This window comes from Schistocerca piceifrons, chromosome 9, assembly GCF_021461385.2.
Source record: "Schistocerca piceifrons isolate TAMUIC-IGC-003096 chromosome 9, iqSchPice1.1, whole genome shotgun sequence".
In the NCBI taxonomy this organism is placed as follows: Eukaryota; Metazoa; Arthropoda; class Insecta; order Orthoptera; family Acrididae; genus Schistocerca; species Schistocerca piceifrons.
The window spans coordinates 199,818,850-200,107,207 of NC_060146.1; the positions used below are offsets into that span (position 1 = coordinate 199,818,850).

A 288,358-nucleotide genomic window follows, 5' to 3' on the forward strand; every position below is an offset into this window, starting at 1 on the left:
CCGTTGTTCCTGCATTGTTGTTCACCACCGAACGCACGTCGAAGCACCTTTCTAAAGACAGTAAGACACTGAGATCAGACATGAACACTCGATATAGCACAGTAACACTGAGCTTTCAGCTGCTCTGCACCGCTAACGGTACCTACATGGCAACAAACCCGAGAGGCGGGCAGATCACAGCCCGCAACCCCTGCTGGCGGCAGGAGCGGCTGTGACCTTGAGGTCTCTTACTTTCATGCTGGCCACTCTAGTCAGTGTCCGTTACATCTTCCTCCTTTCTTCAGAGCGATACCGAATCGATATGTCCACCTGTGTTGCGTGTCGGACTGCAGGTTTGGTTTGTGAAGAGCTCTTTTTTCTGGGATGAGGGAGCAACCTCCCCCCACCCCCATTACACACCCACCCATTCTCACTGCTGTGGCACCTCTGTAAGCCCATGGGGTCGTCCCTATTACTCGTCTGTAGGAGTCGCATACATTAGAAAACTGTGCATTAGAAGACCGCACAGGCACTGCACCAAACCAACTTTAAAATAAATGACCAATGGAAAGAGGAATGGGAGAGCAGAACAGCAGTAAACTGCCATAGTATGCCATGCATCTTTAGTAAACCAAAAGGATTTGATTGCCCTCTCAAAGTTTGGTCAACTCTTAATCGCATCAGAACCAACTGTGGGAGATGCGCCGACTCCTTACACAGATGGGGTAAACTTCCTTCAGCCGCTTGCGACTGTGGCGCTGAGAGACAGACGGTCAAACACATCGTGCAGGAATGCCCACTAAGGGCATATGAGGGTGACCCACAGGACTTCCTAATGGCGACCCAAGAGGCAATCGACTATATATTATCTGAGCTGGACGTGTGTTTGTCATTGCTCTTCTGTGAGTGTAAATTTACAATGGGTGGTGTCCTTATATACAAACTGTTATTTATTGCTCTGTTTATACATATATGATATTTTTTAAAATCGTTTTGTTTCTGTAATTTTTACTGCGATGTTATGAGACATACGCTAAATAAATAAAATGTACCAAAATGCAAAAAGACCTACAGAGGTACGGCACTTGATGCAGATACTTGCGTTTGATGCTTAACAAATACAAATGTAACATGTTGCCCATAAATGGGAGGAAAAGCCTCCTGTCATTAGCTTCGATTTGGTTATAAATCAATGAAACTGTAACAACTACAAAATATTAACTTATTTATCATGTATCTTTAAGCATATAAATTAGGGTGACCAGGCGTCCCGTTTTTAATGGGACTGTCCTTTTTTTTTGTTATGCGTCCTATTGTCCCGCAAAATATTCAGGAGGATGCCAAATGTCCCATTTTCTCATAATCAGCAGCAGCTTTTTCGTCCTTTGCTTCATTTCGTGTTTTTATTTATTTTTACGTCAATTTAGTGACACAGACATAGGTTTTTAACATTTTATTGAGTCTTGCTTTCTCTTGAACGCAAAGATGGAATAAAGAAGTATTATTTTGGTCACTAGGTGAGGAAAGACGTGAACAGAAGGTTTTCCATCATCATGCTCAGTGCCAGTGACTCATGCGTGAGCTTCCTGATTCGTATCGATAATTTGCCACCGCAGAAAGGACGGACGAAAGTAACAAGTTTTCGTTACACAACGTTATAGGGCTGTCAGTGTTAAATTCTATTTGTAGTTAGGAATTAGGAATTTGTAGCTAGGAATTAGCTGTTGACCGTTGGATGACATAAATTTGCAGTAGATGCAACCGACTCGATGTCTTCGAACAGTTACAGACAACAATGAAAAGTAATCGGCAGTTTCAATAATGGGTTCGATAAGCTTGCTTTAATTCGCTTCACTGTCTGTTGTTTGCTATGTGTGAAACTAACTCTTGCTCGTTAATATGCGGAAAAGAAAGTGTTCTCCCTCGAAAACCACGAAAGAAGGGTTCCCTTTCTTGAAGGAAATCATGAGTACAAAGGTCGTTCAGTTTTTCCCATTGAACGTGGAGTACGTGTCGATATAACGTAGCACAGAAGCGCCTGTTGGCGGTTTCTGCAAGAACTTATAACAGCATAATTTCCTTTGTAAGAACTAATAGACTACAAAGAGACGAAGGTAATTGTACCGCTGCAGAAGAAGGGCTGTTTGCGTTCCATACCGCAAAACCCAATCGTTCTACACTGCACGGCTCTTCTCAGAAAAATAGTTCAAATGGCCCTGAGCACTATGGGACCTGACATCTGAGGTCATCAGTCCCCTAGACTTAGAACTACACTCCTGGAAATTGAAATAAGAACACCGTGAATTCATTGTCCCAGGAAGGGGAAACTTTATTGACACATTCCTGGGGTCAGATACATCACATGATCACACTGACAGAACCACAGGCACATAGACACAGGCAACAGAGCATGCACAATGTCGGCACTACTACAGTGTATATCCACCTTTCGCAGCAATGCAGGCTGCTATTCTCCCATGGAGACGATCGTAGAGATGCTGGATGTAGTCCTGTGGAACGGCTTGCCATGCCATTTCCACCTGGCGCCTCAGTTGGACCAGCGTTCGTGCTGGACGCGCAGACCGCGTGAGACGACGCTTCATCCAGTCCCAAACATGCTCAATGGGGGACAGATCCGGAGATCTTGCTGGCCATGGTAGTTGACTTACACCTTCTAGAGCACGTTGGGTGGCACGGGATACATGCGGACGTGCATTGTCCTGTTGGAACAGCAAGTTCCCTTGCCGGTCTAGGAATGGTAGAACGATGGGTTCGATGACGGTTTGGATGTACCGTGCACTATTCAGTGTCCCCTCGACGATCACCAGTGGTGTACGGCCAGTGTAGGAGATCGCTCCCCACACCCTGATGCCGGGTGTTGGCCCTGTGTGCCTCGGTTGTATGCAGTCCTGATTGTGGCGCTCACCTGCACGGCGCCAAACACGCATACGACCATCATTGGCACCAAGGCAGAAGCGACTCTCATCGCTGAAGACGACACGTCTCCATTCGTCCCTCCATTCACGCCTGTCGCGACACCACTGGAGGCGGGCTGCACGATGTTGGGGCGTGAGCGGAAGACGGCCTAACGGTGTGCGGGACCGTAGCCCAGCTTCATGGAGACGGTTGCGAATGGTCCTCGCCGATACCCCAGGAGCAACAGTGTCCCTAATTTGCTGGGAAGTGGCGGTGCGGTCCCCTACGGCACTGCGTAGGATCCTACGGTCTTGGCGTGCATCCGTGCGTCGCTGCGGTCCGGTCCCAGGTCGACGGGCACGTGCACCTTCCGCCGACCACTGGCGACAACATCGATGTACTGTGGAGACCTCACGCCCCACGTGTTGAGCAATTCGGCGGTACGTCCACCCGGCCTCCCGCATGCCCACTATACGCGCTCGCTCAAAGTCCGTCAACTGCACATACGGTTCACGTCCACGCTGTCGCGGCATGCTACCAGTGTTAAAGACTGCGATGGAGCTCCGTATGCCATGGCAAACTGGCTGACACTGACGGCGGCGGTGCACAAATGCTGCGCAGCTAGCGCCATTCGACAGCCAACACCGCGGTTCCTGGTGTGTCCGCTGTGCCGTGCGTGTGATCATTGCTTGTACAGCCCTCTCGCAGTGTCCGGAGCAAGTATGGTGGGTCTGACACACCAGTGTCAATGTGTTCTTTTTTCCATTTCCAGGAGTGTACTTAAATCTAACTAACCGAAGGACATCACAGACATCCATGCTCGAGGCAGGATTCGAACCTGCGGCCGTAGCGAGAGCTTGGTTCTGGACTGAAGCGCCTAGAACCGCTCGGCCACAGCGGCCGACGGCTCTTCTCATCAGAGGCCTATTTGAGAAGAAATTCACATGTTTTAGGACGAAATGCGAGTCCATTTTAGTGAACATTTTATGGTCGTATGCAGTACAAGAAGTTCACTTAGAACTTAAAGATGGAGAAGGAGTATTACGGCATATTAATAATTTTTACTTATGGACCGTCTGACAGCAACTGAATAAAACACAATTTTAGTGCCATACGCGTTTCGCCTTTATTTTCTGCAAGGCATCATCAGTGGCCTGGAATATGTACATATGTTAGCTATTTTATTTACATTTTTGTCATTGTGCCTATAGGTTATAAACAGTTCTGGTGGTTGGTATTTCCTGTTAAGTAGTAATGTTTTGAACTGTACTTACAGGTTGCATGGACAATTTCCTACATATTACGCTCCTGTTGCATTTTTGGTGTTGTTCTTCTTCTTATGAACGCCAATTTGCGGTTTTTTTTCCCCATTCCACAACACTATGCACTGAACGCTTGTTTTAAAGCAATGTTTTGCTTTCTGTTGCCGACTGTCAAATGTTTTTGCCAAAGATCGAATGTTATTGCCAAACTTATGAGTGTAACTATTGAAGTATCTGTGGTCTGTTCCTGTATGCATTTGTGTGTGCGTTTGTGTATGTGTGGGTGTGTGTGTGTGTGTGTGTGTGTGTGTGTGTGTGTGTGTGTGTGTGTTTTTTTTTTTTGTGTGATATATATTTTTATGTGCTGTGTGTGTGTATTTTGGTGTTTATATATTGCTGTGTGTGTGTGTGTGTGTGTGTGTGTGTGTGTGTGTGTGTGTGTGTGTGTGTCTCCAGACATTTCCTTTACTAAGTGTAGTAGAGAGCCTGTGCTGATGTGTGTTTGGCAAAAACATTTGACAGTCGGCAACAGAAACCAAAACATTGCTTTAAAACAAGCGTTCAGTGCATAGTGTTGTGGAATGGGGAAAAAACCGCAAATTGGCGTTCATAAGAAGAAGAACAACACCAAAAATGCAACAGGAGCGTAATATGTAGGAAATTGTCCACGCAACCTGTAAGTACAGTTCAAAACATTACTACTTAATAGGAAATACCAACCACCAGAACTGTTTACAACCTATAGGCACAATGACAAAATGGTTCAAATGGCTCTGAGCACTATGGGACTTAACATCTGAGGTCATCAGTCCTCTAGAACTTAGAACTACTTAAACCTAACTAACCTAAGGACATCACACACATCCATGCCCGAGGCAGGATTCGAACCTGCGACCGTAGCAGTCGCGCGGTTCCGAACTGCAGCGCCTAAACCGCGTGGCCACCGCGGTCGGCGCACAATGTCAAAAATGTAAATAAAATAGCTAACATATGTACATATTCCAGGCCACTGATGATGCCTTGCAGAAAATAAAGGCGAAACGCGTATGGCACTAAAATTGTGTTTTATTCAGTTGCTGTCAGACGGTCCATAAGTAAAAATTATTTATATACCGTAATATTACACGCAACTGAGGAAGACAGGACTATAAAAGTTGAAGATGGAGAAGGAGATTAGTGTTTAACGTCCCATCGACAACGATGTTATTAGAGACAGTGCACAAGCTCGAATTAGGGAGAGAGGGGGAAGGAAATCGGCCTTACCCTTTCATAGGAACCATCCCGGCACTTCCCTCAAGCGATCTCCTCCCGAATGCATGTGCTAACCACTGCACCACCTTGCTCGGAAGAAGTTTAAGATATTGAGCCTGTGTCTGTGATGGTTGATGTATCAAATACCAAAGCTTAAAGTTAGCGCCGATTCTAGCTAGGATTTGACACCTACCAAAGATATTCAGTGCAACGTAATCTCTCTTTGGAAAACTGGTGGAGGAATGGCAGAATTATTAACCAGCTATAGTCTGGATATTTTAATAATGTAAAATATAGTTGACAAGATTGTCACATTTTGTGCAGATAACTGTAATACCATCTTTGGTGGGTACAAGAGGCCAGGAACAAACAATGTTTACTCCAAACTGAACATTGTTCTCAAGATGAGTGGGATCACTCATCGGTTGTGCAGCCCATGTGGTATACAGTGGAGGTCAAACAAGTGCAGACATTCCTCCCATTGACATAGAAACAATAGTGAATAAAATTTTTCAATGTTTTCACATTTACAATGTGCATGTGCAGGAACTAAAATAATTCTGTGATTTTGTTGATACTGAATACAAGCAAGTTCTAGGTAGTATTAAAACTAGGTGGATGCCATTGTTGCCAAGAAATATAGGAGTTGCTGATATGTATAAACCTTTGAAATCCTATTTTCTTTCTCAGGATAGGTGTCCTAAATGGCTGAAATAGTTTTTTTAGAATCCACAGTCATTTCTTTTGTTTCATTTCACACAAATCAATTGGAAACGTTTTCAAATTCCATCCAGAATTTGGAAAGAACCGCGATTTCAGCTACAGGATCGGCTGAGGAGTTAGAACCACTTAAAGAAAAAATCAGTAACAGGAAATTTAGTAAATTTCAATTTTCAGTTATTTCTTCAATTTTAATTAACCTGGAAAGGAAGGTATTTTCTCTCAGTCAAAATACGAGATGATTACCAATTTATTTAAAGACACTTTTGTAACTTATTTAGAAAAGTGGACTTCTCCCTTTCCGCCTCTGAAATCATTTTATGGGGTAACACTGAAAAGTCTTTTTCTTGAGCTGAAATGTTAAATTATCTGAAAATTCTTAGGACGGTAGATTCAGGTGCAACATTTCAGGTAGATGAGGAAGTATTGTTTGGTGAGATGCAAGCACAACATGGCTTACAGAAAACTTGAAGAATGGGAAAAAAACTAATGTGGAAACAGATAAGAGATGGTGTAACGTTTTCCATACACTCAGAAGTAAAGGTACTTCATCTGAAAATATAGAGACGTTTGTGAGTTTTGTTCTTGCTGTATCAGATACAAATGCTGTTGTGGAAAGTGTATTTTTGGAAAAGTGTATTTTGGAAATTCCCTTTGTATTGATGAGAAAAGTTGTTTCACCACTGAAACTACTGAAACAATTGTAAAAGTTAAGACTCATTATCAAGACCTTGCTTGCAAAGATTTCTACAACCTGCTATTAATCAATTCAAAGCTTTTGAAAAGTATTAGATCTTCTGATAAGTACAAAGTTAGTAGTAGTGTTCCTTATACAGTAACGAGATGGTCTACAGTTTTTTGATGTCTGCATTAGTGTTCACTTTTAGAAATCATTCTACCAGTTTCTCAGTATTTTGAATTATAATTAGTTCTTGGAAAAACAATGAATTATTGAATGATGCAGTGTCATTACACGCATGTTTTGAAGTATTTTGTTACATTATATCTCTTCTTGTGAGTATAAACTTTAGTTTTTCTTTATTTTAGTAAAGCGATGCAGTAATATGTGCAGAATATTTCCTTTTTGTCTAGTGTTCCATTTTGTCCCGTTTCTTTCATCCCAATTTTTCGTAAATGTCCCGTTTTTTCAGGTGGAAAAAATTGGTCACTCTAGTATAAACGTACTCAATGTTGTCATTTTGTGTACATATAAACATACAGTGTACGCACTGTAAATGTTCATTGACCATTTTTGACATCTTCGGAAATGTTATTTTCGATTTTTGTTATGATGATTTGAAAATGGGTCTCAGCCTGAAACTAATGATAGAATGAATAAAAAGTAAAAATTTGCATTTTAGACTGTTTTTTTGTACTCCCGATACAGGTAAAGGGTGTCTATAATTAAAGTTCCAGTTTCAGAAGGCTGTTGAAAGAGAACCACTGCTCAGTTTGACATTAAATTTCAGCACCATGTCATACAACGAAATACAAATTAACGAAAATTTTAGAAATAGATGCCGCTGTAAGCATCTTAACGCAAATAGGATCGGCTACAAATGACAGATAAATCGCAATTCGACGACTATAAGTTCCACATTACACCAACCACACTCCGAATGTGCACGACTGCACAAGTTTGGCAGTTAACAGTTGTGGCTCCACAGCAAGGTATACCACATCAGGTGGGCAAAATCAGTTTTTAACTGTCCTGAGGGCAAAAGCCGCGTAAAAAGGAAAATTACATCGGTTTTTTTATTGTTCTGGGGCCGAAAACCGCATAAAAGCAAATTGACATCAGGTTCTAACTGGCGCAAGGCATGTTCAGCATGCTGTTCACCGTGTTCTGCCACAAATTTTCCGACTAGATTAGATTGTCTGGGAAGGGGGAGGGGTCACGTTCAGAAATCGTTGTGCAATATGTGCCTCAATTGAGCTATGCTCGTAATTGGAGCACTGCACACAACATCTTTCAGATAATCCCATAGCCAGAAGACACAGAGGTTAAGATCCGGTGATCATCAGGGCCAGACTGTAGGGAAAAGACAACTGATAATTCTAGCATTTCTGAAATGCCTCTGTAGCAGATGCTGCACTGGCTAAGCAATATGTGAAGGGGCGCCATCTTCCATTAAACTGATCCTACCCACATAACCCTCACTGCTCAAGGGTTGGAATGACATTGGTGCACAAAAGACTCTCATATAGTTTACCAATGGCGATACAGGTAACAGGACGTGTAAGACTCATCTCCTCGAAAAAATATGGTCCTATGATAAATGATGCCGTCAACCTGCACCACACAGTCACCTTTGCAGAATGAAGTGTTACCAATTCGTGCATGTGTGGATTTTCCATTGCCAATGCTTTGAAATTCTGCCTGTTGACATGTCCTTGGAAATGGGCCTTTGTTTGCCCACAGAATAATCCAATTGTCCACTTCCATGTGGCCAAGAAATTTCAGAGCGCACGTTTATCTTTCTGACAGGTAGCAGGCAGCAACTCCTCAATGTGTGTGAGTTTGTATGAATAGCAATGCAGGATGGTTCATAGAATTTTTATGCATCATGCTCTCAGACATGTCCTTATTCAGGCGATACCCCATGCACTGCATGTTTGCACACCACCACTCAACCCCTTCTGCAGTGTTGCGGCCACATCTTCGACAGATATCAGATCAACTTTTTTCCTCCCTCTGAATTTCTGAAGAACCTTTCTTTTCAAGTTGTATAATCATTTCTCCAGACCCTTTTTTCCATACCTGCGAGTGTCCGCAACTTCTGCAGGGCTACTGGAGCACGGTCACCATTCTTCTAAATGAGCTTTGCATTGTATGTTAACTGGGGAGCGTAGAAACGACGGAAAGGCCCCGTCCCCACCGCAGCTGCAGTGGTCCATAACCCCACAACGACTGATGCAGTCCATTCCACCCCTCCACTGCCCCACATCGAACCAGTCTTTCAGGGTTATTGTGCGGTTCAGCCCCCCGGTGGACCCCCCCCCTCCCCCAGGGAATGTCTCACACCAAACGAGTGTAGCCCCTATGTTTGCATGGTAGAGTAATGGTGGTGTACGTGTACGTGGAGAACTTGTTTGTGCAGCAATCACCGACACAGTGTATTTGAGGGGGAATAAGGGGAACCAGCCCGCATTCGCCAAGGCAGATGGAAAACCGCCTGAAAACTATCCACAGACTGGCCAGCTCACCGGACCTTGACACAAGTCCACCGGGCGGATTTATGCTGGTGACCAGGCGCTCCTTCCCAATCTGGAAAGCTGTGCGTTAGACCGCACTGCTAACCAGGCAGGCAAATGAGCTTTACCAGCAGCACACGATCCTTGATGGAGACAGTGATTTTGAGCATCTCGGATGCTACAGCCATGTGCTGTGCATTTGTTGGTGTACGTATTCTGACGCTCATAGCGCCGTCTGTTAGTAAAATTTACTGTTTTTTTTCCCATAAATTTTCCCCTGCAATAATAATATGCTTTTCAAATTGAATGTCACTCTGTTCCCATTTTTACAGTGTTTTGACTCTGGAACTTTAATTATGGACACACTATACATATACATACATACAGTGTGAGGAAAATATGGTGAAATACAATCAGTTATTAGTACTACTGTGCACAAAATAACCATTGCACCTTAAAATCTATGACATATTCATTACAAATAGAACATACATGAAACAACATTAATAATTCAGCATACATTGGTGTCACTGGCACTGCTCACTCAGGGTCACATAGTGCTAAATCAGGCACATGCTACCAAGTGGGGTAAACAGTTTCACCAAAGCAGTAATTGGATGTCAAACTATCATCGTGCCACCACGACCTTATGACATGAATACAATCGCCAGTAGGCCACGCGCCTGCTGGGGGAATTTCTGGGGGGGGGGGGGGGGGGGGGGTGCTCCATCTCATGACTAAATAGAAGCTGTTGTCTTGCAGCGGACATTTCCTAACTACTGCACCTAGCACCACTATCTCCACAACTCGCCACTTCACCACCGTTTCACCACTTCTACACTACAGTGGCTCCACTCCCTCCATGTCACTATAGTACTCAGTTTTGCTCTGTCTTCCCCTAATTAAAGTTTTATAGTCCTCAACGATTATTATTGACGTTGAAAATCATTTATAATCTTCGTTTACTGTACCTTACACCTCTAATGGATGTAGCTGCCAATTTTTTACCCATATGTTCATCTAGATTATACATTCTATCTTTTGGTACATTTTTTAATTCTTTATCAGGTATATATATCTACAAGGTGTTTCACAGTTATTGTTTCACCCTTCTAGAGGTTGTATAGGGGACTTAGTAGATGCTATAATCACTTATTGAATAGAGTGGATGTATTTCACAGTTTTGAAGATGAACAAGTGCTCATAGGTCTTCAGGTATGAATTTTAGAGCGTATGTTCACTAGTCACTTTTTCTTGTTTTGGTGCGTCCTACCACCCTTTGTAAGTTGCCTACCCTACAACAGTAATCCACTGTCAGAGGTAGCAGAACAATTTTCACTTATAACTTCAACTCGTTATTTACCACTACAGGGTACCCTATCTCAATCTGATACATTTATCCTTCTCCACTACCCTAGAACTTTTGTTACATCATTACAGAATAACTCTGTATATACATACGTGTACAGATGCTGGCGCCTATAGCTTTGCTGCTTTGTAGTATTGTTGGATGACGTTTCTGGGTGTGGGTTCCATTTAAAACTTGATCTACTAAGTACCCCTACAAAATCTAGAAGTGTGTGACACGAGATGTGAAACACTCTGTATATCTTACATCATTATTATCTCTGTATCCACTATCATGTTGTTGACAAGCTTCATATAATCGATTGATTTCATTGTCTCCATGTGCTAATCTATCTTGTAATGTAGTACCTGGTCCAAAGTAATTATATCCAAGCAACTGAACCTCAAATGTTAGCTTTATTAATTAAGGAGGAACCTAATACTTTTCTATACTATACACCTTCCCAAAATAAATGTGGTAAATTATATAAGAATATAATTAAATATGGTATACCATTTGGATTATTGACAAAAATTCAAATAAATTTAGTTCTTATCATTTTTATTATTCCCACTTTTTCACTGTAATAATTATTGTTGCAGGTATCTCTTCTCTATTAAATACTGTTATGCTATCTATTAAATGTGTGTAGTCATGCATTCGTATGTACAAAATAGCTTAATCATCTTATTTCTTAATAAACCCAAGACCCAATTTTTGTTTTGATTTTTGTTAGCCTTTATGTCACTCATTATTGGACCTAATATATTGATCCCTTTATGTACCCTACTAGACTTTACTCTGATATTATTAGCATCATATTTATTATTCATTAACTTTGTGTTAATTGCTATTTCTTTAGAGTATTTAGATCATCTTCAGATAAATACCGCCAATGTATTATATCACGATAATGAAAATAAGTGTGTTGTTGATGAAAGATTCACCTCTTTCAGAGTAATTTTAGAAATGCAATATTTAGCATCTATGCAGTATCTTTTTAAAATAGTACCAGCATGTAAAATACTTGATCTATACTTTAATTGCCCTCTTTAATAATTCTCTGTCATAATTTCTATTCATTGTGTCATAATGTTGGTTTTAGTTTTGTTTTTAATGGTAAATGAAATGATTGAACATCCATCATCTTTGTGAAACAGACAATTTTCAAATGGTGCTTCATTTGTTGTTGGCAGTATTATAAATGTCGTAATAACCATTTTGTTATGGTATTAATTGTTTTTCTGCTTCTCTACTATCTTCATTAGCTTTTAATACATTAGCTAATCCTTCTACTCCTTGTTTAATCTGTTGAACAGAATCAATAACAGACTGAGCCTATCTTATTATTTTTCTCAATCAGTTCTCTGATTTTTTCCAGGTCTGAATATCTTATGGAGCAACGCTTAATTTTTCCAAATTTATGCATTTTAATAATATGCAGATCATACTTTACAAACATTTATTTAAGAAAAAATGTTATATTTAATTGTATTTATTACAATACAGGTTAATTATAAGTTATATTATATGTTAATGGTAAGTGTTATGCTGCATGTTATACATTTCATGTTATGTACATAAAAGTGATTTAGTATTATTTAAATTTTTGACACTCTCTGGTTTATGTATTATATCTACAGGTTGTTGTTGTGGTCTTCAGTCCTGAGCCTGGTATGATCAGCTCTCCATGCTATTCTATCCTGTGCAAGCTTCTCCATCTCCCAGTACTTACTGCAACCTACAACCTTCTGAATCTGCTTCGTGTATTCATCATCTACAGGTAAAATTTTAAATTCTACATTCTAACAGTTATTATATACTTTTCTAAGTTCATTGTATTTTAAATGTCCACGAACAAATTCATGGTAATATGAATTACATTTGTATCATCTTGTCTAAACATATAAAAATGATTAAATTATCTTTCAGTAATTGCTTAGATATATTGGAATATGTTTGATCTAAGTAAATATTTTACGCTTACAGTAAGTAAAAATTCTCTAAGAAATTTTGGTTCTGTGTTGTAAACTTCTCAAATAAAGTGACTGAAGTAGCTTATAATTTATTTATAAAATCGTGTCATCATTATTATCAATCGATGTTGTCATGTTAATACCTAATTCATCATCAATTTTAGTACATCTGTTTTGAATTATTTATATTTAGTTGATTTAAGCACTTAGAATAAACGCATCAATGGTTAAATTTATTTCAATTTTACAATACCGATGCAAAAATATATCTATCATCACTAATGTTGTTTTACTACATTCACCAGATCCAATAAGTGAACACTGAAAGCAATTAGCCAATAAGTGACAAGCTTTATTTTTTAAATGTTTATCTTTTACTATTATTTTTGTCTCTTAATAGACTGCATTAATTTATTAATACAAACTTTTTACATAATAGATCAATCGATTGCTTAAGTTGGGAAATTCCTTAATTCCTAAAGAAAGATTAAAGATATCAAGCAGAAATGAATTTAAGGGAATTGCATTAATTGGATGTTATTTCACATGCTGACACATCATGTAAAGACTAAAAATAAACAGTTGTATTGGGAATCTCAAACAATTATAATTCAAGAGAGGCAATATACTTTTGAAAATTTTAAAAAGTATATCACTGCAAAGAACGCAGGTATAAATATTTGATATGATAAATGCTTAAACAGACTGATACTAGACAGTGAGGTATAATTTTACTTAGATAAAGATCATAGTATAGGTAGTTTGTCACAATGTAACAATCAATATATTGAACTAAATATAATTACTATAACTGATGGTAGTCATCAAAGTATTCCATTTTAATTAATGAAAATACATTTTAATTTAGCTCATGGAACTTCACTTAAAAATTTAGATCTTCTCAACTTATATCAATTCCACTGAATCTTTTAAACCTAAGGTTGAATTTGGATATCCAATAACTTACAATAATAATACCATCTTTTACTGTTTACATTTCATGATAACATTCAATATTTAGTAATAACTCTAACTGATGAAAATGATAACTTCGTGACTTCAATGGTGCAGTTGGAAACACTGTTCAGACCTGATATAATTTTTTGTTTAATACTTTTTTATGTTTGTAAATGAACTAGACTGGATTGAAAGCTATGAATTTCAGTAACTCCCTATGAATGAAAACATCACAAATAAATTCAATTTTTCTAACAAAAATGTAGAGATTAATATAAATGTTGGTGATGGTTGGATTCATCCACTCATATTCAGTTTTATGTACTGTTTGATGTTATTCATACATATGGAACAGATTTTACTGCTTATGAAGGTACACAAATGTTAAATTATCTGATATTTTTTAGAAATATTCCTGATGTAATTATCATAGAAAAGTACATTTTATTTATAACTAAACATCCACATATTTCTTCTACAGCATTATTACACTTAACACTCAGACAATGGATACATAGAAAATTATATAATTGAGAATGGTAAAATGAAATAAAAATCATTAGTGGACTTTTTAAAAATTGTAAAGAATCCATGAGGTAGAGTGATTTAACTATATATTTAACAGAGGACTTAAAATGAACTGATTCATTTGCTAGATGTTATAGCTTTAATAGTGATGGGAAGATACTTCTGGTACATGTTCTAAAGGAGACAAAACAGTTGTAGTATCAAAATTACAGTACTTGTAGTTAAATAAGAACTTGAATATGAAACTGTATTAGAGCAAGACGGATTAAAAAATTCTATACCCCTAACAACATTTTATGATTTTTCAGTTCATGAATTTGGTGGTTTAAATGATAGAAATGATTTTGTGTTAGATATAACTTAAAGCTATAATGCAATGCTTTATTTTATATTGTAGTGTTTCAAACTGACAGAAAAAATAATGAGTTGAATGGTTCATCACTATTTGGTCCTATGAAATTACACAATTTTTACCCTAAGAATTGTAAAAATGATACATTTCCACAAGAATTATGGAATATGATACCTTTTTTAATGTTTAAAATAGTTTCAGAGATTTCATACGAATAACAGAGAAAAAGGTGATGTTGATATATAATTTTATATGTGGTACACACTGAATTTTAAATAAAAAGTTTTAAGTAAATAAACTAATAAAAAGTTAGATTAATTATCTTTGTGTTTATCTTTCAGTCTAGATGATTTTAAGGTAAATGACAATAATATAAATTAATAAAATCTTTTTCAATTTAAAATTATATTTGTTTCTAATTATTAAATTAGAGATGAATAAGAAATATAATGGTACAAACTTTGACACCAGCTATGTTACAAAAATTAATTAAATTTTAGGTGATCACTTATATGACAGATATGACAAAAGATGGGTAGATCATACAACTAATGAGGAGGTATTGAATAGGAATGGGGAGAAGAGAAGTTTGTGGCACAACTTGACTAGAAGAAGGGATCAGTTGGTAGGACATGTTCTGAGTCATCAAGGGATCACCAATTTAGTATTGGAGGGCAGTGTGGAGGGTAAAAAACGTAGAGGGAGACCAAGAGATGAATACACTAAACAGATACAGAAGGATGTAGGCTGCAGTAGATACTGGGAGATGTAGAAGCTTGCACAGGATAGAGTAGCATGGAGAGCTGCATCAAACCAGTCTCAGGACTGAAGACTACAACAACAACAGATAAAAATGATCTGGAAAATTTGAATATTCAACCTGGTTATACAATACATAAAGGGATAATAGAAACTAAAAGTCAAAATAAAATGTATCACATTATACTCTCTTCGTTACATCATAAATGGTATTTATGGTTATTGGTATTTCCAGACTCTTGTGTGAGATTTAAATCTACAAATGACCACAACTAGTTAATTTTTAAGTATAAAATTAGGCATGTTTAAAAATTTACATGTTGACTACAATTATAGACACTTTCTACTAATTTTACTGGTTTATGACTGTCATTCTAACTGGCATTTTTATGTCACAATTAAAGTTAATGAAAAAGAAACATTTCCACTTTTGATGAGTGATACTTATTTTTATGCTAATTTGGTGATTACTGAAATTGTTTCCATACTCTGAGTACTGTACCACTTTAGCCTCTTCTCAGTTATTTGGCAGTCAGTTTCCTCTGGATTTATATGATACTTTCCATGGTGTCAAAAGCACCTCTGAACCTCTGAAAATCTTTTACATGTTCAGTATCTCCCATTAATCCTATTTGGTATGGATCCAAAACATGTGTAATTTTCTAGGATGTGTGGCATGAATGATTTTTAAGGAGTCTCCTCTGTAGAACAAGTGAATTTCTTTCAAATTATACTGATGAACTGAAAGCTATCCCCTGCTTTCACTATGACTGACAGTGTATGATCATTCTGTTACACATCTTCACAAACTGTTACATCCTGGTATCTGTGTGAGTTGACCTATTCCAAATGCGACTCACTGATATTGTAGTCATGGGGTACTACTTCTTTTGTTTTGTGAAATGCAAAATCTTACATATCGCATCCTTTAAAACAAGCTGCCAGTCTCTGCATCAATTTGAAATCTTATCTACAACAAATTTCTGTTCATCACTTCAGCCACATTGCTTTTTGGGCAAACCCTGTTGCATCTTCTTTCTGTTATCTTGATTATGCAACTACTGGCTGACTTTGTTAATATTACATTGTACAGATTTCCATTATCCTTATTAATTATGTAGTCTTTTGGCAGTAATTAGTGATATACTTTACCCTTTCCTAATTTACACTACACAGAGAGTCAGGATGTGACATGTGGAATGTTGATATTCACAAATGACTGAGAAAATAAAATTATCCTCCATTGAATGAAAATATAGGTTATCATATACAGTCATGAAGCAACATGAAGTATTTGTAAATGCCTTTATAGCAAATACATCAGTTGATTGGGTAGACACTGCAATGTTTAACCAAAGAGTTACAGACTGAATCATCTACTCTGTCAGGGGTGTTATTACTGTGTAGAATCTGCTAGAGGCTGAGGATGTGTGCCAGGCCATGATTCTAGTGTCGATCTTTATCGTTGTCATGTTCAGGTCAAAACTTGCACCTGTGGAGATGTTTCAGAAAATGAAAGACTGTAATACACGACAACGTTGAACCTGAGGAGTATCTTCATTGTGAGAAGGGGTAAAGTAGATCTAAAACATACAAATAAATACATCACATCAACTCATCTGGTGGTACATCTAATGACCCTGTTTTCAAAACATCTCGGTAAAGCTGCTGCTGAAGTGCCTTAGGACTATGTGCTGTTTTGAAGTTGGTTTGATTTTGCGTGTCACTTACTAAAACATACGCCCACAATATGTCTATAGCTGTTATTTTTTATACTAATGATTTTATTTTTCTTCATCTTAGGTGTATCATCACCACAGGGTCAAACATCTGCTAGCTGTATAAATTTAACAACTGGATCAACGATGAGTGTGTTACCAGTAGAGGGAGGTGAAGTGTATCCACCACCGATGCTTCCCAAGAGGAAGAGCAATAATGTGTCAGCTGCAGGCATTACAAGATTTGAGAAACAAAAACTTGTCTACACCTGGACGGTTTCAGGTGTAAAGAACTGGCTCGAAGACACGAACGATATCGCGTCTACTTCTTTCCGTCACCCAAATTCGAGCGAGTGGTGTGCGGTACTGTCGAAGAAAGACAAAGAGCTATGTCTGTGTTTCTGGTTGAAAGCAAGCAAGGAACCTGTCAAAGCAAACCTGAAAGCAGCACTTTCTCTAGGCGGAGGCGAGAAACGCGAAGTGTATCCACCACTGTGCTGTAAACTTACAGGGGGTGAGAAATCGCCGCCGAAGTCTGTCGGTGAGGCTTTTCCGGCCATCGACGATTACTAGAACGTTGGTGACAGTCTGATATTCGAGTGCGAAGTGGAGATTGTGTGCGTCGTGTGGGACGATTTCCCAAGCCTTCCTGCTCCGGAGACGCAGCCCGTCCTCGCTAGAGACTTCGCCAACTTGTTGGAGTCCCAGGACTTTGCGGACTTCATTCTGCACGCCGGAGACGTCAGGATCAAGGCGCACAAAGCCGTGCTGGCCGCCCGCAGCCCCGTCTTTGCCAGGATGTTGCAGCAGAACACGAAGGAAGCGCAAGAAAACTATGTCAACATCTTGGGCGCGGAACCCGAAGTGGTGGCGGAGGCACTGCGCTACATGTATTCGGGCCACGCCCTGGCCCTGCGCGATATGGCCCAGGGCTTGCTGGTGTTTGCAGACCGCTACGACCTGCGTGAGCTGAAGAACCAGTGCGAGGTGGAACTGGCTAGGCGCCTCACCGTAGACAACGCCGTCACCTATGCCATCTTGGCCGTCGTCAATTCGTGTTACGTCTTACAGAAGGCGTCTGTCGACTTCATAAGGCGGCATTTGTGGGAGGTGATGGGCACTACAGCGTGGAATGAGGCCATTCACAGCGATCCTGCCTCTCTCGAGAAGATCAGTCAGCTTATCGCAATGCGATTGTAACACCACAACTCAGACCCTACCTATCTGTTTACTGATTCATTTTTGCTTTCTGTTTATTCAAGATCATATCGTTGAGCTTTTGTAATTATTATTAATTCAATTCTGTATAAAACATGTATAATCTTTTCTCAGTTGAAAACTTTGATGTCTTTTAAGGCCCGTCCGCACGCAACGATCTGTCTGCGCAAATGTCTGTGCACATCACATCTGCGCAGACAGATCGTTGCGTGTGGACAGGAGATTTGCACCGACATGAGGTGTGTGCAAACCTGGAAGTTGGAATTGGAGGTTTGAGTGAATCGTCTCAAATGTGTGGGTTCAAACCACACCTGCGCAGACAAGTTGGAGCGTGTGGACAGGAGATCGCCGCAAATCCGGCGCGAAACAGCTGCTTGTTCAGTCTAGTGTTTGTCTTTGTGCGCACGGAGCATTAAAATGGCTGACGCTGGTCAGTGTTCTAGACAGTTTATCAGTGAATTCATTGAACTTTATAGAAATGACCCTTGTTTGTGGAAGATTAAAAGTAAAGAGTACAGTGACAGGAACAAAAAGACAGCTGCATACAAGGCATTAATTGAAAAATTACGAGAAGTTGACACACCGGCGAACTGAGAAACGGTAATAATGAAATCGTTGTGGACTGTTTACTGTAAATAATTATCAAAAGTTCAAAAATCTCGAAGATCTGGTGTTGGAGTGGAAGAAATATACCAGCCAAGTTTGTGGTATTTTGTGATTCAAACACATCTAAAACAGCAAAAATTTTGTGATTCTTAATCAGCAAAAATATTATTTGTGACTTGCCTTCATGAACTCATCCTTCAGGACAGCGTAAATAGCTTCACTTGTGTTGGGTATAATTTCACTCAATGCTTGTTTAGAAATTGCAGTTGAAAATTTAAAATCCTTATAGCTCCTTTCTGTTGCCAGGAATCTTAATGTGACCATCAGCCGTTCATGGAGAGAAATTGCTCTTCTCATTCAAGTATTATTTCGTATAATATGAGAGGTTAGGAGCGTTAAGAGACAATTATAAGTTTCGACATCCATCTATAAATAATTACGTCAGTCGTTTGGGTGGCCCTGCAACTCTCGCAGTAAATGTACGTGCGAAAAATGCTTTCGCTTTAGCAGCCACTATGTATACCATTTTGACCGCTCTCTCTGTTTCTTGCGTTTTGTCTCAATGTTTTTTGCAACACAAGTTGCGAACACAGACCACAACAGTTTTTCTTCAATTCCTAAATTTCAAAATAAATTAATTAAACTTCTGACGTTTTCGGCGAGCGTAGTCGCTTGCCATTGATATTTCTTTTCTACACCGACAGATGGCAGGCGAGTAGTAGATTGGAGCTTGTGTCGTGTGAACACAACACGTTTGCAGCGATCTTTTGCATGTACAGACATCTGCGCCGATACTTGCGCAGACAGATCGTTGCGTATGGACCAGCCTTTAGATTGTAGGAAGTGTGATCTCTGTAATATATGCAATATGAGCAAATGATATGTTTTGTCTTCCTCACATAATCTCTTTGGTTATGTTTAAAACTGAATAATTTTATTTAAATAATTTTGTGTAGAACTACCAATTTGCGCAAACGATATGTTTCGTTTAAAGTGATTGTTTTTGCTGTTATGAAAACTGCTGACCTTCATTTAGGGCTTGTAGTTATTATGTATGTAAAAGGTGGTGTGGTTCCCCTCGGGAACGGAACTGTGTAGCGCGCGCAAAATGTGGTTGCCATGGATAGAAAGATGGAACAAAGAGTCAGTCGGAGACGAGCTACTGAACCGCTAACAGCTCATGTAAAGGTTGTGATTTGTGCTGGTGCCGAGAGAGTCTTTTAGTGCCGTTTTAATTCCCGTCAAAGCTTCGTATGAATGGAGTAATATGCTGGCAATACTCTTAAATTAATATCTACGCCATGAAAGAATCCAGCTTGTCTATCTGCACCTCCATCCAACAACATGCACTCGCCACCACACTGCGCAATCACTGAAAAGTGACCAAGAAATAACAGAATTGTACAGTGAAGGATCAGCTCATTGGATTTTTCAGTGTGCTAAAATATAAGGTAACTTATACCTGAACTCTTGTACCTATCCTGATTTTTTATCCTCAGTCACTTATCCAGTCAGGGTCCTCCCCATGTTAAAGTGCTTACCGAGTATCCTAATTGAAAGAATATCAAAGCCCAGTGTGTTATATTAAAAGGCCTCTTTAAAACATTAAAAGTTTTGGTTAAAATTAATGTGGATAAAGAATGTGCCATGGTAACTGTTTGTTGAAGTAAATTTTGCAATCAAAGTTGTTGCTTAAAAAATCTGTTGGTTTTCAAAGAATTATCGGAAATAAAGAAGCAGATAAATTCAGTTGGGTCTTAAAACAATTTGTTGTTATTTTTAAGCTAATAGAATACTTGGTAATTTCCAAGAGTGATTGCCTGTCGAAGTACGTGGGTCCAAACGATACATATCGAACGTGCGATCGTAAATCGTTCATGCGACTCCGGCGGCGTGCGTTGTGATCAATTATTTGTGATCGTCATTTTTATCTGTTTTCCGTCATTCCCTTTCTTGCTCTAAATTATATACCTCAGCGAATTATTTGTGAGTTGCTAGGGAAAGCCAGACGATTTATGTTGTTAGTGAGTGGGATGTCTGGTGTTCTTGATGTTTCGTCGGCGGATTCTCTCACATGAAAGAATCTAATTCCATGTTTATAAAGTGTAGAAAATTGTTCGACTTTTTGTCGCAAATATGAAGTATTACTGGACGAGGAAAGAAGGGGCTGTGTAGACTGTGGTGGTGCGAAGTGTAAGATCAGTTTCGATGCTGAAATACCGTTACAATTTCATTGCGGACAGTGCGGAAAACGAACGAGTATCAGGAAGAACACTTGGTTCGACTCTTCCAAATTATCCATACAGACCACCGTAATGGACTTCCACGTGACGACAACACCGACGACGAGTAAAGTAAGTAATCTCCTTTGCATTTACAGGTATTTTTGTAACGCTCTTCTTTTGTCAATGCTGTAATAACAAACGTAAATATACCCATAACGCCCGCCAGCAGAGTCGCATGATCGTATTACGATCACACGTTCGATATATATCGTTTGGACTCATCTAATTCGATAGGCAATCATTCTTGGAAATTACCGTATACTTACTCATACTGAGGCTAAAAATTTTGTTCAGTAAATGAATAATGCAGCTTGTTGTCCGCTGTACCAGGTGAGTCAATGCCTCATGTTTTACTTGTGTCTTACTGCAGTAACGGGTCAAATTACTAGTGAAAGTTTCATGGTTATGTTTGCTAAAATAAGGATCCTATGGGTATAAGAAAGTGCATATCATTAGTGTCATAGGACGTACAGTTTGCTTATTGTGCTCATTAGTAGGAAACATTTGATAGATAGATTACAGTAACTACTTTCAGTCATAGATCAGTGAGAAAGTGTTTGTCAGTGCATTTCATTTAAATTTTATTCTAAGTGGAAAGGTATTTAGCTGAGAGAGACTTAACCTATGCCCCATGCATAATTTTGTAGTGAACGATATTTCCATTTTTTTGTTAGGTAGGATAATGTTTGAAAAGTGAGACAACCTATGTCCAATTTGTCATTCTATGGTGAATATTAATAGTAATATTGTTGAGACCATCCTGTTTGACTAAGCACTGAAGACAATAGTGTGTGTGAGTATCTGCTGTACTTAGGCAAATAGTTTGTTCTACTCTATCAACTCCAGCCTTAACGTTAACATATGCTTGTGCTAGAGTTCATTGCACTCTCGTGTGGCAAAGTATAGGTTGTTTTGGCCCATTAAAGTTACTCATATCCATTTTCTCGAATACGAATGTTACTCATTCTTATATCTAATTAGGCTGGCGACTGTTTTCTTTATCATTTGTACAGTGTGGATAGGCAAATTTTGTTTGTTACCATTTAAACATTTACGTAATTCTGACTTTCCACTTCTGTTAGGTACATCACGGTCAACATAACAGAATTCCTTCCAGAGGGTAACACTGCTCTGCTTCTTTATACTATAATTGCTTTGACTAATAATTTCGTGATACAGCTTTGAGGTTATGGTATAACAGTAATGGACGGTAGTGTTATAGGGTCTCAGAGGTAACTTTTCACACATAGACGTCCGCAGCTCGTGGTCTAGGGGCTAGCGTTGATGCCTCTGGATCACAGGGACCCGTGTTTGATTCCCGACTGGGTTGGGGATATTCTCTGCCCAGGGAGTGGGTTTTGTGTTGTCCTCATCATCATCATCATTTGTGAGAGTGACTAGATTGGATTGTGAAAATAAAATGGACTGTGTAAAAATTGGAACTTTGTACAAGCGCTGATGACTGCTCAGTTGAGTGCCCCACAAACCAAACATCTTCATCACACGTATATACACATTCTGATCAGAACTGTCTGGACACCCCTGGTAATGTCGAACTGAGCACTTGATGTCACGAGAAGCAGACTCGCCAGTATAAAAGGAGGCAGAGAGTATTGTGTTGTCGGTAGAGGAGTGGTAAAAGCAGAATCTGATGGGCAGGCGAGTTCAGTGACTTGGAATGTGGACTAATCACTGGACATCACAGTGACTGGCAAGCAACCATTTAAGTGTGAGGCCGAAAGTTCAATCTTTAGTAAGGTTCATTTGACAGTGTTGTGTCAACAGTTATGAGAGGAAAAATAAAAGGGGCTTTCTGCTGGATGGTCAGGAGATGAGGCGTCCAGGTGAGGTAACAATCGAGGGTGAGGCCAAGGTATCTCAGGGTGTGGGTGAAATGGATGGGACAACCATAAATGGTGAGGTAGAAATAGTGGAGACGGAAGGAGTGGGTGGTGTGGTGCAGCCTATGATGATTGTCTGGGTTTTGGAGGGGTTCAGATGAAGGAACCACGAAGTTGTGAACTGTCCAAGGTGGGTTTGGAGTGTGCATTGGGACCATTGAAGGGTAGGATAGAGAGCCAGGAAGGCTGTGTCATCAGCATATTGGAGGAGGTGGACAGGAGGGGGTGGATTGGGCATATCGGTGGTGTACAGGAGATAGAGGAGAGGGGAGAGGATGGAGTCCTGGGGGATGCCATCAGTGGGATAAAAGATACGGGAGTTGGTGTTGTGGAGGGTGACATAGGAAGAACGGCATGAGAGGAAGGAAGCGACCAGGCAGACAAAATTGATAGGCAGGGCGTAGGTTTTGAGTTTAAAGAGGAGACTGGGGGTGCCATGCACGGTCGTACGTATTTTGGAGATCGAGGGAAACAAAAATGGTGGAGCAACAGGAGTGAAGCTGGAGGGAGAGAAGGTGGATGAGGTTAAGGAGTCGGTCTTCAGCGGAGAAGGAGAGTCGAAAGCCACACTGGGTGAGGGGGAGGAGGTGGTGGTGATTAAGGTGCTGATGGATACGACGGAAGAGAATGGATTCAAAGACCTTACTGAAGAAGGAGGTGAGGCTGATAGGACGATAGGAAGAGGTGATGGAAGGGTTTTTTTTGCGTTTGAGGAATAAGAGGACGTGGAAAGTCTTCCACAGGTCAGGGTAGAAGCTGGTAGAGAGGGTGACGTAAAGATTGGCAAGGACAGTCAGTAAGGAGAAGACGCTTTCTCTAAGGCGGTGGTAGGTGACACAGTCATGACCAGGGGCCGTGTTGCGTCTGGACTGGAAGATAAGTTTAATGTTTTGTGCTGTGATTGGAGTGTTGATGTCGGAGGGGGGCAACTGCCCCAAGCACTGGAGACTTCACAACTACTCGTGCGTGTTCTTGAAATTTAGCCACAATACAAAACATAAATTACGAAGTCACAGGAAGGAAAGAACTTTATTTAATGCACAAGAAGGAACACAGTTAATCTCGAATGGAAATTAATACTTTTTAGCAACTGGGAAGTTAACAGCAGTATGCAAACTATCTTAAGAAACTAGAAAGAATAGGTCTCAAAGAACATAGTCATAGAAAGTCATATTAAACGAGGAGCGCTGAACCAACGAGAACACAGGTCCCCTGGTGGAAGGTGTGCGAACTCTTTGACACATGGCGTGTGTACATCAGCTGACAGCAACTAGCGATGTTCTCACTTCAGGGTGAAGTTACTAGTGTAACACCAGAGCATACAACTTTGTATCCACTGTTATTCCACTTACTTTGAGCTGACAAAAGTCATGGGATAATGATATGCACGTATACAGATGGTGGTATTGTCCCATGCACAAGGTATAAAATGACAGTGTACTCGCGGAGATGTCATTTGCACTCACGTGAGTCATGCGTAGAGGTATACAACGTGATTATGACCGCAAGACAGGAACCAACAGGCTTTAAACCCGGAATGGTAGTCGGAGCTAGACGCATGGCACGTTCCATTTCCGAAATCGTTACGGAATTCAATTTTCCGAGATCCACAGTGTCAAGAGTGTGTCAAGAGTAGCACATTTTACGCTTTACCTCTCTCCACGGACAACACAGTGACCTTCGCTTAACGAGCGAGAGCAGCGGCCTTTGAGTAGAGTTACCAGCGCTAACAGACAAGCAACAGTGAGTGAAATTATAGCAAAAATTAAGGTGGGACGTACGACGAACGTGTCTGTTAGGATAATGCGGCGAAATTTGGCGTTAATGGGCTATGGCAGCTGACGACCGATGCGAGTGAAACTTCCTGGCAGATTAAAACTGTGAGCCGGACCGAGACTCGAACTCGGGATCTTTGCCTTTCGCGGGCAAGTGCTCTACCAACCGAGCTACCCAAGCACGCCCCGTCTTCGCTTAATCTGCCAGGAAGTTTCATATCAGCGCACACTCCGCTGCAGAGTGAAAATCTCATTCTGGAAACATCCCCCAGGCTGTGGCTAAGCCATGTCTCCGCAATATCTTTTCTTTCAGGAGTGCTAGTTCTGCAGGGTTCGCAGGAGAGCTTCTATAAAGTTTGGAATGTAGGAGACGAGGTACTGGCAGAAGTAAAGCTGCGATGACTGGGCGTGAGTCGTGCCTGGGTAGCTCAGCTGGTAGAGCACTTGCCCGCGAAAGGCAAAGGTCCCGAGATCGAGTCTCGGTCCGGCACACAGTTTTAATCTGCCAGGAAGTTTCATATCAGCGCACACTCCGCTGCAGAGTGAAAATCTCATTCTGGACCGATGCGAGTGCCTTCGTTAACAGCAGATCACCTGCAGCCCCTCTCCTGTTCTATTTATCATATCGATTGGACCTAGACGACTGTAAAACAGTGATCCTGTCAGATGAGACCCGATTTCAGTTGGTAAGAGTTGATGGCAGGTTTAGACTGTGGCGTAGACCCCACAAAGCCACGGATCCCAGTTGCCAACAAGGCACTGTGCAAGCTGGTGTTGGCTCCATAATGGTGCGGGTTGTGTTTACGTGGAGTAGGCTGGTCCAACTGAACTGATCATTGACTGGGTTATTTTCGGCTACCTGGGGACCATCTGCAGCCATTCATAGGCTTCAAGTTCCGAAACAAAGATGAAATTTTTATGGATGACACTGCGCCATGTGACCGGAGCACAGTTGTTCACGATTGGTTCGAAGAACATTGCGGACAGTTCGAACATCCAGATTATCAGACATGGCTCCCACCGAACATTTATGGAATATAATCAAGAGGTCAGTTCATACACAAAACACGGTACATGCAACACTTCCGAGTTATGGACGACTGTAGAGGCAGCATGGATCAATATTTCTGTAAGGGATTTCTAATGACTTGTTGAGTCCATGCCACAGTGAGTCGCTGCACTACACCAGGAAAAAAGAGGTCCGACACGATGTTAGGAGTATCCCACGACTTTTCTCACCTCAGTATACATGTCCACGACCTTCCTGTACCGTATAAGGGAACGTGGAAATTTAGATTTTCAAGGAGATTTAAGGGCTAACCAAAACTTAGCTCCAAGAGGCAAAATTCCAAGTATCGCTGATGGACACTTATAAAAGTAATTTTTGTAAGTGTTATATTGGCCTATAATATGCTTTCGTTGTGGTGTGCGATGAATAACTAGTGATTAAACACTGCTCTCCATTCACACTTTATTTACCGCTTTTAGAAACTTACTTTTGACAAGTTATTTCTCTTTAGAATCGGAAACAGATTTTCAGGTTAATCTGGAAACGTAGTTACAATGCGTAAACATGTAGAAAAAAACTGCATGTTAGAAGGAAAAAGAACATGAAAGATGTTGGCAGAAAGCAGGTCGTAGTAATGTTTCAATGCAACACCAATAAGGGGTATAATACAAAGAGGATCCATATCCTTAGATTTCAGTAAAGCATTTGACACGGTGCACACTTCTGGTACGAGTATACACAGTAGGTTTCCAGATACGTGAGTGGCCCGAAGACTTCTGAAGGGGAGTTTTACTATCTTCGGCCCCCCCAAAAAAAACATGTTCTTTGAGAATTTTTTTCTAGAGATGTGGTATAGATATCAATGTCAAATTTAGTCAAAATGTTCATTGATATTTCCTTTACAAACTGGAATTTTTTCGGCCGGAAATGTCGAAGATCAAAGGCGGAGGTTCAGTCGGAACGAAACAAAATTTCGATGTAGACCTCCACGCGCGGTATATCACAGGTCAGCCGGCTCGCCTGAAATCAAAATTGAGTTGACGTTAGCGAAGTGTATAAGATCCTTTAGGAGCTGTACCTCGCTTACATTATTTGGACCTTAGGAAACAGAATGGCGGTCATTAGAAGAAAATAGAGTTTTCTCATCGATTTTTCGACTTCGTCGACCAAATAAAAATATTTATGGTAGATGGATCGGAATAAAAGTGGTACAACTCCTAGACAATTTAGTTAGCTTCCTCGGATACAAAGAATCATGCCAATCGGTTCAGTGGATTTAAAGTTACCATACCGCGCGATTAAAAAAAAGTCATTTCGAGAAAAACGCGTTTGAAGTTTCGACTACATATAAATGCAATATTATGCAACTTACGTTCAATCTGCTAATCCGGGCCCATAAAGTAGTCCTTCCTCTTCCTCATAAAGGGCGGTCTGCTCGATGTGAGCCATCCTGCGCTGCTCCAGAGCCGCTCGTACGGCCGGTGACAAGCGGTTTTCGGTCGCTTGAATCCGGTGGTCGTTTGAAGGCTTGGCGAACTGCGTCGAATAGAGTCAAAGGGTGACGTCCATCGTTGTCATGGTCTTCAGAATTGCTGAATACCCTTTGTTGCAGCAGTCTTCGCACCAGAATGCAAATGCTTGGGGGCTAACTTCCAAACACACGTGTTCTAACTTTCATTTTAATATTATGTGTTTCGTCCGAAACACCGGTACAATAGATCGTCCCCCGAAAGAAAAAACAACTGGTGCGTGAGAAAGGCCGATTTCAGGCAGGTGCATTCTTTTGTTCAACCGCCAATAACAAACATTCCCGTTCCGTATTCGGAAAAAACGTTTCAGGGTGGATTCTAAACTCTTTTATGGATCCAAAAATGCAATTTAAAAAAAATCGATTTTTGGAGCCAAAAGATAGTAAACCTCTCCTTAAGTAACAGAACTAAGTTTGTTGTCGTCGACGGAGACTGTTCATCAGAGACAAGAATATTGTCAGGAGTGCCCCATAGAAGTGTGACAGAACAGACATTATTCTCTGTATACATAAATGACCTCGCGGACAGGGCGGGCAGCAGTGACCGGTAGTTTTTCGTCGATGCTGAGGTGTATGGGAAACTGTCATCATTAAGTGATTGTAGGACAATACAAGATTAGTTAGACAAATTTATTAGTTAGTGTTTTATTGGCAGCTGGCTCTAAACGTGGAAATATCTAAGTTAATGCGGATGAGTACGGAAAAGACCAGTAATGTCCGGATACAACATTCGGAGTGCCCTGCCTGGCACAGCCAAGTCGGTTAAATATCTAGGCATAGCAAAGCGATATGCAGTGGAACGAGAAGGCGAGGGTTGTGGTAGGGAAGGCGGATGCTCGACTTCAGTTTATTGGTAGAATTGTGGGAAAGTGTGGTCCATCTGTAAAGGAGGCCAAATGTAGGACACTTGTGCGACCCACTCTTGAGTGCTGCTCAAGTGTGTGGAATCCGCACCAGCTCAGATTGAACGAAGACACTGAAACGGTTCATAGGTGGGCTGCTTGATTTGTTACTGTGAAAGAAGAGTTCTTGCCGGGAAGGGGGGTATGATTGTTACATCCCACACCTGAAACCAAGTGTAAAAGAGTACGTGGTTTGGTGACGGAGAGAGTAACTTCTGACACCAATGTTAACGTATAAAATGGCAGGGAAGGGGAAAGGAGGTTGTTAAGTATGCCTCGTGAGGGAGTGTGCAGCAGGTCGAGCGGTCAGGATTTGAGAGTGGGCATGCAGGGCTGCCGCTAAATGACAAAACAGGGAATTAAGTACACTACTGTCCATTGAAATTGCCACACCACGAAGATGACGTGCTACAGACGCGAAATTTAACCGACAGGAAGAAGATGCTGTGATATACAAATGATTAGCTTTTCAGAGCATTCATACAAGGTTGGCGCCGGTGGCGACACCTACAACGTGCTGACATGAGGAAACTTTCCAACCGATTTCTCATACACAAACAGCAGTTGACTGGCGTTGCCTGGTGAAACGTTGTGATGCCTCGTGTGAGGAGGGGAAATGTGTACCATCACGTTTCCGACTTTGATAAAGGTCGGATTGTAGCCTATCTGGATTGCGGTTTATCGTATCACGACATCGCTGCTCGCGTTGGTCGAGATCCAATGACTGTTAGCACAATATGGAATCGGTGGGTAAGGAGGGTAATACGGGACGCCGTGCTGGATCCCAACGGCGTCGTATCACTAGCAGTCGAGATGACAGGCATCTTATCCGCATGGCTGTATAACGGATCGTGCAGTCACGTCTCGGTCCCTGAGTCAACAGATGGGGCCGTTTGCAAGACAACAAGCATCTGCACGAACAGTTCGACGACGTTTGCAGCAGCACGGACTATCAGCTCGGAGACGACGGCTGCGGTTACCCTTGATGCTGCATCACAGACAGGACCGCCTGCGATGGTGTACTCAACGACGAACCCGGGTACACGAATGACAGAACGTCATTTTTTCGGATGAATCCAGGTTCAGTTTACAGCATTATGATGGTCTCATCCGTGTTTGGCGTCATCGCGGTGAACGCACATTGGAAGCGTGTATTCGTCATCGCCATACTGGCGTATCACCCAGCGTGATGGTATGGGGTGCCACTGGTTACACGTCTCGGTCACCTCTTGTTCGCATTGACGGCACTTTGAACAGTGGACGTTACATTTCAGATGTGTTACGACCCGTGGCTCTACCCTTCATTCGATCCCTGCGAAACCCTACATTTCAGCAGGATAATGCACGACCGCATGTTGCATGTCCTGTACGGGCCTTTCTGGATACAGAACATGTTCGACTGCTGCTCTGGTCAGCACATTCTCCAGATATATCACCAATTGAAAACGTCTGGTCAATGGTGGCCGAGCAACTGGCTCGTCACAATACTCCGGTCACTACTCTTGATGAACTGTGGTATCGTGTTGAAGCTGCATGGGCAGCTGTACCTGTACACGTCATCTAAGCTCTGTTTGACTCAGTGCCCACGCGTACCAAGGCCGTTATTACGGCCAGAGATGGTTGTTCTGGGTACTGATTTCTCAGGATCTATGCACCCAAATTGCGTCAAAATGTAATCACATGTCAGTTCTAGTGTTATATATTTGTCCAACGAATACCCGTTTATAATCTGCATTTCTTCTTGGTGTAGCAATTGTGCCCGCATTTCGTGGTCGTGCAGTAGCGTTCTCGCTTCCCACGCCCGGGTTCCCGGGTTCGATTCCCGGCGGGGTCAGGGATTTTCTTTGCCTCGTGATGGCTGGGTGTTGTGTGCTGTCCTTAGGTTAGTTAGGTTTAAGTAGTTCTAAGTTCTAGGGGACTTATGACCACAGCAGTTGAGTCCCATAGTGCTCAGAGCCATTTGAACCATTTTTTTGTAGCAATTGTAATGGCCAGTAGTGTACAATAAAGAGGATATATTTCAATATACGGAGTACAAAGGGCGCGCCTAGAGTCGGAAGTTAGCAGTCTAGGAGGTCGAAGAATTTAATGAAATGGGCAGCGGAAGGGGAAGCGTTCATGTTGACTTACGTTGGTGGCCGGTCGCGAAGAGCAGAGCCAGAAGCTCTGACTTCCAAAAAGACGTCTGTTCTGCTCGAGGTCTGGATGACAATAGAGAGAAGCAACTGTGTTCTGTACCGCGGAACACTCCAGCGTCCGCACACGTGATCGGTAGCCCGCGTACGCTATTGGCTAAAACCAATGGCGTGAATTCGCTGGCAGTTTCAGCAGAGGGCTCAGGGCGTCTCTTGTCAGCAGCTTCAACTGGACAGAACCGCCTCGGTTTTGAAAAGCAAGCGACTTGGGTCACGTAGTCACGGCGTGAATTACTCTGGGAGAAAACGTGTAAAGATTCCACTGGGCCTTTGAAATAAAATTTTTGAACTAATTCCCTAAAATATTCCTTGACTGGCTGCCATCCTGTACATTACTGACGGGTCCGAACGACATGCATGTATTACAGTGATACTTCAGAACTCGAATGGGAACCACTGGAGGAAAGTCGACGTTCTTTTCGAATAACACTTCTGAGAAAATTTAGACGACCATCATTTGCAGCTGACTGCAGAACTCTTCTGCTATCGCTAATGTACATTTCGCGTAAGCTCCACAAACATAAGAGAAATTAAGGCTTATAAAGAGGCATGTAGACAGTCGTTTTTCCCTCGCTCTGTTTGTGAATGGAACAGCAAAGGAAATGACTAGTTGTGGTACAGGGTACCCTCCACCACATACGGTATGGTGGTCTGCGAAGTATGTATGTAGATGTAGACGTAGATGTAGAATGGATAATAGTCTAGATTAGGGACAGTGATGTTACTTGGATGTGTAGCAGAGTAATGGCAGCACTTGCTGTGAGCGACATTGGAACACAAGGCACCCTGCGAGCAGCTGATTGTAAGCAAACCGATGTGTTGTCAAATCCTGCTGTCAGTATAAACAAGAAGTATGCAGTTTATTTGAGAAACAATGGTGATAATCACAAAGGTCACCAGGGTAATCAGTTTAAAAATGAATTCCGAAGACAATATGTATTATGCTCCATACAGTGGCGGAAAAAAATCGCAACACCGACAAGGAGTTGTGCGACGTGAACCAAAGGTGGTAGGCGTGTTTCTGAAAGATGATCTACATCTACATCCATACTCCGCAAGCCACCTGACGGTGTGTGGCGGAGGGTACTTTGAGTACCTCTATCGGTTCTCCCTTTTATTCCAGTCTCGTATTGTTTGTGGAAAGAAAGATTGTCGGTATGCCTCTGTGTGGGCTCTAATCTCTCTGATTTTATCCTCGCGGTCTCTTCGCGAGTTATACGTAGGAGAGAGGAATACACTGCTTGACTCCTTCGGTGAAGGTATGTTCTCGAAACTTCAACAAAAGCCCGTACCGAGCAACTGAGCATCTCTCTTGCTGAGTCTTCCACTGGAGTTTATCTATCATCTCCGTAACGCTTTCGCGATCACTAAATGATCCTGTAACGAAGCGCGCTGATCTGCGTTGGATCTTCTCTATCTCTTCTATGAACCCTATCGGGTACGGATCCCACACCGGTGAGCAGTATTCAAGCAGTGGGCGAACGAGTGTACTGTAACCTACTTCCTTTGTTTTCGGATTGCATTTCCTTAGGATTCTTCCAATGAATCTCAGTCTGGCATCTGCTTTACCGACGATCAACTTTACATGATCATTCCATTTTAATTCACTCCCAATGCCTACTCCCAGATAATTTATGGAATTAACTGCTTCCAGTTGCTGACCTGCTATATTGTAGCTAAATGATAAAGGATCTTTCTTTCTATGTGTCCGCAGCACATTACGCTTGTCTACATTTAGATTCAATTGCCATTCCCTGCACCAAGCGTCAATTCGTTGCAGATCCTCCTACATTTCAGTACAATTTTCCATTGTTACAACCTCTCGATATACTACAGCATCATCTGCAAAAAGCTTCAGTGAACTTCCGATGTTATCCACAAGGTCATTTACGTATATTGTGAATAGCAACTTTCCTACGACACTCCCCTGCGGCACACCTGAAATCATTGTTACTTCAGAACACTTCTCTCCACTGAGAATGACATGCTGCGTTCTGTTATCTAGGAACTCTTCAATCCAATCACACAGTTGGTCTGATAGTCCATATGCTCTTACTTTGTTCATTAAACGACTGTGGGGAACTGTATCGAACGCCTTGCGGAAGTCAAGAAACACGGCATATACCTGGGAATCCGTGTCTATGGCCCTCTGAGTCTTGTGGACGAATAGCGCGAGCTGGGTTTCACACGATCGTCTTTTTGAAACCCATGCTGATTCCTAGAGAACAGATATCTACTCTCCAGAAAAGTGATTATACTCCAACATAATACGTGCTCCAAAATTCTGCAACTGATCGACGTTAGAGATATAGGTCTACAGTTCTGCACATATGTTCGACGGCCCTTCTTGGAAACGGGGATGACCTGCGCCATTTTCCAATATTTTGGAACGCTACGCTCTTCTAGAGACCTACGGTACACCGCTGCAAGAAGGGGGACAAGTTCCTTCGTGTGCTCTGTGTAAATTTCGCGCCAAACACATAAGAATGGCGCTAGCAGCGTTACTATGAGATTGCTGATCAGGTCTGCTTCAAATACACGCTGTAAAAGTCTTCAGCGTTAGTTACCTTTTGAGACTGGACGTTGTGAGGCAAAGATGGTCAACAATGCCCTTAAGTCGACAATGATTCCATTATCAACAGGCCACTGAGTTTGAACGAGGTTGCGTAATAGAGCTGGATGTTTCTTCCGTGATAATGCAGAAAGACGTGACAGGACTGTAGCCGCTGTGCATAACTGCTGATAGTGGTAGTCTCGAGAATGCACGGTAGCAAGAATACCAGGCTCCAGGAGCGCACGTGGCACTACCGAGAGGGAAGACCATCGTGTTTGGCGTATGGCTCTAGCACATGGTAATGCATCTGTAGCGGTAATTTGAGCAGCAGTCGGTACCTCTGTGATAAAACGAACTGTCACCAATCGATTACCTGAAGGACAGATGTCCTGTAGCGTGTACTCCAATGACCCCAAACCACCCCCATTTTCGACTACAGTGGTGTCAAGCGAGGGCTCACTGGAGGGCAGGGTAGAGATGTGTTGTTTTTTCTGATGAATGTCGGTACCGCCTCGGTGCCAGTGATGGTGGCCAGTTGAGGGCCAGCAGCCAACGTATCAGCATTCTAGACACGCTTTACCCCACACTTGGAGTTACGCCCTGGGGTGTGATTTCGTTTTACAGCAGGAGCTCTCTCGTGGTTATCCCATGCACCCTGACTGCAAATCTGTAGGTCTGATGATTCGAGCTGTTGTGCTGCCATTCATGAACAACATTCCAGGTGGTGTTTTCCAACAGGATAACGCTCTCCCACATATCAATGTCGTAGCACTACATGCTCTACAGACCACTGACATGTTGCCTTGGCCTGCTCAATCACCAGATGTGTCTCCAAGTGAGTGCATACGGCTGGTTATTTTGGGATATAAAGGGACCAAACTACAGGGCCATCAGTCCCTTTTTCCTCATGCAAACAAGTCTCAAGGTAAAACAATTCCTAAAAGGAGTTGGGGAGAGAAAAAGGGCGTAAAATTAGCGAGTAGCCACGCTGAAACAGATGACGAAAGAAGCGAACCAAAAAGGAAAAATTACATGAAAAGTAAAAAAGTAGAGAGAAATGTTAAAATCATATAGCAGATGGCCTGAATTGGCTGATGATAAGAATAAAAAGGATGAGCCAACCATTCTGGAACACACTAAAATCTCCAGCCTAAAAGACAAGGCGAGATGAACACATGTAGGCAAAAGACGAACACAAGGGCAAGCAAAATGCAAAGAAAGAGTGACGAAGAGGTAAAATGGAGGAAGGATGGAGGTCTGGGAGAGAAGGGCAGACGCCAACCCTTAGATTGTATGATAACCTCCCCCCACTCCCCCACGAAGAAAACGTAAAACTAAATCATCCATTGAGGCATTATCACCCAACGATATAGGTAAAATTAATGTAAAATTAACGGGGTACTGGGAAGGTTAAAAGTCCGCCACAGAGTGGCTAAAATTGGACAGTCCAACAAGATGTGGACGACAGAGGTGGGTCATTGCGATGGAGGAGGCGACCATGTGTTAACCAAATGTGGCTGACGTGGAGCCAGCAAAGGACAACAGAGTTCCTATGAGGGGCTTGCATGGATGACTGTCACACATTTGTTGTCTCTTGGCAACATGGAGTTTATTTGGTGTGCTGAGGATGCGTCATTCAGTATCCAAGATCACAAAAACTTTACTGTGGGCCAGCTGCTGGTGGCCGAGCCGTTCTAGGCGCTTCAGTCTGGAACCGCGCGACCGCTACGGTCGCAGGTTCGAATCCTGCCTCAGGCATGGATGTCTGTGATGTCCTTAGGTTAGTTAGGTTTAAGTAGTTCTAACTTCTATGGGACTGATGACATCAGATGTTGAGTCCCATAGTGCTCAGAGCCATTTGAACCATTTTTACTGTGGAAGACCGATCGAAGATCAGTCTCTGGCAGGCCGACCTTCAGAGATGGTTTACTAGTAGCCTGTTTGGCCCTGCATCCCAGCATGTCCTGGGGTCCAAATAAAGGTCATTGAACGTCCACTGGTTGCAAGGTCATAAACAGACTCCTGGATGGTCATTAACAAAGGATGTCGGGGGAAGCACTGGTCAAGAGCTTCTAGGCTGCTTAAGGAGTCACTACAGATGACAAAGGACTCACCAGCGCATGAGCATATATACTGAAGAGCGTGATAGATGGTTACCAACTCTGCAGTGAAAACACTGCAGCCATCTGGCAAGGAGTGCTGTTCAGTATGTCCAGCATGAGCGTAAGTGAATCCAACAAGACCATCGAGCATTGATCCATTGGTGTAGACTATTTCTGAGCCCTGGAACTCGCTAAGAAGAGAGAAAAATTGCCAGAGGAGGGCCTCAGGTAGAATTAAGCCATTTGGGCCTTGTGCTAGGTCCAGAGGAAGCTGTGGGCGAGGCATGGACTATGGAGGTGTGCACCTGCAGGAAGGGTCATAGAGGGATAGCGTCGAGTTCGGTAAGAAGTGACTGAACATGGACAACAAGGAGATTCCCAGTTCTGGGCCGTCATTATGGGAGATAGATCGTCATATTAGGGAAAAGAAGTTGGTAATTTAGGTGGTCAGGTGAAGTATGAATGTTGGCCATATAATTTGCAAGCAGTAGTTGCTGCTGGACCCACAATGGAGGGGCGCAAGCTTCCATGAGGAGGCTGTTCACTGGGCTCGTTCGGAAAGCTCCCGCCACAAGCCAAACTCCACAGTTGTGGATAGGGTCCAGCAGATGTAGTGCAGAGGGCGATGCTGAACCATACACCAGAGTCTCATAGTAAATAAGGGACTGTACAAGGGCTTTTTACAGCTGTAGCTGTGTAGGACGATCAGCACCCCAGACGGTGGGGCTCAGGTATCGAATAATATTAAGATGCCAACACTTGTCCTTAGGCTGACATAGATGGGGAACCGAAGTTAAGCAGGTGTCGAAGACCAGGCCCAAAAACCAGTAAGTCTCCACTACATCAAGTAGTTGGTCATTGAGGTAAAGTTGCGGATGGGAGTGGACAGTACGACAATGGCAGAAGTGCATGACACAAGTCTTGATGACAGATAACTGAAAGCCATGAATGAGGGCCCATGACTGCGCCTTCCATATGGCTCCCTGCAGCCACACCAATAGGAGAGGAGCAGAACGAAATACAGCCTATAGGATGGGAGATACTGAGGACCCTACTGCTACTGTGAGACCATTGACAGCAACTAAAAAGGGTGGGACACTCAGGACAGAGTTCTGTGACACCCCAATCTTTTGAATATGGGGTGCACTGTGGAAGCACTGCCCCCAGACGCCTTACTCATGCAGAGCAGCGAGGATATGGTATCGCCAAGTGGTATCGTAGGCCTTCATCAGGTCAAAAAAGACAACAACAAGGCGTTGTCGCCAGGAAAAGGCCGATCAAATGACAGACTCCATGGGGACCAAATTGTCGATGATGGATCGCCCTTGGCGAAAACCACCCTGGAATGGAGCCAAAAGGCCGTGAGACTCTAGAAGCCAACACATCCTCCAGCTCATCATGTGTTCGAGTAGGTTGCACAGAATGTTGGTGAGGCTGATAGGATGATAGCCAACCACATCTAGCGGGTTCTTACCAGGCATTAGCACTGGAACGATGATACTTTCTCGCCATTGCGACCGGAATTCACCTTTGCTCCAAATGCAGTTGAAGATGGCAACGAGGTGGCGTTGCTGACAAATGTTTAAGCATTTGGGAATGGATGTGATCTGGGCCAGGGGATGTGTCAGGACGGTTGACGACGGCTCTATTCCCATTCACTGAAGGGAGCATTATATCGCTCACGATGGCATGGAGCAAGAGATAGATGTTGTCGTTTCACCTGCTATTTGAGGAGATGAAAGGTGGGACGGTAATTCTCAGATGCAGAGGTGCGAGCATAATGCTCAGCAAGATGCCCTGTGATTACGTCTGAATTTTCAGATACAGCTCCATGTGTAGAAATTTCAGGTTCACCTGCAGCATTCTGATAGCAGTAAAGTCATCTGAGCTTGGTCCAAATCTGGAAAGGAGAGGTTCATGGAGACATAGCGTTCCCAACACTCCTGCTTCCGTTCTTTGATGAGTAGGCAGGCATGGAAACGTTTGGAGGCAGTGAGGTTCTCGAGGGAAAGCTGGTAGTGAAGCTGAAAGCGTCCGATTCAGCCTTGAGAAGAGCCAATTTGGGCTGGGCTAGGGACAGGAGGAGTGGAAAGTGGTCATTACCACACAGGTCGTCATGAGATCTCCAGTGGATAGATGCGAGAAGGCCAGGAATGCAAATCGAGAGATCAATGCCCGAATATGTGCCATGTGCCACAATGAAATGTGTGAGGGCACCTGTATTTAGGAGACAAAGATCGTGTTGAGTTAGGAGGTCCTCGACCTCTTTACCATGGACAGTAACCTTGGTTCCAACCCACAAAGGTGGGAGGAGTTGGGAAATTAGTGCAGTGATACATGGGGCGGTGCTTTACCATCTGGAGGGAGGTAGATGTTACATGCGGTAATTCCCTGTGTTGTTCTCACCCTGCAGCCACAGCTTCTAAAGGTGTTTGAAGAGGCACAGGTTGGCTACAGACAGAGGTAAGGACATAGATACAAACTCCACCTGACAGTCTGTCACAGTCAGTACGGTTTTTGTAGTATCCCCAACAGCCACAAAGGGTGGTGGTCAACATTGTGGGAAACCAGGTTTCCTGAAGGGCAATGCAAAAAGCAGGTGTAACGCTTAAGAGTTGCTGTAACTCAGCCAGGTGGGAGAAAAAACCGCCACAGTTCCACTGGAGGATGACACTTTCTGTGGTCGGGGAAAGCATGAAGAGACCAAAGAGGCAAATTACACCTCAGCATCACCTGCTGCCACCTGTTTGCAGCCAGTACCATTGCATCTGTGACATCAGCGAGATCTAGGTCCCCAGGGGATGCCAGAATCGCCATTCCATCCTCAGACGCAGAACTGTTTGGGAGTGGTGGTGCGGAGTCCACTCTTCAGGGGCTTGCTAGGAGGTCTTCTTGGAAGTAGCTTCTGGGACAGAGGAAGACCGTGAAGCCCTTTGACCAGCAGCTAGGGGCTCTTTCATCCACTATCAGGTGTCCACTTGACCACAAGGGGCGGACTGTGGAAGGTAGAGTCCAAACAGAACCTATCCACATAGGACAAGCCAGAGGAGGCTGTTACTTCTCCAGCTGAGGGGAGAGAACCAATGTCCCTGGCATTTTGCGGAGGGGGGGGGGGGGGGGGAGCATGCTACCAACGAGCATCCAAAGCAATAGAAGAAGATGTGGCCCCAACCAGCATGTGGGGGGATGAAGATGGGCGACCTGAGGGCCCACTGGAGTAAGCTTAGACAAGAGGCATAATGGAGTCATGGAGAGTGAAGCCATCATAGTGGCAGTATAAGAAGAGAGCATTCGACCTTTCATATTCTAGTTTAGCCTCGCAATAAGACAACCTGTCCAGGGTCTTGTACTCCATAATTTTCCGCTCCTTTTGGAGTACTGAGCAGTCTAGCGAGCAAGAGGAGTGGTGCTCTCCACAGTTGACACTGAAGGGAGGAAACGCACATGGAGTATTCGGATGCAGCGAACGTCTGCCCAAATTTGCAGCATTTAAAGCACCAAATTGGGGGAGAGACGTAAGGTTTGACGTCACATCGTCAGGTAACGAATCACCTCAGAGGCCAAGATGAAGGCACCGGTGACAACCCAATTGTCCTTAGGCCCCTATAGATGCACCAGCCGAAGTGAACGTCCCATCGTTGTAAATTGGCAAGTAGCTCATCGTCGGACTGCAACAGTAGGTCGTGATGAAAAATAATTCCCTGGACCATGTTGAAGCTTTTATGGGGAATGACTAAAACAGGAATACCACGCAGCTTGTCACAGGCGAGTAACGATCAGGACTGGGCTGGGATGCTGTCTGAATCATGAAGTGACACATTGCGCATTTTGGACAGCGCTGTCACTTCCCCAAACTTATCCTCTAGGTGCTCAAGAAAAAAAGAGGCTTCAAATCCAGAAAGAAGTTCCCATTCGTTCTGCTGCACACTAAATAATGAGGCGAATATGTCTCTTTCTTTCTGTAGCCCTACGTTCCTCCCATGCTGTTGCTAGGGAGAGGAACAACTTGGGGTCATACATCACAGCATTTTATTCTACCTTCCCTTTGTTAGAGACTGCTGGGGCCACTTGGTTCCCAGCAAAAGACGACTGTGTGCGCTTCATTGCAGGCCATCCACCATTAGAGTATTCCGCTACTACAACAAAACCACAGGAATCGGATATCTCCCTTGACTTAATTGTTCAACCGCAGAAATACCAAATACCAATAAACCAACCCCTGCAGCTCCGAAACATGGAACCAAAATCCCAACTCAGAAATCTAAATACCCCATAATTCACTACGTCGATTAAAACACAACTGACCTACCATAAAGACACAACATGCAAAACATCACAATTACTATACTCTGTTCATCATAAGAATAAATCTCATGTAACATTGCACTATGTATTCTTCCACATTTGTTGGAACCTCTTTGGATTTCGCAGCGCATGAAGTGGAAGCCAAGCTGTCCCGAGTACAGTCAAATACTATAATGAGGATACATTTTACCCTGTGCGTTATGTATACGTCGACTCAGCAATGATACGGGGTAGCAACTTTACAGGCGCATTTAGCTTGGACAGTACTGACAAAGCAAGTGATCCAGCTAACCTGTAGTGATGTGAACAGTTGCAGCAAAAATGTAAAAAGAGACAGGCAGAGAACAATATAGCTTCGAATGTCATTTGATTTTTAAACCGAAGGAAATAACACATTGCAAAACTTAGGAGATACTCTTCTTAAGTGACCGGATAGAAAACATAACATGGTTTCGATCTTAGCTAACGCAATATTGTAATTAAAAACAACAGTGATGGAAATTCCTGACTTTAGCAAGGGTAATTTTTCTACATGAGCTATGTGTGGCGTAAAAGCGCGCTATTGATTTCCAGTGCAGCCACTGGTAATCTCTGAACTCCTTCCATACTGGACGCCAAGGAACACACTTCAGTACTGCTATGTTGATAACGAGGCGATCAGCAACAGAATCCGGAGCCACCAAAAAGTCCACATTTCCTCCTCCTTTTTTATGACGTGCTGGTCTGCATCTCGCCATTGTTCGGCAGTTATGTGTCACAAAGCTTTGTACATCAGTTGTAGTACGGATGGCAGCCTAAATGTCTTATTATTTCTCGCGACGATTCCCTTAACTTGGCTCCAGATCTGTTCTGTAGGGTTCAGATGGCAGTAGTACGGTGACAATTGTAAAAATGCAGCATTTATACAGTGTGCTCGACGCCGTAGAAATTATTTTTTTCCATGTTTCTATGACACGTATCTCACTGGCTCGTATGATATGACATCTGTCCTACAAAACAATTGGCATATTCAAATAAAAAGTATTTGATTTTTCGTTTTACTCCAAAAAAGTTTGATTCTGTAATGTTTTCTTAACTTCAGCAATGTTTAACATTTTTTTTAATAAAATATCGATACTTAATAATTTATATTTGCAATGAAAACTAGAATTTTGCTTGCGATAAGTGATAAGAAACATGGAAGACGTGGATTTTTCCTGAAAAATGATTGTTAAGTACGAGTTAACATATATTTGAGGAAATTGGTGTTTAAATGATTTAAATATTGAAATCGAAGAAAAAGTTCTAGCGCAGAAGGCGATTCGAACTGCCGCCCCACAGCATACGTGCTTATCATTCTACGACGCTAGCGGTTACTCACCCTATATCATCAGACTACAACTTCCTGTTTATTACATAGTATTCCTCGAAAAACATCAGAACTGTTTTTCCTCTGTAGGCTTGTGAAAACCATTAAGAACAACTAGTTTCTCGCCATTAACAGTGTTTTGCGTGCGTATTTCACTACGAAGCAGGAAACAGTGTCATCCATTGTATTGTATTGTATGCTAACCAGGGACCTAGAAACGACGGAGAGCCTCCGTCCCCGCCGCAGCCGCAGTGGTCCACAACCCCACAACGACTACCGCAGTCCACTTCATCCCTCCGCTGCCCACACCGAACACCACTCTTTCAGGGTCAGGGTTATTGTGCGGTTCGGCACCCAGTGGACCCAACCCCCCCCCCCCCCCCCCCCCCCCGGGAACGTCTCACCAAAGACGAGTGTAACTCCTATTTTTGTGTGGTAGAGTTCAAAAAATGGTTCAAATGGCTCTGAGCACTATAGGACTCAACTGCTGAGGTCATTAGTCCCCTAGAACTTAGAACTAGTTAAACCTAACTAACCTAAGGACATCACACACATCCATGCCCGAGGCAGGATTCGAACCTGCGACCGTAGCGATCTCGCGGTTCCAGACTGCAGCGCCTAGAACCGCACGGCCACTTCGGCCGGCTGTGGTAGAGTAATGGTGGTGTACGCGTACGTGGAGAACTTGTTTGCGCAGCCATCTCCGACTTAGTGTAGCTGAGGCGGAATAAGGGGAACCAGCCCGCATTCGCCGAGGCAGATGGAAAACCGCCTAAAAACTCTCCACAGACTGGCCGGCTCAGTGGACCATGACACAAGTCCGCCGGGCATATTCGTGTGGGGGACCAGGCGCTCCTTCCCACTCCGGAACGCCGTACATTGCACGGCTAACCGGGCGGCTACAGTATGTATACTAACGAGACAATCAGGGCACTAGTAGCGTTTATCGAGACTGTGACTGTACACGATTTTTGAAACTAAAATTACGTAGCTAAAGTATGATTAAGAAAAACTTTGACGGCTGTTAATACATCAGAATGTCTTAAAGTTTCATATACAATGACAGTAATAAGATATCTTATACAATACATGGTGAGTCACCTAACATTACCGCTGGATATATTTCGTAAACCACATCAAATACTGATGAATCGATTCCACAAACCGAACGTGAGGAGAGGGGCTAGTGTAATTGGTTAATACAAACCATACAAAAATGCACGGAAGTATGTTTTTTAACACAAACCTACGTTTTTTTAAATGGAACCCCGTTAGTTTTGTTAGCACATCTGAACATATAAACAAATACGTAATCAGTGCCGTTTGTTGCATTGTAAAATGTTAATTACATCCGGAGATATTGTAACCTAAAGTTGACGCTTGAGTACCACTCCTCCGCTGTTCGATCGTGTGTATCGGAGAGCACCGAATTACGTAGGGATCCGAAGGGAACGGTGATGGACCTTATGTACAGAAGAGACTGAAACAGCACGTTACGTCCACATGCTTACACCTTTTTATTGGTCTTTTTCAATGACGCACATGTACATTACCATGAGGGGTGAGGTACACGTACACACGTGGTTTCCGTTTTCAATTACGGAGTGGAATAGAGTGTGTCCCGACATGTCAGGCCAATAGATGTTCAATGTGGTGGCCATCATTTGCTGCACACAATTGCAATCTCTGGCGTAATGAATGTCGTACACGCCGCAGTACATCTGGTGTAATGTCGCCGCAGGCTGCCACAATACGTTATTTCATATCCTCTGGGGTTGTAGGCACATCACGGTACACATTCTCCTTTAACGTACCCCACAGAAAGAAGTCCAGAGGTGTAAGATCAGGAGAACGGGCTGGCCAATTTATGCGTCCTCCACTTCCTATGAAACGCCCGTCGAACATCCTGTCAAGGGTCAGCCTAGTGTTAATTGCGGAATGTGCAGGTGCACCATCATGCTGATACCACATACGTCGACGCGTTTCCAGTAGGACATTTTCGAGCAACGTTGGCAGATCATTCTGTAGAAACGCGATGTATGTTGCAGCTGTTAGGGCCCCTGCTATGAAGTGAGGACCAATGAGGTGGTCGCCAATGATTCCGCACCATACATTTACAGTCCACGGTCGCTGTCGCTCTACTTGTCTGAGCCAGCGAGAATTGTCCACGGACCAGTAATGCATGTTCCGTAGATTCACTGCCCCGTAGTTTGTGAAGCCCGCTTCATCGGTAAACAGGTAGAACTGCAACGCATTCTCTGTTAATGCCCATTGACAGAATTGCACTCGATGATTAAAGTCATCACCATGTAATTGCTGATGTAGCGACACATGATACGGGTGAAAGCGGTGACGATGCAGTATGCGCATGACACTACTTTGACTCAGTCCACCGGCTCTCGCAATGTCGCGTGTACTCATGTGTGGGTTTATGGCGACAGCAGCTAGCACACCAACTGCACCTGCTTCTCCTGCGACGGGCCTGTTACGGATCCGTTTGCGTGCTACGACCATACCTGTTGCATACAGTTGGCGGTAGATGTTTTGCAATGTGCGGCACGTTGGATGCTCTCTGTCCGGGTACCGTTCTGCATACACCCTGCAGGCTTCAGCTGCATTTCGTCGACACTCGCCATAGATGAGTATCATCTCCGCCTTTTCAGAGTTCGAATACACTATGGTCACAGTTCCTACAACACTACACCATCACAGACGTCTGGTAACACGGTGTACTACTGTTGGTCTGCGTGCGGAGACGAATGCAGAATAACAATAGCAGCAAGCGCTACATGCGGACACTGCGACAGCTAGACCAAACCACAACAGTGCACTACAGCCACACTCGTAAACACGGTCGTCATCGTAAACATGTCCCTGCAGATGCTGCTCGCCGACCGTGGCCCGTGTTTGTTACAACACGCAACTGAATGTCGGAGGTTTCAAGCGTCAACTTTAAAAAATGGTTCAAATGGCTCTGAGCACTATGGGACTTAACATCTATGGTCATCAGTCCCCTAGAACTTAGAACTACTTAAACCTAACTAACCTAAGGACAGCACACAACACCCAGCCATCACGAGGCAGAGAAAATCCCTGACCCCGCCGGGAATCGAACCCGGGAACCCGGGCGCGGGAAGCGAGAACGCTACCGCACGCGTCAACTTTAGGTTACAATATCTCCGGATGTAATTAACATTTTACAATGCAACAAACGGCACTGATTACGTATTTGTTTATATGTTCAGATGTGCTAACAAAACTAACGGGGCTCCATTTTAAAAAAAACGTAGGTTTGTGTTAAAAAACATACTTCCGTGCATTTTTGTATGGTTTGTATTAAACAATTACACTAGCCCCTCTCCTCACGGTCGGTCTGTGGAATCGGTTCGTCGTATTTGATGTGGTTTAGAAAATATATCCAGCGGTAACGTTAGGTGACTCACTCTGTATATAAGTTGGACCTACTTCCAAGAGTGGGACAATGCCAGTGTACGAGAGCTATGGCTGCTGACCAGTCATCGTGTTTGCGTTTGTTTGTATCAGGTTTATTCTTATGATGTACAAAGTATATAGAATAAAACCAAACCAAATATTACTTACCAACAAAATCCTCTGGCACTACCACCCCACGCGCGCGCACACACACACACACACACACACACACACACACACACACAAAACAAAGTAATCAGACCTAACAAAAACATCAAACACAAACAAACAAAAAAGACCTTAATAACTCGTTGAAAATACTTCTGCAACCCACGTTGCTGCACCAACCACCTAAACTCAGAACTTCGTTACCACGATGACAAGCAATACCCAATGAACCGAATGCCACGCATTAAATTCAGCACGTCCACAGCCACCACCAGAGGGCATCATCAAATACAACACGACATCTACAAACCTCCACGCCGTAGTGACGTCACACACCACACCGCCATTAAGTCAAGGGCCAGAGCAGACGTGTGGACCGGACGCTTCTGTTGACCCTGTTTTTCAGTATTATTGACTGTGAAAGAATTACTGGTGGTACTGAGCAAATTTGAAATCTACTCTGGACCAAATTGTTTTATTACAAAAAAATCTGCCCTCCACCACAGAAACACACAAGATTATGGAGCTGATAAGCACCAGAAATACGAGGGCTATCCAGAAAGTAAGTTCCGATCGTCCGCGAAATTGGCACTACTGTAAAAATCAAAAATGTTTTATTTGCAACAGCTAGCCACAACTCCCAGATAATTATCTAAATAATCGCCGCTCCGACTTAGACATTTGTCGTGGCGTTGTACCAGTTTTCAATACCCTTTTCATAGAAGGCAGCCGCCAGTGCTTCCCGCTAATTCTCTACGCAGGTCTACAACTCGTTGTCTGTGCCAAAATGTTGTCTTCATAGTCAGCGGTTCATGCGAGCAGAGATGAAACTCAGGGGGAGGGGGGGAGTCAATTGCTTTTTTTGTTGTGGGTGATCAAACACTTCCCACTAAGAACACTGCAGGAGCGTCTTCATTGCCCCTGCAGAATGCAGCTGAGAATTGTCATGAAGAAGGAACAGTGTGACAGTTGAGTTACGTGGGCTGCATAGCTTCAGGCGAAATTTCTCAGCAGGCCCTCGTACTTGGCTGGAGACACTATTTTCTAGGTACATTTACGTGCTCACTGTACGCTCGAAACTGAAAAGAGCGATGTGACGCGAACGACAGGCGTTCTACAGACACTGCCCAACACATCTGTGCAAAGGCTCATCGGATTTTTACAGTGGTTTCCATTTCGCGACCTATCGGAAATTGCTTTCTGGATAGCACTCGTAGCTTGGTTTACCTCAGCTAAAAAGTCTCTTCAAACTGAATACATCATCGTTCGTTAGAAAAAAATGAGCTGGGAAATTAACTGGAGCATTTGTGTTTTATTTGAATTTACCATTAATTAAATTCATAATTATACATTTTTTAAAGGAAATAACAAGAATTAACATCAAAGAAAACATTTGTCATACTCACATGCTTCAAGTTGAAGCATTATCAGCTGTGTAGTTTTCTTGTAACAGTACTGTAAACCATAAAAAAATTCAAGTCCATAGTTTTCCATATGCGGTTTTTCACTGAGTTTCTACCTTTTACAGCAGGGAATTTTTACTTTCGTTAACTATTTCCATCTCATTCATCATCACCAGATTTCCGAGTGCAGGACTGGTAATACACTGAAGTGGCGCATACAGCAGCGGCATCACGTTTTTGCAGCCTTGGTGCATATACTGTTCACAAATGTGTCGCGGGCTGCCTATGACGTGTCAGTTAAGTATATAAATTGTAGGATGAGTCCGTATCTCAGGCGCTAACCAGCTCTGAACTATGTAGGGCTCTGATCAGCTCTAGTTAAGAGCAAGTTATAGAGGGTGTTTTTGTGCTTTGTTGATTGAACTCCCTGAGCTTGTTCATTTCTATTTGCTCTGTGACTTAATAAAATGCAGCAAAGATTGCAATTGAAGGCAGTTCCTATAAGAGGAGTAACTGCCTTATTGAGATATTACGTAAGAAAGCAGTTCCAGATGTAAAATTTGTTTCATTACACACAACTAGTTTTGGCCTTCAAGTTCGTTGTCACCCACTTTCAATATGAATTTCGCGTGTAGGAGACGACTTTTTCGCTTCAGATTTCTATAAATGTCGATAGTTAGACGTGAAACAAAAGAAAAGTTCGGATTAGGTATTAAAATCCATGGACAAGAAATAAAAACTTTGAGGTTCGCCGATGACATTCTGATTCTGTCAGAGACAACAAAGGACTTGGAAGAGCAGTTGAACGGAATGGACGGTGTCTTGAAAGGTGGGTATAAGATGAACATCAACAAAAGCAAAACGAGGATAATGGAATGTAGTCGAATTAAGTCGGGTGATGCTGAGGGAATTAGATTAGGAAGTGAGACACTTAAAGTAGTAAAGGAGTTTTGCTATTTGGGGGGGGGGGGGCAAAATAAAAAATAACTGATGATGGTCGAAGTAGAGAGGATATAAAATGTAGACTGGCAATGGCAAGGAAAGCTTTTCTGAAGAAGAGAAATTTGTTAACATCGAGTATAGATTTAAGTGTCAGGAAGTCATTTCTGAAAGTATTTGTATGGAGTGTAGCCATCAATGGAAGTGAAACATGAACGATAAATAGTTTGGACAAGAAGAGAATAGAAGCTTTCGAAATGTGGTGCTACAGAAGAATGCTGAAGATTAGATGGGTAAATCACATAACTAATGAGGAGGTATTGAATAGACTTGGGGAGAAGAGAAGTTTGTGGCACAACATGACTACAAGAAGGGATCAGTTGGTAGGACATGTTCTGAGACATCGAGGGATCACCAATTCAGTATTGGAGGGCAGCGTGGAGGGTAAAAATCGTACAGGGAGACCAAGAGATGAATACGCTAAGCAGATTCAGAAGGATGTAGGCTGCAGTAGGTACTGGGAGATTGCACAGGATAGAGTAGAATGGAGAGCCGCATCAAACCAGTCTCAGGACTGAAGACCACAACAACAACAGACGTGAAAAACGTTGATAAGACTACTCTCAAAATAGTTTTCGTGCGAATTTCCTAAACAAATAAATGTGTGGTTACTTATCACCCCAGAGAATCTGCTGTTTATTGGATGTTCTACATAAACAGATTAAATCGTGATCTAGAATATTATTTATGGAGTCAGAGGCAACGAGTGTGTCACCCTGCTGCATAGAAGCCGTGTCCTGCCCCGGCACCACCGAACGTGACTCCGACTCCGAAGCCACCGAGGGGCACGCGGAGCAGGTTGTGTGTGACTGGCGGCTTGTGCACAGTCGTGGTCGACGTCGAGGACTGGGATGCAGCTGGGTGGTGAAGCAGCACCACGGGAGCGTCCGGTGCGTGCACCACGAGCAGTGGCGCGGTGTCGTGCTGCGTCACCGTCGTGACCGTCGTCGTCTTGGCCAGCACGTGTGGGTCACTGTCGTGCTGGGCTAGGGTCAGCGTGGTGCTCTTCGACAGCACGTGGTCTGCCTGTGGACAAACAGGGCAAGGGCAGGTAAGTGTGACGGCCATTATACGAGGGTCACTCCAAAAGAAATGCGACTATTTTTTTTAAAATCCATATTTTATTCTACATCTACATCCATACTCCGCAAGCCACCTGCGGTGTGTGGGGGAGGGTACCTTGGGTACCTCTATCGATTCTCCCTTCTACATCTACATCTACATTTATACTCAGCAAGGCACCCAACGGTGTGTGGCGGAGGGCACTTTACGTGCCACGGTCATTACCTCCCTTTTCTGTTCCAGTCTCTTATGGTTCGCGGGAGGAACGACTGTCTGAAAGCGTCCGTCCGCGCTCGAATCTCTCTAATTTTACATTCGTAATCTCCTCGGGAGGTATAAGTAGGGGGAAGCAATATATTCGATACCTCATCCAGAAACGCACCCTCTCGAAACCTGGCGAGCAATCTACACCGCGATGCAGAGCGCCTCTCTTGCAGAGTCTGCCACTTGAGTTTATTAAACATCTCCGTAACGCTATCACGGCTACCAAATAACCCTGTGACGAAACGCGCCGCTCTTCTTTAGATCTTCTCTATCTCCTCCGTCAACCTGATCTGGTACGGATCCCACACTGATGAGCAATACTCAAGCATAGGTCGAACGAGTGTTTTGTAAGCCACCTCCTTTGTTGATGGACTACATTTTCTAAGCACTCTCCCAATGAATCTCAACCTGGTACCCGCCTTACCAACAATTAATTTTATATGATCATTCCACTTCAAATCGTTCCGCATACTCCCAGATATTTTACAGAAGTAACTGCTACCAGTGTTTGTTCCGCTATCATATAATCATACAATAAAGGATCCTTCTTTCTACGTATTCGCAATACATTACATTTTTCTATGTTAAGGGTTGGTTGCCACTCCCTGCACCAAGTGCCTATCCACTGCAGATCTTCCTGCATTTCGCTACAATTTTCTAATGCTATAACTTCTCTGTATACTACAGCATCATCCGCGAAAAGCCGCATGGGACTTCCGACACTATCTACTAGGTCATTTATACATATTGTGAAAAGCAGTGGTCCCATAACACTCCCCTGTGGCACGCCAGAGATTACTTTAACGTCTGTAGACGTTTCCCCATTGATAACAACATGCTGTGTTCTGTTTGCTAAAAACTCTTCAATCCAGTCACACAGCTGGTCTGATATTCCGTAGGCTCTTACTTTGTTTATCAGGCGACAGTGCGGAACTGAATCGAACGCCTTCCGGAAGTCAAGGAAAATAGCATCTACCTGGGAGCCTGTATCTAATATTTTCTAGGTCTCATGAACAAATAAAGCGAGTTGGGTCTCACACGATCGCTGTTTCCGGAATCCGTGTTGATTCCTACTCTGTTCGTGGAAAGGACTGTCGGTATGCCTCTGTGTGGGCTCCAATCTCTCTGATTTTATCCTCATGGTCTCTTCGCGAGGAGGGAGCAATATACTGCTTGACTCTTCGGTGAAGATATGTTCTCGAAACTTTAACAAAAGCCCGTACCGAGCTACTTAGCGTCTCTGCTGCAGAGTCTTCCACTGGAGTTTATCTATCATCTCCGTAACGCTTTCGTGATTACCAAATGATCCTGTAACGAAGCGCACTGCTCTCCGTTGGATCTTCTCTATCTCTTCTATCAACCCTATCTGGTACGGATCCCACACTACTGAGAAGTTTTCAAGCAGCGAGCGAATAAGCGTACTGTAACCTACTTCCTTTGTTTTCGGATTAGATTTCCTTAGGATTCTTCTAATGAATTTCAGTCTGGCATCTGCTTTACCGACGAACAACTTTATATGATCATTCCATTTTAAATCACTCCTAATGCGTACTCCCAGATAATTTATGGAATTAACTGCTTCCAGTTGCTGACCTGCTATTTTGAAGCTAAATGATAAGGGATCTATCTTTCTATGTATTCGCAGCATATTACACTTGTCTACATTGAGGTTCAATTGCCATTCCCTGCACCATGCGTCAATTCGCTGCAGATCCTCCTGCATTTCAGTACAATTTTCCATTGTTACAACCTCTCGATACACCACAGCATCATCTGCAAAAAGCCTCAGTGAACTTCCGATGTCATCCACAAGAAAATTTATGTATATTGTGAATAGCAACGGTCCTATGACACTCCCCTGCGGCACACCTGAAATCACTCTTACTGCGGAAGACTTCTCTCCATTGAGAATAACATGCTGCTTTCTGTTATGTAGGAACTCTTCAATCCAATCACGCAATTGGTCTGATAGTCCATATGCTCTTACTTTGTTCATTAAACGACTGTGGGGAACTGTATCGAACGCCTTGCGGAAGTCAAGAAACATGGCATCTACCTGTGAACCCGTGTCTATGGCCCTCTGAGTCTCGTGGACGAATAGCGCGAGCTGGGTTTCACACGACCGTCTTTTTCGAAATCCATGCTGATTCCTACAGAGTAGATTCTACATGTTTGAAAGTTTTACAGTGTGTAGATACATCCTTTAGGAACAATATTTTCATTTCTCGACATAATTTCCATCCGTCTCAACTGCCTTACGCCATCTTGGAACCAGCGCCTTTATACCCGCACGGTAAAATTCTGGAGCAACCTGTTGGAGCCACTCTTTGGCAGCGTGCACAAGGGAGTCATCATCTTCAAACCTTGTTCCACGAAGAGAGTGTTTCAGTTTCCCAGAGAGATGATAGTCACATGGAGCCAGGTCAGGACTGTAAGGCGGGTGTTTCAGTGTTGTCCATCCGAGTTTTGTGATCGCTTCCATGGTTTTTTGATTGACATGTGGCCGTGCATTGTCGTGCAACAGCAAAACATCCTGCTTGTGCCGATGTGGTCGAACACGACTCAGTCGACCTTGAAGTTTCTTCAGTGACGTCTCATATACATCAGAATTTATGGTGGTTCCACTTGGCACGATGTCCACAAGCAAGAGTCCTTCGGAATCGAAAAACACCGTAGCCATAACTTCTCTAGCAGATGGTGTGGTTTTGAATTTTTTTTCTTGGATGAATTTGCATGATGCCACTCCATTGACTGCCTCTTCGTCTCTGCTGAGAAATGATGGAGCCATGTTTCATCACCTGTCGCAATTCTTCCAAGAAATTCATCTCCACCATTCTCGTACTGTTGCAAAAGTTCGCTGCATACCGTTTTTTTTGTTTCTTTGTGAGCCACTGTCAAATGGTTCAAATGAGCACTATGGGACTTAACTGCTGTGGTCATCAGTCCCCTAGAACTTAGAACTACTTAAACCTAACTAACCTAAGGACATCACAAACATCAGTGCCCAAGGCAGGATTCGAACCTACGACCGTAGCGGTCGCGCGGTTCCAGACTGTAGCGCCTAGAACCGCTCGGCCACTCCGCCCGGCTGAGCCACTGTCAACATCCTGGGAACCCACCTGGCACAAACCTTTTTTAACGCCAACACTTTCAGTATTCTGCAAACACTTCCTTCCCCTATACCGACGTAGTGTGACAATTCGTTCACTGTGATGCGTCTGTCAGCAGTCACCAATTCGTTACCTCTCTGCACATTGTCTGGAGTGTGTGCAGTACGAGGCCTGCCGCTGCGAGGACAATCCTCAATATTGCCGTGCCCGCTTTCATCACGTAACCTGCTTGCCCACCGACTAAGTGTACTGCAATCGACAGCAGCATGTCCGTACACCTTTTTCAACCTCTTGTGGATGTTTATCACTGTCTCGTTTTCACAGCCCAGGAATTCTATGACAGCACATTGCTTCTGACGAACGTCAAGTGTAGCAGCCATTTTGAAGATATGCTGTGACAGCGCTATTCACGGGAACAGGTTGAACAAAGTTTGAAAACAAGCGGGAAGGATTTATCTACACACTGTAAAACTTTCACACATGCAGAATGAAAACAGTATTTTTACAAAAATAGTGTGCATTTCTTTTGGAGTGACCCTCGTACAATCATCTTGACACTCTGTGCATCCAAGTTGGTGACAAGAATAATATACAGAAGAATGGAAACGGAGGTTACTAGAATAGCACTCAAGGGAGAAAGGATATCATGGGAAATTGGGAAGGTTCCACCTCTTGAGTCCAAGCCTCACACAGTGTTCTACTATGTCAGGAAGTGTCAGATATGATATGACGAACATTTAATGAGTAATGCAGCACTTTCTTCCTGAAAGCAGTGGTTCTATTCAGGATTACAATGCACCATATTATTCCGGACTCTTTTGGCCAAAAAACCCTATTTTCAACTTAATCTCCACTCAATGAGATGGCCTTAAGCCATCTTAGTGGGAGGCCCTGTATGCTCGAATGGTACCATCTAGTGGTCGACATCAGAGCCAACGTCTCGCTGCATCAATAACCTCCCCACCATCCACGTACCGCTTCCCGCCGAGTGCGTCCTTCATTGGGCCAACCAGATGGAAGTTGGAAGGTATGAGGTCCAGCCTGTAGGAAAGATGAGGAAGCATAATCCAATGAAGTTTTGTGACCTCCTATCAGGTGTGCAGATTTCTGTGAGGCACTGTCACCGTCACAGAGGAAGACCGCACTGCAGTTCCTTCTCTAAATCCTCGCACAAACGAAAAAATGGCTGACATCGAAATAAGTGTCCAAGGAATAGAAAAGCAACTGGAATCACTCAACAGAGGGAAGTCCACTGGACCTGACGGGATACCAATTCGATTCTACACAGAGTACGCGAAAGAACTCGCCCCCCTTCTAACAGCCGTGTACCGCAAGTCTCTAGAGGAACGGAAGGTTCCAAATGATTGGAAAAGAGCACAGGTAGTCCCAGTCTTCAAGAAGGGTCGTTGAGCAGATGCGCAAAACTATAGACCTATATCTCTGACGTCGATCTGTTGTAGAATTTTAGAACATGTTTTTTGCTCTAGTATCATGTCGTTTTTGGAAACCCAGAATCTACTATGTAGGAATCAACATGGATTCCGGAAACAGCGATCGTGTGAGACCCAACTCGCCTTATTTCTTGATGAGACCCAGAAAATATTAGATACAGGCTCCCAGGTAGATGCTATTTTCCTTGACTTCCGAAAGGCGTTCGATACAGTTCCGCACTGTCGCCTGATAAACAAAGTAAGAGCCTACGGAATATCAGACCAGCTGTGTGGCTGGATTGAAGAGTTTTTAGCAAACAGAACACAGCATGTTGTTATCAATGGAGAGACGTCTACAGACGTTAAAGTAACCTCTGGCGTGCCACAGGGGAGTGTTATGAGACCATTGCTTTTCACAATATATATAAATGACCTAGTAGATAGTGTCGGAAGTCCCATGCGGCTTTTCGCGGATGATGCTGTAGTATACACAGAAGTTGCAGCATTAGAAAATTGTAGCGAAATGCAGGAAGATCTGCAGTGGATAGGCACTTGGTGCAGGGAGTGGCAACTAACCCTTAACATAGAAAAATGTAATGTATTGCGAATACATAGAAAGAAGGATCCTTTATTGTATGATTATATGATAGCGGAACAAACACTGGTAGCAATTACTTCTGTAAAATATCTGGGAGTATGCGTGTGGAACGATTTGAAGTGGAATGATCATATAAAATTAATTGTTGGTAAGGCGGGTACCAGGTTGAGATTCATTGGGAGTGTCCTTAGAAAATGTAGTCCATCAACAAAGGAGGTGGCTTACAAAACACTCGTTCGACCTATACTCGAGTATTGCTCATCAGCGTGCGATCCGTACCAGATTGGGTTGACGGAGGAGATAGAGAAGATCTAAAGAAGAGCGGCGCGTTTCGTCACAGGGTTATTTGGTAACCGTGATAGCGTTACGGAGATGTTTAACAAACTCAAGTGGCAGACTCTGCAAGAGAGGCGCTCTGCATCGCGGCGTAGCTTGCTCGCCAGGTTTCGAGAGGGTGCGTTTCTGGATGAGGTATCGAATATATTGCTTCCCCCTACTTATACCTCCCGAGGAGATCACGAATGTAAAATTAGAGAGATTAGAGCGCGCACGGAGGCTTTCAGACAGTCGTTCCTCCCGCGAACCATACGCGACTGGAACAGGAAAGGGAGGTAATGACAGTGCCACGTAAAGTGCCCTCCGCCACACATCGTTGGGTGGCTTGCGGAGTATAAATGTAGATGTAGATGTAGATAAGAAGTAGTTGAACAGTGACGTGTTTGATCACGATCCATAGATCACTTCGAATGGGAGTGCTGCACGATCCAATATTGCAGGAGTAATACCTGTGTGAGCTGGCCTGCATCCAGGAGGTCGGAGAGGTTTGTACGACCTTTTCGAGATGATGAAAGATGCCTCACTCACCTTGCTTTTGTTCAAAGCCAGGTCTCCATAGACACTATGCAAGCAGTTATGAATATCTGCGATGGTTTGGTTTTGCGCGAGAACAAATTCAATGACAGGTCTGTGTTTCGAACTCACCTCCGCTACAGACGCCATTTTGAAGGTTACGTATAGCGCTGTCACCTATCGGAACTTCGTGAAACTATATCGGCTGAAGCGGGAATATCCCACAATGTCCCACAACTAATATTGCATTTTTTCAGCCGAAATTGGCTGAGAAAATAAATGTGTTGCTTCACTTACTCCAAACCCACCGTATTTAAATGAGGAAGGAAAGGGCTAAACATTACAGCAGACAGCGTCCATTGTCATCCGGTGGAAATTATATGTATACTGAGACAAAGAATGCTGTAACAGAAGAACTTGGTAAGCATTTATCAGACAAGTCCATCAAGAGGGAGTGTGCTAAGTTAGAGAAGACTGAAAATATGAAAAATGCTACCAAATGTGGTCGTCCAAAAGTGACAACACTGAAAAATATGATCAGCATGACAGCTACATCTTCTTTGATTCTCATAAAGCCTGTGTGATGTGATTGGCTTTGGTGTGAAGGGTGATGATTGTCCTCTCAATGCATATGTGAACTCACGGAATTCACGCATGTGGGCTACTGAAATCCGTATCAGTTGTAAGAAGAGTCCCATCTCAACACACAGAAAGTGCGAATTTCGAATGCAATTTCACATAGACAAACTATGTAGAAATAAGCAGGATAGACAAGTTTCTTCATTTTAAATCACACATAGCAGTTTTCTTATGTACTGCAAACATAGCCAAAACAAGGTGCTTCATTAATCATTTTTTCAATTAACGTTATGATCTGCCCAAGAAAGTGAACACATCTTTTTATTATTTTTCGTTTTTTGAAAAACATATTTTATAGGTTGTGAAGTTCCATGAGAAGTCATTAACTGTACGTACTGAATCTTGCCCAAAATTAAATGATAATCCATTTCACAAGCTGTGACACAGTCGCGAATAAAACAGTAATCCACAAAATATCAATAAATTTACTTTATTTTCGTCTTTGATCACAAAAATGTTTGGTCGTTAGACTAACGATTTCGGTCAACGATGACCATGTTCATATCAGCAGTAAAACACAGGAACACCAAACACAACTGTAGACAGTCTACATCTTAAAACAATAAAATATGTCATAATGAAAAGAATTACTTTTACATTCATGTTTTGCGGATATATAAAAGAAATGTTCTTCATTATTGCCTACTTTATTGTTTTAAGATGTAAACTGTCTATTAGTTGTATTTGGTTTTCTCATACTTTGATGCCGATCTGAAGATGGACATTTGTTGAATGAAACTGGTTTTCGAAGGACCAAAATAGATCATAGATGGAAATAAAAGAGATAGTCCATTTGCCTTGAACAATTTGTTGATGTTTTAGAATATTTCGTTGACTTCCTATATATATATATATATATATATATATATATATATATATATATATATATATATATATATATATCGACCTTTTCCGCAATTGTGTAAACAGTCCATTTTAACACGGCTAATGTATCACGAAGCAAATACCGTCCGCACTGGCGGAATGTTACGTGATACCACGTACTTATACGTTTGTGTCTATTACAGCGCCATCTACCACAAAGCGAAAAAAGTGGTCCAACTAAAACGTTCATATTTCTTTACGTACTACACAAATATTTAATAAAAATTGGGGTTCCTATTTAAAAACACGCAGTTGATATCCGTTTAACCTATGGCAGCGCCATCTAGCGGGCCAACCATAGCACCATCTGGTTTCCCCCTTCAAGCTAGACGAGTTTCGTTCTTTGTAGTTTTTTCCTTTGATGCTTATTTCGTGGGATATTTGGCCTGCTCACTATCAATGGACCACACTGTATATATATTAGACCCTTGTGGCACACCATGATTAATCGAGGGCGCCAATGAATACTAACTTGATGGTTCACTTTACAAACCGAATGCTATCAAAGTTATACTCCAGTATTTTCAAGCCTGTGGAATATGATGACGAAAATTTCTTCTTATGTGAGCTTATTTTTCAGTACATAAGAAAAGTAACTCCTATACATGAAGGTTTGTATGGGAACATGATGTCTATTGGGTATTTCTAACATTGGTGGAAATTTATAAGTAAAAATCTGACAAATAAGCACGTGTGTGACCAAAAAGAATGGTGTTTCATCTCCAGGCCAAGACCTTCCCACGTAGCCCATACAGAGAGATTGAACATAATAGCCGGGAACCCGTCGTCTTTCAGAGAGACAAACCTCATGGTGCAGTTCGTGGTGGTGGGCGACGGCGAACGGCACTGCGGCGATGACGTGTATGGTGTCGTCATCAGCGTGCGCTGCGACCAGCGGCTGTGGTGGATGCAGCACCACCAAAGCACCAGGCCCAGAGTCCTCCTGGTTCGGACCGCGACCGCTGCTGGCGCCACCGGCGCTACCCCCTACTGTGGTTTCAGATTTCGATACCAGGTGGTGGGCTGTGTCGCCGCTGTGGTGGTGTCCTGACGATAGGATGACAGCTGGAGGAACTGTTGACATGGAAGGCAATTTAACAGTGATTCGGCTGTGAACATTGTACAGAGTGACTAAAAATTATTGGACAGATATGTAAGGCTGTATTTTACCAACACTGTATGTTAACACACAGTGTCCATTTTGTAATTTCCGAATTTCATTGTGTCCTTGAACCAAAACCACTCCCCTCCATGCAATCATCATAGGCTCCACCACCCGCTCTTTCTGTCTCCATGATTTGTACCTCACCATTTGTGGCTGTCCTATTCACCTCACTCCTACCTTCAAATACCTTGGCCTCACCCTTTACCACCACCTCATCTTGACTCCCTATCTCCTTACCATCCAACACAAAGCTCCCAACAGACTCTGCCTCCTGAAACTGCTGTCCAACTGGACATAGGGTCTGCATCCTTCCACCATCCTTCACACCTACAGATCCTTGATCCGCCTCATCCTTTGTTACGCCAGCATTGCTTGAATTTCCGCTCCTCCCATGACCTCATTCCCTTCCCCCAACTTCTCTTTCTCCTTGAACACATCCCACCCTATATATTGTCCGCCGCCTTGATCCACCTCACCCCCTGGTGTCTAACTTCCTCTCCACCCTGAGTCATTGCTGTATTGTGTCCCACCCTCTCTCCATCTCAACATCCTCCACCTCCTTTCCCAACGCAACTTCCAACATCTACCCCTACCAGATGATGAGCTTCACCCTGACATCTACCCTTCCTACCAACCCAACTCTAACCCCATCTTCCTTCTTTCTCTTCAGGGCTCCCTCTCCTACCCCTCCCTTCTCCTGAGCGACTTTCCTCTCCTACTCCCCCTCCCTCTCTTGCCCTCCCATTCAGTGTTTCTGTATTCCCTCCTGCCTTGTCTTCCCTCTTCATCTCCTGCCCCACCAGTCTCCTGCCTCTTAGTGTACCCACTGACGCCCCTACTCTCTTCATCCCGCCCCCTCCCCTGCTGCCCCTTGCTCTCCTGTCCTTTTCCTTCCTCCCCGGCCTCTCCCTTGGCAGGTCCCACCTGGCAGTTTTATACTTCACCGTGTGTGTTCCAAGTGGGTTTTAAGTTTGTTGTTCTAGAGTGTTTTTAATACTGTGGCCAACTTTTAACCTGTGTGTGTACCTTCAGAGTCTTTTTTGTGTTCTATGAATCGCCAACTGTGTTTTTTAACTTTGTCGACTTTTTTAATTGTTCCCCCAATGTAACGTCTCCATGTCCATGTATTTTTACCTCCATTATCTCCCCTTTTTCTGTTTTAGGTCCCCCTTTTTTATCACCTTATATGTAATATTTTCTTCTTGTATTAGTTGTCATGTCACTGTGCTGAGGAGTGGCGGATTGTACCGCTGACAGCCCTCCCCTGTCCATATGGGGCAGGGGAATGCAATCACAATAAAGAAAAAAAAACCAAAACCACTCGAGATATGTAGATGAAATTCACAAACACAAATCACAGAAACACGCCTACACAGTGCGTCTCTCCTACAGGTTGTCAGGGGCATTTTCCCTGGTGTTTTGGGAGATTTTCGCAATTTAATTTTTGCAATGAATAGCTGGAGTCAGCCCAAGTAAATACTGCTCATAATGTCTTTCACATCATGCTCAGTATCACAGGAAAGCTTCAATTTGTTTCCTATTACCAAAAAATTATTTTTAAAGGGGAATTTTATGCGCCCATTAGACAGAGCGCAACGGCCTTGCCGCAGTGGATACACAGGTTCCCGTCAGATCACCGATGTTAAGCGCTGTCGGGCGTGGCCGGTACTTGGATGGGTGACCATCCGGGTCGCCATGTGCTGCTTCCATTTTTCGGGGTGCACTCAGCCTCGTGATGCCAATTGAGGAGCTACTCGACCGAATAGTAGCGGCTCCGGTCAAAGACAACTATCGTAACGACCGGGAGAGCGGTGTGCTGACCACACGCCCCTCCTATCCGCATCCTCAACAGAGGATGACAAGGCGGTCGGATGGTCCCGATGGGCCACTTGTGGACTGAAGACGGAGTGCTGCTGATTCGACAGAGCAGTCCCACATTAGTCCAGTACAATATTCGTTTCATCAGTGTATACTATCAGGCCGGCTGGAGTGGCCGTGCGGTTCTAGGCGCTACAGTCTAGAACCGAGCAAACACTACGGTCGCAGGTTCGAATCCTGCCTCGGGCATGGATGTGTATGATGTCCTTAGGTTAGTTAGGTTTAATTAGTTCTAAGTTCTAGGCGACTGATGACCTTAGAAGTTAAGTCGCATAGTGCTCAGAGCCATTTGAACCCATTTTTATACTAACAGGGACTGTGAAACACGATGAACAGCCAGTACTGCAGCAGCCCTGCTGAGCCACTGCTCTTGTTTCAATGTCCCTGATAATACATATGGATGAAACGAATATCACACTAAACTAATGTGGGGCAACTCTGTCGAATCTGCACATAAAATTCCCCTTTAAAAATAAATTTCTTTGTAACTGGAAGCAAACCAGACACTTGATCTAGGCATCATATGTAATATGTGGTGAGCAGTATTTGTTTGTGCTGCCTCCAGGTACGCGTTGTAAAAATTAAATTGCAAATATCCTTCCAAAAACGAGAAAAATCCAGTGGAAGACACTGTAGGGAAGAAGCCCAGTATATCATGTTCACAGCCGAGGTGCCTGAACCAGAACCATCTCCTCCAGTATGCTGATTACACAGCATTACTAGCCCTCTAACTTATCCTCCAAAAATCTGAACACTTACTCCAGATTCATCTCAACCAGTTCACATCTTTGTATAATCCATAGCCCTCCAAGATCCAGGCAGTAACACTAGTCAACAACCATTTTGCATCTGGGATGTGCTACATGAACTACACTACTGGCCATTAAAATTGCTACAGCAAGAAGAAATGCAGATGATAAACGGGTATTCATTGGACAAATATATTATACTAGAACTGACATGCAATTACATTTTCATGCACTTTGGGTGCATAGATCCTGAGAAATCAGTACCCAGAACAACCATCTCTGGCCATAATAACGGCCTTGACACGCCTGGGCATTGAGTCAAACTGAGCTTGGATGGCGTGTACAGGTACAGCTGCCCATGCAGCTTCAACACGATACCACACTTCAAGAGTAGTGACTGGCGTATTGTGATGAGCCAGTTGTTCGGCCACCATTGACCAGACGTTTTCAATCGGTGAGAGATCTGGAGAATGTGCTGGCCAGGGCAGCAGTCGAACATTTTCTGTATCCAGAGAGGCCCGTACAGGACCTGCAACATTCGGTCATGCATTATCCTGCTGAAATGTAGGGTTTAGCAGGATAGAATGAAGCGTAGAGCCACGGGTCGTAACACATCTGAAATGTAACGTCCACTGTTCAAAGTGCGGTCAATGCGAACAAGAGGTGACCGAGACGTGTAACCAATGTCACCCCATACCATCACGCTGGGTGATACGTCAGTAGGGCGATGGCGAATACACGCTTCCAATGTGCGTTCACCACGATGTCGCCAAACACGCGACCATCATGATGCTGTAAACAGAACCTGGACTCATCCGAAAAATTACGTTTTGGCAATCGTGCACCCAGGTTCGTCGTTGAGTACACCATCGCAGGCGAATCTGTCTGTGATGCAGCGTCAAGGGTAAGCGCAGCCATGGTCTCCGAGCCGATAGTCCGTGCTGCTGCAAAAGTCGTCGAACTGTTCGTGCAGATGGTTATTGTCTTGCAAACGTCCCCATCTGTTGACTCAGTGATCGAGACGTGGCTACACGATCCGTTATAGCCATGCGGATAAGATGCCTGTCACCGAGCCTGCTAGTGGTACGAGGCTGTTGGGATCCAGCACGGCGTTCCGTATTACCCTCCTGAATCCACCAATTCCATATTCTGCTTACAGTCGTCGGATCTCGACCAACGCGAGTAGCAATATCGCGATACGATAAACCGCAATCGCGATAGGCTACAATCCGACCTTTATCAAAATCGGAAACGTGATGGTACACATTTCTCCTCCTTACACGAGGCATCACAATAGCGTTTCACCAGGCAATGCCGGTCAACTGCTGTTTGTGTATGAGAAATCGGTTGGAAAGTTTCCTCATGACAGCACGTTGTATGTGTCGCCACTGGAGCCAACCTTGTGTGAATGCTCTGAAAAGCTAATCATTTGCATATCACAGCATCTTCTTCCTTTCGGTTAAATTTCGCGTCTGTAGCACGTGATCTTCGTGGTGTAGAAATTTTAATGGCCAGTAGTGTATAACGATGAAATTCACAAACACACATCACAGAAACACACCTACACAGTTTGTCTCTCCTACAGGTTCAAAAATGGTTCAAATGGCTCTGAGCACTATGGGACTTAACATATGAGTTCATCAGTCCCCTAGAACTTAGAACTACTGAAACCTAACTAACCTAAGGACATCACACACATCCATGCCCGAGACAGGATTCGAACCTGCGACTGTAGCGGTCGCGCGGTTCCAGACTGAAGTGCCTAGAACGACTCGGCCACCCTGGCCGGCTCTCCTACAGGTCATTGGGGGCATTTTCCCTAGTGTTTAGGGATATATTCGAAATTTAGTTTTTGCAATGAGTAGCTCGAGTTAGCCCAAATAAATACTGCTCATCATGTCTTTCACATCGTGCCCCATCACGGGAAAGCTTCAGTTTTTTTTCCTGTTACAGAAAAAATTCTTTTTAAAGGGGAATTTTATGCGCCCGTTTGACAGAGCAGTTCCACGTTAGACTAGTGCATTATTCGTTTCATCAGTGTATACTAACAGGGCCTGTAAAACACGACGAATAGCCAGAACTGCAGCAGCGACTGAGCAGCACCCTCGCCCGTTCCGACAGCTGACGCCGTGCAGCAGCCCTGCTGAGCCACTGCTGGAGTACTCGTCATTCCTCTTGTTTCACTGTCCCTGTTAATACATACGGATAAAACGAATATCACACTATACTAATGTGGGGCTGCTCTGTCGAATCTGCACAGAAAATCCCCCTTTAAAAATAATTTTGTTCGTAACAGGAAGCAAACCGACACTTGACCTAGGCCACATACGAGGGTGAGTCAAATGAAAACCTTAATATTTTTTAAAATATTTATTGTGCAGAAATGGTACACTTTTAAACATAATCTCCCCCACGCTCAATGCAAGTCCTCCAGCGCTTACAAAGTGCATAAATTCCTTTAGAATGAAATTCTTTTGGTAGTCTGCCCAACCACTCATGCACCGCGTTGAGTACCTCTTCATCAGAACGGAACTTCTTTCCTCCAATTGCGTCTTTGAATGGTCCAGACATATGGAAATCACTTGGAGCAAGGTCCGGTGAGTATGGTGGATGAGGAAGACACTCAAAATGCAGGTCTGTGATTGTTGCAACTGTTGTACGGGCAGTGTGTGGCCTTGCATTGTCATGTTGCAAAAGGACACCTGCTGACAGCGATCCACGTCGCCTTGATTTGATTGCAGGCCGCAGATGAATGTTTAGGAGATCTGTGAATGATGCACTGGTGACAGTGTTCCCTCTAGTCATGTAATGCTCCAAAATAACGTCTTTATTCGTTCCGAAAGAGAGTCAGCATAACCTTCCCTGTTGATGGTTCTGTTCGAAACCTCTTTGGTTTTGGTGATGAGGAATGGCACCATTCCTTGCTCGCTCTCTTCGTTTCCGATTGGTGGAAGTGAACTCAGGTTTCGTCCCCAGTAACGATTCTTGCTAGGAAGCCATCACCTTCTCATTCAAAGCGCTGAAGAAGTTCTTCACAAGCACCAACACGTCGTTCTCTCATTTCAGGAGTCAGCTGCCGTGGCACCCATCTTGCACACAATTTGTGAAACTGGAGCACATCATGCACAGTGTGGTGTGCTGACCCATGACTAAACTGTAAACATGCTGCAATGTCATTCAGTGTCACTCGCCGGTTTTCCTTCACTATGGCTTCAACTGCTGCAATGTTCTGTGGAGTCATAACTTGTTGTGCCTGACCTGGACGAGGAGCATCTTCCACTGAACTCACACCATTTGCGAACTTTCTACTCCATTCGTAGACTTGCTACTGTGACAAACAAGCATCACCGTACTGAACCTTCACTCATCGATGAATTTCAATAGGTTTCACCCCTTCACTACGCAAAAACCGAATAACAGAACGCTGTTCTTCCGTGATGCAAGTAGGAAATAAGGCGGCCATCTTTATACTGATACTGCGACGGTGTGTGTGCATCTGCACTATGCTGCCACCTACAGGCCATTCTGCACACTGTTTGTAGCACGCTTACCAACTTCCAGGATAACGGCGCGAAATTTCGATTTGTTATTACAGATTTAAGGTTTTTGTATGACTCACCCTCATATGTAATAAGTGGTGAGCAGTATTTGTTTGTGCTGCATCCAGGTACACATTGCAAAAATGAAATTCCAAATATCCTTCCAAAAACTAGAGAAAAATCCAGCAGAAGACTCTTTGGCAAGAAGCCTGGTATATCCTTTACACAGCTGATGTGCCTCAACTGGAACCATGTCCTCCAGTATGCTGATTACACAGCATTCCTAGCCCTCTAACGTATCCTCCAAAAATCTGAACACTTACTCCAGATTCATCTCAACCAGTTCACATCGTTGTGTAACCCATAGCCCTCCAAAATCCAGACAGTAACACTAGTCAACAGCCACTTTGCATCTGGGATGTGATACATCAACTAGAATGTATTTTGGTGTGTAGAATCCGAATACACCTTTCAAAATTTTCTAGCTCGTACAATTTTTGAGTTTTTAAAGATTTTTTATTTTTCGTATTCGGTATCTTGCTTGTTGCTGTTCTTCTGTTTTTATATTTAATTGTTTGTTTTTGATTTGCAGAGGAGAGCTAAAAGATATACAAATCGTCAGTAAATGGTTGGTGTGGTAATTCAGTGGTGTGAAAGAGATCCTCAGTGAATGTTTCCTGTGAAAGATAGTGCAAACTTTTTGTATTTAAAACTTACACTAAGAAAAATGGCAACTAGGAAATCTCGTTACTGTCTAAACTACCCCGACAACTTTTGTTATATGCGTGGGAAATTCACTCCAAACGCCCACAGAAAACCAGTACTGATTTGGTTAAGAAGGCACGTAAAATGTATTTTGATTGTTCTGTTGGTGACCAAGATAAAAACTTTGCACCTCATATTGCCTGCATAACCTGTACTACAACCTTATCCGTGTGGTTGAAATGAAAATGCCGAGCCATGCCATTCGCTGTTCGGATGGTGTGGTGTGAGCCTAAAGACCATTATTCAGACTGTTACTTCTGTCTTACAAATATTTCGGAACATTCAAGCAAAACTAGACATAAAATAAAGCATCCAAATGTATCTTCACTGCATTTGCCTGTGACCCATGATGAGGGGTTACCTGTTCCTGTCTGTAATTTTAAAGCCACGGAATCAGACACCATGTCAAGTGAATCAGGAAATATTGAACATATAGAAGATTACTACCTTCAATATCATGACACTTCGCCTCAGCTTTTTAATCAAAAGGAACTGAACGATTTGGTTCGCGATCCTAAACTTTCGAAACAGCAAGCTGAAGCTCTTTAATCAAAAGGAACTGAACGATTTGGTTCGTGACCTAAAGCTTTCGAAACAGCAAGCTGGAGTCTTGGGGTCGAGACTGCAACAATGGAACCTTCTACCTCCAGGGACAGAAATATCCTGTTTCAGATCGAGAGGATATTTTTGTCCCTGGAGGTAGAAGGTTCCAGATCGAGAGGCAGAAACCAGATGGCAGTTATAAGTCGAGGGACATGAAAGGGAAGCAGTGATTGGGAAGGGAGTGAGACAGGGTTGTAGCCTCTCCCCGATGCTATTCAATCTGTATATTGAGCAAGCAGTAAAGGAAACAAAAGAAAAGTTCGGAGTAGGCATTAAAATCCATGGAGAAGAAATAAAAACTTTGAGGTTCGCCAATGACATTGTAATTCTGTCAGAGACAGCAAAGAACTTGCAAGAGCAGTTGAACGGAATAGACAGTGTCTTGAAAGGTATGAGATGAACATCAACAAAAGCAAAACGAGGATAATGGAATGTAGTCGAATTAAGTCGGGTGATGCTGAGGGAATTGGATTAGGAAATGAGACACCTAAAGTAGTACAGGAGTTTTGCTATTTGGGGAGCGAAATAACTTATGATGGTCGCAGTAGAGAGGATATAAAATGTAGACTGGCAATGGCAAGGAAAGCTTTTCTGAAGAAGAGAAATTTGTTAACATCCAGCATTGATTCAAGTGTCAGGAAGTCGTTTCTGAAGGTATTTGTATGGAGTGTGGCCATGTATGGAAGTGAAACATGGACGATAAATAGTATGTACAAGAAGAGAATAGAAGCTTTCGAAATGCGGTGCTACAGAAGAATGCTGAAGATTAGATGGGTAAATCACATAACTAATGAGGAGATATTGAACAGAATTGGGGAGAAGAGGAGTTTGTCGCACAACTTGACTAGAAGAAGAGATCGGCTGGTAGGACATGTTCTGAGGCATCAAGGGATCATCAATTTAGTACTGGAGGGCAGCGTGGAGAGTAAAAATCGTAGAGGGAGACCAAGAGATGAATACACTAAGCAGATTCAGAAGGATGTAGGCTGCAGTAGGTACTGGGAGATGAAGAAGCTTGCACAGGATAGGTTAGCATGGAGGGCTGCGTCAAACCAGTCTCAGGACTGAAAACCACAACAACAACAAGATCGAGAAGTGCCTCCTTCCCTCAGTATTTCAATATGCAGAATTCAGTGTGTGTATGTATAGATGTCAATGGTCTTGCATAATGGCAATGCATTTCTATCGGTACCTCGGGCATACGCAGTAGACATGCAAGAAACTTATGAAACCATGGCTTTGCTGCTAGAGGCAATCATAAGGATAATGAATGGCAGCTTTGCTGTGGTTTAATAGCTGTTGCGCTCCTTGCAGGTTTACAGGCTGTATTCACGAAATACTGCTGCTTTTGTGCCTTTGATACAGCCATGACACGAAGGACAGTCAAGGAATGGCTAATAAGGAAGTCATATGTTCATGGAAACGTAAATGTCAACAATACCCCATTGGTTGAGCCCAATAATATCATTTTGCCTCCCCATCATGTCAAGTTGAGCCCTTGTAAAAGCTCTGGATAAAGAAGGTGAGGCCTTCAATCACTTAAAACAAAAGTTTCCCAAATTGAGGCAAAGCTGAAAGAGGGTATATTTGTTGGACCAGAAATATGAAAATTGCTGAAAGATCCAACTTTTGATGCCAAACTCACAGATATCCAATTAGCTGCTTGGTCTTCTTTTAAAGAAATTGTGAAGGGCTTTTTGGGTAACAAAATGGACTAAAATTATATTTCCATTGTGAATAACCACTTGGATAACTATAAGAACATGGGGTGTAGAATGCCACTTAAAATTCACTTCTTACGTTCTCACCTTGATTTCTACACAGAATTTTGGGAGCCGTAAGCGATGAGCATGGTGAACGCTTTCACCAAGACATTCTTACGATGGAACAGCGTTACCAAGGCCGTTGGAACCCTTAGATGATGGGTGACTACTGGCGGGGTCTTGTTACGGAGAGTGACGAAACGGCAAACAAAATAAGAGCTCCGTCGTCGCACTCACGAAATAAGCGTCAAACGAAAAAACTACAAAGAACTAAACTCGTCTAGCTTGAAAGGGGAACCAGATGGCGTTATGTTGGCCTGCTAGATGGAGCTGCCATAGGTCAAACGGATATCAATTGTGTTTTTTTAAACAGGAACCCCCATCTTTTATTACATATTCGTGTAGTACGTAAAGAAACATGAATGATTTAGTTAGACCACTTTTCTCGATTTGTGACAGATGCCGCTGTAATAGTCTCAAACATATGGCTTACAATTTTAGACGAACAGTTGGTAACAGTTAGGTTTTTTAAATTAAAATGCGGAAAGTAGGTACGTTTCAACATTTTATTTCGGTTGTACCAAATCAAATGGTTCAAATGGCTCTGAGCACTATGGGACTTAACTTCTGAGGTCATCAGTCCCCTAGAACTTAGAACTACTTAAACCTAACTAACCTAAGGACATCACACACATCCATGCCCGAGGCAGGATTCGAACCTGCGACCGTAGCAGCAGCGCTGTTCCGGACTGAAGCGCCTAGAACCGCTCAGCCACCGCGGCCGGCAATCGGTTGTTCCAATGTGATACATGTACCTTTGTGAACTTATCCTTTCTGAGAACGCATGCTGTAACAGCGTGATTACCTGTAAATACCACATTAATAAAATAAATGCTAAAAATGATGTCTGTTAACCCCAATGTATTTGGCAATACGTGTAACGACATTCAATAGCGAGTAGTTCGCCTTCCGTAATGTTCGCACATGCACTGACAATGCGCTGACGCATATTGTCAGGCGTTGTCGGTGGTTCACGATAGCAAATATCCTTCAACTTTCCCCACAGAAAGAAATCCGGGGACGTCAGATCGGGTGAACGTGCGGGTCATGGTATGGTGCTTCGACGACCAATCCACCTGTCCTGAAATATGCTATTCAATACCACTTCAAAAGCACGAGAGCTATGTGCCGGACATCCATCATGTTGGAAGTACATCGCCATTCTGTCATGCAGTGAAACATCTTGTATTGACATCAGTAGAACATTACGTAGGAAATAAGCATACAATGCGCCACTTAGATTGCCATCGATAAAATGGGGGCCAATTATCCTTCCTCCCATAATGCCGCACCATACATTATCCCGCCAACGTCGCTGATGTTCCACTTGCCGCAGCCATCGTGCATTTTCCATTGCCCAATAGTGCATACTATGCCGGTTTACGTTAACGCTGTTGGTGAATGACGTTTCGTCGCTAAATAGAATGCGTGCAAAAAATCTGTCATCGTCCCGTTATTTCTCTTGTGCCCAGTGGCAGAACGGTATACGATGTTCAAAGTCGTCGCTATACAATTCGTGGTGCATAGAAATATGGTACGGGTGCAATCGATGTTGATGTAGCATTCTCAACACCGACGTTTCTGAGATTCCCGATTCTCGCGCAATTTGTCTGCTACTGATGTGCCGATTAGCCGCGACAGCAGCTAAAACACCTACTTGGGCATCATCATTTGTTGCAGGTCGTGGTTGACTTTTCACATGCGGCGAAAGATTCCCTATTTCCCTAAATAACGTAACTATCCGGCGAACGGTCCGGACACTTGGATGATGTTGTCCAGGATAACGAGCAGCATACATAGCACACGCCCGTTGGGCAGTTTGATCACAATAGCCATACATCAACACGATATCGACCTTTTCCGCAATTGGTAAACGGTCCATTTTAACACTTGTAATGTATCACGAAGCAAATACCGTCCGCACTGGCTGAATGTTACATGATACCACGTACTTATACGTTTGTGACTATTACAGCGCCATCTATCACAAAGCGAAAAAAGTGGTCCAACTAAAACATTCACATTTCTTTACGTACTACACGAATATGAAATAAAAATGGGGGTTCCTATTTAAGAAAACGCAGTTGATATCCGTTTGACCTATGACAGCGCCACCGAGCGGCCCAACCATAGCGCCATCTGGTTTCCCCCTTCAAGCTAGACGAGTTTCGTTCTTTGTAGTTTTTTCGTTTGATGCTTATTTCGTGAGATATTTGGCCCAGTCACTATCAAGGGACTACCCTGTATACATACAAAATAGTATTGATTTCCAACGTTCTGAATGTGAATTTTTGTTTGACTTAATTGTGTCAATCTTCGTTATTAACATTTTCTATTCTGCTGTGTATCTAGGAAATGTGAGGTCATAGAGAGAAAAATGATTTCACCAGTGTAATCAGCGCCCCAAAATTAGGTAAATCCACCCATTTGCAAACCAGATGCAAAAAAAAGTTTAAATTTGTTAACTAGTGTGTTTTAAGAAGCAGTACCTGTAGTTTCTGCTTCCATGCTTTTTACCTGGCCATTTATAACTCTCTTATCCAATTAACCAAAACATTTAAAATGACCATGTAAATTATACTAATAATAAGTGCTTTGAAATACCTTGAACTAACCCCTGACTATGAACTAACATAGTAACTTCACGTACTAACCATCCTCAGAAATCCCTCGATAGACTCTTTAAAACTACCAACTTGTTGAACAGAGAATTGCATCCCTCCACTATCTTCCACACCTACAAAATCTTTTCCCGAAGCTACCCACTCCTATGTAAACGTCGCCTGGTGTCTGCCCCACCAACATTCTATCAATCCCCCGAAATCCTTAAATGCCATGCACTTTTCCTGGCTTCCAAATCTGCTTACCCTAGCCTACAAGACACCTTTACCAGCTCATCACTTTTCTCAACATCCTTGTCCACATTGGAACACGTCCCTATACCCTATACTTCTCTTAAGTTTTTCTCCAGCAGATGTATTAAATTACCAATCCCAGTGTGCTGCCCCATCTGCATCAAAACATCCCAGCCACTCTACACTTACACACCCTCGATATTCTCTGCGATCTCAGTTTCAGCAAACTGCCACTCCCTAACAACGACATTCGCTCTGACATTTATTCCTCCTGTCAGACTGAACTCACTCCTCCCTAATCCTTTCTCATTTCGTGACTTCCCTACCTCCCCATCTGCTATGGACTCCATACCCAGATTTTATGCTTTTCATAAACTCAGTTCATTAACTGCAACGGCTGCAGGATCTACACCTTGTAAGTCTCAGCTCTTTCTTTGGGATATTGTGCACCTGGCGCTCTTGTGCAGTCTAATGAGTTAACTATCCTTGCCTGCAATGGATCTTTTTGCAGAATCTAGTAGCTCGTTATAAACATCCTCTTCCACGCATTTTACAAATATCACCAGTGTCCAAAATTGTGTTTATGCCGACCTTTGATCACTTTCGCATCTGATATACACTACTGGCCATTAAAATTGCTACACCAAGAAAAAATGCTGATGATAAACGGGTATTCATTGAACAAATATATTATACTAGAACTGACATGTGATTACATTTTCACGAAATTTGGGTGCATAGATTCTGAGAAATCAGTACCCAGAACAACCACCTCTGGCCGTAATAACGGCCTTGACACGCCTGGGCATTGAGTCAAACAGAGCTTGGATGGCGTCTACAAGTACAGCTGCCCATGCAGCTTCAACACGATACCACAGTTTATCAAGAGTAGTGACTGGCGTATTGTGACGAGCCAGTTGCTCGGACACCATTGACCACACATTTTCAATTGGTGAGAGATCTGGAGAATGTGCTGGCCAGGGCAGCAGTCGAACATTTTCTTTATCCAGAACAGCGCGTACAGGACCTGCAACATGGGGTCGTGCATTATCCTGCTGAAATGTAGGGTTTAGCAGGGATCGAATGAAGGGTAGAGCCACGGGTCGTAACACATCTGAAATGTAACGTCCACTGTTCAAAGTGCCGTCAATGCGAACAAGAGGTGACCGAGACGTGTAACCATTGGCACCCCATACCATCACGCCGGGTGATACGCTAGTACGGCGATGACGAATACACACTTCCAATGTGCGTTCACCGCGATATCGCCAAACACGGATGCGACTATCATGATGCTGAAAACAAAACCTGGATTCATCAGAAAAAATGACGTTTTGCCATTCGTGCACCCAGGTTCGTCGTTGAGCACACCATCGCAGGCGCTCCTGTCTGTGATGCAGCGTCAAGGGTAACCGCAGCTATGGTCTCCGAGCTGATAGTCCATGCTGCTGCAAACGTCGTCGAACTGTTCGTGCAGATGTTGTCGTCTTGCAAACGTCCCCATCTGTTGACTCAGGGATCGAGACGTGGCTGCACGATCCGCTACAGCCATGCGGATAAGATACCTGTCATCTCGACTGCTAGTGATACGAGGTTGTTGGGATCCAGCACGGCGTTCCGTATTACCCTCCTGAACCCACCGATTCCATAGTCTGCTAACAGTCATTGAATCTCAACCAATGCGAGCACCAATTTCATGATACGATAAACCGCAATCGCGATAGGCTACAATCCGACCTCTATCAAAGTCGGAAACGTAATGGTACGCCTTTGCCGGCCGCGGTGGTCTAGCGGTTCTAGGCGCTCAGTCCGGAACTGCGCGACTGCTACGGTCGCAGGTTCGAATCCTGCCTCGGGCATGGATGTGTGTGATGTCCTTAGGTTAGTTAGGTTTAACTAGTTCTAAGTTCTAGGGGACTAATGACCTCAGAAGTTGAGTCCCATAGTGCTCAGAGCCATTTGAACCATTTGGTACGCATTTCTCCTCCCTACACGAGGCATCACAACAACGTTTCACCAGGCAACGCCGATCAACTGCTGTTTGTGTATGAGAAATCGGTTGGAAACTTTCCTCATGTCAGCACGTTGTAGGTGTCGCCACCGGCGCCAACCTTGTGTGAATGGTTTGAAAAGCTAATCATCTGCATATCACAGCATCTTCTTCCTGTCAGTTGAATTTCGCGTCTGTAGCACGTCATCTTCGTGGTGTAGCAATTTTAATGGCCAGTAGTGTAGATATGCAATATACAAAATGAAACTGTCTATGCACCGTCTTAACAGAAGCAATCTCAACATAATAAAACATCATCTGTTTATTTGTTTGTTTTTCTCTTGTTTTTTGAATGATTGATACCGCTATTTGACTGTAATAGTACTTATTTTATTATTATAAGACCCAGATTTCGCCCATAGGCCATTTATATGTCAAAAGACCTAATACTGATGACTTTTGACATAAAAATACGTTTTTCTACTTGAAAATGGCCTATGGTCGGGATCTGGATCGTATAGCAACAAAATAAGAATTGTTACAATCAAGTGGAGCCAGCATCTTTCAAGAAGTGTATCATGACTTTGGCTCAAGCCAAAATTAAAATTAACATCGTTTCTCCTGAACAGGCTCTGTCTTATTAGTCAAGTCGGTTTGGCTTACTCTATTCAGCAGATCTGAAACAACCAAACATAAATCCAACCATAAGTCCCTATGAGTTACCGAGCGAGGTGGCGCAATGGTCATCACACTGAACTCGCATTCTGGAGGACGACGGTTCAAACCTGCGTCTGACCATCCAGATTTAGGTTTTCCATGATTCCCCTAAACCGCTTCAAGCAAATGCCGGGATGGTTCCTTTGAAAGGGCACAACCGATTTCCTTCCCCATCCTTCCTTAATCCGAGCTTGTGCTTCGTCTCTAATGACCTCGTTGTCGACGGGACGTTAAATGCTAATCTCCTCCTACTCCATATGAGTTATATGCATCTAATGTCTATATGCATGTTTACTTGGTTTGAAACTAAAGCACAAGAAAGTTGGGGGTCTTGTTTCCCTTCATCTGCATGACATCTGCTTTAAATTACGTATTTTGAAGCCCGAGACGTATGTGGAGATGCAATACACACTACTGGTCGTTAAAACTGCAAAGTCATGAAGGCAGCATGCAGTGAAAATCCAAGAGTGACCGGACTACAGCCTACCGACACTGCAGTTTGTCATTCTACGAGATTCGTTCCTGAAGTAATGCCTTCTATGTTTTTGTGGAGACTTTAGATGTCCGCGCCAGATGTCGTTGGCGTAGTGCTGATGCTTGAACCTTCCTCTCTCATTTGCAGCTGGTTTCGACGTTCTGCGGCAGTTGGCGCCAGCAGCGGAATGTTCCAAAATGGAGTCTGTTTGATATGGATGCACGTGTGAAACAGTGATGTGTGACTGAGTTCCTCCATGCTAAAGAAATTGCACCGGCTGAAATCCATCGACGTTTGATACAGTTGTATGGAGATGACAGAATATACGTGAGGCGATGGGTATGGCATTTTCAAGATGGTGAAGAGGACGTGCGCGACAAGTGATGGCCCGGTCGATCCTGCACAGCTCTCATCCCTCGCAATGAAGAGCGTCTTGATCAACTCATCCGTGCTGCTCGGCGGATAACGACCAGACAATTGTGTGCAAAGCTCAGTGTCGGCTGTAATGCCTTGGAAACAATGTTGGAACATCTTAGTTGTCGCAAAGTCTGTGCGAGATGGGTCCCGTGGATGCTTACAGATGAACAGAAAACTCACCGAATGGAAATTTGTTGGGACCTGCTAGACCAATAGAAAGCTGAAGGTGACAATTTTCTGAATAGTATCGCCACAAGAGATGAGATGTAGTGTCACCACTATGAGCCAGAATTCAAAAGACAATCCATGGAATGGCGACATGCGAATTCTCTGTCAGAGAAAAAATTCAAGTCATAGCCATCTGCCTGCAAAGTGCTGTGCACAGTCTTCTGGGACAGCATGGGTGTGGTTCTTTTGGATGCTCTGGAGCCTGGAGAAACTGTCAATTCAACACGCTGACTAAGCAGGAAACCCGAATTTCCAGGGCCTAAGGTCGGGATCTGGATCATCTGGCAACAAAATAAGAGAGGAAGACCAGCTTTCGCCTGCAACATGATAACGCCAGGCCCCACACCAGTTTTTCGACCTCGCATCTCATTATAAAATTCGGCTGGAATGTCTTACCACATCTACCATACAGTCCCGATTTAGCGCCTTCAGACTTCTATCTCCTTGGGCCTACATGGCAACATGGCAAACATTTTCAAGACTGGGATGCTGTTGTCGAAGCTGTAAGGATGTAGTGAGCCTCAACTGGTTCCAATTTTTACAAGGGCGGCATGCAGGCTGTGCTTCATCGTTTGCAAAAGTGCGTAAAGAATAATGGTGACTAAAATGAGATTTTCACTCTGCATCGGAGTGGGGGCTGGTATAAAAATTTCCTGGGAGATTAAAACTGTGTGTCGGACCGAGACTCGAACTCGGGACCTTTGCCTTTCGCACGCAAGTGCTCTACCATCTGAGCTACCCAAGCACGACTCACGTCCCCTCCTCATAGCTCCACTTCTGCCAGTACCTCGTCTCCTACCTCCCAAACCTTACAGAAGCTCTCCTGCGCACCTTGCAGAACTAGTACTCCTGAAACAAAGGAGCCTGGGGGATGGTTCCAGAATGAGATTTTCACTCTGCAGCGGAGTGTGCTCTGATATGGTAGAGCACTTGCCCGCGAAAGGAAGAGGTCCCGAGTTCGAGTCTCGGTCCTGCCAGTAAGTTGACAAGGGATTCCAGATCGATTCCGTATTCCTGGATTTCCGGATGGCTTTTGACATTGTACCACACAAGCGGCTTGTAGTGAAATTGCGTGCTTGTGGGATATCGTCTCAGTTATGTGAGTGGGTTTGTGATTTCCTGTCAGAGAGGTCACAGTTCGTAGTAACTGACGGAAAGTCATAGAGAAAAACAGAAGTGATTTCTGGCGTTCCCAAAGGTAGTATTATAGACGCTTTGCTGTTCCTTATCCATATAAACGATTTGGGAGACAATCTGAGTAGCCGTTTTAGGTTGTTTGCAGATGACGATGTCGTGTCGACTAATTAAGTCATCACAAGATCAAAACAAATTGCAAAACAATTTAGAAAACATATCTGAATGGTGCGAAAATTAGCAGTTGACCCTAAATAACGAAAAGTGTGAGGTCATCCACATGAGTGCTAGAAGTAATTCGTTAAACTTCGGTTACACGATAAATCAGTCGAATCTAAAAGCCGTAAATTCAATTAAATACCTAGGTATTACAACTACGCACATCTAAAATTGGAAGGAACACATAGAAAATGTTGTGGGGAAGGCTAACCGAAGACTACGTTTCATTGGCAGGACACTTGGAAAATGTATCAGATCTACTAAGGAGACTGCCTGCACTACGGTTGGCCGTTCTTTTTTAGAATACTGCTGCGCCGTGTGGGATCCTTACCAGATACAACTGACGAAGTACAACTAAAAATTTCAAAGAAGGGCAGCACGTTTTGTATTATCGCGAAATATGGAAGAGAGTGTCACCGAAAGGATACAAGATTTGGGCTAGATATCATTAAAATAAAGGGGTTTTTCGTTGCGACGGTATCTTCTCACGCAATTCCAATCACCAACTTTCTCCTTCGAATGCGTAAATATTTTCTTGACACCGACCTACACGGGGAGAAACGATCACCACGATAAAATAACGGAAATCAGAGCTCGTACGGAAAGGTATATGTGTTCGTTCTTTCCGCGCGCTATACGAGATTGGAATAATAGAGAATTGCGAAGGTGGTTCGATGAACCCTCAGCCAGTCAGTTAAATGTGATTTGCAGGGTATTCATGTAGATGCAGATGTAGATGTATATTACAGGCCATAGTGACGTTATCTTCCAACAAGATAACAAAGGACCGCATGATGTCCTTGCTGCCCTGACGTACCTCAATACAGATGGTGTAGTACTGTTTGGCCTGGTGAGAACGCTACACAGATATCTCACCAACTGGAGACATCTGTTCAGGGTTTCTTGAGAGACTGGCACGACAACACTCACCAGCCACGACGATTGATGAAATGTGGCATACGGTTGAAGCAGCAGGGAATCATGTACCTGTATTTATCGTCCAAGCTCAGTTCTACCCGATGTCCTACTGGGTTAGACTCGTTTTTGCTGCCAGAAGTAGCAGCTTCGTGTACTGAACTTGGCACTCCATGTACACTCCTGGAAATTGAAATAAGAACACCGTGAATTCATTGTCCCAGGAAGGGGAAACTTTATTGACACATTCCTGGGGTCAGATACATCACATGATCACACTGACAGAACCACAGGCACATAGACACAGGCAACAGAGCATGCACAATGTCGGCACTAGTACAGTGTATATCCACCTTTCGCAGCAATGCAGGCTGCTATTCTCCCATGGAGACGATCGTAGAGATGCTGGATGTAGTCCTGTGGAACGGCTTGCCATGCCATTTCCACCTGGCGCCTCAGTTGGGCCAGCGTTCGCGCTGGACGTGCAGACCGCGTGAGACGACGCTTCATCCAGTCCCAAACATGCTCAATGGGGGACAGCTCCGGAGATCTTGCTGGCCAGGGTAGTTGACTTACACCTTCTAGAGCACGTTGGGTGGCACGGGATACATGCGGACTTGCATTGTCCTGTTGGAACAGCAAGTTCCCTTGCCGGTCTAGGAATGGTAGAACGATGGGTTCGATGACGGTTTGGATGTACCGTGCACTATTCAGTGTCCCCTCGACGATCACCAGTGGTGTACGGCCAGTGTAGGAGATCGCTCCCCACACCATGATGCCGGGTGTTGGCCCTGTGTGCATCGGTCGTATGCAGTCCTGATTGTGGCGCTCACCTGCACGGCGCCAAACACGCATACGACCATCATTGGCACCAAGGCAGAAGCGACTCTCATCGCTGAAGACGACACGTCTCCATTCGTCCCTCCATTCACGCCTGTCGCGACACCACTGGAGGCGGGCTGCACGATGTTGGGGCGTGAGCGGAAGACGGCCTAACGGTGTGCGGGACCGTAGCCCAGCTTCATGGAGACGGTTGCGAATGGTCCTCGCCGATACCCCAGGAGCAACAGTGTCCCTAATTTGCTGGGAAGTGGCGGTGCGGTCCCCTACGGCACTGCGTAGGATCCTACGGTCTTGGCGTGCATCCGTGCGTCGCTGCGGTCCGGTCCCAGGTCGACGGGCACGTGCACCTTCCGCCGACCACTGGCGACAACATCGATGTACTGTGGAGACCTCACGCCCCACGTGTTGAGCAATTCGGCGGTACGTCCACCCGGCCTCCCGCATGCCCACTATATGCCCTCTCTCAAAGTCCGTCAACTGCACATACGGTTCACGTCCACGCTGTCGCGGCATGCTACCAGTGTTAAAGACTGCGACGGAGCTCCGTATGCCACGGCAAACTGGCTGACACTGACGGCGGCGGTGCACAAATGCTGCGCAGCTAGCGCCATTCGACGGCCAACACCGCGGTTCCTGGTGTGTCCGCTGTGCCGTGCGTGTGATCATTGCTTGTACAGCCCTCTCGCAGTGTCCGGAGCAAGTATGGTGGGTCTGACACACCGGTGTCAATGTGTTCTTTTTTCCATTTCCAGGAGTGTACATTGAGGTAACAAAAGCGATATGCACATGTACAGATGGCAGCTGTAACGCGTACACAAGGTATAAAAGAGGAGTCGTGTGGCTAGGGCCTCCCGTCGGGTAGACAGCTCGCCTGGTGCAGGTCTTTCGATTTGACGCCACTTCGGCGACCTGCGCGTCGATGGGGATGAAATGATGATCATTATGGGCAACACAACACCCAGTCCCTGAGCGGAGAAAATCTCCGACCCAGCCGGGAATCGAACCCGCGCCCTTAGGATTGACATGCTGTCGCGCTGACCACTCAGCTACCGGGGCCGGCCTAAAAGGACAGGGCGTTGGTGGAGCTGTCATTTGTACTCAGGTGATTCTTGTGAAGAGGTTGGTTGGTTGGTTTGGGGAAGGAGACCAGACAGCATGGTCATCGGTCTCATCGGATTAGGGAAGGATTGGGAAGGAAGTCGGCCGTGCCCTTTCAGAGGAACCATCCCGGCATTTGCCTGGAGTGATTTAGGGAAATCACGGAAAACTTAAATCAGGATGGCCGGACGCTTTGTGAAGAGGTTTCCGACGTGATTGTGGCGGCACGACGAGAATTAAGACACCTTTAATTTGGAATGGTAGCTGGAGCTAAGCGCTTGGACGTTCTGTTTCCAAAACCGTTAGGGAATTCAATACTCCGAGATCCACAGTGATAAGAATGTGCCGAGAGTACCAAATTTCAGGGATTACCTCTCACCACGAACAATGCAGTGGCCGACGGCGTTCACTTAACAAGCTTGAGCAGCGTCATTTGCGTAGGGTAGGGTTATCAGTGTTATCAGACTAGCACCACTACGTGAAATAACCGCAGTAATTAATATGGGACGTACGACGAACGCATCCGTTAGGACAGTGTGTCAAAATTTGGCATTAATGGTTTATGGCAGCAGACGACCGACGCGAGTGCCTTTGCTAACAATAAGAAATCGCCTGCAGCGCCTCTCCTGAGCTGTATCCTAGAAGGTTGGAAAACCGTGGCCTGGTCACATGAGTCCCGATTTCAGTTGGTAGTAGCTGATGGTAGGGTTGGAATGTGGCGCATACGACACGAAGCTGTACCTCAGGTGGTCAACAAGTCACTGTTCAAGCTGGTGATGGCTCCATAATGGCGTGGCCTGTGTTTACATGGAATGGACTGGATCCTCTGCTTCAAATGAACCGATCATGACTGTAAATGTTCAGGTTTGCCTACTTAGAGACCATTTGCAGCCATTTTCGATGTTCCCAAGAACGTCATCGGCCACAATTATTTGCGATTGGTTTGAAGACCATTCTGGACAAATCGAGCAAATGAATCGGCCACCTTGATCGCCCGACACGAATCTGGTTGAACTTTCATGGGACATAAGAGAGATGTTAGTTCGTGCTCAAAATCCTGCACCGACAAGACTTTCGGAATTATGGATGACTATAGATGCAGAATGGGTCGATATTTCTGTAGGCGACTTCCAAAGGCTTGTTGAGTCCATGACACTTTTAGTGTCTTGCAAAAGGAGGTCCGACACTGTATTAGGAGATACCCTATGACTTTTGTCACCTTAGTGCACTGAAAATAACCAACAAATTTAATCAAGTATTGTTGCCACTGTACTCTACACACACAATACATAAAATTTCATTATTGGCTACCGTTACTGGCGTGAATTCCCAGCAGAGTATTACCAATGCCAAACGGCGCCCAACAGTGTAGTACGAACGAAGTTAAGCATCAATAAAGTGAAATTTCCACCCCCCCCCCCCCCCAAAAAAAAGAGGGACTTACTAGTGTCGTGGTGATGAGCAGCACCAGTCGCTGCCACGGCCATGTGCTCGTGGTGCTGGTGGTGATCCACTTCGGCGGTGATGCCAGCAACATACCCAGTAGACAGAGGAGACCTCTTAGACAGTGCTGCTGAGGTATGACTGTCAGCTCCTTCTTGCATCATTTTAACCAAGTGAGCAACACCACCTTTCCTTAATCGTTCAGTGCCCACTGATCTCTTAAAGATCCTGATCCCCACATGGGGTTCCATAACTGGATTCAGTCCACTCTGGTAATCAGATCTGCTGAAGATGTTATCATGCAGTAGACTACCTTCTCCCTCCAACCAAAATCTCTGTTGGTCGCTGGCCTCGAGAACAAGGGCTCCCTCATCTATAGAACCACCCACATCTTCAACATGTGGTTCAGAGCCTGTCGTGTGGTCGTATTCAGACGGCTTGTCGTCTATCGGCAGGATGGACCCCACTTGTTCAGACACAGCTAGTGGAACGCTGTGATGTGAAGAGAGGCTCACTGCCTCGTTTTGTGATACTGGCTGGAACAGCTTAGAGAAATGATCTGTGACAATTCTATCCCATTGTCCTTCTCCTCCCATAACCATTTTCGTGATAGCGTTTTCCAAAATAGGACGGTCATTTCTGTTGAACTCCTCCAATGCAGCAGATCTGTACAATGTAGGCTTCTGTGATGTTCCAGGCTCCACATTCTCCCCGAGAGTGACATGTTGTCGTGACAAATCCCTCTTCTTATTCTGCAGTGTCTTTTTCTGGGAAACATTTGCCTGGGAAATGTAGTTCCTAAGATTTGCGGGGAATGTATTTTTAATATATTCGCTGCCTAAAGCGGAATGAGCATATTCTCCATTTCCAAACGATGCCCTTCCTCCAAGTGTGGTCTGAGGGAGGATGTTTTCTCTCCCGTTACGAATTTGTAACAAGTTTCTCTGGTGTAGCGGGTACAGTGCTTCTGTAAACGCACTGGCATGTGTATTTTGGGGTGTATGTATATTCCACTGGCCTTCCTGTAGGTACTGCTGCTGATTATTTACCACGTACGTGTGGACACTTGCTTCTGAACTGTCATAGCCAGTTGACACACGGAAGGGTCTCTGTTCTTGTGCTGCATCCACTCCATATCCGTTTGGGCTGGAGAAAAATCCGAGGAAGTCACGATTTGTAACTGGGGAACGTGGCAGACGAACAGAACGTTTGATCTCACTCTCCTCGTGTTCGCCAGAGGAAACAGACTCTGCCATTTCTTGATCTGGAGAATCGTGGTTACTGTTCCCCTCACCTTCAGCATCAGCTGGATTGTCATCATTCACAAGTTTATTTGAATCCCAGACTGTTGTGTGTAACTGCTCGACCATTGTACCATGGCCATCCAGTATCTTACGATTGGGTTTCTTTGAGACTTTGTACTCGTTTAGAGAAGGCTGAAGCTCTTCTTCGTCCTTACCAGTTGGGCTTGAAGCTCGATCATGTAAGTGTGGACCACGGTCCCCTTCTCTAACTTCATGTAAGAACCTCTTATCTGGTAGTTCAGGCTCCCCAACAGGTAATAATGTCAGCAAAAGTTCAGTGCCATCAGCCGGTGTCGAGTCTGTGTGAAGATGTCCCTCCATGATATTCTGACGTTGCAGTACATGAGAGTCTGCAATCTCCACGCCGTCGCCCAAAGGCAGCCTCTTCGCAGACGATGGATGAGTTGTCAGCAGCACCATCACCTGCAACAGGAGGAGGAAACTTCGTAAAAGGACGGATTTCAAGCAGTTTCCTCTGAGCTGTAAACATGAAGTTTTAGTTTCACTAGCAAGCATACAATTGCTCCTAGAGGTCTTAACTGCAGATATCAGAAACTTTTTGACACAGACAAAAAATAATCTTCAGTAACAACTATTATGGAGTAAATGTAAGGAAGAGATTCATTCATGTCGTTCAGAGCGCAGTGGTCAAAGTCGCCCAGACTGATACCAGTGTCCTAGACTTCCGGAAGGCAATCAGTATTCGTCAGTACTGTTGTTTAGTGAACGTAATACGTAATGGAAATAAAAGAAAGGTTCAGGAGTGGAATTAAAATACAAGGTGAAAGAATATCAGTGATACGATTCGACGATGACATTGCCATCCTGAGTGAAAGTGAAGAAGAATTAAATGATCTGCTGAACGGGATGGACAGTCTAATGAGTACACAGTAAGGTTTGAGAGTAAATTGCAGAAAGACGAAGGTAATGAGAAGTAGTAGAAATGAAAACAGCGAGAAACTTAACATCAGGATTGATGGTCACGAAGTCAATGAAGTTAAGGAATTTTGCTACCTAGGCAGTAAAATAACCAAAGACGGACGGAGCAAGGAGGACATCAAAAGCAGACTCGCTATGGCAAAAAAGGCATTTCTGGCCAAGAGAAGTCTACTAATATCAAATACCGGCCTTAATTTGAGGAAGAAATTTCTGAGGATGTACGTCTGGAGTACAGCATTGTATGGTAGTGAAACATGGACTGTGGGAAAACCGGAACAGAAGAGAATCGAAGCATTTGACATGTGGTGCTATAGACGAATGTTGAAAATTAGGTGGACTGATAAGGAATGAGGAGGTTCTACGCAGAATCGGAGAGGAAAGGAATATGTGGAAAACACTGATAAGGAGAAGGGACAGGATAATAGGACATCTGCTAAGACATGAGGGAATGACTTCCATGGTACTAGAGGGAGCTGTAGAGGGCAAAAACTGTAGAGGAAGACAGAGATTGGAATACGTCAAGCAAATAATTGAGGACGTAGGTTGCAAGTGCTACTCTGAGATGAAGAGGTTGGCACAGGAAAGGAATTCGTGGCGGGCCGCATCAAACCAGTCAGTAGACTGATGACAAAAAAAATATATATATATATATATATATATATATATATATATATATATATATATATATATATATATACGAGCTCATCGAGCAGTGGACAAGATTTGTTACTGGATTTAGGACTTCCTTATGGAAAGAAAGAAATATGTCTTTCTTAACGGAAGAGAATCGACGGATGGAATTTCGGGGCACCCCAACGGAGTGTAACGCGGCGCTGCCTACCTATTAAGGCAGAACGGAGAGGCTTTCCACCTGTCAAAAAATTATTATTTATTTTCCGTTTTTTTTTTTTGTTCAGAATCTCTGGATTGTTATGTTTGAAATGGTGCTTAAATGTTGTTTGTTGCATGACGAGAAATATTCTACTCAATTTTTAAATAATAGTTTGCGCAATAATTTGCCTCCCAAACGTCAATATCGCCGCAGTCTTAGCTGTCAATATGATAACTTTTCTGCTTGCGAGTTCTTTCAAATTTGCTTATTGGATTTATGGAGGCAGCAAAACCAGTATTAAAAGACTTTGCAAAGACTGAAGTATTTGCAAGGCAGGACACAGAATGCAAACGAGAGTGTCAACTATGTCGTTTGGAGTCTATTATCCGGAAACGTTGTTGTAGCCACACACACACACTTTACACTTTGGAGTATGTAACACCCATTGCTGCTTTCAATCAAGGCAACATTTGTAAATAGCAAGTGCTGAAAACTCTAGGATATGGGATAGACAGTCCACTGTTGAGGCGACGAGAAATTTGGACAGTGAGAGACCGAGGAATGCAGAAAACAAGCTAAAGATATTCGGTAGGGTTGCAAGGCAAAATGAAAAACGCTCCAAGAGGACCCTGATGATCCGAGTTAGGTAGCAGGTATGTTTTGATGTCTCATCTTCGGACTCCGTTTTCCGTAAGTACATTTTTTCAATACAAAAGGTACATTTTCTAAGTTTCTATTCAATACATAAATCTGAAATTTTTAGGATATTACTCAAATGTACATTTTGCATCACCTGAGGTTATTTTTAATATGAATAGAGATTTTTTAATATTTTATGGAAAATAGGACTGAACTTTAAAAGAAAAATATATATCTTTCCTTATAAGACATAACACAAAATTCCCGTAACTTTAGCAGTTACACATCGAAATTATATATCGCCCCCAAAAATTTCAGAACTATTTCGCACATAGTTTCTGAAATAATGTGACTTTTACAGAACTTAATTTTATGTTATCTGGATGGGGCATTGCGTTTCTCCTTAACAATTTACATTAATAATCCAGTGGGTAACGATTACCAGCCCACCTCTTAACTTTGTATTACGAAGAGCTGGAGATCGTTGTGGGTTGCATTGGTGCGATGTTCTTAACGCGTAATGACCTGTTAATCTGCCAGCAGTACGTATTTAAGGCAGAGTACCTACTCTTCGTCAGATCGAGAGCTTCACCCACACCCAGATACGAGGTGCAGTGGCTAGCGCAGCCGGCCGGGGTGACCGAGCGGTTCTAGGTGCTACAGTCTGAAACCGCGCGACGGCTACGGTCGTAGGTTCGAATCCTGCCTCGGCCATGGATGTGTGTGATGTCCTCAGTTAGGTTTAAGTAGTTCTACGTTCTAGGGGACTGATGACCTCAGAAGTTCCATAGTGCTCAGAGCCATTTAAACCATCTTTGGCTAGCGCACTGGACTCACATTCGGGAGGACGACGGTTCAAACCCGCGACCGGCCATTCTTACTTAGATTTTCCGTGATTTCCCTAAATCCCTTCAGGTAAATGCCGGGATGGTTCCAACTTACTTTCCCATACTTGCCTCAAGCGATGGGACCGATGACCTCTCTGCTTGGTCCCCTCCCCCAAATTAACCAACCAACCAAACAGCTACAACCGCGAAGATCGCATCTCACATGCATCTGAAGGTAATTCAATGATTACAGGCTCTTCAACATTTTCGCGGTCTGAATGCGGGCATTAGTTCTATAAGGTGCCGGGTAAATACTGCTCTTTTCAAAACTCAATAGTCGACTCTGGAAACATGAAACTACGTCACAATCTACCGTAAAATATTTTGTAGTCTACCAACATGAGCTTCTTAACCGTCAGAAAAACACATTAACCTAGTGCGACTCATGAAATACAGAGCACGTGGAGCTGATCAACTTTTCGTACATATAAAATATTTGACCGCTCATTTTCGAATATGCATTTCAAGCACTGATCAGCCAAGAAGCGAAGCAAAAACTGTTCTTTCTGCTGAACAGGAGGATTCCGCGTATTGCTCGAGATCTACGTCATAGCTTCCCTGTGCAACTCGTGGGCGATTAGAAAATTTTACTACTAACAGACATACGAAAGTGGGCGGTAGGTAAAAATGGTTGACTATCCTTGCTCTAGATAAAGAAGTCAACGTGCTCGTCCACAGACCAAAGCTACCCTCAAGGACTTGGAATGATTTTGGAATATAATACACCAAAATAACTGGCTGTGTTGTTGTAGTCTTCAGTCTAGAGACTGGGTTGATGCAGCTCTTCCTGCTACTCTATCCTGTGCAAGCTTCTTCATCTCCCAGTACGTACTGCAGCCTTCATCCTTCTGAATCTGCTTAGTGTATTCATCTCTTGGTCTCCCTCTACGATTTTTACTCTCCACGCTGCCCTCCAATACTAAATTGGTGATCCCTTGATGCCTCAGAACATGTCCTACCAACCGATACCTTCTTCTAGTCAAGTTGTGCCACAAACTTCTCTTCTCCCCAATCATGTTCAATACCTCCTCATTAGTTACATCTACCCACCTAATCTTCAACATTCTTCTGTAGCACCACATTTCGAAAGCTACTTTTCTCTTCTTGTCCAAACTATTTATCGTCCATGTTTCACTTCCATACATGGCTACACTCCATACAAACACTTTTAGAAATGACTTCCTGACACTTAAATCTATACTCAATGTTAACTAATTTCTCTTCTTCAGAAACGCTTTCCTTGCCATTGCCAGTCTACGTTTTATATCCTCTCTACTTCGATCATCAGTTATTTTGCTCCCCAAATAGCAAAACTCATTTACTACTTTAAGCGTCTCATTTCCTATTCTAATTCCCGCAGCATCACCTGATTTAATTCGACTACATTCCATAATCCTCGTTTTGCTTTTGTTGATGTTCACCTTATACCCTCCTTTCAAGACACTATCTATTCCGTTAAGCTGCTCTTCCAGTCCTTTGCTGTCTCTGACAGAATTACAATATCATCGGCAATCCTCAAAGTTTTTATTTCTTTTACATGGATTTTAATTCCTACTCCAAATTTTCCTTTGGTTCCTGTACTGCTTGCTCAATATACAGATTGAATAACATCGGGGAGAGGCTACAACCCTGTCTCACTCCCTTCCCAACCACTGTTTCCCTTTGATGCCTCTGGACTGTTCAAGGAATCGTTTTTTAGAGAATGTCTACAGAATAAGACGAAAGTTTTACATGGACTAAATTCCCAATACCACAATGACAACGAGAAAAAACAGTAGCCAAAACATTCGGTAACTAATCCCAGCTGAGGTGTTTTCCCTCAACCGTAAGGCGAATTTAGGGACTCAGAATGAAGAAGGTTAAAGTAAGAACATCTTCCTCCCATCCATGTGCAACAAAACACATTGAAATTAAACATCACGCAAATTCTCCTAAATAAATTGTGCCACCACAGAATAAACTGCAACTACTGGCTAAAAAGGGTTATGCCTTCCTTCAGTCCGCTACCTTCCTCAGAGATGAAAAAAACAGTTGTGCCACCACAGAATAAACTGCAACTACTGGCTAAAAAGGGTTATGCCTTCCTTCAGTCCGCTACCTTCCTCAGAGATGAAAAAAACAGTTGTTAATCAACCGCTGCGGACTCGTTGAGTTTTCTGTTTTCGTTTCAAGCCAGCTATCACGTTCAACTGCAGTATTTTTACGAGCCGTCCTCTCGGCTGGTCACAGTACCTTTGTTCCTTAAAAAAGCACCTACTTAGCATGTCGTCAGTTTGTTTATGAACATTGACTATTTAATTTGATACATTCTTCACTTATAGAAGACATATGCTGTTATAATTTCATAAAACTTTTGCACTTTTGATTTATAATCATTGTTGATAACATGAGTCAATGGGTTCTTGGGGTCTGCGCTACATTCTAAGCCTGCTACTAGCTCCTACCAAATGAAATCGGGACTCATCTGACCAGGACACTACTTTGCAGTCGTCTACAATCCAGCTGCTATGGTCACGAGTCTAGGAATGGCGTTGCACGATGTGCTGCACTCGCATCGTTCGATGCCATAGTCCATTAACGCCAGTTTCGCCGCACTGTCGTTTAACGGATACGTTCGTCGTAAGTCCCACATTGATTCCTTCGGTTGTTTCATTCAGTGTTGCTTGTCTGTTAGCACTGACAACTCTACGCAAACGCCGCTGCTCTCGGTCGTTAAGTGAACGCCGTCCGCAAGTGCGTTGTCCTTGGCGAGAGGTAATGTCGGAAATTTAGTATTCTCGGCACGCTCTTGATACTGTGAATCTCACAATATTGAAATCCCTAACGATTTTCGAAATGGAATGTCCCATGCACCTAGCTCCAACTACCAAATTGTGCATTCAAAGTCTGCTAATTCTCGTCGTCTGGCCGTAACCAAGTCGGACACCGTTGCACACGAATTACCTGAGTACCAATGAGAACTCCGCCAATGCACTGCCCTTTTATACCTCGTGTACGCAATACTACGGCCATCTCTATGTATGCATATCGTTATCCTATGACTTTTGTCAGCTCGCTGTATGTAGATGCAGAAACTGGCTGGACCAAGTGTTGACCGACCTTACCAAGATGTGGATTGGAGGATGGAAGTGTAAACCAGGGGACAGAGATTTATAGAGGCATATTATTCATCAGGCCGAAGCCCATCAAGGACTGTAGCCCGAAGAAGAAGAAATGTGCCCAATATGGTTAATCATACACAATGTTGAACGTGTGACACGGCATGAATAAAATACGACAATGAAGTATGTGTCTCAGGAATTATGTTTGGCCGTACAACACTGCCAAATGTCCGTTAACATTTGAAAATTCAATACATCACTTAACAGTGTGGGTATAAAGGTGAAAATCACGCACATGCTTGAAATGACATAGGATTGTTTTTAAGCCAAAAATAGGCGCACAAAAGCAGTAATTAGAATACCAAGTGATTTTTATCAGAGACAATATTGTTTGTAACAAATGCTCGACAACCTAATCACGTGGTCATCGTCAAGACAGATCTACACAGACGGATCTAAACAAAAAGACGTGGCAGGAAGTCCATTCATAGATGCGAGATTAATCTAGGAGGCAAATTCAAGCTTCCAGAAGTTGCGTCCAGGCTTACTGCAGAACTCATAGCAATTTCAGAGGGACGTAAATATGCAAAGGAAGTGCAACGATAAATCATCATAATTTTATCGGACATGGCCAGCACTGACGCTGTTAAAATGTTACGACGTCGACGTTACCAAAAATTATCTAATATATCGGATTATAAAAGCAGTGCAGGATCTTTCCTGCGTAAATAAGACGACCGTCAAGTTTTGGGTGAAAGTGCTCAATGGAATAAAATGAAGTGAGAAAGTGGATACTCTTACCAAGGAATCCGTTACAGTGGTTCAGTGAAATATAGTTAAGTGGCCCCTGACGATATTCTTCATAACGTAAGGACTATTATCACAGCCCGATCGAATGGAGGCCTCGAGAAATGCTACGAAATTAAAGCGAGACACTAAGCCGCAGTGGTGCCTAATCTCCCATCATGTCGTTGCAGCAACTTTATAGTGACAATGGCACGACTTCGATCCAATCACGTGAGATTTCGGCAACTTCTCAATATGACCAAATCTTTTTCATATGAATGTGGCAGTGAGGAAGGGGTTAAGCATATATTCTTCAGGTACCATAAAACGTTTCAAGAAACTGTGAAACGATTACAGCATCTGATGATCTATCGAAAAGCCTTGCCCAAAAACACTGAAACTCTTTCAGCAACAGAAGACACAAAAGTGTATGAGCTCCTATACGATTTTATAACAGAGTCCCAAACAAGAATATAAGAAGTGAGAATTTTTATTCTTTACATTATAATGTGCTAAACATATTAATTTACTAGAAGTTTTACTAATGTTCAGTTGATACGGATGTATCAGATAACTGTTGTTTCTTATGGTCTGAGGCTGACTGAGTCAGTCATCCTCAAAATCTGTTAACAAAGAAAAGAAGCATGTCGGCTGTCATTCATCAACAAATAAGCCATTGGCGGTTATTCCTAACTACTACCCTGAATGGAAGAATAATTACATGAATGACTAGAGAATATGGACTGAGAGTAAATGGAAGAAAGACCAAGCAATGAGAAGTAGTAGAAATGAGAACAGCGAGAAACTTAACATCAGGATTGATGGGCACTGTAATGTTTCCCTAAGTGTTAACGGATATCATTTCATGTAGTAGCGCTGAGACGATTCTATCGCTGACAATAGGCACTGTGATTATAAAGAAATTAATATCTCTATAATTGGATTATCTATGTAATTTAAGCGAACAAGGACTCGCAACTTTTTTGTTCTTTCAATTTCTTTTCAGGCGTTGTCTGGTACGGTCATAAAATATATTGCTCGGTCAATGTTACGTAGAGATTTTGTTATTTGTGCTCCTTTGCATAATAATAACTATTCAATTTCATTGTGTTTTCTGTTGCAACTAATCATCCCTTTTCTCCTCAGCATTTTTTTCATGAATTTGATAATTAAATGTGACTTACTTTGTGTGGGGATGTCTGTTACTGAATGATCACGTATTAACGGCACCAGTCTGTGAAATACGTTTGGTTTGCTTTCAGAATAGAACCTGCATCTAAAGTTTCACTTTTCACAAAACGAAGTCCGATCGCATTTAGGCGTAAATCACGCCCCAAAATTATAGTCGTCAACAGACAACCCCGGTAGAGGAGCCTGGCTAAAAAATATCAACCATTACCTATGATTGTGGCAACTGCATTCCGATTTCAATATTTAAAAAATATTTTTACATGATTTTTGAAGTACGTAATTTTCTTGCTTTAATTGACGACTCATTTAGCCAAAGATATTTTTAATTTGATTCAGACTTGCATTTGAGTTCAAACACTTTAAAAACTAGAATAATAATTAATTAATAACTTCAAAACCCAATCATAAATAATAACAAAAAGCCACCATTAAATCACGAAGTAGATGAAGTTAAGGAATTCTGCTACTTATGCAACAAAGTAACCAATCACGGACGGAGAAAGGAGGACATCAAAAGCAAAGTGGCAATGAAAAAAAGGGTATTCGTGGCCAAGAGAAGTCTGCTAGTATCAAACATAGGCCCTAATTTGAGGAAGAAATTTCTGAGGATGTACGTCTGGAGTACAGCATTGTATGGTAGTGAAACATGGACTGTGGGAAAACCGGAACAGAAGAGAATCGAAGCATTTGACATGTGGTGCTATAGACGAATGTTGAAAATTAGGTGGACTGATAAGGTAAGGAATGAGGAGGTTCTACGCAGAATCGGAGAGGAAAGGAATATGTGGAAAACACTGATAAGGAGAAGGTACAGGATGATAGGACATCTGCTAAGACATGAGGGAATGACTTCCATGGTACTAGAGGGAGCTGTAGAGGGCAAAAACTGTAGAGGAAGACAGAGATTGGAATACGTCAAGCAAATAATTGAGGACGTAGGTTGCAAGTGCTACTCTGAGATGAAGAGGTTAGCACAGGAAAGGAATTCGTGGCGGGCCGCATCAAACCAGTCAGTAGACTGATGACCAAAAAAAAAAAAGAAAAAAAAAAGGGAGTAACTCGCACCTGTCACACTGACAGTCTGAAGAGCTGCTACCCACTTCCTCGAAGAAAACTGGGTCCCATCGCGACTGCGCGACTGATATCGAAAAACCACACCACGCTGTGACTTTCATATCAGGCAATAGGGCTCCCAACGCAGTTCTACGATTTACGGCAGCCCTAATTCTAGAGTTGTGGGAGTTGACAGAGAGACGCGCTGCAGTCTGGCGCCATCTGATGGCCGGTTTTAGCACTCGTTTTTGGTTTCAATCAAAATCAATTCCATTTCAGGCGCGTGTGTCAAGTTTTACTCTCTACCAATATTATTCCGTGAATCTGCGCATTTTCAAATGTTAACGGACGTTTGGGTCACTCTGTAAAACCATGTTTGGTACAGACGAAATGGATGAGTTACGTGGTATAGAATAATTAATGTAAACAAAAGATAGCAGGAGAGATGAACGGTATTCCGAGAGGTCGGAGAAAGGCCTATCTGAAGCAAAGACTTCAAATAGGTGCAGGCTCTACAGTATTGACCAAGACTCTAAATCTACATTAATTAGCACGTCTGTGCGGTGATAACGTACGCCTCGCCCGACCACTCAACGTGCTTTTGTTCACTATCAGCTCCTATGAATATCTGCGATGCTCTGCTTTTTCGCCAAAACAAACTTACTGACTGCTGTCTTCGTGGAAGCACCTCCGTTACAGCCGCCACCTTGAAGTCTACGAACAGCGCTGCCACCTACCAGAATTTCATGAAGCTTTAGGGGCCGAAGCGGGAATATTTCACGATGTCCCATAAGTAATTCCTCTTTTTTTTAAAAAAAAAGGAAATAGTCCGAGAAAGAAAATGCGTTGCGTTACTTAATGAACGCCCCTCGTGCTTTTCGTTTGGAGGAAGTCAGATCGCTAGCCGCTGTTGCCGAACGGTTCTAGGCGCTACAGTCTGGAACCGCGAAGGTTCGAATCCTGCCTTGGGCATGGGTGTGTGTGATGTCCTTAGGTTAGTTAGATTTAAGTAGTTCTAAGTTCTAGGGAACTGATGACCTCGAATACCATAGTGCTCAGAGCCATTTGAACCATTTTGAAGTCAGTCCGTGGGTACTGAAAGTGTAGTTTTTTTATGTTATTTTGACGAAGTTTATTAAACCATTGGATTCAAATGTGGGGTTTAGATTTGCACGCATTATAAAAGATAACAGCCTGTTTCGTTAATTTTCTCGCTGCAGTGCGTCCAAATGTTTTTATTTGTCTTTTAACATTCAAAACAATTTCTATCAACTGTATGCGCCTTTCCTTCCTTTGTGTCCATATGGTGTTTGCTTCTTCTTCCATCGACATTGACTGAAGTTGCTTCATGCGAATGCCGTGTGAGCGCATCTGCCAACTGTTTCCCCAATATTCTGATTGAAATGTTCCTTCCCGCCACATCTTGGAACACATATAACGCATTCACAGCAGCGTTGTCCAAAAGAAGATCGAATGCTAACTTTCGACACAATTTTACTGTCTTTCTAGATAGACTGCTATTTGCACTCACCTGACCAGAAAGGTCAATAGGAGCTTTTCTCTTATTATAATCAGTAAAAGCTTTTAGTTTTCGATGAATCCCTCTTTTGGCTGTCATATCTTCCATTTCACTCGAATGTTTGGTGCAAACAAACAAAATTTCTCTTTTGTCTTTCCATTTCAGCACCACAGTTCCTTGACTATTCTCTTTAGCAATCACTTACGGCTTATTTCTTTAGTAATTCCTTTGCGATTTACTCGGGTGGTAACAACCAAATGAGCGTTCTTTGTTATGAGTTTGCTTACCAAATCTACACTGGTTTTTCAGTTATCGGTGTATAATGTGCGGTCTTTACTCAATACAGTACGCTTCTTCGCCCACTGCTTGAATACTGCTCAGCAGTGTGAGACCCGTACCAGATAGGGTTTATAGAAGAGATAGAGAAGATCCAACTGAGAGCAGCGCGCTTCGTTACAGGATCATTTAGTAATCGCGAAAGCGTTACGGAGATGATAGATAAACTCCAGTGGAAGACTCTGCAGGAGAGACGCTCAGTAGCTCGGTACGGGCTTTTGTTGAAGTTTCGAGAACATACCTTCACCGAGGAGTCAAGCAGTATATTTCTCCCTCCTACGTATATCTCGCGAAGAGACCATCAGGATAAAATCGGAGAGATTAGAGCCCACACAGAGGCGTACCGACCATCCTTCTTTCCACGAACAATACGAGACTGGAATAGAAGGGAGAACCGATAGAGGTACTCAAGGTACCCTCCGCCACACACCGTCAGGTGGCTTGCGGAGTATGGATGTAGATGTAGATACATCTCGACACAAATTCATCACAACGTTTGTTGGGGAGGTAATTGGAAGTACTTTGCCAGTGTAAATACGAAAACTGTAGGAGTATCCATTATCACAACACAATTGAAAAAGTTTGATGACACACTTCTGTAACTTTTGTTTCAGATATTGCCTGAACATTTCGTGCTCTGAATCGTATTACAGACTATTCGAGGCACAGTATTTTGGCACGATCATAGTACATTTCAAAATGTTTGTTCAATTCGGTCATGATCAACTGAACTTTTGAGGGACGATCTAAAGCATGAACTTTTGTATTGTCTGCGAAATGCACCATTTGCAATAGAATATGGAAATGCTCTTTACTCCTTACATGTCTCTGGAATCTTTAAATAAACGGTGGATAATATAAATGTGTGGGTGGAATTGTCACCAATACCACCCACAAAATAAATCAAAACAACCACTGTATTTCATCTTTGTTTGCTGGCACCAACTGATTCAAGCGTTTGGAAACCACTGTAGTTTGTGTACCTTGAACATTTGCTGGTTAATTGCTGTGTTCAAACATTTCTTCTGGTGCAAAAAGACTATAAAAATCTTCGACTTTGTTACACGTTTGCACATATTCACTACTCACTTTGACATCATGGGCACTCGTAAAATGCTGGTTGCCTCGGGGATGAAACTTCCTACTTTGACCTCTTATTGAAGCATCAGACGAATTTTCACTTTCGGATGATGACAGCCGCATTATACGGCGACATTTAAGTGGTACAAATAACACGCTTGATTAATTACTGTCTTCTCCTCACGATCTGTGTCTCTGTGTCTTTATACACTGAAGAACCAAAGAAACTGGAACACCTGCCTAATATCGTGTAGGGCCCCCGCGAGCACGCAGAACTGCCGCAACACGATGTGGCATGCACTCCATTAATGTCTTAAGTGTCAATGAAGCTATTGGCCAGGTATGGCCAATAATGTCCTTGTCTGGGGAGTTTGGTTGCCAGCGGGAGCGTTTAAACTCAGAAGAGTGTTCCTGGTGATACTCTGTAGCAATTCTGGACGTGTGTGGTGTCGCATTGTTCTGCTGGAATTGTCCAAGTCCGCCGGAATGTACAATGGACACGAATGGATGCAGGTGATCCGACAGGATGCTTACGTACGTGTCACCTGTCAGAGTCATATCTAGACGGATCAGGGTCCCATATCACTGCTCCTGCACACGCCCCACACCATTACAGAGTCTCTCCACCAGCTTCAACAGTCCCCTGCTGACGTGAAGGGTCCTTGGATTCATGAGCTTGTCTGTAACGTCCATCCGTTTGATGCAATTTTAAACGAGACTCGTTCGACCAAGCAACATCTTTCCTGTCATCAAGAGTCCAATGTCGGTGTTGGCGGGCCCAGGTGAGGCGTAAATCTTACTGTCGAGGAGTCATGAAGGATACACAAGTGGGCTTTCGGCTCCTAATGCCCATTTCCATGATGTTTCTTTGGTTCGCACGCTGACACTTGGTGATGGCCCAGCATTGAAACCTGCAGCGATTTGCGGAAGGGCTGCACTTCTATCACGTTGAACGAGTCTCTTCAGTCATCGTTGGTCCCGCTCTTGCAGTACTGTTTTCCGGCCGTAGCGATGTCGGAGATTTGATGTTTTACCGGATTCCTTATATTCACGGTACACTCGTGAAATGGTCGTATGAAAAATCCCCACTTCATCGCCACCTCGGAGATGCTGTGACCCATCACTCGTGCACCGACTATAACACCACGTTCAAACTCACTTAAATCTTGATAAGCTGCCATTATAGCAGCAGTAACCGATCTAACAACTGCGCCAGACACTTGTTGTCTTACATAGGCATTGTCGACCGCAGTGCCGTATTCTGCCCGTTTACATATTCCTGTATTTGAATACGCATGCCTATACCAGTTTCTTTGGCGCTTCAGTGTATACCTCGTCGCCCTTTGGAGGTGGTCTTCGTACCACACCAAGCTGGTTTATACTTCAGCCCAACAATAGTCAAGTTGTATACTCTCGTTTAGTTCACTTCCCCAGCTACGTGACAGTAACCGATCGAATTTTTTGCACTGGAACGCCTATATGCTAGATGACAAGTGCTGCGTGGCTGTCGGATGGGTTGCGGACCAGCAGGCGCACCGTTACGCGGCTGGATGCGGCCTAAATCAACACACGGCAAGTATTCACCGATTCACGGGCCTCCCTCCTCAGCGGAAAGCCTAGTAAAATCAAGTCCACGCTCAACGCGCTAATACCGCCTCTAGAAACTTCATAAGGGTGCCTTCGTGAATGGCACGTCTATCTTCAAGCGTTTATGAGTTCAGAATTTTCAGCTCTCTCTTCCGTAGGTCAAAATAACCTGTGACCCTTATTTGTATACGGTCATCACTTTAGCAACTCTCCCCACTCCCTCCTCTCCCCCCTCCCCCCCCCCCACTCACAAATCCTCAATGACAAGTTTCATTTGACATTCCATGTGATGGTACACTGGGCAACAGAATTAACGGATAACTTTGTCGAAACCCTGTAAATGTTACCCATTGCGACCCAAATATTTGAAATTTGGCTCAAAGATGCCTACAACATTCTTCTGTTATAGGGAAAAATCCTGATCCCCTTCGACCCCAGCCCCAGATTGACGAGGGTTCAAACAGCAAGATATCGACACACGCGAAAGACTTCGAGTTCTTGTCATATTGCTTGTCTATTCACACTATCATATGCTTTTTGGAAGTCCACAAAAAGGTAGTGAACATTTTTGCGGAATTCCTAGCTCTTTGATAGCACTTGCCGTATTGTATGTAAGTGGTCTACAATTGGATTTACCTTTCCGAAACTGCTTGTTGGAATCCCAGTACTTTCTCGACATGTGGTGTTGGTCGCTTCAGTAACAACATGCTCAACATCTTAGTTGCTACATTTCATTGAGTCTCCTTTCTTTAGTATAGGGCAGATGACAAACTCCTTCCATTCTTCTGGGATCCTTTCCTTCTTCCAAATTAAGCAGATTAAGTGGTATAGTCTCGCTTGTAGAGTAGCTCTTTCCTCCTTCAGCATCTCTGCAGGTATGCCATCTATTCCTGGTGCCTTCCCCCTTTTCAACAGTTTTATGGTCGCTCTTACCTCTTCCATGCTTGGTAGTTCATACCTCCCCAACGGTACAGTATCTCTGTTTTCTCTATATGATTCTTATTCTTCTTTTTCTGTTGTAGCACTCATGGTGTTTACGTCCATATTTAGGAGGTTTCCGAAGTAGGTTTTTCATTCCTCCATAGCTTTCATTTCATCTGTGATTATCTGTCCTTCTTCACCTCTGATCACGTTAAACCTTGGATTGTATCCTTTCATGAAGAACCTGACTGTCCTGTAAAAGTCTCTTGTACTTCCAATTGTCCGGTCTTCTTCCGCCAGTTTTATTTTACTGTTTATGAAGTCTCGCTTTTCTGTTCCAACGACTAGTCTTGCTTCTTAGCTGCTTCCATGTATCCCAATCTTGTTCTTTCATGCTGTTCGTTTGCCATCCATAACAGTTTCCCTTCTTTTTCTCTTGCAGTCTGCATCTCTACACCTACCATTAAACCATCCTCTGCTCTTCCTCCTTTTCTCCATTGCTTTCAGCACCTCACTTGGAGCATCTTTAAAACCTGTCTTGATTTTCGACCAAAATTTTTCAATGTCATCTTCGCCTTTTTCTTCTATGGAAGCAAAACTGTTTCAAATTTCAAGTGCATGTCTTTCCTTAATGTGGTCCTCTTTCAGTAGGTCTGCATTTATTTTCTGATCTGCTTCTGTTCCCCTGCTGTTGTGGCTTTCTGTCCTCTCCTGTATGGTTGTCACCGCAAGGTAACTGTGGTGTCACCGCCAGACACCACACTTGCTAGGTGGTAGCCTTTAAATCGGCCGCGGTCCGGTAGTATACGTCGGACCCGCGTGTCGCCACTGTCAGTGATAGCAGACCGAGCGCCACCACACGGCAGGTCTAAAGAGACTTCCTAGCACTCTCCCCAGTTGTACAACCCACTTTGCTAGCGATGCTACACTGACAAATTACGCTCTCATTTGCCGAGACGATAGTTAGCATAGTCTTCAGCTACGTCACTTGCTACGAGCTAGCAAGGCGCCATTACCAGTTTATATTGAGATTGTAATTATGTACCGTCAAGAGCGATGTACACCAATTATGGATTAAAGTTAAGTATTCCAGCAGCAACATACCTTATTGGCTATATTAATTACATTGTCCTGTTCCAGACCTCACGTCAGTTTGCGTGAGCTTAAAAGCGTGCATTTCGGCCTCCTCTAGCTACACGGTGTTGGCTCTTCTGCCAACACATCAGTAACGGTCTGATCCTATTTCTGCATCTGTTTGAGATTTTACATTCTGGATAGCACTTCTGACTTCTGTGCCCGGCATTCACAAGCATGTGGTCTATTTGATTCTAGTCTCTTGCTCAGGTAACTTCCATGTTATCTTATGGATGTCTTTGCCAGGAAAGTAGGTACTCACAATTCTTAAGTTTTTGAAGCTGCCAGACTGATTAATCTCATTCCATTGTTGTTAGAGGAATCATGCAGACTGTGAAGGCCAGCGTAAGGTCTCAAAATATCTTCTCTTCCTACTTTAGCATTGGCATCACAAAGGAAAACCTTCACATCATATGATGGTGCATCTTCATACACTGATTCTAGGTGTTCGTAGAAAATGTCTTTTTCACTGTCATCTTTTATCTTCTGTAGGTGCATGGAATGAAACCAGAGGTGTATTATGCAAATAATAAATGAATCATTAGATACTGGTAATTTGAATCTGTTAGAATTATGTGAGAGAGAAGAAAAGCACCAGCAGCAAGATTAGATCCAAAGACCTCATCCTTATGGAACTGTATGGCTATTACGTTTAGCTGTGGACTGCATGAATATTTGTGAATGCACGAAGCATATAAGGAGGCAAAAAACTGTTGTGTTGCGTCTTCCTGTTTACATATGTTGTAGTCCCAGCAGTGCCTTATATACCATGCCAGTATGAATCATATCAGCGAGGGGAATTTTGTACGGTCCCCTTGTGAGCTCTCCTGAGGGAGCCATTCCGCTGTTCCCATTCCACTACTGAACCCCCAATTTTCTTTTTTTTCCTTTATTGTGATTTCATTCCCCTGCCCATATGGCAGCAGCACAATCCAACGCTCTTCAGCCGAATGATACATTTAATAAAAAGATGATACATACAAAAGGCAGTAAAAATGGGGACATAAGAATATAATAAGGGGAGACAGTGGGGGTTAAAAGATACATTCACATGGAGACGTTCATGAAGTAGAGTTAACAAAGTCCAGATAAAGATAAAAAACACAGCTGGTGATTTGTGGAGCACATAAAATACACCGAAGTCACACACACAAGTTAAAAGTTGATCACAGTATTAAAACACCCCAGAATGAAGACACTTTAAAACCACTGCACGAGACGGAGCACGCACGATGAAGAATAAAAATTGCCAGGAGGGACCTGCCGAGGGAGGGGAGGCCCGAGAGGAGGGAAAAAGATGGGAGAGGAAGGGGCAGCGGGGGAGGGGGGTGGAGGGAAGAATGAAAAGAAAGGGGGTCAGGGGTTGCACCAAGGGGCAGGAGGTGGGCAGGAAGGCAAGTCAGGAGGGAGCTCAGAGATGCAGAAGGGGTACACTGGGAAGGGAGGGGGCAGAGGAGGGAGTAAAAAACCACTCAGGGGGAGGGAAGATGCGCCAGAAGTAGACCTGAGGAGGGTGATGGGGAAGGTGGGGTTAGAGTTGGTAGAAGGGGTAGATGTTAGGGCTGATAACCTGTCAACCCTACCTCAACCAGTTCACCAACTGGCTCCTTCGCATCAACCCTTCCAAGACCTAGGCAATCATCATAGGTCATACCAGCATCACCTAGACTTCTACCCCACCAGATTCTATAAACCCCTCCAAATCCTTGAATGCCATGCACTCCACCTCGCCTTCCGTATCTGCCTCCCGTCCTCCACACGGATTCTCTATGACCTCATCCCCTTCCCACATCTTCTCCATTTCCTCGAACACTTCCACACACTGTGCATCGTCTGCAGATTCGATCCCCCCCCCCCCCCACCCACTGGTGTTTTCTATTCCCTCTACAATCAGTCTGATGCCGTGCTTTTACAGTAGTGTCCCGCCCTCTCTCCATCTCCATACTCTCCACCTCGAATCCCAACACAACTTCCAGCGCCTCTTCCTCCAGGATGATGAGCTTCGCCCTAACATCTACCCCCGAAGCATCTCCGAAATCTCGCCTACTGTTCGAATCCAACAGTAACATATCTAGCAGCCCGCCTCCGAATTGCTTCAATGTCTTCCTTTAATCCGACCTGGTGGGAAACTGAAACGCACCAACGGTTCCACAAAGATAAAATAAATGGTCAGCCTTCAGCTGCACAAGAAAACTTTTATTTGGTTCACTTTACCGGTTTGGATAATTTATGCTGTCATCTTCAGAAGTGAAAGAGGGTCAAATCATTGGTAAGCCAACGGCGAAATAAAAATTTTTTGTAGTCTCCCTTGCTACAGAGGCAATAAAACAGTGACATCTCTAAAAATATATGATTGTGCGATGAGTGGTAAACAATTAACTGTCAAAATTCATTCAGTTGGTGGTTGGCTTTTCTCGAACACACCATGCACGACGTGAAATTTGACAGTTAATTGTTTGCTGCTTGTCACATGCATCATATATTTTTTAAGCACTCTGTTTTATTGACTCTGTAACAAAGGACACTACCGTCCCATACATATTTTGACGTTGTGTTACCAATCATTTCACTTCTGAAGAAGACAGTATAAACTAACTAAAACGGTAAAGTGAATCAAATAAAGGTTTTCTTGTGCAACTGATGACTGTCGAAATATTCTGCAAGTGCTGAACTACAACTATGAAGAAAATCATGAACCCCAACAATACTCAACAATGGGTGGCACTGGTGCCCTGTATGCGGATCCTTTACACATGAACCACACTTCCCTAAAATTCTGCCAGCAAACCGTAGTCAACCATTGGCCTTCCCTTAAGTGCTCATTCCATGTCATATTGCTTTGCAAAGTACGCCAAGACATTTAATCGACGTGACTGCCAACCAGCACACTACTAATACTGTACTCGAAGATTATTTGTTTGTTTTTCCTACTCATCTGAATTACCTTCCCTTTTTTCTGCATTTAGAGCTAGCTGCCGTTCATCATACCAACTAGAAATTTTGTCTAAGTCATCTTCTATCCTCCTACAGTCATCAAATGGCTACACATTCCAGTACACCACAGTATCTTCAGGAAACAACCGCATATTGCTGCCTACCCTGTCTGCCAGATCATTTATGTATACAGAAAATAACAGCGGTCGTATCACACTTCCCTGGAACGCTCCTGACGATGCCCTTGTCTCTGATGAACGCTCGCAGCCGAGGACAACGTACCTATGTGCGGTCTCATTTACAGGTGAACGACTCTTTCCTAAAATTCTCCCAATAAACCGAAATCGACCATTCACCTTCCCTACAACAGTTCTCACATGCCCGTTCCACGTCGCATAGCTTTGAAATGCTACTCCCAGATACTTTAACGACTTGACTGTGTCAAGCAGGACACTGGTAATACAGTATTCCGAACATTGCAGGTTTGATCTCCCTACTCGTCCGCATTAACTTACATTTTTACACATTTATGCCAGCTGTCATTCATCCCACCAACTGGAATTTTTGTCTAAGTCGTCTTGTATCTCCCTACAGTCACTCAACTTCGACACCTTACGGTACACCACGGCATCAGCAGCAAATAATCGCAGATTGCTGCCTAACCTGTTCACCAAATCATTTATGTATACAGAGGACAAGATCGTCCTGTCACACTCCCATGGCGCACTCCTGACGTACCCTTGTCTCTGATGAACACTTGCCGTCGAGGACAACATACTGGGTTCTGTTACTTAGGAAGTCTTTCAGCCATTCACTTCCCTGGGAACCTATTCCGTATTCTTGTACCTTCGCTAACAGTCGCTAGTGTGGCATCGTGTAAAACGTTTTCCGGATATCTAGAAATGTGGAATCTTCCTGTTGCCCATCATACATGCTTCGCAGGTTATCATGTGAGAAAATGGCATGCTGAGTTTCACACGAGCGATGCCTCCGAAAACCGGTTCCCTTTCAAGGGAACATAGAAGTAAACACCTTAGGTGTTGCAAAACAACTCAAATCACTTGAGAAAGGCAAGTCTTCCGGTCTAGGTGGCATACCAATCAGGTTCCTCTCAGAGTATGCAGACACAATAGCGCCTTTCTTAGCAATCGTATACAACCGCTCACTTGACGAAAGCTCTGTTCCTGAAGATTGGAAAGTAGCACAGGTCACACCAATATTCAAGAAAGGAAATAGGAGTTACCCATTGAATTACAGACCCATATCACTGACCTCAATTTGCAGTATGTTCAAATGGCTCTGAGCACTATGGGACTTAACTTCTGAGGTCATCAGTCTCCTAGAACTTAGAACTACTTAAATCTAACTAACCTAAGGACATCACACACATCCATGCCCGAGGCAGGATTCGAACCTGCGACCGTAGCGGTCGCGGGGTTCCAGACTGTAGCGCCTAGAACAGCTCGGCCACCCCGGCCGGCTTGCAGTAGGATTTTCGAGCATATACTGTACTCTAACATTATGAAGCACTTTGAAGAAAATGACTTATTGATACATAACCAACACGGATTCAGAAAACATCGTTCTTGTGCAACACATTTAGCTCTTTATTCCCATGAAGTAATTAGTGCTGTTGACAAGGGATCTCAGACCGATTCCGTATTCCTAGATTTCCATAAGGCTTTTGATACCGTTCCTCCAAGCGACTATTAATCAAATTGCGTTCATATGGAGTGTCGTCTCAGCTGTATGACTGGGTTCGTGATTTGCTCTCAGAGACCACACTTTCGTATCACTAGACGGTAAATAATCGAGTAGAACAGAAGTGATATCTGGGCGTTCCGCGAGGTAGTGTCATAGGCACTCTGCTGTTCCTCATTTATATAAATGATCTAGGAGATAATCTGAGCAGCCCCCGCAGATTGTTTGCAGATGACGCTGTAATTTACCGTCTAGTAAAATCATCAGACGATCAATTCCAATTACAAAATGATCTAGAGAGAATCCACATGGGTACTAAAAGAAAGAAATTTTGGGTATACGATAAATCGCACAAATCTAAGGGCTGTCAATTCGAGTAAATACCTAGGAATTACAATTACGAACAACTTAAATTGGAAAGACCACACAGATGATATTGTGGGGAAGGTGAAACAAAGACTGCGCTTTGTTGGCAGAACACTTAGAAGAAGCGACAAACCCACTGAAGAGACTGCCTACACTACACTTGTCTGTCGTCTGCTGGAATATTGCTGCGCGGCGTGGGATCCGTCCCAGGTAGGATTGACGGAGAACATCGAAAAATTGCAATGAGGGGCAGCTCGTTCCGTGTTATCGCGAATAGGGGTGAGGGTGTCACTGAAACAAAGGCGGTTTTCTTTGCGGCGAGATCTATTTACGAAATTTCAATCAGCAACTTTCTCTTCCGAATGCGTAAATATTTTGTTGACACCCACCTACGTAGGGAGAAATGATCATCAAAATAAAATAAGAGAAATCAGAGGTCGAACGGAAAGATTTAGGTGTTCTTTTTTCGCACGCGCCATTCGAGAGTGGAATAGTAGAGAAGTAGTATGAAAATGGTTCGATGAACCTTCTGCCAGGCACTTAAGTGTGAATTGCAGAGTAACCATGTAGATGTAGATGTAGATGTAGATGTAGTTGTAGAAGGGAATTCATTGTATTGCAACTGAAACATATGTGACGTAAGCATACGACAGCCCCCAGGGGTATGCACTAACCTAACCACAGTGGTTAGACCTAGGATTTCCTATGAGGCCGTAGTGTGGTGTAAGAAGGTAGAACAGTGGGTTGATGCTAAAGATCTTATTAAGGTGCATAGATTGGTCTGCTTAGCCATAACGGGCGAAATTAGCGGCACACCAACCGCTGCAATGGAAGCCATGCTGGATATGCCTCCACTTCACCTTTGGGGTAAGATGGAGGCAGCAGCTGGGGCATACAGACTTTAAACTGGCCAAAACTGGGTCTCATTCAGATATCCAGAATTACACACTAACATAGTGAGTGAGGTAAATATAGGTTTGGCTGGGGAAATGCCCGCCGACTATATAATTACAACATAATAATTGGATGTAGGGAGCAGTGGGAGAAAACAGTTCGAAACCGTACGGGGGACATCGTTTGGTTGACCGATGGGTCGAAAACAGGTCAAGGCGTTGGGGCAGGGTTGTACGGGGTTCAGCCAAGACTGGAGAGCAACATCTCTCTAGGGAAACTGGCCTCTGTATTCCAAGAAGAAATTACTGCAATCAGGGCATGTGTGGAGGAGAATATGAGTAGGTGGGACAATGACTGTAGAGTCTACATCTATTCAGACAGCCAGGCAGCACTGAAATCATTGGCAGCTCCTGCAACAAGATCTAAGATTATTGATTGGCGACTCCATGGGGTGTTCTGCGCACCACGACCAAACATTGGATAGAATTGGAAGGAGAATCAGCATTGGTCGTATTTTGTTGTTTTATTATCCGCAAAATCGATTTTCGGTCACTTGGTGACCATCCTCAGTGCTGTAATATACAATTAAAATTGGTAGGCACTGGTATCAACAAGTTTAGAGCGATCACATAAACTGTGATCCTCCTTCCAGACCTAAGATTGTTGCAGATTGCCACAGGGCTCTGGGGGAGCTGGGGGGAAGCAATAGGGAGTACCGAGTGTGGGTCCGTGGCCACTCAGGGATCTGTGGCAACGAACAAGCCGACAGATTGGCTAGGATGGGGGCAACAACTCCATTTATTGGACCGGAACCTGTCTTGACAATCACCAAGGCTACGATCAAATTAGCACTACGGAACTGGCTTAGGAAACAGCAGGTAGGATATTGGACCGAGGTCCTTAAACAAAAAAAGGTAATGACGCCCAAGCCACGTTTTAAAAGAAGCTCTGTAATACTGGGATTGAACAGGAAAGAGATGAAACTCATGACTGGACTGATGGCCGGCCATGGGAACTTTAAAAAACACCCACACACGTATAATGGAAGAGGACCCTAAATGTAGGATCTGTGATGAGGGTGAAGAAACTGCATCACACCTAAACTTTGAATGCATGGCATTGGAGAGTAAAAGATACAGAATCTTCGGGACGACTAGACCTGAAGAAATTGTGTCTAACAAAAAACTGGTAAAGGGACTGCTTGCACTATTTAAGGCCACTAGTTGGCTTTACAGGGAGCGATACCGCACAGTAAACCTAGTTTCGGTGCTGGCAGTAGCGGGTTAGGCCTAAGCTGTTTTAGCTTGTAAGTAGGCTGTTTAGGTTTTTTTATTGGTAACGCCACGTAGCGCTCTGTATTAAAATCACTGGCTGTGCTCTGTGCAGTCTGTGGCTGGTTTGCATTGTTGTTTGCTATTGTAGCGTTGGGCAGCTGGATGTTAACAGTGCGTAGCGTTGCGCAGTTGGAGGCGAGCCGCCAGCAGTGGTGGATGTGGGGAGAGAGATGGCGGAGTTTTGAGAGCGGATGATCTGGACGTGTGTCCATCAGAGACAGTAAATTTGTAAGACTGGCTGTCATGAACAGCTAAATATATTACATTACTTTTGAACACTATTGAGGTAAATACACTCTTTGTTCTCTATCAAAATTTTCCATGCCCATCAGTAGTTAGTGCCTTCAGTAGTTTGGATCTTTTATTCAGCTGGCAGTATTGGCGCTCGCTGTATTGCAGTAGTTAGAGTAACGAAGATTTTTGTGAGGTAAGTGATTCATGAAAGGTATACGTTATTGTTAGTCAGGGCCATTCTTTTGTAGGGATTACTGAAAGATTGCGTTGCGCTAAAAATATTGTGTGTCACTTTAGTGAATGTCTGAGTACGTTCAGTTTTGCTCAGCTGTTTGAAAATCAAATAACGTAGGGGTTTATCAGCACAGTCATTCATTAATTTTTCTAAGGGGACGTTACAAGCTCTCCTGTGGAAATCAATCAATCAACCATTCGCCGACGAAGCCGAGAGTAGAAAGCTGATCTGACTGTAGACTGCAGACGCACTGGCGACGGCGCGCTCGCGAGCCGGCCAGCCGCCGCTCGCCTCTAGCAGTGACCAGGCGGGTATTCCGCGCGACAAAACAGCGGCCGTGCAGCGCCGCGGTCCGGCCGGTCGCATTCCTCGCCCTTTCCTTTTCCTCTCGTTGGCGACAGACTCGGTACGGGCAGTCCGCAGCGTCCAACTGGAGCAGCGGGCTGTTGCCCAACGCGCCGGCGCGCGCGCTATCCGCTCTGACTGCGCCGACCCTGGCAGCTAGGGGGACAGCCGCGCGGCGCGACTGCGCGTGCGACGAATCCGCGAGCGGCGGCGAACGACGAGAAAGTCGCCGCCATCTCCACTAACGAGCAAGGCCGCTATCTAGGCTGAGGCTATCTACGGACGTCGCAACTTAAAAATCTAAAAAATAAAAAATAAAAAAACGGAAACTTCATCCATAGTGGATGCTGTTGAACTCCGTGACTGTTCCTGTATACGTTGTAGAAAAATTTGCGATACCAGTCACAAAAATGGCTCTGAGCACTATGGGACTTAACATCTGAGGTCATCAGTCCCCTAGAACTTAGAACCACTTAAACCTATCACACACATCCATGCCGGAGGCAGGATACGAACCTGGAGCGCCTAGAACCGCTCAGCCAACCCGGCCGGCATACCAGTCACAGTGAAAGGTTATTTACACTACTCACAATTAAATTTGCTACACCAAGAAGAAGTGCAGATGATAAACGGGTATTCATTGGACAAATATATTATACTAGAACTGACATGTGATTACATTTTCACGCAATTTCGGTGCATAGATCCTGAGAAATCAGTATCCAGAACAACCACCTCCGGCCGTAATAACGGCCTCGATACGCCTGGGCAATGAGTCACAGCTTCGATGGCGTGTACAGGTACAGCTGCCCAAGCAGCTTCAACACGATACCACAGTTCATCAAGACTAGTGACTGGCGTATTGTGACGAGCCAGTTGCTCGGCCACCAATGACCAGAGACGTTTTCAATTGGTGAGAGATCTGAAGAATGTGCTGGCCAGGGCAGCAGTCGAACATTTTATGTTTCCAGAAAGGCCCGTACGGGACCTGCAACATGCGGTCGTGGATTATCCTGCTGAAATGTAGGGTTTCGCAGGGATCGAATGAGGGGTAGAGCCACGGATCGTAACACATCTCAAATGTAACGTCCACTGTTCAAAGTACCGTCAATGCGAACAAGAGGTGACCGAGACGTGTAACCATGTCGCCAAACACGGATGCGACCATCATGATGCTGTAAACAGGACCTTGATTCATCAGAAAAAATGACGTTTTGCCATTCGTGCTGCCAGGTTCGTCGTTGAGTACACCATCGCAGGCGCTCCTGTCTGTGATGCAGCGTCAAGGGTAACCGCAGCCATGGTCTCCGAGCTGATAGTCCATGCTGCTGCAAACGTCGTCGCACTGTTCGTGCAGATGGTTGTTGTCTTGCAAACGTCCCCATCTGTTGAGTCGGGGATCGAGACGTGGCTGCACGATCCGTTACAGCCATGCGGATAAGATGCCTGTCATCTCGACTGCTAGTGATACGACGCAGTTGGGATCCAGCACGGCGTTCCGTATTACCCTCCTGAACCCACCGATTCCATATTCTGCTAACAGTCATTGGATCTCGACCAACGCGAGCAGCAAAGTCGCGATTCGATAAACCGCAATCGTGATAGGCTACAATCCGACCTATATGAAAATCGGAAACGTGATGGTACGCATTTCTCCTCCTTACACGAGGCATCACAACAACGTTTCACCAGGCAAAGCCGGTCAACTGCTGTTTGTGTATGAGAAATCGGTTGGAAACTTTCCTCGTGTCAGCACGTTGTAGGCGTCGCGACAGGCGCCAACCTTGTGTGAATGGTTTGAAAAGCTAATCATTTGCATATCACACCATCTTCCTCCTGTCGGTTAAATTTCGCGTCTGTTACACGTCATCTTCGTAGTGTAGCAATTCTAATGGCCAGTAGTGTATTTGTCACAAGACCGATTTCGGGCTTGCGCCCATCTTCAGCTGTTTATATATTCATGTACAAGTTTATGTTGCTGGTGATCACTGCATAAAAAAAAAATTACTCACTGGTGACTAAAGAGATACAAGTGGGACAACTGTAAGTGGCAACATTTGTCGAAAACACGAGGCGTGTTTTTTAAGTAAGTACCGTTTTGAAATTAAAAAAAAGACGTGCTAAGATATCTCAATAATTTCATTTTTACATAAAAGCCTTTAGCTTAATCTACGCACTGACGCCATTTCAGTCTGATTCGACTGCTACGGTCGCAGGTTCTAATCCTGCCTCGGGCATGGATGTGTGTGATGTCCTTAGGTTAGTTCGGTTTAAGTAGTTCTAAGTTCTAGGGGACTGATGACCACAGCTGTTAAGTCCCATAGTGCTCAGAGCCATTTTTTTAACAGTCTGATTCTTCCTTGTTTACGTTGTGTACTGAGTGTTTAAGATGCCTCCGATAATCGTGAGTCCCGCCGACTGTGAAGTACGGGCTGTTATAAGATTTCTTAGTGCTAAAGGCCTAAAAGCGATCTATATTCATCGTGAGATCTGTGCAGTTTACGGACAAAACTTTATGAGTGATGGAATGGTAAGAAAGTTGGGTGAGAGCATTTAAAGATGGCCGCACAAATGTGCATGATGAACAACGGAGTGGGTGTCCTTCGGTCGTTAATGAAAGTTTGGTACAGGAAGTGGACAATAAGCTGAGAGAAAACAGACGCTTTACGATTTCCTCCTTGTGGGATGACTTTCCTAATCTTCTCGTAGTGTTTTGTATGGCATTGTGACCGAGCACTTGAATTACCGAAAATTTTATACATGTTGGGTAACGAAAATGTTGGCGGATGTGCACAAAACCAAACGTTTAGACAGTGCATTGACTTTCCTTGAGCGGTACCACAACGACAGTGATGATTTCTTAAGCCAAACTGTTACGGGCGATGAAACACGGCCTACGTCACACCAGAATCAAAGCAACAGTCCACGGAAGTTGAGCAAGGGCATTGTTTTGCTGCAAGACAATGCCAGTCCGCATGTGGCGAATAAGACCAAAGATCTCATCACATCTTTTCGATGGGAAACTCTAGATCATCCTCCGTACAGCCCCGATCTTGCGCCCAGTGACTACCATCTGTTCCTGCACTTGAAGAAACACCTGGGCGGTCAGCGTCTTCAAGACGATGACGAAGTCAAAATAGTGATGCAGTGGTTAACAAGTCGGGCGGCAGACTTCTATAAGGAGGGTATTCAAAAACTGGTACAACGTTATGACAAGTGCCTCAATATTGACGGAAATTCTGTAGAAAAGTAGGTTAAGGTACAGGCTTTCATGTAGAAATAAAATTATTGAGGTATCTTACCACGTCTCTTTTTAATTTCAAAACGGTACTTACTTAAAAAACACGCCTTGTATGTCTGTACTTACATGAAGATGGAGCATCATTATTTTACACTACTGGCCATTAAAATTGCTACACCAAGAAGAAATGCAGGTGATAAACGAGTATTCATGGACAAATATATTATACTACAACTGACATGTGATTACATTTTCACGCAATTTGGGTGCATAGATCCTGAGAAATCAATACCCAGAACAACCACCTCTGGCCATAATAACGGCCTTGATACGCAGACGGAACAGCCTGAGTGAGTAAACAGAGTGAATTACGAGCCAGATACAGCCGACAACTGCCGTTAGAGCGCGTTGCGATCGCGTATAGCATATTGGGGCCCACGCACCGTGTGCACAAGTCGCATCGCTCCTGAGAGTTCAGCGGCAGGTTCAACTCTCCGCGCTTAACATTGGCGTTCGACAGCGCGGTCCGTGTGCCGCCGACGGCTTAAGGGAGGGCGAGGGAGGGGGCTGCAAGAGGGAGCGCTTGCTCTCTACTGGAATCTTTTCATTCGTTATAGAATTCCCACCCTTTTCCATAAGCGGCAGTCAAAAGAAAACTAGACAGATGGAGAAAAAATTGGCCCCTTGCGAGTAGAGCTCGCCCTCTGACAGTTGCGTACAAACTTAATTATTTGTGTAGACAGTTCGTCCATTATACGGATCGAGAATCTAGCGAGAGTGTCTACCATTTTCGCCTGTTATCGACAATGATACTGGCGAGATATTAGTCCCAGAGATTCTCAAGTTTTCGAGAATCACTTTCATGCCACAAATGTGACCTAAAGTCATTTAGGAGGTACGCGACCATTATAATAATAATCAGTAGCTCTCCTTTCTCTGGGTCGCAACGGGAAAACTCAAACAACAGGCTCATATCTAGATCTACATCTAGACTGATACTCATCAAGACACCGATAGGTGCATGGCGGAGGGTACCCTATACCACTACCTGTCACTTCCCCTCCTGTTCCATTCACATATAGAGCGAGGGATAAACTACTGTCTGTACGCCTCCTTATGAGCCCTAAATTCTGGTATCTTATCTTCGACGTCCTTACGCGCCATGTATGTTGGCATCAGTAGAATCTTACAATAGTCAGCTTCAAATGCCGGTTGTCTAAATTTTGTCAACAGCCTTTCTCGAAAAAAACGTCGCCTTTCCTCCAGGGATTTCCATTTGAGTTCCCGAAGTATCTCCGTAACACTTGTGTGTTGTTCGAGTCTACCAGTAACAAACAAATCCAGCAGTACGCCACTGAACTGCCTCGTTGCCCTCCATCAATCCGACCTGGTACATATCCCAAACACTCAAGCAGTACTCAAGAACAGCTAGGAACAGCGTCCTATATGCTGTCTCCTTTACAGATTGACCGGCGTTGCCTGGTGAAACGTTGTTGTGATGCCTCGTGTAGGGAGGAGAAATGCGTACCATCACGTTTCCGACTTTGATAAAGGTCGCATTGTAGCCTATGGCAATTGCGCTTTTTCGAATCGCGACATTGCAGCTCGCGTCGGTCGAGATCCAATGACTGTTAGCAGAATATGGAATCGGTGGGGTAAGGAGGGTAATACTGAACGCCGTGCTGGATCCCAACGGCCTCGTATCACTAGCAGTCGAGATGACAGGCATCTTATCCGCATGGCTGTAACGGATAGTGCAGCCACGTCTCGATCCATGAGTCAACACATGGGGACGTTTGCAAGACAACAGCCATCTGCACGAACAGTGCGACGACGTTTGCAGCAGCACGGACTATCAGCTCGGAGACCGTGGCTGCGGTTACCCCTGACACTGCATCACAGACAGGAGCGCCTGCGATAGTGTACTCAACGACGAACCTGGCAGCACGAATGGCAAAACGTCATTTTTTCGGATGAATCCAGGTCCTGTTTACAACATCGTGATGGTCGCATGCGTGTTTGGAGACATCGCGGTGAACGCACATTGGAAGCGTGTACTCGTCATCGGCATACTGGCGTATCACCCGGCGTGATGGTATGGGGTGTCATTGGTTACACGACTCTACCACCTCTAGTTCGCATTGACGGCATTTTGAACAGTGGACGTTACATTTCAGATGTATTACGACCCGTGGCTCTACCCTTCATTCGAACCCCGCGAACCCCTACATTTCAGCAGGGTAATCCACGACCGCATGTTGCAGGTCTTTTACGGGCCTTTCTGGATACATAAAATGTTCGACTGCTGCCCTGGCCAACACATTCTCCACATCTCTCACCAATTCAAAACCTCTCTGGTTATTGGTGGCCTAGCAACTGACTCGTCACAATACGCCAGTCACTACTCTTGATGAACTGTGGTATCGTGTTGAAGCTGCGTGGGCAGCTGTACCTGTACACGCCACCCAAGCTCTGTTTGACTCACTGCCCAGGCGTATCAATGCCGTTATTACGGCCAGAGGTGGTTTTTCTGGGTACTGATTTCTCAGGATGTTTTTTTTTTTGGACATCAGTCTACTGACTGGTTTGATGCGGCCCGCCACGAATTCCTTTCCTGTGCTAACCTCTTCATCTCAGAGTAGCACTTGCAACCTACGTCCTCAATTATTTGCTTGACGTATTCCAATCTCTGTCTTCCTCTACAGTTTTTGCCCTCTACCGCTCCATCTAGTACCATGGAAGTCAGTCCCTCATGTCTTAGCAGATGTCCTATCATCCTGTCCCTTCTCCTTACCAGTGTTTTCCACATATTCCTTTCCTCTCCGATTCTGCGTAGAACCTCCTCATTCCTTACCTTATCAGTCCACCTAATTTTCAACATTCGTCTGTAGCACCACATCTCAAATGCTTCGATTCTCTTCTGTTCCGGTTTTCCCACAGTCCATGTTTCACTACCATACAAAGCTGTACTCCAGACGTACATCCTCAGAAACTTCTTCCTCAAATTAAGACCGGTATTTGATATTAGTAGACTTCTCTTGGCCAGAAATGCCTTTTTTGCCATATCGAGTCTGCTTTTGATGTCCTCCTTTCTCCGTCCGTCATTGGTTATTTTACTGCCTAGGTAGCAGAATTCCTTAACTTCATTGACTTCGTGACCATCAGTCCTGATGTTAAGTTTCTCGCTGTTCTCATTTCTACTACTTCTCATTACCTTCGTCTTTCTCCGATTTACTCTCAAACCATACTGTGTACTCATTAGACTGTTCATTCCGTTCAGCAGATCATTTAATTCTTCTTCACTTTCACTCAGGATAGCAATGTCATCAGCGAATCGTATCATTAATATCCTTTCGCCTTGTATTTTAATTCCACTCCTGAACCTTTCTTTTATTTCCATCAATGCTTCCTCGAAGTACAGATTGAAGAGTAGGGGCGAAAGGCAACAGCCTTGTCTTACACCCTTCTTAATACGAGCACTTCGTTCTTGATCGTCCACTCTTATTATTCCCTCTTGGTTGTTGTACATATTGTATATAACCCGTCTCTCCCTATAGCTTACCCCTACTTTTTTCAGAATCTCGAACAGCTTGCACCATTTTATATTGTCGAACGCTTTTTCCAGGTCGACAAATCCTATGAAAGTGTCTTGATTTTTCTTTAGCCTTGCTTCCATTATTAGCCGTAACGTCAGAATTGCCTCTCTCGTCCCTTTACTTTTCCTAAAGCCAAACTGATCGTCACCTAGCGCATTCTCAATTTTCTTTTCCATACTTCTGTATATTATTCTTGTAAGCAGCTTCGATTCATGAGGTGTTAAGCTGATTGTGCGATAATTCTCGGACTTGTCAGCTCTTGCCGTCTTCGGAATTGTGTGGATGATGCTTTTCCGAAAGTCAGATGGTATATCGCCAGACATATATTTTACAGACCAACGTGAATAGTCGTTTTGTTGCCACTTCCCCCAATGATTTTAGAAATTCTGATGGAATGTTATCTATCCCTTATGCCTTATTTGACCGTAAGACCTCCAAAGCTCTTAAATTCCGATTCTAATACTGGATCCCCTATCTCTTCTAAATCGACTCCTGTTTCTTCTTCTACCACATCAGACAAATCTTCACCCTCATAGAGGCTTTCAATGTATTCTTTCCACCTATCTGCTCTCTCCTCTGCATTTAACAGTGGAATTCCCGTTGCACTCTTAATGTTACCACCGTTGCTTTTAACGTCACCAAGGTTGTTTTGACTTTCCTGTATGCTGAGTCTGTCCATCCGACAATCATATCTTTTGCGATGTCTTCACATTTTTCCTGCAGCCATTTCGTCTTAGCTTCCCTGCACTTCCTATTTATTTCATTCCTCAGCGACTTGTATTTCTGTATTCCTGATTTTCCCAGAACATGTTTGTACTTCCTCCTTTCATCAATCAACTGAAGTATTTTTTCTGTTACCCATGGTTTCTTCGTAGCTACCTTCTTTGTACCTATGTTTTCCTTCCCAACTTCTGTGATGGCCCTTTTTAGAGATGTCCATTCCTCTTCAACTGTACTGCCTACTGCGCTATTCCTTATTGCTGTACCTATAGCGTTAGAGAACTTCAAACGTATCTCGTCATTCCTTAGTACTTCCGTATCCCACTTCTTTGCGTATTGATTCTTTCTGACTAATGTCTTGAACTTCAGCCTACTCTTCATCACTACTATATTGTGATCTGAGTCTATATCTGCTCCTGAGTACGCCTTACAATCCAGTATCTGATTTAGGAATCTCTGTCTGACCATGATATAATCTAATTGAAATCTTCCCGTATCTCCCGGCCTTTTCCAAGTATATCTCCTCCTCTTGTGATTCTTGAACAGGGTATTCGCTATTACTAGCTGAAACTTGTTACAGAACTCAATTAGTCTTTCTCCTCTTTCTTTCCTTGTCCCAAGCCCATATTCTCCTGTAACCTTTTCTTCTACTCCTTCCCCTACAACTGCATTCCAGTCGCCCATGACTATTAGATTTTCGTCCCCCTTTACATACTGCATTACCCTTTCAATATCTTCGTACACTTCCTCTATCTGTTCATCTTCAGCTTGCGACGTCGGCATGTATACCTGAACTATCGTTGTCGGTGTTGGTCTGCTGTCGATTCTGATTAGAACAACCCAGTCACTGAACTGTTCACAGTAACACACCCTCTGTCCTACCTTCCTATTCATAAAGAATGCTACACCTGTTATACCAAATTCTGCTGCTGTTGATATTACCCGATACTCATCTGACCAGAAATCCTTGTCTTCCTTCCACTTCACTTCACTGACCCCTACTATATCTAGATTGAGGCTTTGCATTTCCCTTTTCAGATTTTCTAGTTTACCTATAACGTTCAAGCTTCTGACATTCCACGCCCCGACTCGTAGAATGTTATCCTTTCGTTGATTATTCAATCTTTTTCTCATGGTAACCTCCCCCTTGGCAGTCCCCTCCCGGAGATCCGAATGGGGGACTATTCCGGAATCTTTTGCCAATAGACTTCTTCAAATACCGGCCACATGCCCCGTGAATACACGTTACGTGTCTTTAATGCAGTGGTTTCCATTTCCTTCTGCATCCTCATGTCGTTGATCATTGCTGATTCTTCCGCCTTTAGGGGCAATTTCCCACCCCTAGGACAAGAGAGTGCCCTGAACCTCTATCCGCTCCTCCGCCCTCTTTGACAAGGCCGTTGGCAGAATGAGGCTGACTTCTTATACCGGAAGTCTTCGGCCGCCAATGCTGATTATTTATCAAAATTTAGGAAGTGGCGGGGATCAAACCCGGGACCGAAGACTTTTTGATTATGAATCAAAGACGCTACCCCTAGATCACTGGTCTCAGGACGTATGCACCCAAAATTGCGTGAAAATGTAATCACATGTCAGTTCTAGTTAAATATATTTGTACAATGAATACCCGTTTATCATCTGCATTTCTTCTTGGTGTAGCAATTTTAATGGCCAGTAGTGTAAATGAAAACTTCAACATCCGTGAAAATGTTATAAGGCAAAAAGGAATGTGATATCAAATGTTTTTTATCCCACTCTTTGATCGCAACATGTTCGACGAAGACCGGTTTCATTGAGTACTGACCATCTTCAGAACTGTTCTGAAGATGGTCGTTACTGACTGAAACCGGTCTTAGTCTAAGGACTTTATATTGTGATCAAAGACTAGAATAAAAAACATTTGACAGTACCTGGATCATTGTTTGTATTCGGGACTGTGTCGCAGCTTGGGGAACAAATACGTAAAGTCAGTGACGCCATCGGCTTATAATAATTCTATTACGAATAGTGCGATAAAAATTTAGAATAGTTCCCCAAATGAGGTAAAAATTATTTCCTCGTCCTCTCTTTCTAGTAAAACCCTAAGGCTATGCTTACTTGATCACTGTTTCTACGCAGTAGCAGAATCTTTACATGTGAATCACAAAACTTTAAAAGAAAGGGAAAAAATATCTTAGTGCTAGTATTTGCGTTGGTATGGATGCACGGTTTCACGGCGATATGAATTAACAAAATTTTCTCGGGCTTCCAGCCGCGTCAGGTGGTTAAAATCCCACGAGGTTTCGACCGAGTTCTCCTCAGTCATTTTCAAGTGGTAAGAATGACAGAGAAGAGCTCAGTAACAAGCTCGTGGGATTTTAACCACCTGACGCGGCTGGAAGCCCGAGAAATTATTATTAGTTGGGTTGTTTGGGGAGGGGGGGGGGGAAGGAGGAGAACAAACAGCCTTATCGGATTAGGGGAAGGAAGTCGGCCGTAACCTTTCAAAGGAACCATCCCGGCATTTGCCTGGAGCGATTTAGGAAAATCACGGAAAACCTAAATCAGGACGGCCGGACGCGGGATTGAACCGTCGTCCTCCCGCATGCGAGTCCAGTATGCTAGCCACTGCGCCACCTCGCTCGGTACTGCAAGTAGTGCAAGGTGCCCTATAGGTTAAGCCAATCGCACAAACTCAGCCCTCGAAATGAGCATCCTTATATTTACATAACTTCGAATATTATAGTATATATTTATATTAAACTAATAAAAAATATCAGGACCTATTAAAAAAGCGAAGGTTAGAAGAAAAAATATTTAGGTGCAAATTACCAACACTTGAAAATTTCGCTGTAAAACTACGACGCTACCCACTGCACTACCGGGACCACGGGGAGGGGGGGGGGGGGGTTGGAGACCATATCCAGCTTCTTACCACATCCTCAATGCTTTAATTGTAGCTATATTACTAATTGAAATTTAATTGCAACAAATTGTATCAAGAACAACGCGTTTTTAATGTATCCTCAGCCTGCCGCTGATTTCAAATGGCCTGTTCTCATTAACACACAAGTTACAATAATTCTTTTACCACGGATATGACGTTTCTCTTCTTTTTATTACGAGGAATCTTGCAATTAACCGAGGGTTTTCGAGAGCTCCCCAGTTTGCCGGTGCTCAGAAATGGCATACATACGAGCTTCAACTGGAAGCCTCACAACTCTGCACCGAAGACAATTGACGTGCGTGTGATGTTCTGCAGTCTCGTTAGTCAACATTCAACCGCACGTTCAAAATATCTGACATGCTAGACATTGTTCTGCACGTTCGGAAAGACTTCCCAACGAGCTATTTCACGCTATGACGTCAGAAACTCGCACCCTCAACGTTCGGATGCCGACGGCTTAAAGCGTCGGCACACGGACCGTGCAACCGAACGTTGAGCGAGTTTTTGACGCCATAGCGTGGAACAGCACGCTCGGGAGTCTTTCCGAACGTGCAGAACAATATCTGGCATGTCAGATATTCTGAGCGTGCGTCTGAGCGTTGACCAATGAGGTGGCACAACGCCACCTACGTCACACGCACGCCGTCTCCCTTCAGTACAGTGAGGCGCCATATTGGCATTCATTTCAAGCCTATACGTATATATGTCGTTTCTGGGCACCAGCAAATTGAGAATCACTGGAAAACCCCTTGATTAACTGTGTGATTCGTTCCAATAAAATAATGAGAAACATCATATTAGTGGCAGAAGAATTATTGTAATTTGCATATTATGAGAGTATGCTATTTGAAGGCAGCGACACACTGAAGATCCACCTAAAACGCATTGTTCTTGGTACAATTTGTTATAACTAAATTTCAATTAGTAACTCATCTACGATTAAGGTTTTCAGCAAATGCTAACATGCTATGCTTGTCGATAGCGCGTTGTAGGTTTAGCGAAGTGAGTAGTGTCACTGATCTGTATAAAGTAACATGTTTGAGTGGTGGTTCGCGAATCGACAATTCCAATTTTTTTCCCCTAACATTTGCGTTTTTGAAACTTCCTGGCAGATTAAAACTGTGTGCCGGACTCGGGACATTTGTCTTTCGCGGGAAAGTGCTCTACCAAGCCGGCCGGAGGGGCCGAGCGGTTCTGGGCGCTACAGTCTGGAACCGCGCGACCGTTACTGTCGCAAGTTCGAATCCTGCCTCGGGAATGGATGTGTGTGATGTCCTTAGGTTAGTTAGGTTTAAGTAGTTCTAAGTTCTAGGGGACTGATGACTTCAGAAGTTAAGTCCCATAGTGCTCAGAGCCGTTTTGCTCTACCAACAGAGCTACCCAAGCACGACTCACGCCCCGTCCTCACAGTTGCGTTTTTATTAGGTTCTGATACTTTATTATTACTTTCATATAAATATATACTATAATGTTTGGTGTTATGTAAATATAAGTTCACCTTTTTTTGAGGGGTGACTTTGTTCGATTGGCTTAATCTATAGGACAGCTTGCGCTACTTGTATAAAGATATTTTGCTTCTTTTTCTGTTACGCTTCGTAATTCACATGTTGCAAAGATTCTGATACTGGGTAGGAACAGTGATCAAGTAAGGCTGACCCTGGGGTTTTACTAAAATGTGGGAATGATGAAATAATGTTTATCTTATGTGGAGAAGTATTGCAAATTTGTACCGCACTGTTTGTAATTGAACTTTTATAAACCTGTGTCCTTCTTGATTGGACATGGTACTTTCCTTTTCCTGGACGATGCAGGAAATAGAGCTAACGCGGGAATTCTACGCGTGCCCATTGAGTAAACAGGGTGATTTACGAAACAGAAACATCCCGCAACTGCTGCTGGAGTGCGTTGTGATCGCGTATACCATGTTGAGGACCGTGTGCACAGGTTGAATCGTTCCTGAGCGTTCAGCAGCACGCTGAACGCTGACTTTCCACAGCACGGTCCGTGTGCCGACGGCTTTACGGACGCCTATGACAGTGAGTCGCTCGTGGACAGCGCAATTGGTAGGCGCGTTGCCTGTAGAGACCAAGGTGTGGGGTTCGAGTGGCGACCCTGCCAACATTTTAATCCGCCGCTATTTCTTTGAACAGCGCGGACGCGACAGGATAGCGAAATACACATTCCCTGACACCTGATTTGCATGGCTGGCGATTTACAAATACAGATTTCTTGCCCTGCCCTGACCGGATGGACCTGTTGGCTCAAAACAAGACTGTGAGCCGCAGCTGGAAAAACCATGCCAAGCATGTTGCAGCGGCTCTGGACATAAATCGAGTCCAACTTTCTGCGGTATCAACAGCAGAAGTCATGCTAAATCTTTTTAAAAATAACTGACGGAATTAGAACGGAAAGAGAGAAACATCTTACGCAACGTAAAGAGCTGAAAGTGGTACAACTTCTGACACAAGCTATGAAGAGCACGCCAGGGCATGGAAATGCACTACAGATGTCTCATCATTCGCAGAACATTTTAAACAGGTGTATCTTTTTTTCTTTTAGTCATAAGTCTTCTAACTGGTTTGATGCGGCCAGCCATGAATTCCTCTCCTGTGCTAACCTCTTCATCTCAGAGTAGCACTTGCAACCTGTGTCCTGAATTATTTGCTGGATGTATTCCAATCTCTGTCTTCCTCTACAGTTTTTTCCCTCTACAGCTCCCTCTAGTACCATGGAAGTCATTCCATGATGTCTTTAACAGATGTCCTGTCATCCTGTCCCTTTTCCTTATCAGTGTTTTCCACATGTTCCTTTCCTCTCCGTTTCTGAACAGAACTTCCTCATTTCCAACCTTATAGCTGTTCTTGTGGCCTTCAGTCCTGAGACTGGTTTGATGCAGCTCTCCATGCTACTCAATCCTGTGCAAGCCTCTTCATCTCCCAGTACTTACTGCAACCTACATCCTTCTGAATCTGCTTAAGTGTATTTATCTCTTGGTCTCCCTCTACTATTTTTACCCTCCACGCTGCCCTCCAACGCTAAATTTGTGATCCATTAATGCCTCAGAACACGTCCTACCAATCTGTCCCTTCTTCTTGTCAAGTTGTGGCACAAATTCCTCTTCTCCCCAATTCTATTCAATACCTCCTCATTAGTTATGTTATCTTCCCATCTAATCTTCAGCATTCTGTAGCACAACATTTCGAAAGCTTCTATTCTCTTCTTGTCCAAACTATTTATCGTCCATGTTTCACTTCCATACACCGCTACACTCCATACAAATACTTTGAGAAACGACTTCCTCACAAATCTATACTCGATGTTAACAAATTTCTCTTCTTCAGAAACGCTTTCCTTGCCATTGCCAGTCTACATTTTATATCCTTTCTACTATTCGTCTGTAGCACCACATTTCAAATCCTTCGATTCTCGTCTGTTCTAGTTTTCCCACAGTCTATGTTCCACTACTATACAGTGCTGTGCTTCAAGAAATTTTTTCCCCAAAATAAGGCCTATGTTTGATAGTAGTACACTTCTCTTGGCCAGGAATGCCCTTTTATTTTTGATGTCCTCGTCGCTCCGCACGTAATTCGTTATTTTGCTGCTTAGGTAGTAGTATCCCTTAACTTCATCTACTTCGTGACCATCAATCCTATTGTTAAGTTCCTCGGTATTTTCACTTGTGTTCTCATTACTTTCTTCGATTTACTCTCAATTCATATTCTGTACTCATTAGACTGTCCATTCTACTCAACAGATCATGTAAGTCTTGTTCACTTTCACTCAGGATAGCAATGTCATTAGTTAATCGTGTCACTGATATCCTTTCACCTTGTATTCTAATCCCACGTCTGAATCTTTCTTTTATTTCCATAATTGCTTCAGCGATGTACATATTGAACAGTAGGGGCGAAAGATTACACCGCTGTCTTACATCCTTTTTAATCCGGGCATTTCGTTTTTTGTCGTCAACTCTTATTACTCCCTCATGGTTCTTGTATATATTGTATATTACCAGTCTCTCCTTATAGCTTACTCCAATTTTCCTCAGAATTCGAACGTCTTGCACCGTTTCACATCGTCGAATGCTTTCTCTAGGTCGACAAATCTTATGAACGTGTCTTGATTTTTCTTTAGTCTTGCTTCCATTATGGACCGCAATGTCAGAAATGGCTTCCCATTACACTCTTCATGTTATCCACCCTTGCTCTTAATTTCACCGAAGGTTGTTTTGACTTTCCAATATGCTGACATAGTTCTGATAATTATTTCTTTTTCAATTTCTTCACATTTTCCATGCAGCCATTTCGTCTTAACTTTCCTGCGCTTCCTATTTATTTCATTCCTCACCATCTTATTTTTCTGTATTCCTGAATTTCCCTGAATTTCGCCAAATATCTCCATGAACTGAAGTATTTCTTCCGTTACCCATGGCTTCTCTGTAGTCGCCTTCTTTGTACCTATGTTTTTCTTTCCAACTTGCCTAATTGCCCTTTCTAGAGTCGTCCATTCAACTGTACAGCCTACTGAGCCCTGCTGTATCTAAAGCCTTAGAGAACTTCAAACGTATCTCGACATCTCCTAGTACTTCCGTATCCCAATTCTTTGAGTATTCATTCTTCTCAACTAATATAATCTCTTGAACTTCAGCCTACTGTTCATTACTACTACATTGTGATCTGAGTCTATATCTGCTCCTGGGTACGCCTTAGAATCGAGTATCTGATTTCGGAATCTCTGTCTGACCATGATGTAATCTAAATGAAATTTTCCCGTCTTTTCCAAGTATACCACCACCTCCTGTGATTCTTGAACAGTATATCCTCTATTACTTGCTGAAATTTATTACAGAAATCAATTAGTCTTTCTCCTCTCCCATTCCTTGTTCCAAGCCCACATTCTCCTGTATCCTTTTCTTCTACTCCTTCCCGTACAAACGCGTTGCAGTCCTCCATGACTACTAGATTTTCATATCCCTTTATACACTGTATTACCATTTAAATGTCCTCATATCCTTCCTCTATCTCTTCATCATTAGATTGCGTCGTCGGCATGTATACCTGAACTATGGTTTTTCGTGTTCGTTTGCTGTCGATTCTGAAAAAAAAAACAACCGTGTCACTAAACTGTTCACAGTAACACACTCTCTGCCCTACTTTCCTATTCATAACGAATCCTACTCCTGTTATACCATTTTCTGCTGCTGTTGAAATTATCCTATACTCATCCGGCCAGAAATCCTTGTCTTCTTTCCATTTCACTTCACTGACCCTACTGTATCTAGATTGAGCCTTTGCGTTTCCCTTTTCAGAGTTTCTAGCTTCCCTACCACATTCAAGCTTCTGAGGTTGCACGCCCCGGCTTGTAGAACGTTACCCTTCCGTTGGTTATTCAATTTTTTTCTCATGGTCACCACCCTCTTGGCAGTCCCCTACCGGAGATCCGAATGGTGGACCATTCCGGAATCTTGTGTCGATGGAGAGATCGTCATGAGACTTTTTCAATTTCAGGCCTATCATACGCCAAGCATAACGGAAAAAACTGGCCAGATGCGTTCCGTACAAACCTGATGATTATACAAACAGGTCGTTCATTCCGGAAATCGAAAATATTGAGAGTTTTTCCTGCTACCGACCTCGATACTGGCAAGATACAACTATCAGGGATTCTAAGACATTCGAGAGTGTCTTAATTTCAAGTCCGAAGTCGGATAACAAATGACAGAACAATTTTTTTATGTGAAATAATTACAAATTAACAATTTCTGAATTTTTTTGTTTACTTGTATTGTGAGATCTTCCTTCTTGCCAAATTTGATTACTCTAGGTCAGTGGGAGGTACCTAGTATGTTTTAATGAGTGGGTTTTCGAATATCAAAATATGTGACATAAATGGCCGCATTACGTTGACATAGAAGCTTAAAATTGTTACACCGCCAAGAGACCATCGACCTTAGTATGTGACATAAATTTGAACTTCCTAGGCCAAATCGTCCCAGAGAAAAAGGGTCTTAACAAACGAACAAACAGACAGACGGGTAAAAAATGACGAAATATATATTTTTCGTATTATGTAATTACAAGTTAACAATTTCGAATTTTTTTCTTTACTTGTACTGTGAGTCCTTGCTTGTAGTCGAACTTCATGATTCTACGTCAACGGGAAGAACCCTATAGATTTCGACAGTGACTTCTCCAGTAGCAAGATATGTGACGTAAATGCCGTATCTGTTGCTTGAATTGACTTAGAAGCTTAACGTTCTTACACGCCCAAGGGACCTTAGAATGTGACATAAATCTGAACTTGATACGTCTGTTCGTTCCTGAGTAGAGGGATTTTTAACAGTCGGGCACAGGCAGGCAGACAGACAGACAGATGGGCAACAAAAAGCCCCTATAACGGGTCCGTTTTCACAGAACCAAAAAACAGATATGACCATCAGAGGAATCAGCTATCGGAAACCACTCAGAGTGCAAAATCACTGAACAAATAACCTAAAAAATACCGCCCCAACCGCCCCATCCCCTTCTCTCTCTCTCTCTCTCTCTCTCTCTCTCTCTCTCTCTCTCTCTCTGCTGTCAACGTCCATTTCTCCTCCACCTTCTCCCCCTTGTCTCCATATCATTACTAGCTGACACTCTCTTCCCTTTCTTGACTTTGACTGCCCAATACCTTCACTCATCTTTGACCTCCCCTACCACCCCCACCGACCCCATACCCCTACTCACCACTGATCTCACCAGTTCCCACACGACCTTTTCATTTCTGTACTTAGTATTACACACGTTAAGAGCCTTTATAAGACCACGCGAAGCGTTTACGACTGCTTGTTCTCCCCTATGTATGAAGATAGTAACTGTCCTCGAAAGAACAGATACCATTGATGACCGTGCAGCTTCTCTAGAATAAATAATAATTAATTGTCCCCATCGAGGTATATCAACAACACCTGTCGGCAGCTGAGGGTTTCAATTAATTATCATTTACTTGTTCTTCCTGTTAGTCCAGTACTCTTTCACTCGTTCGCTAAAGGCCCTCTTCCTTTCTTCGGTCCACTTTATTCTTTGGGCTTTAGGTGGTGTTCTCTATGAGATCACTTCCCACTGGTGTATTTCGTATCTATAGACGCTTTTGTCTGTGATGTCCGCTGAATCTACCTGTGCATTTTCCAGATCAGTTTTGACTTGTGCCTTTCCTTAATCTAGCTTCTAAGAGAAGTCGTAGGGTCAGTATTGCCTCACGTGTTCCAATATTTCTACGGAATCCAAACTGATCTTCCCCGAGGTTGGCTTCTACTAGTTTTTCCATTCGTCTGTAAAGAATTAGCGTTAGTATTTTGCAGCTGTGACTTATTAAACTGATAGTTCGGTAATTTTCACGTCTGTCAACACCTGCTTTCTTTGGGATTGGAATTATTATATTCTTCTTGAAGTCTGAGGGTATTTCGCCTGTCTCATATATCTTGCGTTTTGTGTTTTGTATAAGGCTCTCTTCATATTTAGTAACCTGGTGTTCTGCTTGTTTTTCTCCTTTCCTGTCTGTTCCAGCACTTCCCCTAAGTATTTAAAATGTGTTATTTTGTGTTTATATTCAGTATGTTGAATTTCGGAAGCACTGGCGGAAGAAAAATTGTGAGGACGGGTCGTGGGTATTGCTTGGGTAGTTGATAGCTGGCACGGTAACTCGGTGTGTATGGTCAGAGGGTTAGCTGCTCTCTGTAATAAAAAAAAAAGTGAATATTTGGGTCTAGAACAAATCTGTCCGGGTGTCATGGAACGTCCACAACGAAAAAATGCAACGAATAAGAACGAAGAAAAATGAGTTTAAAAAAAAGAGAAAAAAGGAGTTGGTAGGGTACTTGCCCGTGAAAGGTTCATATGGTTCATATGGCTCTGAGCACTACGGGACTCAACTTCTGAGGTCATTAGTCCCCTAGAGCTTAGAACTACTTAAACCTAACCAACCTAAGGACATCACACACATCCATGCCCGAGGCAGGATTCGAACCTGCGACCGTAGTGGTCTCGCGGTTCCAGACTGCAGCGCCTAGAACCGCACGGCCACTTCGGCCGGCGCCCGTGAAAGGCAGAGGTCCCGAGTTCGGGTCTCGGTCCGGCACATAGTTTTAATCTGTGAGGAAGTTTCATATCAGCGCACATTCCGCTGAAGAGTGCAAATTTCATTCTTGCTGTTTTAGTCCACCAAAACAAGTGTAAGAAATATTTTGAAAAGGTGTACATATTTTAGTATAAACCTTGCATCTAAAAACCATTTTAAAATCACCTAAGAGTATTACAGCATAAAGAAAAGTTTTCCTTCCTCCAGAAGAAATTCAGGTCTGAAAGGGTTAAAAATGACACACCACTTCCGCACTGGCGCTTCGTTCATCATATTACCGTAAAACCCTCAATCATCTGTCTACAAATTTCGATGCCTCGGATTTTTGCACGTTTCAAAAGCAGATAACACCGCGCACCTCACACTTGGCGCGAGTGTCAGTTTTTATCACAACTAAGCAGTAATGAACAGTACTGGAACGTAGCTGCTGCCAAACAAATGCGGATGAGTGCGAAGTCCAATGGTCTGTCGGCGGTGGTGGTGGAGGCGGGACACGGTCACGTGTCCAAACAAAACGTTCTTTACTCTCGCAATCACCCTCGTAATAAATACAATCAGATGGGGGCCACGATTTCATTTAAAAAGGAGAAGGCTGATTAGGATCGCGCCTACGACGACGAGGTAAAGCAGATACCAGACTGAGATTCATTGGAAGAATCCTAAGGAAATGCAGTCCGAAAACAAAGGAAGTAGGTTACAGTACGCTTGTTCGCCCACTGCTTGAATACTGCTCAGCAGTGTGGGATCCATACCAGATAGGGATGATAGAAGCGATAGAGAAGATCCAATGGAGAGCAGCGCGCTTCGTTACAGGATCATTTAGTAATCGCGATAGCGTTACGGAGATGATAGATAAACTCCAGTGGAAGACTCTGGAAGAGAGACTCTCAGTAGCTCGGTACGGGCTTTTGTTGAAGTTTCGAGAACATACGTCCACCGAGGAGTCAAGTAGGGCTATTACAAATGATTGAAGCGATTTCATAAATTCACTGTAGCTCCATTCATTGACATATGGTCACGACACACTACAGATACGTAGAAAAACTCATGAAGTTTTGTTCGGCTGGTGTCACCGCCAGAGCGGTCGAGAGCGCAGTGAGACAAAATGGCGACAGGAGCCGAGAAAGCGTATGTCGTGCATGAAATGCACCCACATCAGTCAGTCATAACAGTGCAACGACACTTCAGGACGAAGTTCAACAAAGATCCACCAACTGCTAACTCCATTCGGCGATGGTATGCGCAGTTTAAAGCTTCTGGATGCCTCTGTAAGGGGAAATCAACGGGTCTGCCTGCAGTGAGCGAAGAAACGGTTGAACGCGTGCGGGCAACTTTCACGCGTAGCCCGCGGAAGTCGACGAATAAAGCAAGCAGGGAGCTAAACGTACCACAGCCGACGGTTTGGAAAATCTTGCGGAAAAGGCTAAAGCAGAAGCCTTACCGTTTACAGTTGCTACAAGCCCTGACACCCGATGACAAAGTCAAACGCTTTGAATTTTCGGCGCGGTTGCAACAGCTCATGGAAGAGGATGCGTTCAGTGCGAAACTTGTTTTCAGTGATGAAGCAACATTTTTTCTTAATGGTGAAGTGAACAGATACAATGTGCGAATCTGGGCGGTAGAGAGTCCTCAGGCATTCGTGCAGCAAATTCGCAATTCACCAAAAGTTAACGTGTTTTGTGCAATCTCACAGTTTAAAGTTTACGGCCCCTTTTTCTTCTGCGAAAAAAACGTTACAGGACACGTGTATCTGGACATGCTGGAAAATTGGCTCATGCCACAACTGGAGACCGACAGCGCCGACTTCATCTTTCAACAGGATGGTGCTCCACCGCACTTCCATCATGATGTTCGGCATTTCTTAAACAGGAGATTGGAAAACCGATGGATCGGTCGTGGTGGAGATCATGATCAGCAATTCATGTCATGGCCTCCGCGCTCTCCCGACTTAACCCCACGCAATTTCTTTCTGTGGGGTTATGTGAAAGATTCAGTGTTTAAACCTCCCCTACCAAGAAACGTGCCAGAACTGCGAGCTCGCATCAACAATGCTTTCTGTGGTGTCACCGCCAGACACCACACTTGCTAGGTGGTAGCTTTAAATCGGCCGCGGTCCATTAGTACATGTCGGACCCGCGTGTCGCCACTGTCAGTGATAGCAGACCGAGCGCCACCACACGGCAGGTCTAGAGAGAGGTACTAGCACTCGCCCCAGTTGTACAGCCGACGTAGCTAGCGATGCACACTGACGAAGCCTCGCTCATTTGCAGAGCAGATAGTTAGAATAGCCTTCAGCGAAGTCAATGGCTACGACGTAGCAAGGCGCCAGTAGCCTTACATAGCTTGTATCTAAACAGTCTCACTTGTCTCATCAAGAGCGATGTACCACAAGGATGGATTAAAGTTAAGTATTCCAGAAGCTACGTACTTTTCTTCATAGCATTCATTACGTATCCTGTTTCAGACCTCACTCCATCCTTCGTGAGCTTATAACGTGCATTGCGGTCCCCTCAAAGCACACTGTGTCGGCACTTCTGTCGACACGTCACTTTCGAACTCATTGATGGGGACATGCTGCGCCGAGTGTGGGAGGAACTTGATTATCGGCTTGATGTCTGCTGAATCACTAAAGGGGCACATATCGAACATTTGTGAATGCTTAAAAAAACTTTTTGAGTTTTTGTATGTGTGTGCAAAGCATTGTGAAAATATCTCAAATAATAAAGTTATTGTAGAGCTGTGAAATCGCTTCAATCATTTGTAATAACCCTGTATTGCTCGCTCCTACGTATATTCGCGAAGAGACCATGAAGATAAAATCAGAGAGATTAGAGCCCAAACAGAGGCATACAGACAATCTTTCTCTTCACGAACAATACGAGACTGGAATAGAAGGGAGAACTGATAGGGGTACTCAAAGTACCCTCCGCCACACACCGACAGGTGGCTTGCGGAGTATCGATGTAGATGTAGAAGATGATTGCAAGACGGAGATCCACTTCGTATTGGAGAAGAGGACAGAGCCATTTTCAAAGGAACTATGCGAGAATTTGTATTAAGCGATTTACGGAAATCATGGAAAACCTCCATCTCGATGTCCCGGCGGGGACTGGAACCGTCGTCCAGCAGTACAAGAAGACAGCGTCTGCGCAACAAGTCACAAACAGCCCTGTGAGTCATCGTAATAAATTTACACAGCTCCGCAGTGTCGCAAAATCCTGATGGAAATACCCGGAATTATCTCGTAGCCAATTTGCCTACAATCGGTGGTTCGTGCGCCCACTCGGAAACCTCGCCGTCGGCAACCTCGTCCACTTAGCTGCCGTTGGGGCAGTTTCTCTTTAATCCCTGCAATTCGGCGCTCGTAAAAGATTTATAGCAGGGCGGCAACAGAATTACTGCCCATTATCACATCAATCTCCTCGAACCGCCTCCCTCCCACCACACATGCACGCACGTGCACACACACACACACACACACACACACACACACACACACACACACACACACACACACGAGAGAGGCAGCAGCTAACAGAGAGAGAGACAAAGAGATTGTGACCTGCTTCTCCCAGATGTGCGAAACACATTTGCTTCTATGTTTTAATGTACAGTCATTTCCACAATAAAGTGTACGCCGCTATCTGTATGAAACAAAATACACTGTTATAAATATTGGTTAACATGAAAATACTAATTGCACAATTATCTAATAGTTAATCCAATTGCTGCTATTATCGATTATAGCTTGGCATTTTTTTGGCATGCTTTTTACGAGATTTTCTGCATATTCTCGCGGTAAAGATCTCCATATAGTCCCCATTTTATATGACCTGCTTCAAAGTATATACTGGCTTTCCTTTAAGCTTCATTTTAATATACGACCAAACACTTGCGATCGGATTTGCAGCCGGAAACATTGCAGACCAGTCCATCGTAGACACCCCATGGTCTTGTTTCCACGTTCTACAGAGGCAGCTGCGATGTTTCGGATCATTATCCTCTTGAAGCATCCAGTTTACCTCGTTCGAACCAAATAGTGTCTTAACAGACCGAAACAGCGAATTTTTGATAAATATTTCACATTTTTCAGCGTTTAAACACCAGATGGTTATAATTAAACTTTCCCCTTTCAACACGTTATAACGCGGCGGAAAATAATCGCCGTATGAGTACCAAACTTGGTAGCATAAATGTCCAGAGTACAGAGTGCATGACTTCCATGCGTCACAGCTCCACCGTCCAGTTCCAACTATGGCCGCCAGGTGTCGCGATCAGTCATCGTGATTCGCAGTCTCACACACCTGATCAGTCGCTGTGCACTTGTTGACGTGTCAACATGAGCTTGGACAAAAGGAGCAGGTCATTATTGGTGAAGCTCTGTCATCAAAACAACAGTAATGCTCAAATAACGTACGGGTTTGCTGCCGGGTGACGTTGTCGAACACCGCCGATATTTCGACAGGAGCACACCCTGCCTTACGCAGGAACATTTCCAACAGGCAAAAACAGACATAATGTCTTATGGGATAACAGCAATCAGTGATTTTGTAATGTTACTTTAAATCCGTCTTGATTGCAAATTTTTTTTATTATTCATATGACCGGTTTCGGTTCATTCAGAACCATCTTCAGATCTGATATTTAAGTTACAGGAGTAACCCGTCCAATTCAGCAACTTTCACATGCTACGTCACATATGTGAATAATAAAAAAAATTTGCAATCAAGACGGATTTAAAGTAACATTTCCAACAGGATTGGCCGTATTTCGCGGAAATATGATGTGAAATGTGTTTTTCGACAACCTTCTAAGATTAAGGCTCTGTTGGCGTCCGTAAAAGATGATCTTGGTTTGCGTAAGGCTGGGGTCTATCGTATTCCTTGCAGTTGTGGCATGTCATATATTGGTCAGACAATCAGGACCGTGGAAGACCGGTGTATTTAACATAAGCGTCACACACGCTTACAACAGCCGAGCAAATCCGCTATTGCAGAACATTGCCTTGACACCGGTCATTCTATAGAATACAACAACACGGAGATTCTGGCTTACACGTCCAGCTATTGGGATAGTGTTATTAAGGAAGCTGTTGAAATCAGACTATCAAGCAACCTTATTAACAGAGATGGTGGATTTTGTTTAAATGCTGCTTGGAATCCAGCTCTGTCTCTCATCAAAAAACAGAGGGACAGAATCAGTGCTACCTCACCTGTTGATCAATAGTAACTATCGATATTTCTGATGTTGGTTGTCTTTGTTTGTGCTGACACTTGTTCTGTGTGTGGTGTCTTCCTTGTTTCTCCTCTGTGAACCGAGGTATTAAATTTGCTTGCACATTTCTTCTTCCTTGCATTTGTGCCTTGAGAATGGCAGGGTGTGCTCCTGTCGAAATATCGGCGGTGTTGGACGACGTCACCCGGAAGCAAACCCGTAAGTTATTTGAACATTAAGGTCTCAACAGTAATGCTGCAGCTGCACTTGGAGGATATCTCAGGCTGAAATGATCACGGAAGGGTCCTCTTTCTTCACCTGCTGCGTGGAGCATGATGAAGAAGTTCGAATCAACTGGAGAACTGGGCGTCGCTCCGGGAAGAGGCCAGCGACCGGTTGCACCACAGGCGGTTGATGAAATAGCTGTTGCTATGGCAGACAACGCTGAGCGCAGTTCCTGATCGTCAGACAGTGCGAGTGCAGTGGCACGACAGTTGAACATCCTGTGGTCCACTGTACAGAAGATGCTTCGAACCAATTTCAAATGGTATCCGTACAAGGTCCATATCGTACAGCAGCTTGCACCACAGGAAGCACCACGGTGTGTTGACTTAGTTCTCCACTCACCCGCAAGGACTAAAGTTGACGAGGGCTGGGGTGAACACACTAAACTGTCGAGTGTGGGGATCTTCACCTCCAGTCACTGTGCATGAAGTTCCTCTGTGCGGTGAACGTGTCACCGTATGGTGTGGCCTCGCGGCTACGTTCACCAATAGCCCATTCTTTTATTTATTTATTTATTTTTTGAACAGGTTGGCGCTCAAGGAGCAAAGACGTGCAGTGTGACAGACCAGCGTTACTGCGATATGCTTCGCCACCATGACATACTCGCACTACAGCAGAGAGAAACATTGAACTCAGCAGTTTTCGTGCAACATGGGTCCCCACAGAACATCGTTCGTGAAGTTCACCTGCTTCTCCGAAACACATTTGCAAACGATCGAATTATCGGCCGATCGTTTCCAAATGCTTGGCCGACACAACCACCTGATCTCACTCCCTGTGATTTCTGGTTGTGAGGATACCTGAAGGACGGGGTTTACCTGAGGAGCCGGCCGCGGTGGTCTAGCGGTTCTAGGCGCTTCAGTCCCGAACCGCGCTACTGCTACGGTCGCAGGTTCGAATCCTGCCTCGGGCATGGATGTTTGTGATGTCCTTAGGTTTAAGTAGTTCTAAGTTCTAGGGGACTGGTGACCTCTGAAGTTAAGTCCCATAGTGCTCAGAGCCATTTGAACCATTACCTGGGGAACATTCGCACGTGTGCTGATCTGAAGCGTAGCATATCAAGAGAGGTAGCCATCATACCTACGGACACGCTTCGTTCTGCTGTGCAGAAAGCATTCCTGCGCTGTCAGACTCTTCTGGGCACTGATGGGCGCCATATTGAGCGGCTTTTGTAGCAGCAATGGTGCCGGTATGGTATGATGTACCGTAGCAGCACATTAACAGTGTTTCTGTGGTGTCACCGCCAGACACCACACTTGCTAGGTGGTAGCTTTAAATCGGCCGCGGTCCATTAGTACATGTCGGACCCGCGTGTCGCCACTGTCAGTGATCGCAGACCGAGCGCCACCACACGGCAGGTCGCGAGATACGTACTAGCACTCGCCCCAGTTGTACGGACGACTTTGCTAGCGACTACACCGACGAAGACTCCCTCATTTGCAGAGGAAATAGATAGCATAGCCTTCGGCTAAGTCAATGGCTACGACCTAGCAAGGCGCCATAGCAATTGATAGTTATCGTATGAAGCATGTCTCATCAAGAACGATGTATACAAATGATGGATTAAAGTTAAGTATTCCAGAAGCTACGTACTTTTCTTTATAGCATTCATTACGTATCCTGTTTCAGACCTCACGCCATCCTTCGTGAGCTTATAGCGTGCATTTCGGCCTTCTCTAGCTATATAACAGTTTCTGTAGAATTTATTCTGCATTATTTCTCGTCCCCATGCCCTTGACATCAATGCTAGCTCCATACTTAACAACCATATACAACTGTTCGCTCGACGAAAGATCTGTACTCAAAGACTGGAAAGATGTACAGGTCACACTAATACTCAAGAAAGGTAGTAGGAGTAATCCACTTAATTACAGGCCTATATCATTAAGTCGATATGCAGCAGGATTTTGAAACATATGTTGTGTTCGAACATTATGAATTACCTCGAACAGGACCGTCTATTGACACACAGTCAACATGGACTGAAACATCGTTCTTGTGAAACACAACTAGCTCTTTACTCACATGAACTTTTGAGTGTTTTTGACAAGGGATTTCAAATTGATTCCGTTTTTCTGGGTTTCCCGAAGCCTTTTGACGCTGTACCATACAAGCGGCTTGTAGTGAAATTGCGGGCTTATGGAATATCGTCTCAGTTACGTGACTGGATTCGTGATTTCCTGTCAAAAAGGTCACAGTTCGTAGTAATTGACGGAAAGTCATCGAGTAAAACAGTGTTATAATCCTTTGCTGTTGCTTATGTATATAAATGATTTGGGAGACGATCTAAGCAGCCGTCTTAGATGCCGTTTTAGATGACGCTGTCGTTTATCGATTAATAATGTCATCCGAAGATCAAAACAAATTGCAAAACGATTTAGAAAAAATATTTGAATGGTGCGAAAATTGGCAATCGACCCTAAATAACGAGAAGTGTGAGGTCATCCATATGAGTGCTAAAAGGAATCCGTTAAACTTCGGCTACACGATAAGTCAATCAAATCTAAAGGCCGTAAATTCAACTAAATACCTAGGAATTACAATTACTGACAACTTAAATTGGAAGGAACACATAGAAAATGTTGCGGGGAAGGCTGATCAAAGACTATATTTTATTGCCAGGACACTTAGGAAATGTAACAGATCTGCTAAGGAGATTGCTTGTCCGTCCTCTTTTAGAATACTGCTGCGCGGTGTGGGATGCTTACCAGATAGGACTGACGAAGTACATCGAAAAAGTTCAAAGAAGAGCAGTACGTTTTGTATTATCGCGAAATATGGTAAATGGTTCAAATGGCTCTAAGCACTATGGGACTTAACATCTGAGGTCATCAGTCCCTTAGACTTACAACTACTGCAACATAACTAACATAAGGACATCACACACATCCATGCCCGAGGCAGGATTCGAAACTGCGACCGTAGCTGCAGCGCGGTTCCGGACTGAAGCGCCTAGAACCGCTCGGTCACGTCGGCCGGCGAAATCTGGGAGAGATTGTCACTGAAATGATATAGGATTTGGCGTGGACATCATTATAACAAAGGCATTTTTCGTTGCGGCTGGATCTTCTCACGAAATTCCGATCACCAAGTTTCTCCTCCGAATGAGAGAATATTTTGTTGACACCGACCTACATAGGGAGAAACGATCACCATGATAAAATAAGGGAAATCAGAGCTCTTACGGAAAGATACAGGTGTTCGTTCTTTCCTTACACTATACGTGATTAGAACAATACAGAATTGTGGAGGTGATTCCATGAACCCTCTGCCAGCCACTTTAATGTGATTCGAAGAGTATTCATGTAGATGTAGATAGTTCTCGTACGGTAATTGTTTTCCATGTTATTGCGTGTTAAACAAGGAAAGTTTTATTATAACCACCCGGTATTTTGCGCTCATTTTAAATTGCAACCCACAAAACAAAACATTCAACTGTCACACTGTTTATCTATACACTGCGTGAAAGCGCATTGATTACTGATTCGAGACCACCACCAAAGTTGTCGCTGCGGACGTTGTATTTAAAATTATGGCGCACACTTTCTAGTGGAACTGACGGCACGAAAAATATGTTACAGAATGATGGGATACAAATGGGCATAGCTATGTATTAGCCACGCCTTAGGGTACTGTCAGCCTGGCCACTGACTGCTTATAATCGACGGTCGGTCGAGGATGCTACGAAGTGTAACACTCATTTCACAACAAAATATCGACGACCGCATGATCTGCTTGTGATTTTGTGAGTTGTAACAAGGAACAATTTTGATTGTTACTGCTGCTCGAGTCACTCGCAACAATTTAAGCTGTCCGTTTGTTTTCCCACCTAACCACACACCAGGAAATCGCCACATATTCGGAAATACAGAGTTAAGTATTTGTGAGAAGGAAGAATACGAATTTTACTGCAGCTCGTTTTAGTCGCACATTTAAAGCTGTAGGCCTTCCCTTAGGTTACCGCGTATCCAGACACTCGGAAATTGCCGCATATTCGTAAATGAACAGAGAAATATTTGAGACACGGAAGAAAATGAATTTACTGTCCCTCGATTCACTCGCAGCAATTTAAGTTGTACTCTAAGGTTCCAGCCTAACCACACACTCGGAAAACGCTGAATATTTTACTTCATTCTTCGTTTCCTGATCAGATGGAAATGTTAATAACATCGGGTATTGTAGAACATTCTTATATTACAATTATGAAGAAGACCCATGATGTGTTAACAACGCTATCATGATATATTTCTACATATCGCACCATATATATATATATATATATATATATATATATATATATATATATATGTATATATATATTAAAAGGTCTCTGTTGGATTCCTTTCATGTTAATTTCTTAAATCTGTTGTCATTTACGGCATAAATTCCTCTTCTAAATTTACTGCGGCGTTTCTGACTATCTAGGAGAAGACTGAGCAGTGGAACGTGTTACTTTCACACATAAACAAGAACGATCTGTCACACTACTACACTTTAAAACACAGTTTATATGCAATTCATGTCACACAGTCTCATACGGAACCTACATCCACTTTCTTTTATATACTGTATATGATTACTGTCATCCCCCTTCCCTTCTGTGTGAGAGGATGAATGAGCAAGTGTATTTCTAGTTGCATGCTTGATGATAGCAGACAAGCCTGTCTGCTATAGAACAGTAGGACCAACGTCGGAACAGGTAGCTACGCTTTCTAAAAGCAGAGAGGTTTCTATTCTTAGTATGGTCATGTCCGTCCCTTGTCATGTTGGTATAGAAAGCTGCCCCTCTGGTCACTTCCGTTTGTATCTGTTAAGCATGCTCGGTAGGAGCCCAGGTCAGTCTGTCCACGGCGAGCGTCTGAGGTGGTAAGATCTCCGGCTATGCGCGTGTCTGCTAGGTCCGTAGGACAATGGATTTCTTAAGTTCAGCCTAACTGAAAATTTATTCACCTTTATTTCAGGTTTAGCTCTAAAATATCTAATGTTATCTTAAATTGCAACGCAGTATATTTCAAGTTGCTTTGTCACTACTTTGTGAGTAAACTGGAATAACATATTGATCAGTAACTCTAACTAAGATCATCAATCGTAAATGCGAATGTGCATGAGATTATAACGTCTCGTCTTGACAATATTTTTCAATATAGCAACTTTTCTTTATGTTCAACCCACGTGGGCTGTACTTTGTGAGACCAGTACCACGTGCCTATGCAATTGTTTGACCCATCAGGTTAATAGTAAGACGATAGTAACCAGTTTGAGGTTTTTCTTTTGTAAATTGAAGCATGTGGTGTAATCATCAAAGTAGCCCTCAGTTATTTTTTTCGGGAAGATTTCACAGAGAGTTAGTATGAATTTAGTATACCAGTGTGTGGTAATTTCATGATGGATAGGATTGCGCTACGAACGTAACTTCTTTGGGCGAAAATTGAATTGGTTGGTTGTGGTTAATTTCTTCTTGGGTATGTTTCAACCTTCTTCGTGTGTTATTTTATGAATGTAGTGTTGTATGCAGTCTCCCAATCTTGGCTCCATATTTGATGTGTTCCATAAGATTACAAACTCACATTTTCACAATCCTAAATAAGGCACCAGTTTAGTTATGAATCAAGTTTAATATGCTGAAATTTCAATGATCAATGTTAAAATAAATTTCCAAATATAAACTGATTTATTTATTTTTATTTAAATTCTCTTTATATATATATCACCGGTTATTGTATGACGATTAAAAGATTATAATTAATGTTAGTCTGGTTGGGAATTTGGTAAGCTAGACTGGATACCTGGTGAAACAGTTGCTCAGTAATGCAAGGTTAACTTCCTCACATAGCTCATAGCTTTTAACCCACTTTTATGGTCTTGAATACCAGCACCGCTTACACCTCAAATTAAACAACATTACAATATATATATATATATATATATATATATATATATATATACTTGTTCGACACAAACTTGAATTACTTAGGGTCCCATGAGAAAAAATAAGAGTCGAAAGATATAGATTTGCATCTAACCACACACACACACACACACACACACATATATATATATATATATATATATATATATATATATATATATACCCCCAAGACAATTTCAGACTGATTATAGCACTCACAGTAGCTTAAACAATTATTCTTCCCGCGCTTCAAACGCTACTGGAACGGGAAGAAGTCTTAGTACATGCTACTATGCTGAATACCCTCTGCCCTGCACTTCGCAGTGGTTTGTAGAGTAGGGATTTCTGTGTGGAAGTGCACACAAATATCTGTCTCCGTCCCTGTTTCCAAATATTGCCATGATTTTAAAATTCTTCCAAAGATTCTTCTGCCTGTTGGTTTATGACACGGGTAGTCAGCGTCAACCTTTTTGTACCTTATGACGATTCCTTCATCAGTTGGCCATGTGTTTGGAGTAGTTGTTCCGCCCACCGTCGGGCCGACAGTATTTGAAACCTGAGGACAACCAGTTGCAATTGCCGTCTACAACAAAACTACCAAAGAAATGTAACCCCTGAACAGTCTTTTGCTAGTCGTTGATAGGCTCTGACACACACACACACACACACACACACACACACACACACATACATACATACATACATACATATATATATATATATATATATATATATATATATATATATATATATATCGTCACTGTTACGTGTACTTAAGGTAGACAAACCAGCTATTAGGTAGGTGGTCGTAATGTTCTCGCTGACTGGTGTACCGTAAGGTCGTCTTATTTACGCGGGTAAGCTTCAGCACTGATTTTATACTACGCTGCACTAGATAATTTTTGGTACTGTCAACGTCTTAACAATTTAACAAGAACAGTGCTGAGCGTTGAGTCTGATAAAATTATGTTTGCTTCCTTTTGCGCTTCTTTTGTGTATTTTAGCCCATCTAAAATCGCTATAAGTTCTCCAGTCGCAACTTGGATGGCCATGCTGCTAGATTTTCAGCTCAAATTTTCTCATTCAGTGAACCTTGGATGAATGGAAGCTGGACTCTTGATATTCAGGTTAACTAAGGTATTACCGTAGGCCGCGGTGATCTCTTGGTTCTAGGCGCTCAGTCCGGAACCGCGGGACTGCTACGGTCGCAGGTTCGAATCCTGCCTCGGCCATGGATGTGTGTGATGTCCTTAGGTTAGGTAGGTTTAAGTAGTTCTAAGTTCTAGGGAACTGATGACCACAGATGTTAAGTCCCATAGTGCTCAGAGCCATTTGAACCATTTTTATTACCGTAGGACGAGCTTAAGCAACTTGAATTTGGAGGAGTGTGAAGTGTTCATGGAAAGACGAACCATAGAAGTAAAATTCTAAAGGCAATAATTTCTTCTTAATCCAATACCTGTCTGCATAGCACTTTGTAGGTAGACCTGTAACCTTTGTTAATAAACTGCCATTAAGGAAGTGAAAATCGCCGGTGATGTATGTTGAAGCTTTAAGAGGATTAGAGAAGTATTACAGTTAGAAGGAGTCTTGAGACACCATAACCCACAGTGCGCAAGACACCTAGGCTATATTCATCCATCATTTGAGACTGATAGCACGAAGCGACTTCCAACAAACTTTAAACATAGCTTCAAACGTTTTCTAAACTTTTTGTCGCTTACATGGTTAACGTCAAATGTTTAACACGTTAACTAAATTGCAATCAGAGGTTTGAACCTATTTTATACAAGACAGTTCGATTGTTTGAAGAATCGGTGGTGGTGAATCTCCTGGTGCGCATGAAAGAGGAGCGACTGATACGAAGGCCGTTCAATATGTATTGCATCACTTTTTTTGTGAAAGCAGGTTTCCTCCATTCAGGACCCCAATATAACATATTATTCCCCACTTTCTTGGCTACAAATTCCTATTTTTCAACATACTCTCCGTTCAGCGCGACGGTCTTACGCCACCTTACTCGGAGGCCCGTATGCCAGCATGGCATCACGCTGCTCGTCGAGGACGGAGCCAACGTCCTATGCATCTACATGGTTACTCTGCAATTCACACTTAAGTGCCTGGCAGAGGGTTCATCGAACCCCATACTACTTCTCTACCATTCCACTCTCGAATGGCGCGTGGGAAAAAGGAACACATAAATCTTTCCGTTCGATCTCTGATTTCTCTTATTTTATTATGATTATCATTTCTCCCTACGTAAGTGGGTGTCAAAAAAATATTTTCGCTTTCGGAAGAGAAAGTTGGTGACTGAAATTTCGTAAGTAGATCTCGCCGCAAAGAAGACCGCCTTTGTTTCAGTGACTGCCACCCCAACTCGCGTATCATATCAGTGACACTCTCACCCATATTGCGCAATAACACGAAGCGATCTGCCATTCTTTGCACTTTTTCGATGTCCTCCGTCAATCCTACCTGCATCAGTAACCTCCCCACTATTCAAGTACTGCTTCCCATGGAGTGCTTTCCTTATTGGGCCAAACAGATGGAAGGTGCGAAATGTGGCCTGTAGGGTGGATGACGAAGATCAGTCCAATGAAGTTTTATAAGTTCCTCTCGGGTGAGCAGACTAATGTGAGGCTTTGTGTTGTCATAATACTTCTCTAATCCTGTTAAAGTTTTTAAATACATCACCGTTGATTTTCACTCGTTGAATGGCAGTTTATTAATAAAGATTAGAGATCTACCTACAAAGTACTATACAGACAGGAACTGGATTAAGAAGAAATTATTGCCCTTAGGAGAATTTTACTTCTATCGTTCGTCTTTCCATGAACACGTCGCACTTCTCCAAATTTAAGTTGCTTAAGCTCGTCCTACGGTAATACCTTAGTTCAGCTGATATCAAGATGCCAGCTTCCATTCATCCAGGGTTCACTGAATGAGAAATTTGAGCTGAAAATCTTGCAGCATGGCCGTCCAAGTTGCGACCATAGTCACTGGAGAACTTATAACGATTTTAGATGGGGGCTAAAATACACAAAAGAAGTGCAAGGAGAAACAAACATAATTTTATCAAACTCAGCGCTCAGCACTGTTCCTGTTAAAAGGCTAAGACGTTAACAGTACCAAGATAAGTTAGTTTGCATTTCTGTGGCTACGAACACGGTGAAATCGTTTCTCGTTTCCTGAAGGTGGCACAATACACTTCAGAGTTGACCATTGCAGCATGAGGGAGGACATCAAACAGAATAATGCCTGCCGGAGTCCCGGAAGACCGTCGCCATGACTTGATCAGCTCACCAGCTGACAGCTGGAGCAGTCGGCCCCACTCTATGGGGGTTGGGTTGGGTTGTTTGGGGGAGGAGACCAGACAGCGAGGTCATCGATCTCATCGGATTAGGGAAGGATGGGGAAGGAAGTCAACCGTGCCCTTTCAGAGGAACCATCCCGGCATTTGCCTGGAGTGATTTAGGGAAATCACGGAAAACCTAAATCAGGATGGCCGGATGCGGGACCCACTCTATGGACTGCCGTTTTGTTTCCAGTTCGAAGTGAGGAACCCGTGTTTCATTGCCAGTGACGATGTTCGACAAAAAATTGTCACGATCAGCCTTGTATCGCACTGATAGCCCTTCGTTGCTCCATATGCTCTATTGTTATTCGGCGAGGAAGACGCTTTTGAGTACCGCAACTGGTGGGCGAGTGTTCAGTACTACCAACAGAGACGTCCAGTTGGGCAGCGACTGTGATCTATCGATCATCGCGGATGAGAGTGTCCACACGTTTGAGCATTGCAGGAGTGACAGCTGTGTTCGGCCGGCAGGCACGGATAAGATTGCGAGACCTCGTTGCGGTGATGACAGACGCCTCACCCAACGACTCACCGTGCTTCTGTTCACTGCCAGGTCTCCGTAGACATTCTGCAAGCACCTATGAATATCTGTGATTGGATTTTCGCCAAATCAAACTCAATGACAGCACTCTGCTTGGATTGCACCTCCATTGCAGACGCCGTTTTGAAGGTTGTGCATAGGGCCGTGAGCTATTGGGACTTCAAGAAACTATAGGCGCTGAAGCGGGAATATTCCACGATGTCCCTCAACAAATATCGCGCTTTTTCAACCGAAACTGGCCGAGATAAAAAATGGTTGCTTTCTTTACGTACGTCGGTAATAGGAATCACATGTAATTGTAAGGAAAACCACAATCCGCTTTCGGCGTCCAAACCACTGTGAACTTAGGGCATTATACTGTAAGTTTGTACCAAATGGGTAATAATAGTTACTTGAAACTATAATTATTGAGCTATGGCGCCATTGAATTAGTAGACTGTTCTGTCTGGCGCCACTGGCTCACGTTAGTATCGATTATCACTCTCGCGGCTCCATTCCCAGTATCTGTGTGGAAGAGTTGGTATATGTGGGTTATGTCCTTAGAAGGTCTTTGCTTGCCGATATATTCAGGTTCACTAGCCCGAGAGAGGGACCTCAGGGCTCCCTCTCCTCCCCCTCCCTTCTCCTGAGTGGCTTTCCCCTCCTACTCCCCCTCCCTCTCTTGTGCTGCCCTTCAGTGTCTCTGAACTCCGTCCTGCCTTGTCTTCCCTCTTCATCTCCTGCCCCACCAGTCTCCTGCCTCTTAGTGTACCCGCTGACTCCCCTACTCTCTTCATCCTGCCGCCTCCCCTGCTGCCCCTTGCTCTCCCCTCCTTTTCCATCCTCCCAGGCCTCTCCCTCGGCAAGTCCCACCTGGCAGTTTTATTCTTCATTGTTTGTGCTCCAAGTTGGTTTAAACCGCGTTCCTCTCGAGTGTTTTTACACTACTGGCCATTAAAATTGCTGCACCACGAAGATGACGTGCTACAGACGCGAAATTTAACCGACAGGAAGAAGATGCTGTGATGTGCTAATGAATAGCTTTTCAGAGCATTAACACAGGGTTGGCACCGCTGGCGACACCTACAACGCACTGACATGGGGGAAGTTTCCAATCGATTTCTCATACACAAACAGCAGTTGACCGGCGGTGCCTGGTGAAACGTTGTTGTGATGTCTCGTGTAAGGAGGAGAAAAGCGTACCATCACGTTTCCGACTTTGATAAAGGTCGGATTGTAGCCTATCGCGATTGCTGTTTACCGTATCGCGACATTGCTGCTCGTGTTGATCGAGATCCAATGACTGTTAACAGAATATGGAATCGATGGGTTCAGGAGGGTAATACGGAACGCCGTGCTGGATCCCAAAGGCCTCGTATCACTAGCAGTCGACATGACAGGCATCTTATCCGCATGGCTGTAACGGATCGTGCAGCCATGTCTCGATCCCTGAGTCAACAGACGGGGACGTTTGCAAGACAACAACCATCTGCACGAACAGTTCGACGACGTTTGCAGCAGCATGGACTATCAGCTGGGAGACCGTGGCTGCAGTTACCCTTCATGCTCCATCACAGAGAGGAGCGCCTGCGATGGTGTACTCGACGACGAACCTGGGTGCACGAATGGCAAAACGTCATTTTTTCGGATGAAACCGGGTCCTGTTCACAGTATCATGTTGGTCACATCCGTGTTTGGCGACATCGCGGTGAACGCACATTGGAAGCGTGTATTCGTCTTCGCCATACTGGCGTATCACCCTGCGTGATGGTATGGCGTGTCACTGGTTACACGTCTCGGTCACCTCTTGTTCGCATTGACGGCACTTTGAACAGTGGACGTTACATTACATATGTGTTACGACCTGTGGCTCTACCCTTCATTCGATCCCTGCAAAACCCTACATTTCAGTAGGATAATGCACGACCACATGTTGAAGGTCCTGTACAGGCCTTTCTGGATACAGAAAATGTTCGACTGCTGGCCTGGCCAGCACATTCTGCAGATTTCTCACCAATTGAAACCGTCTGGTCAATGTTGCGCCGATCAGCTCGCTTTTCACAACACGCCATTCACTACTCTTGATGAACTGTGGTATCGTGTTGAAGCTGCATGGGCAGCTGTCCCTGTACACGCCATCCAAGCTCTGTTTGACTCAATGCCCAGGCGTATCGAGGCTGTAATTACGGCCAGAGGTGGTTGTTGTGGGTACTGATTTCTCAGGATCTATGCACCCAAATTGCATGAAAATGTAATTGCATGTCAGTTTTAGTATAATATATTTGTCCAATGAATACCCATTTATCATCTGCATTTCTTCTTGGTGTAGCAATTTTAATGGCCAGTAGCGTAATACTGTGGCCGACTTTTAACCTGTGCGTGTACTTTCAGTGTCTTCTTTGTGTTCTAAGAATCATGAACTGTGTTTTTTAATGTTATGTCGACTTTTTAATTGTCCTCCCATGAACGCCTCCATGTCAGTGTATTTTTACCTCCATTATCTCCCGTTACTCTGTTTTTTGTCCCCCTTTTTTATCATCTTATATGTAACATTTTATTCTCATATTAGTTGTCATGTTACTCAGCTGAAGAGTGGTGGATTGTGCCGCTGACAGCCCACCCCTGGCCATGTGGGGGAGGGGAATGAAATCACAATAAAGGAAAAAAAACAGAGAGGGAGCCACCAAGTTTGGGGACTGGCAGTAGCGTCGCGATAAGGGGCACCTACGATGTCCGAGCGGCCAATGCCATGAGCTACGCAAGGAGGCCCTGTGCAGAGAGAAGATACTGGAGTACTTGACCGGGAGGTCAGCGTCGACTACAAGTGGTAGCCGGTTGGTTGGCAACACTCGTGTTGCACGACCGCTCGTGGCCTGGCTGCCCTCTTCTACCTGGCTTTCATCGGCACCGCTCAGTAACTGCTGTGATGCACCGTGGATCCATGGAGTTGCTTGCTGATAAAGGGGAGTAACATTCTGTAATCCTCGTGGTGATTGGTGTCATTGTCTACCCGAACTCCTAATTACACTCCTGGAAATGGAAAAAAGAACACATTGACACCGGTGTGTCAGACCCACCATACTTGCTCCGGACACTGCGAGAGGGCTGTACAAGCAATGATCACACGCACGGCACAGCGAACACACCAGGAACCGCGGTGTTGGCCGTCGAATGGCGCTAGCTGCGCAGCATTTGTGCACTGCCGCCGTCAGTGTCAGCCAGTTTGCCGTGGCATACGGAGCTCCATCGCAGTCTTTAACACTGGTAGCATGCCGCGACAGCGTGGACGTGAACCGTATGTGCAGTTGACGGACTTTGAGCGAGGGCGTATAGTGGGCATGCGGGAGGCTGGGTGGACGTACCGCCGAATTGCTCAACACGTGGGGCGTGAGGTCTCCACAGTACATCGATGTTGTCGCCAGTGGTCGGCGGAAGGTGCACGTGCCCGTCGACCTGGGACCGGACCGCAGCGACGCATGGATGCACGCCAAGACCGTAGGATCCTACGCAGTGCCGTAGGGGACCGCACCGCCACTTCCCAGCAAATTAGGGGCACTGTTGCTCCTGGGGTATCGGCGAGGACCATTCGCAACCGTCTCCATGAAGCTGGGCTACGGTCCCGCACACCGTTAGGCCGTCTTCCGCTCACGCCCCAACATCGTGCAGCCCGCCTCCAGTGGTGTCGCGACAGGCGTGAATGGAGGGACGAATGGAGACGTGTCGTCTTCAGCGATGAGAGTCGCTTCTGCCTTGGTGCCAATGATGGTCGTATGCGTGTTTGGCGCCGTGCAGGTGAGCGCCACAATCAGGACTGCATACGACCGAGGCACACAGGGCCAACACCCGGCATCATGGTGTGGGGAGCGATCTCCTACACTGGCCGTACACCACTGGTGATTGTCGAGGGGACACTGAATAGTGCACGGTACATACAAACCGTCATCGAACCCATCGTTCTACCATTCCTAGACCGGCAAGGGAACTTGCTGTTCCAACAGGACAATGCACGTCCGCATGTATCCCGTGCCACCCAACGTGCTCCAGAAGGTGTAAGTCAACTACCCTGGCCAGCAAGATCTCCGGATCTGTCCCCCATTGAGCATGTTTGGGACTGGATGAAGCGTCGTCTCACGCGGTCTGCACGTCCAGCACGAACGCTGGTCCAACTGAGGCGCCAGGTGGAAATGGCATGGCAAGCCGTTCCACAGGACTACATCCAGCATCTCTACGATCGTCTCCATGGGAGAATAGCAGCCTGCATTGCTGCGAAAGGTGGATATACACTGTACTAGTGCCGACATTGTGCATGCTCTGTTGCCTGTGTCTATGTGCCTGTAGTTCTGTCAGTGTGATCATATGATGTATCTGACCCCAGGAATGTGTCAATAAAGTTTCCCCTTCCTGGGACAATGAATTCACGGTGTTCTTATTTCAATTTCCAGGAGTGTATTTTCTGGCTTCCACTTGACTCTCAGAGTTTTACTTGATCGTCTCTTTGGTCTTAAATGTGGGGTGTACTATTGCACTAAGACATTGGTTGTCATTTAAAAATTTGTCGCGTTGATATATTGCATTTGTTTATTATTTTCTGGTTTTTACCCGACCCTCAGAGTTTTACTCGGGCCTCGCGGGGTAGCCATCGGGTCCAGGGCATCCTGTCACGGTTCGTGATGATCCCCCCATCGCAGGTTCGAGTCCTCCCTCCGGCATGGGTGTGCCTGTTGTCCTTAGCGTAATTTCGTTTCATTAGTATGTAAGCCTAGGGCCCGACGACCTCAGCAATTTGGTCGCATAGTCCTTGCAACCAATTTCCAGTTATACTGGGTCGTCTCTTTGGACGTAAATATAGCTTCTAGTATTGCACTCGACACTGGTTGTCGTTTGAAAATTTGCTCCGATATTATATTGCCCTTCCTTTCTTGTTTATACTCGATCATTAATGTTTTAATGAATCAGCTCCTGGATGGAAATACAAAAAGTTAGTTATATGTGGTGACTTCAATATTAATTGTATAAGTGATTGTGCAAGGAAAAGGATGCTGGTAGACCTCCTTAATTCATATAATCTTATGCAAACCGTATTCTTTCCAACGAGAGTGCAAGGGAACAGTAGAACAACCATAGAGAATATTTTTGTTCATTCGTCATTATTAGAAGGGCATTCTGTTAGCAAAAAAGTGAATGGCCTTTCAGATCATGATGCACAAATTTTAAGTCTAAAAGATTTTTGTGCTTCAACACATGTTAAATATAGTTACCAACTTTTTAGGAAAGCTGATCCAGTTGCTGTACAGACTTTTGTAAGCCTTATCAAGGAACAAGATTGGCAAGATGTTTATAGTGCTGATACAGTAGACGATAAATATAATGCTTTCCTCAAGACTTTTCTCGTGCTCTTTGAAAGTTGCTTTCCGTTAGAACGTTTAAAACAGGGTACTAGCACAAACAGGCAGCCTGGGTGGCTGACTAAAGGGATAAGAATATCTTGTAGAACAAAGTGGCAATTATATCAAAACGTTAGAAACAGTCAAAATCTAAATGCAGCAGCCCATTACAAACAGTATTGTAAGGTGCTTAAAAAAGTTATTAGGAAGGCAAAAAGTATGTGGTATGCAGATAGAATAGCTAAGTCTCAGGATAAAATTAAAACCATATGGTCAGTCGTAAAGGAAGTGGCTGGTCTGCAGAGACAGGTCGAGGATATAGAATCAGTGCGTAGTGGGGATGTCCGTGTTGCTGATAAGTCGCATATATGTACAGTACTTAATAATCACTTTCTGAATATAGCAGGTGAACTAAATAGAAACCTAGTCCCAACAGGGAAACATACAGCGCTCTTAGAAAAAAGTGTTCCGAGACTGTTACCTGAAATGCTCCTCCATGATACTGACAAGAGGGAGATTGAGTTAATAATTAAATCACTAAAGACCAAGAACTCTAATGGATATGACGGGGTATCTAGCAGAATACTGAAGTATTGTTCCACGTATATTAGCTCAGTACTTAGCCATATCTGTAACTTTTCCTTTAGCAGTGGTCGGTTTCCTGACCGATTAAAGTACTCGGTAGTGAAGCCACTTTATAAAAAGGGAGACAGGGATAATGTTGACAATTATAGACCTATTTCTATGCCATCGGTGTTTGCTAAAGTTATCGAGAGGCTTGTATATACAAGGTTACTGCAGCATTTAAATTCACATAATTTGCTGTCAAATGTACAGTTTGGTTTTAGAAATGGCTTAACAACTGAAAATGCTATATTCTCTTTTCTCTGTGAGGTTTTGGACGGATTAAATAAAAGGTTGAGAACGTTAGGTGTTTTCTTTGATTTAACGAAGGCTTTTGACTGTGTTGACCACAAAATATTACTGCAGAAGTTGGAACATTATGGAGTAAGGGGAGTAGCTTACAATTGGTTCGCCTCCTACTTTAAGAACAGAAAGCAGAAGGTAATCCTCCACAATATTGAGAGTGGTAATGATGTTCAGTCCCAATGGGGCACTGTTAAATGGGGCGTTCCCCAAGGGTCGGTGCTGGGGCCACTGCTGTTCCTTATTTATGTAAATGATATGCCTTCTAGTATTACAGGTGATTCAAAAATATTTCTGTTTGCTGATGACACCACCTTGGTAGTGAAGGATCTTGTGTGTAATATTGAAACATTATCAAATAATGTAGTTCATGAAGTAAGTTCGTGGCTTGTGGAAAATAATTTGATGCTAAATCACAGTAAGACTCAGTTTTTACAGTTTCTAACCCACAATTCAACAAGAACTGACATTTTAATCAGACAGAATGGGCATGTTATAAGCGAGACGGAACAGTTCAAGTTCCTAGGCGTACGGATAGATAGTAAGCTGTTGTGGAAAGCCCATGTTCAGGATCTTGTTCAGAAACTAAATGCCGCTTTATTTACCATTAGAACAGTATCTGAAATAAGTGACATTTCAACACGAAAAGTAGTATACTTCGCATATTTTCATACGCTTATGTCATATGGTATTATTTTTTGGGGTAATTCTTCTGATTCAAAAAGGGTATTTTTGGCTCAAAAACGGGCTGTTCGAGCTATGTATGGTGTAAGTTCGAAAACCTCTTGTCGACCCCTATTCAATAGTCTGGGAATTTTGACATTGCCCTCACAGTATGTATTTTCTTTAATGTCGTTTGTTGTTAGCAATATTAGCTTATTCCCAAGAGTTAGCAGCTTTCACTCAGTTAATACTAGGCAGAAATCAAATCTGCATGTGGAATGCACTTCCTTGACTCTTGTGCAGAAAGGAGTGCAGTATTCTGCTGCATCCATTTTCAATAAGCTACCACAAGAACTCAAAAATCTTAGCAGTAGCCCAAACACTTTTAAGTCTAAACTGAAGAGTTTCCTCATGGCTCACTCCTTCTATTCTGTCGAGGAGCTCCTGGAAGAGATAAAAAATTAAGCAAATTCCAGTGTTACATTCTTGATTTTCTTTATTTAAACTAACGACTTGTTTCATTTTATCTGTTTCTACAATCGTGTTATAATTTCATGTATTGACTCGTTCCATGACCATGGAGACTTCTCCTAAATGTGGTCCCACGGAACAATAAATAAATAAATAAATAAATAAATAAACATTCGGAAGAATTGTGCCAAGGCACAGGTTCCCGTTAGACAAACAGGGGCCGTGTGGTTAGATTTAGATGTTAACAAGTTCAGTTCCTTGATTGTAATTGCGTTTGAGATAATCTGAACTACCTGTTGTACTAAGCTGTGCGTTCCTGTCTTTGAAAATGGTTCAAATGGCTCTGAGCACTATGGGACTTAACATCTACGGTCATCAGTCCCCTAGAACTTAGAACTACTTAAACCTAACTAACCTAAGGACAGCACACAACACCCAGCCATCACGAGGCAGAGAAAATCCCTGACCCCGCCGGGAATCGAACCCGGGAACCCGGGCGTGGGAAGCGAGAACGCTACCGCACGACCACGAGATGCGGGCCTGTCTTTGAAAGACCGGGTCATTATTGGCGTACTTTTTAGCCGGATCTTGTGGTTCCGCCAAGTGAGTTCTCTTGTAATAAGTCGCACCTTGTTACTAATTGAAGTTAAAGGTTTCTTGCTTTGAAGCAAGCCTTATCATTGTCATAATTGTTTCCTAATTTGCTTAACCTTTAAGCAAAGGTGCGCATCTTAAACCCGAACTTTTCGACAACAATTTCCAAATTAAAAAAAAAAAAGTACGTCATCTGTTTGAGTGATTGAAACACTCTTGTCCTCAATATTGCTTATATGTTTTCATGTGTTGCGGAAGGGCATTTAATAATAGAAACTGTGTACAGTGCGGTAGTAAACACCGCTGTTTCACCCGATAACGGGCGGGCTGCAGGTCCGGTCGCCTTGTAATTATTGTCAGTTTGTTCTTGTTTTGATTTCTCTTGCACAAGCTTATTCATTTCACAAATTTGTTAATTTGGTAAAAAAACAAATTTATGATTATATACTGTTAAATAAACAGGTTGTGTGAAAAATAAGTTACATTAGTGGGTCCTCCCTTGCCGATCGGAGTGGCCGAGCGGTTCTAGAAGCTTCAGTCTGGAACTGCGCTGCTGCTACGGTCGCAGGTTCGAATACTGCCACGGGAATGGATGTGTGTGATGTCCTTAGCTTAGTTAGGTTTAAGTAGTTCTAAGTTCTAGGGGACTGATGACCTCAGATGTTAAGTCCCATAGTGCTCAGAGCCATCTGAACCATTTTGGTCCTCCCTTCCACGTTTTCCTTAATTACAGTAAAAACCACGTCTCAATTATTACTATTGATTTCATGTATTTCAAATAGAAGAAAATCGTAAAACTGGCAAAGTGTTTCAGCTTTTAACGCCAAACCTATTGTCATTGAACATACTGTATCCAGAGATGCGTGCATGGACGTCCAGTCCACATTTGTATCCGTAAACTGGTTATTACTAGGGATATATCGACATGAAGTTTCACAATACTGCGTGATGGAGTGGAAGCACCTCTGCAGAAGGTGTGGCTAATGGAGTGGAGGACTTGGAAGCAGTCAAGGACCAAAATAGGTCAGTCGATTAAACACATTATACCGAAAAGGTGGTTTAGTTTTATAGAATGATATGTACCCTATCTCATCAAGTGTTCGGACACCCCTGCGCGGTTAGCACACTGGACTCGCATTTGGGAGGACGACGATTCGAACCCGCGTCCGATCATCGTGATTTAGGTTTTCCGTGATTTCCCTAAATGACTTCAGGCAATTGCCGTGATTGTTCGTTTGCATGGGCACGGCCGAGTTCCTATCCCATCCTACCCTAATTCGATGGGACTGATGTCCTTGATGTTTGTCCCCCCCCCCCCCAAATCATCCATCCAACCAACACCCCTATGCAATGCGGAATCGACCAGGAGTTACAACGAGAGGTGGACCTGCCACCATAAGAGGAGGCAGGCAGTATTGTGTTGTCAGCAGAACGGGTAGCTCAGGACGGCTCAGTGACTTCGACCCATATCACTGACCTCAATTTGCTGTAGGATTTTGGAGCTCTTACTGTACTCGAACATTATGAATCACCTTGAAGAAAATGACTTATTGATACATAACCAAAACGGGTTCAGTAAATATCGTTCTTGTGTAACACAGCCAGCTCTTTATTCTCATGAAATAATGAGTGCTGTCGACAAAGGAATCTCCCATCGGTTCCATATTCCTAGATTTCCAGAAGGCTTTTGATACCGTTCCTCACAAGCGACTATTGCGTGCAAATGGTTCAAATGGCTCTCAGCACTATGCGACTTAACTTCTGAGGTCATCAGTCGCCTAGAACTTAGAACTACTTAAACCTAACTGAGCTAAAGACATCACACACATCCATGCCCGAGGCAGGATTCGAACCTGCGACCGTAGCGGTCGCTCGGTTCCAGACTGTAGTGCCTAGAACAGCACGGCGACTCCGGCCGGCTATTGCGTGCATATGGAGTATCGTCTCAGTTGTGGGACTGGATTCGTGATTTCCTCTCAGCGAGGTCACAGTTCGTAGCGATAGACGGTAAATCGTCGTGTAGCACAGAAGTGATATCTGGGCGTTCCGCGATGTAGTGTCATAGGCCCTCTGTTGTTCCTGATTTACATAAATGATCTAGGTGATAATCTGAGCAGTCCCCTTAGATTGTTTGCAGATGTCGCTGTAATTTAGCGTCTTGCAAAATCATCAGACGATCAATTCCAATTAGAAAATGGTCTACAGAGAATTTCTGCACGGTGCGAAAAGTGGCTATTGGCACTAAACAAAGAAAAGTGCGAGGTCATCCACATGGGTACTAAAAGAAATCCGATAAATTTTGGGTATACGATAAATCGCACAAATCTAAGGGCTGTCAATTCCACTAAACACCTAGGAATTACAATTACGAGCAACTTAAATTGGAAAGACCACATAGATAATATTGTAGCAGAACACTTAGAAGATGCGACAAACCCACTAGAGAGACAGCCTACATTACACTTGCACGTCCTCTGCTGGAATATTGCTGCGCAGTGAGGGATCCTTACCAGGTAGGATTGACGGAGGACATCGAAAAAGTTCAAAGAAGGGCGGCTCGTTTCGTGTTGTCGCGCAACAGGGATGAGTGTGCCACTGATATGATACGCGAGTTGGGATGGCAGTCACTGAAACAAAGGCGGTTTTCTTTGTGGCGAGATCTATTTACGAAATTTGAATCACCAACTTTCTCTTCCGAATGCGTAAATATTTTGTTGACACCCACCTACGTAGGGGGAAATGATCATCATAATAAAATAACAGAAATCAGAGCGCGAACGGAACGATTTAGGTGTTCCTTTTCCCACGCGCCATTCGAGAGTAGAATGGTAGAGAAGTAGTATGAAAATGGTTCGATGAACCCTCTGCCAGGCACTTTAGTGTGAATTGCAGAGTAACCATGTAGATGTTGATGGATCAGTCATTGTATGTCACCCAACAAACAAATTCATGACGGGCATTTCAAGCCATTCTAAAGCTGTCGAAGTAGACTGTTGGAGACGTGATTGCTAGGTGGAAACGGGAAGGGACAACCACGACTAAACCAAGACCACACGGACCTCACATACAGACGATCGGAGACTGTCGACCGTGGCAGAGGGCTAGCTCTAAAAAAAAATCACAAGAAAATCAGCGGAAGGAAACATTCGTGAGTTCCGGAGTGCTGCCAGCAGCCCAGCCAACACAATGATAGTGAGCAGGGGCTTAAAAAGAATGGGATGCAGCTGTAGAACAGTTTCTCATACACCATAATTTTTTGTAGACAGTGCTACATGACGCAGGGCATTGTGCAACAAGGGAGTCCACTCGACAGTGGATGACTGTAAGCGACTGATTTGGATGAGGGATCACGATGCAGCCTTTGGCAATCCGATGGAACGGTTTTGGCTATGGCAAATGTCTGGAGAACGCTACCAGCCATCACGTGCGGTGCCGCGAAATACGGAGGAAACTGTAGCATGCGCTGTTTTTCATGGTTAGGGCGTGGTACCCTTACTCCGCTTAAGAAAACGCCAAATGCGGGAGTATATGAACACACGTTACAGCGTTGTGTAATGTGCCCGGTAGAGGAACAATTCGGAGAGGATTATTCTGTCATAATGACAGTACACCCTATCGTAAGGCATCACGTATGAGCCGGTCGGGTTGACCGAGCGGTTTTAGGCGCTACAGTCTGGATCCGCGCGACCGCTACGGTCGCAGGTTCGAATCCTGCCTCGGGCACGGATGTGTGTGATCTGCTTAGGTTAGTTAGGTTTAAGTAGTTCTAAGTTCTAGGGGGGCTGATGACCTCAGAAGTTAAGTCCCATAGTGCTCAGAGCTATTTGAGCCAATAGGTTGTGGACCATAACATTTTAGAGAGCCGATGTGAAGCTCATCGAACACCTGTTGGTTAAGTCAGAATGTCAGCTTCGCCCTGGACACTAGCATCCAAAGTCAAATCGTTCTCGGAGTTAGGCTTTTGTAAATCATGTTTGGCGAAGATTAATGTGAAAAGTGAAGATTTGCTGGTAATATTGTTGCTGCACTGCTTGCTAGCAGTTAATTTATGATGTGTTTGGAAAATGGAAAGCCAGTGCGTTTTTAGTTTATTGGTTTGGATTAGTTAATTTCATTGTTCAATCGTGATAAAATAAAGTTATCAGTTCACGTGGGTTGCACTCAGAGGTTATAGATTTACCAGTTCAATAACTAATTTCAAGGCAGAGTAATTTTTGTAAAGATCTTTGAAGCTCTCCAAAAATGAGTTTTAGTTTTCGCAACATAGTTTTTAAAAAGTTAGATTCTTTTTAATCATTTAGCAAGTTCAAATTCTACCACCGTCTGCTCACGAAAGAATTTCACTTCTCTGATTATGTGCCGCGCGGGGTAGCCGCGCGGTCTGATAGCCTTGCCACGGTTCACGCACGCGGCACTCCTCCCTCGCCCCCCCCCCTCCCCCCCGCCCGACGAAGGTTCGAGTTCTCCCTCGGGCGAGTGTGCGTGTGTGTGTGTGTGTGTGTTGCTCAGCGAGTAAATTAGTTTAAGTTACAGTAAGTAGTGTGTAAGCCTAGGGACCGATGACCTCAGCGGTTTGGTCGCATAGGAACTCACCACAAATTTCCAATTTTCTGGTTATGTGTGTCGCCGCATTGCGCCCCGCGGAATACTGTGCCTGAAGTCAGAATAGCTGCATGTCCTTGTGTAGCACCGCCCAAGGTGCTTTCCTTTCTTTTGTTTTATTTAACTGGTTTGCTGCTCCGCTGTATTTTTATCTCCATCACTTTCGAGCAGTACCTGCTTTCCGTCTGAACAGGTACCCCGTGTAAGATAATTAGGGCCAGCTTCATATCGCAGTCAGAACATAGATCATATGACTCTTTTCATAGCTGCAGTTCATTAGCTGCAGAATATGTCCAAAAAAATAAAAAGTCAGTCGTCAGCTGAACCAGAAAATTTTCATTTGGTTCACTTTACCGGCTTCGGCATCTTCGGGAGTGAAATAGTCTCAAATCGTTGTAGTCCGACAAAGGATAGACAAAAATTATATATGTAAAGTAAGTATGTTAAAAACAAACGTACAAAGATTGAATAGCAGAAGTAAAACAGGTTTCTTAAAACAGATGTAAAGTGGTTAAGATTAAGAGCCATAACATATCTTTGTTACAGGATCATTAAAACAGAGTGACATCAATAAAGCCGGCCGCTGCGGGCGAGCGGTTCTAGGCGCTCCAGTCCGGAACCGCGCTGCTGCTACGGTCGCAGGTTCGAATCCTGCCTCGGCCATGGATGTGTGTGCTGTCCTTACGCTAGTTAGGCGTAAGTAGTTCTAAGTCTAGGGGACTAATGACCTCAGATGTTAAGTCCCTTAGTGCTTGGAGCCATTTGAATTTTTGACACATCTATAAATAAATGATGCGCGCTATGAGTGGCAAACAATTAACTGTCAAGTTTCACGTCGTACATGGTACGGGATAGAAAAGTCAACCACCAAACTGATGACGTGAAGGACATTCAACTCGCCTATCTACAAAGTGCGAGCGTTCGTGTACATAGAAAGTGTAATAAATTCTGCGCAACATTTGAAGTGCAAGTATGCATTAAACCTTACAAAATGATTAACAAGAGAGAATAAACCATGGATGAAATGTCAAGCAGACAGACATCTAAAAATAACATCATTGCTACGTAAAGAGATAACGAAGGGAAGTAAAAAAATTGCAAATTTGTGGTAAGGAGTATGGGAGCAAACTGCTGTGGTCATTGGTCCCTAGGCTTACACACTAATTAAACTAACTTAACCTTACTTACGCTAAGGACAACACACACACATAGATGCCTGAGGGAGGACTCGAACCCCATCGTGGGTAGCCGCGTGAACCGTGCAAGGTGCCTCAGATCACACGGCAACCCCGAGCGGTTCAAACTAAACTCTTCAGATTTTTATTATCGTTGTATGGTGCCGCCATTGGCCAACAACAGCGATACGTGGAATTGTTCAGTACCCTGGAGACAAGGCCGGCCGGTGCACGCGCGACAGAGGGAAACACGAGTGAGAGAGCAGCAGAAGGACTTGGATAGCAGGAAGTGGACGCCGCGGCGTCGAAGGCTAACTTGCTGTTTGGAAACGTACCCGTGACGCGTGTTTATACGTCGTGGTCATACCTAGAAGACATCGTCAGAACTGAACCATCAATTAGAGCGGTTCACAAACAACAACTCAAGTACACATGTTATTCAAAAACGTTATCGTGGAAGTAGGGGCCAGGAGGTGGTGGTGAAATAACACACACCTTCTTATTTTAAAAGACTTTCTCAATAATAAATTTTAAAGTCTGACATTAAAAAAAAAACCATTTCAAAGAGAATTTCCAATAGCTGACAAATTTTCTTAATGAAAATGAGACTGCAAGGTATGACGTTAACAACTTCCCAATAGTATTTTAAACTTGACATATATATATTAAAGATAACAATTTAAAAAACTCTTTTAAATAGAACAAATAGAAGAGAACAATTCGTTAAAAAAAACTTTTAGTAGCTAGCTTGTACTAAGCAAACTAGTTGTCTCTCGACAGTTACATAACTTATATTTGTTACAAGGTAAATGTGAATAAGCCAGCACACAAACCTTCACATTAAAGACAGTTCCCAAAAACAATTTTCCTCAGCTCGGTGAGGGAGTGACACGTCTAAAGGGGCCCAGATCACAACAGTCGGAATAGTTACTGGTGGCCTACGGGCCCACAGCAGATCTGCCCCAAAACTTACATTACAAGCCGCCACCTCCCCGAGTTACTGAAACGCAGAAGATGTAGCAAGGGCGGTGCCTGCACAGACTCCGAACCACACAGGCACACGACACCGACCCGGAATCACCCAATCAAGGAGTGAATGAAACGGCCAGAACAAGAGCAATTACCACCTTCCCGCGGACAGGCAAACGAAAACTGTGGTGGGACGACCCCAACAAAACCACTGGTGAAGAAACTCATACACTTCACTAGAACTCGAAAACCTTCACTTATACACACACACTTACATAAAAACAGTACTCAACTTCTCACACTCCACCCCAGCGCCGGGAACACGTCGCACTTCCTCATGCTCGTCAGAGCCAACCGCTGCCAGTGGTTTCAACGGCCGATAAGAAGACATACGGTCCCGCGCGCTGATCTCCTGCACCACGGCTTCTAAGCTTCGTAAGCCACGTACGTGCGGGTAAGGCAGACTCAGCCCCTGACAGCCAAGAGGTCGGCCACAGCACGTGGCGAGCAGCTGACGACCCCCAGCCGCAGGGCCACCCCCCAGTACGTACTCCTCGATCATCACGCGGCCGTACACTTGCTCCACCTCCCGCCAGAGGGCGGTAGCGATCCAAACAGCGCGCCAAACCGAAAGCGCCACCGCAAACACTAGACGTGAAGCGAAAGCACTCCGCCTGGCGCGCTTTTCGAAGAGCCGCACACAATTACGGCTCAAGAACGTAAAAAAAAAATTCTATACTACATAAACGCCATTAGCACATGTTGGATAGAAAAGACATAATAAAATTACCCTGATCGTGAGCGTTAGTTACCTTTGAGGTTGGACGTGGTGAGTTGATGTTAGTCAAGAATGCCTTGACAACGACGTCATTATCAGCACCTCTCTGAGTTTGAAAGAGGTCGCTTTAATAGGGCTACTAGAAGCTAAATGTTCCTTATGTGATACTGTGTAGAGACTTGGCAGGAATAAATTTTCTCAGCATGTTATAGTCTTAGGTGAAGATTTCAATTTACCAGATATAGACTGGGACACTCAGATGTTTAGGACGGGTGGTAGGGACAGAGCATCGAGTGACATTATACTGAGTGCACTATCCGAAAATTACTTCGAGCAATTACACAGAGAACCGGCTCGTGGAGATAACATCTTGGACCTACCGATAACAAACAAACCCGAACTTTTCGACTCTGTATGTACAGAACAGGGAATCAGTGATCATAAGGCCGTTGCAGCATCCCTGAATATGGAAGTTAGTAGGAATATAAAAAAAGGGAGGAAGGTTTATCTGTTTAGCAAGAGTAATAGAAGGCAGATTTCAGACTACCTAACAGATCAAAACGAAAATTTCTGTTCCGACACTGACAATGTTGAGTGCTTATGGAAAAAGTTCAAGGCAATCGTAAAATGCGTTTTAGACAGGTACGTGCCGAGTAAAACTGTGAGGGACGGGAAAAACCCACCGTGGTACAACAGCAAAGTTAGGAAACTACTGCGAAAGCAAAGAGAGATTCACTCCAAGTTTAAACGTAGCCAAAACCTCTCAGACAAACAGAAGCTAAACGATGTCAAAGTTAGCGTAAGGAGGGCTATGCGTGAAGCGTTCAGTGAATTCGAAAGTAAAATTCTATGTACCGACTTGACAGAAAATCCTAGGAAGTTCTGGTCTTACGTTAAATCAGTAAGTGGCTCGAAACAGCATATCCAGACACTCCGGGATGATGATGGCATTGAAATAGAGGATGACACGCGTAAAGCTGAAATACTAAACACCTTTTTCCAAAGCTGTTTCACAGAGGAAGACCGCACTGCAGTTCCTTCTCTAAATCCTCGCACAAACGAAAAAATGGCTGACATCGAAATAAGTGTCCAAGGAATAGAAAGGAACTGGAATCACTCAACAGAGGAAAGTCCACTGGACCTGACGGGATACCAATTCGATTCTACACAGAGTACGCGAAAGAACTTGCCCCCCTTCTAACAGCCGTGTACCGCAAGTCTCTAGAGGAACGGAAGGTTCCAAATGATTGGAAAAGAGCACAGGTAGTCCCAGACTTCAAGAAGGGTCGTCGAGCAGATGCGCAAAACTATAGACCTATATCTCTGACGTCGATCTGTTGTAGAATTTTAGAACATGTTTTCTGGTCGAGTATCATGTCGTTTTAGGAAACCCAGGATCTACTATGTAGGAATCAACATGGATTCCGGAAACAGCGATCGTGTGAGACCCAACTCGCTTTATTTCTTCATGACACCCAGAAAATATTAGATACAGGCTCCCAGGTAGATGCTATTTTTCTTGACTTCCGGAAGGCGTTCGATACAAGAGCCTACGGTATATCAGACCAGCTGTGTGGCTGGATTGAAGAGTTTTTAGCAAACAGAACACAGCATGTTGTTATCAATGGAGAGACGTCTACAGACATTAAAATAACCTCTGGCGTGCCACAGGGGAGTGTTATGGGACCATTGCTTTTCACAATATATATAAATGACCTAGTAGTTAGCGTCGGAACTTCCATGCGGCTTTTCGCGGATGATGCTGTAGTATACAGAGAAGTTGCAGCATTAGAAAATTGTAGCGAAATGCAGGAAGATCTGCAGCGGATAGGCACTTGGTGCAGGGAGTGGCAACTGACCGTTAACATAGACAAATGTAATGTATTGCGAATACATAGAAAGAAGGATCCTTTATTGTATGATTATATGATAGCGGAACAAACACTGGTAGCAATTACTTCTGTAAAATATCTGGGAGTATGCGTGCGGAACGATTTGAAGTGGAATGATGATATAAAATTAATTGTTGGTAAGGCGGGTACCAGGCTGAGATTCATTGGGAGAGTCCTTAGAAAATGTAGTCCATCAACAAAGGAGGTGGCTTACAAAACACTCGTTCGACCTATACTTGAGTATTGCTCATCAGTGTGGGATCCGTACCAGATCGGGTTGACTGAGGAGATAGAGAAGATCCAAAGAAGAGCGGCGCGTTTCGTCACAGGGTTATTTGGTAAGCGTAATAGCGTTACGGAGATGTTTAGCAAACTCAAGTGGCAGACTCTGCAAGAGAGGCGCTCTGCATCGCGGTGTAGCTTGCTGTCCAGTTTCGAGAGGGTGCGTTTCTGGATGAGGTATCGAATATATTGCTTCCCCCTACTTATACCTCCCGAGGAGATCACGAATGTAAAATTAGAGAGATTCGAGCGCGCACGGAGGCTTTCAGACAGTCGTTCTTCCCGCGAACCATACGCGACTGGGACAGGAAAGGGAGGTAATGACAGTGGCACGTAAAGTGCCCTCCGCCACACGCCGTTGGGTGGCTTGCGGAGTATAAATGTAGATGTAGATGTAGAATGTAGCCACTGTGCATGATTGCTGCCAGCGGCGGTCACGAGAACGTGCGGTCGCAAGAGGAGCGGGCTGCGGAAGGCTAGCTGGCGCTATCGAGAGAGAAGAACATCACGTTCGGCGTGTGACTGCGGCGCATCGTATTGCATCTGTAGCAGCAATCTGAGCAGTAGTTGGCACCACGGTCACACAACGGACTGCTACAGATGGGTCACTTCAAAGACAGCTCGGAGCCAGACACCCTGTAGTCTACATTCCGCTAACCCCAAACCAACGCCATTTGAAACTTCAGTTGGGTCAAGCGAGAACTCATAGGATGACAGAGTTGACGTCTGCTGTGTTTTCTCATGAAAGCTGGTTATGCTCAAATGGTTCAAGTGCCTCTGAGCACTATGGGACTTAACATCTGAGGTCATCAGTCCCCTAGAACTTGGAGCTACTTAGCCCTAACTAACCTAAGGACATCACACACATCCATGTCCGAGGCAGGATTCGAACCTGCCTCCGTAGCAGTCGCGTAGTTCCGGACTGAAGGGCCTAGAACCGCTCGGCCACCGCAGCGGTTATGCCTCGATCCCAGTGATCTTCGTGTGTTGGTTAGAAGGATGCCAGCAGAGGACCTGCAAGCAAACTGTGTGCGTACTTGACACGTGGACCTACAACTGCAGTTATGATCTGAGTTGCGATTTTGCATGACAGCAGGAGCGCTTTCTTTGTTGTCCCGCGCATTATGACTGCAAAACTGTACATTTAAACGTCCCCTTAGAAATATTTATAAACGACTGTGCTCATAAACCTCTTACATTATTTGCTTTTCAAACAGCTGAGCAAAACTGAACGTACTCAGACATTTCTCTCTTTACTTATTCTGATCATTACTAAACTATCACACTTCCTTTTTTTTTTTTTTTTTACCGCAACGCAATCTGACTTTCAATAATTCTTACAAAAGAATGTCCTGACTAACAATAACCTATACCTTTCATGAATCACTTACCACAAAAAAATCTTCGTTACTCGAACTACTGGAATACAGCGAGCGCCAATACTGCGAGCTAAATAAAAGATTCTAACTACTGAAGGCACTAACTACCGATAGGCATAGTTGGTAAATGAAAGATTCTGATAGAGAACAAATTACACTACTGTCCCTTAAAACTGCTACACCACGAAGATGACGTATTACAGACGCGAAATTTAACCGACAGGAAGAAGATGCTGTGACATGCAAATAATTAGCTTTTCAGAGCATTCACACAAGGGAGGCGCCGGTGGCGACACCTACAACGTGCTGACATCAGGAAAGTTTCCAACCGATTTCTCATACACAAACAGCAGTTGACCAGCGCTGCCTGGTAAAATGTTGTTGTGACGCCTCGTCTAAGGAGGAGAAATGCGTACCATCACGTTTCCGACTTTGATAAAAGTCGGATTGTAGTCTATCGCGATTGCGGTTTATCGTATCGCGACATTGCTGCTCGTGTTGGTGGAGATCGAATGACTGTTAGCACAATATGGAATCGGTGGGTTCAGGATGGTAAAACGGAATGCCGTACTGGATCCCAACGGCGTCGTATCACTATCAGTCGAGATGACAGGCATCTTATCCGCATGGCTGTAACGGATCGTGCAGCCGCGTCTCGATCCCTGAGTCAACAGATGGGGACGTTTGCAAGACAACCATCTGTACGAACAGTTCGACGACGTTTGCAGCAACATGGACTATCACCTCGGAGACCATGGCTGCGGTTACCATTGACGCTGCATCACACACAGGAGCGTCTGCGATGGTGTACTCAACGACGAACATGGGTGCACGAATGACGAAACGTCATTTTTCAGATGAATCGAGGTTCTGTTTACAGCATCATGGTGGTCGTATCCGTATTTGGCGACATCGCGGTGAACGCACATTGGAAGCGTGTATTCGTCATCGCCATACTGGCGTATCACCCGGCGTGATGGTATGGCGTGCCATTGGTTACACGTCTCGGTCACGTCATGTTCGCATTGACGGCACTTTGAACAGTAGACGTTACATTTCAGATGTGTCACGACCTGTGGCTCTACCCTTCATTCGATCCCTGCGAAACTCTACATTTCAACAGGATAATGCACGACCGCATGTTGGAGGTCCTATACGGGCCTTTCTGGATACAGAATTAGTTCGACTGCTGCCCTGGCCAGCGCATTCTCCAGATCTCTCACCAACTGAAAACGTCTCGTCAATGGTGGCCGAGCAACTGGCTCGTCACAATACGCCAGTCACTACTCTTGATGAACTGTGGTATCGTGTTGAAGCTGCATGGGCAACTGTACCTGTACACGCCATCCAAGTTCAGTTTGACTCAATGCCCAGGCGTATCAAGGCCGTTATTACGGCCGGAGGTGGTTGTTCTGGCTACTGATTTCTCAGGATATATGCACCCAAATTGCGTGTAAATCTAATCACATGTCAGTTCTAGTATAATATATTTGTCCAATGAATAGCCGTTTATCATCTGCATTTCTTCTTGGTGTAGCAATTTTAATGACCAGTAGTGTATGTATGTATCAATTCATGACATCCATCTTTACAAATTTCCTTTTTCTGGCGGACACACGTCCAGATCGTGCTCATATAGTAATGTCTCAAAAGTCGAGCATCTCTCTCCCCACATCAACCACTTCTGGCGGCTCACCTGCAACTGCACAGCGCTACGCGCTGTTCACATCCAACTGCCCAACACTACAATAGCGAATATTACAACAGTGCCAACCAGACACAGACTGCACACAACACAGTCAGTGAATTTCATACAGAACGCTACGTGGCGTTACCAAAATGAAAACCTAATCAGCCCACTTACAACATCAAACGATTCGACCTCTTGCGCTGCCATTCATGAACAGCATTCCAGGAGGTGTTTTCCAACAGGATAATACTAGTGCACATACCGGTGTTATAACCCAACATGCTCTAATGAGTGTCGACATATTGCCTCTGCGTGTTCGACCACGAGATCTGCCTACATTCGAGCACATACGGGGCCGGACGGTAGCTGCAGCGTCATCCACAAACAGCGTTAAATGTCCCTGTGTTGACCAACGAAGTGCAAAAGGCATGGATCTCCATCCTAAAAACTTATATCCGACAGCTGTACAACACAATGCAACTGGCTGTTGCGTTGTTTATTAATGCACCAACATTTCACATTGGCAATAGCGTACTTTGCGCTTACATTAACCTGTGATCTTGATTGTTAATCAAGGAGGACCGACCGACGATCCACCAAGACCGTGGCCCGGCTCAAGTGGTGCGTGGCGGCAAGGGTCGGGCAAGCCATGTCGACGCAGACCTCACTGTTGCTCCAACCCGACTGCACCAGTGCCGCATTGCGACTCCCCGACTGGCAGGTCCGGACTGCGCTCCAGACGCGTTCCAACTGACTGGCAGCCCGAACTCGCGACCCGAACTGGCTTACGACTGAAAACGGACGGGAAGTAACAGCAGTCAATCAAAGATACTACGAGAGGGGATATATTGATACGCGCTGCTAACGCCGGTCACGGTCAGTCAAAGCAGCAACTCAGTGACAATAGTAATTTAAATTAACGTATTGTGAGGTGGAAGTACGTTAAAAACAGGGTGTAAGATACACGATGGCGGGAACACGAGCCACCCACGGCACAGATTGACTTGGAATACGTCAGAACTATGAAGTGTAAACTTTGTGTTAGTTGTAATTTTCAATGCGCCAAATAGCTTGCGAGAATGCGCAATACAGCTGGCCAATAACTTTGTCAGCGTGTTCGAGGGTTGTAGATCATTCCACACGGCAGTAATCCACAGATGCGTTTAACGTCCTCTGCGTCGGTTGGTCTAAAAAACGGAGAATCTGAAAGATGCCTCAGCATTCAGACATAACTGCAGGACGAATCTCGCTGTGAAGATAACAGGTGATACATACGTACAAACACAACAGCAGGGAAAAATCGTAACACTAAAAAATAAGTGAAGTAGAGTAATGAAGTTTTCGGGTGATATTTGTGTACGTGACATGTGTGATTACCAAAGGTTAATGTATGCACGAGGTAACCCACCTAAAATGTGAAATTCAGAACATTAACAACTGGGGTACTAATCACAATTTGAATGCAAGCATGCAGAAGTGCATACATCGTGTTGTACAAGTGGTGGATGTCAGTTTGTGGGATACAGCTCCATGTCTGTTGAATTGGCTGGTCAGGACATGGATAGTCAATGTTGTAAGTGGATGACACAGCACACCTATACCTCGAGTTATGGTCCGGGGTGCGATCTCGTACGACTGCAGGAGCGGCCTCGTGTTTGTTCCACGCATCCTGAAGCAAACTGTACGTCAGTCTCGTGGTTCGACCTCTTGTGCTGCGATTCATGAACATACGAGGGGCGTTTGAAAAGTCCGTGCAATAATAAAAACTACTTACGTGTTTGGGGTAACCCTTTTTTATATTTCGACATAGTCTCCTTTTAGACTTATACACTTCATCCAACGCTGTTCTTATTTGTTGATCCCTTCCGAATAAAAGGAATTGTCCAAGTCTGCAAAATAGCTGTTGTTGCTGCAATCACCTCCGCGTTTGAATAAAATCTTTGTCCCGCCAGCCATTTCTTCAAATTGGGTAACAAATAGTAGTCCGAGGGAGCCATGTCTGGAGAATAGGGGGGGGGGGGTGTGAATCGAGTTGGAATCCAATTTCCATTAATTTTGCGACCACAACTGCTGAGGTGTGTGCTGGTGCATTGTCGTGATGGAAAAGGACTTTTTTGCGGTCCAATTGCCGGCGTTTCTCTTCCAGCTTGCTTTTCAAACGGTCAAATAACGATGAATGATACGCACCTGTAATAGTTTCACCCTTTTCCAGACACTCGATGAGGATTGTCCCTTGCGAATCCCAAAAAACAGTCGCCATAACCTTTCCGGCCAAAGGAATGGTTTTCGCCTTTTTTGGTGCAGATTCTCCCAAGGTAACCCATTGTTTAGATTGTTGTTTGGTCTCAGGAGTACAATAATGAATCCATGTTTCTTCCACAATGACGAAACGACGCTAGAAGTCCTGCTGATTCTTCCTGAACAGCTGCAAACCATTTCAACGATTCCGTTTTTGGTCAACCGTGAGCAACCGCGGAACCTATCTTGCGGATAGCTTTCTCATGTCCAACTGTTTAGGCAAAATATTATGTACCCGTTCATTCGAGAGTCCCACAGTACTATCAATCTCACGCACCTTAACTCTTCTGCCATCCATCACCATGTCATGGATTTTATCAATGATTTCTGGAGTCTTAACCTCCACAGGGCGTCCAGAACATTCAGCATCACTTGTGCCCATATTGCAACTCCGAAAATTTTGAAACCACTTTTAAACTGTTGTAATCGAAGGTGCAGAGCCACCGCAATTTTTATCAAGCTTCTCTTTTGTCTCCTGAGGCGTTTTGTCTTTCATAAAGTAATCTTTAATCACCACACGAAATTCTTTTTCGTCCATTTTTAGACAATCACTCGACTTCCTTGATTCACACGAATGCCAAACACAAAGAAATAGACCAATATTGCTGAAACTTGGTGTGCGTTCTCTCCAAAGACGCTACTAACGAAACATGACCTCCATATGCGCGGGTGGTGGCATCTCTCGGACTTCGCACGGACTTTTCAAACGCCCCTCGTAATTGCGGGGTGTTTTCCAAAATGATAACGCTCGCCGTCATACCGCTTTTGTTACCCGGCATGCTCTGCAGAGTATAGCCGTATTGCCTTCTCGATCACCAGATCCAATCCAACACACATAGCACATCATCGGACCGTAACTCCAGCGTCATCCAGCGCCCCCTGAATTTCCCGACCAAGTGCCATAGCCGTGGAACTCCATCCCACACACTGACACCCGGCACCTGTACATCACAATGTATGCACGTTTTACATGCTTGCAGTCAACATTCTGGCGGTTACAGCGGTTATTAATGCACAAGCATTTCACGTCTGCAGTGGCTTAACTTGTAGTCGTGCAATTTTAATCAGTTAAATACATTACCTAGAAAAATTATCTCCGAAATTTCATTATGCTACCTTAATTACTTTCCGGTGTTGCTAGTTTTTCCGTCAGTTGAAATGTCTCTGTCAAGTCGTTTCATAAGACGCTTGTCGAATTCGGTACAACTTATTCACTTTACTACCTGATTTTAGCTCAATTCATGAACTCTTCCAGAAAGACTGAGCATTCAAATATTGAATATTTTATGTGTGTTTTAGTGTGGGGTTTCGGGTTTGTTTTGTGGGAAACGCTGAATTGGTCATCGTCTACTGGGAGCAGACGATGTTGCTTCTCGTTCGAAGGAGAGCACAGGATGACCAACTTAGGTTTCCAATACCTGAACAGAGAGGTTTACCCGTCTTAGTCGAAGGCTGTTTCTGTGTGTGAGGTTGGTGACGGAGGGCTACCCCTCTGGTAGCTTCCGCTGCACGGGGAGCTAGGCAGTCTCGATAGAGAAAGCGGCACTCTTCGGTGAACGCATGGTGAGTACGGATCGTAGCTATTAAGGAGGTTCAAATGGTTCAAATGGCTCTGAGCACTATGGGACTTAACTACTGTGGTCATCAGTCCCCTAGAACTTAGAACTACTTAAACCTAACTAACCTAAGGACATTACACACATCCATGCCCGAGGCAGGATTCGAACCTGCGACCGTAGCAGTCGCGCGGCTCCGGACGGCGCGCCTAGAACCGCTAGACCACCGCGGCCGGCTATTAAGGAGGGTTTCAGGTGATAAGCAGCAGGTTGAGTTAAGACTTCGTTGTGTTTAACTGTTGAAATACTTAACAACTTCAGCTTAACTGAAGCATGTGAAGCGAGTTATTTTTCCGAATGTGCCATAATTATATTGCTTTAAATAGGCGATTTTTGGGTCTTTGAGTTAAAAGTGTGGAAGTTACTTTGTTCATTTTGTACAACGATGAAGTAGATTTTCAAACGGTAAATCTGATTAGGAAAAGCTGGTTAGGATCACTTCAACCGTACGTGAGTGTAATAATGTGTCGAAGCGAGTACGATTTTTAATGAATTTTAATCTTATGTTTTGTGGAAGTTGCTTTTGTCTTTGTGTGTCAATTTTGTGGCACGTGTTTGGTAATCAATGACCCTCCTGGTCCACCACGGCACTGCAATAGGCTTTATTTTAACAGTCTGCATGTTCAATGAGCTATAATTTCTGCAAGAGTATCTGTTCTTTCGTGCGCTTTCCACAAAGCAGCACGACAGTTTGATTCGGAATGCACCACGTGCTCTAGTTCGGCCGTTTGCAAGCAGCAGACGTAGTTAGTATGCTGAATAATTCTCGCACAACCTCGTTCATTGGTTAAAACTCTGTCCAGAATAGTGCATGCGTAGAATCGTAATGCGAATCTCACTGAGATATTTTTGTGGTATGAATGCAAAGGAGATAATAGTATCATTCTCTCCCACCCCCGGTTTTCTGTGTTTCTTCTTGCTGTAGTTAAATTGTGCTCTGTTACATTCTCACGTAATTCTTACTTAAATATTTCTAGTCAGGCACCAGTTATGTGTTGTTAGGATGTGCAACCAAATACTTAGATACAATAAATAATCTACGTGAAAGATAAATTCTGTGGTGTTGATCTTACCCACTTACTCCGATTTCCAATCCTGAATTAATCAAGTTGCTTCATGCACGACATTGTGTGCTATTTATTTGGCTACTTAAAGAAATTTGCATACTTGTAATTAAATTATTAAAGTAATTTAATTTTCCAGCTCCCTTTTTTTCCAATGTTTAGGAAGGGCTTGGGCTGGTGGTTACCCCGAATTTCTGAATTTTTATCATTATTTGTGTGAGAGAAGCAGCTAGGAATGTGAGATAACGTATATGGCTCGATGAGAAAGTCGTAAAGATAGTAATACGTTACACAGTGTTTGTTATCCCGCGCCTATGTCGGTCCAGAGCATTGTCGTAACTCAAAACAGTGTGCGCACAAACAACATCGGCCGGTCCCGTTTCGCACGCTGGCGTCGCGTGTCTGGAGCAGGTCAGATATTTGTGGCGGTGGACCAGTAGCGCCGGTCCACTAATTCGCCTGTCCCCGCCCCTTCCACTACTCAAGCTCAACAGCTGTCACTTTGCAACCAGACATACATATATACAGTAGGTGTGTGCGTGTGTGTGTGTGTGTGTGTGTGTGTGTGTGTGTGCACAGCCCATTGCAACACCACCAAACACTGACTCTGGTCTGGAATGGGATACGGTCCACCTCAGTGAATAACCCGAGTATTGAGTCTCCTAAGAGGCTAAAATTTAAGGGAGCAAGAACTTGTACAATGAGTAGTCGTATCGCGGAAAATACGTTCATCGTAAACGGTAATTTGACGTCCTATACAGGATAAATGCCTCCTCTAAGTTTTTCAACGCATTACATATGCATATGGATATTGAATTTCATCTAATATTATCAAGACGCCTCCCATTACATCGTCATTTCCGTCTTCTAATCCAGCAAAGAACTTCCCTAGTTCCACTAGCATTCCTTCACCTGGTTTCATGTCCCACCCATCTCTGTTTTATACACATTTAAGTCATAATTTCGCTCTTCAGTCTGCTTAATGCTTCATTTGTTAGATTTCCTGTCTTCTCAGTTAATAGTTAATGGAAATATGCATCTTTACATTTTTCGCAGAATAATTCTCAGGTTCTGCACAGTTTGTCAAAAACACCATGCTCAGTTGCTGTACCCACTATCTACTTTAGAGCCAAATTCTTCATACACAATCGGTGGATGGTGCAGAAAAATTCGCTCATTCTGTGCAGAAGAATAGGCATGTTTACTTTACAGCAGTCGCCCCCTACTTAGCTTGCATTTATCGCAAATCTCTCATCAAGGGGAAATTCCCAACTGGACTCAAAAAAGGAGAGGGGTAAAAGAACCGGCTCGTATAAATACAGACCAATTATCCTTAATATCGACTTGCTACAGAATTCTAGTGCATATTTCAAGTGCGAATATAATAAGTTTCACCCCAAAAACCAGCACGGTTTTAGAAATTATCGCTAGTGGGGACGTTTGCTTCTCCTTCTCTTGGACATTATCCTGCGAACGATGGATGAACGGTGACAGGCTGATTCCATATTCCTAAGTTTCCGTAGAGCCTTTGACACAGACACACACTACAGACTCTGAAGGCCCGAATTTACGGATGAGGTTTCCAGATATCTGTCTGGCTCGAAGACTTCTAAAGTAATGGAAAGCAATAGAGTTGTCCTCGACGGCGAGTGTATGAGAGGGCCGATCTTGTTCTATATACACTGCAGGTGGTATAGGCAGGCGTATTCAGATACAGAGACACGTAAACAGGCAGAATACGGCGCTGCCGTCGGCAACGCCTAAATAAGACGCCAAGTGTCTGGCGCATTTGTTAGGTCGGTAACTGCTGCTACAGTGGCAAGTTATGAAGATTCGAGTTTGAGCGTGGTGTTATAGTCGGCGCACGAGCGATGCGACACAGCATCCCTGACTTAGCGATGAAGTGGGGAATGTCTCGTACGACCATTTCACGGGTGTACCGTGAATATGAGCAATCCGGTAAAAGAACAAGATTTTCACTCTGCAGCGGAGTGTGCGCTGATACGAAACTTCCTGGCAGATTAAAACTGTGTACCCGACCGAGACTCGAACTCGGGACCTTTGCCTTTCGCGGGCAAGTGCTATACCATCTGAGCTACTGAAGCAAGACTCACGCCCGGTCCTCACAGCTTTACTTCTGGCAGTATCTCGTCTCCTACCTTCCAAACTTTACAGAAGCTCTCCTGCGAACCTTGCAGAAAAACTCCGCTGCACAGTGAAAATCTCATTCTGGAAACATCCCCCAGGCTGTGGCTAAGCCATGTCTCCGCAGCATCCTTTCTTTCAGGAGTGCTAGTTCTGCAAGGTTCGCAGGAGAACTTCTCTAAAGTTTGGAAGGTAGGAGACGAGATACTAGCAGAAGTAAAGCTGTGAGTACCGGCCGTGAGTCGTGCTTCGGTAGCTCAGATGGTAGAGCACTTGCCCGCGAAAGGCAAAGGTCCCGAGTTCGAGTCTCGGTCGGGCACACAGTTTTAATCTGCCAGCAAGTTTCAATCCGGTAAAACATCAAATCTCTGACATCGCTTCTGCCGGGAAAACATCCTGCAAGAATGAGACCAACGACTTCTGAAGAGAGTTGTTCAACGTGACAGAACTGCAGCCCTTCCGCAGAATGCCGCAGAATTGAATGCTGCACCGCCAACCAGTGTCACCCTGTGAACCACTCAACGAAACATCATCGATATGAATTTTCGGAGCCGAGGGCCCACCCGTGTACCCTTGATGACTGGACGACACAAAGCTTTACGCCTCGCCTGGGTCCGTCAACACTGTCATTGGACTGCTGATGACTGGAAACATGTTGCCTGGTCTCACGAGCCTCGTTTCAGATTGTATAGAGCGGATGGGCATGTACCAGTTTGGAAATTACCTCACGAGTCCATGGACCTTGCATCTCCGCAGGGGACTGTTCAACCTGGTGAATGCTCGGTAATGGTGCGGTGTGTGCAGTTGGAGTGATGTGGGAGCCCTGATACGTCTACATACGTAAGCATCCTGTCTGATCACCTGCATCCATTCGTGTCCGCTGTGCACTTCAACGGAGTTGGGTAACTCCATCAGGACAGTGCGGCGATACCCCACACGTCAAAAATCGCTACAGAGTGGCTCCAGGAACACTCTTCTAGGGTTAAACACTTCCGCTGCCCACCAGACTCCCAGACATGAACATTATCGAGCACATTTGAGATGCCTTTCAATGTGTTGTTTAGAAAAGATCTCAATCCCTCCCCCTCTTGTTTACTCTTACAGATTTATGGACAGCCTTGCAGGATTCATGGTGTGTATTCCCTCCAGCACTACTTCAGACATAGTCGAATGCATGCCAGGTAGTTTTGAGGCGGTTCTGCGTGCTCGCCGGGGCCCTACACGATATTAGGCAGGTGTACCAGTTTGTTTGGCTCTTCAATGTATATACACAAACGATGTGATGCATAGGATGAAATGCAATGTGGGACTATTTGCTGTGGTGTACGGGAAGGCATGGTTGTTGAGTGACTGTGGGAAGACACAGGGTGACTTGGACAGAATATGTATTTGGTGTGATAAATGGGAGCGTACTCTAATTGTCAAAAAATTTAAGTTAATGCAGATGAGCAGAAAAAAGAACCGTGTAAAGTTCGAATACAATAATAGCAATGTTCTGCTTGACACAGTCATACCTACACTACTGGCCATTAAAATTGCTACACCACGAAGATGAGGTGCTACAGACGCGAAATTTAACGGACAGGAAGAAGACGCTGTGATATGCAAATGATTAGCTTTTCAGAGCATTCACACAAGGTTGGCGCCGGTGGCGACACCTACAACGTGCTGACATGAGGAAAGTTTCCAACCGATTTCTCGTACACAAACAGCAGTTGACCGGCGTTGCCTGGTGAAACGTTGTTGTGATGCCTCGTGTAAGGGGCAGAAATGCGTACCATCACGTTTCCGACTTTGATAAAGGTCGTATTGTAGCCTATGGCGATTGCGGTTTATCGTATCGCGACATTGCTTCTCGCGTTGGTCGAGATCCAATGACTGTCAGCAGAAAATGGAATCGGTGTGTTCAGGAACGTAATACGGAACGCCGTGCTGGATCCCAAAGGCCTCGTATCAAAATGGCTCTGAGCACTATGGGACTTAACATCTGTGGTCATCAGTCCCCTAGAACTTAGAACTACTTAAACCTAACCAACCTAAGGACATCACACACATCCATGCCCAAGGCAGGATTCGAACCTGCGACCGTAGCAGTCGCGCGGTTCCGGACTGAGCGCCTGAACCGCTAGACCACCGCGGCCGGCGCAGCGTATCACTAGCAGTCGAGATGACAGGCATCTTATCCGCATGGCTGTAACGGATCGTGCAGCCACGTCTCGATCCCTGAGTCAACAGACGGGGACGTTTGCAAGACAACAACCATCTGCACGAACAGTTCGACGACGTTTGCAGCAGCACGGACTATCAGCTCGGAGACTGTGGCTGCAGTTACCCTCGATGCTGCATCACAGACAGAAGCGCCTGCGATGGTGTACTCGACGCCGAACCTGGGTGCACGAATGGCAAAACGTCATATTTTCGGATGAACCCAGGTTCTGTTTACAGCATCGTGATGGTCGCATCCGTGTTTGGCGACATCGCGGTGAACGCACATTGGAAGCGTGTATTCGTCATCGCCATACTGGCGTATCACCCGGCGTGATGGTATAGTGGTGCCATTGGTTGCACGTCTCGGTCACCTCTTGTTCGCACTGACGGCACTTTGAACACTCGATGTTATCTTTCAGATGTGTTACGACCCGGGGCTCTACCCTTCATTCAATCCCTGGGAAACCCTGCATTTCAGCAGGATAATGTACGACCGCATGTTGGAGGTCCTGTACGGGCCTTTTTGGATAGAGAAAGTGTTCGACTGCTGCCTGGCCAGCAGATTTTCCAGATCTCTCACCAATTGAAAACGTCTGGTCAATGGTGGTCCAGCAACTGGCTCGTCACAATACGTCAGTCAGTACTCTTGATGAACTGTGATAGCGTGTTGAAGCTGCATGGGCAGCTGTACCTGTACACGCCATCCGAGCTCTGTTTGACTCAATTCCCAGACGTATCAAGGCTGTTACTATGGCCAGAGGTGGTTGTTGTGGGTACTGATTTCTCAGGATCTATGCACCCAAATTGCGTGAAAATCTAATCACATGTCGGTTCTAGTATAATATATTTGTTCAATGAATACCTGTTTATCATCTGCATTTCTTCTTGGTGTAGCAATTTTAATGGCCAGTAGTGTAGTTCTGGGTTCTAGGGGACTGTTTCCGCACCAGGCATTTTTCGACATTACTTGGAACAGCTGACTGCAAAAGTGCCATTTTGTTCAATGTAGACGACATTGTCGTCTCAGATTGTACACCAGAGGAACACATTGCCAATTCAGCACTCTTTTTCGAGTGTTGTCAGAAGTGACAGTGGCGACGAGGATGGGATACTACAGTGGCGACAAGGATGGGATACTACAGGAATTGTGCGTTCTCTTCCACTAGGAGATCGGATTCTCCACGTAATCACTCTGCCCTGACGTTCCGAGGCTGGGCTACGCCCGCAACGCTCGAGGTGTGGGCGTGTCCTGCTGCAGGTTTCCACCCCTGCAGCCGCCGCCGGGTGTCGGCTGACATTCGCGTTCGCGACACGGCGTTGCAGCAAGCGCCAAGAAACGCGAGCCCGATGCAAATGGAGCGAGTTTTCCGCGGTTTGTCGGATGAAAAGTAGTGCGGCGCGGCCCTTCACCTGACATTCCGGGCCGGCGGGCGGTCCTCCGCCGCTTTCACGCCCCACCGCGACTCCGCCCGCCTGGAGACAGCGAGGGCGTGGCCCGGGGTCCGGCGACCGGGCTCTGCTCGCCGCCGACCAGAGGGTCCTCAGCTGGAGGACAGCACAGCACCGCGGCCCGTACTGCGGGGACTACACACACACTGGCTACAGCACTCGGTGCCTTGTAAATCTCCACCAGTGACATTTGAGCCAACAATAGCTGGGGAAACGCCCACTGAACCACTGTCCGAACGCCATCAGGTGGAATAGCCGACTGCTCGTCTGCGGTTTTTTACTTCATAACACTCTGAAGAGCCAAAGAAACGCGCACATCTGCCTAATACCTTGTGGTGACCCCACTAGCACGCAGAAATGTCGCAACACGACGTGGCATGGACTCGACTAATGTTTGAAGTCTTCGTTGATCCGTTATGGATCGTGGAACGACGGCTGGCATGAACTTCGTGATGCAATAATTTACCAACAGCCGTTGTTGTTGTTGTGGTCTTCAGTCCTGAGACTGGTTTGATGCAGCTCTTCATGCTACTCTATCCTGTGCAAGCTTCTTCATCCCCCAGTACCTACTGCAGCCTACATCCTTCTGAATCTGCTTAGTTTATTCATCTCTTGGTCTCCCTCTACGATTTTTACCCTCCACGCTGCCCTCCAATGCTAAATTGGTGATCCCTTGATGCCTCAGAACATGTCCTACCAACCGATCCCTTCTTCTAGTCAAGTTGTGCCACAAACTCCTCTTCTCTCCAATTCTATTCAATAACTCCTCATTAGATACGTGATCTACCCATCTAATCTTCAGCATTCTTCTGTAGCAACACATTTCGAAAGCTTCTATTCTCTTCTTGTCCAAACTATTTATCGTCCACGTTTCACTTCCATACAAGGCTACACTCCATACAAATACTTTCATAAGCGACTTTCTGACACTTAAATCTATACTCGATGTTAACAAATTTCTCTTCTTCAGAAATGCTTTCCTTGCCATTACCAGTCTACATTTTATATCCTCCGACCATCATCAGTTATTTTGCTCCCTAAATAGCAAAACTCCTTTACTACTTTAAGTGTCTCATTTTCTAATCTAATTCCCTCAGCATCACCCGACTTAATTCGACTACATTCCATTATCCTCGTTTTGCTTTTGTTGATGTTCATCTCATACCCTCCTTTCAAGACACTATCCATTCCTTTCAACTGCTCTTCCAAGTCCTTTGCTCTCTCTGATTTAATCATACAGTAAAGCTGCATGCCCTCGAGAAAAATTACGGCCGTAGTTTCCCCTTGCTTTCAGCCGTTCGCAGTACCAGCACAGTAAGGCCGTTTTGGTTAGTGTTACAAGGCCAGATCAGTCAATCATCCAGACTGTTGCCCCTGCAACTACTGAAAAGGCTGCTGCCCTCTTCAGGAACCACGTGTTTGTCTGGCCTCTCAACAGATACCCCTCCGTTGTGATTGCACCTACGGTACAGCTATCTGTATCGTTGAGGCCTCCCCACCAACGGCAAGGTCCTTGGTTCATGGGGGGACACGTATTTTATTCGAGTATAATGACTTTTCTGGAAACTAGAAATCTACTCTATAGGAATCAGCATGGGTTTCGAAAAAGACGATCGTGTGAAATCCAGCTCGCGTTATTCTTCCACGAGACTAATGGTTCAAATGGCTCTGAGCACTATGGGACTTAACATCTGAGGTCATCAGTCCCTAGAACTTAGAAATACTTAAACCTAACTAACCTAAGGACATCACACACATCCATGCCCGAGGCAGGAGTCGAACCTGCGACCGTAGCAGTCCCGCGGATCTGTACTGCAGCGCCTAGAACCGTTCGGCCACCGCGGCCGGTCGTCCAAGAGACTCAGAGGGCCATAGACACGGGTTCCCAGGTAGATACCGTGTTTCTTGACTTCCGGAAGGCGTTCGATACAGTTCCCCACAGTCGTTTAATGAACAAAGAGCATGTGGACTATCAGACCAATTGTGTGATTGGATTGAAGAGTTCCTAGATAACAGAACGCAGTATGTCATTCTCAATGGAGAGAAGTCTTCCGAAGTAAAAGTGATTTCAGGTGTGCCACAGGGGAGTGTCGTAGGACCGTTGCTATTCACAATATACATAAATGACTTTGTGGATAACATCGGAAGTTCACTAAGGATTTTTGCGGATGGTGCTGTCGTATGTCGAGAGGTTGTAACAGTGGAAAATTCTACTGAAATGCAGGAGGATCATCAGCGAATTGACGCATGGTGCAGGGAATGGCCATTGAATCTCAATGTAGACAAGTGTAATGTGCTGCGAATACATAGAAAGAAAAATCCCTTATCATTTAGATACGATATAGCAGATCAACAACTGGAAGCAGATAATTCCATAAATTATCTGGTAGTACGCATTAGGAATGATTTAAAATGGAATGATCTTATAAAGTTGATCGTCGGTAAAGCAGATGCCAGACTGAGATTCATTGGAAGAATCCTGCGGAAATGCAATCCGAAAACAAAGGAAGTAGGTTACAGTACGCTTGTTCGCCCACTGCTTGAATACTCCTCAGCAGTGTGGGACCCGTACCAGATACGGTTGATAGAAGAGATAGAGAAGATCCAACGGAGACCAGCGCGCTTCGTTACAGGATCATTTAGTAATCGCGAAAGCGTTACAGAGATGATAGATAAACTCCAGTGCAAGATTCCGCCGGAGAGACGCTCAGTAGCTCGGTACGGGCTTTTGTTGAAGTTTCGAGAACATACCTGCACCGAGGAGTCAAGCAGTATATTGCTCCCTCCTACGTATATCTCGCGAAGAGACCATGAGGATAAAATCAGAGAGATTAGAGCCCACACAGAGGCATACCGACAATCCTTCTTTTCCACGAACAATACGAGACTGGAATAGAAGGGAGAACCGATAGAGGTACTCAAGGTACATTCCGCCACACACCGTCAGGTGGCTTACGGAGTATGGATGTAGATGTAGATGTAGATGTAGACTCTTGTGAGGTCTTTTACTTCACAACACACTGAAGAGCCAAAGAAACGCGCACACCTGCCTAATATCTTGTGGTGACCCCACTAGCACGCAGAAGTGCCGCAACACGATGTGGCATGGACTCGACCAACGTCTGAAGTTTTCGTTGATCCGTTATGGATCGTGGGATGACGGGTGGATTGAATTTCTTGATGCAATAATTTACCAACGGCTGTGTGTATTGCAGAAATTTATTTTATTTTATGAACTTCTATGTGCTACCAGTTTCGGCTTTATATTGATGCCATCTTCAGGCCCACTCGTCATAGTAAGGAGCCATATAACTGGATCCGTGAATCAAATCGTCCTGCAACAGCTCTTGGGGGCCATCAAGCTCCTTCCGTGTATAGCGATTTTACGAATATGACCAGTGGGGCCCGAAGACGGCATCAATGTAATGCCGAAACTAGTAGCACATTTAAGTTCATAAAATAAAATAAATTTCTACAATACATACGGCTGTTGGTAAATTGTTGCATCAAGAATGTCTGAAGTAGTGCCGGAGGGAACTGACACCAGGAATCCTGCAGAGGTGTCCATAAATCCGTAACAATACGAGGGGTGGAGATCTCTTCTGAACAACACATTGCAGGCCACCCCAGATGTGCTCAGTAATGTCGTGTCTGGGGAGTTTGGTGGCCAGCGGAAGTTTTTAAACTCGGAGGAGTGTTCCTGGAGCCACTCTGTAGCAATTCTGGGCGTGTGGGGTGTAGCATTCTCCTACTGGAATTGCCCAAGTCCGTCGGAATGCACAATGGATATGAATGGATTGGAAGGAACACGTAGCAAATGTTGTGGGGAAGGTCAACCAAAGACTGCGTTTTATTGGCAGGACACTTAGAAAATGTAACAGATGTACTAAGGACACTGCCTACACTACGCTTGTCCGTCCTCTTTTAGAATACTGCTGCGCGGTGTGGGATCCTTACCAGATAGGACTGACGGAGTACATCGAAAAAGTTATCGCGAAATATGGCAGAGAGTGTCACAGCAATGAAACAGGATTGGGCTGGAAATCATTAAAAGCTCGTAAGGAAAATTATAGCTGTTCGTTCTTCCTGCGCGCTACACGAGATTGGAATAAGAGAGAATTGTGAGGGTGGTTCGATGAACCCTCCACCAGGCACTTAAATGTGATTTGCGGAGTATCCATGTAGATGTACCCTTTACACCCTGTATAAATGGCCGAGCAGATAACGTCAGAAGCTGCAGGGCGCTCTTCGCCAATGTCGTTGTTTTGTAGAGAGAACTCGCGACGATAGAAGATTGTAGCGGAATTCAAGAAGGCCTGGAGAGTATCGACGCTTAGTACTGGGAGTGGATATTGACCCTCAACATAAACAAATGTAACGTATTGCGAATATATGGACAGAATGCCCCTTTATTGTATGATTATGCAACTGCAGACCGATCACTGGAAGCAGTGACTTCCGTATAATACCTAAGAGCACGCGTACGGGCAACACCGACTCAAAGGACGGCCTCGGCGCTTGTTCGTGACGTCACGTCAGCTAGGCACGGCGAACGCCATGTCTGTTGCAGGCATACTCATAATGGTGGTGTCTCCCTCTCTGACACAGGAAAATGTGAAACTATTGGCGGTACTTGACCAACACACATTGTTCTGAGAGATTTCTGCAATCAATTAATTGTCCAATTCATTACACTTCTAAACAAATAGTACACTCCTGAACTTAAGGCTGCCCGAAGTGGCCGTGCGGTTAAAGGCGCTGCAGTCTGGAACCGCAGGACCTCTACGGTCGCAGGTTCGAATCCTGCCTCGGGCTTGGATGTTTGTGATGTTTTTAGGTTAGTTAGGTTTAACTAGTTCTAAGTTCTAGGGGACTAATGACCTCAGCAGTTGAGTCCCATAGTGCTCAGAGCCATTTGAACCATTTTTGAACCTGAACTTAAATTTCCACCTGTTTTAAGGATTGACATACAAAAACAACTTCATGGTCCAGCAGCAACACAATTCGTGCTTCTTTACCTTATTTGTAAATCTGAGGAAGTTACGTTTGTACTGGGTTGCTTTTACAAGAAACTGTGAACATATTGGTGCTCTTCTTTAGTTACCTTGGTTGACTATGCGGTGAGGAGCACTGAATGTTAATGAAATATCTTACGATTGTACACGTTGGGGGAGGGGGTGGGAGACAGAAGAAGAGGCAAAAGAGAGATACTTGTTTTGTCAAATAAAATTTTTTTATCTTATAAAGTTTCTCCTTTCAGTAGTAAGAGGGGAATATTTATCTTTTCTAATGTGCATGTTTAAAAAAGTTTAAGCTCAGCAGTATTTTCGATGTATGAAGCTATTTTGTTTCCTGTTTAGTATTCCTTTCGTTGAAAACGACTGTAATCTAATGACTGGCAGCAGTTGGACATTTACACATGTAAATTAGTTCACATTTCCAGTGACGATGTCAAACGAAAATAAATAAATAAACAAAAGAAACGAGGTAATTGTAACGGGGTTGGGGTAAGTTTCGATAGCAAAATGGATCAAGAAAATATAGTTACTTGAATGTAAAACTTCCGAAGCTTGCAATGGGGCAAAGCATCTTCTCATATTGATGTACGTTTGTTTCGACAGGATTCAGTAATACAGAACTATGATCTTCATTTGTAGCTTTACGGTAGTAAGAAAATCTTTCATCTAAGTAAAACTGCAGAATCCAAAACAATACCAAACATTTTGTCCAAAAATAAGAAATTTATAGTGATAAGCACGCCCAGGCGTTTCTGCCTGCAACAGACCTGGCGTTCGCCGTGCCTAGCTGACGTGACGTCACCGACAAGCGCCGAGGCCTTCCTTTGAGTCGGTGTTGGTACGGGGTGATATGAAATGGAGCGAACACGTAAATTTAATCGCGAGTATGGCAGATGCCGCACGCTCCGCTAGCCGCGCGATCTAACGCGTTGCTTCCCGAGCAGCAAAGCGTGCCGGTCCCCAGTACGAATCCTCGCGGTGGCTTAGTGTCGGATGTCTGGTGTGCCGGCCAGCCTGTGGATGGTTTCTGCCATAAGGTGGTTTTCCAGCTGCCTCGGCTTATGCGGGCTGGTTCCCCGTGGTTCGCCGTGCCTAGCTGACGTGACGTCACCGACAAGCGCCGAGGCCTTCCTTTGAGTCGGTGTTGGTACGGGGTGATATGAAATGGAGCGAACACGTAAATTTAATCGCGAGTATGGCAGATGCCGCACGCCCGGCTAGCCGCGCGATCTAACGCGTTGCTTCCCGAGCAGCAAAGCGTGCCGGTCCCCAGTACGAATCCTCGCGGCGGCTTAGTGTCGGATGTCTGGTGTGCCGGCCAGCCTGTGGATGGTTTCTGCCATAAGGTGGTTTTCCATCTGCCTCGTCGTATGCGGGCTGGTTCCCCTTATTCCACATTATTTACACTATGTCGGCGATTGCTACGCAAACACTGTCTCCACATAGGCGTACACACTCGTCTGGTGTAATGAGCACTGTGCACATCACTCCAGTTCATGTACCTTGAGGTGTGTCCGAAAATAGTCAGTTTTGGCTTACTAACTACCTCGTAACTTGAGATTTAGTAGATTTTATATCCAGTGTAGTATTAACGTTTAACTAAAGGAACTGCCGTACAAAAATATAACTTTGTTGGTACACTGTGTGATCAAAAGTATCCGGACACAGGGCTGAAAATGACTGTCAAGTTTGTGGCGCCCTCCATCGGTAAAGCTAGAATTCAGTATGGTGTTGGCCCACTCTTAGCCTTGATGACAGCTTCCACTCTCGCAGGCATACTTTCAATCAGGTTCTGGAAGGTTTCTTGGGTAATGGCAGCCCATTCTCCACAGAGTGCTGCACTGAGAAGAGTTATCGATGTCGGTCGGTGAGGCCTGGCACGAAGTCGGAGATCCAAAACATCCCAAAAGTGTTCTATAGGATTCAGGTCAGGATTCTGTGCAGGCCACTCCATTACAGGGACGTTATTGTCGTGTAACCACTCCGCCGCAAGGCGTGCCTTATGAACAGGTGCTCGATCGTGCTGAAAGCTGCTATCGCCATCCCCGAATTGCTCTTCAACAGCGGGAAGCAAAAAGGTGCTTAAAACATCAGTGTAGGCCAGTGCTGTGATAGTACCACGCAAAACAACGAGGGGTCCAAGACCCTTCCGTGAAAAACGCGACCACACCGTAACACCACCGCCTCCGGATTTTACTGTTGACACTACGCACAGTGGCAGATGACGTTCATCGAGCATTCGCCATACCCACACTCTGCCATCGGGTCGCCACATTGTGTACCGTTACTCGTCACTCCACACAACGTTTTTCCACTGTTCAATCGTCCAATGTTTACGCTCCTTGCACGAAGAGAGGCCTCGTTTGGCATTTACCGGCGATGTGTGACGCTGGACCATGAAATCCAAGTTTTCTCACCTCCCGCTTAACTGTCATAGTACTTGCAGTGGATCCTAATTCAGTTTGGAATTCCTGTGTCATGGTCTGGATAGATATCTGCCTATTAAACATTCCGACCCTCTTCAACTGTCGGCAGTCTCTGTCAGTCAACAGGCGAGGTCGGCCCGTACGCTTTTGTGTACACGTCCCTTCAAGTTTCCAGTTCACTATCACATCGGAAACAGTGTACCTAGGGATGTTTAGGAGTGTGGAAATCTCGCGTACAGGCGTGCGACACAAGTGACTCCCAGGCACCTGACCACGTTCGAAGTCCGTGACTTCCGCGGAGCGCCCCATTCTGCTCTCTCACGATGTCTAATGACTACTGAGGTCGCCGATATGGAGTACCTGGCAGTAGGTGGCAGCACAGTGCGCCTGATATGAAAAACGTATGTTTTGGGGGTGTCCGGATACTTTTGATAACACAGTGTACATTCAGTCATATATTTGGATACCGTCTGCAAAATATGTTGGGAACAGGTTTATTCATAAGAAAGTAATAAATCAAAACGTCATACCTGATGCTCAATTTTCGCCTCATGACCAGCGAAAAATGTAGAGAGTGCTAAACTTTTTTCTTTTCATTATTTTGTTAGGTAGGAAGGGCAGGCGTCAGCGAGACAAAGTTCGCCTAAAAAAAAAAAAAAAAAGCGCACCACGAAGGAATTACGAGAATGGGATCGATGTAGATGTACAGACAAACTAATGACTGCACTTTCAGAAAACTTGGATGGTTTATTCAAGATCAAGAGCTTCACAGATTGAGCAAGTCCGCCGGCCGAAGTGGCCGTGAGGTTAAAGGCGCTGCAGTCTGGAACCGCAAGACCGCTACGGTCGCAGGTTCGAATCCTGCGTCGGGCATGGATGTTTGTGATGTCCTTAGGTTAGTTAGGTTTAACTAGTTCTAAGTTCTAGGGGACTAATGACCTCAGCAGTTGAGTCCCATAGTGCTCAGAGCCATTTGAACCAAATTGAGCAACTCAATAATGGGTTGGTCCGCTTCTGGCCTCATGAAAGCATTTATTATGCTTTACATCGATACGTAATGTTGGTGGATGTCCTCCCGAGGAGTATCGTGGCAAATTCTATACAACTGGTGCGTTACATGGTCAAAATACCTATATGGCTGGAAGGCCGTGCCCTTAACACTCCCGACGTTCTCAAATAGGGAGAGATCCGGCGATCCTGCTGGTTTGGCATACTCAAAGAAAAGCGGTAACACTCCATGTGTTACGTCCGGATGGCTTGCGATGAACCGCCACAAAACGGGGCATAGAATATCGTTGACGTTCCAGGGTGCTATACGGTGCTATATGGATGCCGCGAATGACAGCCGAAGCAGACCGCAGCTCGTGGTCTAGAGGCTAGCGTTGCTGCCTCTGGATCACAGGGTCCCGGGTTCGATTCCCGGCCGGGTTGGGGATTTTCTCTGTCTGGCGACTGCGTGTTTGTGTTGTCCTCATCATTTCGTCATCATCATTGAGCCGTAGTTGTGTCCGGCCCTTCGTAAAGCGCGCCAGGCGGAGTGCTTTCGCTTCGCGTCTAGTGTTTGCGGTGGCGCTTTCGGTTTGGCGCGCTGTTTGGATCGCTACCGCCCTCTGGCGGGAGGTGGAGCAAGTGTACTGTCGCGTGACGATCGTGGAGTACGTGCTGGGCGGTGATCGAGAGAGGTGGTGGCGCAAGCGGGGCCCTGCTGTTGGGGGTCGTCAACTGCTCGCCACGTGCTGTGGCCGACCTCTTGGCTGTCAGGGGCTGAGTCTGCCTTACCCGCACGTACGTGGCTTACGAAGCTTAGAAGCCGTGGTGCAGGAGATCAGCGCGCGGGACCGTATGTCTTCTTATCGGCCGTTGAAACCACTGGCAGCGGTTGGCTCTGACGAGCATGAGGAAGTGCGACGTGTTCCCGGCGCTGGGGTGGAGTACTGTTTTTATGTAAGAGAGGTAGTTAATATGTGTGTGTGTGTGTGTGTGTGTGTGTGTGTGTGTGTGTGTGTGTATAAGAGAAGGTTTTCAAGTTCTAGTGAAGTGTATTAGTTTCTTCACCAGTGGTTTTGTTGGGTCGTCCCACCACAGTTTTCGTTTGCCTGTCTGCGGGAAGGTGGTAATTGCTTCTTGGTCGAGCCGTTTCATTCACACCTCGATTGCGTGATTTAGGGTCGGTGTCGCAGATCACTGTGGTTCAGAGTCTGTGCAGACACCGCCCTGGCTACATCGTCTGGTTTTGAGTAATTCGGGGAGGTGGCGGCTTGTAATGGAAGTTTGGGGGTGATATGCTGCCTTATTCACATTTGTCTTGTAACAAATATAAGTTATGTAACTGGCGAGAGACAACTATTTTGCTTAGTACAAGCTAGCTACTTAAAGGGTTTTTTTTTTAATTGTTCCCTTATTGATATAACAAATTTAAAATCTTCTTATTTTTAAAAGAGTTTTTTTAAGTGTTGACTTTTATGCATATATATCTATGTCAAGTTAAAATCTCATTATTGGCAAGTTGTTAATATCATATCTGGTAATCTCCTTTTCATAATGAAAATTGTCAAGCTATTTGGAATTGTTTTGAAACTTTTTTTTCAAAGAAAGCCTTTTAAAATAAATGATAATCTTATCAATGTATGTTTTTTCATCAGCACCTCCTGGCCCCTACTTACACGATAACGTTTTTGGAATAACATGTGTACTTAAGTTGTTGTTTGTGAAACGTCCTAATGGACGGTTCAATCATCATCATTCGTGACTTTGGCTATATTGGATTGTGTAAAACTTGGACTGTGTAAACTTTGGGACTTTGTACAGGCGCTGATGACTGTGCAGTTGAGCACCCTACAAACAAAACATCATCATCATAACCAAGGGTGTCCTGCTATGAAATGAAATGGCAACCCCAGACCATCACTCCAGACTGTCGGGCAGCATGGCGAGCGACAATCAGCTCGGTACCCCACTGCTGTCTCCAGACATACCTCCAACTTGGAATTTCACTGACTGGAGTAGAATTGTCTTTGGTGATGGTTACCGTTTCTAACTGAACCGCGATGACCAGCGATGTCGTGTCTGCAAGGTTACAGACGATGTTCCTGATGAAAAAACTCCGCAATCCGGGCTGACTGGTTAGTGATTGGCGGCTCCTTAACGGCAGCCTACGCTGAGCCATCGGTCTGAAATATCTGCCCGCTGCTCGGCCATTACTTTCAATGAACGGGAGCGCCCCTCATCAGGCAGTGGCGTTAATCAAAGACGTAAATGAGAGCGGCTGCGTGAAAACGCCCTAAGTATGTGTTACACAGCCGTAATTCAACCTCTCGTGCGGATTAATGAGAGAATTATAAATAATTATGGTCCTTCCGCTACAACTCTACTTCACGGCAGCAACTTTATTTGAAACGAAGAAGTTGTTACTTTTTGTTTACACGCGTAATGAAAAATTATTGATATTAATATACACTACTGGTCATTAAAACTGCTACACCACGAACATGACGTGCTACGGACGCGAAATTTAACCGACATGAAGAAGATGCTGTGATATGCAAATGATTAGTTTTTCAGAGCATTCACACAAGATTCGCGCCGGTGGCGACACCTACAACGTGCTGACACGAGGAAAGTTTCCAAACGATTTCTCATACACAAACTGCAGTTGACCGGCGTTGCCTGGTGAAACGTTGTTGTGATGCCTCGTGTAAGGAGGAGAAATGCGTAACATCACGTTTCCGACTCTGATAAAGGTCGGATTGTAGCCTATCGCGATTGCGGTTTATCGTATCGCGAAATTGCTGCTCGCGTTGGTCGAGATCCAATGACTGTTAGCAGAATATGGAATCGGTGGGTTCAGGAGGGTAATGCGGAACGCCGTGCTGGATCCCAACGGCCTCGTATAACTAGCAGTCGAGATGACAGGCATCTTATCCGCACGGCTGTAACGCATCGTGCAACCACGTCTCGATCCCTGAGTCAGCAGATGGGGATGTTTGCAAAACAACAACCATCTGCACGAACAGTTCGACGACGTTTGCAGCAGCACGGACTATCAGCTCGGAGACCATGACTGCGGCTACCCTCGACGCTGCATCACAGACAGGAGCGCCTGCGGTGGTGTACTCGACGACGAACCTGAGTGCACGAATGGCAAAACGCCTTTTTTTCGGATGAATCCAGGTTCTGTTTACAGCATCATGATGGTCGCATCCCTGTTTGGCGACATCACGGTGAACGCACATTAGAAGCGTGTATTCGTCATCGCCATACTGGCGTATCACCCAGCGTGATGGTATGGAGTGCCATTGGTTACACGTCTCGGTGACCTCTTGTTCGCATTGATGGCACTTTGAACAGTCGACGTTACATTTCAGGTATGTTACGACCCGTGGCTCTACCCTTAATTCGATCCTTGCGAAACCCTACATTTCAGTAGGATAATGCACAACCGCATGTTGCAGGTCCTGTACGGGCCTTTCTGGATACAGAAAATGTTCGACTGCTGTCCTGGGCAGCACAGTCTCCAGATCTCTCACCAATTCAAAACGTCTGGTCAATGGTGGCCCAGCAACTGGCTCGTCACAATACGCCAGTCACTACTCTTGATGAACTGTGGTATCGTGTTGAAGCGGCGTGGGCAGCTGTACCTGTACTCGCCGTCCAAGCTCTGTTTGACTCAATGCCCAGGCGTATGAAGGCCGTTATTGTGGCCAGAGGTGGTTGTTCTGGGTACTGCATGAAAGTGTAATCACATTTCAGTTCTAGTATAATATATTTGTCCAATGAATACCTGTTTACCATCTGCATTTCTTCTTGGCGTAGCAATTTTAATTGCCTGTAGTGTATAATACTATTGAACTCTTCTTTCACATCCACCCTACACCCGGGATCTCGCACCTTCCGACTTTCATCTGTTTGGTCCAATGAAGAATGCACTCCGCGGAAAGTAGTACACGGACGATGGGGAGGTTATCGCTGCATCGAGACGTTGGCTCCGACGTAGACCACTAGAGTGGTACCATGCGAGCATCCAGGGTCTCCCAGTAAGGTTGGGTAAGGCTTCCACATTGAGAGCAGAGATAATATTGGTAAACAGGATTTTGTAGCCAAAAGAGTGTGGAATTATAAGGTATTTTAGAACCCTGAATAAAACTAATCTCCTTTCAGAAAAAAATGTGTCGCATTAGTTACTGAACACCCCTCATACAAACATACTATACACACCACACATTCAGAATGACCACTCAAAAAGGTTTGTAAATAAAAGCGAAATGCGCCTAATGGAAAACACTGCTAACTCACAGTAAACTTAAGACAGGACAAATATAACAGTTGCTGAGGAAAACTGCCACGCAGACAAATACGTTACATACTCATGATTGCAGGGTGTGCTTGAGGTTGTATCCTGTCGCAGTAGGGCGGTGTAGTTGTTAATGTCTACGCTGCAAACTCGATGTGCATTGCGTATCTGCCACAGAACTAAACACTATCACTATAAAGCTGTTCTCAGAAAACCACCAGAATCCAGTGCTTACGTACAGAGCTGTATCATTCAAAACTCGTTGCTGCAACTTTCTGGAAATAAACTGTATTCCTAACCACTCTGCAAAACGGTAACGTTTCTTATGCTTAACTATTTTGTAAGTTGCGGAAAAGTTTCTTAATATTTAGACGTATTTCGCGATTCTTTCCTTCCGCTATCCTTTAACCCTTTAAGTCTCAACAATATGAAAAAAGTTATTAAGTTTTTCGCTAAATTAATCTTTATTATCACAGTAAGCAACAAACATCAACAACAAATTGATGAAAAGTAAACAATCAACTGTTTTAAGGAGGTGATTTCACTTTGGGACTACTAGGACATACAGTTTCCAACCACCCACCATTTCATGAGATGTACGAGGGTTGTCCAGAAAGTAAGTTCCAATCAATCGCGAAATGGAAACCACAGTGAAAACCAGAAACGTTTTATTTGGAACAGTTAGGTACACCTTGCACCTACGTCTCTACATGGTCGCCGCTCCAACTTCGAGTTTTGTCGTAGTGTTGTATCATCTGTCCAATATCCTCGTCATAGAAAGCAGCCGCCTGTGCTTTCGGCCAGTTATCTGCACTGGTCTGCAGTTCGTTGTCTGTGGAAAAATTTTGTCTTCATAGCCAGCGGTTCTTGTGAGCAGAGATGAGACTCAGGGGGAGCCAATTACGGACTTTATTGTGAGTGATCAAATATTTCTAATCGGAAACGCTGCAGGAGCGTCTTCATTGCCCCTGCAGTGTGCGGCCGAGAATTGGCATGAGGAAGGAACTGCTCGACAGTTGTGTTATGTGGGCTGCATGACACAGGCGAAATCTCTAACCAAGCCCTCATACTTGGCGGGAGACGTTATTCCCTACGCATCTTTACGTGCTCACTGTTCACTCAAAACTGAAAAGACCGACGCGACATGATGGACGGACATACTAGAGACACTGCCCAACACATCTGTGCAAAACCTTACCAAATTTTCCCAGTGGTTTCCATTTCACGACCGATCGGATCTTACTTTCTGGACAACCCTCGTGTCTGAAAGAAATTCCTAATGTTTCCTGGACACAGTTCAATATCTCGAAATTCTTATGAATTCATTAAGCCTGAAACAAATTATAGCTCTAAATAACAAGCAAAAATGGGCCCAAAATTTTGCCAGCGGATAAATGCTCCTATCGGATCACAAAAAATGCGAATATTTACTTACATATTTCAAAGACACTGTCGGGCAAGTGGGGAAGCAGCTGCCTCTCTACCTTCCTCAGCACCTTTAAAAGTTTGAGCATGAGAACATATTAGCGGTTTTTTAACGTGCAGCTCACCTAAAACTCCCACAAGCTCCCCTAACTGTAACTCACACCACCTAGTCCATTGCTACAAGTTGCTCATACTCATCCATGCCCAGTTGCCATTTCTCACTCACTTGTCCAACCCAACTAGTCTCTCTGCCACTGTCTCCTGTGCCACTGTCACAGTCTCGTTCCTTCTGTCTCCCTCTTCTTCTCCGTTACCACTGCTATTTCATTCATTTCTTCCCACTGCTGCTGTCTCTTCTCACTGTCACTATCTCTCTCTTCCTCGTTGTCATTGTCATACACTCTGCCTCTCATTACCTCTGGCTATCACCCACCTTCACTCTCTTTTCTCTTTATTCCTTACCCCCTGGCACTGTCTCATTCACTCTTGTCTAGCACTATCACTGTCAACTATGTTCCTCTGATATTGGCCCCTATCACACTCCCACTGTCTTCTTCGCTCTTTCTATAACATAACCACTGTCTAATTTCTTCCAGTACTTATTATTTTTCCATCACTTTGCTGCTGCCACGGTCTTCTCTCAGCACAAAAAAAGCGTGAAAATGTTCGCATGCCAGAATCTTTTGGAATTTATTAAAGGAGCTGAGGAAGGTAGAAGAAGGCACCTGGTACCCCCACTTTTCAGTCAGACTCTTTTAAACAAACAGGAATACATTCCCATTTTTTATGATTCGATAGCACCATTTTTTTTTTTTTTTTTTGCTGCTTCCCTTCTTTTTCCTGCTGTAGCAGGGGATGTGACTCCTATGAAAAAAAAATTATTGGTCAGTAAAATTTAGATAGTTTACTTATGTGAAACTGAAATAACGCAAAATTAATTTTACACCTCAGACAGAAATTTACTTGCACAAAATTTTGCTTGTGCTTCAGATCTATAATATGGGAGACTTTTACAGCATATTTCTCCGTGCTACGTCACTTTATAAACTACGTTTCCGACTCACACCGGATTTTACTTCTAGAAATAGTGTAACTTTGGACCTATGTATCTTGAAATTAGATAAGGATATCAAGAAATTTTTCAAGATCGAGATCGGGATCTCAGGAATATGTGGTGTCACCGCCAGACACCACACTTGCTAGGTGGTAGCCTTTAAATCTGCCGCGGTCCGTTAGTATACGTCGGACCCGCGTGTCGCCACTATCAGTGATTGCAGACCGAGCGCCGCCACACGACAGGTCTAGTCTAGAGAGACTCCCTAGCACTCGCCCCAGTTGTACAGCCGACTTTGCTAGCGATGGTTCACTGACTACATACGCTCTTATTTGCCGAGACGACCGTTTAGCATAGCCTTCAGCTACGTTATTTGCTACGGCCTAGCAAGGCGCCATATTCAGTTACTATTTATACTGATAGTGTGAATCATGTACCGTCAAGAGCGACGTTCATCATTAAGGGATTAAAGTTAAGTATGAAACTAATTACGTCCGCTTTCTGAATTCTAATTCCTTGTCATGTTCCAAACCTCACGTCAGTAGTTAAAACGCGTGCATTTCGACCTCCTCTAGTAACACGGTGTTGGCACTTCTGCCAACACTAAAGAATATATTTTAAAAATTTCAGCAATTTTCTATGCATAGCCGTCTTGGAATCGTAGGCTGTTTTATGGTAAGCTAGCGACGGCAAAAATATAGTAAAAAATCCCTCTTTTGTGCTTTTGCGAGGACGTGACCTTGAACGAATGGTGCCTTCATAAGTCCCACCAAGCCCACCGTATACCACATCAAATGTAAAAAGAACCAACCGATTTGCTTCAATTGTCTAAGCAGGAGGAAGAGTGCAACATTCATATTCCGACCCTTTACTTTCGGCTAGTGGCACTAAGACGATCCTCATATTGGGTATATGGTTCAAATGGCTCTGAGCACTATGGGACTTAACATCTATGGTCATCAGTCCCCTAGAACTTAGAACTACTTAAACCTAACTAACCTAAGGACATCACACACATCCATGCGCGAGGCAGGATTCGAACCTGCGACCGTAGCGGTCACGCGGTTCCAGACTGAAGCGCCTAGAACCGCACGGCCACACCGTCCGGCCATGTTGGGTATACAAATGGTCCTTAGCCCAAGGACTATCCAAAACACGTGACGCCCCTTTTTATCACCAATAAAACCCGAGTTATGAGCATCGAAATCTCCCGTTATGTGCGGCGTTTTGGAACATATTAGGGACAAACGCTGTGGCATTTTGTATCAAAACTACACTGAAGAGCCAAAGAAATTGGTACACCTGCCTAATGTCATGTAGGGCCCTCGCACAAAAGTGCCGCAACACGACGTGGCATTGACTCGACTGATGTCTGAAGTAGTGCTGGAGGGAACTGATACCATGAATCCTGCAGGGCTGTCCATAAATCCGCAAGAGTATGAGAGTTTGGAGATCTCTTCTGAAAAGCACATTGCAAGTCATCTCAGATATGCTCAATATTGTTCATGTCTGGGGATTTTAGTGGCCAGCGGAAGTCTTTAAACTCAGAAGAGTGTTCCTGGAGCCACTCAGTAGCAATTCAGGACACGTGGGCTGTCGCATTCTGTTGGAATGCCCAATTCTGTCGGAATGCACAATGGACATGAATGGATGCAGGTGATCAGACAGGATGCTTACGTACGTGTCACGTATCAGAGCCGTATCTAGACGTATAAGGGGTCCCATATCACTCCGACTGGTCATCACCCACACCATTACAGAGCCTCCACCTACTTGAACAGTCCGCTGGTGACATAGCCGTACACGTCCATCCGCTTTATACAATTTGTAAAGAGACTCATCCGACCACGCAACATATTTCCAGTCGTCAACAGTCCAATGTCTCGGTGCTGACGGGCCCAGGCGAGGCATAAAGCTTTCTGTCGTGTAGTCATCAATGGTACACGAGTGGGCCTTCGAAAGTCCATATCATGTTCGTGCCCATATGATGTTTCGTTGAATGGTTCTCAGGTGACACTTGTTGGTGGTCCAGCATTGAAATCTGCAGCAATTTGCGGAAGGCTTGCACCTCTGTCACACTGAACGATTCTCTTCAGTCGCCACTGGTCCCGTTATTGCAGGATCTTTTTCCGGCCTCCGCAATGTCGGAGATTTGATGTTTTACCGGATTCCTGATATTCACGGTGCACTCGTGAAATGGTCGTGCGGGAAAATACCCCCTTCATCACTACCTCGGAGATGCTGCATCGCATCACTGTAGCGGCGACTATAACACCACGTTCAAACCCACTTAAATCTTGATAACCTGCCATTATAGCAGCAGTAACCGATCTAACAACTGCGCCAGATACTTGTTGTCTTATCCAGGCGTTGCCGACCGCAGCGCCGTGTTCTGCCTGTTTACCTATCTCTGTATTTCAATACGCACGCCTACACCACTTTTTTTGGCGCTTCAGTGTATACACTGCCCCAGTCGTTTCATTTCGAAACCGCAGTAAAGGCAGTAGTACAAACTCAAATTTAGATACACTGAAATTTTCAATATGAGCAATAAAAAAGAAGTGAAATTTTTTTACTACGACGTAGCACAATCTCTGAGCCGACTGTTGCTTTGAACGTTGTTAACGACTACTGCAAAGCCCTACTTTATACACTACAATATACAGGGTGTTACAAAAAGCTACGGCCAAACTTCCAGGAAACATTCCTCACGCACAAAGAAAGAAAATATGTTATGTGGACATGTGTCTGGAAACGCTTACTTTCCATGTTAGAGCTCATTTTATTACTTCTCTTCATATCACATTAATCATGGAATGGGAACACACAGCAACAGATCGTACCAGCGTGACCTCAAACACTTTGTTACAGGAAATGTTCAAAATGTCCTCCGTTAGCGAGGATACATGCATCCACCCTCCGTCGCATGGAATCACTGATGCGCTGATGCAGCCCTGGAGAATGGCGTATTGTATCACAGCCGTCCACAATACGAGCACGAAGAGTCTTTACATTCGGTACCGGGGTTGCGTAGACAAGAGCTTTCAAATGCCCCCATAAATGAAAGTCAAGAGGGTTGAGGTCAGGACAGCCTGGAGGCCATGGAATTGGTCCGCCTCTACCAATCCATCGATCACCGAATCTGTTGTTGAGAAGCGTACGAACACTTCGACTGAAATGTGCAGGAGCTCCATCGTGCATGAACCACATGTTGTGTCGTACTTGTAAAGGCACATGTTCTAGCAACACAGGTAGAGTAACCCGTATGAAATCGTGATAACGTGCTCCATTGAGCGTAGGTGGAAGAACATGGGGCCCAATCAAGACATCACCAACAATGCCTGCCCAAACGTTCACAGAAGATCTGTGTTGATGACGTGATTGCACAATTGCGTGCGGATTCTCGTCAGTCCACACATGTCGATTGTGAAAATTTACAATTTGATCCCGTTGGAATGAAGCCTCATCCGTAAAGAGAACATTTGCACTGAAATGAGGATTGACACATTGTTGGATGAACCATTCGCAGATAGTGCAGGCACTATCAGCTGCTGATAGTGCCTGCACATTCTGTACATGGTACGGAAACAACTGGTCCTCCCGTAGCACTCTCCATACATTGACGTGGTCAACGTCACCTTGTACAGCAGCAAGTTCTCTGACGCTGACATTAGAGTTATCGCCAACTGCACGAAGAATTGCGTCGTCCATTGCAGCTGTCCTCGTGGTTCTAGGTCTTCCCCAGTCGCTAGTCATCGGCTGGAATGTTCCGTGCTCCCTAAGACGCCGATCAATTGCTTCGAACGTCTTCCTGTCGGGACACCTTCGTTCTGGAAATCTGTCTCGATACAAACGTACCGCGCCACGGCTATTGCCCCGTGCTAATCCATACATCAAATGAGCATCTGCCAACTCCGCATTTGTAAACATTGCGCTGACTGCAAAACCACGTTCGTGATGAACACTAACCTGTTGATGCTACGTACTGATGTGCTAGAGCAATGAGTCGCATGTCAACACCAGCACCGAAGTCAACATTACCTTCCTTCAATTTGGCCAACTGGCGGTGAATCGAGGAAGTACAGTACATGCTGTCGAAACTAAAATGAGCTCTAACATGGAAATTAAGCGTTTCCGGACACATGTCCACATAACATCTTTTCTTTATTTGTGTGTGAGGAATGTTTCCTGAAAGTTTGGCCGTACCTTTTCGTAACACCCTCTATGTCTCTCTCTTGCAACTGCATTTGAGGGTCCGCAGCTCGTGGTCGTGCGGTAGCGTTCTCGCTTCCCACTCCCGGGTTCCCGGGTTCGATTCCCGGCGGGGTCAGGAGTTTTCTCTGCCTCGTGATGACTGGGTGTTGTGTGATGTCCTTAGGTTAGTTAGGTTTAAGTAGTTCTAAGTTCTAGGGGACTGATGAACATAGCTGTTAAGTCCCATAGTGCTCAGAGCCATTTGAACCATTTTTGCATTGGAGGCTTCATGCGAAATGCAGTAGTACTTCAAAACAAAATTAATAAAGTGGTGATTTGAGGGAGAAACCACGACTACTCAAAGGGTCAATTTCAGATATCAGCAAAGCCTTGCTGCGTAATAATACATTGCCGGAAAAAAGAGAACACTCCCAAGGACTTTGTTCTGTGACACCAGTACAATATCTGCATATTGAAGGGTGGTGGTGTTAGTGATTCGTTAGTCATGGTCATCGGAGGCCGGTCTGTGCGCCCTCTGTTTTGATTCTGGATACAGTAATTCTACTGAGGTTAGAGGTGAACAAAGTTTGCAGCACTCATTCTAGGGTACGACAATGTCCCAACTCTTGTTCAACAGCTTCAACCATTTGGAAGGATAGCAATGGGGGCCTGTAGGAAGCTGGATGGACGTATTGGCGGACTGCTGCCCATGTTGGGCACAATGCATCGGCGGTGTGTCTCTGCTTTCACCAGTGGTCTGTGGACCTGCAGACCGGGTTCCGGACGTCCGCGTAGGACAGACACGCGTCACGATCGACGCATTGTGAGAGCAGCGGTGGCCGACAGAACAACATCCAGGGATGAAATCTGGGCACGTGTAGCGCCTGCCGTGTCATCAGGGACCACTGGGAGCTGTCTGCTTGGTGCATGATTAAGATCGCTTGTGCCTCTGGTCAGGCTGTCGCTGACAGCACAACACCGCCGAGTACGACTACTGTGAAAGTGTCTTTTGTCTTCAGTGATGAGAGTAGGTTTTGTCTGTTTGCGAGTGATGGGTCTACAAGTGTATGGCGTAGACACGGTGAGCTACGTATTCCAGATTACATTCGCCCACGACACGTAGGTCCCACCCGAAGCTACATGATGTGTGGGGGGTACGGAGCGGGGGGGGGAGGGGAGGGGGAGTGGTATCAGTTACAACTCGTGGCTACATTTGGTGTTTCGGCAGGGTAAAAAAAAAAAAAAAAAAAAAAAAGAAAAACTGTGCCCGCTGGTTTACAGACCCTGTGCTATTACCCTTTCTTTGACAGGAAGACATATGCTTTTTCAGCAGGATAACGCACGTCCACACACGGTTGCTGCGACGCAGCGTGCGCTTCGTGGTGAACAAGAACTGCTCCAGCAAGCAAGATCACCAAATCTCTAGCCAATTGAACGTGTATGGGACAAGATGAAGTGGGAACTTACTCGTTCTCCAGGGCCTGCAAGAACAACTGCCGAACCGCAGAAAGAAAGGGGCAAGATGCTTGGCACAATCTATTGTATTATGCCATACGGTACGTTTACGATCGTCTGCATGCGAGAACACATTCCTGCCAGAGGGGTGTACAGAGTTTATTGATGCGACTGTTTTCACTTTCATTTGACCAGAATCTGTTATCATACACTCCTGCAGTATGAGCCACCTGCCATCTCATTAGTCAATAAAATGACCCTGGCAGTGTTGCTGTGCCTTTTTCTGGCAATCAGTACACCCAACCATTCTATCTTACCTTACAATTACGTTCCTTATTATGCATTTTTCCCGTTGTTTCGTTGCAAGACAAATTCTCTTCGTATTTGAGCAACCCATCTTATCATCGTCTATCTCCTGTAAAACCGCCGGTCATTTCGTTTCTAATCGTTTCTTCTGTTTTCTATTGTTCATGTTTAGTACCAGTACAAAACTACTCAAAGGACATTGGCTTTCAGATATCTCTTTCCGGTCTCGAGGTTCATTTGTTTCTGTTTTAGCAGTTGTTTCTTTTCACCGAAATTCTCCTTCCTTTGCACTTTCGTCTTTCGTCTGTCTTCCTTTAGGCAATGCCCTGAGTGACTCATCATCGTCCAGCCCAAACCACTAAGGACAGAAACTTGAAATTTCGACAGCGTGTTGATCATATGCTGCAGGCTTCATTCAAGAAGGGATTTTTCGAATTTCCACCTCCATGGGGATAAAATAGGGATGAAACTTTTCTGACAATATGTCACCATTAAAGCAATTTTGAAGCTAAAATTACGAAAATTGTTATATGCTTTCTCAGTCATAAATAAAAATAAAAACATGTTTCACCATTTTTGGAAATTCGACCCATAAGGGGGTGAAATCGGGGATGAAATGTCTTATGAAAATACATCATTATAAAAGCATTTCAAAAGCTAAATATTTGGCAGTTGGTGTTCGGCTCCTCGGTTGGAAATAAAATAACACGTGTTTCGTTGTTTTCGGAAATTCAACTCCTAAGGGAGTGAAACATGGCCAGACTGACTCATTGACTCATCACCGCTCAGCTCAGACCGCCAAGAATAGAAACTTTAAATCTGCTGATGGTTAAGATCTCATATTGTAGGCATCATTTGAGAACAGACAGTTCGAAATTCGACTCCTAAGGGTATGAAATAGGGATGATAGGCTTTTTGAAAATGTGTCGCTATTAAGACAGTTTAAAGCTACAATTACGGAAATTTGTGTTTGGTTTCTCAGTCACAAATAAACAAATACGTGTTTCAGCATTTTTTGGAAGTTAAATCGCTAAGGGGGTGAAATAGCGGGTCACTGTTTTTGTTGAAAATGAACTTTTATTAAAGAACTATTAAAGCATTTTTAAAGCTGCGTCTATGAATATTGCTATTTGAGTTCTTGGTTAGAAATAAAAAAAATGTGTTTCACCGTTTTTGGAAATTAAGATCCCTAAACAAAGAGAGTGAACTAGGAGAAGAAAATTGTTAAATAATTATTTCATTATGAAAGCATTTTGAAAGCTAAACCTATGAAAATTGGTATTTGGTTTCTCTGATAGCAATAAAAAAGTAGGTGTTCCACAGTTTTTGAAATTCAACCCCTAAGGGACTGAAATAATGGATGAAAATTTTTAAGCAAATATATCGTTAAATTAAAAATTCATGACAACTAAATCTATGAAAACTGTTATTTCACTTTCCTGTTAGACATCCAGATTTTCTGTTATAGAATGAGAGTTTCTTTGGAAACATCAATGCAAGAACCCAAAAGGCCTCACTAAAAAAAAAAAATTAAAAAAATAAAAAAAAACCTTGGAGTCCAGCTACCAGCGGAAAAGATCGTCCTTCTATGGCCTTAATTAGCAAGAGAAGTTCAAAAGATTTTGTAATTTGTGAACAACATAAACATTCAATTAGAGGAAAACAAAAATTTTTTTTGCAGCCAATACAGTCTACGCAAGCGAAGCAGTGGGAGCTAAGCTAACGTTAAAATAAATGTGTTTCCGGTTGAGTGGCGGCGGTCTTCTTCTTATTTTCTAAGTTTAACAAACCGACTACTGAACATGCACTAAATCGTCCAGTTCCAGTTCAGAACTGGTTCAGATGGTTCAAATGGATCTAAGCACTATGGGACTTAACATTTGAGGTCATCAGTCCCCTAGACTTAGAACTACTTTAATCTAACTAACCTAAGGACATCACACACATCCATGCCCGAGGCAGGATTCGAACCTGCGACCGTAGCAGCAGCGCGGTTCCGGACTGAAGCGCCTAGAACCGCTCGGCCACAGTGGCCGGCCCAGAACTGGTCAGGATCTGTCGCGTGGTTGCTGTCAGATAGTCGAACACATTCCATTTTCCCGTGCAACTCTTCACCAACCCCACAATCTTACTCACTACGTTCATTTCTCTCATCCTCAGAAGAGGCAAACCCATTAGAATCCGAAACTATGAATTCCTTGCTGTGTGGTATTGGGTCGCACTGCACAGGGGATAAGAGGTGGATTTCTGTATTTCCTTACTGACAGCTTAAGTACTAACTGTCCGAGTGAGTGCACATAAAAAATTCGTGGGAAACGACAAAACATATTTTTTTCCGCCTTCCTTTTGTCCAATCACAAAGTATTTTCTCACAATTATGACGCACGGTAAGGGCACACCATTTCTTGTCTTCGTCACCGGGTGGGAACTTCACACAGGATTTTATACTTAGCCTTAACGTAGCGTACTGCAGTTTCACACATAACAGAAAGCATCACAATCTGAAAGAGCCTTAATTGGATGAAAAAAACAACGACGAGAAACAAGTACCGATGATTATTATGACACTCACTTGAACTCCAAAACCATGTAGACTACTGGCCATTAAAATGGCTACACCACGATAATGACGTGCTACAGACGCGAAATTTAACCGACAGGAAGAACATGCTGTGATATGCAAATGATTAACTTTTCAGAGCATTCACACAAGGTTGGCGCCGGTGGCGACACCTACAACGTGCTGACATGAGGAAAGTTTCCAACCGATTTCTCATACACAAACAGCAATTGACCGGCGTTGCCTGGTGAAACGTTGTTGTGATGCCTCGTGTAAGGAGGAGAAATGCGTACCATCACGTTTCCGACTTTGATAAAGGTCGGATTGCCTATCGCGATTGCGGTTTATCGTATCGCGACATTGCTGCTCGCGTCGGTCGAGATCCAATGACTGTTAACAGAATATGGAATCGGTGGGTTCAGGAGGGTAATACGAAACGCCGTGCTGGATCCCAAAGGCCTCGTATCACTAGCAGTCGAGATGACAGGCATCTTATCCGTATGGCTGTAACGGATCGTGCAGCCACGTCTCGATCCCTGAGCCAACAGATGGGGACGTTTACAAGAGAACAACCATCTGCACGAACAGTTCGACGACGTTTGCAGCAGCATGAACTATGACCTCGGAGACCACGGTTGCGGTTACCCTTGACGCTGCATCACAGACAGGAGCGCCTGCGATGGTGTACTCAACGACGAACCTGGGTGCACGAATGCGAAAACGTCATTGTTTCAGATGAATCCAGGTTCTGTTCACAGCATCATGATGGTCGCATCCGTGTTTGACGACATCGCGGTGAACGCACATTGAAAGCGTGTATTCGTCATCGCCATACTGGCGCATCAGCTGACGTGATGGTATGGGGTGCTATTTGGTACGCGTCTCGGTCACCTCTTGTTCGCACTGACGGCACTTTGAACAGTCGACGTCACATTTCAGATGTGTTACGACCCGTGGCTCTACCCTTCATTCGATCCCTGCGAAACCCTACATTTCAGCAGGATAATGCACGACCGCATGTTGCAGGTCCTGTACGGGCCTTTCTGGATACAGAAAATGTTTGACTGCTGACCTGGCCAGCACCTTCTCCAGATCTCTCATCAATTGAAAACGTCTGGTCAATGGTGGCCGAGCAACTGGCTCGTCACAATACGCCAGTCACTGCTCTTGATGAACTGTGGTATAGTGTTGAAGCTGCATGGGCAGCTGTACCTGCACACGCCATCCAAGCTCTGTTTGACTCAATGCCCAAGCGTATCAAGGCCGTTATTACGGGCTGAGGTGGTTGTTCTGGGTACTGATTTCTCAGGATCTATGCACCCAAATTGCGTGAAATTGTGGTCACATGTCCCTTCTAGTATAATATATTTGTCCAATTAATACCCGTTTATGATCTGCAGTTCTTCTTGGTGTAGCAGTTTTAATGGACAGTAGTGTGGTTACAGAAACTGAGAAAACAATTTTAGAATGTACAAAATTATGAGTTTGTTGTACTTAGCATGGATAAACACCGTCTAAAGTGCTTCATAGTGACGGTACCGGCATCGACATCGTGCGCAATCTGGTCGCTCGAGTCGCCAGCCTCCGCACACGGGTAAATTACCAGGCAGTTTCATCCAGTATTTCGAAGCTTCGGACGCCACTCCCGTTAACAATGACTGTGGAAAATGAACTGCCATGCCTGCAGCAATAGCCGTTGATCTCCGTTTATCTACTACTACTCGCCAAAAAATAGGTTTAAAGAAATGAGAACTGTAATTTATTGAACTTTGTTTAAAAAGAGTATATAGAGGGCCCATACAAGGGAGGTGAAGGCATTATTATAGAAATGGAAGAGAACGTAGATGAAGATGACTTGGAAGAGATGATACTCCGAGGAGATTTGACAGAGCATTCAAAGACGTAAGTCGAAACAAGACGCTGGGAATAGAGCCATGTGTCAGAACTTCCAATAACCTTGGGAGAGACAGCCATGACAAAAGTCTTCTGTCTGGTGTGCAAGACAGTGGTGATGACACTAAATAAAATGAACAGTTTTATTTGACTATACGCAAAGATTTTGTTTGATACAGGCGTCTATAAAAAAGGAACTGATATTAATTTAAGAATAATGTCGATAAGACCGGCATAGAAACTGAATAATAATAAAGTAAGTCTTATAATTATAATGAAAAGATTTTATTTGTTAATAATTGTACAAGGACAAAGAATCTACTATTAGGTTTCTCTTGTTCTGGAAGGCATGCAACGGTCCGCCATTGAACAGTGTAAGCCCGTAATAATTGAATAATTGTTAAAATATATTACAGAAAGTGTTATTACTGTTTCATTTAAGTAGACAGTCCTTTCCTGTGCAGGAAGTAGTAACTTTTTTGCTTTTCAGTGAGTGCATTAGTGCGGAAAGATTTCGCCGATGAGAGTCATTGTTGAGCGCCATTATTGACCGTTACATTTCTTTTAATATCTTCACAGCTTCTCTCAGTCGTAAGCGCCTAAGATTGTAATAAATTTCTGTTTGACAGTAACTTTTTAGTAACTTCAAGGAATTTGCAGTTCTTATCGTAATTTGTGGACTACCATTTCAGTGAATCATATAGGCCACTTCACGGCGATCGATTATTATTTCAAAGACAATATTTTAAGGTTAAAATTAATAAGTAATTTACGTTCCCTAACGAAGAGCCAACTATATTTCGCCACGCGACACCCACGAGTAGTAAGTTATCAAAGATTCGGTACCTTGTGACGTTTACCTTTTCGACAGATAAAGTAAACATTTTAGGGGCCTCACGTCAAGCATCCATAGCAAGGCTGTCAGCCGTTATTTAAAACAGAAGTTGTTTTAATTAAATAATCAAGGCAGGTTTCAGAATATTGTCCCCTTTTGTCGCTGGAATTCTGTCCTTTCCTGCAGTATATATTTCACTATACTATTTTACAATATAAATTTTCCCCTTTTAGGGTAGCTAATACAAAGAGCAAAACATTTAGGCCCAGTACAACACGCGAAATAACCTCAGACTTCAAGAAGAATATAATGATTCCACTTCTAAACAAATCAGGTGCTGACATGTGTGAATATTACCGAACTATCACGTTAATAACTCATGGTTGCAAAATCCTAACACAAATTCGTTACAGAAAAATTGAAAAGAATGGTATAAGTCGATCTCGAGAAAGATCAGTTTGGGTTTCGGAGAAATGCAGGACACGCGAGGCAATATTAGCCTTACGACCTATGTTAGAAGACAGGTTAAGGAAAAGAAAAACCTTCGTTTACAGTAGACCTATTTGTAGACTTAGAGAGAGCTTTCGACAATGTTGAGTCGAGTACGCTCTTTGAAATTATGAAGGTTTTTTTTTTGGTCATCAGTCTACTGACTGGTTTGATGCGGCCCGCCACAAATTCCTTTCCTGTGCTAACCTCTTCATCTCAGAGTATCACTTGCAACCTACGTCCTCAATTATTTGCTTGACGTATTCCAATCTCTGTCTTCCTCTACAGTTTTTGCCCTCTACAGCTCCCTCTAGTACCATGGAAGTCATTCCCTCATGTCTTAGCAGATGTCCTATCATCCTGTCCCTTCTCCTTATCAGGGTTTTCCACATATTCCTTTCTTCTCCGATTCTGCGTAGAACCTCCTCATTCCTTACCTTATCAGTCCACCTAATTCTCAACATTCGTCTATAGCACCACATCTCAAATGCTTCGATTCTCTTCTGTTCCGGTTTTCCCACAGTCCATGTTTCACTACCATACAATGTTGTACTCCAGGCGTACATCCTCAGAAATTTCTTCCTCAAATTAAGGCCGGTATTTGATATTAGTAGACTTCTCTTGGCCAGAAATGCCTTTTTTGCCATAGCGAGTCTGCTTTTGATGTCCTCCTTGCTCCGTCCGTCATTGGTTATTTTACTGCCTAGGTAGCAGAATTCCTTAACTTCATTGACTTCGTGACCATCAATCCTGATGTTAAGTTTCTCGCTGTTCTCATTTCTACTACTTCTCATTACCTTCGTCTTTCTCCGATTTACTCTCAAACCATACTGTGTACTCATTACACTGTTCATTCCGTTCAGCAGATCATTTAATTCTTCTTCACTTTCACTCAGGATAGCAATGTCATCAGCGAATCGTATCATTGATATCCTTTCACCTTGTATTTTAATTTCACTCCTGAACCTTTCTTTTATTTCCACCATTGCTTCCTCGATGTACAGATTGAAGAGTAGGGGCGAAAGGCTACATCCTTGTCTTACACCCTTCTTAATACGAGCACTTCGTTCTTGATCGTCCACTCTTATTATTCCCTCTTGGTTGTTGTACATATTGTATATGACCCGTCTCTCCCTATAGCTTACCCCTACTTTTTTCAGAATCTCGAACAGCTTGCACCATTTTGTATTGTCGAACGCTTTTTCCAGGTCGACAAATCCTATGAAAGTGTCTTGATTTTTCTTTAGCCTTGCTTCCATTATTAGCCTTAACGTCAGAATTGCCTCTCTCGTCCCTTTACTTTTCCTAAAGCCAAACTGATCGTCACCTAGCGCATTCTCAATTTTCTTTTCCATTCTTCTGTATATTATTCTTGTAAGCAGCTTCGATGCACGAGCTGTTAAGCTGATTGTGCGAAAATGCTCGCACTTGTCAGCTCTTGCCGTCTTCGGAATTGTGTGGATGATGATTTCCCGATAGTCAGATGGTATGTCGCCAGACTCATATATTCTACACACCAACGTAGGTAGCGGTAAAGTACACGGAGCAAAAGGCTATTTACGACTTTTACAGAAACCAGACGGAAGTTATAAGTGTTGAGGGGCACGAAAGGGAAGCAGTGGATGAGAAGGCAGTGAGAGAGGGTTGTGGCCTATCCCCGATGTTATTCAATCTGTACATTGAGCACGCAGTTAAAGCAGTCAACATCATGCTATAATTGACCTTTGATGATGGGCAGTGGAGCTTAGTGCGAAAACATTCCGGCTAGGGGAAGTTGTCGTCACTGTTGCTGTCTATTGCACAAAGTAATCCAAGTAAACAACGAACAATGCCATTAAGGCTTGATTTTGCGTTGAGTGGCACCGGGAAGTTGCTGCGGAAGAATGTGGAGCTTGACTTACCAGCAGGTACGCTGTGTGTAGTGGAGACACTGGAAGACAGTGATATATTAGACGCAGTGTGCTACTTACTAAAGCGAAGTATCACATGCGTACAGGAGAGGGAAGTAGGTAAGGTGGAACGCGTCAATTTGTATAATTTTTGCGCTTAGGAGATTAAGTTGTTAAAGGGAAGAACATTGATGGCGGTCTTAGAAATTTCGGAGGATGAGGATTGCTGTATAGAAGGTGTAGGCTATAGGAGGACACAGGATGGACTAGCGCTACACTTCTGAGAAGCAGCACAGATCGAAGAGCTATTGTTAGAATTTCAGGGCTTGTTCTTTCCACCTACACCTGTAACGCAGCGCAGAACTCCGAGTGCGAACGAAGTGTCGATGTATTGGAGGCCGTACAGGATACCCGGGTCTCTGCAGTCGATTTTAAAACATTTTATCAGTCAACAGTTGGCTGATGGTATAGCACAAGAGACCAGTAGCCCCTGGAGGAGGGGGTGGAGTCTATGGACAGTTCGAGGACAGAGATTGTGTTGCGATTACCTCCAACTAAATACTAAGAATATGACGGATGCTACCTAATTGCAGACATAACAGAGACGATTGATAATCTTGGGCAATGCCACTAATTCTCAACAATGGACTTGAAGAGTTGGTATGATCAGTTAGAAGTGACTCTGGAAGATGGACGTTTTCAGCACCTTGGGGCCATTATCAGTAGAGAAGTATGCTATTTGGTTTAAAGAGCGCACCAGCAACATTCCAGCGATTGTTAGATGGGGTGTTGAAAGGACTGAAGTCTTGATAACGTCCAGTGCATCTAGATAATACCATTATTTGCATGCAAAAGCATATGAGGGTTATTCGGAAAGTAAGAAACGATCAGTCGCGAAATGGAAACCACAGTGAAAATCCGATGAAGTTTTGCACAGGTGTGTTAGGCAGTGTCTCTAGTATGCCCATCGATCGCGTCACGTCGTTCTTTTTAGTTCTGAGCACACAGGGAGCACATAAAGATACCTCGAATAATAGTGTCTCTGCCAAGTACGAGGGCCTGGTGAGTAATTTCGCCTGAATCTATACAGCCAGCATTACATAACTGTCGTGCGTTTTCTTCTTCAAGACAATTCTCACAAGCGAACCTCCCCATCGCACCCCCCTCAGATTTAGCTATAAGTTGGCACAGTGGATAGGCCTTGAAAAACTGAGTACAGGTCAATCGAGAAAACAGAAAGAAGTTGTGCGGAACTATGAAAAAATAAACAAAATATACAAACTGAGTAGTCAATGTGTAACATAGGCAACATCAAGGAGACTGGGAGCTCAAGAGCGCCGTGGTCACGTGGTTAGCGTGAGCGGCTGCGGAACGAGAGGTCCTTGGTTCAAGTCGTCCATCGACTGAAAAGTTTAATTTTTTATTTTTAGACAATTATTATCTGTCCGTCCGTCCGTCCGATGCGAGGTAACTGCACCGTAGTATGGGGACGCTACACCTAAACAAACATCGAAACACACGACGTCAGTCGACTACAGCGCACGGAAGAGAGAGTATTCCTGCTAACGAGGCTCCCTGGCTGGCAGTTGACTGTTCACTACCTTGGACGAGAGTGCATTAAATACGGGAGATGTATTCTGTGGGCAATATGACTCCAGCAAATATAGCTTGCGACTTCAATAACAATCGCACGGTTTTGCGGTGCGGTCGCAAAACACAGGCACTAAACTTATTACAGTGAACAGAGACGTCAGTGAACGAACGGACAGATCATAACTTTGCGAAAATTAAGAAAGTAAAATTTTCACCCTAGGGAAGACTTGAACCAAGAACCTTTGGTTGTACAGCGGCTCACGCTAACCACGGGACCACGGCACTCCTAAGCTCACACTATCCTTGATGGTGCCTATCTTGCGCATGGACTACTCAGTTTGTATATTTTGCTTACTTTTTTCATAGTTCCACACAACTTCTTCTTGTTTTCTCGATTGATCTGTGTTCATTTTTTCAAGGCCTATCCACTGTGCCAACTTATAACTAAATCTGAGGGGGGTGCGATGGGGAGGTTCCCTTGTCAGCTGCATTCTGCAGGGGCAATGATGATGCTCCTGCATCGTTTGCAATTGGAACTGTTTGATTACCCAGAATACAGCCCGTAATTGTCTCCCTCTCAGTTTCATCTCTGCTCGCGTATACTGCTGCCTCTGAAGACAACATTCTGGCAGTGACAATGAGCATAGAGAATTGGCGGAAAGCACTGGAGGTTGCCTTCTATAACGAGCGTATTGGAAAGTTGGTACAACGCAACGACAAACGTTTAAGTCGGATCGGCGACTATGGAGACAAGTAGCTCGAAGCTGTAGCTAACTGTTGCAAATAAAACAGTTTTGATTTTGACTTTCGTTTCCATTTCGCGACCTATCGCTCCTTACTTACCGAATAGCTGTCGTAGTAAAGATGCAGGGAGGTGCTCAAGAGGTTACGAGCTGGACGTTCAACACTTTGCATGGAAAAACGTACTTTGCGTTGCAAGATTGCATTATCTGGATGGAGAGAGGATTGATCTGAAATTCATACAGGAAGTGCAAGATCTTCCAGCACCAACTACGAACAAGTAGTTAAAATATTTTCTAAACCTCACAAATTATTATAGAAAGTTCGTGAGAGGATATGCGGATATAGCACGGTCACCTATGCAATAATTAAGGAAACATATCTAGTTTGTATGATCTGAAGAGTGTCAGAGAAGGTTCGTCGAATTGAAGGAGGTACTAACATTGTGTCCGGTGTTGGTGCTTCCAGATTTTCGCAAAGCGTTTATATCATCATGTAAGCCACTAAACCATGATCTTGGGTGTGTTTTGAGCCACGAGGTTAATGGGGAGGGGCATCCTATTGTTAACTTAATGGAGCAGAGAAATTATTCTGCGATGGAGAGAGAGAGAGGTGGTAAGCCGTGAACATGGAGTAACATTCTTCCAGTGTTACCTGTATTGAAGGAAGTTTAAAGTTGTGACTGACCATGCTGCTTTGATCTGGTTACTAGGTTTGAAGTCGTTGTCCTATACATAAGGGGATGGGCAATAAAACTCAATAAAATTAAGTATAAAGTAATCCACAAACAATGGAAGAAGCACGGAAATACAAATGTGCTAGGCAGCAAAATAGCAGTAGTACAGGCACAAGGTCAAGACCTTGTAAAGTGGCCAGCAGAGCGTTTACAGAGAGTGTAAGTAGTATTGCAAGCAGCTGTGATTTAGCACGTATAATGTATTATTATGTATCTACATCTACATCTACATCCATACTCCGCAAGCCACCTGACGATGTGTGGCGGAGGGTACCCTGAGTACCTCTATCGGTTCTCCCTTCTATTCCAGTCTCGTATTGTTCGTGGAAAGAAGGATTGTCTGTATGCTTCTGTGTGGGCTCTAATCTCTCTGATTTTATCCTCATAGTCTCTTCGCGAGATATACGTAAGAGGGAGCAATATACTGCTTGACTCTTCGGTGAAGGTATGTTCTCGAAACTTCAACAAAAACCCGTACCGAGCTACTGAGCGTCTCTCCTGTAGAGTCTTCCACTGGAGTTTATCTATCATCTCCGTAACGCTTTCGCGATTACTAAATGATCCTGTAACGAAGCGCGCTGCTCTCCGTTGGATCTTCTCTATCTCTTCTATCAACCCTATCTGGTACGGATCCCACACTGCTGGGCAGTATTCAAGCAGTGGTCGAACGAGTGTACTGTAACCTACTTCCTTTGTTTTCGGATTGCATTTCCTTAGGATTCTTCCAATGAATCTCAGTCTGGCATCTGCTTTACCGACGATCAATTTTATATGATCATTCGATTTTAAATCACTCCTAATGCGTACTCCCAGATAATTTATGGAATTAACTGGTTCCAGTTGTTGACCTGCTATTTTGTAGCTAAATGATAAGTGATTTTTCTTTCTATGTATTCGCAGCACATTACACTTGTCTACATTGAGATTCAATGGCCATTCCCTGCACCATGCGTCAATTCGTTGCAGATCCTCCTGCATTTCAGTACAATTTTCCATTGTTACAACCTCTCGATACACCACAGCATCATCTGCAAAAAGCCTCAGTAAACTTCCGATGTCATCCACCAGGTCATTTATGTATATTGTGAACAGCAACGGTCCCATGACACTCCCCTGCGGCACACCTGAAATCACACTTACTTTGGAAGACTTCTCTCCATTGAGAATGACATGCTGCGTTCTGTTATCTAGGAACTCCTCAATCCAATCACACAATTGGTCTGATAATCCACATGCTCTTACTTTGTTCATTAAACGACTGTAGGGGGACGAAATCAGGACAAGTGTTTGTACCAACAAAGTGGAAGGAAGAAGGACCGAAGGAAATGCATGATCACTTTTTTCTGGCCTTGGAGGGTGCAGAACGACGAATTGGAGGGCGATTGACAAATAATGGCGGAGAGGACAGAGCACGGAGGTCGATCGGTATGTCAGGAATTGTTTACACTTCGCAGAGCATGCGGATATGAGTCAGATACAGGTACTGTCGCGCTGGGGAACAGATGGGTGCTCAAGTTTCGAGAGCTAGGAATAGCTGATCAAGCTACAGACTTCATTTCAGATACCGTATCATGACCACAATTTATGTTCAGAATTGCTCGCAGTTTATAAAAAATATTTGTGCGAAAAACTTCTCATACCAACAGTACGCTCATGTTGTGGGAGACAACGACTCCTAGAAAGCTACCTCATGCAACATGTCTGAATGATGATATATATTGCAATAAATGTTAATAGTATTTGTAATGTCTTGAGGACCATAATGAATCACGGTGACTTGAGTGTAATTATTACCTTTGAATAAAATGTCATTTGTGCTCGTCTCATTGCTTATCTTTTGCGTTTACCTTCTGTAGTGTACTGCAATGCAGTTGTTCTTTTTTTATATGGTCCAAGTTTCACTGACCTATGTTACTTTGCAGTGTGTCGTCATGCGAAAGTTGCCTTGAACTTTCAGTTTTTCACACCAGTGTATCTAAAGACTATTAACATGCTGATATGCCAAGTGGGGTGGCGCTGTGGTTAGCACAATGGATTCGCATTCTGGAGGATGAAGGTTCAAAGCCATGTCTGGCCATCCTGATTCAGGTTTTGCGTGAATTCCCTTAATCGCTTCAGGTAAATGCCGGGATGGTTCCTTTGAAACGGGACGGCCGGCTTCCTCCCCCATCCTTCCGTAATCCAATGGGATTGATGACCTTGCTGTTTGGTCCCGTCCCCCCACATCAACCAACCAACCAACATGCAGATAAAACAGGGCGTAATGATTCTGTTTCATTCTTGAACAATATATGCAGCCCGTTTAGTTCAATGATTCGACTTTTATTTTACTGAGATAAGTGTGTGATAGTTGATTAACTTATATCCTATTGAGTGCACTTTTCATTTTATCTAGTAATTGCAAAATGGTTCTGTTTATGGAGTAGAGAAACACATTAAAAACGCAAATGAGATCTATTTCGGAGTTTATTGTGGCGCTATTAATTGTAGCAGACAATGGCCTTGCCGCAGTGGATACACCGGTTCCCGTCAGATCACCGAAGTTAAGCGCTGTCGGGCGTGGCCGGCACGTGGATAGGTGACCACCCTGGCCACTTTGAGCTGTTGCCATTTTTCGGAGTGCACTCAGCCTCATGATGCCAACTGAGCAGTTACTCGACCGAATGGTGGCGGCTCCGGTCAAAGAAAACCATCATAACGACCGGGAGAGCGGTGTGCTGACCACATGCCCCTCCTATTCATCCGCATCCTCAGCTGAGGATGACACGGCGGCGGATGGTCCCGACGGGCGCCGAAGTGCGCGCTTCATTAACTGTAGCAGCTTCCTATGGATCCTCTATATGCAGAGGATTGTTTTTGTTTATCATCGACAGAAAATTAGCACTATATGATTAACCGATGAAAGAGCAGTGGTAGCTGGAAGTGAATAGGAAATGTATTTTACGCTGAATATAATAGAACATGTGCCATCTGTAATTTAATATATACTTATAAATGAGAATATATATACATATATAAGTAGAATTATCTTTCTTGAATGTAATGTTTAGTCGTCCAGCATGTCCGGCTGTGACACTTTCTTCTTATTTATCTATATATATAAAACAAAGTCGAGTTTGTTACAACACTTATAACTCGAGATCTGCTGGACCAATTTTCATGGTTTTTAATTTGTTGGATTTGTCTCCGCCCCGAATAGCAGAATACATCTTAAAAATAATAAAAAATTGACGAATACTTGAAAAATGCGTTATTTTCCCTAAAAGTTCTTTAGTTTCGGAGCTGTCAAATTTTTTTGTCAAAATCTGTAAGTAATGATTGACATTTATGCATGCGTTCATAAACTATTTAAAATGGATGAATAAACTATTATGTGTATTTTTTTAAAAAAAAAAGATTGAAAAATATTACGCGTGCGTTCAGAAATGTGTAATGAATACTTAATCTATATATATAAAAGAAAGTCGTGTTAGTTACACTATTTATAACTGAAGAACGGCTGGACCGATTTGGCTGAAAATTGGTGGAAAGGTAGCTTAGAACCAGGAGACGGGCATAGGATACTTTTTATCCCGTTCGACCGCTATAAAACGTAGTATAACAGAAACGCATCTGGCGTGCAATAACAAAACGCAAATTAGATTTAGTAGTTCAAACGAATGTACCCCTGTTGAACCCCCAACAAAAGGAAGTTTATGATACATTAATGAAGGCAATTGATGATAGAAATAGTGGTTTATATTTCCTGGATGCCCCTGGTGGAACTGGCAAGACATTCCTCATGTCAGTAGTTTTAGCCACTGTTCGTGCGAGATCCATCATTGCGGTTGCAGTTGGTTCTTCCGGAATAGCAGACACATTGTTAGAAAGATGCCGTACGGCTCAGCATTAAAATTACCGTTAAATCTTCAAGCTATTGAATAACCAACATGTAATATTACAAAAAACTCAGCAGTGGCCGAAGTTTTATCAGCATCCAAGATCTGGGACGAATGCACAACGGCTCATAAACGTGCATTACAGGCACTTAACCGAACATTGAAAGATCTACGCAATGACTCGAGATGTTTTGGAGGAGCCATGATTTTACTGTCTGGCGAATTCCGCCAAACACTGCCAGTAGTTCCAAGATCAATGGCTGCAGATGAAATAAATGCTTGCCTCAAATCATCGAATCTATGGCGCTTTGTGAAGAAACTTTAACTGACAACAAACATGAGAGTTGCATTGCTTAATGATACATCTATCGAAATATATGCCAAGCACGTGGAGACACTCATAATCAGTACCTTTTCAACTTACGCATACAGGGTACAATAGGATTACGACTCTGCTACTATGAACTGTCTATATTACACAGCATTGAGATTTTATTATTATATTGTTGATGTTAATGGGAGAGGGGATATTGCCGTAATTATAGTTTCCTGATCGTAGCGGAAAAATCACTGCCACGTTTAGGGACTGCCAAATATGGAAGTTACAGCATTAAAAGCAGCAAGTGCTCAGTTTTTATCGTGCCGTTCTGTTACTAGGTGTCAGCCGCTTGAAGCACTAGCATCTCTTCACTTGTCAAAAGGTGCCTTTTTTTTCTCTGTAGAGTTTCGCTATTGTTTGTTATAGACTGTTATGGGATTATACAAAAGCTGCGGATGATGCTGTGGTATATCGAGAGGTTGTAACAATGGAAAATTGTACTGAAATGCAGGAGGATCTGCAGCGAATTGACGCATGGTGCGGGGAATGGCAATTGAATCTCGATGTAGACAAGTGTAATGTGCTGCGAATACATAGAAAGAAAAATCCCTTATCATTTAGATACAATATAGCAGGTCAGCAACTGGAAGCAGTTAATTCCATAAATTATCTGGGCGTACGCATTAGGAGTGATTTAAAATGGAATGGTCATATAAAGTTGATCGTCGGTAAAGCAGACGCCAGACTGAGATTCATTGGAAGAATCCTAAGGAAATGCAATCCGAAAACAAAGGAAGTAGGTTACAGTACGCTTGTTCGCCCACTGCTTGAATACTGCCCAGCAGTGTGGGATCCGTACCAGATATGGTTGATAGAAGAGAGAGAGAAGATCCAACGGAGAGCAGCGCGCTTCGTTACAGGATCATTTAGTAATCGCGAAAGCGTTACGGAGATGATAGATAAACTCCAGTGGAAGACTCTGCAGGAGAGACGCTCAGTAGCTCGGTACGGGCTTTCGTTGAAGTTTCGAGAACATACCTTCACCGAGGAGTCAAGCAGTATATTGCTCCCTCCTACGTATATCTCGCGAAGAGACCATGAGGATAAAATCAGAGAGATTAGAGCCCACACGGAGGCATACCGACAATCCTTCTTTCCACGAACAATACGAGACTGGAACAGAAGGGAGAACCGATAGTGGTACTCAAAGTACCCTCCGCCACACACCGTCAGGTGGCTTGCGGAGTATGGATGTAGATGTAGACGTAGAAATCGTGTCTTTTGTACCAGAACATTTATTATACCATGGGATTTTTATCCCTACACCCACGTTCAGCCGAAGACAATAGTTTTTACTGTACATTCGGGTTCTTGAAATAAAACTTAGTCATTCAGTAAAATAGCAGAATTCCAGCAAGAATGACAACTTATTCATTATAGGTGCAGCTCAAAAGGCACGCATGGAATGACATGAAAGTTAGAATACACTCAAGGGAAGAGGCAGAAAGATGCTTGAAACGGTGTTTACGAGTGTACTCACCAGAAACGAGGCGAGAGCCGGAACTGAGAACTGACTGCGGCAGCCAGCGTCCAGCCGGCAATGGCGACGGAGAACCATCTTCAGGAAACTGGCAGCCATTTTCCAGCTTGTATTACGTGAAGACGGGAAACGGCACTGGTTGCTGATCTGACAGGACAAATAATCACAAGCAACTCGAAAAGGTATTCTTGCACCTGGTTCGAGAGTATTTCCTCCAACACGAATACTAGATTGTTTTTGCACTGTTTTTTGCAGTATATTTTTTCATAGAACAAGCTCGCACAGTGTGATGAGGTGACCATCAGCTGCACCTCGTTGCAGCTGACGTACCAACCAAGTCGGATTGTATGAGCTGGCCGTAAGAGTAATAGAAAGTAAAATAGTACTCTCTGCCTTCCAGATTTTAACAGAACATGGTTTAAATCACTTAGGTGAGAATTTTCGTGCTGAAATTAAACATCTACGTTGGATAACTGCAATCCTCTAAATGTTTTACATGGCACAACGTCATTGTGTTTGAGTGGGCGAAGCACTCAAAACCTTTTTCACTAAACCGGCACAGATTTCAACTTCAGGATCTAATTTCTCTTGTCATAAAAAAAACGGTTCAATAGTATTTAAATCTTCCTAGCTAACGCTAGGAGGAACATTCAAATCTTTGTTGTTTTTTTTACGAATAAAGCGGCCGACTTAACAAAATATACCGGAGTAGAAAGTTCAATGGGCCTTCCGTGAATCCTCGTAGATCCTCTTGGTGCTTCCAGTTTTGTACTGTTATAAGTCTCGTCAGTCCAAAATGCTATATTTGCTTGGGATGTCTGTGAGGTAATACTTTCAAAGTGTCGAGCTCGTGACACTGTGCTGATGAACTAGAGGCAACAAAGCTACTCAGTCTTCCCCATTCATTCCAGCTTCCGGTGAGTGGGGTAGCATAGTAACATCAACCAAGAACTAAGGTGGAATCGCAGATCTTCAGAGTCTAATACCAGAGAACAGTTATTATTTAGCCAAGAAAACCACCTAAAAGCCCAGCATTTACGTAACTGCACTCTCTAAACACAGTTTTTCGTAAGTAAAAGCGATAGTGCGCCTTCTCGGCCAGTCAGTGGGAATCTGACAGATTTATTCCGTCCTTCTGACTAGATTAATATTTCCATAAACTACACAGCATCGGTTGAGAAAATGGTCACAGTTTCCTTTGTTCAGCTGGCGAAAACACTCCACCATAAAAGCAAGTCTCATTCGTTATAGAGTATGAGCTAACAGGAGGAGCTATTACAGCTGCCAGAATCGTATCCAACAGTTACATGTGGGCCCGAAATGGAGTGGATGCCTTTCCTTGGTAGCGATCAGATTCCTCAGCCCAGCGGTCAACTTGATAATCAATACTGTTCTTGTAGGCATTCACTTAAACCCAGACCATCTGGTGCAACCAGCAACCAGAAGAAACAACTACTTTCGCTTTCTGATGATTGAAGGTAACACTCTTAAGTTGCGCCTTAGTCACTACGTATTGATCTGTAATAGCACTAGTGGTGTTTTCACTCTATAGACAGTAGAAGAGTGATGCTCACACTCGATCCTACTCAGCATCCCCAGTGAATATACAGATAAGATGGACGATGGGCCTATGATGCATTTGGGACGGTTTCGAAAGTTATTGCAGATTCTGGATACTAGACGTCTATCATTGGACTTTGGCAGAATATGGTGTACTGTTCTTCCTGTAAGTGGCCTGTCCCAGAATGAGTGGCGAGCCTTACTGATCCTAATAAGTTAACAAGACCAGTTGGGTTACTAAAGCCATAACCTGTCAGTGCGCAGATGGAGAGAGAAGCCTACAGTCCTTCCCTGGAGCTTTTTGTTTGGACCTGTGTTATTCACAGTTGCTCTCAGACGTCAGCTGGGAATGGGACATGAAAAGTTCTGGCTTTATTCGAGATCACACACTGAAAAGCTACCGTGGAACCCCTGGAACACTGTCCAATTTCAACATCTGCTGTCATCTGGGCGTAGCTGATACACATTTCTGATGTATCTTTCTGTCAATAATAATGAGGCTAGCGTTGATCTCTGGAAGACCAGTGGTCTGAGTTGTCATACGCTATCAGTTCAGAAATGTCTAGCGTTGGTTGAGATTGTCAGCTTTGTGGAAGTGCGCTGTAAGGACTCACTCGTCCCGGATCCACTCTTCATGAGGACGCACATCCATTGCAGTCTACTGTTGAAAATAAGGATGGATTTTCACACGCGTTCTGGCTTCTGTCGTCCAACTTTACAATTGAATTCGCTTTTAGCTGTAGCAGCCTGATTATGTCTCATTAGTACCAAAGGTTTTGGTCATCCTTGGACATCAGTTGAGATACACAAAAAGTTTGCGATGATGGTCTAGATTGCCAACTAGACGCTATTCGAATAATTTCACTTGGTGCTGGTAGATATGAAGACAACGCACCCAGATCTCTGTCTCTCAGTACTAATCCGCGACTAGATTCTGTGGACGTGTTTTATCCTCAAGCCTGAGGTGTCCTCTCGGTAAAGATGCACACTCGTCGTAACCTGCTTTTGAAGAGGAGGATGAACTTCTAGTGCCACACTGAGCTCTGCCGTCCAATGGTACTTTGCGAATTCACCTCGGGCTTTAACAGACTGTCTTCCTTCGTCATTTGGCACCATTGGACTTAGCCAACCTCGGACATCAGTTCGTGCGGACACAGAAGAGCATATGGTGCAGGCAGTTTGTCAGTACAATCTGGGCACAGGACGGTCAACTATAGTAGATGTCAGTACTGCACCGCTGTATGTTACTCCAATCTCAGTCCAACTTCACGGTCTGACTGACACTTGTGGCCTCAGACACTCTTGGTTCTGGTGCTGATTGGGTTCGTCAGTACTGGTTGTTGAGCTAGCTGCGACCGAGGACAGGTATAGATTTGTCCCAGCGTTGGCAAATGAGGGGGCTGCACAGCAGAATGTTCCTCTGGTCCCTGCCGCCTAGAACTGCACTGATCGAAGCTAGTTGAGTATTCGGCAGCAGTGGCCTTGCACATCAGATGAGGTAGAGGCAAAAGATCTTCTGGTGCCGGTCGAGTTTCTCGGAGCTGTCGAACCGGACAGGACTCTGGACAGTAGGCGCCTACTTGTGTCCACTGCTGGTAAACGAGAAGGCTTGCCAGCCAGAGGTTACCTCGGCCCCTGTACAGCGACGCTGGTGGTTGGCTGACGCGCGCGCTGAGTCGCCCTGGAACGGCCGCCGGCAGCAGCTGCGGCTGTGCAGGAGGGAGCGGCAGCTCCGGAGGGATCCCCAGCTGCGCTGGTGTGCGGTCTGCGCGGCACTGCCTCCGCCCGGCGGCCTTCTGCCTGCCTCTCGGCCGGACCCGCCGCCACAGCGCTCTGACGTAACGCCGGACGAGGCTCCTTTCCCTGCGCTGGCGCACGCCCGCTCCGGCCGCTGTGAACAGACAGGACGCTCAGAGAGGGGGAGAGAAGTGTGTAGCAGCCGCAGATACCTGTTCCGCGTGCAAGCCGCCGCCCACATTCCGTGCCTCCAGTTAGCACACTTCTTCCTGCACGACGTACTGTAATCTACACTGCTGTATACACTATGCAATCGAAAGTATCCGAACGCCTGCCATTAAAATTGCTACACCAAGAAGAAATGCAGATGATAAAGGGGTATTCATTGGACAAATATATTATACTAGAACTGACAGGTGATTACATTTCCACGCAATTCGGGTGCATAGATCCTGAGAAATCAGTACCCAGAACAACCACCTCTGGCCGTAATAACGGCCTTGATACGCCTGGGCATTGAATAAAACAGAGGTTGCATGGCGTGTACAGGTACAACTTCCCATGCAGCTTCAACACGATACCACAGTTCATCAAGACCAGTAACTGGCGTACTGTGACCAGCCAGTTGCTCGGCCACCATTGACCAGACGTTTTCAATTTGTGAGAGACGTGGAGAATGTGCTAGACAGGGCAGCAGTCGAACATTTTCTGTATCCAGAAAGGCCCGTTCACGAGCTGCAACATGCGGTCGCGCATTATCCTGCTGAAATGTAGGGTTTCGCAGGGATCGAATGAAGGGTAGGGCCACGGGTCGTAACACATCTGAAATGTAACGTCCACTGTTCAAAGAGCCGTCAGTGCGAACAAGAGGTGACCGGGACGTGTAACCAATGGCACCCCATACCATCACGCCGGGTGATACGCCATTAAGGCGATGACGATACACGCTTCCAATGTGCGTTCACCGCGATGTCGCGAAACAGGATGCGACCATCATGATGCTGTAAACAGAACCTGGATTCATCTGAAACAATGACGTTTTGCCATTTGTGCAGCCAGGTTCGTCGTTGAGTACCCCATCGCAGCCGCTCCTGTCTGTGATGCAGCGTCAAGGTTACCCACAGCCGTGGTCTCTGAGCTGACAGTCGTGCTGCTGCAAACGTCGGCGAACTGTTCGTGCAGATGGTTGTTGTCCTGCAAACGTCCCCATCTGTAACCTCAGGGATCGAGATGTGGCTGCACCATCCGTTACAGCCGTGCGGATAACATGCCTGTCATCTCGACTGCTTGTGATACGAGGCCGTTGGGGTCCAGCGCGGCGTTGCGTATTACCCTCCTGAACCCAACGATTCCGTATCCCGCTAACAGTCATTGTATCTCGACCAACGCGAGCAGCAGTGTCGCGATAATATAAACCGCAATCGCGATAGGCTACAATCCGACCTATATCAAAGTCGGAAAAGTGATGGTACTCATTTCTCCTCCTTACGCGAGGCATCACAACAACGTTTCACCAGGCAACGCCGGTCAACTGCTGTTTGTGTATGAGAAATCGGTTGGAAACGTTCCTCATGTCAGCACGTTGTAGGTGTCGCCACTGGCGCCAACCTTGTGTGAATGCTCTGAAAAGGTAATCATATCACAGCATCTTCTTCCTGTCGGTTAAATTTCGCGTCTGTAGTACGTCATCTTCGTGGTGTAGCAATTTTAATGGCCAGTAGTGTATTCTGCTGTATATGCGATCGAGAGTATCCGAATGCCTGGCTGAAAATTACTTACTCCATCGGTAATGCTGGAAATCAATGTGGTGTTGGCCCACACTTAGCCTCGATGACAGCTTCCATTCTCGTAGGCATACGTTCAATCAGGTGCTGGATGATTTCTTGGGGAATGGCAAACCATTCTTCACGGAGCTCTGCACTGAGGAGAGGTATCGATGTCGGTCGGCGAGGCCTGGCACGAAGTCGGCGTTCCGAAGCACCCCAAAGGTGTCCTATAGGATTCAGGTCAGGACTCCGTGCAGGCCACTCCATTACAGGGACGTTATTGCCATGTAACCACTCCACCACAGCTGCTCGATCGTGTTGAAAGATTCAATCGCCATCTCTGAATTGCTTTTCAACAGTGGGAAGCAAAGTGCTTAATACATCATTTTAGGTGAGTGCTGTGATAGTGGCACACAAAACAACAAGCGGTGCAAGCCCCCTCCATGAAAAACACGACCACACCGTAACACCACCGCCTCCGAATTTTACTGTTGCCACTACACACGTTCGCAGATGACGTTCACTGGCCATTCGCCATACCCACACCCTGCCATCCGATCGCCACATTGTGTACCGTGATTCGTCACTCGACACAACGTTTCTCCGCTATTCAATCGTCCATTGTTTACGCTCCTTAAATCAAGCGAGGCGTCATTTGGCATTTACCGGCGTGATGTGTAGCTTATGAGTAGCCACTCGACCATGAAATCCAAGTTTGTCACCTCCCGCCTAACTGTCATAGTACTTCCAGTAGATCCTAATGCAGTTTGGAACTCCTGTGTGATTGTCTGGATAGGTCTGCCTACTACCTTTTCAACTGTCGTTGGTGTCTGTCAGTGAACGGACGAGATCGGCCTGTACGCTTTGGTGCTTCATATTTCTACTTCACTATCACATCGCAAACAGTGGACCTAGGGATGTTTATGAGTGTGGAAATCCCGCGTATGACACAAGTGACACCCAATCACCGGACCACGTTCGAAGTCCGTGACTTCCGCAGAGCGCCCCATTCTACTCTCTCACGATGTCTAATGACTACTGAGGTCGCTGATATGGGGTACCTGGCAGTAGGTGGCAGCACAATGCACCTAATGTGAAAAACGTATGGTTTTTGGGGTGTCTGGATACTTTTGATCACATAGTGTATGTAACTGAAGACTATGGAGGTTTTCCTCGAAGCGTCGCTCAGTTAAAATCGTAGCCACGGTACCTGTACGTTAAGTCTGTTGCGTACCTACCGGACTGTGTCTCATTTCGATAGTTTTGTCTGCGTGTGCGATCTGTGTCTTATTAGAGTCCCCTAGAAACTGGAAGAGGTGAACTATCTAGGAACTGATAGAGGATGTATAATGGGCCAGGTAACCTACGTAACAGTTTTGTTCTACTTAGTTATCTACCTGTCTGTTACTTAAAAACTGACAGTGTTTGTAGCAAAATTGAAAATATCAATTTTTAATTCAGGTTTTTTTTAAATTGTAGATTTGTAACGTTAAACAGAGGGATGTTGTAGCAAAAATGATAAAAAATCAATACAAATTGATTACACAACGCTAGAAAACGCTATTCCTTCAAAAGAAAAGGCAAAGTTAAAGAAACGCCGTAAAACAAAACACATCAAACCGCTTCAGTACTGTGTTTGCTTATATAAAACTTGCTTCTCTTATTTGCAAGCAACTTTCATATGTTTCCAAAACTTAAGAGGAGACTTCGGTTCTTTTCAAAAGAATTTTATGGATATTTCTTGTCTTTGGAGAGCTTATTCCTAGATCCCAGAAAGGATTTGGCTGTATTCGAATTAAAAGTACGTCTAGCAAAGTAAACTCCTCATAGCACCCCCTTCATATTTATTGGTTAAGATGTCTCAGTGGATGGTCCGTCAAAAACTGTACGCACATAAAGAGCAAAAAGGGAAAGAAGGAGTACTGAACTGTGAAAAAAGAAGGAAACTCTAAAATCAACGGTACAAGCTCAAGATGAGTAACATCGAATGAACTTCTATAGCTAAGTTTTTCAGAAAATTATGAACTGTGTCTGTCTACAACAGCGAGGTGTAAGGAAGGGACCTACAGACGTACGTACCTCCTGTTTGTTCTTCACAGGTACCACATGTTATGACTCTTGCGTTCCGGTGTGGAAGTTTCGACTCTCAGCTTGAAGGTGGTTGATTGAACCCTCTGCCAGGCACTTTATTGTGAATAGCAGAGTAATCACGTAGATGTAGATGTTGTGACGTAGTTCACATCCGATTAGTTTTCATTTCTGCGAGAAGTCTGTGCGACATCTCACCTGCTCTCAGTTTTCGTCACATTAATTTGCGATGGTAATATACTAGTATTCTAACCACGCGACTCATATTGCCGGCCGATGTGGCCGAGTAGTTCTAGGCGCTTCAGTCCGGAACCGCGCTGCTGCTACGGTCACAAGTTCGAATCCCGCCTCGGACATGGCTGTGCGTGCTGTCCTTAGGTTAGTTAGGTTTAAGTAGTTTTAAGTCTAGGGGACTGATGACCTCAGCAGTTAAGTCGCATAGTGCTTGGAGCCATTTGAATTTTTGACTCATATTCTATAACCAACGTATAGTATGACAACTGAGAACACTGCAGAAGGAGAATAGACACGTCAGTGACCGGACGGAAAGTTCATAACCTTTCTTTAAAAAAAAGGGGGGGGGGGGGGGAGGCACGAGGGAGATTTGAACATGGATCTCCCGCTTTGCTGCCCAACACCGTGACCACACAACGACGACACCGTGAGTCTCACAATGCGCTCCATGTTGCACACCTTGAGCTTGTACCTTTCATTGTTTCTGTATGGCTTCTGGGTTGGTTGGTTTGAGGGATTGAAGGGACCAGACTACTAGGGCCATCGGTCCTCACTTCTGTTATCACATTTCAGTACAGCTTCTTCGTATTTTCGTGCTTGATCTGCGTTCAGTTTTTGACGGGCTACCCACAGGGTCATTTTACCGCTAAAACTGAGGGTGGTGCGGTGGGGAGTTTAAGTTGCAAGTAATACTTGAAATGTGAACTGTACGAAAGGTCGTGACATACTGATAGCTGCCAAAGTGGTCGAGACAATACCTGTCTGTCAGAGACTTGTATCTCCTGCACTACTGGTAAAATGCGCTGATGGCAGGACACAAATTGCAAATGAAACTTTGCACAATGTCATTTGGTCCAAGTGCCCCAAAGAGGGAAAAAAAGATGCTTTTGTGTCTCGTAGGAGCTGTTTGTCAGTTCACTGTGGGATGTTTTCAAGACTGAAGAAAGCAGGAGTTCCAGCACTCTTTTATCGCCGTCCCATAAGAAGATCTGCTTATGTAATCAACGGCGGAGCAAGCAGTCCACAAGATGCCGCCTGGAGAAGGAGAAATTCAAGAAAGTGTCTACCCTGGTCGTGATATGACAAGAAGTAGCCTTACAAGAACAGTAAGGGAAAACATATGGTGCTTCTTATACTGGCATTCATTTTATTTAATAATTTTAAAATCTATTTTCCTATAAGTTTGTTTTTCCAAGTTCGATACAAGCGTTCTAATCCCAAATATTAAACAATCTCAATGAAATTTTTGCAAGAAGTGGTCTTGAGATATCTGGAAACTTCTGTGTATTAATATTATCGAAAATGTAATTACTCTATTTTATCATCACATTTATGTAGCGGTAAGTTTGAAACTTGGAAAAAACACTGAACGTAAATTAATAACGTTTCTCACAAAATGAATGCATGCAAATCTTGAACAATGTCTTGTGAACGTACACCTGGAAAGTGAAAATTGAGGTATGAGTATCAAAAGTTGGTTTTCAAAAATACTATTAAGAATCACATTAAAAATTGAGAAGTCAAGGATCAGAGAAGCTCTGGACTTCAAAGTTAGCGCATTGCTTCGTCTTTACGTGATAGACATGATTTTAAAATTGGTCTGAAATTGACGAAGTAGAAGAAGAGTTAAATTATTTGGTGGAGTCTGCCCTTAAAGAACACCTTCGAGGACTTCGCTTTCACAGTGATGCAGTTTTGCAAGCAGAGCTGTGGTTGTGGCTCCGTGAACAAAGTCGAACATTATACAGTGACGGTGTCAACATACCGGTTTCTCGTTGGGAGAAACGTGTTTGTCACCAGGCTGACTATGTTGAGAAATAAACATGCAGGCGTGAAGATTAAAGTCGTAGTATGTTTTATTTAAGTAAACTTCAACAGTTTTCACATAAAAAACTCGTTTGAGGCATTACTTTCCAGCTCGTCTTCGCACATGACAGTCGTAAAGATTTGGCTGAATTAATTTTTGTTCAGTCTGCGCTGGAATTTTTTTTTCTAAGTTTTCGGATTGCATTCAGGCTGAAATGGCCGCGCTTGTGAAAAGTCCAGACAGTTACGGATGTGGTGTGCAAATCCCGACATATGTGCCGAGAACGCCCTTCACGTACTAGGCAAGACTGTGTGTTGGGCGTCGGGTCTTGCCGACGTTAGAGCGAACCGGGTCGCCTTCCTTACGAATTATAGGGAGCTGACCTTGGCTGGACCGGTCGTTGCACACTTAGCTTCTGGATTATTTCCTGCGGCAGGCCAGACGCCGGGAGAAGTGTAAGCGTTTCTTCAAGGACCTACGTGATGTGATATTTCTGTTGAACAGAAGTACACGAAGCGTAATATAAGCAGGCACTGTAGCACTATTTATGGAATTAGAAAGTGGCTGCTCAACTAAGTGTTAATGTAACCGCGTTATATTAAGCCACAGATGGAAGGTGTAACTTTCTAATTCCGCAAATACCGGTTACAGCGCGTCCTGTTCTCCAGTTAATGTCTTGTATAAATTCGATACGTTATGAGAACATCCACCACCCATCCCCTTCGCGTCCTGAAAGCCTACCTCCCATCCACAGCCTCACGTTGCAAGCATTCATTTAACGCCGAAGGTATACAGTGATTTTTTCCACCGCGTAAAAACTCTAGAATTGATCGATGAGAGCATACACAAAATGAAGTCCCAATTTTTAGATAGTCCAATTTTTCCACACTCCAAGCAACTGTCACGAATGATGATGATGGTGATAATATGACGAGGACAACACAATCACCCAGTCCCCTGGCAGACAAAATCCCCAAACCCACCGGGTATCGAACCCCGGGACCCTGTGATCCAGAGGCAGCCACTAGAGACGAGCTGCGGACGTTCTGCCGTAGTACACTACTGGCCATTAAAATTGCTACACCAAGAAGAAATGCAGAGGATAAACAGGTATTCATTGGACAAATATATTATACTAGAACTCACATGTGATTACATTTTCACGTAGTTTGGGTGCATAGATCCTGCGAAATCAGTACCCAGAACAACCACCTCTGGCCGTAATAACGGCCTTGATACGCCTGGGCATTGAGTCAAACAGAGCTTGGATGGCGTGTGCAGGTACAGCTGCCCGTGCCGCTTCAACACGATACCACAGTTCATCAAGAGTAGTGACTGGCGTATTGTCACGAATGGAGCGGTTCTAGGCGCTACAGTCTGGAACCGTGCGACCGTTACGGTCGCAGGTTCGAATCCTGCTACGGGCATGGATGTGTGTGATGACCTTAGGTTAGTTAGGTTTAAGTAGTTCTAAGTTCTCGAGAACTGATGACCTCAGATATCAAGTCCCATAGTGCTCAGAGCCATTTGAACCATTTTTTTGTGACGAGTCACTTGCTCGGCCACCACTGACCAGACGTTTTCAGTTGGTGAGAGATCTGGAGAATGTGTTGGTCAGGGCAGCATCGAACATTTTCTGTGTCCAGAAAGGCCCGTACAGGACCTGCAACATGCGGTCGTGCATTGTCCTGCTGAAATGTAGGGTTTCGCGGGGATCGAATGAAGGGTAGAGCCACGGGTCGTAACGCATCTGAAATGTAAGTTCTACTGTTCAAAGTGCCGTCAATGCGAACAAGAGGTGACCGAGACGTGCAACCAATGGCACCCCATACCATCACGCCGGGTGATACTCCAGTATGGTGATGATGAATACACGCTTCCAATGTGCGTTCACCGCGATGTCGCCAAACACGGATGCGACCATCACGATGCTATAAGCAGAACCTGGATTCATCCGAAAAAATAACGTCCTGCCATTCGTGCACCCAGCTTCGTCGTTGAGTATACCATCGCAGGCGCTCCTGTCTGTGATGCAGCGTGAAGGGTAACCGCAGCCACGGTCCTCGAGCTGATAGTACGTGCTACTGCAAACGTCGTCGAACTGTTCGTGCAGATGGTTGTTGTCTTGTGGCTGCACGATCCGTTGCATCCATGCGGATAAGATGCCTGTCATCTCGACTGCTAGTGATACGAGGCCGTTGGGATCCAGCACGGCGTTCCGTATTACACTCCTGAACCCACCGATTCCATATTCTTGTAACTTTCCTCTTGTCAGCACGTTGTAGGTGTCGCCACAGGCGCCAATGTTGTGTGAATGCTCTGAAAAGCTAATCATTTGCATATCACAGCATCTTCTTCCTGTCGGTTAAATTTCGCGTCTGTAGCACGTCATCTTCGTGGTGTAGAATCAAAATATCAAATAAAATAGATACATAAAAGAATTTCCATACAAAGTTCGATGCTTTCTCGAATAGTAACGAGAATTTCAGTACTAGAAAAAGTTCACCGCTACTCTCCTACAGATTTTATTATTTTTATAATTTCTGTTAAAAAAATAACGGTGTCATGGTGGATCATAGTACCATTTAGATATTACGAACACACAGTGCTAAAGGGTGTAAACTAAGGTTGGAGACTTTCTTTCGCGTTAAGTTGGTTGTTTCTAAGGGCCGCTGACAAATAATGGAGAACTTTGCAGGCACTGACAGCAGATCAACTAATTCTGTTTTTATTATAAACCATGAATTATTAAGTTTTTACTTTATTTCGTGTGCCACAACTTCCTTTTTTATTATTTATTCATCAGAAAATACAACAGACCTCCACTTTGCCCTCCAGTGAGCTCTCGTTCGACACAATGAACTACCACACTGGACTCGCACTCTGGAGGACGACCGTTGAAACTCGCGTCCGGTCATCCAGATTTATGTTTTCCGAGCTACAACCATTTGTAACGCGACTACTTTCACAAGTAGCTGATTAGGCGTGACCCAGTAAATCACTTGTTTCACAGTCCCCCTCGTTAATACCGAAATATATGTTCGTTGACGGGATGTCTTCAACGTGATGCAGTACGGCTCTTCCAATTCGGGTGTGCAACGTCTCTTCCGAGCACCACAGTCACGCCTGCTGACAGCGAAGGGACGCTTTCTCGAAGATATTGCGTAAGGATATACGATCGAGTCGGGCGTTTTGGAGAACGACCTTGATAAGGAGTTCTTCCATTATCGTGAGCTTCGCCATTCAGAAGGATCGTGTAGGTGTGGTACATGGTTCCCTTTTCGTACCACACTTACCCACCATATCTTACAAGGGAACCTTCCCATCGCACCCCCCTCAGATTTAGTTATAATTTGGCACAGTGGATAGGCCTTGAAAAATTGAACACAGATCGATCTAGAAAACAGGAAGAAGTTGTGTGGAACTATTAAAAAATAAGCAAAATATACAAACTGAGTAGTCCACGCGCAACATAGGCAATATCAAGGCATTTGTGATCAGAGGAGCGCCGTGGTCCCGTGGTTTGCTTGAGCAGCTGCGGAGCGATAGGTCCTTGGTTCAAGCCTTCCCTCGTGCGAAAATTTTAATTTTTTATTTCTGGTTTACATGACAAACCCTTATGTTTTCATCACTTTTTTGGGAGTGACTATCACATCCACAAGAAAACCTAAATCGGGCAAGGTAGAAGAATCTTTTTACCCATTCGCGAAGTGTATAAGTTAGGTGGGTCGACAAGATATTCCTGTCATGTGACGCATATGCCGTCGCCAGTGTCGTATAGAATATATCAGACGTGTTTTCCTGTGGAGGAATCGGTTGACCTATGATCTTGAGATCAAATGTTTTCGGTTCCCATTGGAGAGGCACGTCCTTTCGTCTACTAATCGCACCGTACTGCGGTGCGGTCGCAAAACACAGACACTAAAATTATTACAGTGAACAGAGACGTCAATGAACGAACGGACAGATCATAACTTTGCGAAAATAAAGAAAGTAAAATTCTCACTCGAGGGAAGACTTGAACCCAGGACCTTCCGTACCGCAGCCGCTCACGCTACCCACGGGACCACGGCGCTCCTGAGTTCACACTTTCCTTGATGTTGCTTATCTTGAGCATGGGCTATTCAGTTTGTATATTTTGCTTATTTTTTCATCGTTCCACACAACTTCTTCCTGTTTTCTCGATTGATCTGTGTTCAGTTTTTCAAGGCCTATCCACCTTGCCATCTTATAACTAAATGTGAGGGGGGTGCGATGGGGAGGTTCCCTTGTTAGATACCATAAAAGAGGAAGCGGGATGGAATCGTGTTGGTAGTCACAATTTATAATTAAGACAGTTTATTGACATTACGCCTTTTAAGGAATTTGACAAATCACAATTTGTGGACGAGCCACTAGATAAAGCTTTGCAAATACAGTTAGAAAACCAACGTACTTAGTACTCAAATAAACAGTCCCTTAAGAGAAAATTATAAAAAACTTAATGTGCCAGGCATTTATAGAAACCTTAAGCATAGCAATTATCATTTACTTCACATAGCTACTTCATCAGACTCCTTAAAACCAGTTATTACATTAAGATGTCCACACTTAACATTCTTCACTAATATGTCCTTACAAACTTACTACTTCAATCCGTTAAAGAAGCACTTGTTAAAAGGTCAATTACAAACTTAACGTTGCCGGGCACTAATAACCCTCGCTTTATTTTCTCTTATTAAGAAAACAGAATTACTAACAAACTTCAGAAATGCATATAATGAAAACAGTTACCAATAAAGCGTGACTTAATGGCTCTTCAACACCAGTGCCAAGCTAAGATCCAATTACCTAACTTGATAGAACCACTTACATAAAAAAAACTAAAACAGAAACACTGATCTTTAAAAATGAATGTTCACTTGCTCAGACGTGTTAATAAAAGTCTACTAGAAAGAGCTGCGCAAGGAACTCAGCAGATGCTATGCAATTTAAAGATTAGCCAGTTGCCAGTCACTAACATTTAAGGTTCAAATGGTTCAAATGGCTCTGAGCACTATGGGACTCAACTGCTGTGGTTATTAGTCCCCTAGAACTTAGAACTACTTACACCTAACTAACCTAAGGACATCACACACATCCATGCCCGAGGCAGGATTCGAACCTGCGACCGTAGCAGTCGCGCGGTTCCGGACTGCGCGCCTAGAACCGTGAGACCACCGCCGCCGACTCTTACTAACATTTAAGGAAACAGGTTCTTATAAGAGCAGGTTACATACAGTATATATTTATATATCTACCAGCTTAGTCCGCCTTGGCGGAAGGAAGATAGATACTAAACTTTGGTTGGCGGTATGTGAACAACTCCCGGTAGTGGCCAGGTTCTTAAACACTGCCAGGCCGAGACCTCGGATGACATTTCACTTTGCGCCAAGGCGCTGGCACAATCAAAGGTTTTTGAGCGAATCACAAAGACGTTCCAGTAACTCTGAAACATAGAAACACTCGGCAGAACCTTTGACTCGATATATGGGTAAGCGTGTAGAGGAACACGTTACACTACTGACAAAATCGCAACTATGACCTTAAGCATTTTACACATGGACAGCTGTATTAATATAGTGCAGGCTTTGAAAACGCCGACATAAAATTATTTGATTACAAGAAACACAGAGTACTAGTAAAACTTCTGAGACAACTGTCAAATAACGGCCACCATTTAACTAGGCCAACTGAACTCTTCCACGCCATCTTAAAGATCGACTGTGAAAGTCTGACCATAATAATAAAATTTAAATGACTCTGAGATCGTCGGTCAACAAAACACAATTACGACCACTTCCTTCATATCAGGTACACAATACGAAGGAGCGGGTTCCACAGATTCACCGCTTCACTTCAGTTTTTGTTCCCAGCGAAGTCACAGAACTTGTCTCTCGAAGCTCCCCATGTCGCCAAAACGCCCGACCAGTTTCACACGACAACATATAACGGTCATCACACTCGTTCGGCAGCCGTTGACACTCGTCTCCCAGCGAATTTCACGAGATGTCGAGGGCTAACAATCCAATCGCTTCGTCCGCCAACCCGGAAGATAAGACACGCGAAAAGCAAAGGTAGCTTAGCTCAACCACAATCGACCTCAACGATACATGAACAAAATAACACTGGCGCCAGCAGGCCGCAAACGTGTGCTCAGACATGCTGTTGTAACACTAACAGAGACGTGAATGGCGCTCGAGCCAGGTCAGATAGGTAGGATGGACATCAGATGACATCAGCCGATCCGACGTAACCACCCCCCCACTATGAGTACCCTGTTGCATAACTACCTAGCAAATATGTTTACAAACGGCTGTAGCACCGAAACGGTACGCTTCATGACATGGGTTCCTATTCCAAATACTATTTGCTCACTCCCCTCTACAAGTCCTAGAAGTCTGTAACGGGAATTTCTGACCACCCTGAATTTACATACAGTAATATTTGTCAGTATGCTTTTGATGGATGGTGAATGCAATGTAAGTTCTAATGACAAACAGGTTTTCTTATGTGATATAATTACAATGTAACAATTGTCGGATTTTTTCCTTTAGTGGTATTGTAATATCTTGCTTCTTGCCAAATTTCGTGGTTCTAGGTCAACGGGAAGTACCCTGTAGGTTTTGATGAGTGAGTTTGCGAGTATCAAAATATTGTGACATAACCAGCAGTATCTTTCGATTACATTGACTTAGAAGCTTTCATTTTTACACCGCCTAGTAACTGTAGACCTTATCACGTGGCATAAATTTAAACTTGACACGTCTAGTCGTTTGCGAGTTCCTCAAAGCGTACACAGACGGAGAACAAAGCGAATCCTAAGAATGAGGTCAGTGCTGAAAAAATCAAGATATTAAACCCAACGGAAAAGTAACTACAAGCTATTTTTCTTTGTCCTGTGTAATCGGTCGCCTTCGCACGTGCGGTCCCCACAATGTCGTCACCCACGTTACGCTGCAGTTTTGGTTGGTATCCCGTATTTCGAAACAGAGACATTTCGCCTCGAAAGATTAATCTGTAGACCTGTGTACACTGCACTGTTAAATGGCCCCTTTCGCTAGGCTGTCCCACTCTCATTTAAAGCAGTACCTCCGTGCACAAAGCCCTGCGATTGCAGATCACCTCTCTCTCTCTCTGAAGCAAACCGGCCGTATCCATCAGCGCTAAGACACCCGCGCTCAGCATTAACCCCATTCTCCGTCCACACCTGCGCGGTTTTCTTCGCACTGTGATGACGCTGAACCGAGCAAAAACATCTCCACAATTTCAGCTTCTACCCAGCCCGGGAGTGGTGCCTGTATTAGGTACTTTCAGCGTAAGACATGTTGACTTTGGCTGAAAAACGCGGAAGATCGGTAGCAGCTGTCCGAGCACTGAACCGTGCGGGACACAGCTCGCCGCCTTCTCGCCACGCCGCGATCGGACAACAGACCCAGAACTGGAATGGCAGGTCGACGCAAGGGCAACGCCCCTCCCTCACTGCACGCGGCCTGCGCTACGGCCCAGAGGCCGCTGCGATAACGCTCGCTTGATGAACTGTGACGTCACTGGAGAACCACCTAGCCGTTGCAAGCTACGATACGTACTACTGACTGAAAAATGACGTCTGCTGTATCTCAAAAGTAAGTAACAACTGCGAACAAAAGATCACGAAAGATCATCATCATCAGTTATCTGCTATATTAGCAGGTCCTTTGCCTCTCTATTTTCTGCGATCCATTGCTTCCTTCTTAAGGCTGCTGTATGTTGTACCGTCCATCATGTCATCCAGTATCTGGAATCTCTTTCTTCCTCGCTTCCTTTCTCCTTCTACATAACCTTCTAAAACTGTTTTTATCAGTCCATCATTCTTTCTTAATATATGCCCAGTCCAATTTCTCTTTCTTCTCTTTATTACATAACTGTCTTTTCTCTCCCACTCTTCTCAGTACCTCTGCATTTTTTACTCTGTCCATCCAACTTTTTCTTTCCATCCTCCGCCATGTCCAGATTTCAAAAGCCTCCAGCCTTTCTCTTTTCCTCATAGTCCATGTTTCAGCGCCATATAGAAGAACACTCCATACAAGGCATTTTATGAGTCTGTTTCTGAGTTATCTGTCCAGACGGCTGCAGAAAATTCTCCTTTTCTTATAAAACGCCTCTTTTGCCATTCCTATCCTTGTTTTAATTTCTGTGGTGCACTTCTAGTCGATGTCTATCCTGCTTCCAAGATACTTAAAATTTTGCACCTGTTCTAGTATTTCTCCATTCAGCGTAATTTTTATTTTCTTATTTCCTCCTAGTGCCAATACTTTTGTTTTATTTGTGTTAATTTTCATTCCATATTTTTTTCCGTTAGTTGCAATGATGTCCACCAAATCCTGTAATTCTTTTTCCCCTGTGGCTAGAAGGACCATATCATCATGCAGATCATAAATTAAAAGTAAGTCTCTCTCCCTCTCTCTCTCTCTCTCTCCCTCATATATATTATTATTTTCGATTATTCCCTTTTAAGAAGGTGATTCAACTTGAGTAGTCATGATTTCTTCTTCTTTTATCGTTCTTCCCAAATTCTCTTCATACGTTCACTGTGTTCTCTCTTGCCTTCTTTCCACCATCTATTTCCCATTCTGTTCTCCGTATGTTCTTTAACTGTTTGTTTCTTTATGATGTTTCTAAACTGTTCTCTGTTGTTTATGTTGTCTTGTGTAATCCCCAGTTCTTTAATATCTTCTTCCGCTTCAGTGATCCACTTTGTCTTGTTTATGCTCTTGTTCGCGGTCTCAAAGATTTGTCTTGTGAGCCTGCCTTTATTCATCCTGCTGATATTTCCATAAAATTTCGTCCTTCTCTTTCTAATGGTGTCTGTTATTGTTTCTATGTCCTTGTAAATCTCTGTAGCTGGCGTCTTCACCCAAACTCGTTCCCGAAACACTGGTCCACATATTTCCCTCAGAATTTTTCTTTCCTGCTTTTCAATCCCTCTGACCTTCGTATGACCATGAATCACTGTAGTTTCTGCTGCATAAACTGGTAGGACTACTGTGCTGTAATGTCTTAGCTTCGCATTGACAGAAATAGATGTCTTATTATAGTGATTCCAAGTGAACTTATGTGCTTTTTGCAATCTGGCGATTCTATCTTTATTGGCTATTGAGTTCAGTCCCGATGGTTGGATTATCTCTCCCAGATATCTGAAGTGGGCAACTAGTGCCACTTTATGGAATAATGTTTGTCTATCTATTGAATCGTAAGCACATATCGTAAATAGACTGTTGTTTATTTACAGTGTTACATTTACACACAATCATGGTTTCGGCTTCAAAGTGCCATTATCAAGTGTTTTAAGTGTTATAAATTGCCTAAGATGGCGTACTCTCGTATTAAAATGCACTATGCCAGCTTAGGCAATTTATAACACTTAAAACACTTGTTAATGGCACTTCGAAGCCGAAACCATGATTGTGTAAGTGTAAATGTAACACTGTAAATAAACAACAGTCTAATGGCGATACTGACTTTAAAGAAATATATTACGACTGTGGCCCCGCATTATGAAAAAATTATCGAGCATATCTGCTCTAAACTCTGACCATTGCCTTCTCACCATGTAATTTTACGACTTCTCAAAATTCCATTCTGATGAAGACGTCCTTAGAGGTGTCGAAACTTAGGTCAATGTACCAAAAAGTTATTTGCAACCCGCTGGCTGTCTGATTCCTATACTGAAACTTATATACGGTTGCTGGTGCTCTTGGAATTACGCTCGTACACGGCGAGCTATATGACACGTTGCATTGTCATGCTGGTAGATGCCATTATGCTGAGGAAAACGAAACAGCATGTAGAGGTGGACATGGTCCCCAGGGATAGACACATACCTGTGTTGATCCTTTATGCCTTCCAGAATGACAAGATCACCCAGGGAATGCCACGAAACATTCCCTAGACCATAACGCTACCTCCTCCGGCCTGGACAATTCAGAACGTGATTCATCTGGAAAGGACACCTTTCGCCACTTCGAACCTCCAGTGGCGTGCAAGCTGCAGATTTCCTCGCTGATTAACGCCTGTCAGTTGGAGTGCAGGCGCCTGCCTGCTGCAGAGATCCATACGCCGCAATGCTAGCTGAACCGTCGTTGAGGAGACACTGTTGGTAGTTCCTTGGTTCATCTGGGCAGTCAGCTGCTCAACAAAGTTATACGCCTATTCGCCCGTACACTTGTCAGCAGCCGTCATTCATCCCTGTAATATATTACCCTTGGTGCACCACACTCCCTGGTTCATCTGGCCGGTCAGCTGCTCAACAAAGTTATACGTCTATTCGCCCGTACACTTGTCAGCAACCGTCATTCATCCCTGTAATATATTACCCTTGGTGCACCACACTCCCTGGTTCATCTGGCCGGTCAGCTGCTCAACAAAGTTATACGTCTATTCGCCCATACACTTGTCAGCAACCGTCATTCATCCCTGTAATATATGACCCTTGGTGCACCACACTCCCTGGTTCATCTGGCCGGTCAGCTGCTCAACAAAGTTACACGTCTATTCGCCCGTACACTTGTCAGCAACCGTCATTCATCCCTGTAATATATGACACTTGGTGCACCACACTCCCTGGTTCATCTGGGCAGTCAGCTGCTCAACAAAGTTACACATCTATTCGCCCGTACACTTGTCAGCAACTGTCATTCATCCCTGTAATATATGACACTTGGTGCACCACACTCCCTGGTTCATCTCGCCGGTCAGCTGCTCAACAAAGTTACACGTCTATTCGCCCGTACACTTGTCAGCAACCGTCATTCATCCCTGTAATATATGACCCTTGGTGCACCACACTCCCTGGTTCATCTGGCCGGTCAGCTGCTCAACAAAGTTACACGTCTATTCGCCCGTACACTTGTCAGCAACCGTCATTCATCCCTGTAATATATAACCCTTGGTGCACCACACTCCCTGGTTCATCTGGGTGGTCAGCTGCTCAACAAAGTTACATGTCTATTCGCCCGTACACTTGTCAGCAACCGTCATTCATCCCTGTAATATATTACCCTTGGTGCACCACACTCCCTGGTTCATCTGGCCGGTCAGCTGCTCAACAAAGTTACACATCTATTCACCCGTACACTTGTCAGCAACCGTCATTCATCCCTGTAATATATAACCCTTGGTGCACCACACTCCCTGGTTCATCTGGGTGGTCAGCTGCTCAACAAAGTTACACGTCTATTCGCCTGTACACTTGTCAGCATCCGTCATTCATCCCTGTAATATATGACACTTGGTGCACCACACTCCCTGGTTCATCTGGCCGGTCAGCTGCTCAACAAAGTTACACGTCTATTTGCCTGTACACTTGTCAGCAACCGTCATTCACCCCTGTAATATATGACCCTTGGTGCACCACAGTTATCTCGCCGCCAGTTTTACATAGCACCATTTTGCCATGCACGATATTTTGGCCCAGTAGTCAATGATCTTCCCTTTTGGTCGTCAGTTGAATCGCTCCATCCCCCCCCTCCCCGCCGACACGTTGACGTCGATGATGGACGTTGGTCACATAAATCTGAATGGATCATGTAGCTTTAGAAGAGATATCTTTGGTACCTTGATACATATAAAATGTGTTTCATATAAAAGTTGAAATGTAATTAACGTTTTTCAAAGGTATGTAACAACTTTTGTAAAAGCTTGAAATTTTATGAAATACTCCAATACCTTTAATTAATTCTGAGAAATTAAAGCTTTTCATAAAGTATAGATTAAAGAACTTTTCGTGCCTCACCAATCCATGTGTAATAAAGTTGCTTCCTGGGATACCACTTTTGGAAAATAAGCTGTACACAATTCCTTGGAGTATTTTGAATATACGTAATTAATATATCTAAACGTTCATTATTATGCTAATTATTTGGTTTTCTTATTTTTATTTTATGTTTTGAATTGTTGTTTTACGTTTTACATTTGAGTTTTGTTGTTTGTTTTTCTGTTTACCGTTTCACATATGTCTCTTTGGTTAATCGAAAATAGTAACTTATTATTGTGTTACAAAATCATTACAAGAATGACAATCTATAAAAATGTGCTTAAAACATAACGTATTTCTACACCATACACATAAACTGAGCGAAATTTGTTCACATAACGATGGACAATACAGTATGTAATAAAATTCAGAAGGATATGCGATTTGTGATGGGTGGTCCCCTAAACATCCTGATTCGCATCAGACATATTTCAGTACATTGATAAGCGATGACAAAGAGAACTGATTATGCATTAGTGACTCCAGCTTGCTTAGATTGTTTCTCAAGTGGAAATTGACATCATAATCATTCAGCAGAACTAGATCTGCAAATCTACTCACAAAGTTCTTGCAACATCAAATACCTTATACCTGTCCTGTCGTTCATTTCGGCATCACCAGCTTAACAAGCTCCTTGTCGTCAGATACGACGCTCAAAATGGTTTTTTACACGCTGACCATCCCCGTTTCCAAAGTTTTAAGAGAAACTAAAGGAGAGTTTGGGCCGAGAATTGGAGAATCTCTTTTTGAATCCCCAGAAGTTCTTGAGACGGCATCGAAATTTGGTTGGTTGGTTCATTTGGGGGAGGGACCAAACAGCAAGGCCATTGGTCCCATTGGATTAGGGAAGAATGGGGAAGGAAGTAGGCCGCGTCCTTTCAAAGGGACAATCCCAGCATTTGCCGAAACCGATGCAGGTGAATCTGTTGTTGTTGTTGTTGTGGTCTTCAGTCCTGAGACTGGTTTGATGCAGCTCTCCATGCTACTCTATTCCGTGCAAGCTCCTTCATCTCCCGGTACCTACTGCAACCTACATCCTTCTGAATCTGCTTGGTGTATTCATCTCTTGGTCTCCCTCTACGATTCTACCCTCCACGCTGCCCTCCAATACTAAATTGGTGATCCCTTGATGCCTCAGAACATGTCCTACCAACCGATCCCTTCTTCTAGTCAAGTTGTGCCACAAATTTCTCTGCTCCCCAATCCTATTCAACACCTCCTCATTAGTTATGTGATCTACCCATCTAATCTTCAGCATTCTTCTGTAGCACCAAATTTCGAAAGCTTCTATTCTCTTCTTGTCTAAACTACACTCCTGGAAATTGAAATAAGAACACCGTGAATTCATTGTCCCAGGAAGGGGAAACTTTATTGACACATTCCTGGGGTCAGATACATCACATGATCACAATGACAGAACCACAGGCACATAGACACAGGCAACAGAGCATGCACAATGTCGGCACTAGTACAGTGTATATCCACCTTTTGCAGCAATGCAGGCTGCTATTCTCCCATGGAGACGATCGTAGAGATGCTGGATGTAGTCCTGTGGAACGGCTTGCCATGCCATTTCCACCTGGCGCCTCAGTTGGACCAGCGTTCGTGCTGGACGTGCAGACCGCGTGAGACGACGCTTCATCCAGTCCCAAACATGCTCAATGGGGGACAGATCCGGAGATCTTGCTGGCCAGGGTAGTTGACTTACACCTTCTAGAGCACGTTGGGTGGCACGGGATACATGCGGACGTGCATTGTCCTGTTGGAACAGCAAGTTCCCTAGCCGGTCTAGGAATGGTAGAACGATGGGTTCGATGACGGTTTGGATGTACCGTGCACTATTCAGTGTCCCCTCGACGATCACCAGTGGTGTACGGCCAGTGTAGGAGATCGCTCCCCACACCATGATGCCGGGTGTTGGCCCTGTGTGCCTCGGTCGTATGCAGTCCTGATTGTGGCGCTCACCTGCACGGCGCCAAACACGCATACGACCATCATTGGCACCAAGGCAGAAGCGACTCTCATCGCTGAAGACGACACGTCTCCATTCGTCCCTCCATTCACGCCTGTCGCGACACCACTGGAGGCGGGCTGCACGATGTTGGGGCGTGAGCGGAAGACGGCCTAACGGTGTGCGGGACCGTAGCCCAGCTTCATGGAGACGGTTGCGAATGGTCCTCGCCGATACTCCAGGAGCAACAGTGTCCCTAATTTGCTGGGAAGTGGCGGTGCGGTCCCCTACGCCACTGCGTAGGATCCTACGGTCTTGGCGTGCATCCGTGCGTCGCTGCGGTCCGGTCCCAGGTCGACGGGCACGTGCACCTTCCGCCGACCACTGGCGACAACATCGATGTACTGTGGAGACCTCACGCCCCACGTGTTGAGCAATTCGGCGGTACGTCCACCCGGCCTCCCGCATGCCCACTATACGCCCTCGCTCAAAGTCCGTCAACTGCACATACGGTTCACGTCCACGCTGTCGCGGCATGCTACCAGTGTTAAAGACTGCGATGGAGCTCCGTATGCCACGGCAAACTGGCTGACACTGACGGCGGCGGTGCATAAATGCTGCGCAGCTAGCGCCATTCGACGGCCAACACCGCGGTTCCTGGTGTGTCCGCTGTGCCGTGCGTGTGATGATTGCTTGTACAGCCCTCTCGCAGTGTCCGGAGCAAGTATGGTGGGTCTGACACACCAGTGTCAATGCGTTCTTTTTTCCATTTCCAGGAGTATATTTATCGTCCACGTTTCACTTCCATCCATGGCTACACTCCATACAAATACTTTCAGAAACGACTTCCTAACATGAAACTTCCTGGCAGATTAAAACTGTGTGCCCGACCGAGACTCGAACTCGGGACCTTTGCCTTTCGCGGGCAAGTGCTCTACCAACTGAGCTACCGAAGCACGACTCACGCAAGGTACTCACAGCTTTACTTCTGCCAGTACATGTGGGTACCGGGCGTGAGTCGTGCTTTGGTAGCTCAGTTGGTAGAGCACTTGCCCGCGAAAGGCAAAGGTCCCGAGTTCGAGTCTCGGTCGGGCACACAGTTTTAATCTGCCAGGAAGTTTCATATCAGCGCACACTCCGCTGCAGAGTGAAAATCTCATTCTGGACTTCCTAACACTTAAATCAATACTCGATGTTAACAAATTTCTCTTCTTCAGAAACGCTTTCCTTGCCATTGCCAGTTTACATTTTATATCCTCTCTACTTCGGCCATCGTCAGTTATTTTGCTCCCCAAATAGCAAAACTCCTTTACTACTTTAAGTGTCTCATTTGGTAATCTAATACCCTCAACATCACCCGACTTAATTCGCCTACATTCCATTATCCTCGTTTTGCTTTTGTTGTTGTTCATCTTGTATCCTCCCTTCGAGACACCATCCATTCCGTTCAACTGCTCTTCCAAGTCCTTTGCTCTCTCTGACAGAATTACAATGTCATCGGCGAACCTCAAAGTTTTTATTTCTTCTCCATGAATTTTAATACCTACACCGAATTTTTCTTTTGTTTCCTTCACTGCTTGCTCAATATACAGATTGAATAACATCGGGGAGAGGCTGCAACCCTGTCTCACTTCCTTACCAACCACTGCTTCCCTTTCATGCCCCTCAACTCTTATAACTGCCATTTGGTTTCTATACAAATTGTAAATAGCCTTTCGCTCCCTATATTTTACCCCTGCCACCTTCAGAATTTGAAAGAGAGTATTCCACTCAACATTGTCAAAAGCTTTCTCTAAGTCTACAAATGCTAGAAACGTAGGTTTGCCTTTCCTTAATCTAGCTTCTAAAATAAGACGTAGGGTCAGTATTGCCTCACGTGTTCCAATATTTCTGCGGAATCCAAACTGATCTTCCTCGAGGTCGGCTACTACTAGTTTTTCCATTCGTCTATAAAGAATTCGCGTTAGTATTTTGCAGCCGTAACTTATTAAACTGATAGTTCGGTAATTTTCACATCTGTCAACACCTGCTTTCTTTGGGATTGGGATTATTATATTCTTCTTGAAGTCTGAGGGTATTTCGCCTGTCTCATACATCTTGCTCACCAGATGGTAGAGTTTTGTCAGGACTGGCTCTCCCAAGGCCGTCAGTAGTTCTAATGGAATGTTGAATGACAAGTTACAGGGGAATCTAGGAAAACCTAAATCAGGATGGCCGGACGTGGGTTTGAACCGTCGGCCTCCCGAAAGCGAGTCCACCGTGCTAACAACTGCGCCATCTCGCTCGTTCCGAAATCTAACGTTTGACCACGTCAAAAAGACATTTCAAAGAAATTCTTTCCCAGTGCGGGCGTTAAATCTGTATTATTGGTAGATTCTTCGGATGGTCAGTGTAAAATAATCGCTTTGAGTGTCCTTCTTGAGGACATGGAACTTGATCTGCTGATTCCAAAAGGCACAACGGAGCAGGTACAGCCGTTGCACGTATATCACTTTCGATGTTGGAAGAACATTGTGAGAAGTTTTCGGATCTAGTTTTATTGAATGGTTAAGATGTCAATCTCCTCCTGAGAAACAATATAATCAAACTGCAGTCAACAGTACGTACATAATCAGTCCTCTCCGCCAATCCTTCCCAGTCTACTGAAATATACCTGGTACAAATCATAATATTTAGGGGACCACCCTCGACAATTTGCGATACCTGCCGAATTTTGTTATCTATTGTGTTGTCCAGCGTGTGTATTATATGAAGAAGTTTTGTTCATTTTATGTGGATGTTGCAAAAAGAAGTTATGTTTTAAGCATTTCTTTACAGATAATCGTTATTGTAATGATGTTGTATCTAACAATGAATTACTAATTATTTTCAATTAACAAACAAGTATACTGTGCACGGGTGTTCGTTATGGTTAATTCACACTTTTTGCCACACCGTCTAGTTGGTTGTCTGTCTCTACCATCAAGTAATGCAATCATTACATTTTTACTTCCATGTTCTTATGTATGCTTCACATTTCACATTTCTTCCTGCTGTTGCAAAAGGGTATATATATATATATATATATATATATATACATATATATATATATATATACATATATATATATATATATATATATATATATATGTGTGTGTGTGTGTGTGTGTGTGTGTGTGTGTGTGTGGGTACCGGGCACCATGCTGATGCCAGAAACTTCAACAGTGGAAGCTTCTAGAACACAAAACTTCACAGGACAATAACAACTTGTGACATCTACACAAATCTAGGTAGCAGCTGTTATATGGACTACACAATGTATGCGTGCGACCGGCCCTACTACAAGCGCCAGTGTGCTTGATTGTGGTATAATTAGCACTGATATGTTGGTTCATTCTTATTCAGAAACAAATTTTATGTGAGGCCTGAGTTTCTCCTGGAGTATACAATGTTCAGATAACTATTGGGAATGCAGCCGAGTGATATCGTCTACAACCGCCGATATTTCGACAGGAGCTCATCCTGCCATTTTCAAGGGAAAACGGCAGAAAGTAAGCTGTTATCTGAGTAACCGACACACAGTGCAACCGCTGATATTTCGACTGGAGCAGATTTCGCCATTTTCAAGGCACAACTGCAGCAAGTAAGCGCTTTGCGAGGAAATTTAAAACCTCGTTTTGCAGAGAAACCCGGAAAGATAATACACGCACACACGCACGCACACACACACATACACACACACACACACACACACACACACACACACACACACACACATTGTAAACACTAGCGCCATCACAAACCAAAGATGACCGACGCCAGAAATTATCGGTGGTCAGTGAAATTAATAATTAACGTTTGAGGTAACATAAACTCTGCCCCTCTGTTTTTTGAGAAGAGAGAGAGAGCAGGATTCCATGAGAGAGAGGAACTAGAGCTTTACGAATGTTGACCCAAGTATTATCCGAATGTGCGGAAAAAATTAATATTTGGGTCAACATTTGTAAAACTCTAATTACTCTCTCTCAAACCCCACCCTATGGGGAGAGTTGTAGTTTTACAGAATAAAAATTTACGAAGTAAATAAGTATTTTTTATTCATTAGTAATCATTTTCCACCCAGAAATTTCCTTGAATTAGAGCGCCAACTACCAAGAATCAAAACAAATATTTTAGACAAAATGTACGTAGTTTTTTATCTAAAATCTGATTCCGCAATAAAAAATGGGGGTTCCCATTTGAAATTTTAAAGTTGCCTCCCGCCCCACCCCCACGAGGCTGGATGGCGGGCTAATTTTAGCACCAGCAGGTGTCCCCTCGAAAATAATCAACTTTCGATTCTACACATTTTTTTCGTGTAAAGTTTACTTTTCGAGTTATTCTGATTTGTCAACTTAAAATTTACACCCTGTATATTCCGCGGCTTACTGCCTGGTTAATATTTGCGACGACCATCTTTCCTCGTGCTACATAAGGACTGTGAAATATCGTTTGCCTAAACGGCATGTAACACTTCATTTATATCCACACCCATCATCTTTACCTGAACTTGGCACTGTTCTGCAGGAAGACTGGTATGAGGCGCCATTGAAAACCGGTACCAGGAGCAGTATTTATCTATTGCAAGACGACTGGAATTCGTTCTGAATGGCAAAGGTCTTCCCACACTGTATTAGGCACGGTGACTTGTTCTGTTCTTTGGTGTTTCTATACCTTTGCCCACCCTCTGTAGGTAGAACGTAGCGACTGGCTGGACGGCTGGAGGTTTGCCCGGCTGCCAGGACTGACCTGCGCCACTCCAGCCGCTCCAGCCATTCCAGCAGCGTTGCGACAGACGACCAGAGCGGCTGTGGAGTGAGTAGCCTGGGCCACATTTATCAGCTGAGCGCAGGGAACTGGTTCACCGCTGTGCTGCGGGCCGGCGGAACACTTGTCACATCTCAAGCTGCCGGCAGTTAATCCACTCACAGCTACAGAAACGTGCCGCGTCCAAACAGTTCTGAGCACTCGGTATCTACCGCACGTCTGGCGATGAACACGTCTCGTGCGAGGGCATACTGAGAAGTTATACCACCGAATTTTTATACAAAAACTCTTAAAGCTTTTAAAATAAAACAACATTCTACAAGAGGCTTTCAATAAGTAAAGCAAGACATCTCGTTTCTGATATCGGGTAGGTTCTACAGGGTGAAAAGTATTTAAACCGACAAACTCTGGGAGGTTGTAGGGGACATAAAAAAAAAATATTTTTCCCTAATGTCATTTTCTCCTATGAGGATTATTTAAACCGCTGGAGGCTCTTCAGTTGTTAGAGGCCGTATTACGATCTTCAGTTGTAGACAGCGGGTTTATCAACAACAATACCGTAATCGCCGTATCCCGCATCTTATGGCCTTTGCTGCTGTGTACCAACGTCTGCGTGGGACCGGGTCATTTAGCAGATTGCCTGGACAGGGACGCCGTCGCACGGTAAGAACGCTGCAATTTGAGGAAGCTGTCTTGCAGCATGTGGAGCGGGATCCTTCAATCAGCACTCGTGCAATTGCACGTCACATGGGGACGAATCAGACGAATGTAAGAACGGTCCTTCGAGAGCAGTTGTTACGTCCATTTCACTTACAGCGTGTCCACAACCTGGAACCAGTTGATTATCCACCCAGAGCACAGTTTTCGCAGTGGTAACTGGTACAGTGTGAAATGCATCCTACATTTCCATCCTCTGTGTTGTTTAACGATGAAGCAACGTTCGGATGCGATGGAGTCTTCAACATGCACAATTCGCATGTTTGGAATGAGGACAACGCACATGCCACAGTTACTAGTGCTCATCAAGTGGGGTTCTTCGTTAATGTGTGGGTCGGTGTTGTTGGGGACTGTTTCATTGGGCCGTATATGCTACCTAGGCCATTAAGTGGCAGGCACTATTACAATTTTCTCGCCAGAGCATTGCCAGAATTGTTGGAAGACGTCCCGCTCCCTACAAGACAACGCATGTGGTTCCAACATGACGGGGCGCCGGCACATTTCAGTCGTCGTGTGCGTCGATTCCTGGACCGACTGTTCCCAGAAACGCGGATTGGCAGAGGTGATCCTGTACCACGGCCTGCTCGATCCCCAGATATGTCGCCTCTCGACTTTTTTGTGTGCGGAGAGATACGCAATCTTGTTTACGCAACTCCTGTTGCATCAGAAGAGGATCTGGTTGCCCAGATAGTAGCAGCAGCAGGAACAATTCAGGATACTCCTGGGGCTTCTGCCCGTGCCAGACAGAACGTGATCCGACGGTGTAACCTTTGTTTACGTGTCAATGGAGGCATTTTTGAAAATCTACTGTAATTGAAATTGGGTTATATTAATGTGTTGTCTCATGGTCATAAAAAAATAGAAAAGTATTTGTTGGTTTAATTAATTTGCCGCCAAAGAAATCTTCCTCTACCGGTTTAAATACTCCTTTTACGAAAAAATGACATTAGGGAAAAATATTTGTTTTGATGTCCCCTACAACCTTCCAGAGTTTGTCGGTTTAAATACTTTTCACCCTGTATTCAGTGTTCCAGTAACCCATATTATGCCCCACTCTTTTTGCTATAAAACCCTGTTTTTTAACACAACGTCCGTTCAATGAGATGACCTTACGCCACCTTCCTGGGATGGCGCGTATGCCCGCAAGGTACCACTTAACTGGCTGACGTCAGAGCCAATGTTTTAAGGGGGGACGTTGATGAAATTGACCAAAAATATAAATTTTCGATTTATTTTTAATTTGTTAGTGCAACTCATTGACAATAAGTTCCCAAAGTTTCAATGTTGAAATCGCATCCAAAGTGCCTGAAAATTAATTAAAAGTGTGACACGGCCTCCCTGCCACGCCCACGTTTTGAAGCAGCACTTAATTACCAGCTCAGTGAACAACTTCGGGAACTTATTGTCAACCAAACGTGTGCGGGATACGTCTAGAAGGCCGTGATACATACTCTTTGGTTTCATAGATCATCGTCTTTGGCCGATCCTGCACTTCTCAAAAAGTGTGTTCATGGCAAAACCCAAAATCCAAATGAGTCGCTAAATTCAGTCATATGGAAACGATGGCCTAAAAACACATTTGCATCTGCTGCAGTTGTCAGAATTGCAACTTATGATTCAGTTATTGTATTTAATGATGGGAACATCGGGAGGATGAAGGTATTAGAAAGAATGGGGTTCAAAATAGGAAATTTCAGGACATCCTGAGAAAAATGGATTTACAGCGCGTCTCCGCAGCTGAAAAGTCAGTTGAAGACCTGGTAAAGGAAAGAAAACAGAGAACAAGAAACCAGAAGAGAAACCTTGAAGGGAAAGACGACCCAGAGTACAAATATGGTGAGTTCTGAAGAAGTGACAAAGAAAAAAGTTAGATTGAACTTTAAATTGCGTTTCCTGAAAAGTTTGTTTTTTAAAGTTTATATATCTTTTCCTCAGATTCTACGAACGCCAGAATTATGAAATTTTGTACACATATTTCTGTATACCTAATAAACGTTGTCGCAAGAGCAAATTTTGAAATTCTGATTGCAAGCTGAGATACGGGGCAAAGTGCTTGGAATTTCGCATGAATTTAAAATTGTACTTGTGGAATTATAATTAAAAAATTATGAAAATTCTCCTGTTTGACCTTTTCCAAAAACCTCATGAGAGAAGCTTACAACATATAAAGGGATGAAACAGAAATTTTTGTAGATAGCTCTTGAATACTTTCTGAGAAAAAGGAACACACATTACTTTTTGAAAATAAAACTTCAGACTTCATTAAAAAACAAGTTGAATGTATATAATCGAAGGATTTTGTATGTAAATGTGTTACTTTCATGTAAAGCGTGGTACCAAATTTCACTGCCATATCTCCAAAACTGTGGATTTGGTGCATTTTTGAAATAGTATGTATTTTTCATTAACGTCTCCCCTTAAGCGTCAATAACCTCCCAGTCACCTACGTACTGCTTCCCTTGGAATGTGCCCTTCATAGGGTCAAACAGACGGAAGTCGGAAGGTGCGAGAACCAGGCTGTAGGGTGGAAGAGGAAGAACAGTCCAATGAGATTTTTTGAGTTCCTTACTGGTTCGCAGAGTTGCGTGCGCTCTGGCACTGACTTGGAGAAGATGTTCGTTTGCATTTTTGTGGCACAGGCACTTTACTACCCCAGCTTGTGCCTGCCCGGTTAGCCGAGCGGTCTAACGCACAGCTTTCCGGAGCAGGAAGCAGCGCCTGGTCCCGGCACGATACCGCCCGGCGGATTTGTGTCGAGGTCAGGTGAACCGGCCAGTCTGTGGATGGTGCTTAGACGGTTTTCCATCTGCCTCGGCGAATGCTGGCTGGTTCCCCTTATTCCGCCTCAGCTACACTATGTCGGTGACTGCTGCGCAAACAAGTTCTCCTTATGTACACCACCATTACTCTACCACGCAAACATAGGAGTCTGGTGTGAGACGTTTCCTTGGGGGGTTCGGTGTGGGGCGGCGGAAGGGTGAAGTGGACTGCGGTAGTCGTCGTGGGGTTGTGAACCACTGCGGCTGCGGCGGACGGAGCCTGTCCGTCGTTTCTAGGTCCCCAGTTAACATACAACATACATACAACCCCAACTGGTGGACGAGTGTGTCAGCGCCACCAATAGATACGCCCAGTCCAGTTCATCAGCGAGGTGTCCGATTGTGATCACTCGATCGCCTCGAATGAGAGTGTCCGCACGTTCCAACATTGCTGGCATCACAGCTGAATGCGGCCGGCCGGTTTGCGGGAGACCAGGTGGGTTTGAGCGTCATTGTTGCGGTGACGACATACACCTCGCCCAACGACTCACCGTGCTTTTGTTCACTACCAGGTTTCCGAAGACACTCTGCAAGCGCCTACGGATATCTGCGATCCTCTGGTTTCCGTCAAAAGAAACTCAATTACACCTAAGTTAAAATCTTCTGGGATGTTAGGGCGCGTCATATTTCCTCTAAAATGATAGATGTTTCGACCCCTCTGCTGGGATATTCTTCAGGTTGTTTCAGTTTGTACTGTTGCTACATCCCACAAGATTTTAACTTTAGTGGAACGGCCACGAAAGCCTGCAGACTGATATTAATGACAGCTCTTTTCCTGGGACGAAATTCCGTTCAAGGCTACGTATTGCGCCACGTTTCCGAACTTCATGAAACTACAGAGTTGGTTGGTTGGTTCGATGGATGGATAGATGGGTGGTTTGGGGGAGGGAACCAAACATCGAGGTCATCGGCCTCATCGGATTAGGCAAAGATGGAAGTCAGCCGTGTCCTTTCAAAGAAACCATCCCAGCATTTGCCTGAAGCGATTTAGGGAAGTCACGGGAAACCTAAATCATGGTGGCCGCACGGGGGTTTGAACCGGAAAAAAATGTTCAAATGTGTGTGAAATCTTATGGGACTTAACTGCTAAGGTCATCAGTCCCTAAGCTTTGCAAAAACAGACATAATGTCTGATGGGATAGCAGCAATCAGTGATTGGACATCAGACATCAGACAACTGAGCGGATCGCGGCACAACACCGAAATGGCGGGAACCACGGACACAGATCGTAGAGGAAAACAAGTCTACACCAGTGCTATAGATATAGAAATCGCCCTATGTTTTTTAGATCGTATAAAAATGATAATTTTACTGTTTTTTAATTTTGATAAGTACAGATTTTAACCTTGACATCTACAGATTTTAATTAAGTATTTTTGGAGATAAAAGTTAATCAAAAAAATCTAGTGAATACAATATGTACAAATGGAATGTAACAAATGTGCCAGACGCCACCTGTCGGTAATAGCGTTATAATTAATATAAATGACATGCATTCTGGCAACCAATTTTATGCGATGCAGCATGTGAAAGTTGCTGGATTTGGACGGGTTACTCCCGTAACTGAAATATCACGTACGTTCTGATACATTTGATGTTGATTCGATAGGATGAAAAAGATTTGCTTTCGTGAAATAGTAAATTAGTATCATTACCGTTACAGATCTGAAGATGGTTCTGTATGAACCGAAACCGGTCATATGAATAAAACAAATATGCAATCAAGACGGGTTATAAGTAACATAGTCCGTAAGCTTAGACACTACTTGACCTAAATTATCCTAAGGACAAACACACACACCGATGCCCGAGGGAGGACTCGAACCTCCGCCGGGACCAGCCGCACAGTCCATGACTTCAGCGCCCCAGACCGCTCGGCTAATCCCGCTCGGCTTTGAACCGTCGTCCTCTCGAACGCGAAACTATAGCGTCTGAAGCCGGAATTTCCTACGATGTCCCCCAAAAAGTTCTGCATTTTTTCAACCGAAACTGGCCGATAAAAAATGTATTGCATTACTTCCTGAACGCCGCTCGTACATCTTTATTCTTCATGCCTAAGTACTTGCTGCTCAGCATGGTCACCCTGATGACGAACACATTTCTCCCAACGAGACACCAGTGTTGATACCGTCATTGCAGAATGTTTGACTTTGCTGACGGCGCCACAACCTCACCTCTGCATGCACTGCTTCATCACTACCAAAGCGAATTCCTCGAAGGCGTTGTTTAAGTTTCGGAATCAGATGAAAATCAGATGGGTCCAAGTCGGGGCTGTGTGGAGGGTGACGAATGGCAGCGAACTCAAGACGTGGGATTGTTCCAGATGTCTCAGCGCTCGTGTGTAGTCTGCTGACATTGTCATGCTGGAAGAGAGTGTGTTCCCTGTGTGGGCGAACTCTTCGAATTCAAAACTCGAGTACAGCTAACTGTTTCTAACACACCGACACAGTTACGTTTCGCATCGTCATGTCACACTCTACAATTCGGAGCCTTCTAACGGCAGAGTTCTGCAGACAAGTAGACTAGAAAAATAAAGCTATAGAATCTTAGTAAGGTTTGTTTTATTTAAAAACCTTTAAGAATTTTCATATAAAAATTCGGAGGCATCACCTTTCAGCAACCCCTCGCATTTATAGATTTCCAGAAGGCTCTCGATACCGCTATTCACGAGAGGTTTCTAATCAAACTGCGTTTCGTGTCATGCGACTGGATTCGTGATTTCCCGTCAGAAAGCTCACAATTCGGAGTAGTGGGCGGAAAGTCATCAAGTAAATTACATTTCGTACCTGGCGTTCCCCAAGGAAGTGTAATAGGCCTTCTGCTGTTTCTGAGTATGTAAACGATTCAGGTGACAATCTGAGCAGTCCTGTTAGACTGTTTGTAGATGAAACTGTCATTTACCGTTTAGTAAGATTATCAGAAGATCAACTGCAAAATAATCTAAACAAAATATCTGTACAGTACGGAAAATGGGACTCGTGGCCCTAAATACTGAAAAGAGTGAGGTCATTCACATGAGTACCAAAACGAATCCTTTAAATTCTGGTTACACGATAAATCACAGAACTCTTAAGGCTGTCAGTTCAATTAAATGGAACAATTGTACAGATAATGTTGTAGGGAAGGCGAACCAAAGACTGCGTTTTATTGGCAGAACACGCAGCAGATGCGGCAAATCCGTTAGACTGCCTACACCACGCTTCTCCGTCCTATGCTAGAGTATTGCTGTGTGGTATGGGATCCCCAACAGACAGGAACGACAGACGACATCAAAAAAGTCGAAAGAAGGACAGCTCGTTTTATATTCAGTGAAATAGGGGAGAGAGTGCCATGAATATGATACGGCATTTCGGGTGACCATCATTAAAACAAAGACTTTTCTCCTTTTGGCGAAATCTTCTCACCAGGTTACAATCACCAACTTTCTCCTCTCAGTGTGAGAATTTGTTATTGACGCCAGCCTACATAGGGAGAAATGATCATTAAAATAAAGAAAGAGACAGCAGTACTCACACAGAAAGACTTACGTGTTCATTTTTGCCAAGCGCTGTTAGACGGAGGAACGGTAGACAAATAGTCCAAAAGTGGTTTGATGATCCCTCTGCCAGGCATTTAAGTGTGAGTTGCAGAACAGCCATGTGGATGTAGATCTAGACAAGCACATTCCCTAACGACAGGCTACTACGAAACCATCAACGGGAAATACCTTTAGATTCAGAATCTAACATTCTGCGTGGTGTCTGTCTGTTCTAAGTCGTGTCTCCCTACCACTTTCGCGCAACGACGCTCTGAGCGTGTTTTTTTAGGGAATTGACTAGTTTGAACCTGCGACCTGTTGCTGGTAAGGAGACGCCAGACCACACATGACATGTAGAATTCAGAAGAGTTCAGTGAGACTAGCGATGATATAACCAAATACTTTATGATTTCAGCGTCAGCTCCACTGCACTCCCTGTAAAAGAATATTAATACTAACTAAATTTAGTGGAAGGGGTTCAAGGCTTTCCTATTTTTAGTTAGCTGGTAAAATAACGTCGAAAAAGCAAGCAAGTTTACCATTGGAAATTTTACTCACAAAACATCGTTTATAAATTGCACTATTGATAAAAGGAAATGTTTTAATAGAGGATGGTAAAAACCAACTGCGTTCAACAAAAATGTGTACGAATATTCCCTGAATGGGTTTCCAAGTTCTGCAATGGATCGAAGGATGACCTATGTCATATCACATCTATAATCTAGGTTTAAATTAAATTTCACAAGAGAGAAAACTATCAAAATGGTCTACAGTGACCCTCAATTATCTTTAATTACTTATCTAACTTGTCGTAAATTACAGTGGCTGATGTGGCTTCTCAATAACTATATAACAGAAAAATCATCGCGTTTCAGATTTTTACTTCAAGTGGCAAATGTGAACACCATGAGCTTTAATTGAAGATCGACACTAGTATTACGCAAAAAGTGGGTGTAACAGATGAGACTTCTGCAGTCCTGAGTGAAGCCTTATGCGCTGTTATGAGGCATCGCGTGCGTCCATTACCTTGTCGGTGTTCGTCAGGGGGCGGCGGGCAGCACAGCTCCGCTCACCTCGCCGTCTCGGAAGCAACTCCCATCTAACTTCTCCTTACTACAATTTACCGAAGTTGGTTTAAAAAAAACTATCTGGCTGTGTTTTCATCTGACCAATCAGGGTCTCAATGTTAACCTTAAGCTCCGCCTACAAAAATTCTGTCTATCCAATGAGAAATGTTATACTTTTCGTGGTGGGGCAATGTTTTTTAACTTTGCAATGTAACAGAGACGCGAAAAAGTCTCACACTAAAACTTGCAGCTGGTGTGGTCCTTTTATCGTAAGATCTATACCGTTCTTCTGGAGGGCTCTATCTTTTAACATGGGCTGGGGGTTGGTCCTGACGTAACAGAGACACGAAAAAGTCTCACGCTAAAAGTTGCAGCTGGGGTGGTCCTAGGGGTTAGCTGGCAACGTGGGTGTCCAGTCCATCCCTTATCGTAGGGCCTTCTAGCTCAACATGGTTCTGCTGTCGGCTTCTCGTTTCTCCCCTGGGAACTGAGTCTGTATCACGGTGGGAAGGTATGATGTGCATTCAGGCATTCCTGTGTTAGTCTGTGGCATTCCATTTGCTCACTCGTTACTCGTACCACGTTGGTTAATTTAATGTTACGATTTATTCGGAGCTATGTGACATACTACTGGATTTGCTTATCATGTCAAGGTTTTCATGGAAGGTGTTGGATTTGCCTGACACCTTACAAGAAGATACGTCAATTGTTAGCACTCGTTGCGTTGAATCCAACAAAAAATCCCAAGAAAACAGCAAAAAATCAGATGAGGAAACGAGGCACTAAAAGTAGTAGATAAGTTTTGCTATTTGGGCGGGAGAATAAGTGAATATAGAGGAAATAGACCAGATACAAAATTCAGATCAGCAATAACGAGAAAACCATTTTTTTTTAAAAAAAAAGAAGGAAGTATAATTGATCATTTTATTTCACATAATTTTTTATCAAACGTACAGTTCGGTTTTGGAAGTGGTTTAACAACTAGAAATCCTATATTCTCTTTTCTCTGTGAGGTACTGGATGTATTGAACAAAAGGTTTCGAACTCAATGAGCCGTGCGTGGCTCGTGTTCCCACCATCATGTATCTTAGACCTTGAATGAGATTTTCACTCTGCAGCGGAGTGTGCACTGATATGAAACTTCCTGGCAGATTAAAACTGCGTGCCCGACCGAGACTCGAACTCGGGACCTTTGCCTTTCGCAGGCAAGTGCTCTACCAACTGAGGTACCAAGTACGACTCACGCCCCGGTCTCGCCCGAGCATTCCTGCCACACATCCCTTGAGCCGGGGACAGTCATCGAGGATCGTCCGTCGGTCCTCCTACCGGACGACGTGAATTGGCTTGCCGATCGCTGATGGGTTGGCTGTGTGCGTGCGAAACGAGTCCCGGTTTGTCGTCGTGATTGCACAACCACTGCTTAGTGTCGTTCAAGTCTTCGTGCAAGTGATTGTCGAACCGTCTGTGTAGTTGTGTCATTTCCACTGACAACTTGTTTCAAATGTTGACGGCGTACTGATAGTCAGTCGGTCAGTTGCTGCGGACCAGGGAAGTTATCTCCGCGCGGTGCAGTCGGCTGGGTCCACTGGCGGTCCCTGCGCAGTGTCGGAGCGTGTGTGGAGCTGTCCGACCCCTACGAGCTTCGTGGTTCGCCAACCCAGGACGTCAAAGTTGAGTAGTGGTTTCAAGTACCCAAGCCACCTACATTCACGTCGTTTGGTTCGTTTTGGTGGTCCACTGTTGCGGAGGTTTTCCTGTGAGCAACACCAAGTGTTTGTATTGCTGAAATTTAGCCGCCATGCGGTGGAATTAACAGTATCGGTTGACTACAATTCGAGTGCACCAGCGGAATTTTCTGCCTTGTAGCCGTTAGTGTTCCGGTTACCTGCCCTGGCCACTAACGTAATTTCAGGCAGTGTCCTTTCCTCACCTGTTCTCGCTGTCCAACACGGTGTGTAATTTTGACAGCTTAATACATATACATATTTGATTGTGGATAATCACGCCCTTAACATTTTAGGTTTGAATTCTCATGTACCGATTGGTGGCAAGCAAGTCGTTTGTCGGTCAGTGCGTGGCTGTCCCTTGGTTTGGTTCCCATGGACCAAGTGTAGTTGGGTCCATCACCTGTCTCACCTATGTGAACGGGGGCAAACCGACCCCCTAGAACCTTCTGAGTGCTGTTGTCTCTACTGTCTATCTCACCAGTGTTTAATTGTCTGTTTATAATCTTTCAGAGCCAATGTTAAAAGAAAAATTCTTGGTTTTACTGTGTTTTATGTAAGTAAGTGTGAATTCCGGCAAGTGGATATTTGCTGTAAGTTTATTGCCTTTGTGTTGTCTTTTCTTTTAGTCTGGTTTCATCTGCTAAAACTTAACGTTTATGGTTATATTTTTTTTAAAGTTTTGGAAAATTAATTGTGGGCCTTCAGCCTTGGCACCTTATTCTTAAAATTACCTTTCAAGCTTAAACATTGCGGCCTTCTGTCCTTGAAACGTTATGGTAATTTATTTTAAAATCTTGAAAATTTCATTGTGGGCCTTCAGCCATTTGCATCATTGCATCTTGTTTATGTTTGTCTATCCACCCTTGCTTTGAAGCTTTAAGTGTATATATATATATATATATATATATATATATATATATATATATATATATATATATATATATATATATATATTATTTGCTATTTTAACTGCATGTTTTTACAACGTGAGATTTATCTTGTTGCTTTTTAACATTTCTTGTTTGGAGGCCTTCAGCCATGAAAGAATTGCTTTTTTGAAACTCGTAGTTGTAAGGGTTCGGCTATGTGCCGTTTTGATTTAAAGGTTTTATTAAATTACAATAAATTCCAATTTTGAGTGAAAATGACCCCAACCTTATTTGGCCCTTTCCAAAATCCTAATCACCTGTACTGCCCAGCGGGTTTAGCAGGCATATCACTCTAGGCATCTTTTTCTGATTTAACTAAGATGTTCGATTGTGTTGATCACAAACTGTTGACCAAGCGAAGTGGCACAGTGGTTAGCACACAGGACTCGCATTCGGAAGGACGACGGTTCCATCTCGCGTCCGGCCATCCTGATTCAGTTTTTCTGTGATTTTCCTAAATCCCTCCAGCCAAATGCCGGGATGGTTCCTTTGAAAGGACACGGCCGATGTCCTTCCCCGTCGTTCCCTAATCCGATGAGACCAATGACTTCGCTGTTTGGTCTCCTTCCCCAAACAACCCAACCCAACTAACTGTTGCTCCAGAACTTGGACCATTATGGAGCACTGAGAGTAGCACTGTTAAATGGGGTGTGCCCAGGGATCAGTCCTGGGGCCTCTCCTGTTCCATATTTATATAAATGATGTGCCCTCTACTATTACAGTTGATTCTAAAATATTTCTGTTTGCTCACGACACTAGCTTGGTAGTAAAGGACGTTGTGTGCAGGAAGTTCCATATCAGCGCACACTCCGCTGCAGAGTGAAAATCTCATTCTGACAGGCATCTTATCCGCATGGCTGTCGAGATGACAGGCATCTTATCCGCATGGCTGTAACGCATCGTGCAGCCACGTCTCGATCCCTGAGTCAACAGATGGAGACGTTTGCAAGACAACAACCATCTGCACGAACAGTTCGACAACGTTTGCAGCAGCATGGACTATCAGCTCGGAGACCATGGCTGCAGTTACCCTTCACGCTGCATCACAGACAGGAGCGCCTGAGATGGTGTACTCAACGACGAACCTGGGTGCGCGAATGGCAAAACGTCAGTTTTTCGGATAAATCCAGGTTGTGTTTACAGCATCATGATGGTTGCATCCGTGTTTGGCGACATCGCGGTGAACGCACATTGGAAGCGTGTGTTCGTTATCGGCATAATGGCGTATCACCCGGCGTGATGGTATGGGGTGCCATTGGTTACATGTCTCGGTCACCTCTTGTTCGCGTTGACGGCACTTTATACAGTGGACGTTACATTTCAGATGTGTTACGACCCGTGGCTTTACCCGTCATTCGATCCCTGCGAAAACCTACATTTCAGCAGGATAATGCACGACCGCATGTTGCAAGTCGTGTACGGGCCTTTCTGGATACAGAAAATGTTCGACTGCTGCCCTGGCCAGCACATTGTCCAGATCTCTCACCAACTGAAAACGTCTGGTCGTAGGTGGCCGAGCAACTGGCTCGTCACAATACGCCAGTCACTACCCTTGATGAACTGTGGTATCGTGCTGAAGCTGCATGGGCAGCTGTACCTGTACACGCCATCCAAGCTCTGACTCAATGCCCAGGCGTATGAAGGCCGTTATTACGGCCAGAGGTGGTTGTTCTGGGTACTGATTTCTCAGGATCTATGCACCCAATCTGCATGAAAATGTAATCACATGTCAGTTCTAGTATAATATATTTGTCGGATGAATACTCGGTTATCATCTGCATTTCTTCTTGGTGTAGCAATTTTAATGGGCAGTAGTGTATGTGTCGCACAATGATATAATTTTGCAGGTGCGTCCAGTGGTATATCTGGATACTGTCTGCGAAATGTGCAGCGAATAGAGTTAGTAGTGAAGAAGTAATAAATTAAAACATCATGCATGATGGGGCAGTTTTTCATGCATCTCAGTGTTTATGAGGTCGTATCTCCTGAACTATGTGTCCTACAATGATATAATTTTACAGATATATTCAGTGATATCTGTTGATAATGTCTGCGAATTATGTTGCAAAGAAGTTAGTAGTAAAGAACTAATAAATTAAATCGTCATGCATGATGCAACAGTTTTTCACGCATCTCAGAACTCGATGTCATATTTCCTGAACTATGTGTTCTACAGTGATATAATTTTGCACGTACATTCAGCGGCATATGTGGATACTGTATGCGAAATGTATTGCAAATAGAATTAATATCAAGGACGTAATAAAGTCAAACGTTATGCGCGATAGTTTTTCAGGCATCTGGGTGTGTATGACGTCATATCTCCTTAATTATAAGTCATACATTGATATAATGTGGCTCATACATTCATTGGTATATGTGACTGCTGTTGCAAAGGATATCGCGAACATAGTTAGTGCTAAAGAAGTATTAAACTAAAGCGTCATGCCTGATGCAACAGAATTTCTGCATGAACAGCGAAAATGAAATAAGCGATCAACTTTCTTCCTTTCATCATTCTGCGGGGGCTGCCAGCGAGGAAAAGTTTCATAAAGGTCTGATATTATGTGTAAATTTTTTTGCAAGTCACTAAATCCTCTCGTTCTCAAATTCTGTATGACGAAAGTATGGGTATTAGTATGTCGTGGACTCTACTGCTTTGTCACCCCCACCCCTTTGATAGGTAGGTGGTCCTTATCCTCACAGCCGTTCTTTCCAGGCAGTAAGTGATATGCAGATGAAGCAGGTAAAAAGGAATACAAACGTCTCAAAAACGAGATCGACAGGAAGTGCAAAATGGCTAAGCAGGGATGGCTAGAGGACAAATGTAAGGATGTAGAGGCTTATCTCACTAGGGGTAAGATAGATACTGCCTACAGGAAAATTAAAGAGACCTTTGGAGAAAAGAGAGCCACTTGTATGAATATCAAGAGCTCAGATGGAAACCCAGTTCTAAACAAAGAAGGGAAAGCAGAAAGGTGGAAGGAGTATACAGACGGTCTATACAGGGGCGATGTACTTGAGGACAATATGATGAAAATGGAAGAGGATGTAGTTGAAGATGAAATGGGAGATACGATACTGCGTGAAGAGTTTGACAGAGCTCTGAGAGACCAGAGTCGAAACAAGGCCCCGGGAGTAGACAACATTTCATTGGAACTACTGACGGCCTCGGAAGAGCCAGTCCTGACAAAACTCTACCATCTGGTGCGCAAGATGTATGAGACATACGAAATACCCTCAGACTTCAAGAAGAATACAATATTTCGAATCCCAAATAAAGCAGGTGTTGGCAGATGTGAAAAATACCAAACTACCAGTTTAACAAGGCACAGATGCAAAATACTAACACGAATTCTTTACAGACGAATGGAAAAACTGGTAGAAGCCGGCCTCGGGGAAGATCAGTTTGGATTCCGTAGAAATATTGGAACACGTGAGGCAATACTGACCTTACGACTTACTTTAGAAGGAAGATTAAGGAAAGGCAAACCTACGTTTCTAGCATTTGTAGACTTAGAGAAAGCTTTTGACAATGGTGACTGGAATACTCTCTTTCAAATTCTGAAGATGGCAGGGGTAAAATACAGGGAGCGAAAGGCTATTTACAATTTGTATAGAAACCAGATGGCAGTTATAACAGTCGAGGGGCATGAAAGGGAAGTAGTGGTTGGGAATGGAGTGAGATAGGGTCGTAGCCTACCCCGATGTTATTCAATCTGAATATTGAGCAACCAGTAAAGGAAACAAAAGAAAAATTCGGAATAGGTATTAAAATGCATGGAGAAGAAATAAAAACTTTGAGGTTCGGCGATGATATTGTAATTCTGTCAGAGGCAGCAAAGGACCTGGAAGAGCAGTTGAAGGGAATGGACAGTGTCTTGAAAGGAGGATATAAGATGAACATCAACAAAAGCAAAACGAGGATAATGGAATGTAGTCGAATTAAGTCGGGTGATGCTGAGGGAATTAGATTAGGAAATGAGACACTTAATGTAGTAAAGGAGTTTTGCAATTTGGAGAGCGAAATAACTGATGATGGTCGAAGTAGAGAAGGTATAAAATGTAGACTGGCAATGGCAACGAAAGCGTTTCTGAAGAAGAGAAATTTGTTAACATCAAGTTTAGGTTTAAGTGTTGCCATGTATGGAAGTGAAACATGGGCGATAAATAGTTTGGGCAAGAAGAGAATAGAAGCTTTCGAAATGAGGTGCTACAGAAGAATGATGAAGACTAGGTGGGTAGATCACATAACTAATGAGGAGGTATTGAATAGGATTGGGGAGATGTTTGTGGCATAACTTGACTAAAAGAAGGGATCGGTTGGTAGGACATGTTCTGAGTCATCAAGGGATCACAAATTTAGCATTGGAGGGCAGCGTGGAGGGTAAAAATCGGAGAGGGAGACCGAGAGATGAATACACTAAGCAGATTCAGAAGGATGTAAGTTGCAGTAAGTACTGGGAGATGAAGAATCTCGAACAGGATAGAGTAGCATGGAGAGCTGCATCAAACCAGTCTCAGGACTGAAGACCACAACAACAACAAGTGATATGAGTACCAAGTTTGGTTGAAATTGTTCCAGTGGTTTAGAAGGACATGTGCAACCTACATATAAAGGTCCTACATACGTACATTCGTTTTTATTATATGTATGGATGTATAAGAATATACAGCCATCCACGATGTGTCGCTTGTGGAGTTTAGCACAGTTTACAATTCACGACTTGGCTGTCAAGGACAGAGGATTACTCGCAACACGAACTTTCAGATATTCGTTTAATGTACGATGTTGCAAAGTGCTGACCCGATATAGAAAGAATGTACAGAGAACTGTTGCACAACACGAGTCGTCCACGCTGAAGTAATTAGAGACACCGTTCTTCCAGTGGACAAGCCACCGTATGGTGCATGGCGAAGGGTACCAGCTATCACTGCTGCCGGCCGCGGTGGTCTAGCGGTTCTAGGCGCTTCAGTCTGGAACCGCGTGACCGCTACGGTCGCAGGTTCGAATCCTGCCTCGGGCATGGATGTGTGTGATGTCCTTAGGTAAGCTAGGTTTAAGTAGTTCTAAGTTCTAGGGGACTGATGACCACAGATGTTTAGTCCCATAGTGCTCAGAGCCATTTGAACCATTTATCACTACTAGTCATGTCTTTTTCTGTTCCACTCGCAAATGGATGAAGGGAAAAATGACTGTCTGTATGCTACCTTAGGAGCCACGATTTCTCTCATCTTGCCTTCGCTGTCCTTAGGCGAGATGTACGGTGACAGCAGCAGAATGGTTCTGCAGTCGGGTGCAAATGGAAGTTCTCTAATCTTTCTTAACAACGTTTTGCAGACAGACGTCTTTGCTTCAAGATTTCCCATTTGAGTTCATGGAGCATTTCCGTAACAGTCGCGTATTGACAGAACCTACTGGTAATACATGTAGCAGCACGCAGCTGAATTTCTTTGCTGTCTTCCTTTAATGCACTCCATATCCCATGTCGCTTTGCAACGTTATGCCTGTATATTTAATCGATGTGACTGTATGAGGAAGCTCAGCGCTAGTGCCGCATCAGAACTTTACAGGATTTTTTCCTTGTTCATCTGCATTAACTAATATTTTTGTATATTCAGAGCTGCCATTTATCACACCAACTACACAATCTGTCACTGTCATCTTGTGTCCTCCTGCAGTGGCTCAACAACTACACGTTCCCATACACCACAGCATCATCAGCGAACTGTCACAGATCATTTATGTAAGTAGAGAACAGCAACAGTCCTATCACGTTTCCATTGGGCACTCCTGACGATACTGCTGTCTCTGATGAACACTCGTCGTCGGGGACAAGGTGCTGGATTCTACAGCAGTGGAAATCAGTACAAAGGTATGGGTATCTGTGGGAAAATTAATGTTTCCGGTTGGAACCGTTGTGCACAACGTATATGCAACAGCGTGAAATCTAATACACCGACAAATGGAGTAAAATACACTAAATAGTGACATATAGTGTAGGCCCCTTCTAGCACGCGGAGGAGCCGCAACACGACGTGGAATGGACTCGACTAACGTCTGAAGTACTGCTGGAGGGAACTGACACCATGAATCCTGCAGGGCTGTACATAAATCCGTAAGAGTACGACGGGATGGAGATCTCTTCTGAACAGCACGTTGCAAGGCATCCCAGACATGCTCAATAATGTTCATGTCTGGGAAGTTTTGTGGCCAGCGGAAGTGTTTAAACTCAGAAGAGTGTTCCTGAAGCCCTCTGTAGTAATTCTGGATATGTGGGGAGATGCATTGTCCTGTTGGAATTGCCACCGTAATGTACAATGGATATGAAGGGACGCAGGTGATCAGACAGGATGCTTACGTACGTGTCATCTGTCAGAGTCGTATCTAGACGTATCAGGGGTCCCTCATCACTCCAACTGCTCACGCCCCACACAATTACAGCGTCTCCACCATCTTGCACAGTCCCCTGCTGATATGTAGGGTCCATAGATTCATGAGGTTGTCTCCGTACCCCTACACGCCCATCCGCTCGATGCAATTTGAAACGAGACCAGTCCGACAAGACAATACGTTTACAGTCATCAACAGTCCGATGTTGATGTTGACGGCCGAGGCGTACAGCTTTGTGTCGTGCAGTGGACCTTCGGCTCCGAAAGCCCATATCGACGATGTTTCGTTGAGTGGTTCGCCCGCTGACACTTGTTGACGGCTCAGCATTGAAATCTGCAGCAATTTGCGGAAGGGTTGCACTTCTGTCACGCTGAATCTTCATATCAGCAGGGGACTGTGCAAGATGGTGGAGACGCTGTAATTGTGTTGGGCGTGTGCACTTGGAGTGATGAGGGACCCCCGATACGTCTATCTTCAGTCGCGGATGGTCCCGTTCTTGCAGAATCTCTATCCGGCAGCAGAAATATAGAAGATTTCATGTTTTACCGTGAAATGGTCGTACGGGAAAATCCCCCCTTCATCGCTACCTCGGAGATGCTGTGTCCCATCACTAGTGCGCCGACTATAACACCACGTTCAGACTCACTTAATTCTTGATAACCTGCCATTGTAACCTCAGTAATCGATCTAACAACTGTAGCAGAAACTTGTTGTCTCATATTTTCGTTGCCGACAGCAGCACCGCATTCTGCCTGTTTACGTATCTCTGTATATGCAAGCCTGTACCAGTTTCTTTGGCGCTTCAGTGTAATGTGTCACTTGACGTCAGTAGTACGGTGTATAACAGTTCAGTGGGTAGAGGGTGAACTCGGTATAACGGCTCTGTGCCGTGTTGCCGGCCGGCGTGGCCCAGCGGTTCTAGGCGCTACAGTCTGGAACCGCGCGACCGCTACGGTCGCAGGTTCGAATCCTGCCTCGGGCATGGATGTGTGTGATGTCCTTAGGTTAGTTAGGTTTAAGTAGTTCTAAGTTCTATGGGACTGATGACCTCAGCAGTTAAGTCCCATAGTGCACAGAGCCATTTGAACCATTTTTTGTGCCGTGTTACTGTGTGCTTACATGCCTTTACTGCAGATAGCAGACAGACACCATAAGCGACAGCGCCTTTTGCGTACATAAACCACAACTGTGACAACGCCACGTGGAAAACAGTTATGAAAAAGCAAAAAACGATAGAGCAATGAAAGCGACTCTGTAGTCGTCAAATCTCCAAGAAGTTGAACCGTTCAGATACAGCGATTGATAATTTCTTTAGATTTGGTGCACGTCGTGGACAGAACGGAAACTATGGGCATTGGAACGGTTACTTTTGCGCAAAGCAAGCGCCGCAAATCATTATTCTTCTCAACTTGCTGCCGATTTACATTTGCCAGTGACTGCCAGACGTATTCGACAAATTCTGTCACATTAAAAAATCTTGGATTCAAGAAACCATAGCAGAAACCTGCTGTAACACCCAGACATAAAACATGCTAGACTGTAGTTTGCCGAAAAACATACGTCATGGATGTCAGAGAGAGATAAATTTACATTCAGTGATAAGGGGGCGTTTAATATAGAGGGCTTGGATGGATTTAAATATTGTTGGTATGATCTGAAAAGATATCAGCAGGTAAGAAAAAGCAAACATTTGGTGGTGGAAATGTTATGATTTGGGCAGTCTTCTCCATTAAAGGTAAATCGTGCATTGTTTGGATGAACACAAGAATAAACTCTAACATATACACTGAGGTGCTAGAGACAGAACTGATTTAGAATGCATGAGGATCTAGGTGGCGAAAGTCTAATTTTCAACAAGATAACGTATGTGAGCATGTTTCCGCAATAACGAGAAACTGATTTACAGACAAAGGTATCGATGTCTTGATCTGGCCTGCATATAGCCCGGATTTGAACCCCGAGGAAAACTTATGGTAAATACTTGAAAGGCGTGTTTATCGCCACGGAAGGCAATCTGAGGCCTCATGTGGGCTGGAAAGAGCGACACGACTGAAGGGCTGACAGTTTCACACCCAAAAACACAAACCCTAAAATAGCAACGCCAGAGAGAATTTTTGAGGTAATTAGGAAGGACGGAGGTTGGACAGTTCACTAACAGCGCAATAATACAACAGTACCATAAGTGTCTTTATACAATTTTCCACCCAGGACATACAAACGACTTATTTTATTAGTCGTGTTGTGAAACAAACTATAAAGGATGGTCCATTGATAGTGACCGGGCCAAATATCTAACGAAATAAGTATCAAACGAAAAAAGTACAAAGAACGAAACTCGTCTAGCTTGAAGGGGGAAACCAGATGGTGCTATGGTTGGCCCGCTAGATGGCGCTGCCATAGGTTAAACGGATATCAACTGCATTTTTTAAAATAGGAACCCCCATTTTTATTACATATTCGTGTAGTACGTAAAGAAATATGAATCTTTTAGTTGGACCACTTTTTTCACTTTGTGATAGATGGCGCTGTAATAGTCACAAACGTATAAGTATGTGGTGTCACGTAACATTCCGCCAGTGCGGATGCTATTTACTTCGTGATACTTTACCCGTGTTAAAATGGACCGTTTACCAATTGCGGAAAAGGTCGTTATCGGGTTGATGTATGGCTATTGTGATCAAAATGCCCATCGGCTTATGCTATGTATGCTGCTCGGTACCTGGACGACATCATCCAAGTGTCCGGACCGTTCGCCGGATAGTTACGTTATTTAAGGAAACGGGAAGTCTTCAGCCACATGTGAAACGTCAACCACGAGCTGCAATAAATGATGATGCCCAAGTATGTGTTTTAGCTGCAGTCGCGGCTACTCCGCACATCAGTAGCAGACAAATTACGCGAGAATCGGGAATCTCAAAAACGTCGGTGTTGAGAATGCTACATCAACATCGATTGCACCCGTACCATATTTCTATGCCCCAGGAATTGCATGGCGACGACTTTTAACGTCGTGTACAGTTCTGCCACTGGGCAGATGAGAAATTACGGTCTGATGACAGATTTTTTGCACGCGTTCTATTTAACGACGAAGCGTCATTCACCAACAGCGGTAACGTAAACCGACATAATATGCACAATTGGGCAACGGAAAATCCACGATGGCTGCGACAAGTGGAACATCAGCGACCTTGGCGGGTTAATGTATGGTGCGGCATTATGGGAGGAAGGCTCTGAGCAGTATGGGACTTAACAGTGGAGGTCATCAGTCCCCTAGAACTCAGAACTACTTAAACCTAACTAACCTAAGGACATCACACACATCCATGCCCGAGGCAGGATCTAACCTGCGACCGTAGCGGTCGTGCGGTTCCAGACTGTAGCGCCTAGAACCGCTCGGCGATGAAGGATAATTGGCCCCCGTTTTATCAATGGCAATCTAAATGGTGCAATGTATGCTGATTTGCTACGTAATGTTCTACCGATGTTACTACAAGATGTTACACTGCATGACAGAATGGCGATGTACTTCCAACATGATGGATGTCTGGCACATAGCTCGCGTGTGGTTTAAGCGGTATTGAATAGCATATTTCGTGACAAGTGGATTGGTCTTTCAAGCACCATACCATGACCCGCACGTTCACCGGATCTGACGTCCCCGGATTTCTTTCTGTGGCGAAAGTTGAAGGATATTTGCTATCGTGATCCACCGACAACGCCTGACTACATGCGTCAACGCATTGTCAATGCGTGTGCGAACATTACGGAAGTCGAACTACTCGCCCTTGAGAGGAATGTCGTTACACGTATTGCCAAATGCATTGAGATTGGCGGACATCATTTTGAGCGTTTATAGCGTTAGTGTGGTATTTGCAGGTAATCACGCTGTTACAGCATGCGTTCTCAGAAATGATAAGTTCACAAAGGTACATGTATCACATTGGAACAACCGAAAGATCTCTTTATTCGCACGAAGCAATGGCCGCTATCGACAGGGGATCTCAAGTTGATTCCGTGTTTCTGGATTTCCGGAAGGCTTTTGACACCATTCCTCACAAGCGACTTCTAATCAAGCTGCGGGCCTATGGGGTATCGTCTCTGTTGTGCGACTGGATTCGTGATTTCCTGTCAGGAAGGTAGCAGTTCGTAGTAATAGACGGCAAATCATCGAGTAAGACTGAAGTGATATCAGGTGTTCCCCAGGGAAGCGTCCTGGGACCTCTGCTGTTCCTGATCTTTATAAATGACCTGGGTGACAATCTGAGCAGTTCTCTTAGGTTGTTCGCAGATGATGCTGTAATTTGCCGTCTAGTAAGGTCATCCGAAGACCAGTATAAGTTGCAAAGCGATTTAGAGAAGATTGCTGTATGCTGTGGTAGGTGGCAGTTGACGCTAAATAACGAAAAGTGTGAGGTGATCCACATGAGTTCCAAAAGAAATCCGTTGGAATTCGATTACTCGATAAATAGTACAATTCTCAAGGCTGTCAATTCAACTAAGTACCTGGGTGTTAAAATTACGAACAGCTTCAGTTGGAAAGACCACATAGATAATATTGTGAGGAAGGCGAGCCAAAGTTTGCGTTTCATTGGCAGGACACTTAGAAGATGCAACAAGTCCTCTGAAGAGACAGCTTACACTACACTCGTTCGTCCTCCGTTAGAATATTGCTGCGCGGTGTGGGATCATTACCAGGTGGGATTGACGGAGGACATCGAAAGGGTGCAAAAAAGGGCAGCTCGTTTTGTATTATCACGTAATAGGGGAGAGAGTGTGGCAGATATGATACGCGAGTTGGGACGGAAGTCATTAAAGCAAAGACGTTTTTCGTCGCGGCGAGATCTATTTACGAAATTTCAGTCACCAACTTTCTCTTCCGAATGCGAAAATATTTTGTTGAGCCCAACCTACATAGGTAGGAATGCTCATCAAAATAAAATAAGAGAAATCAGAGCTCGAACAGAAAGGTTTAGGTGTTCGTTTTTCCCGCGCGCTGTTCGGGAGTGGAATGGTAGAGAGATAGTATGATTGTGGTTCGATGAACCGTCTGCCAAGCACTTAAATATGAATTGCAGAGTAATCATGTAGATGTAGATGAAATAAAATGTTGAAACGTAACTACGTTCTGTATAAAAAATCTATCTGTTGCCAACTGTTAGTCTAAAATTGTTAGCCATCTGTTTGTGACTATTACAGTGCCATCTATCACAAAGCGAAAAAAGTGGTCCAACTAAAACAGTCATATTTCTTTACGTACTACACGAATATGTAAAAAAAATGGGAGTTCATATCTAAAAGAACGCAAGTGATATCCGTTTGACCTATGACAGCGTATAAAAATGAATTTTTTTTAATAATATGAATATTTATATATGTGTTTGGAGAGAGAGAGAGAGATAGAGATTTTTGATTGAGATTTTTACTTTAAGTAGTAACTGGTACCTGAATTTTGGTTGCTGCCTCCTTGAATGATCAGCTTCTGTACCAGTTGTTGACGTATTGCAATTTGGACCTTGTGGATGACATCGGAAGTTCACTGAGGCTTTTTGCAGATGATGTTGTGGTATATCGAGAGGTTGTAACAATGGAAAATTGTGCTGAAATGCGGGAGGATCTGCGGCGAATTGACGCATGGTGCAGGGAATGGCAATTGAATCTCAATGTAGACAAGTGTAATGTGCTGCTAATACATAGAAAGATAGATCCCTTATCATTTAGCTACAAAATAGCAGGTCAGCAACTGGAAGCAGTTAATTCCATAAATTATCTGGGAGTACGCATTAGGAGTGATTTAAAATGGAATGATCATATAAAGTTGATCGTCGGTAAAGCAGATGCCCGACTGAGATTCATTGAAAGAATCCTAAGGAAATGCAATCCGAAAACAAAGGAAGTAGGTTACAGTACGGTTGTTCGCCCACTGCTTGAATACTGCTCAGCAGTGTGGGATCCGTACCAGATAGGGTTGACAGAAGAGACAGAGAAGATCCAACGGAGAGCAGCGCGCTTCGTTACAGGATCATTTAGTAATGCGAAAGCGTTACGGAGATGATAGATAAACTCCAGTGGAAGACTCTGCGGGAGAGACGCTCAGTAGCTCGGTACGGGCTTTTGTTAAAGTTTCGGGAACATACCTTCACCAAAGAGTCAAGCAGTATATTGCTCCCTCCTACGTATACCTCGCGAAGAGACCATGAGGATAAAATCAGAGAGATTAGAGCCCACACAGAAGCATACCGACAATCCTTCTTTCCACGGACAATACGAGACTGGAATAGAAGGGAGAACCGATAGAGGTACTCAGGGTACCCTCCGCCACACACCGTCAGGTGGCTTGCGGAGTATGGATGTAGATGTAGATGTAGAGGTGGAGGAAGTTATTGTTCTTTAAGGTTTAAAATACGACTCTGTTAGTTACTTGGGCGTATTGCGGATAGCTTTGAGCCTACGTTTTCGTAGCTTTTCATACCTAAGGGACCACTGTTGTAAGTAAGTAAGATCAAAAAGCAATCTGCTTATCGTGAGAAAAGGAGATTGCCTGGCACACAAACTTCCTTCAGACTACACGTCCTGCTACATCAAAATTGGTCAGTTACTGTAATTAAGAAATTATGAGAGGTTGTTACTTATTGAATGAAAACTATAGAGAATGCATTTCTTTTCCTGTATTTTAGTGAACTTTGTACACTTACAATTCTGTCGATTGATAGACGGCAGCCGGCCGCGGTGGCCATGCGGTTCTAGGCGCTTCAGTCCGGAACCGCGCGACTGCTACGGTCGCAGGTTCGAATCCTGCCTCGGGCATGGATGTGTGTCATGTCCTTAGGTTAGTTAGGTTTAAGTAGTTCTAAGTTCTAGAGGACTGATGACCTCAGATGTTAAGTCCCATAGTGCTCAGAGCCATTTGAACCATTTGACAGACGGCTACGACAATGAAGTTCACCTCCTTTTTCAAAAACAAGATATTTCTATTCTTCACTTCCAGAAATGTATACATAAATGTTTGGCAACTCTTACGCGTACTTTACTCGGTTTTATCACTAAAATATCAATTTTCATTAAATGTACCAACGTGTTCTGAGCGACGACCTAGCAACACGTCCTCTTTCCACAAGATACAGATTAACAGTTCTCTTTTTTTTAATAAATCAATTGTCTTTTTTTAGAGTCCATACTCAAAGAATCACAACTACTATCGTTGCGGTGATTCCGCGTTAGAGAGTTTGTTGTTGTCCAGCTGCGCTTCACTTCACTTCAAGTACTTTTTGAATCAAATTTACATTTACGGTATTTACACACATTACTGAGGTTCTCAGAATAAAATCAGGCACAGATTAGTTAAAAAAAAAAGGGGGCAGTGAGGCTCACATAACACTACAAGCTCCATCTAGCGGGCCAACCCTAGCGCCATCTGGTTTCCCCCTCCAAGCTAGACAAGTTTCGTTCTTTGTAGTTTTATCGTTTGACGCTTGTTTCGTGAGATATTTGCCCAGGTCACGATCAATGGACCACCGTGTATAGCTCCTACACAATTATTTATGTCTTATATGTATCTACAACTTTATAATAAATTAGATAACGTTTGACACATTACTCTATTACTTCCGTAGGAACCCTGCCTTTGTACTGCTTTCCACTGCTTTATTACTTACGAAGTCTTCGAGCCACTCACATACGTGCGAACACCGTCTATAGGCTCGGACCCTTCGTCAACAGCCTGCAGTTGGGCATTGCACCAAACAGGCGGAAATTTAGGAAAATGAAATCCGCGTGTTGCCTTCATCCACGGGTATCGAGTGAGTATGGGGAAACGGGCCGAGCGACAGTGGTAGACAATGTTCCCTCAATCACACACCACACGATGGACTTGCGGAGTACTGACGCAGAAGCGGATATAGACTTAAATATGATCAAACAGGTATGGCAACCCTTGAGATATACTACAAAGTACTAGACGATCATAAGCAATGGCTGCGGCAACAGTTGTCAACTCACGCAGTCGTAGTCAGCCAGCTGGTGATTTGCGATGTCAGGCAAGCGTTCCGCCACTGACGGGAGTCTGTGACACAACTGGGACGACTCGCCAAGTAAGAAGGTCTACCTCCTCCTCCCTCCCCTCACCACAGATTATTCCCCCCCCCCCCTATTTCCACGTTTTGCACATGGAGGACTTCCCCAGTCTTCGTCACAGCAGGCTGATCGCGAGTTTTTGCAAGGTTCGCTCAACCAATGTCAAGGGCGCGCCGTCCTCTTATTAGACTTGTTTACCGCCAGATGGAAGGGACGTCTGGTACGACCTTCACGGAGACGCCAGCTTAAATTCTAATTGACCGACAGCAAATCAGCATCTCTTACATCTACATACATACTCCGCAGGCCACGGTGTGTTGCGGAGGGTACTCTGTACTAGTCATTTCCTTTCCTGTTCCTCTCGCAAACAGAGCGAGCTAGAAACGACTGTCTGTATGCGTCAGTATGAGCCCTAATCCCTTTTATCTTCGTGATTCTTACGCGAAATGTACGTTGGCGGCAGCAGAATCGTTCTGCAGTCAGTTTCAAATGGCGTACTCTAAATTTTCTCAACAACGTTCCTCGAAAAGACCATAGCCTTCCCTCCAAGTATTCCCATTTGAGCTGCCCAAGCATCTCGGTAATACCTGCGTGTTGTTAGAACATACTCATCTACATCTGCATCTGCATGGTTACTCTGCAATTCACTGGCAGAAGGTTCAACGAACCATTTTCATACTACTACCACTCCACTCTCGGATGGCGCATGGGAAAAAGGAGCACCTAAATCTTTCCGTTCGAGCTCTGACTTCTCTTATTTTATTATGGTGATCGTTTCTCCCTATGTAGATGGATGTCAACAAAATATTTACTCATTCAGAAGAGAAAGTTGGTGATTGAAATTTCGCCGGCAGTTCTGCTCATGGGTGATTTTAACGCCAGGATTGGAAATCGAACAGAAGGGTATGAAAAGGTTATGGGTAAATTTGGAGGGGATATGGAGGTCAACAGGAACGGGCAGCAACTCTTGGATTTCCGTGCCAGTACGGGCTTAGTAATCACAATCTCCTTTTTTAAACATAAGAACATTCACCGGTATACTTGGGAAAGCAGGGGAACCAGATCTGTCATTGACTATATAATAACAGAGCAGGAATTCAGGAAGGCTGTGAGGGACACACGTGTATTCAGGGGATTCGTTGATGACACTGATCATTATTTAATCTGCAGTGAAATTGGGATTGCGAGGCCGAAAGTGCAGGAGGTCAGGTCCATATGTAGGAGGATAAGAGTGGAGAAACTTCAGGATAAGGAAATCAGGCACAAGTACATAACAGCGATCTCAGAAAGGTACCAGTTAGTTGAATGTAGTCAATTACAGTCATTGGAAAAGGAATGGACAAGGTACAGGGACACAGTACTAGAAGTGGCTAAAGAATGTCTTGGAATAGTAGTGTGTAAAAGTAGGAGGAAGCAAACAGCTTGGTGGAATGACACAGTCAAGGCAGCCTGTAAAAGGAAAAAGAAGGCGTATAAAAAATGGCTACATACTAGAACTCAGGTAGACAGAGAAAGTTATGTTGAAGAAAGAACAAAGCCAAACAGATAATTGCAGCATCCAAGAAGAAATCTTGGGAAGACTTTGGAAACAGGTTGGAGACATTGGGTCAAGCTGCTGGAAAACCATTCTGGAGTGTAATTAGCAGTCTTCGAAAGGGAGGTAAGAAGGAAATGACAAGTATTTTGGACAGGTCAGGAAAACTGCTGGTGAATCCTGTGGATGCCTTGGGCAGATGGAGGGAATATTTTGAAGAGTTGCTCAATGTAGGTGAAAATACGATCAGTAATGTTTCAGATTTCGAGGTAGAATGGGATAGGAATGATGATGGAAATAGGATCACGTTTGAGGAAATGGAGAAAATGGTCAATAGATTGCAGTGCAATAAAGCAGCTGGGGTGGATGAAATTAAGTCGGAACTCATCAAGTACAGTGGAATGTCAGGTCTTAAATGGCTACACCGGATAATTGAAATGGCCTGGGAGTCGGGACAGGTTCCATCAGACTGGACAAAAGCAGTAATCACACCAATCTTTAAACATGGAAACAGAAAAGAATGTAACAACTACAGAGGTATCTCTTTAATCAGCGTTGTGGGTAAAATCTTCTCAGGTATTGTTGAAAGGAAAGTGCGAGTATTAGTTGAGGAGCAATTGGATGAAAATCAGTGTGGGTTTAGGCCTCTTAGAGGTTGTCAGGACCAGATCTTTAGCTTACTGCAAATAATGGAGAAGTGTTATGAGTGGAACAGGGAATTGTATCTATGCTTTATAGATCTAGAAAAGGCATATGACCGGGTTCCTAGGAGGAAGTTATTGTCTGTTCTACGAGATTATGGAATAGGAGGCAAACTTCTGCAAGCAATTAAAGGTCTTTACATGGATAGTCAGGCAGCAGTTAGAGTTGACGGTAATCTGAGTTCATGGTTCAGAGTAGTTTCAGGGGTAAGACAAGGCTGCAACCTGTCTCCACTATCGTTCATATTATTTATGGATCATATGTTGAAAACAATAGACTGGCTGGGTGAGATTAAGATATGTGAACACAAAATAAGCAGTCTTGCATATGCGGATGACTTAGTTGTGATGGCAGATTCGATTGAAAGTTTGCAGAGTAATATTTCAGAGCTAGATCAGAAATGTAAGGTCTATGGTATGAAGATTAGCATCTCCAAAACGAAAGTAATGTCAGTGGGAAAGAAATATAAACGGATTGAGTGCCAAATAGGAGGAACAAAGTTAGAACAGGTGGACGGTTTCAAGTACTTAGGATGCATATTCTCACAGGATGGCAACATAGTGAAAGAACTGGAAGCGAGGTGTAGCAAGGCTAATGCAGTGAGCGCTCAGCTACGATCTACTCTCTTCTGCAAGAAGGAAGTCAGTACCAAGACTAAGTTATCTGTGCACCGTTCAATCTTTCGACCAACTTTGTTGTATGGGAGCGAAAGCTGGGTGGATTCAGGTTACCTTATCAATAAGGTTGAGGTTACGGATATGAAAGTAGCTAGGATGATTGCTGGTACTAGTAGATGGGAACAATGGCAGGAGGGTGTCCACAATGAGGAAATCAAAGAAAAACTGGGAATGAACTCTATAGATGTAGCAGTCAGGGCGAACAGGCTTAGATGGTGGGGTCATGATACACGCATGGGAGAAGCAAGGTTACCCAAGAGACTCATGGGTTCAGCAGTAGAGGGTAGGAGGAGTCGGGGCAGACCAAGGAGAAGGTACCTGGATTCGGTTAAGAATGATTTTGAAGTAATAGGTTTAACATCAGAAGAGGCACCAATGTTAGCACTGAATAGAGGATCATGGAGGAATTTTATAAGGAGGGCTATGCTCCAGACTGAACGCTGAAAGGCATAATCAGTCTTAAATGATGATGATGATGATGATGATGATGAGAGTGGCCGAGCGGTTCTAGGCGCTACAGTCTGGAACCGCGCTACCGCTACTGTCGCAAGTTCGAATCCTGCCGCGGGCATGGATGTGTGTGCTGTCCTGAGGTTAGTTAGGTTTAAGTAGTTCTGAGTTCTAGGGGACTGATGACCTCAGAAGTCCCATAGTGCTCAGAGCCATTTGAATCATTTGATTGGCCGGCCAGTGTGGCCGTGCGTTCTAGGCGCGTCAGTCTGGAACCGCGTGACCGCTACGGTCGCAGGTTCGAATCCTGCCTCGGGCATGGAGGTGTCTGATGACCTTAGGTTAGTTAGGTTTAAGTAGTTCAAAGTTCTAGGGGACTGATGACCACAGATGTTGAGTCCCATAGTGCTCAGAGCCATTTGAACCATTTGAACCAATCATTTGATTGAAATTTCGTAAATAGATCTCGCCGCAAAGAAAACCGCCTTTATTTCAGTGACTACCACCCCAACTCCAGTATCATATCACTGACATTCTCACCCCCTACTCCGCCTTAACGCGAAACGAGTTGCCCTTCTTTGCACTTTTTCGATGTCCTCCGTCAATCCCAGCTGGTAAGGTTCCCATACTGCAGAGGACGGACAAGTGTAATGTAGGCTGTCTCTTTAGTGGGTCTGTCGCATCTTCTAAGTGTTCTGCCAACAAAGCGCAGTCTTTGTTTCGCCTTCCCCACAATATCGTCTATGTGGTCTTTCCAGTTTAAGTTGCTAGTAATTGTAATTCCTAGGTATTTAGTCAAATCGACAGCACTTAGATTTGTGCGATTTGTCGTATACCCAAAATTTATCGGATTTTTTAGTACCCGTGTGGATGAACTCACACTTTTCTTTGTTTAGCGCCAATTGCCACTTTTCGCACCATACAGAAATTCTCTCTAGATCATTTTGTAATTGGAATTGATCGTCTGATCATTTTACTAGACGGTAAATTACAGCGTCATCTGCAAACAATCTAAAGGGGCTGCTCAGATTATCACCTAGATCATTTATATAAATCGGGAACAGCAGAGGGTCTATGACAGTACCTTGCGGAACTTTAGATATCACTTCTGTTCTACTCGATGATTTACCGTCTATCACTATGGACTGTGACCTCTCTGAGAGGAAATCACGAATCCAGTCATACGACTGAGACGATACTCCATATTCTGGAGATCTGGAAATCTAGGAATATGGAATTGATCTGAGATCCCTTGTCGACAGCACTCATTACTTGATGGCAATAAAGATCTGGCTGTGTTGCACAAGAACGATATTTTCTGAACCCGTGTTGGTTATGTATCAATAAGTCATTTCCTTCTAGGTCATTCATAATGTTCGAGTACAGCATATGCTCCAAAATCCTAGTGCAAATTGAGGTCAGTGATATGGGTCTGTAATTCAATGGGTTACTCCTATTTCCTTTCTTGAATATCGGTGTGACCTGTGCTACTTTCCAGTCTTTAGGAACAGACCTTTCGGCAAGTGAGCGGTTGTATATGATTGCTAAGAAAGGCGCTATTGTGTCTGCATACTCTGAGAGGAACCTAATTGGTATACCATCTGGACCGGAAGACTTTCTTGAGTGATTTGAGATGTTTCGCAACACCTAAGATATCTACAGGTAAAAAATGTAGCAGCCCGTCACTGAATTGCTTCGATGTCTTCTTTACTCTGATCTGCTAAGATCCCAAACACTACAGCAGCACTCAAGAATGGTCCGCGTTAGCGTCGTATTTGCGGTCTCCTTGATAGATGAACCAGAGTTTCTCAAAATTCTCCCAATAAGCCGAATTCGACCATTCACCTTCCCCACTGCAATCCTTACATGCTCACTTCATATCGCTTTGCAATGTCACTCCTAGATGTTTAACTGACGTTACTGTGTCCACCAGCACACTACTAAAGCTATACTCGAACATTACGGGTTTGTTTTTCCTACTCTACTGCATTAACTCACATTCACCTACATTTGGAGCTTCATCACACCAACTAGAAATTTTGTCTAAGTTATCTTGAGTCCAATTACAGTCACTCAAAGACGGCGGCTTCCCGTACAACAAAGCATCATCAGCGAACGAGCGCAGATTGCAGGCCACCCCGTCCACCAGAACATTCGTGAATGTAGAAAATAATGGCAGTCATATCATACTTGCCTGGGGCATTCCTGATGATATCCTTGTCTCTAATGCACCCTCGGCGTCGAGGACAACGTAATAGGTTCTATTACTGAAGAAGTCTTTGCGCCATTTACATATCTGGTAATCTATTCCATATGCTCGTAACTTCGTTACCAGTCTGCAGTGCGGGTCTGTGACAAAAGCTATTCAAAAATCTGCCTGTTACTTTTCATCCTTAGTTCGCAGCAAATTCAATTTATGTGATGTAAAACAAGAATTTATCACTCACTAAACAAGGAACTATCTTTATATTCCATTGTCATAGTTAACTTCTTCAGTAGTAACTTATCTTGCTGTAAAAGCTAAATACACTCATGCTCATAAATTAATGATAACTGCAGAATGTGGTGCCACACAACGTGGCACTACACAAAACTGGCGCTAATAGCATAGGCACATAGCGAACACACACGGCACAGATCTGTAAGTCCACGGTATTGGTGATAAGTTGAGAAACCCGTAACGAAACACATATGCTACAAAACGCCACTGTTTCCTGCGCATGTACCCCGACATCAGTATGGGATATGATCACCATGCACACGTACACAGGCCGCGCAACGGGTTGGCATACTCTGGATCAGGTGGTCGAGCAGCTGCTGAGGTATAACCTCCCATTCTTGCACCAGTGCCTGTTGGAGCTCCTGAAGTGTCGTAGGGGTTTGAAGACGTGCAGCAATACGTCGACCGAGAGCATCCCAGATGTGCTCGATGGGGTTTAGGTCTGGAGAACAGGCAGGCCACTCCATTCGCCTGATATCTTCTGTTTCAGGTTACTCCTCCATGCTGGCAGCTCGGTGGGGCCGTGCGTTATCATCCATCAGGATGAAGGTGGGACCCACTGCACCCCTTAAAAGGCGTACATACTACACCAGTATGACGTCCTGATACACCTGTCAAAGACAGGCAGGGGTATACGTGCACCAATCATAATCCCACCCCACACCATCAAACGACGACCTCAATACAGGTCCCTTTCATGTCGGTTTACGTTACCCCTGTTGGTGAATGACGCTTCGTCGCCAAATACACTCCTGGAAATGGAAAAAAGAACACATTGACACCGGTGTGTCAGACCCACCATACTTGCTCCGGACACTGCGAGAGGGCTGTACAAGCAATGATCACACGCACGGCACAGCGGACACACCAGGAACCGCGGTGTTGGCCGTCGAATGGCGCTAGCTGCGCAGCATTTGTGCACCGCCGCCGTCAGTGTCAGCCAGTTTGCCGTGGCATACGGAGTTCCATCGCAGTCTTTAACACTGGTAGCATGCCGCGACAGCGTGGACGTGAACCGTATGTGCAGTTGACGGACTTTGAGCGAGGGCGTATAGTGGGCATGCGGGAGGCCGGGTGGACGTACCGCCGAATTGCTCAACACGTGGGGCGTGAGGTCTCCATAGTACATCGATGTTGTCGCCAGTGGTCGGCGGAAGGTGCACGTGCCCGTCGACCTGGGACCGGACCACAGCGACGCACGGATGCACGCCAAGACCGTAGGATCCTACGCAGTGCCGTAGGGGACTGCACCGCCACTTCCCAGCAAATTAGGGACACTGTTGCTCCTGGGGAATCGGCGAGGACCATTCGCAACCGTCTCAATGAAGCTGGGCTACGGTCCCGCACACCGTTAGGCCGTCTTCCGCTCACGCCCCAACATCGTGCAGCCCGCCTCCAGTGGTGTCGCGACAGGCGTGAATGGAGGGACGAATGGAGACGTGTCGTCTTCAGCGATGAGAGTCGCTTCTGCCTTGGTGCCAATGATGGTCGTATGCGTGTTTGGCGCCGTGCAGGTGAGCGCCACAATCAGGACTGCGTACGACCGAGGCACACAGGGCCAACACCCGGCATCATGGTGTGGGGAGCGATCTCCTACACTGGCCGTACACCAATGGTGATCGTCGAGGGGACACTGAATAGTGCACGGTACATCCAAACCTTCATCGAACCCATCGTTCTACCATTCCTAGACCGGCAAGGGAACTTGCTGTTCCAACAGGACAATGCACGTCCGCATGTATCCTGTGCCACCCAACGTGCTCTAGAAGGTGTAATCAACTACCCTGGCCAGCAAGATCTCCGGATCTGTCCCCCATTGAGCATGTTTGGGACTGGATGAAGCGTCGTCTCACGCGGTCTGCACGTCCAGCACGAACGCTGGTCCAACTGAGGCGCCAGGTGGAAATGGCATGGCAAGCCGTTCCACAGGACTACATCCAGCATCTCTACGATCGTCTACATGGGATAATAGCAGCCTGCATTGCTGCGAAAGGTGGATATACACTGTACTAGTGCCGACATTGTGCATGCTCTGTTGCCTGTGGTTATGTGCCTGTGGTTCTCTCAGTGTGATCATGTGATGTATCTGACCCCAGGAATGTGTCAATAAAGTTTCCCCTTCCTGGGACAATGAATTCACGGTGTTCTTATTTCAATTTCCAGGAGTGTAGAACGCGTGCAAAAAATCTGTCATAGTCCCGTAATTTCTCTTGCGCCCAGTGGCAGTACGGTACACGACGTTCAAAGTCGTCGCCACGCAATCCCTGGTGCGTGGAAATATGGTACGGGTGCAATCGATGTTGATGTAGCATTCTCAACACCGACGTTTTTGAGATTCCCGATTCTCGGCAATTTGTCTGCTACTGATGTGCGGATTAGCCGCGACAGCGGCTAAAACACCTACTTGGGCATCATCATTTGTTGCAGGTCGTGGTTGACGTTTCACACGTAGCTGAACACTTCCTGTTGTCTTAAATAACGTAACTATCCGGCGAACGGTCCGGACACTTGGATGACGTCGTCCAGGATACCGAGCAGCATACATAGCACACGTCCGTTGGGCATTTTGATCACAACAGCCATACATCAACACGATATCGACCTTTTCCGCAATTGATAAACTGTCCATTTTAACACGGGTAAAGTATCACGAAGCAAATACCGTCCGCACTGGCGGAATGTTACGTGGCACCACGTACTTATACGTTTGTGACTCTTACAGCGCCATCTATCACACAGCGAAAAAAGTGGTACAACTTAAACATTCATATTTCTTTACATACTACACGAATATGTAATAAAAATGGGGGTTCCTATTTAAAAAAACGTAGTTGATATCCGTTTGACCTATGGCAGCGCCATCTAGCGGGCCAACCATAGCGCCATCTGGTTTCCCCCTTCAAGCTAGACGAGTTTCGTTCTTTGTAGTTTTTTCGTGTGATGCTTATTTCGTGAGATATTTGGTCCGGTCACTATCAATGGACCACCCTGAATATATATATATATATATATATATATATATATATATATATATATATATATATATATGCCCCAAAGAAACTAGTACAGGCATGCGCATTCGTATAAGTAAACACGCAGAATACGGCACTGCGGTCGGCAACGCCTATGTAAGACAGCAAGTGTCCAAGTGTCTGGCGCAGTTGTTAGATCTGTTACTGCTGCTACAATGGCAGTTTATCAAGATTTAAGTGAGTTTCAATGTCGTGTTGTAGCCGGCGCGTGGGCAATGGGGCACAGCATCTCCGAGGTAACGATGACGTTGGGATTTTCCCGTACGACCATTTCACGAGTGTACCGTGAATATCAGGAATCCGGTAAAACATGAAATCTCCGACTTAGCTTCGTCCGGAAAAAGATCCTGCAAGAACGGACCAACGACGACTGAAGAGAATCGTCCAACGTGACAGAAGTGCAACCCTTCCGCAAAGTGCTGCAGATTTCAATGCTGGACCATCAGCAAGTGTCAGCGTGCGAACCACTCAATGAAACATTATCGATATGAGCTTTCGGAGCCCAAGACGCACTCGTGTACCCTTGCTGACTGCAAAACACAAAGCTTTAGGCCTCGCTTCGGCCCGTCAACACTGACATTGGACTGTTGATGACTGCAAACGTCGGCTGGTCGGACGCTTCTCGTTTCAAATTGTATCGAGCGGATGGACGTGTACGGGTATGGGGTCAACCTGATGAATCCACGAACCCTGCATGACAGCAGGGCACTGTTAAAGCTGGTGGAGACTCTGTAATGGTGTGGAGCGTGTGCAGTTGGAGTGATATGGGACCCCTGATGCGTCTAGATACGACTCTGACAGGTGACACTTACTTAAGCATCCTTTCCGACCACCTGCATCCGATCAAGTCCTTTGCTTTGCGACGGACTTGGGCAATTCCAGCAGGACAGTGCGACACCCCGCACGTCCAGAATTGCTACAGAGTGGCTCCAGGAACACTCTTACGTGTTTAAACACTTCCGCTGGAACCAAACTCCCCAGACATGACCATTATTGAGCGTATCTGTGATCCCTTGCAACGCGCTGTTAAGAAGAGATCTCCACCCCCTCGCACTCTTACGGATTTATGGACATCCTTGCACGATTCTTGGTGCCAATTCCCTCCAGTACTACTTGAGACATTAGTCGAGTCCATGCCACGTCGTATGCACGGGGGCCCTACACGCTATTGCGCACGTGTACCAGTTTCTTCGTCTGGTTGGTGTGAAACGCCATTGAAAGTTCACAGTGCCACAATAAGCTCGGAAATACGATCTTCCCTGTGTTTTGATAGTGCTTATCCACTGCTGAAATATGATACGCAGTCGTATCGCAGTGTATGTACAGTACTGGCCATTAAAATTGCTACACCAAGAAGAAATGCAGATGATAAACGGGTATTCATTGGACAAATATATTATACTAGAACTGACATGTGATTACATTTTCAAGCAATTTGGGTGGATAGATCCTGAGAAATCAGTACCCAGAACAACCACCTCTGGCAGTAATAACGGCCTTGATACGTCTGGGCAGTGAGTCAAACAGAGCTTGGATGGCGTGTACAGCTACAGCTGCCCATGCAGCTTCAACACGATACCACAGTTCATCAAGAGTAGTGACTGGCGTATTGTGACGAGCCAGTTGCTCGGCCACCATCGACCAGACGTTTTCAATTGGTGAGAGATCAGGCCTGTATCCAGAAAGGCCTGCACACGACCTGCAACATGCGGTCGTGCATTATCCTGCTGAAATGTAGGGTTTCGCAGGGATCGAATGACGGGTAGAGCCACGCGTCGTAACACATCTGAAATGTAACGTCCACTGTTTAAAGTGCCGACAATGCGAACAAGAGGTGACCGAGACGTGTAACCAATGGCACCCTATACAATCACGCCTGATGATATACCAGTATGGCGATGACGAATACACGCTTCCAATGTGCGTTCACCCCAATGTCGCCAAACACGGATGCGACCAGTATGATGCTGTAAACAGAACCTGGATTCATCCGAAAAAATGACGTTTTGCCATTCGTGCACCCAGGTTCGTCGTTGAGTACACCATCGCAGGCGCACCTGTCTGTGATGCAGCGTCAAGGGTAACCGCAGCCACGGTCTCCGAGCTGATGGTCCATGCTGCTGCAAACGTCGTCGAACTGTTCGTGCAGATGGTTGTTGTCTTGCAAACGTCCCTGTCTGTTGACACAGGGATTGAGACGTCGCTGCACGATCCGTTACAGCCATGCGGATAAGATGCTGTAATGCCTCTAGCAGCGGTCTCTCCGCGATATTTTCAGAAATTCTATAAATTATGTAACTCAGTACATATCTCGAAATATCTCTTCTTATCTTACCGATTCCTAAACTTTAATATACGATGATTATCAATGCAAAGTAGTTTCAAGCCCTATTATTCCTAAGAGCGTCCATTTACTCCATGGAATAGCTTCTCTGCTATCTATGTTTTCTCTTATGAAAAGAATGAAGGAGTGCTTGCCGATTAGCCGTGAAAGAAGGAAGATGTATATGTATGTATTGTTGAGCTAGTCGCCATCTTGATGAGATTCTGTATGAGAAGGAATTTAATACATGAACTAAACCAAAGTAAGTGTGTTCGCGTAGCATTTAACTGATTATTATTGACAGTGTCTGCTTACTACGCTGTGTTGCACGGGATCAGTGGGGAACGTCTGAATTACACTGGACGAACCTGCCGTTTTGTATGGTCAAGATGTCCAGTTACTTCAAATAAATAGGCTAACATGGTCTTACCAGCAGATCTCCGGTCTTCCCCATGTGATCACCGAAAGTTAATAATTATTACAAATGTTTTCAGGAGATCGACTGACAATTTTCGTCGCACCGAGACTCTGAAATTGCTTCACTGCCTTATGGAATTTAAGTTAAGCTCAATTTAATCAGGATAGAACATTACTGAACTGTGTGAATGTGATAAGCCTGCTTTGTGAATGAAAATTCCCTTAATATACGCATGTTTTTACTATCCTGATCAGTGAAGCTAAATCAGGCAGGTGTGAGAGAGGTTTTTTAAATTTTTTGAACACCACAAAAAAAAATTAAAATGCCTGTCATCTCGGCTGCAAGTGATACGAGGCTGTTGGGATCCAGCACGGCGTTCCGTATTACCTTCCTGAACCCACCGATTCCATATTCAGCTAACAGTCATTGGACCTCGACCAACGCGAGCAGCAATGTCGCGATACGATAAACCGCAATCGCGATAGGCTACAATCCGACCTTTATCAAAGTCGGAAACGTGATGGTACGCATTTCTCCTCCTTACACGAGGCATCACGTTTCACCGGGCAACGCCGGTCAACTGCTGTTTGTGTATGAGAAATCGGTTGGAAACTTTCCTCATATCAGCACGTTGTAGGTGTCGCCACCGGCGCCAACCTTGTGTGAATGCAATGGAAAGCTAATCATTTGCGTATCACGGCATGTTCTCCCTGTCGGTTAAATTTCGCGTCTGTAGCACGTCATCTTCGTGGTGTAGCAATTTTAATGGCCAGTAGTGTATACAGGGTGTTACAAAAAGGTACGGCCAAACTTTCAGGAAACATTCCTCACACACAAATAAAGAAAAGATGCTATGCGGACATGTGTCCGGAAACGCTTAATTTCCATGTTAGAGCTCATTTTAGTTTCGTCAGTATGTACTGTACTTCCTCGATTCACCACCAGTTGTCCCAGTTGAAGGTAGGTAATGTCGACTTTGGTGCTTGTGTTGACATGTGACTCATTGCTCTACAGTACTAGCATCGAGCACATCAGTACGTAGCATCAACAGGTTAGTGTTCATCACGAACGTGGTTTTGCAGTCGGTGCAATGCTTACAAATGCGGAGTTGGCAGATGCCCATTTGATGTATGGATTAGCACGGGCCAATAGCCGTGGTGCGGTACGTTTGTATCGAGACTGATTTCCAGAACGAAGGTGTCCCGACAGGAAGACATTCGAAGCAATTGATCGGCGTCTTAGGGAGCACGGAACATTCCAGCCTATGACTCGCGACTGGGGACACCTGCAATGGACGAGGCCATTCTTCGTGTAGTTGACGATAACCCTAATGTGGCGTCGGAGAAGTTGCTGCTGTACAAGGTAACGTTGACCTCGTCACTGAATGGAGAGTGCAACGGGAGAACCAGTTGTTTCCGTACCATGTACAGCGTGTGCAGGCACTATCAGCAGCTGATTGGCCTCCACGGGTACACTTCTGCGAATGGTTCATCCAACAGTGTGTCAATTCTCATTTCAGTGCGATTGTTCTCTTTACGGATGAGGCTTCATTCCAACGTGATCAAATTGTAAATTTTCAGAATCAACATGTGTGGGCTGACGAGAAGCCGCACGCAGTTGTGCAATCACGTCATCAACACAGATTTTCTGTGAACGTTTGGGCAGGCATTGTTGGTGATGTCTCGATTGGGCCCCATGTTCTTCCACCTATGCTCAATGGAGCACGTTATCACGATTTCATACAGGATACTCTACCTGTGCTGCTAGAACATGTGCCTTTACAAGTACGACACAACGTGTGGTTCATGCACGATGGAGCTCCTGCACATTTCAGTCGAAGTGTTCGTACGCTTCTCAACAACAGATTCGGTGACCGATGGATTGGTAGAGGCGGACCAATTCCATGGCCTCCACGCTCTACTGCCCTCAACCCTCTTGACTTTCATTTATGGGGGCATTTGAAAGCTCTTGTCTACGCAACCCCGGTACCAAATGTAGAGACTCTTCGTGCTCGTATTGTGGGCGGCTGTGATACAATACGCCATTCTCCAGGGCTGCATCAGTGCATCAGTGATTCCATGCGACGGAGGGTGGATGCATGTAACCTCGCTAACGGAGGACATTTTGAACATTTCCTGTAACAAAGTGTTTGAAGTCACGCTGGTACGTTCTGTTGCTGTGTGTTTCCATTCCATGATTAATGTGATTTGAAGAGAAGTAATAAAATGAGCTCTAACATGGAAAGTAAGCATTTCCGGACACATGTCCACATAACATATTTTCTTTCTTTGCGTGTGAGGAATGTTTCCTGAAAGTTTGGCCGTAGCTTTATGTAACACCCTGTATAGGCAGGCCGCCTGGCTGTGCTGCAGTAGCGAAAATGTGGGAGTTTCGTGACTCATTGTCTGGGCTGTGGTTAAGCTGGGGTACGACCGCACGTGGAGGCTTCACAGCTCGCCGACGCCGCATTTCCCAGCCTTGCGCGAAACGTCTGCCCAGCGCAAGGTCGCTAGCGTACGAGACCCGCGCACGCGCAGAAACGCGGCGGCCGGCTCTGCACTTCCCTTCCGTATAACCCGCTCCTCTTGCCGCGAACTTGACACCCCGCGCGGCCGGCGCGTTGCGTCACAGCTGGCCTCTCGCCGCCGCTCGCGACTTTCTATTACGCCTTCGCGGCGGACCGGTTCTGCAGCTCCGGTCGGTGCCGCCTAAAAGCGGCAACTCGCCGCTCTGTGAGCAGAACGGCCGCCCGCCCACCCGTCAGCGACAAATCGCCTCCATTACATGGCACTCGTCGCTTCACTTCCGAGTAATTACCCCCGCACCGCGACTGCAACAGATACCACTCGCTAACGTCGCACACAGGTTTTCTCACTTAACCCTAGGACGCCCGAGCCTTTTTTTCTAACTCGAATGCCTAAAGGGGAGGGGGGGCTGGTTTGGCGAGCCCACAGGTATTAAATAAGTTTACTGACGAAAAATTACAACTTTCAAAATGGTTTATGTATTTTAACTAAGGCATGGGTTAGTCTGTTACTCTGCACAACGTGGCTCCTGCAAGATGCAATTTCCACCCCACACTACTACAGAATTCAGACAGGCGCTCCTAACGGTCTAAAGAGAAATGCCTGAAAAACTTTCAGCAAATAATTTCTTCTGGAGTCGTCAGCTGTAAGGAAATGACACAAAAGTTCACAAAATGTCTTACGTAACTAGTGGGATACTTGGGTACTGGAGTAGTGCTAGTTAGTGTAAGAAAAACATGAAACTAACGAAAGTTATTACTTATTTTGCAAAAAATTCTGAGAAATCACAATGGCACTTTTAGTTATGAACTGAACAAGTTATATCCTAGTTCTTTTCGGAATGTGAAGTTACCTCTCAAGGATAGGATTCGCTAATGAAATTTCTATACAAAGTTTAAGATGGTTGTTGACTTGGCAGAATGGCTGAGAGGCGCGCCTACTCAACTTCAATGTTGCTAGGTATGGTCGAGGCTGTCGCGTGTGAAATTCAGTGAAGTGTACTGTTGTGGAGGAAATATGGGGCTCGCAATAGCTGTAGCGCACAATACTGTAAGCTGTGATGACTGCTGTCTGCGCCGCTCGCTGCTGACGAATAAGATAACTCTCGTTCTATCTGGATTGACCTTCGCCAATCAAACTCTCCCTATGCCTTGATGAAGTCAAGGATTCCTATTTGCCCCTAGTCTAACTATTCGGGTGGTACGCCCGTCAGATAACCAGTCCACCGCGATGCCACTCAAAATTCGCTCGCAGGTGTTTAACTATAACTCTGTCCGTTCACACCGCACAATAAGTGTGTCGGCCAACACAGTGAACAATGCTTAATTGCAAGGACTCAATATAGAGTAGCACTTCGATTCGCTCTCGACAGAGGTGCTCTCCTAGTGAAGTACTGAGGACAGACTTGTTCCTCACTCCAAGAGCGACAACGGAACAGCGCCTCTCCACGCCAGATGTGAAGGGGTATATCTTTCGGTCTCTTCCATTATTCCTTCAGATAAAGGCGTCAGAAATATCGTCTGTCAATCAGCATAGCTCTTCTAAAACGGGAGAATGACGTTTCGTTTAAGGCGACCAATCCGGAACCCTGTAGCATTGGCGTTTGGCGTTTGCTGTCTCCCTGTGAAAATCTCTGAAACTGCGTGCTATGTGCGAAGAATGCATAGGTTGGCCGCTCCCACACAATGTAGCGGAATTTGCTTTTAAGCCGAACATGGGGTTGTTCCCCCCTTTCACTCAGGCCCACGCTGTCCGCTGCATGGGCGGTCACTGGCTGACATAGGCTGGGTCGTCCTCTGAAGGGACCCCGGCGCCCCGTTGTGCGGTTTCTCTCCTGAACTAAAAGCTTCTGCGATCGTTGTGTCTGGAATGTATGTGTGTACGCCAGCCTCGAGTATTTCAACCATGGTGTGCTTACTTGTTAATTGCATATCGTTTACATGAATTCATACAACATTGACTTTATCTTATCGAGTTTGGGTTCGAATGAAGCGTCTTGATTTGCGGAATATGATTGTGAGGGCGGAATATGTAAGCAATGAAGGTCAGGAGACCATGACGTCTTACAATGTTGTTAATTGTTATAAATATTGGATTGAGTGAATAAAAAATTGACACATTAGAATACAAAATACAGATGTGTTCATATACAATAGACTACTCTGAGTACTCAACTTCAAGGCAAGAGATACACTTCACAATTTTTTCTGAATGTGTGTGACACACATGTTCATAACACTGTCCACAATACTGTTTTGGTTTGCTTAGATTGTTGTACTTCTGCTTCTTTGTTTTAGCTTCTCTTACACAAATATGGCGCCGACCTTTCCCTGCAGGAGGCTGACGTGCTTCTGTTGTCACTTCTTTGGTTTTATTTTGTAGAATAGTCTCCATTGATTGAACAATTTGGTTAGATAACCCTCTTGCATTGGCACTTCTTTCTTCTACCAGCAATTTCACTAGTTCCATCGCAGCTTGCAGAAGATAAAGTTTCTGTTTGTTGTGTTTCTTTTCATTCCACCTTGGATGTTGCTGAATGAATATGGTGGTTGCATTGATAGCACAAATGTCGATGAGAGAATAAAATACAGATAGAGGCCACCTCTTTGTTCCCCTCTTGCAGGTGTACATATGCGCCATTTGATCAGTGGTATCAGTTCCACCTTTAGTGGAATTATAATATTCATTATCTCGTTTTTATTCTTCTCTCCTGCAACAGTGCCTTTACCTTGGTGCATTCTTGACAACATCAGTAAGTTTTTACTTGGTTTCGTTTTTGCTATGTAGGACACCAAAGTTACTGGAGACCTACCTGTTGATGGGTCTGTGAACAAGAATATTGATGAATATAGCTCTCGATTTGACGTGTTCTTCATTATGTCTGGAATATGCTTCCTGTTTGACTGGAGAGTTCCTACTGTAGTAACTTTGTAGTCTTGGTATAACTCTTCCGCAAAATCCACCGATGTGTAGTATCGGTCTGTAGTAATATTTCGACCAGTATTTTTCACAGGTGCTACCAGACATCTGACGACAGCTGCCGAACCCCGTTCTTCTTTCGACAAATTCTGAACATTACCTGCATAGGGTTCCATATTCAAGACGTATCTGTCAACTGCATCGGACATCATGCGTATAAGGATGCCAATCTTGCCTGGTTTATCCTTCATAAATTCTTTGAAGGGGCAGCACCCTCTAAACAAGCTGAGTATCTTATCAATGGTGCGGTGGACCCCTGGTTTATATGGCAGTGGACACCTATCATTCACTTTGTTGAAAACATCATGGGTGCTGTGAACTTGTCTGCTTCCCTTCTTATCTGGCGGGTACTTTTGTCATCAAATCTTATGATTGCAATAAGTTCCGTGAAACATTCTCTTGCCATAATACCCTTGTAAACTGGCCGACCCATTAGGTTTGACCAAAGATCGAGTACACTGACAGAATTGTCCTTATTTGCCCCCATAATTATCAGGATTCCTATGAAGGCATAGAATTCTTTCTCATTATTCAAAGTAACTTTTCGCCTAACTGCCTCTTCATTTGAATGTTTTACTATAACATCCATGATGTCCGGCGTAAGAAGTAATTTCAAGGCTTCTCCAGGTGAATGGCAAACACCAGCTGGTGTTACTCCTGCCTGCTCTCTTACTATATTAGCAACAGACCGCCGAGGAATTCTAGGCTGTGTGGTCACACACTTGGCCACAATAACATCCTGATGGTCACTGCCTGAAGCTGCACTATCTTCATCTTCTGTAACATACACATCATTTACCTGATCTGAATCATACTCCATAACACCATCCTCATATTCACTTTCACTCCCCGAGTCAGAATCTTCATCTAAAATTTCATTCAGAACTCTTTCTATGGACGAGTCACGTATTCTTTTAGTCATTTCTAAGTCTGGGTCTGAACAGTAGGGAACTGCACTAACTCACTGCAAGTTTACAAGATAAATAACAGCTGACTGACATCAACAATCACTTCCTCTGAAAGTAAACCGATTGTTGTGAATATCAAGAATACCAACCAACAAGAAACTAACTTGCATTGTTGTAGAGATGAGAAATACAAAATCCTACTAAGGGAAATTTTCTATATCATGGAAGCCTAATGGGGAGGGGGGGGGTGTTGGACCCATAATAAGTTTATTTATTTTTTTCTTTCAAATCAGGAATTTTCTGTAAAATATATTTCATAAAATAGTCAGCAAACAATAACCCAAAGGGAATATGTAGTATGAAAGTTACTTCGGCAAAAGCAGGGGACATAAAAAAATTGTGGGGTCAACGAACCCCCCCCCCCCTTAGGCGACGTAGGGTTAAAAGTGTTTGTGATCGACAGCGTCTGGACGGGTATCTGACACAGCACTCGTCTCATGCCGTGGCTTCTAGAATAAGGGTGACTTCATCTTGGCATTACTACAGCCCCCTTCGCCCCCCCCCCCACTCACAAGGGGACCCTCCATACTGTAAATCACAAATTTTGATGCGCTTCAAATATGTCATAGAGGCACTTACCCTGAGTACCAGGCTACCAGGTTTTTTAACGACGGACCTTGGTTTTTGAGAAAACCGATTTTGAAGTTCGTTGCGCATATTCTATACCCGTAACATTAGATGTGTTCAGAACAAGTCCGCGTAGAGCAGCGGTAAAGGTACGCGGCTTACGCGCTGGAGGTACCATGTTCGAATCCTGCTCAAGTACTCTTATTTCTTCAAAATCGACCGAATTTTTCAATTTTATTTCAAAGAATATCAACAAACAGTGTAAGGTGTGTGAAATTATAAATATATATTCAGTTAATTTTTTCTGTCATACAATGTTGTTGTTGTTGTCGTTGTGGTCTTCAGTCCTGAGACTGGTTTGATGCAGCTCTCCATGCTACTCTATCCTGTGCAAGCTGCTTCATCTCCCAGTACCTACTGCAACCTACATCCTTTTGAATCTGCTTAGTGTATTCATCTCTTGGTCTCCCTCTACGATTTTTACCCTCCACGCTGCCCTCCAATGCTAAATTTGTGATCCCTTGATGCCTCAGAACATGCCCTACCAACCGGTCCCTTCTTCTTGTCAAGTTGTGCCACAAACTCCTCTTCTCCCCAATTCTGTTCAATACCTCCTCATTAGTTATGTGATCTACCCATCTAATCTTCAGCATTTTTCTGTAGCACCACATTTCGAAAGCTTCTATTCGCTTCTTGTCTAAACTATTTATCGTCCATGTTTCACTTCCATACATGGCTACACTCCATACAAATACTTTCAGAAACGACTTCCTGACACTTAAATCTATACTCGATGTTAACAAATTTCTCTTCTTCAGAAACGATTTCCTTGCCATTGCCAGTCTACATTTTATATCCTCTCTACTTCGACCGTCATCAGTTATTTTGCTCCCCAAATAGCAAAACTCCTTTACTACTTTAAGTGTCTCATTTCCTAATCTAATTCCCTCAGCATCACCCGACTTAATTCGACTACATTCCATTATTCTCATTTTGCTTTTGTTGATGTTCATCTTATACCCTCCTTTCAAGACACTGTCCATTCCGTTCAACTGCTCTTCCAAGTACTTTGCTGTCTCTGACAGAATTACAATGTCATCGGCGAACCTCAAAGTTTTTATTTATTCTCCATGGATTTTAATTCCTACTCCGAATTTTTCTTTTGTTTCCTTTACTGCTTGCTCAATATACAGATTGAACAACATCGGGGAGAGGCTACAACCCTTTCTCACTCCCTTCCCAACCACTGCTTCCCTTTCATGCCCCTCGACTCTTATAACTGCCATCTGGTTTCTGTACAAATTGTAAGTAGCCTTTCGCTCCCTGTATTTTACCCCTGCCACCTTTAGAATTTGAAAAATTACAAAAAATTACAAAATCTTATTTTTAATCGTCGACATTGTTTGATATGCCAGAACAATATTGTGGGTGATACTGTAAGTTTGCCACTTTAATTTTTGCTATGTAAGCGGTACTGCTAGACAATTAAAGCGGGTTAAAAGCTGTGAGCTGTCTGGGGAAGTTAACCTTGCATTACTGAGCAACTGTTTCACCAGGCATCCAGTCTAGCTTACCGAATTCCCAACCAGACTAACATTAATTATAATCTTTTAATAGTCATACAACAACCGGTGATATATATATATATATATATATATATATATATATATATATATAAAAGAGAATTTAAATAAAAAGAAATAAATCAGTTTATATTTGGAAATTTATTTTAAGATTGATCATTGAAATTTCAGCATATTAAATTTGATTCATAAATAAACTGGTGCCTTATTTAGGATTGTGAAAATGTGAGATTGCAGTCTTACGGAACACATCAAATATGGAGGCAAGATCGGGAGGCTGCATACAACACTGCATTCATAAAACAACACACAAAGAACATTGAAACATATGCAACAGAGAATTAACCACTACCAACAGATTCAAATTTTCACCCAAAGAAATTACGTTCGTAGCACAATCCTGTCCGTCATGTAATTACCACACACTGGTATACTAAATTCATATTAACTCTTTGTGAAATCTTCATGATAAGAATAGCTGAGGGGTACTTTGATGATTACACCACATGCTTCCCGTGGTCAACTTGGTTTACACAAAGAGTGTAACTCCACAATAATTTTGATAATTAAAATAAATTAGATCGAAAAGCAATTTACAAAAGAAAAACCTCGAACTGGTTACTAACGTCTTACTGTTAACCTGACGGGTCAAACAGTTATATAAGCACGTGGTACTGGTCTCGCAAAGTACACCCCACGTGGGTTGAACATAAACAAAAGTTGCTATGTTGAAAAATATTTTGAAGACGAGACGTTATAATCACACAAGCATTCGCATTTAAGATTGATCTTAGTTAGAGTTACTGATTAACACGTGGTTCCACTTTACTCATAAAGTAGTGACAAAGCAACTACCGGAAAATAATCTGAACTTCACACGAGAATTACACTGCGCTGCAATTTAAGATAACATTAGATATTTTAGAGCTAAACCCGAAATAAAGGTGATTAAATTTTCACTTAGGCTGAACTTAAGAAATCCATTGTCCTACGGACTTAGCAGACACGCGCTTAGCCGGAGATCTTACCACTTCAGACGCTCGCTGCGGACCGACTGACCTGCGCTCCTACCGAGCGTGCTTCCCAAATACAAACGGAAGTGACCAGAGGGGCAGCTTCCTATACCAACATGACAACGGACGGACAGGACCATGCTAAAAATGGAAACCTCTCTGCTTTTAGAAAGCGTAGCTGCCTGTTCCGACGTTGGTCCTACTGTTCTCTAGCAGACAGGCTTGTCTGCTACCCTCAAGCATGCAACTAGAAATACATTTGCTCATTCATGCTCTCACACAGAAGGGAAGGGGGATGGCAGTATCTTATCATATACAGTATATAAAAGAAAGCGGATGTAGGTTCCGTATGAGACTGTGTAACATGAATTACATATAAACTGTGTTTTAAAGTTGTAGTAGTGTGACAGATCGTTCTTGTTTATGTGTTCCACTGCTCAGTCTCCCCCCAGATAGTCAGAAACGCCACAGTAAATTTAGAAGAGGAATTTATGCCGTAAATGACAACAGATTTAAGAAATCAAACATGAAAGGAATCCAACAGAGACCTTTCAATACTTGTCATAGAAACAACCGAAACTCAAATTTTCGCAGCACCACGCGCATTTTATGACAGCGACCGTCTTGCAGGCGCACCGTTTCTTCATGAGCGATACCAGGAAACACAATTCTTTTTCATTCAAAAAGATTTCTATTTCGTTCACTAATTTCAATGCGAACCATGCGTATGTAATCATGCTTTCGAAAGTAGGTGCGCTGAATTGATGTAGGATTATCGAATATAATTTTATCGAATCTTCCCTAGAAGCGATCTCTCTATTGTCTTTCATCAAGTCGGGAGCATTTTGAATAATTTTCGTGAAGATTTTCACCTGACGGTAAAAGTAAACATCGCGGGGCTGGCAATAAGGCGTGCACTTTGGTGGGACACTTTTAGGGTGCAGATGCTCGCTTTCCTTTCATCAGAGATTAGATGATCGTATCAAGTTGAATTGGTTTGCCCTCCCCACAGATCGATAATGTACGAAAAATTTTTCTGTCCCACGTACCGAAGAATTACGGAACGCAAAAATTCATCGTACACCAGTGTCGTGAACTTCCCGGATTTCGTGCAGGACACGACTGCATTTCTGTATTTCCCAGTTAATTCGTCTACTCGTTTTTGAACGTTAGGACCAAAGTTTCCGGACGGTTCTTGCATACATAAACAAACATATGGGATCATCTTTCCTGAGGATATGGTTTTGTTCATCATTATGGTATACTACGCCGTATAAGAATGAGTATTCTTGTTTAAATCTTTTTTTCGGGCGAGAACGGTGTTCGTTCCTTTTTCCGAAAATGATCTATTATACGTTGCCTGATCCTGGCAGCAAGTTTGATCAGTGTTGATTACGAAGTCAAGGTCGAAATTCTCCATAAGTATTCTCGTTTGTATGTGGAATAGTTCGGCAGCTGCTAAAACTTCGTCCATCATCGCAAATTCTTTAGAGTTGACGAACTTTGTAATTTTACTTTGCCGAATCTTATGTTTTTTCTTGAATCGCTTAACGACAGTGGGCGGAGATCGAGTTCAGGTAATACAAGAAGCGACCGTTGTACGAACATTTGGAACTCCAACTGCGAACCACAAATGGAATGAATATTTAAAAAGTTAATAACTCAATACATCTTTATAATTTCGCACACCTTACACTGTTTGTTGATATTCTCTGAAATAAAATTGAAAAATTCGGTCGATTTTGAAGAAATAAAAGAATACTTGAGCAGGATTCGAACATGGTACCTCCAGCGCGTTAGCCGCGTACCCTCACCGCCGCGCTACGCGGACTTGTTCTGAACACATCTAATGTTACCGTCATAGAATATGCGCAACCAACTTCAAAATCGGTTTTCTCAAAAACCAAGGCCCGTCGCTAAAAAAAAAACCGGATAGCCAGGTACTCAGGATAAGTGTCTCTACAACATATTTAAAGCACATCAAAATTTGTGATTTACAGTATGGAGAGTCCCCTTGTCAAAAAAAAAAATGCACTCCGTAAGTGACACTTTTAGCGTGCCACAATTAATTTAATTCTTTCGTATCTGGATCGAGACAATACAGTGACTTATAATAATGATTATTAAATAGAGATCAAATAAGTTTAGGGATTCTTAAAATATGTTTCATACAAACTCTCGGCGCTTGAACATGGTTCTTTCTGTTAAGGGTCCGTTCATGTATTTTTAACCGTGTTTCTCCTCAGTGTGTTTTCACTATAATCGGACTTCGTAATAAGACAGCACCCGAAGACGACGGTGGATCGAGCTGGACGACTCTATGCTTATAACTACGGAACTTCTTGCCATGCCAAGTCACCCAGCAATCTTACAATGACTAAGGTTAGTAATAACAGTATATTCTGAAATAAAGCACAATTAAATTACGGCACTTACGTTGAGACTTGCATTATGCAGTAACGATTGCCGACTGGTTACAACTCGTGAATATATTAATAAAATAATGTAATATTAATGGCAGTGTGCCACAATAGCTTCCTCTTATCCCGCCAATAAACTGACGATCAAAAATCTTCAAATCTTTCCAGCGTCTGCATTCAATATTATATCTATGGCTCAAATTATTTCTTCATTTCATTCCTTAAACACTACTGGCCAATAAAATTGCTACACCACGAAGATGACGTGCTGCAGATGCGAAATTTAACCGACAGGAAGAAGATGCTGTGATATGCAAATGATTAGCTTTTCAGAGCATTCACACAAGGTTGGCGCCGGTGGCGACACCTACAACGTGCTGACATATGGGAAGTTTCCAACCGATTTCTCATACACAAACAGCAGTTAACCGGCGTTGCCTGGTGAAACGTTGTTGTGATGCCTCATGTAAGGAGGAGAAATACGTACCATCACGTTTCCGACTTTGACAAAGGTCGGATTGTAGCCTGTCGCGATTGCGGTTTATCGTATCGCGACATTGCTGCTCGCGTTGATCGAGGTCCAATGACTGTTAGCAGAATATGGAATTGCTGGCTTCAGGAGGGTAATACGGAACGCCGTGCTGGATCCCAACGGCCTCGTATCACTAGCAGTCGAGATGACAGGCATCTTATCCGCATGGCTGTAACGGATCGTGCAGCCACGTCTCGAACCGTGAGGCAACAAACGGGGACGTTTGCAAGACAACAACCATCTGCACGAGCAGTTCGATGACGCTTGCAGCAGTATGGACTGTCAGCTTGGAGACCGTGGCTGCGGTTACCCTTGACGCTGCATCACAGACAGGAGCGCCTGCGATGGTGTACTCGACGACGAACCTGGGTGCACGAATGGCAAAACGTCATTTTTTCGGATTAATCCAGGTTCTGTTTACAGCATCATGATGGTCGCATCCGTGTTTGGCGACATCGCGGTGAACGCACATTGGAAGCGTGTATTCGTCATTGCCATACTGGCGTATCACCCGGCGTGATGGTATGGGGTGCCATTGGTTACACGTGTCGGTCACCTCTTGTTCGCATTGACGGCACTTTGAACACTGGACGTTACATTTCAGATGTGTTACGACCCGTGGCTCTACCCGTCATTCTATCCCTGCGAAACCCTGCATTTCAGCAGGATAATGCACGACCGCATGTTGCAGGTCCTGTACGGGCCTTTCTGGATGCAGAAAAAGTTCGACTGCTGCCCTGGCCAACACATTCTCCAGATCTCTCACCAATTGAAAACGCCTGGTCAATGGTGGTGGAGCAACTGGCTCGCCACAATACGCGTCACTACTCTTGATGAAGTGTGGTATCGTGTTGAAGCTGCATGAGCAGCTGTACCTGTACACGCCATCCAAGCTTTGTTTGACTCAATGCCCAGGCGTATCAAGGCCATTATTACGGCCAGAGGTGGTTGTTCTGGGTACTGATTTCTGAGGATGTATGCACCCCAAATTGCGTGAAAATGTAATCACATGTCAGTTCTAGTATAATATATTTGTTCAATGAATACCCTTTTATCATCTGCATTTCTTCTTGGTGTAGCAATTTTAATGGCCAGTAGTGTATTTCTGTCGTCAGTAGTAAGCGACGCTCGAGGTGGTGCCAATAGCGACACCACTGGACTATGGATGACTGGAAACGAGTGACCTGGAGTGATGAATAACGCTATACCTTGCGGCAACCCGGTGGTATGGTTGGGCTTTGGCGAGTGTTGTGAGAACATTACCAGTCTTCTTGTGCAGTGCCGTCCGCCCCCGGTAGCTGAGTGGTCAGCGCGACAGACTGTGGGCCCGGATTCGATTCCCAGTGGGGCTGAGATTTTCTCCGCTCAGGGACTGGGTGTTGTCCTAATCATCATCATTTCATCCGCATCGACACGCAAGTCGCCGAAGTGGCGTCAACTCGAAAGCCTTGCACCAGGTGAACGGTCTACCCGACGGGACGCCCTACTCACACGACATTTACATTAATTTATGTGTAGTGCCAACAACGAAGTGTGGATGAGGTGGTGGGAGTGTTTCTCGTGGTTGGAGCGCGGTCTTCTCATTCGACTTAAGAAAGCGCTGTATGTGTGTGCATTAGAGGAACAGTTCAGAGCCGATGGACAATGCGTCGTGTCATAAGGGAGCAGCTGAGACACAATGATTTCTGGACAACAATATGCCCGAAACGTACTAGCCTACCCTGAGTACCCATCGAAACCCAATGGAACATCTTTGGGCTGAATTAGAACCAGACCCCAGCGCCCATCATCACTACCTTCTCTGGTTTTGGCTCTTGAGGAAGAATGGGTTGCCATTCTTCCACAGACATTCAGATACCTTGTTGTCCCCAGTAGCGTTCAAGCCATCATATAGATGAAGGGTGGAGACATCCCACATTAATGTCCATTAATTGGTGTCTGCGAAATTTTTGACCAAATAATACAGCCGGCCGCGGTGGTCTAGCGGTTCTAGGCGCGCAGTCCGGAACCGCGCGACTGCTACGGCGCAGGTTCGAATCCTGCCTCGGGCATGGATGTGTGTGATGTCCTTAGGTTAGGTAGGTCTAAGTAGTTCTGAGTTCTATGGGACTGATGACCACAGATGTTAAGTCCCATAGTGCTCGGAGCCATTTTTTGAACCAAATAGTACACAAATTTTCGGATATAGAAAAGAAAAGGACACAAATAATAATTTTTTTCACAGTGAATATGTTACAATCTGTTGTCCCACCTCTTCAGTAATTATGGTAAATAAAAAGTGACCTGTCTTATTTCTTCTTGGATGCTGCTACTTAACACACAGTGTAAACATGGTCCACGTTTACAAAATACTACCCAATCCGAGGGAGAAAATCAATGTTTCGTCCGTGTATCGGTGTAGTCTTATATGTTCTGCGCTCTTCGTAAGGAGAAGTGAGATACAGAGTGGAGCAGCAGCTGCCGTCAAAGGGAAGCTGGACAGCAGCGGAAATGATTGATGAACAGAACTTTACTTAGCTGTCTCCAAGCATTTAGAAGAGATTTTACAAAAGAACAAACAGCAATAAACTCCAGCCATTACGTGAAGCAAAAGAGCATCATGCAAAGTCAGCCTCCCACCGCTAATGCACAGGCGAACTGCCAAAGGCTGACTGTCGAAGACTGGGACTGAGACTGGGCCATGTAGCTGCCACCGGACGTCCTGTGTTGCAGCAGCAGAGGGCGCTCGTAGTAGGAGCCACTGAGGGAGTGGCCCAGCGGGCGCGCGTCATTGGATCCGCCGGGTCCCCGCGCAGCTGCAGTCAAACGCGCGTTTCTTTCGACAACTGTGAGACTCCGGTGACGGTGGTACCGATCTGTGATACCGCATTATTAACTTGGGTTGTGAACGTTCATCTCTATGTAAATTTCTGTTGCTTTCTCGCAAAGGTTGCAAACTTCTAGGCAGTTTCAGGGAGCAAATCGCTGTTTCATCCAGGTATGAGTGTAGTCTTAGCAAATTGTGCTGGCACTGTTCATCCGTATGCCACTTTTCGTTGCTTAATTGTAGGCTGTAACCAACCAATCTTCGAGCATGTTTCACTATTCCCCAGTTTCGAAGCACATGATGATGATGAGGTCCCATACTCCGAGGGGCGCAGGGGACAATACGGGAGACCCGCGCCGCCGACTAGGCAAGGTCCTAGCGGAGGTGGTTTGCCACTGCCTTCCTCCAACCGCAATGGGGATGAACGATGATGAAGAAGACTACACAACACCGAGTCAACTCGAGGCAGGGAAAATCCCAGACCCCGCCGGGAATCGAACCCAGGACCCCGTGCGTGGGAAGCGAGAACGCTACAGCAAGACCAGGAGCTGCGGACTTCGAAGCACATACAGAACATGAAAATTAGCGCGAAAAAAGGCCGCGCTACTCAATAAATATACACAATCCGAAAATACGTGTTTTTAATCGACGTTAGGCGTCCCAGATAAGAGTGCTACACTTTCGAGAGCTGAAAAACTCGATAACGATGCATCCTACAGAAAATTTCACAGTATCAGAGTGAAAGAGAATAAAATTTCGCGCCAGAAATTAAAATTGCTCCAACCGTTTAACCACAGTAGATCGTGAACGACTGGCGATCCAACTCGGAGGAAAAGTAACTTATGCTCATGTTGTAACGTATGTTGTTGTTGTGGTCTTCAGTCCTGAGACTGGTTTGATGCAGCTCTCCATGCTACTCTATCCTGTGCAAGCTTTTTCATCTCCCAGTACCTACTGCAACCTACATCCTTCTGAATCTGCTTAGTGTATTCATCTCTTGGTCTCCCTCTACGATTTTTACCCTCCACGCTGCCCTCCAATACTAAATTGGTGATCCCTTGATGCCTCAGAACATGTCCTACCAACCGATCCCTTCTTCTGGTCAAGTTGTGCCACAAACTTCTCTTCTCCCCAATCCTATTCAATACTTCCTCATTAGTTATGTGATCTACCCATCTAATCTTCAGCATTCTTCTGTAGCACCACATTTCGAAAGCTTCTATTCTCTTCTTGTCCAAACTATTTATCGTCCATGTTTCACTTCCATACATGGCTACACTCCATACGAATACTTTCAGAAATGACTTCCTGACACTTAAATCAATATTGGATGTTAACAAATTTCTCTTCTTCAGAAACGCTTTCCTTGCCATTGCCAGTCTACATTTTATATCCTCTCTACTTCGACCATCATCAGTTATTTTGCTCCCCAAATAGCAAAACTCCTTTACTACTTTAAGTGCCTCATTTCCTAATCTAATTCCCTCAGCCTCACCCGACTTAAT

At 44.2% G+C, this 288,358-nt stretch overlaps 2 protein-coding genes and 1 non-coding gene across 3 annotated transcripts; 1 reads left to right on the plus strand and 2 right to left on the minus strand.

Annotated features, from left to right (window-relative positions):
* The first annotated feature begins 17,108 nt into the window (after positions 1–17,108).
* Positions 17,109–18,161, plus strand: LOC124716853 (speckle-type POZ protein-like A). The gene is made up of 2 exons (XM_047243406.1): positions 17,109–17,246; positions 17,535–18,161. The coding sequence occupies exons 1-2, from the start codon at positions 17,109–17,111 to the stop codon at positions 18,159–18,161; spliced, it is 765 nt and encodes a 254-aa protein (XP_047099362.1).
* Positions 18,162–47,136: 28,975 nt separating this feature from the next.
* LOC124717144 lies at positions 47,137–209,984 on the minus strand. The gene is made up of 4 exons (XM_047243895.1): positions 206,844–209,984; positions 78,386–80,111; positions 56,334–56,602; positions 47,137–47,717 (listed from the first exon to the last, which is right to left on the minus strand). Exons 1-4 carry the CDS (start codon positions 206,940–206,942, stop codon positions 47,403–47,405), a joined length of 2,409 nt encoding a protein of 802 aa, XP_047099851.1. The 5' UTR covers positions 206,943–209,984; the 3' UTR covers positions 47,137–47,402.
* A 20,696-nt stretch (positions 209,985–230,680) lies between these two features.
* On the minus strand, positions 230,681–230,755 carry Trnas-cga. Its single transcript has one exon. It is a non-coding gene; the product is annotated as a tRNA-Ser (tRNA).
* Between the last annotated feature and the right edge of the window lie 57,603 nt (positions 230,756–288,358).

What these genes read in the sequence shown, in the direction of transcription:
- LOC124717144 (XM_047243895.1), bottom strand. Translation starts at nt 206,942, where the DNA reads ATGGCTGCCAGTTTCCTGAAGATGGTTCTCCGTCGCCATTGCCGGCTG. An exon ending in CGGCTCTCGCCTCGTTTCTG is followed by an intron (nt 80,112 to 206,843) that starts GTGAGTACACTC and finishes CTCCTGTTGCAG; the next exon opens with GTGATGGTGCTGCTGACAAC. An exon ending in TGCTCATCACCACGACACTA is followed by an intron (nt 56,603 to 78,385) that starts GTAAGTCCCTCT and finishes CCATGTCAACAG; the next exon opens with TTCCTCCAGCTGTCATCCTA.
- LOC124716853 (XM_047243406.1), top strand. Translation starts at nt 17,109, where the DNA reads ATGAGTGTGTTACCAGTAGAGGGAGGTGAAGTGTATCCACCACCGATG. An exon ending in ACACCTGGACGGTTTCAGGT is followed by an intron (nt 17,247 to 17,534) that starts GTAAAGAACTGG and finishes GACGATTACTAG; the next exon opens with AACGTTGGTGACAGTCTGAT.